The sequence below is a fragment of the Rhinoderma darwinii genome, chromosome 2, assembly GCF_050947455.1.
Source record: "Rhinoderma darwinii isolate aRhiDar2 chromosome 2, aRhiDar2.hap1, whole genome shotgun sequence".
Lineage (NCBI taxonomy): Eukaryota > Metazoa > Chordata > Amphibia > Anura > Rhinodermatidae > Rhinoderma > Rhinoderma darwinii.
Window position 1 is genome coordinate 262,678,335 of NC_134688.1, and position 288,358 is coordinate 262,966,692.

The 288,358-nt window shown below is 42.7% G+C and overlaps 4 protein-coding genes and 1 long non-coding RNA gene across 7 annotated transcripts; 4 read left to right on the forward strand and 1 right to left on the reverse strand.

The window, feature by feature from the left end:
• Positions 1-38,052: 38,052 nt before the first annotated feature.
• LOC142741121 (glutathione S-transferase 3, mitochondrial-like) lies at positions 38,053-56,155 on the forward strand. Its single transcript, XM_075850518.1, has 4 exons — positions 38,053-38,284; positions 50,982-51,104; positions 52,945-53,017; positions 55,994-56,155. Exons 1-4 carry the CDS (start codon positions 38,150-38,152, stop codon positions 56,092-56,094), a joined length of 432 nt encoding a protein of 143 aa, XP_075706633.1. The 5' UTR covers positions 38,053-38,149; the 3' UTR covers positions 56,095-56,155.
• A 14,292-nt stretch (positions 56,156-70,447) lies between these two features.
• Positions 70,448-85,311, forward strand: TMEM50A (transmembrane protein 50A). The gene is made up of 7 exons (XM_075850519.1): positions 70,448-70,554; positions 74,224-74,326; positions 78,462-78,574; positions 81,069-81,136; positions 81,730-81,822; positions 83,693-83,753; positions 85,011-85,311. The coding sequence occupies exons 2-7, from the start codon at positions 74,234-74,236 to the stop codon at positions 85,054-85,056; spliced, it is 474 nt and encodes a 157-aa protein (XP_075706634.1). The 5' UTR covers positions 70,448-70,554; positions 74,224-74,233; the 3' UTR covers positions 85,057-85,311.
• A 9,380-nt stretch (positions 85,312-94,691) lies between these two features.
• On the forward strand, positions 94,692-207,649 carry LOC142742953 (uncharacterized). 3 transcript variants are annotated; one of them, XR_012881464.1, is made up of 4 exons: positions 94,692-94,757; positions 116,384-116,435; positions 119,194-119,328; positions 207,554-207,649. It is a non-coding gene; the product is annotated as an uncharacterized LOC142742953 (long non-coding RNA). The 3 variants fall into 3 exon arrangements; XR_012881462.1 differs by lacking the exon at positions 207,554-207,649 and adding an exon at positions 119,662-120,831; XR_012881463.1 differs by lacking the exons at positions 94,692-94,757; positions 207,554-207,649 and adding exons at positions 100,946-101,002; positions 119,662-120,831.
• Positions 96,872-156,722, reverse strand: LOC142742952 (RH-like protein). The gene is made up of 10 exons (XM_075853228.1): positions 156,584-156,722; positions 121,266-121,452; positions 119,159-119,309; positions 118,057-118,210; positions 116,357-116,523; positions 114,647-114,784; positions 109,104-109,231; positions 107,616-107,695; positions 101,056-101,129; positions 96,872-99,151 (listed from the first exon to the last, which is right to left on the reverse strand). The coding sequence occupies exons 1-10, from the start codon at positions 156,720-156,722 to the stop codon at positions 99,125-99,127; spliced, it is 1,245 nt and encodes a 414-aa protein (XP_075709343.1). The 3' UTR covers positions 96,872-99,124.
• Positions 207,650-224,404: 16,755 nt separating the features above from the next.
• Positions 224,405-238,783, forward strand: LOC142741124 (uncharacterized). The gene is made up of 3 exons (XM_075850521.1): positions 224,405-224,568; positions 235,402-235,441; positions 236,297-238,783. Exons 2-3 carry the CDS (start codon positions 235,408-235,410, stop codon positions 238,531-238,533), a joined length of 2,271 nt encoding a protein of 756 aa, XP_075706636.1. The 5' UTR covers positions 224,405-224,568; positions 235,402-235,407; the 3' UTR covers positions 238,534-238,783.
• The last annotated feature ends 49,575 nt before the right edge of the window (positions 238,784-288,358 follow it).

Genomic DNA, 288,358 nt, shown 5'->3' on the forward strand with positions numbered 1-288,358 from the left:
ACTGCATCAGTCCTTTGGAATACGCCGTGCATACTCAGATTAGTTCCCAACATTCACATTATTAAGCGTGCACTGAAAACACAGGCCTATCACATTCTCTAATCTAAGTCCATTCTTTAACCCCCCTTTATTACTCTAAGGTTATTTCACACAGGCCAATGATCAGGCAAACAATCGTTCATATGTATGAGGGTTCAATGCCCTACATAAACAGGGCAAGAATCAGCCAATGAACGAGCAAATGATAGTTCACCGGCTGATCTGCTCATTTATGCAGCCATTAAAATGGTCGCTAATTAGCAGCACATCTCCTTATAAAAAACGGAGATGTGATGCTGACTACTACTTGTGAAAGGAGCATTTAAGCACCGATCGTCGAGCTGTCTTGTGTATCGGTGCTAGTTTGCACCGCCCTTATCAGGCCGTGTAAAAGGACCATTAGCATCCTAATGCACTTAATAAGTGTCACACAGATACTGGCTGGTAACTTGCTCATACTGTTTTATGTGTACTACCCTATATTTCTAAAAATATGTCTGGACCATTGTACAAAACAAGCACTTTACATATTTTTTTTGTCACCTTTTTCCTCCTAGATTGTAGGCTCTTGCAAGCAGGGCCCTCACTCTTCTTGTTTGAATTTAAGTTTTGTCATTATGTAATGTCTGATTTTGTCTGTACATGTGGAATTGTAAAGTGCTGCGCAAAATAATGGCACTATATAAAGATTATTATAAAAAGGAAAATGCTCAGAAACAGGAAAAAAATTCAATGAAAATTGACTATAAAAAAAAATAAAATCTTCGTCTCAATTTACGTGCATAGCGATGCCAAATAGGTGTACATTGTGTAATGCATCACATTACTATAGCAGGGTGTAAAAAGACCCTATTTTAGTTTTATATGTATCTCATAGCTTTAGATGCAGCCTCTGTACATGAGGGCTAACCATTTAGGTATGAACAACCTACATAAACCTCTAACCAAACAAATGGCGTACACAGGGGTCCCTATTATACAAGTAGACAACCTAAACGTGAACCATAAGGGAACATGTCCCATAAAGAAATAATGAGCAAAATATTTGCAATAGTAGAAAATCTTTATTAAATATAATATGCAATAACAACCAGAATAAAAAGGATGGACCATATACGGAGAAAAACAATGTGGTCAGATGTAAAAGACCAGTAACAAACAGTAACAACTGACCGTAAGTGCAACCTAAGTACAATGCCCATAGAATAGTGCAGGATGTCTAAATAGCCCAACACAGGAATGCAGGCAAAGAGACAAGGAGGTAAACTGCAGTGATGGTACGACAACAAATTAAAGACATGAGCACATACCCTGAGACATGGTGGGGAGTGGAAATGACAACCTCAGGACTGGATGGAAAAAGCACCTCGACGGGCATTTCGCCTATAGACTGGCTTCGTCAGGAGGCTACATACAATAAAATTCAAGGGGTATATATATATATATATATAGGAGGCCGCTGACGGTCGGTTGTTACTGGTCTTTTACACCTAACTATTTAGGTACACAAATATTTTAGTAAAAGGCGCAAAAGTGGATAGGTCAGGGGTAGAACAAGCAAAAATTTGTTGCCGTGATTTATTTTTGCACATTTTGGGTAATGTACATTCTGTCTGACAGGAACGTATCATACAGGAGCACCGGATATGCAGTTTACAATCTGCTCATCATTAGACTTAACTCATGTACACCTGTTCCTTCTAGTAATACATGTTGAAAGTGGGGTCTGTGTGTCCAGGAGGCTGCAGAATTCACAAGCTCTCATATCAGCTCAGCTTCATTCCGTACTGATTTCCCCTACACGGTGTGCACACAGTACGTGATTACAGGCATCGACGGCGGGCCATGCTCACATTATAAAAGTATAGGAGCATGGTCCGTACATTCAAAACAATATGACTTGTCCTATTTTTTTTCCGGGTCATTTCCATGGGGCGATAGACTTAAATGGATCAGTATTTGGATCCACAATTATGGATTAAAATGACGGTCATGTGCTTTGGGCCTAAGGGTAAGTTCACAAAGGCACATGCGTGAAGGGCAAAAATACGATGCTGATTTTAAGAGAAAACACCCTCTGAATCCAGGCAATTTTGGAGCTGATTTTCAAAGAGTTTTTTCTTTGTAAACCTTTTTGAAGCGTATTTTCAAAGCGTTTTTTGCAGTGTCATTGGAAAATCCGCTTGTGAAATGCTTCAAGTGTCACTTTTTTATGGGGCGTATTTTTACAAAATGCTTTTTAAATCAGCAGTGTGAAAATACGCCTCATATGAGCTACACAGTGTATTTCCAATTGAAAACAGGTGTACTTTAATTGTATTTTAACCCCTTCACAACCAGCCCACGTAGATTAACGTGCTGCCGTGCTGGGCTTTTCTCCTGCAGCCCGTTAATTCACTTGGTGCCAGAACAGAGTGCACAGCTCTCTCCCTGTGCCCTGAATCTCTCAGCACACGCTGCTACTAGCAGCCTAAGTGCTGAGAGAAGACATCAGGACCGGATTGGTGTCGGTCCTTATGACGTGATCACCATGATAAAGCTATCATGGTGTTCACAGGAAAGTTTGTTGCAGCAACAAACTTTCTGTGCTGTTTGTTACAATGTTTCTCCTCCCTCCCTGTCAGATCGTTCTGAGACAGTGGAGGAGAAGAAGCTGTGCCGAGCAGCTGCTGTGTGTCTCCTATAAAGACACATTGACTGTGAAAAACACACAAAAGCACCTCCACATAGATAGTTTAGTGTAGGCAGCTAGATATAGTTAGGACAATTAATTAGTTAATTAGTAATCAATTAGGGCTTATAGTGTGTGTGTGTGTGTGTGTGTGTGTGTGTGTGTGTGTGTGTGTGTGTGTGTGTGTGTGTGTGTGTGTGTGTGTGTGTGTGTGTGTGTGTGTGTGTGTGTGTGTGTATATATATATATATATACACACACACACACACACACGTCTATGTTATATATATTTACTGTTTACTATTATAAATACTGTGTGTGTATATATATATATACATACACACACACATACATTCATACATACACACACACACGTCTATATTCTCATATATATATATATATATATATATATATATATATACACATATACACACACACACACACACACACTACCGTTCAAAAGTTTAGGGTCACTTAGAAATTTCCTTATTTTTGAAAGAAAAGCAGTTTTTTTCAATGAAGATAACATTAAATTAATCAGAAATACACTCTAAACATTGTTAATGTGCTAAATGACTATTCTAGCTGCAAACGTCTTGTTTTTAATGCAATATCTACATAGGTGTATAGAGGCCCATTTCCAGCAACCATCACTCCAGTGTACTAATGGTACATTGTGTTTGCTAACTGTGTTAGAAGGCTAATGGATGATTAGAAAACACTTGAAAACCCTTGTGCAATTATGTTAGCACCGCTGTAAACGGTTTTGCTGTTTAGAGGAGCTATAAAACTGACCTTCCTTTGAGCTTGTTGAGAATCTGGAACATTACATTTGTGGGTTCGATTAAACTCTCAAAATGGCTAGAAAAAGAGAGCTTTCATGTGAAACTCGACAGTCTATTCTTGCTCTTAGAAATGAAGGCTATTCCATGCGAGAAATTGCCAAGAAACTGAAGATTTCCTACAACGGTGTGTACTACTCCCTTCAGAGGACAGCACAAACAGGCTCTAACCAGAGTAGAAAGAGAAGTGGGAGGCCCCGCTGCACAACTGAGCAACAAGACAAGTACATTAGAGTTTCTAGTTTGAGAAATAGACGCCTCACAGGTCCTCAACTGGCAGCTTCATTAAATAGTACCCGCAAAATGCCAGTGTCAACGTCTACAGTAAAGAGGCGACTCCGGGATGCTGGCCTTCAGGGCAGTGGCAAAGTAAAAGCCATATCTGAGACTGGCTAATAAAAGGAAAAGATTAATATGGGCAAAAGCACACAGACATTGAACAGAGGAAGATTGGAAAAAAGTGTTATGGACAGACGAATCGAAGTTTGAGGTGTTTGGATCACACAGAAGAACATTTGTGAGACGCAGAACAACTGAAAAGATGCTGGAAGAGTGCCTGACGCCATCTTTCAAGCATGGTGGAGGTAATGTGATGGTCTGGGGTTGCTTTGGTGCTGGTAAAGTGGGAGATTTGTACAAGGTAAAAGGGATTTTGAATAAGGAAGGCTATCACTCAATTTTGCAACGCCATGCCATACCCTGTGGACAGCGCTTGATTGGAGCCAATTTCATCCTACAACAGGACAATGACCCAAAGCACACCTCCAAATTATGCAAGAACTATTTAGGGAAGAAGCAGGCAGCTGGTATTCTATCTGTAATGGAGTGGCCAGAGCAGTCACCAGATCTCAACCCCATAGAGCTGTTGTGGGAGCAGCTTGACCGTATGGTACGCAAGAAGTGCCCATCAAGCCAATCCAACTTGTGGGAGGGGCTTCTGGAAGCATGGGGTGACATTTCTCCCAATTACCTCAGCAAATTAACAGCTAGAATGCCAAAGGTCTGCAACGCTGTAATTGCTGCAAATGGAGCATTCTTTGACGAAAGCAAAGTTTGATGGAGAAAATTGTTATTTCAAATAAAAATCATTATTTCTAACCTTGTCAATGTCTTGACTATATTTCCTAGTCATTTTGCAACTCATTTGATAAATATAAGTGTGAGTTTTCATGGAAAACACAAAATTGTCTGGGTGACCCCAAACTTTTGAACGGTAGTGTGTATATATATATATATATATATATATATATATATATACACACACACACACACACACACACACACGTAATATATATTATATATAGACATATATTTGAAATTTGTTAATACTAAAAATTAATAATTAGGGATGTTATATATCTATAACATCATATATATACGTACATGTAATATATACGTATACACACATATACTTATATAAATCTCTTCATATATTTTACACGTCTGTAAATTCTAAATACATTGATTCATTGTTAGGGCTGATTCACACGTGCCTGCGCAAAAGCCACTTACCTGCTCCTTGAGGCAGCATCATATGATGCGCGGCTGCGTGCTTTTCGCGCAGCCGCCATCATTATGACAAGCCATTCAGATGTTTGTAAACAGAAAAGCACGTGGTGCTTTTCTGTTTACATTCATCCTTTTGTGCTTCCGTGCGACCTGCGTGGTTTTCGCGCACCCATTGACTTCAATGGGTGCGTGATGCGTAAAATACGCAGAGATATTGACCATGTCGCGCTTTTTGCGCAGTGGACAAACGCTGCGCAAAAAGCACGGACTGTCTGTACTGCCCCATAGACTTGTATTGGTCTGTGCGTGGCGCGTGAAAACCACGCGGCTGCACGGACGCAATACACATTCGTGTGAATCCATGTGAAAATTCCTCCTGCAAAAACTGCTTCAAATGTTTTTTGCACAGTGGTTTGACAAAAACTCGCCAAAACACTCGAGGTGTTTTTTTTACCCTTCTGACTGATTGAAATGGGGTTTTGGAGGCGGAAACCGCCTCAAGATAGGTCATGTTGCTTCTTTTTACCGCAATGCGTTTTATTTGCTCGCGGTAAAAAAGCTCGTCCAACTCCAATAGAAATCAATGGGAGACATTTTCGGCCAGTTTTTGACGAGTTTTGCGGAGCGGTTTCCGCGAAGAACTTGTAAAAAAACTCAGTGTGAACAGGGCCTTAGGGTTGTTCATAAATTTATTGATCAATGGATTAGTGGACTTTTTCTTTGTTACTTATTAAAACGGTTACAAAAAATAAGTAAAAAAAGTTATATACCACTGAAGGGGCATTTGCTCTCTTGGATTCTGATAGTGAATTGGGTCACTTTTGGGGCATAATTTGAGCTCCAAAACCCAAATGGCGCTCCTTCCCTTCTGAGGGCTGTAATGTGTTCAAATATAAGTTTATGACCACATATGGGGTGTTGCCGTAATCAGGATAAATTTATTTACAAATGTTGGGGCGCTTTTTCTCCTTTATTCCTTGCAAAAATTAAAAATGTCTATATTTCTTCAGAAGAAATGTAGATTTTCATTTTCACAGACTAACGCCAATAAATTCAGCAAAAAAACCTGTGGGGTCAAAATGCTGACTATACAACTAGATAAATTCCTTGAGGGGTGTAATTTCCAAAATGGGGTCACTTTTGGGGGTTTCCACTGTTTAGGTTCCACAAGACCTCTTCAAACCAGACTTGGAGCCTAAAATATATTGTAATAAAAAGGAGGCTTCAAAATCCACTAGGTGCTCCTTTGCTTCGGAGGCCGGTGCTTCAGTCCAGTACCGCACTACGGCCACATGTGGGATATTTCTAAAAACTGTAGAATCTGGGCAATAAATATTGAGTTATGTTTCTCTGGTAAAACCTTCTGTGGTACAGAAATTTTTCTATTACAAATGAATTTCTGCAAAAAAAATTACATTTGTAAATTACACCTCTACATTGCTTTAATTCCTGTGAAATGCCTAAAGGGTTAAGAAACTTTCTGAATGCTGTTTTGAATACTTTGAGTAGTGAAGTTTTTAAAATGGGGTGATTTATGGGTGTTTCTAATATAAAGGCCCTCAAAGCCACTTCAGAACTGAACTGGTCCCTGAAAAAATAGGTTTTGGAAATTTCTTGAAAATGTAAGAAATTGCTGCTAAAGTTCTAAGCCTTGTAACGTCCTAGAAAAATAAAAGGATGTTCAAAAAACTATGCAAACATAAAGTAGACATATGGGGGATGTTAACTAGTAACTATTGTGTGTGGTATTAATATCTGTTTTGCAAGCAGATACATTCAAATTTAGAAAAATGCAATTTTTTGCAAATTTTCTCTAAATATTGGCGTTTTTCACAAATAAATACTGAATTTATCGACCAAATTTTTTCACAGACGTAAAGTACAACATGTCACGAGAAAACAATCTCAGGATCGCTTGGATAGGTAAAAGCATTCCCAAGTTATTACCACATAAAGTGACACGTCAGATTTGAAAAAAATCGCCTGCGTCCACAAGGCCAAAACAGGCTGTGTCCTGAAGGGGTTAAAGTGTAATACAAGCATGTTACGCTCAGAAATAGCCCTAAAATAAGCCGTATGAATATGCCCTTACGGTGGATTGATACACGGCAGATTTTGTTGCAGAAATTTCTGCGACTCAAAAACAGTTACATTCTGAACGGGGTTGTTTCTGCAGCAGGTGAATGGATTTCTGCATCTATACACTATTGTAATATTTAAGTGCCAACATGGTGCAAGACTCCAATCTGATGTGGACTTGGTTACTCAGAAAGCCGCTATTAGGGTATGTTCACACGCACTATTTACGGACGTAATTCAGGCGTTTTACGCCTGGAATTACGGCCGAAAATACTGCTTGAAAGCGTCGGCAAACATCTGCCCACTCATTTGAATGGGCTTTACAATGTTCTGTGCAGACGGTCATTTTTTTTACGCGCCGCTGTCAAAAGACAGCGCATAAAAAAGATGCCCGCGTCAAAGAAGTGCATGTCACTTCTTGGGACGTAATTGGAGCCGTTTTCCATTGACTCCATAGAAAAATAGCTGCAATTACGTCCGTAATTGACTCAGCGAAAAACGCCTGCACTTGCCATTACGTCTGAAATTCAGGAGCTGTTTTCGCCTGAAAACAGTTCCGTAATTTCAGCCGCAATGGACGTGCACGTGTGAACATACCCTTAATTTCTTTAATCCAACCAACCCTCAAAAAAAAAAAAAAGCTCAGCTTGCTGTGGAGAGACGATTCCATCTTCTTTAACCCCCGATGATCAACTAATTGAAAGGACCCCACCACTGGCACAATATTGATGACTTATCCTAAGGATAGGACAAATAGGAAAGGTGGTGGTGTATGTCTGTATGTGAGAAGTGATATGAAGGCGAGTGTGAAAGAGACAATAGTGGGTGAAGACTGTGAGGAGGTTGAAACCTTGTGGGTGGAACTAGAAAGGGAGGTAAACACTGAAAAAATTACTTTTGGTGTAATCTATAGACCCCCCAATATAACTGAGGAGATGGAAGGTCAGATATATAAACAGATGGAGCGGGCTGCACAGGCGGGTACTGTAGTGATAATGGGAGATTTTAATTTCCGGGATATTAATTGGTGTCATGGTTCGGCTTCAACTGCAAAGGGGAGACATTTCCTCAACCTGTTGCAGGAAAATTTTATGGGCCAGTTTGTGGAAGACCCGACTAGAGGTGAAGCTCTGTTGGATCTGGTCATTTCTAATAATGCAGATCTTGTTGGGAATGTCAATGTTCGTGAAAACCTCGGTAACAGTGATCATAATATAGTTACATTTTACCTATACTGTAAAAAACAAACGCAGGCTGGGAGGGCAAAAACATTTAATTTTAAGAAAGCCAATTTCCCCAGGATGAGGGCTGCAATTCAGGATATAGACTGGGAAGAACTAATGTCAAATAATGGAACAAATGATAAATGGGAGATTTTCAAATCTACTTTGAGTTATTATAGTGCAAAATTTATTCCTACAGGTAATAAGTATAAACGACTCAAATTAAACCCCACATGGCTTACACCTTCTGTGAAAGGGGCAATACATGACAAAAAAAGGGCATTTAAAAAATACAAATCTGAGGGTACAGCTGTAGCCTTTGTAAAATATAAAGAGCTTAATAAAATCTGTAAAAATGTAATAAAATTAGCAAAAATACAAAATGAAAGGCAGGTGGCCAAGGATAGTAAAACAAATCCTAAAAAATTCTTCAAGCATATAAATGCAAAAAAGCCAAGGTCTGAACATGTAGGACCCCTAGATAATGGTAATGGGGAGTTGATCACAGGGGATCAAGAGAAGGCAGAGTTACTAAATGGGTTCTTTAGTTCTGTATATACAACAGAAGAAAGAGCAGCTGATGTAGCCGGTGCCAGTGCTGTTAATATATCAGTTGATATACTGAATTGGATGAATGTAGAGATGGTCCAAGCTAAATTAAATAAAATAAATGTGCACAAGGCTCCGGGACCAGATGGGTTACACCCTAGAATTCTTAAAGAGCTTAGTTCAGTTATTTCTGTCCCCCTTTTCATAATATTCAGAGAATCTCTAGTGACTGGTATAGTGCCAAGGGACTGGCGCAGGGCAAATGTGGTGCCTATTTTCAAAAAGGGCTCTAGGTCTTCCCCGGGTAATTATAGACCAGTAAGCTTAACATCCATCGTGGGGAAAATGTTTGAGGGGCTATTGAGGGACTATATACAGGATTATGTGACAATAAATAGCATTATAAGTGACAGCCAGCACGGTTTTACTAAGGACAGAAGTTGTCAAACTAACCTAATCTGTTTTTATGAAGAGGTGAGCAGAAGTCTAGACAGAGGGGCCGCTGTGGATTTAGTGTTTTTGGACTTTGCAAAGGCATTTGACACTGTCCCCCATAGACGCCTAATGGGTAAATTAAGGACTATAGGTTTAGAAAATATAGTTTGTAATTGGATTGAGAATTGGCTCAAGGACCGTATCCAGAGGGTTGTGGTCAATGATTCCTTCTCTGAATGGTCCCCGGTTATAAGTGGTGTACCCCAGGGTTCAGTGCTGGGACCACTATTATTCAACTTATTTATTAATGATATAGAGGAAGGGATTAATAGCACTATTTCTATTTTTGCAGATGACACCAAGCTATGTAATATAGTTCAGACTATGGAAGATGTTCATGAATTACAGGCAGATTTAAACAAACTAAGTGTTTGGGCGTCCACTTGGCAAATGAAGTTTAATGTAGATAAATGTAAAGTTATGCATCTTGGTACCAACAACCTGCATGCATCATATGTCCTAGGGGGCGCTACACTGGCGGATTCACTTGTTGAGAAGGATCTGGGTGTACTTGTAAATCATAAACTCAATAACAGCATGCAGTGTCAATCAGCTGCTTCAAAGGCCAGCAGGATATTGTCGTGTATTAAAAGAGGCATGGACTCGCGGGACAGGGATGTAATAATGCCACTTTACAAAGCATTAGTGAGGCCTCATCTAGAATATGCAGTTCAGTTCTGGGCTCCAGTTCATAGAAAGGATGCCCTGGAGTTGGAAAAAATACAAAGAAGAGCAATGAAGCTAATAAGGGGCATGGAGAATTTAAGTTATGAGGAAAGATTGAAAGAATTAAACCTATTTAGCCTTGAAAAAAGAAGACTAAGGGGGGACATGATTAACTTATATAAATATATTAATGGCACATACAAAAAATATGGTGAAATCCTGTTCCTTGTAAAACCCCCTCAAAAAACAAGGGGGCACTCCCTCCGTCTGGAGAAAAAAAGGTTCAAGCTGCAGAGGCGACAAGGCTTCTTTACAGTGAGAACTGTGAATTTATGGAATAGCCTACCGCAGGAGCTGGTCACAGCAGGGACAGTAGATGGCTTTAAAAAAGGGTTAGATAATTTCCTAGAACAAAAAAATATTAGCTCCTATGTGTAGAAATTTTTCCTTCCCTTTTCCCTTCCCTTGGTTGAACTTGATGGACATGTGTCTTTTTTCAGCCGTACTAACTATGTAACTATGTATGTAACTATGTAACTATGTAATAGAAAATTCCTGAAAAATCCCCTTTAATTCCCTACAAAAGCAAATCTCCTAGTTCATTTGAATGGCCCTGTGGGTAAACATAGATGCCAGAGTGTAAGCAGCATCCAAAGAAGTTCTTCACGCCTCTCCCTATACTTAATTAATCCTATAACATTCCAACATAGGGTACGGTTCAGATGTAAGCGATTCATCTCCCCTTCCCAAACTATTTGCTTTCTTATTCATTCCACTATTTCTCCAGGTCATTACTGACTAGCCTTTAGAAGGGGAGTAAACAGAAGGACTCACAAAAGTGCGACAGTGTAGACCATTTTCTGGTTCTGGTTGACTTGACGTGAATTTCAGGAGATGTATTACCTCCTCTGGGAGAAGCTTACCAATTCAGGCTTTTACTTCAGAGCTGCCCTCATACATCACATTTTCCTACCAAGCAATTTAAGTGGACTTCTAGTTACCGTGCCTTCCACAGTGGCGTTATGTTTGCTTTGTAATCCACCTTCAACCAACATGCTGCCATTTTTAATTTTTCAATGTCCACAGCAAGGTGTCTTTACTGTGGCTCTAAGGTATCACAGGGCCCCCACCAGGTCTCCTTTTTGCCATGAAAATATTAAAAATCGCACATATTTAACATCTCAACATTTGATCACATCTCCATATAGGTTAGTCCTGCCCTGTAAACAAAGAATTTTGTACACAAATTGTTCATCTGCTTTCCAGGGTATTTGGGGTTTCATTTCCCAGGACACCCTCGGTTTTTCTTTTTGGTGATAAATCTTGCATGTATCAAGAACCAGATTCACAAGTTATCACAGTAGCTGTATAGCAACCTATATTAACATAGTTCCAAAGTAGAATACCTCAGTTTGTGAACTCTAGGGTGTTTCGGTAAGGGGAAAAAAGAATAATAGTAATTTGCTACTACGGTAGTAGATATGTAGAAACATATTTTTCTATAAGGTCACTAATCAGCCTGGTGCCGAGCCTTATTAAAACGGGTCATTTTTATTTTATATGCATCGCTCCGTACCTATGCTAATTCTATCTTTATGCTAGTTACATGTTCATGTGATCTGCTGACGCCGACTTGGTCCATCAATTCTTACCGTGTTTGTATACGTTTTAATTGAAAAGTAAATATAATCATGCTTCCTTTATGGGAAAATTCTTGGAGATTTTCTTTATAGGTGATATATATATTTGACCGAGTCCAAGTTCCTAGATTACATCTTATAAGGCATACATTTTTGGCTTAATAGTAGATATGAGCAAAATCGGAAAAAAAAATGTGCAAATCCGAAGCTTTTCTGATTCGTCCCACACAAATTGCTCAAAATGGTGGCCGCCATTTAAGATAAGAAGGAACACATGACCGCAGGCGGCATTCCAGCGGCCTTTCCCATAATGCTGTGCAGGCAGCTCTCCCTCCAGCACAGGCAATCATGAGGGTTAAAAGGTGTGAGTTACTGATGTCTCAGTGGATGACAGTAATGAATCATAACCACTATAAATTGCCAGGAAATCCAGCAGATAGATAGTGGATTAGGGTTTCATAGTGAGAAGAGAATATATAGTTAGGCCTTATGCACACAACCATGCCTTTGTGTCCGCATTTTTGCGGATAAATTGCAGAGCCATTAATTTGTATGGCCCCAAGTCATCTCACGGACAGGATTTGTGGCTTGACTAAACTGGTAACATCAATTTTTGTTGTGGATTCGTGAATCTTTAGGACACACAAAAAGATTTTTGCAGACAAATGGATCTGTGGTTTTGCGGCCCGCAAAACAACTATGTTCGTGTGCATAATAAGGCCTTAGATTTACAATAATTCAATCTTCGTCCAAGTGAACATTTTTTCAATTTTTTATTTAAATCCTGGTGCTGATAGCGTGCCACTGCTTGCTAATACAGATGTCACGGACGTGACATCACTCGTTGTTTCACATATATCTAATTGCTAATAGTGCCAACAAAAATGTGCGTATTATTCTGGGCCAAACAGCTATACATCAGTGTGTCAGTGTCAAATTTTTTTTTTCCTCACATAAATAGCTTAGATAGCCATTGCAGGGCGAAAAAAAAAGAACAAAAAAAATTATATTATAAAATAAATATATATATATACACACACACTTTTTTTCCCTTTAAAACACCAGATCTATTGCTACTCCCATAAAAGGGATAATTTTTAGTCCGCTTGTTAAAAAGTCTTTAGACTGCCGATACTAGTGTGTGTGTGTATATATATATATATATATATATATACATACATACATACATACATACATACATACATACATACACATACCAGCAGGCATCTGCCTCCAAAAATAGCAATATATGTTGCAGACACTGAAATTGCTAATGCTGCCTTGGTGTTACAGAGCTTGAAAGTTGTTGGATACAGTCCTAGAATACCTCAGTATCACACTACTTTTCAGGGCAATCGGGGCACTTTAGACAAATTTATTCGGACCGAACGGAATTTGATGAATTTTCGCTTAGCTCTATTTACTAGCACTCAAACTGTAGAGCAATTCACCCTCACATAGCAAACCAAGGATTTCCAATATTGATGCCCCAGATCTTCATATAGGCATTCAAATATCCCTATATTTAAACATTAATAGGAGTTACCAGCTTAGCAATTGTTGGTCACTGATTATCCCTTTTCTGATGTTTCTCTTTTTGATCAAAAAGCCCTCTGCATTTCTGACGATACATTCTCTTTAAAAAGGTGTTGCCCCACCTCTGGAACGCACACCGTCCCCAGAACGCAGGATCCCCAACTCACCTGGTTAGCGGTGCTGGCTGCCACACCCAGGCAGTGACCGAAAAGCTGGGTTTCCACGTAGCGTAAACGCTGCAGAATTTTACAGTAGCAGCAAAGTGAATTTGATTTGAGCTAAAAACTTTCAGAAATTGACCTGTGGTACGGGTATGCTTTCCCGTTGTGAGTTTTCCCATTGCATTCAGTGGAGGATGTAACATCCGCAAAAACAGTCAAGTATTGCAACTTTGGAAATGCTGCGATTCCCCCACAAAAATTACAGCCAAAGATACAAAATGGCAACACAAAATGGTGTTTTGTTTTTTTAATGCATAAAGATGAAGTAAATAGCCTGGCCGTTGTCAAAGTGATGCTTTCTCCTGTTCTCCCTCCAGGCCGGCCTCCTGGGATGACGTTTCATACAATGTGACTGCTGCAGCGTCATCCCAGGAGGCCGGACAGTAAAGAGAACAGAGGTGTGCATCGCCATGACAGCCACTGGGGTAAGCATAGACTTTTTTAAGCACTGGTTTCCACAGCGGAGAATGCGCCCCGAAAAACTGCACCACAATTTGTTGCGTTTTTTCAGGCAAAGTTCCCTGAGGGTTGTAGATAGGATATGATGCACACTTATGCAGCATAACTGACCCGTGGAAACATACCCTAAAGGCTCATGCACACTGGCATAGAGCATGTATGACAGTGTACGGAGCCCAGGAGACTTCGTAAACTGCTGTACATGCTCCATTGCCTTCAGTGTACAAAGAAATATAGTAAGTACATTTAAAAAAGTTCTAGTGCCACACCCTGTAACAATTCTACACAAGCCATAAGCCTAGTTTAGCTGGTAGTAACAAACATTAAGACAAAGAATAAGGGTATGTGCACACACACTAATTACGTCCGTAATTGACGGACGTATTTCGGCCGCAAGTACCGGACCGGACTCAGTGCAGGGAGCCGGGCTCCTAGCATCATACTTATGTACGATGCTAGAAGTCCCTGCCTCGCTGCACGACAACTGTCCCGTACTGTAATCATGTTTTCAGTACGGGACAGTTGTCCTGCAGCGAGGCAGGGACTCCTAGCATCGTACATAAGTATGATGCTAGGAGCCCGGCTCCCTGCACTGTGTTCGGTCCGGTACTTGCGGCCGAAATACGTCCGTCAAATACGGACGTAATTAGTGTGTGTGCACATACCCTAAGAGTATATAAATCGGCTAAACCAAGACTTTGTTTTACTGAAAATAATGTACATCTTTATTAATTATAGCAAACGTAGGAGTATGAAGGAGAAAACTTCAGCTTTAAACTATAATAGCAAGCATATGGATCTACAGTCACCACAGAAAACAAATATGAGATGAATCATTTATCTCCATGCATCAAAAATATCTCAATGTTCAGATACTTTACAAGAAAAAACAAACAAAAATCATATTTCCCACCTGAAAATCTCGTGTCCACCACGAACTAGGCCACATCTGAAAAATAATAGACGTAGTATTCAATAACTATTATTATATAAACCACCCATAAAGTATGTAAAGTCTCATCTCCAAATTAGGAAAATGATAAATATACTACGAGGAGCCAAAAATATAAAAAAAAAAATCCATGAACACACTATTGTGCTCTGCGTGTGTACATATATTTTGGCAGTAAACTTCTAAAAAACTATTTTGCTTCGCTGGTCACAGGACGCCAGAGCATGTAAGGACTTTTAGGTTTGAGCTCCGTTACTTGTTCTATATCAGCATCTCCTCCCCTATTCTCTGACAGTCTTACAACCCTGGGGAAAAAAAACCCACATTAGTATCCAGTAAACATATTCAAGATGTCTATATTCTAACTCATTTAAGTAGGGTAGCAGTAAAGAGTCTCACAGTATTACGCTAAAAATAAATAAATACGACAGCATGGCAAACTTTAACACCTTAAAGTCTTGGCTTATTTTGGCCTTCAGGACGTGGCAATTTTTTTATTTTTTTTTGCTTTTTCTCCCCCTCCCTTCCGAAAGCCATAACGTTATTTCGGTAAGGCCACACTGAGCGGCCTGGACATGGCTAACAACTGTACCGGCACCATGTTCGGCGCGGCTGTCAAATACCTTAATAGCCGCGCGTTATAGCAGGTAAAACGTACCTTTACCTGCAAAATACTGCGGCTATAAAGGGTGTATTAATTAATGGCCACAGGACTTTGCAGATAAATGGTTGTTTTACAGCCACGTTGAACATGGTGCCGGGGCGGTTGTTGGCCCGCGTTGCGACCGTGTCAGGGCCGCTCCATGTGGCCTTACACTTTTTCTGTCGATGTAGCATTATGAGAGTTTTTTTTCCAGGAGTGTTAGTATTTTTTGATGGCACCACTTTGGGGCACATAACGTGTATTCAAAAACCCTACCAACACAACTATTCACAGGATAGGTGATAAGCATTTGAACGCTAGGGCCCAGCTATCTGCGGCAGCCCTATAGAAAGCGAATGGAGAGATGTCCGAGCATGCACCCTGCCGCTCCATTTATTCTCTGTGGGACGGTCGTAGATAACCAAAAACAGAGCTCAGGAAATTGTTATGATTGGACAATCCCTTTAACTTTATTCTACCGGTCAGTACGATTCCAGCAATGGCAACATTTATATAAATTTATGTTTTACTACTTATTCACAATAAAAATAAATGAAAAATATTTTTTTTCTGAGAGCCATAACAATTTTTCTGTTGACGGAACTTGAGTAAGGGCTTGTTCTTTGGAGGGATGATTTAACGTTTTCCTTGGTATCATTTGAGCGCATACAACTTTTTGTTTTGTTTTTATTCCGTTTTTTTAGGGAAGCAAGATAAACAAAGAACAGCAATTCTGGCATTGCTTAACCCCTTCCCTCTTTAGCCACTTTTGACCTTCCTGACCGGGCCTCATTTTTCAAATCTGACATGTGTCACTTTATGTGGTAATAACTCCGGAATGCTTTCACCTATCCAAGCGATTCTGAGATTGTTTTCTCGTGACACATTGGACTTTAAGTTACTGGCAAAATTTGCTCGATATGTTCAGTATTTAATTGTGAAAAACACCAAAATTTAGCGAAAAATTGCAAAAATTAGCATTTTTCCCAATTTAAATGTATCTGCTTGTAAGACAGGCAGTTATACCACACAAAATTGTTGCTAATTAACATCCCCCATATGTCTACTTTAGATTGGCATAGTTTTTTGAACATCCTTTTATTTTTCTATGATGTTACAAGGCTTAGAACTTTAGCAGCAATTTCTCACATTTTCAAGAAAATTTCAAAAGGCCATTTTTACAGGGGCCAGTTCAGTTGTGAAGTGGCTTTGAGGGCCTTATATATTAGAAACCCCCAAAAAGTCACCCCATTTTAAAAACTTCACCCCTCAAAGTATTCAAAACAGCATTTAGAAAATGTCTTAACCCTTTACACATGTCACAGGAATTAAAGCAAAGTAGAGGTGAAATTTACAAATTTCATATTTTTTTGCAGAAATAAATTTTTAGTACAATTTTTTTTATAACACAGAAGATTTTACCAGAGAAATGCAACTCAATAATTGTTGCCCAGTTTCTGCAGTTTTAGGAAATATCCCACATGTGGTCGTAGCGTGCTACTGGACTGAAACACCGGCCTCAGAAGCAAAGGAGCACCTAGTGGATTTTGGGGCCTTATTTTTGTTAGAATAAATTTTAGGCACCATGTCAGGTTTGAAGGGCTCTTGCGGTGCCAAAACAGTCAAAATCCCCCAAAAGTGACCCCATCTGGGAAACTACACACCTCAAGGAAATTATCTAGGGGTACAGTGAGCATTTTGAAAGCACAGTTTTTTTACAGAAATTATTGGAAGTAGGCCGTGAAAATTAAAATCAACATTTCTTCAAAGAAAATGTAGGTTTAGCGATTTTTTTTCTCATTTCCACAAGGACTAAAGGAGAAAAAGCACCGTAAAATTTGTAAACCAATCTCTTCCGAGTAAAACAATACCCCACATGTGGTAATAAACGGTTGTTTGGAGACACGGCGTGGCTGAGAAGGGAAAGAGCGCTATTTGGCTTTTGGAGCTCAAGTTTAGCAGGAATGGTTTGCGGAGGCCATGTCACATTTACGAAGTCCCTGAGGAGACAAAACAGTGGAAACCCCCCACAAGTGACCCCATTTTGGAGACTACACCCATTGAGGAAATTATCTAGGGGTATAGTGAGCGATTTGACCCCACAGGTTTTTTGCAGAAATTATTGGAAGTAGGCCCTGAAAATAAAAATCAACATTTTTTCAAAGAAAATGTAGGTTTAGCTTATTTTTACTCATTTCCACAAGGACTGAAGGAGAAAAAGCACCACAAAATTTGTAAAGCAATTTCTCCCGAGTAAAACAATGCCCCACATGTGGTAATAAACGGCTGTTTGGAGACACGGCTTGGCTTAGAAGGGAAAGAGCGCTATTTGGTTTTTGTAGATCACATTGAGCAGGAATGGTTTGCGGAGGCCATGTCACATTTGCAAAGCCCCTGAGGGGAAAAAACAATGAAAACGCCCAAAAAGTGACACCATTTAGGAAACTACACCTCTTGAGGAATTCATCTAGGGGCGTAGTGAGCATTTTGACCCCACAGATGTTTCATAGAATTTATTAGAATTGGGCAGTGAAAATAAAAACAATCCTTTTACTTCAATAAGACGTAGCTTTAGCGCAAATTTTTTCATTTTCGCAACAAATAAAGGAAAAAAAAGAACCCAACATTTGTAAAGCAATTTCTACCGAGTACGGCAATACCCCATATGTGGTCATAAACTGCTGTTTGGGCACACGGCAGGGCTCAGAAGGGAAGGACCGCCATTTGGAGTGCAGATGTTGCTGGATTGGTTTCTGGGCGCCTGTGGGCCCAAAACAGTGGAAACCCCCCAGAAGTGACCCAATTTTGGAAACTACACCCCTCAATGCATTTAACTAGGGGTGTAGTGAGCATGTTAACCCTGCAGGTGTTTTGTAGAAATTAGTGTGAACTCGATGTTGCAGAGTGAAAATGGGATTTTTTCCACAGATATGTGGACAATATGTGGTGCCCGGCTTGTGCCACCATAACAAGACAGCTCTCTAATTATTATGCTGGGTTTCCTGGTTTTAGAAACCCCTACATGTGGCCCTAATCTCTTGCCTGGACAGTCGACCAGGCTCAGGAGTGAAAGCGTACCATGTAAAATTGAGGCCTAATTTGGCGATTTACAAAGTATTGGTTCACAACTGCAGAGGCTCAGATGTGAAATAATAAAAATAAACCCCTGAGAAGTGACCCTATTATGGAAACTGCACCCCTCAAGGCATTTATTAAGGGGTGTAGTGAGCATTTTCACCCCACAGGTCTTTTCCATAAATGAATGCGCTGTGGATGGTGCAAATTAAAAATTTATATTTTTCCCTAGATATGCCATTCAGTGGCAAATATGTCGTGCCCAGCTTATGCCACTGGAGACACACACCCCAAAAATTGCTAAAATGGTTCTGCCGGGTATGACGGTGCCATATATGTGGAAGGAAACTGCTGTTTGGGCACGCTGTAGGGTTCAGATGGGAGGAAATGCCATTTGGCTTTTGGAGCGTGGATTTTGCTTGGTAGTAGTTTTGTTTGGAGTCTTACTGGTGTTTCCGTTTATAATGTAGGGCATATGTAAGCCGGGCGGAGTATATAAGGGGCATAGTCAGGTGGTATAATAATGGGGTAAAAAAAAACAATAAAATAATCCATAGATGTGTGTTACGCTATGAAGCAATCCTTTCTGCACAGGCCGGTGTCGCACTGATATATGGCGTCCTTTATTATCCCCCTTTTGATCCACACTCCGCGCCTTTGTAGTTTGGGGAATTTTGCTAGGAAGTGTTGTCCTGGTATAATACAGGCACCGTCGCTTCCAGCGGATATGTTTGGGCCCTCCCTTTCCTGGTTCCCTAATTTTAGGTCCTTGATAAATCGCCTCTTCAAACAGAAGAAATGTTCCCCTCGGGCACAACTGCATATTTTTTATTTCCTGACTTATTGGAGCCATAACTAATTTTATTTTTCATAGACGTAGCGGTATGAGGGCTGGTTTGTTGCGGGACGAGCTGTAGTTATTATTGGTACCATTTTGGGGTACATGCAACTTTTATCCTATTTTTTGGGATGCCAGGTAAACAAAAAAAACGCAATTCTGGCACAGCTTTTTTCGGGTTTTTTTATACAGCGTTCACCACGCATTATAAACTACATGTTAACTTTATTCTGTGGGTCAGTACGATTCCGGCGATACCTAATTTATAGCACTTTTTTATGTTTTACAACTTTTTGCACAATAAAATTACTTTTGTAAAAAGAATGTATTTTTTCTGTCGCCAAGTTGTGAGAACCATAACTTTTTAATTTTTTTGTCGACGGAGGTGTATGAGGGCTTGTTTTTTGCAGGACGAGCTATAGTTTTTATAGGTACCATTTTTGGATACGTGCGTCTTTTTGATCACTTTTTATTCTAACATTTGTAGGGCAAAGTGACTAAAAAACAGAAACTCTGGTAACGTTTTTTACGTTTTTTTTTACGCTGTTCACCGCGTGCAATAAATATAATATTTTGATACCTCAGGTCGTTACGGTCGCGGCGATACCAAATACATATGGTTTATTATTATTTGTCAATAATAAAGGACTTGATAAGAGTAAAAGGGGGATTGTGTTTTATTTGATTACTTGAAACTTTTATTGTTTTCAAACTTTTTTTTACACTTTTTTATACTTTTTTTTACACTTTTTCTCAAGTCCCACTAGAGGACTTGAAGGTCCAACGGTCAGATTTTTTTTTTTCTAATACATTGCACTACCTATGTAGTGCAATGTATTAGATCTGTCAGTCATTCACTGACAGCAAGCCGATTAGGCTTCGCCTCCCGGCGGGGCCTAAATCGGCTTCCGTAATGGCAGAGCAGGAGACCATTGTGTCTCCTGTTGCCATAACAGCAGTCGCCAGTCCTGATTGCCTGTCAGGGCTGGCGATCTGCTAGTAACCGCTACGATGCAGCAATCGCTTTCGATTGCTGCATCGAAGGGGTTAATGGCAGGGATCGGAGCTAGCTCCGGTTCCTGCCGTTACAGGTGGATGTCAGCTGTACAGTACAGCTGACTTCCACCGCTGATGACGCCGGATCAGCTCCTGACCCGGCGCCATCTTGCCGGCAGCTACGGAAGCCGATCAGGCTCCGCCGCCGGGCAGATCTTGACCGGCTTTGGTGCTAGGCAGACCGGGAGGCCAGTATTAGGCCTCCGGTTGCCATTGCAGCCACCGGAACCCCGGCAATTTCATTACTGGGGTTCCGATGAGCTGCAAACACCTTAAGTGCAGCGATCGCGTTTGAGCGCTGCACTTAAGGGGTTAATGGCGGGGATCTAAGCGAATTTCGGTCCCCGCCGTTACAGCCGGATGTCAGCTGTAAGATACAGCTGAGATCCGGTGATGATGGCACCGGCTCAGCTTCTGAGCCGGTCCCAAACATTCGGCGTACATGTACGGCAAGATGCGGGAAGTCAGTACTTTCCATGACGTACATGTACGGCAAATGTCGGGAAGGGGTTAAATAAAGTAGTATTATTCAGGTCATTATGGACGTGGCGATACCAATTGTACTTTTTTCTTCTTTATATATTTTTACATAATGAAGCATTTTTAATTAAGAAAGAGTGTTTATTTTTTGGTCATCTTTATGGTTTGTTTTTTTCTTCCACGTCTGTTTTCAGTCAGTATGGACTGCAGCATCGAATGGGTTAAAGCGGTTTTCCCCATAATAGGCCTACAAAAAATCTCCGTCTAGCCCTGGCCTTAGAGGTTCCAAACAGGGACAGGTTCCCTATAAGTTTTCTTTTTGAGCCATTAAATCTTGAAATCAGAGCGTTTAAGCTTCTATTTGCAGGGTTGAAAAGAGAGCTTATGTAGCAATACCACTGCAATTTAGCACTTTACAATAATTAAAAAATACCTAATGAGATTTTCACATGGCTTCAAACATGTCAAGTGTGGTAAGTGTGGAAATCTAGGGGCCCATCAAAACTAGTGCATATGAAAAATGGTGATATTGCATATTAAAAAATGGTTAGTTGATTTAAATGGGAGGTCAAAGGCGGAAACCGCGGCAAGAAAGGACACGTGTTTTTTTTTTTTTCATCCGAGTGGCTTAGGGTAAGGCCACACGGTGCGTTTATGTTGCGTTTTTCAACTGCAGCAAGTCATTTTTCAATAGAAGTCAATGGTGAAATTTGTGTTATGGACAGACTGCTGCTATTATATAACTATGTGTTTTTTGTGCAGTTAACTGCATCTTCATAATGTCCGACCGCATGTGGTTAATGTCCGCGCTGCCAAAGTTGTTACTGAACTGCTTGTGTTTTTGCTAATAGTTCTGCAATGCATTGTAATGAACTATATACAGGAAGCCCCTAACAAACTTCAACACCAGTGAAAACGATGGCCATCAATTATTTCCTTTAAAAACACAACAGAACTGCAGCTTACAGAGACAAAAAACGCATGCAGCTGACCGCATGCAGTTTTCAAATGCAACAAAACCGCGTCAATGACGCACCGTGTGGCCTTACCCTAAAAGCCACCCAGGAAAAAAACAAAAACGCCTTTGCCTCCTATTACACCTTGAATTACGTCTGAAAAAACGGCTCCAATATGTCGGCAAACATCTGCCCATTACTTTCAATGGGTCTAACGATATACTGTGCCGACGACCTGTCATTTTACGCGTCACTGTCAAAAGACGGTGCGTAAAATTACAGCCTCGTCAAAAGAAGTGCAGGACACTTCTTGGGACGTAATTGGAGCCGTTTTTCATTGACTCGAATGAAGAAAAGCTCCAAATTACGTCCGTAAAAGACGCCCCGCAAAACATGAGTACGAGCAATTACGTCTGAAATTCAGGAGCGGGTTTCTCCTGAAAACAGCCCCGTAATTTCAGACGTAATTGCAGTTATCGTGTGCACATATCCTAACAGCTGCAGTCTCGGCAGCACAATAGACTTATCTCCAAGGACTGCAGACCTCTTCTTCCATGTTCTTAATCTGGAACATAGTTAAAGAGGCTCTGTCACCAGATTTTGCAACCCCTATCTGCTATTGCAGCAGATAGGCGCTGCAATGTAGATTACAGTAACGTTTTTATTTTTAAAAAACGAGCATTTTTGGCCAAGTTATGACCATTAAGATCGACTTACCTGCAAACGCTGATGCTGCTGCAGAATCAACTGTAGCCTCTGGTGCCGATGTGGCCGTCACGATGCAGGACCTGTGAGTGACGTCACAGATCTGCACTGTCACAAGCTGGGCGTTCTGAAGAGAAGAGGATGTTACTTGCCTTTACGTCTGAAATTCCGGAGCGGTTTTCTCCTGAAAACAGTTCCGTAATTTCAGGCGTATCGGACGTGCACGTGTGAACATACCCTCAGACTTAAAACCAGTCCCATTCATCTGAATCCATGTGCTTGCTGCAGAAACAACCCCATTCAGATGAATAGAACTGATTTCCAATCAAAGAAATTTCTGCAACAAAATCTACCCTTTGGCCCTGTTCACACTGAGTTTGCTGAGAAACTGCAGCAAAAAACGGCCGACATTGCCTCCCATTGATTTCATTGGGAGGTGGAGGCGTTCCAACGCTCGCAGAAAAAAGAAGCGACATGCCCTGTTTTAAGGAGTTTTCCGCCTCAAAAACCCCATTGAAATCAAAAGGGAGATGGAAATAACCGCCGCAAGCAGCCGCTCGAGGTTTTTTTCCTTTATCTGTTGAAGAGGTAAAAAAAACGCGGCATAAAACACCTGTGGTGCAAAACCACTTTTAAAAAAAATGGAGTGGATTTTCTGCCTGCAAAAAAACTCGGTGTGAACAGGGCCTTACTCTTGCACAGAGCGGTCAGAGATGAACTGTTTGGAGGCTTCAGTCTGCCTCAGACATCAATGAAAGCCACTCAGTGACCCAGAGCTGACTGCTTAGGCCCCATTTACACGAGCGTGAATGACGTCCGTGTGCTGCGCATGGAAATCACACGCAGCACTCGGACCCATTGACATCAATAGGGCCGTTCACACATGCGTGAGTTTTCACGCAGCAAGAGTCCGCTTGCGTGAATCTCACTGCATGTCATATATTGGTGCGTTTTAACGTACCTACGCGCCCATTTAAGTCTATACATCCGTGTGCGATACGTGATTTGCACATCAATTCGATTGAAAGAAATAAAAAATATTATGTGCTTTGCGAGTGTGTGAATAACACATGCCACTCGCAAAGCACATGGACCAGATTCACATGCGTTTTTCACACGCGTGAGTCTGATACGCTCGTGTGAATGGGGCCTTAGTGCAAAAGTACATAGGAGGTAATAGTTGCGATCGTAAATGGCGATCTCAGTTGAAATTCTATTGCCATTTGTAACATTTTGGTCGCATTTGCAACCATTTTGCTCACCGTCTGGAACCCCGAATCGCATTTTTAATTATTAATAAAAGTATAAATTTCTTACCCTTTTTACTTAAACGCAACGGTGTTCTGCTACAGGAACGGGACCCTGATCGTCTTCTGTAAGACCGAATATTCTTCTATATGTGGAAGAATATCTGCTCTCTCGTGGGCTGTAAGACCTAGGGTGATTTCTAGAGTAAGACCTAGACAGGCAACGAGAATAAGACCTGGAGCTTCTTCTAGTTTTTTTCCTCCGATATCATCTGTCATGTGACCAAGAACTGCTCCAGCTTCTTAAATAAGAGGATTGAGAGGAGCTGGAATCATTATGAGATCTAGAAGAACAGATGGAAGGGAGTATGACTGCGGGATCAGACTACACTGGGGTTGACTGTAGTCTGAAACCTGACAGACATAGGAGCTGTAAACACAAAACCGTAGCTGATTTTGACGCAGAAACGGTGTTGGAATCAGTGGCAAAAAAGGTCTGAAACCGCCTCCCACTAATTTCAATGGGAGGCGGAGTAGTTTTTCGCTCCCAGGGAAAAAAAGCAGCATGTTCTTTCTTGCCACGGTTCCACCTCTGACCTCCCCTTGAAATCAATGGGAGGCAGAGAAAGCGTTTTTTGCTGCGTTTTTTGGCCGCAGCCCTCAATGGCCACGGGCAAAAAATGTGGCAAGAAAGTGCAGGCAGGTCAAAATCAGATTTTTTTTCAAGAAATTTTCAATGAAAAGATACTGAAAACATGTTTGAATTTAGATGCATTGGGGCAAAAAAAAATTGTTGCAAAGCAGTATATTACATTTAACCCTTGAAAAACTGTACACCTTTGATAGGATATTATTTTGTATTTTATTTTTATAAATCAATGTTTTGTGTGTTTATTTCCAGGAGCAGAACAAAAAAAAAAAAAAGAAGGGGGGGGCGTATTCGTCGCGTGACGGACACATTAGCGGCCCTATTGACTTGTGTGGGAGCCGTGTGGCTGTTAGGCCTTATTCACACGACAAGGTCCGAGTGTCGGCCGATAAAAACGGCCGTTTTGCATCTGTTCCGATTCCATGTTGCCGTTTTTAACGGACGATTTTGACCTGTTTTGCATCCGGTTTTTTTCCCTGTCAGTTTTAAAATCGGATGAATTTCATTTAAATTTGTTGCCACACACAGCCCCCTGCAGGTAATGCCAGCCAGCCCCCTGCAGGTAATGCCACACAGCCCCCTGCAGGTTGCACCCCCCCCCCCCCCCTTCCAGGAGAAGTCACTGACTTCAATATCCATATATGGACAGTGTAGTCACTGACTTCTGCTGGAGAGGAATCCCCGGCCAAAGGGTCGGGGATTCCGCTTCACAAGTGAGTGACGTCGCTGTGTCCATATATGGACAGCGTAGTCACTCACTTCTCTTATAGCGGAATCCCCAGCCACAGGGTCGGGGATTCCGCTTCACAAGTGAGTGACGTCACTGTGTCCATGTATGGACAGTGTGGTCACTCACTTCTCTTATAGCGGAATCACGGGCCACAGGGTCGGGGATTCCGCTTCACAAGTGAGTGACGTCGCTGTGTCCATATATGGACAGTGTAGTCACTGACTTCTCCTGGAGAGAAATCCCCGGCCAAAGGGTCGGGGATTCCGCTTCAGAAGTGAGTGACGTCACTGTGTCCATATATGGACAGAGTGGTCACTCGCTTCTCCTGTAGCGGAATCCCGGGCCACAGAGTCGGGGATTCCGCTTCACAAGTGACGTCGCGGTGTCCATATATGGACAGTGTAGTCACTCACTTCTCCTGTAGCGGAATCCCCAATCCCCGGCCGGAAAAATAAAGACCCTCCTCCTCACATGCACTCTGTACTGTGAGGTGAGGAGGAGGAGGAGCGCGAGCGACGGAAGACACGGCCGTCACTCGGGACACATTCCGGTGATGGCCGTGTATTACCCGGCCCCATAGACTTCTATGGGAGCCGGGCGGCCAGGTAAACGGACGAAAAAAGGGCATGTCCCATTTTTTGACGGCCGGGTTTCCCGAGCCGTCAAAAAAAAATCGGTCGTGTGAATAGCCCCATTAGGGGTCTATTGTTCCTACTGCAGCCGTGTGACAGCCGTTTTATGAACGGCCGTCACCCGGCCGGGAAACAATGTCGTGTGAATAAGGGCTTAGACCGTGCCTAAATAGGACATGTTCTATGTTTTGAAAATAATAAATAAAATCGGCTGTGTGAATAACCCAATTGGGATTTAGAGATTTTAATGCATTCGTGTGACGGTAGTTAAAAAAAAAAACAACAAACGTCCGTCCACACGATCGTGTGAATAAGGCCTTAGGCTGCATGCATACAGGAAGGAAATAAGTATTTGATCCCTTGCTGATTTTGTAAGTTTGCCCACTGTCAAAGACCTGAACAGTCTAGAATTTTTAGGATAGGTTAATTTTACCAGTGAGAGATAGATTATATTTTAAAAAAAAAACAGAAAATCACAGTCAAAATTATATATATTTATTTGCATTGTGCATAGAGAAATAAGTATTTGATCCCCTACCAACCATTAAGAGTTCAGCCTCCTCCAGACCAGTTACACGCTCCAAATCAACTTGGTGCCTGCATTAAAGACAGCTGTCTTACCTGGTCACCTGTATAAAAGACTCCTGTCCACAGACTCAATTAATCAGTCTGACTCTAACCTCTACAACATGGGCAAGACCAAAGAGCTTTCTAAGGATGTCAGGGACAAGATCATAGACCTGCACAAGGCTGGAATGGGCTACAAAACCATAAGTAAGACGCTGGGTGAGAAGGAGACAACTGTTGGTGCAATAGTAAGAAAATGGAAGACATACAAAATGACGGTCAATCTACATCAATCTGGGGCTCCATGCAAAATCTCACCTCGTGGGGTATCCTTGATCCTGAGGAAGGTGAGAGCTCAGCCGAAAACTACACGGGGGGGAACTTGTTAATGATCTCAAGGCAGCTGGGACCACAGTCACCAAGAAAACCATTGGTAACACATTACGCCGTAATGGATTAAAATCTTGCAGTGCCCGCAAGGTCCCCCTGCTCAAGAAGGCACATGTACAGGCCCGTCTGAAGTTTGCAAATGAACATCTGGATGATTCTGAGAGTGATTGGGAGAAGGTGCTGTGGTCAGATGAGACTAAAATTGAGCTCTTTGGCATTAACTCTACTCGCCGTGTTTGGAGGAAGAGAAATGCTGCCTATGACCCAAAGAACACCGTCCCCACTGTCAAGCATGGAGGTGGAAACATTATGTTTTGGGGGTGTTTCTCTGCTAAGGGCACAGGACTACTTCACCGCATCAATGGGAGAATGGATGGAGCCATGTACCGTCAAATCCTGAGTGACAACCTCCTTCCCTCCACCAGGACATTAAAAATGGCTCGTGGCTGGGTCTTCCAGCACGACAATGACCCGAAACATACAGCCAAGGGAACAAAGGAGTGGCTCAAAAAGCACATTAAGGTCATGGAGTGGCCTAGCCAGTCTCCAGACCTTAATCCCATCGAAAACTTATGGAGGGAGCTGAAGATCTGAGTTGCCAAGCGACAGCCTCGAAATCTTAAATGATTTACAAATGATCTGCAAAGAGGAGTGGGCCAAAATTCCATCTAACATGTGTGCAAACCTCATCATCAACTACAAAAACCGTCTGACTGCTGTGCTTGCCAACAAGGGTTTTGCCACCAAGTATTAAGTCTTGTTTGCCAAAAGGATCAAATACTTATTTCTCTGCACAACGCAAATAAATATATATGATTTTGACAATGTGATTTTCTGTTTTTTTTTTTATATAATCTATCTCTCACTGGTAAAATTAACCTAGCCTAAAAATTCTAGACTGTTCAGGTCTTTGACAGTGGGCAAACTTACAAAATCAGCAAGGGATCAAATACTTATTTCCTTCACTGTACGTTGCGTAATTTCATATAGTTAAACGCAGGTAATTCCACATGTAAAACCGGCACTTCGTACGGGGGGGGGGGGGGGGGGAGCACTTTTAGATGCGTATTTTACATTTTGATGCAGAAACAATTGCATTTTTTTTTAAAACTAACTTGTCAGATAGATACGATTCTGAGACAGAAACACAAGATAAATTAACATGCAGCAGGCAAATTTACACGCAATACGCATTGTGCATGTGGCCTTAAAGAGGCCCTGTCACCACATTATAAGTGCCCTATCTCCTATATAAGGAGATGGGCGCTGTAATGTAGATGACAGATCGTTTTTTCTAAATAAAAAGCATTACTATTTTAAACCACTTTATGAGCGATTTTTTAGCTTTATGCTGATGAGTTTCTTAATGCCCAAGTGGGCGTGTTTTTAAGTTAGACCAAGTGGGCGTTGTACAGAGGAGTGTATGACGCTGACCAATCAGCGTCATACACTTCTCCCCATTCATTTACACTACAGATAGCGATATAGTTATAATGTTATGTGCAGCTACATACACAAACATTACTGCAGTGTCCTGATAATGAATATACATCACTACCAGCCTGGACGTGATGTGTATTCAGAATCCTGACCACTTCTGAATCTTTTCTGTGAGATTCCAGCAAGGCAAGCGTAATCTCGTTTGAAATTACAGGTTACATCGTAATCTCGCGAGACTACGTTTGCCTTGCTGGAATCTCACAGAAAAGATTCAGATGTGTCAGGATTCTGGATAAACATCACGTCCAGGCTGGTAGTGATGTATATTCATTATCAGGACACTACAGTAATGTTAGTGTTTGTGTATGTAGCTGCACATAACGCTATAACTATATCGCTAGGGCAGTGTAAATGAATGGAGAGGAGTTTGACGCTGATTGGTCAGCGTCATACACTCCTCTGTACAACGCCCACTTGGTCAAAAGTAAAAACACGCCCACTTGGGCATTAAAAAACTCATTAGCATATATCTAAAAATCGCTCATAAAGTGGTTTAAAATAGATTGTTTTTCTAAATAAAAAGCACTGCTGTTTCCTACATTATAGCGCCGATCTCCTTATATAGGAGATAGGGCACTTATAACGTGGTGACAGAGCCTCTTTAACTAGTTGCTGACACAGGACAAGAATACTCGTCCTGAGTGGCGGGTGCTTGGCCCATTAGGACGAGCGAGCATTCTTGTCCTGTGTGACAGCCAGGAGCGCAATCAGGCGCGGGGCAATGGCTGTAATACACAGCTGCATCCCTTCTCTCCATTAACCCCTTGAATGCCGCAAAAAGCGGTTTGTGGCATTCAAAGTGAATAGGAGAAAAGGGGACTGCTCGAGGCTGATCGAAGCCCATAACCTGTATGGCCAGACAACCCAGGGTCCATTGAAGGACCCCAGGGCTGTCTTACCATATTTCCTGTTAGGGCATACTTAGGTGTGTCCTAACAACTGCCTGTGTACAATTAGTACACAGGCTAATGTACTGGCTTATAGATATAGGCCAGTACATTATTTAAAAAATAAAAAAACCCTCTATGGGATTTAAAAAAAAAAAAAAATGTAACGTCAATAAAATTGTAAAAAAAAAAAAATGCACAGAAATACAATTTTTTTTACAATAAATAAACTTTTTGAAATATATGTCCCAAAATATGAAATAGACATATTTGGTATCGCCATGACTGTAACAACCTGTACAACAAATGTTTAACCCCTTCAGGACTGAGCCTGTTTTGGCTTTCAGGACGAAGCAGATTTTTCAAATCTGACATGTGTCACTTTATATGGTAATAACTCTGGAATGCTTTTGCCTATCCAAGTGATTCTGAGATTGTTTTCTCATGACATATTGTACTTTATGTTAGGGAAAAAATTTGGTCGATAAATTCAATATTTATTTGTAAAAAACACCAAGATTTAGAGAAAATTAGCAAAAATTTGCATTTTTCTAAATTTAAATGTATCTAGTTGTAAAACAGATTGTAATACCACACAAAATAGTTACTAGTTTATATTTCCCATATGTCTACTTTATGTTTGCATCGTTTTTTGAATATTCTTTTATTTTTCTAGGACGTTACAAGGCTTAGAACTTTAGCAGCAATTTCTCATATATTCAAGAAAATTTCAAAAGCCTATTTTTTCAGGGACCAGTTCAGTTCTGAAGTGGCTTTGAGGGCCCTATATATTAGAAAGTCCCCATAAATCACCCCATTTTGAAAACTGCACCCCTCAAAGTATTCAAAACAGCATTCAGAAAGTGTTTTAACCCTTTAGGTGTTTCACAGGAATTAAAGCAAAGTAGAGGTGAAATATACAAATGTAATTTTTTTTTTTCGAAAATTCATTTGTAATACATTTTTTCTGTACCACAGAAGGTTTTACCTAAGAAATGCAACTCAATATTTATTGCCCAGATTCTGTAGTTTTTAGAAATACCCCACATGTGGCCCTAGTGTGATAATGGACTGAAGCACCGGCCTCAGAAGCAAAGGAGCACCTAGTGGATTTTTGGGCCTCCTTTTTTAGAATATATTTTAGGCACCATGTCAGGTTTGAAGAGGTCTTGTGGTGCCAAAACAGTGGAAACCCCCCAAAAGTGACCCCATTTTGGAAACTATACCCCTCAAGGAATTTATCTATGGGTATAGTTAGGATTTTGAACCCACAGTTTTTTTGCTAAATTTATTTGAATTAGTATGTGAAGATGAAAATCTGCTTTTTTTGTGAAAAAACTTAGAAATTTTTAATTTTTGCAAGGAATAAAGTAGAAAAACACCCCAACATATGTAAAGCAATTTCTTCAGATTATAGCAATACCCCATATGTGGTAATAAACTGCTGTTTGGACCCACAGCAGGGCTCAGAAGAGAAGGAGCACCATTTGGATTTTAAGATTTCTGATTTTGCTGGAATAGTATTCAGTGCCGTGTCGCGTTTGCAATGCACTGGAGGTATGAAAACCGTGGAAACCCCCCAATAGTGACCCCATTTTGGAAACTACACCCCTCAAGGAATTTTTCTAGGGGTAAAGTTAGCATTTTGACCCCACAGTTGTTTTGCTGAATTCATTGGAATTAGTCTGTAAAGGTCAAAATCTACTTTTTTTCTGAAAAAACTTAGACATTTTTACAAGGAATAAAGGAGAAAAAGCACCCCAACATTTGTAAAACAATTTCTCCTGATTACGTAAATACCCCATATGTGGTAATAAACTGCTGTTTGGACCCACACCGGGGCTTAGAAGGGAAAGAGCGTTATTTGGCTTTTGGAGCTCAAATTTAGCTGGAATAGTTTTTGGGTGTCATGTCGAATTTGCAAAGCCACTGAGAGACCGAAACAGTGGAAGCCCCCCAAAAGTAACCCCATTTGAGAAACTACATCACTTAAGGAATCTATCTAGGGGTATAGCGAGCATTTAGACCCCACACGTCTTTTGCAGAATTTATTAGAATTAGGCCGTGAAAATTAATATCAAAATTATTTCCACAAAAATTTTGCATTTTTTCAATTTCACGAAGGATAAAGGAGAAAATGCACCCCAATATTTGTAAAGCAATTTCTCCCGAGTACGGCTATACCCCACATGTGGTAAAATAAATGTTTTTTTCATTAGAAAGTAATTAACCCTTTCCGAACTGAACCATGTTTTGCTTTTTCTTTTTCGTTTTTCCTCCCCGCTTTCCGAGAGCCACAACTTATTTATTTTTCCGTCAATATAGCGGTGTGAGGGCTTATTTTTTGCGGGACGAGCTGAAGTTTTTATTGGTACCATATTTTGGTACATAAGTCTTTTTGAGCACTTTTTATTACATTTTTTGGTAGAGCGAAGGTGACCCAAAAACTTTTGCTGTTTAAAATTCTTTCTTTTTCACGGCGTTCACCGTGCGAGTTCAATAATGGTATATTGTAATAGCTTGGACTTTTACGGACGCAGCGATACCAATTTTGTGTATTTATTTTTTTTACATTACTTTAGAGAAAAAAATGTGAAAAGGGTTTCTTTTTGGACTTTAAATATTTATTTAATTTTTTCCACTAATAATAATAATAATAATTTACTTTTGTTTTTAACACATTTTATTAGTCCCCCTAGGAGACTTGAACCAGCGATCGTTAGATCACTGGTAGAATACACTGCAATACTAATGTATTGCAGTATATTGTGATTTTTACAGGCACCTGTAACAGCGTGTTCGCTGTTTTGTCCGTTAGTCCCGGGTATCAGCTGTAATACACAGCTGACACCCGCAGCGTATGGCGCGGGCTCAGCGCGTGAGATGATCCATATATCACACCCCGCACCACGACATGCTATTAAGGATGGGCCGCTGATCGGCAACGGGGAATGCAGGGCAGACACCCTGCACAGTTAACCGCCGCTGCGGTGTAGCGCCGCGCGGCGGTTATCGGTCAAAGCACTGACGTAACTGCACGCCAAGGTGGGCGAAGTGACTGCTCACATTGACGTGCATTAACGTCAATGTGAGGGAAGGGGTTAACATTATTTATGACGATAGGTGTACGGTGTAAAAAAAAAAAAACTAAAAAAAAAAAAACACTGCAGCGGAACTGCTTTTTTTCTGCATTTTTGCCAAAATAAAATTTTATATAAATTAAACTATAATGTATTTGTACCAAAAAAAAGCACCTACATAAAGTACAACTCGTCCCGCAAAAACAAAGTCTCATACAACTGCGTCGTACAAAAAATAAAAAAAGTTATGAGCAACTGTTGCGTGGAACACAGGTGATGTCCGTGTGCTGCCCGTGATTTTCACGCACCCAACGGACAGCACACGGACGTATACAACGTATGTCTGAATAAGGCCTAAGGGGTTAAAGTCAATAGGCAAACTGTCTAGCAATTTTCTTATTTAGATTTTTTTCCCAATTTGGATACTTCAACTGAAAGCCACACATGTGATGTCACTGTTTTCAGGATAAATTATCAGCAAAACGTCAAGATTCATTTAACTTGAAACAGAAAAAAAAATGCACTCGCCAGTAGTGACGTCACTGCATTTCGCATCACTGTGACATCAGCAGAAACCCTACAAAACAAAAAACGATAAAAGGAGACTTCATGTACGTCACAACTAAACGTCATTAACAAAATGGCGGCGATAACACAGTTACGTGAGATGGCGACACGACACTACCGCTTATAAAACAACACCTCAAGTCTTTTGAAACGAACACTTCTCCAATAGACGAATACACGTTTACAACAAAGCAATAAAAGCGGGCTACAGGCGGGCACGGAGTTGACAGGAGTCGTTTCCCGCCACCGAGATTTCCAATGGTTCAGTCACGACAGAGTTTATAATTCGGAGTAATAGCGTTCTCTGATAGGCTCTAATCTCAACTGACAGGAACCTTCCGGAACAGCTGGTTTATCCTACCATTAAACGAAGACGGAAAGATGTGGAGGCGACTGTTGATTGGTGAAGCGTCTAGTGAACGCTAATCTGATTGGATGGTTTCCTCCTCATCAATTAATAGCAAAGCTCGGCGGTAGGAAAGTTCTGGAAGCAGCGTGACGGTGGGGGTGACCGGCTTCCACGTTGTTTTTACTTTCCACTATTTTGTTATGGTCAGAACATGGCTGTTTCTGTGAGTGGTGTAAAAAGAGCAAGTATATGATAATTATCATATATCTGTGCGTTTTGCGACGATATGATAAAATCACACACCGCAATGGACGTGCAAGCTCGAGATGCTACCAACGGCCATGTTTTCCAATGTACCTCAGAAACAGTACGGTCCTCTAATAAAACTGGTGCTTAATAAGCCTTGGCCATACTTAGCAACATGGAGAAACACTGGTCTAGACAACCAAATAGTGATTTTATTTGTTGCTCCAGCACCACTTTTTGTCATCAGTGATTTCCATCTAGACACCATCTTCCCAGGTTACAGCAATATGATCAGTCCAATGTAAAATGATCGTTTCCAGGAATATAAAGACATAAAAGAAATAATTATTACCGGAATTATCTGTGCGTGTATACCCATTTACCTACACATGCTGTGGACTATCTGCAGCGAAATCTGCATGTATTACGTGCAGATCTTGCTGCGGATTTCACCCCTTAATTTACCCCCTTTAATGACTGCCAATACGTGTTTTCACAGCGGTCATTAAGGGTACTTATAATACAGCGCCGCCTTTTCACGTCGCTGTGACATAAGCCTGGCACGGGACACCTGTTAATGGGCAGAATCAAAGTTTTCTTCAAAACTTGCCCGTTTAACTCCTTAGATTGTGTGGCCAGTAGCGATAGCGGCATCTAAGTGGCGCACTCACAACGCGATCGCGGGCTGCTGGCGTAAATTATATTGTAAATATATGCCAGCTTTTGACGGCCAGACATGCAACTAATTTATTAAGAGGTGTGCGCTTCTTTATAAATGAGGTGTATTTTACTCCAACTTTCTTTACATTAAGGGTATAACTGCAACGTCTGAATAAATCTTATGGCCTTATTCACACGAACGTCACACGGACCTATGAAATTCAATAGGGCCGTTCACACGACCGTTGTTTCAACGGAGCGTGTGAACGGTCCGTGAAAAAATAGGACATGTCCTATTTTTTTGCGCTTCACGCATCCCTCCATAGACTCTAGTCTATAGAGGGGGTGCGTGATAATGCGTCCCGCAGGGGTGCAGCACAAATGCACCTCGGACGTGAAAAACGGATTTTCCGCAGTTAATCCGCCCCACGTGCACATACCCTTAAAGAGTCTCTGTCACCACATTATAAGTGGCCTATATTGTACATCGGCGATGTAATGTAGATTACAGCAGTGTTTTTTATTTAGAAAAACGATAATTTTTGACGGACTTATGACCTATATTAGCTTTATGCTAATGAGTTTCTTAAAGACCAACTGGGCGTGTTTTACTTTTTGACCAACTGGGCGTTGTGAAGAGCAGTGTATGACGCTTACCAATCAGTGACCAATCAGCGTCATACTCTTATCTCCATTCATTTAAACACCACATAGTGATCTAGCTAGATCACTATGTGCAGCCACATAAACACACTATAACATTACTGCAGTGTCCTGAGAGTTAATAGACATCACTGCCAACCAGGACGTGATATCTATTCAGAATCCTGACACTTCGCTAACGTTTGTGTGTCATTTACAGCACATCGAGATCACGCTGGGCTGTCATTTACAGCGTAATTTCGCTGTAGTCAATGGGTGCGTGAAAATCACGTGCAGCACACGGAAGCACTTCCGTTAGACGCGCGTGATTCGCGCAACAGCAGTAAGAAATATGATTGAAAACAGAAAAGCACCACGTGCTTTTCTGTTTACAAACATACAGAGTGTCATAATGATGGCAGCTGCGTGGAAATCACGCAGCCACGCATCATACGAGGTTGACACACGGAGCTGTTAAGTGCCTTTTGCGTGCACAAAACACACATGCTCGTGTAAATCCGCCCTTATTTTGTTATTTTATTGCATCCCCTGCCTGCAGCCAGCCTTTTAAACGCCCCGGAAAACCACTTTAATGGGTTCCATTGGATTTCTATCAGTTTGCCAAACAAAATAGCGCTGCATTATGTGCTAAATTGTCTGGCATATATGACAGGGAGGGAGATCCTAATGCATGCTGGGCAGTACATACAATTGTACGACGCCCGGAGTGTATCGGGCGTCGAATAGGACCCATGCAGAATAGGTCCTGTGCAGTGGCGTTCACAGACAGCTGAGGGCCCCTGTGCAAGAACTGTATATGGGCCGTTTGCTCTCAAATATCTCATCACAGATCGTCCCCTTATGACTCTCTAAGGCTGGGTTCACACGACCTATTTTCAGACGTAAACGAGGCGTGTTATGCCTCGATTTACGCCTGAAAATACGGCTCCAATACGTCGGCAAACATCTGCCCATTCATTTGAATGGGTTTGCCGACGTACTGTGCCGACGACCTGTAATTTACGCGTCGTCGTTTGACAGCTGTCAAACGACAACGCGTAAAATGACTGCCTCATCAAAGAAGTGCAGGACACTTCTTTGCAACGTAAGTTGAGCCGTTCTTCATTGATTCCAATGAAGAACAGCTCAAGATTATGGCCGTCAAAGACGCCTCGCATAATGTGAGTACGAGCAATTTTCTCCTGTAAACAGCTCCGTAATTTCAGACGTAAATGCAGTTAGCGTGTGCACATACCCTAAGGATATGTGCACACACAAACTCAAAAACATCTGAAAATACGGAGCTGTTTTCAAGGGAAAACAGCTCCTGATTTTCAGAAGTTTTTTAAGCCACTCGCGTTTTTCGCCACGTTTTTAACGGTCGTTTTTGGATCTGTTTTTCTATAGAGTCAATGAAAAACGGCTCCAAAAACGTCTCAAGTAGTGACATGCACTTCTTTTTCGCGGGCGTCTTTTTACGTGCCGTTTTTTTAAAACAGAACGCCGTATTTCCCATTGAAATCAATGGGCAAATGTTTGGAGGCGTTCTGCTTCTGATTTTTCAGCCGTTTTTCAGGACGTTTATGGCCCGAAAAACAGCTGAAAATAAGCCGTGTGAACATACCCTAAGGCTGGGTTCACACGAGCACATTAACGTCCGTAATGGACGGACGTATTTCGGGCGGAAGTCCCGGACCGAACTCAGTACAGGGAGTCGGGCTCCTAGCATCATAGTTATGTACGATGCTAGGAGTCCCTGCCTCTCCGTGGAACTACTGCCCCGTACTGAAAACATGATTACAGTACGGGACAGTTGTCCTGCAGAGAGGCAGGGACTCCTAGCATCGTACATAACTATGATGCTAGGAGCCCGGCTCCCTGTACTGAGTTCGGTCCGGGACTTGCGGCCGAAATACGTTCCGTCCATTACGGACGTTAATGTGCTCGTGTGAACCCAGCCTAACAGTCTATCAGTAATTGTTAGTCATAAAATTCATAATCTCAGGCATTTACATGCACTCTAACAGACAGAAGAAGGTTACTATAAAGTGACAGTGGGCCCCTTACCTTCTGGGCCCCGATGCAGCTGCACCAATGGTATGTCCGCCCCTGGTCCTGTGGTTGCCATGGTGGTATGATCATATTTATCATATGTGTTTTTCAATGCGGTGTGGGCAGAATTGCTGCGTATTTTCTGTCCGGAATTGCGGACGGAAAATACACAGCAGAATACCGTAGCAGCAAAGTGGGTGAGATTCAACAAATCTCATCCACACGCTGCGTAAAAATTCCGAACCTAAATTGCCCTGCGGTGCATATTTTTTGTACTGCAGAATGTCAATTCCTGCTGCGAAAAGTGGACTGAATCTCTGCGTTTTTCAGTGGAGATGTCACCATCTCCCAATATTGTGAGAAGCGCAGCAAAATTTAAAAACGCAGGAAATGGTGCGTTTTTTCAGCAACGGAATGTCTGCTACCTTCAACTGAAATTTCTGCAGCAATTACGTTACGTGTGGACAAACCCTTAAAGTTAGGCTGGATTTACACGAGCGTGTGCGTTTTGTGCGCGCAAAAGGCACTTAACAGCTCCGTGTGTCATCACCATATGATGCGTGGCTGAGTGATTTTCGCTCAGCCGCCATCATTATGACACTCTGTTTGTATGTTTGTAAACGTGATGCTTTTCTGTCTTCATTCATAGTTTTTACTGCTCTTGCGCGAATCACGTGCATCACACGGAAGTGCTTCCGTGTGCTGCGCGTGATTTTCACTCACCCTTTAACTTCGCACAAATAACGGACATGTCGTGAGTTTTACGCAGCAGGCACACGCTACGTAAAAATCACTGACTGTGCATGGCCCCATAGACTAACATAGGTCCGTTCGAGGCGCATGAAAATCACGCGCGTTGCACGGACGTATTACACGTTCGTCTAAATAAGCTCTATATGTGGGCATAAAAACTGCTGCAAATAGAGCTTGCTGCGTTTATTTTTTATTTAAATAAAAAAGAAGCTAGATATAAATGTCTGCTATATTAAAATGTAAATACAGTTTTTAAAGCAAAGGTTGTTGTTTTTTTTTTCATTATATGACCTTCATCTTTAGCTTCAAATAGTTACGACTAACAAAAAAAAAGAAGACTTTGATAAACCTTGTGAAATGACAACAATATTGCTGGTATAATGTGCACTATTTGCCTTTAGCATAGATCTAGCTGCACAGATAAGCATTGAGGGGGTGGAGTCCACATTACTCCTCCCTCTATAGGTATCAGGCCAGTCAGTAGTGTTGGTTTCCTGAGTTGTATAACTAGTGCTAGACTCTTGTATTTTCTGTGCACAGAGACCTGGCATCTGCACAAGCAACATGACTACCGGCAGCATAAACGAAATCCTTCCACAAAGTTTTGGCTATGTGATCCTCACCTTCATCTACAGCTATGTTGTACTGATGTACCTTGGGATAAACGTGGGCAAAGCAAGGAAGAAGTATGGCATCAAGGTATTGTAGCTCCTTGAATTACCGTCATTTCCTCCTCTGAAAATGTTCCTGAAATCTATACCTTGTGATGTAGTTTTATGCTATGCAGACATTTTCCACGGCCTTGTGCTCTGCCTTCAGGCACGGCTCTGCTACACCCAGTAGGCTGCATGTTTACTTCCAAGCACTGTGGTATGTTCATTGTTTTCATCCTGCAAGTCTTATAGAAATGACTGCAAACCTGTGCTGATTGTCAACAAGTACATACAGGGATTTGTGTAGGTGTATGCAGGAATGAATGACTAAAAGCTTGCTGCATGCTCTTTCAGCCAGTATTTAGTAGAACTCCTTGATATTTACCGCACCTAGAAGGGCACATTTGGCCTACATAACATAGTCGTGCAGTATTCCACAACATGGCGTGGACCCCACCAATCGGTGAGTTATGGCATATTTAAGTGATATGCCAGAACTTGTTGTACTGCAAATAAAGCTTTGTTAACATCTGCGCCGGGACTCCGATCATGGGTTCCGTCAGAACTTTCCGTCAGGGGAACCCATGAACGGAATCCAAACTGAAACAAATGGAAACCTTAGATTTCCGTTTGCATCACCATTGATTTCAATGGTGATGGATCCAGTGCAAATGGTTTCCGTTTGTCACCGTTGTGCAAGGCTTCCGTCGTTTTGACAGAATCAATACCATAGTCGACTGCGCTATTCATTCTGTCAAAACGACAGAACACTTACACAACGGGGACAAACGGAAACTATTTGCATCACCATCGATTTCAATGGTGGCAGATCCTGTGCAAACGGAAACCTATGGTTTCCGTTTTGATTCCGTTCATGGGTTCCCCTGACGGTTAGCTCAGACGGAACCCATGAACTGAGTCCATGAACATGTTTTCAGTACGGGACAGTAGTTCCGCGGAGAGGCAGGGACTCCTAGCGTCATAGATAACGATGATGCTAGGAGCCCAGCTCCCTGCAGTGTGCTCAGTCCGGGAAATGCGGCCGATCTGCGGACCGTATATCACGGACTGAACACGCTCGTGTGAATCCGGCCTAAGGGTATGTTCACACGGCCTATTTTCAGCCTTTTTTCGGCCCGTAAACGCCCTGAAAAACTGCTTAAAACAAGGGGGCTGGACGTCTCCAAACATCTGCCCATTGATTTCAATGGGAAAAACGGCGTTCCACTCCGACGGGGCGTTTTTTTTTTTACGCGGCCAATTGTAAAAACGCCCGTATATTGTAAAAAAAACGCCCGAGAAAAAGAAGTGCATGTCACTTCTTGAGCCGTTTTTCATTGTCTCAATAGAAAAACAGCTCCAAAAGCGGCCGACAAAAAATGCATCAAAAAAACTACTGAAATTCAGTCTGTTTTCCCTTGAAAACAGCTCTGTATTTTACAGACGTTTTTTGTTAAGTGTGTGAACATACCCTTAGCCATCGCAATCATAAATTATAGATGTTTAGAGATTGTAAAGCATAAACATGTAGATGTCGGTTACACAACATTTTTTTGCAAAGTCATCGTTCATTGCAAATCTTTTCAGTAACTCCTAGAGTGAGGACATCGTGCATGAAACTGCTAACTCTCCTCAACAGTGGGAAGACCAGTTTGCCTAGTAGAAAAGCCTCATTCATACGAGCATATCCGATTCAAGCACGTGAATCTGGTCCGTGTGTGTTGCGTTCTGCATCAGTGTGCTTTGCGAGTGGCATGCGTTATTCACGCACTAGCAAAGCACATCTCTTTTTTTCAATTGAATTGATGTGCAAATCATGCACCGCGCACGTACAGAAAGAAGTGGCTGAAAATTCCAAACGTGTTTTCAAGGGAAAACAGCCTCTGATTTCAAGGTGTTACTTTAAGATGATAATGAGGTTTTTTTTTTGTATTTAAAACTTATTTTGAGGCTCTTTTGTGGCTTTTCAATTGAAAATACACCATGTCAATAGCACAATGTATATCCCATTGAAGTCAACGGGAAACTGTTTGCAGGCTTATTTCAAGTGTAATACGAGGCTTTTACGCTCCAAAATAAGCCGTGTGAACATACCCTTACGTCTCATTCACACTTGCATATTTTGGCCAGTGTTTTGCATCAGTATTTGTAATCCCAAATCAGGAGTGCGTCGACAACAGTAAAGGTGCAAAGTACTGTCGTGTGAATGCGGCCTAATGCACATGTCCATATTACAACTCCATAAGGTACAGAGCCGATATAGGACACCCATAGGAGTGCACGGGTGCTTTATTGTACCTCTTTATGCCAACAATTCCAAAATAGTGGCGACATGTGATGCTGTATGTACAGCTCTTCGGTGTCCATGGGCGTGAAACCCCCTTTTTTGGTAGCCTTTTTGCCAATACACAATTGTTCAGCTGACAGCTGTGTTCTTCCCAGGGGCGAAAAAGGATTGCACGAGCCTTTAGGCATCATGCTGGAGAGGAGGCTAGGGAGGGTTTCGAGCTGGATGTGACTTTTATGGGCTGACCATTCTTGTGTCCTCACATAGAATAACTGAGCTCGGTGGTCACGTTACTGGCAGTGAAACCAGCGGAACGGCGCACCTGACCGCTGGAGTGTCCATCTATATGGTGGTAAGACATATTAAAGGAACCTAAACTTGTATTTGTCCAGAAGATCCTTTTTAAAATCATACAGTAAACGATAATTGTCAGACAAATATTTAAAGAGAACTTTTCACCTCCCCATACATGTGCAGCATGTAATGGGGTGGGCTGCACAAACCCTGGTGTACTTTACATTTTTTTCTACCTCCCTCCGTTATTTAGATATCGGTGCCGTTATATTTGGTCCCCGATATTTGAATAACCCCCTGAACTGGCAAGGGGGCGTGTTACTATGTCTGTGACACTGTCCAATCAGATATGGACAGTGTTACAGCAAGAGAGAGAGAGACTCCGGCCTCATTCACACTACAGGGTTTCCCGGCCGGGTGCCGGCCGTTCATAAATCGGCCGGCACCCGGCTGCATTAGGAATAATAGACCCCTAATGGGGCTATTCACACGACCGATTTTTGACGGCCGGGAAAACCGGCCGTCAAAAAATGGGACAAATCTCTATTTTCGGCCGGGTGCCCGGCTCCCATAGAAGTCTATGGGGCCGGGTAATACACGGCCCCATAGAAGTCTATGGGGCCGGGTAATACACGGCCATCACCGGAATGTGTCCCGAGTGATGGCCGGGTTTTCCGTCTCTTGCGCTCTATCTCCTCCTCCTCACAGCGCAGAGTGCATGTGAGGAGGAGGAGGAGTTTATGCCATTCGGACGAATGGCTGTACACTGTGTGGCAGGGCCGGGGTGTACAGCAGGTGGAGGGAGCACTGCGCTGGCTCCCTTCCCCTGCTTGTTTTAAAAGCGCCCTGGCCAGGCGACACCTTCCATGGCGCCGCTAGCAGCTGCTGCGGCTGCTACTACTGTAGCAACGCCACTATAGCAGAGCAGGGAGGTATCTCCCCGCTCTGCTATGTGCTAGCCCCACTTTAGCTCCTTGAAGGAGCGGAATCCCCGTGTTTTCGGGGATTCCGCTCCTGGACAGAGCGCTTGATGTCTCTGTCCATATCTGGGCAGTGACATCAGGGGAAACTCCTGAAGCGGAATCCCCAAACACATGGGGATTCCCCTACAGGAGTTGCCGCTGATGTCACTGTCCAGATCTGCCCGGCCCGGAATGGATGCAAAACTTTATGCAAACCGGCCGGGCAAAATGGCCGATTTTACCGGCCGACACTCTGGCTCGGGTGGGACCCGGTCGTGTGAACCCAGCCTCACTCTCACTCTTCAGCTTTCAAGATTAGTCTTCCGCCGAACTGACAAGGGGGCGTATCACTGCTACGGACAGTGTAAAAACTGTGGAGAGGAGAGCGCTATCTCACCTCTTGCGAGAGATCAGCCTTGTGTTGTCTGCCGAACTGGCAAGGGGGTGTGTCTCTGCTACGGACAGTGCAAGCGCTCCCCAGCTCTTACACTGTCCGTAGCAGTGACACGCCCCGTTGCCAGTTCGGCAGACAAAGTACAAGACTGATCTCACAAAAGCTGAAGAGATTCTCCTCTCCACAGCTCTTACACTGTCCCTTGCCAGTTTGGCAGAAGACTGATCTTGAAAGCTGAATAGTGAGAGTGCGTGTGCGCGCGCGCACACTCTCTCTCCTCGCTCTTGCTGTAACACTGCCAATATCTGATTGGACAGTGTCACAGCTATAGTAACACGCCCTGTTGACAGTTCAGGGGGTCATTTAAAATCGGGTGCCAAATATAACGGCACCGATATCTAAATAATGGAGGGAGGTAGAAAAAAAGATGTAAAGTGCCGCAGGGTTTGTGCAGCCCTGCCCATTACATGCTGCACATGTATGGGGAGGTGATAGGTTCTCTTTAACATAAATTGCCAGCTTAACTCCTGATGGCCAATATCTAGGAAATATTTCTGTGGATTTGGCTCTTACACAATGTCTTCTTGAAGGGATTTTCCCATCATCATCATCATCATCACTTATCCATATGCTAAATGTCTGATCGGTGGTGCTCGGTTATCTATGGCAAAGAAAGTGAATGTAGAGGTCTCCGAGCAAGCTCTGCACTGCTCTATTCACATAGGGCAATCGAGGACCCCCGTTGACAGAGGCTGGGCTCGTTACTCTGAAGTGTCGGCTGTAACATACAGCTGACACCAGCGAGCGGGTACACTCCGTAAGCCCATTCCATACTTCCCCCTACCCGACTGGCGTATGGATACGTCAAATGTCGGGAAAGGGGTTAACCTTTCCAAATATAATCAAAATAACTCTAAATTGTCTGTTCTGGAGAGGGGCCTGTCCTTTGTCCCAACAAATAAATAGGACTCATTTGCCTGGACAAAACACATAGCCCTATTCTCCAGAAAACTACACTGGCATAAATTCTTTAAAGAAAAAGACAAGAGAACATGCCAGGAATATAATCTTGAATTAGAGGATTTGGCTACTGCAAGGGATCGATCAGATCTAATAGAGGACAATATAGAGATAGGGCTAAGGGGCCATTTACTGACCTGAGACTAACCAGTAAACAAATGGCGCCAATCTGCAATAATCCTAATATTGAGATATTTAGAAAACTGGTTGAAAAAGACCTTAGGACACTGGAGAGCTATAAAGTAGAATATGTCAAGAGAAGAGACAAGTACCTTACAAACTCTATCTAATAATAGAGAAATATCAATTAAACCTTCAGACAAGGGGGCTAATGTGGTTGTAATGGACACTGGGAACTATGTGGATATGTGTAAAAGGTACTAGATGATCCAGATACATATAAACGCTTAAGAGAAAATCTGATAGATATATTTATGGGAGAACTGAAAGAGATTGTGGATAGGGCACTGTCAAAAGGATTAATTAATAAATCGGAACATCCGTTTCTATAGCCTGAATTCCCTAATATAGCAACTTTCTATACAACCCCCAAAATCCATAAGGGGATTGACGCATTAAAAGGGAGACCGATAGTCTCTGGTATAAACAGTTTGAATAAAAACATAGGGATCTATATTGATAAAATGTTACACCCATTCGTTCTAAGTCTCCCATAATATATCAGAGATACAACTGACCTCCTATTGAAGCTAGAAGGTATCCTATTGGAAGACAACATGATCTTTGCCTCAATTGATATTGAGGTGCTATATAGCTCAATTCAACACCATATAGGACTTGAGGCAATATCTCAATTTCTGAAAACCAGAGGAAATTATCTAAGGGAGCATAACTCGTTTGGGATTGAATTCAATGACTTCAATCTAACCAATAAAATTTTTTCTCTTCGGTGGCCATTACTACCACTAGCTCATGGGTATGGCTGTGTGTGTATGTATGTATGTGTATATATATATATATATATACTACCGTTCAAAAAGTTTGGGGTCACCCAGACAATTTTGTGTTTTCCATTAAAACTCACACTTATATTTATCAAATGAGTTGCAAAATGACTAGAAAATATAGTCAAGACATTGACAAGGTTAGAAATAATGATTTTTATTTCAAATAATAATTTTCTCCTTCAAACTTTGCTTTCGTCAAAGAATGCTCCATTTACAGCATTGCAGACCTTTGGCATTCTAGCTGTTAATTTGCTGAGGTAATCGGGAGAAATTTCACCCCATGCTTCCAGAAGGCCCTCCCACAAGTTGGATTAGCGTGATGGGCACTTCTTGCGTACCATACGGTCAAGCTGCTCCCACAACAGCTCTATGGGGTTAAGATCTGGTGACTGTGCTGGCCACTCCATTACAGATAGAATACCAGCTGCCTGCTTCTTCCCTAAATAGTTCTTGCATAATTTGGAGGTGTGCTTTGGGTCATTGTCCTGTTATAGGATGAAATTGGCTCCAATCAAGCGCTGTCCACAGGGTATGGCATGGCGTTGCAAAATGGAGTGATAGCCTTCCTTATTCAAAATCCCTTTTACCATGTACAAATCTCCCACTTTACCAGCACCAAAGCAACCCCAGACCATCACATTACCTCCACCATGCTTGACAGATGGCGTCAGGCACTCTTCCAGCATCTTTTCAGTTGTTCTGCGTCTCACAAATGTTCTTCTGTGTGATCCAAACACCTCAAACTTCGATTCGTCTGTCCATAACACTTTTTTCCAATCTTCCTCTGTCCAATGTCTGTGTGCTTTTGCCAGATATTAATATTTTCCTTTTTATTAGCCAGTCTCAGATATGGCTTTTTCTTTGCCACTCTGCCCTGAAGGCCAGCATCCCGGAGTCGCCTCTTCACTGTAGACGTTGACACTGGCGTTTTGCGGGTACTATTTAATGAAGCTGCCAGTTGAGGACCTGTGAGGCGTCTATTTCTCAAACTAGAGACTCTAATGTACTTGTCTTGTTGCTCAGTTGTGCAGCGGGGCCTCCCACTTCTCTTTCTACTCTGGTTAGAGCCTGTGTGTGCTGTCCTCTGAAGGGAGTAGTACACACCGTTGTAGGAAATCTTCAGTTTCCTGGCAATTTCTCGCATGGAATAGCCTTAATTTCTAAGAACAAGAATAGACATAGAGTTTCACATGAAAGCTCTCTTTTTCTAGCCATTTGGAGAGTTTAATCGAACCCACAAATGTAATGCTCCAGATTCTCAACTAGCTCAAAGGAAGGTCCGTTTTATAGCTCCTCTAAACAGCAAAACTGTTTACAGCGGTGCTAACATGATTGCACAAGGGTTTTCAAGTGTTTTCTAATCATCCATTAGCCTTCTAGCACAGTTAGCAAACACAATGTACCATTAGAACACTGGAGTGATGGTTGCTGGAAATGGGCCTCTATACACCTATGTAGATATTGCATTAAAAACCAGACGTTTGCAGCTAGAATAGTCATTTAGCACAGTAACAATGTATAGAGTGTATTTTGGATTAATTTCATGTTATCTTCATTGAAAAAAACTGCTTTTCTTTCAAAAATAAGGACATTTCTAAGTGACCCTAAACTTTTGAACGGTAGTGTGTATGTATTGTGAGACAGTGACAGGTAAAGTCATTGAGGGAAGGTATATTTCCCCTAGAATACTGTCATATGTATCCTAGGCTCCAGGGAATGAGTAGTTCTTGCAATAGAAAGCTCTAGTTTTCCAATCTCGGCTTAAGGAAAAGCTGGAAAAAAGGGCCTGGAGTTGGATTGGAGAAGAGCAGGGCGGGTTCCCCAATCCCTAGTCCATCTCTGTTTGTAGGACAAGGCTACTGCTCAATTAGCTGCACCTGTAGCCTGTGTATAAAAAGGTGCAGACACCGTGTGTGGGAGTCTCACCCCTGACTCAGACTGGAGACTACTAAGGCTCGAGTAGCCTGTATGCTATGTGAGTAAAGACCTGTGTTACTTTGTGTCCAGTGCCTGGTAGGAAGGCACTTGGTATAGTTAGATAATATCTTGTTTAGTTAGTGCTCAGACGAGCAGGATTTATTTTGTATTTTGCCTTGTTGTACAAGAGGCTGTTTCTTTGACAAGAATAAAAACACAGGCAAAGCCCTGTTATGACTTTTAATGCACGGTGTCCCTGTCTCTGGCTACAAATAAACTGCTGTACCAACCTCTCCTGATGCTAAACCCTCACATATGGTGGCCGATGCGGGCACGGTCTTAAAGAGACATTCACCTATTTAAAAGGACTTTTGCTGCTCCAAGTGGAAAATCGTTGCTAGGGGCAACAACACAATTTTTTTCTCCCCGAGAGTGCTTCAAAGTGTATGTCTTGGGTGAAGGCGGCAACAGGGCTAAAAGAGACTGTTAAAATGGATGAAATACTTAAACAGCTGATTCAGGCTAATATCAACCAGGGGAAGATAAGCACAGCTCTGCAAGAAGCCAGCGCGACTCAGCGAATGGTGCATGAGGAAGCCATGCGTGCACAGGCTGAAACCAATATTCTGCTGGGTGAAGCCCACAGACTGGCCTTAAAAGAACAGCAGCAAATTAATCGCTATTTGCAAGACCAAATTCAGGCCTCAGTGGAGAGGTCAGCGGGGCCTCATGGTTTGCGCCAAACCACTCATGCAGCGGTACAGACATCTCTGCAGAAGATGACATCCACCGACGACGTTGAGGCCTATCTCATGGTGTTTGAGCGAGTGGCAGAACGAGAGAAGTTACCTTCAGATCAGTGGGCAGCAGTGGTGGCACCTTTCCTAACCGGAGAGCCGCAGAAGGCGTACTTTGATCTCAATGAGCAGGATGCCAAGGATTACTCCAAGCTGAAGGGTGAGATCCTTGCCCGTCTGGGTGTTAATATGAATGTGCGTGCTCGACGGGTGCACAACTGGACTTTCGTGGAACACCTACCTGCGCGATCACAAATGTATGATCTTGTCCATCTTGCAAGGAAATGGCTACAGCCAGAGGAATCAACCCCTGCGCAGATCGTGGAGAGAGTGGTGCTTGACAAATACATCCGCTCCTTACCACCGAAGGTTCAGCGTTGGGTCGGTCAAGGAGATCCTACAGATGCGGAACAGCTGGTGAACCTGATTGAAAGGTACAGAGCTACTCAGGATCTACTTCAAGAACTACCGCCTGGATGTTCTAACCCCAGGAACAACAAATCGTGCAGAGCACCCGGTAAGACTGTTCCATTTACTAGAGGGGTGAGAAATGTCTTTAAGGGAGGTGGCTCAGAAGGGGAGCAGACAGAGGGAAGAAATCCCAGAGAGACACTGAAGGCCAGACCAGGGTCTCAAGTTGGGGACCGGGGCCGCATACAGTGCTGGCGGTGTTATGGACCTGGGCATATTGCTGCCAATTGTCCCCTGACTACTGAGCCAATGGACTGTGATGCAGCAAGGCGAATATCCTTGTTTGCACGTCCTGTTTGTTCTGCTGAGACTGTTTACGAGACTGAGCAACAAATGTGTGTCGTAAAAGTGGAAGGGTGTACTGTGAGTGCCTTGCTGGAGTCTGGTTACCCTGGTGCATGCCAGCCTGATAGACCCTGGAACATTCAGCGGACATAGTATAGGGGTCCTGTGCATTCATGGGGACACTAAAGAATACCCCACCGCTTTGGTCACTCTAGAGACTTCCTGTGGAACCGCTTGCCATGAAGTGGGTATGGTCAAGTCCCTGATGCACAGTGTGATCCTGGGGAGAGACTTCCCAGTGTTCTGGGACTTGTGGAGGAAGAAAGATGTAACCTCCACTGTAAATGTTAATGATGGTATTAATGTGTGCGCTGTGATTAGCCCAGAACCCTTTAACGAAGATGCTGAGGTGCCAGCAGTAGGGGTGACCACTGAGCCTGATAAATTTCCTCTGGCTGTTTTTGCTGGTGAAACAGATGAGCAGGAGGAAATTTCTGAGATACCAGAGTTAAATGTATCACGTAACAATTTTGGGACCGCTCAACTTAGCGATCCCACATTGGTAAAAGCCAGGGAAAATACTAAGGTGTTAAATGGAGTGCCTCAACATCCAGGGGCTGATAAGGTGTTTCCACACATGGCGGTTAACCAGGATTTGCTGTATCGGATAGATAACGTACGTGGGGAGGTTGTTGAACAGCTGGTGATACCCCAACCGTATCGTAGAACGGTGTTGGACCTGGCTCATAAACACGTGCTGGGTGGACATCTAGGTTGCGAAAAGACCAGAGAGCGTATCTTACAACGATTCTTCTGGCCGGGGGTATATACGGAAGTTCAGAGGTATTGCGAGTCCTGCCCGGAGTGTCAGATAACGGCTCCTATGCCACATTTTAGGAGTCTGCTGGTGCCTTTGCCTATCATTGGGATCCCTTTTGAAAGAATTGCCATGGATCTGGTCGGCCCTTTAGTCAAATCCTCTAGAGGACATCAATATATCCTAGTGGTGTTGGACTATGCCACACGCTACCCTGAGGCAGTCCCTTTGCGAAATTCCTCTTCAAAAGCCATTGCAAGAGTTGTTTTTCATGTTTTCCCGTACTGGTTTACCTAAGGAAATCCTTACCGATCAGGGAACTCCCTTTATGTCCAAAATCACCAAGGAATTATGTAAACTGCTGAAAATTAAACACCTGCGTACCTCTATATATCGCCCTCAAACTGATGGTCTTGTCGAAAGATTCAATAAGACATTAAAAGGCATGTTGAGGAGGGTGGTTAGTAAGGATGGGAAGGATTGGGACTGTCTTCTGCCCTATTTGATGTTCGCTGTACGTGAAGTTCCTCAATCATCCACAGGGTTTTCTCCTTTCGAACTTGTATACGGCAGACAACCCCGTGGTCTCCTGGACATAGCCAAGGAAACCTGGGAGCAAGAGTCCACACCTTATAGGAGTGTAATTGAGCATGTCACGTTGATGCAAGACCGAATCGCTGCAGTCATGCCGATAGTTAAGGAACACTTGGAGCAAGCTCAGGATGCTCAGAGCAGGGTGTATAACCGAACGGCCAAAGTTAGAAATTTTAACTCTGGTGATCGAGTGTTGGTCTTAGTGCCAACCGTAGAAAGCAAATTTCTTGCTAGATGGCAAGGGCCGTATGAGATAATTGAAAAGGTGGGGGATGTAAATTATAAAGTTTACCAACCAGGTAAAAGGAAGACAGTGCAGTTATACCATGTAAACTTAATTAAGCCATGGAAAGAAAGAGAGACCCTCGTGGCAGTAAGTACCCCCTATAGTCCTAACCCAGATGTGTATGTGTCAGAATCCCTCGCAAAGCCACAGAAACAGGAGACAAAAGAGTTTGTGCAGAGAAACACAGACGTGTTTTCAGAACTGCCAGGACAGACCAGTGTAATAAAACATAACGTTGTGACCGAGCCTCAGGTTCGGGTCCACTTGAAACCCTACAGAGTCCCTGAAGCTCGTAGACAAGCCATATCTGAGGAGGTCAAGAAAATGCTAGACCTTGGGATTATTGAAGTCAAAAAGTGACTGGTCAAGTCCCATTGTATTGATTCCGAAACCAGATGGGTCATTGCGTTTCTGTAACGACTTCCGCAAGTTAAATGAGATGTCAAAGTTTGACGCATACCCAATGCCAAGAGTTGACGAGTTAATAGAGAGACTGGGCCATTCAAGGTATTTTTCAACACTTGATTTAACCAAAGGCTATTGGCAAGTACCCCTCACGGAGGGCGCCAAAGAGAAAACTGCGTTCATCACCCCGGCTGAGAAACTATAGCATAGTTGAACGGGAGTGCTTGGCAATTAAGTGGGCACTTGAGTCCCTGAGATATTATTTATTGGGTCGTCGGTTTAGGTTGGTTACAGACCACTCTCCTCTTACGTGGATGTGTCAAGCTAAAGAGAGAAATGCAAGAGTTACACGGTGGTTTCTTACTTTGCAGAACTTCAAATATACTGTGGAACACAGAGCAGGAAAACTGCAGGGCAATGCTGACGCTTTGTCTAGGACACCCTGCCTTGTAGCTAAATGTGTCCGATCCCACGGGCTCGAACAGAGGAAGAGGGTATGTGAGACAGTGACAGGTAAAGTCATTGATGGAAGGTATATTTCCCCTAGAATCCTGTCATATGTATCCTAGGCTCCAGGGAATGAGTAGTTCTTGCAATAGAAAGCTCTAGTTTTCCAATCTCGGCTTAAGGAAAAGCCGGAAAAAAGGGCCTGGAGTTGGATTGGAGAAGAGCAGGGCGGGTTCCCCAATCCCTAGTCCATCTCTGTTTGTAGGACAAGGCTGCTGCTCAATTAGCTGCACCTGTAGCCTGTGTATAAAAAGGTGCAGACACCGTGTGTGGGAGTCTCACCCCTGACTCAGACTGGAGACTACTAAGGCTGGAGTAGCCTGTATGCTATGTGAGTAAAGACCTGTGTTACTTTGTGTCCAGTGCCTGGTAGGAAGGCACTTGGTATAGTTAGATAATATCTTGTTTAGTTAGTGCTCAGACGAGCAGGATTTATTTTGTATTTTGCCTTGTTGTACAAGAGGCTGTTTCTTTGACAAGAATAAAAACAAAGCCCTGTTATGACTTTTTTAATGCACAGTGTCCCTGTCTCTGGCTACAAAGAAACCGCTGTACCAACCTCTCCTGATGCTAAACCCTCACAGTGTGTGTGTGTGTGTGTGTGTGTGTATATATATATATATATATATATATACACACGCACACACTTGTCTTATGACACTGCAGACGTTCCGTTTAGTCCTTATTCATTGGTCAATTTCTTATTTGATTACTTATATTGCATTGTTTCTCATTATAGTATCCACAGATGTATTCAGACAAAGAGAATATTTTTAATTGTATCCAGAGAGCACATCAGAACACATTGGAAGTTTATCCAGCTTGGCTTATCTTCCAGCTCATTGCAGGTCTTGCATTTCCAGTAAGTAAAACTAAATGCCTGCTAAACGTGTCCATTCGCTCTACGAGAACCAAAAGAGTTTTTGGAAGAAGGCGACAGCATCCACCCTGGTGTAGAAATATATATTGGAAAAAAAAAAAGGTATTTATTTCATGAATATTGCTGCAATAAATACCTTTTTGATATATTTCTACATCTGGATGGATGCTGTCGCCTTCTTCCAAAAAGTCTGCTGTGTTGATCCTGAGGAGATTACTGGACATTGCGACTTTTTTATCATGGGGGCCTGTGGACAGTTATCGCTGGAGCTTCCCTACGCGCAGAGGCTGCCCTGCCGATCCGCATGGGTGCCCTTTAGCACGCGACCACAAGACTATTACAGCTGGAGTTCCCAGCTGCTTTCGACGCAGCCGGAGTTCCCAGCTGCTATCTCTGGCTGGGGAAGCTACATCACTGTACGTAAGTTCCAGAGACGTAGCTTCGCCGAGCAGAGATAGCAGCCAGGGAATCCAGCTGCTTTTAAAGTTCCTGTGGTCACGGGAGCTCCTTACATCATTGCCTATATATGGGCAGTGACGTCAGGAGCTTTCCCAGGTACAGCGCTTCATGTACTGCTCTGCCTGAGAGAATCGGGCAAAATATCCCACTGTATGCCTATACAGTTGGATACGTTATAGCCTTCCGTCAGAGGTATACTTTGGGAGTATTGACCTATACCTCGGAAGGAATAAACGCGATGTGAACACTGTCTTATTGTGTTGCATGAACTCTTCCAGTCCTAACCTACGTTTTGTACGACCACACTTCCGTTATCGAGTCTAGTACCTCACTTTGGAATAACTGTACTATCTGCAAGCAATCAGCGGTTGCTATTGGAGACTCCTCCGGACAACGTGACCTAGATGATTATCTGAATAAATTTCATACCCCCATTAGCGGCGTTTTAAGTTCAAGATTGCAAAATCTCTTATACGGCACCCCCCGGTTTAGCCCCACCAAAATCTCATCGTGACACAGTGAGTCATTGCTTCTGTTGCAAAGCCTAACTGTGACATGAGTATTTTAGGAACTTGGGGTGCATTTAAATGACACGTTTTTGGCTGCGCTGTAGAAAAAATACCTCTCAAAATCACAGCAAAACTGTGTGTGGTTTTACAACAAATTTGAAGCAGTTTGTGATGCAGTTTTAGCCTGTGCGGTTTGTACAGTTGAATTATGTCAAATAAATGTGTTTCACTTGTAAAAACTACAAACCACGGTAATACTGCATGCATTTTTTTTTTGCCACGATTTTATTTGTTTTTTTTACTGCGGTCTCCAATGTCATTTAAATGCTCCCTATAGATAATAAACTAAGCGAAGAGAAAAATAAATCACTTTTTTATATGCTTTATTTAAAAATACTCCAGCCATACACCGTTCTCTGAACACCACTGATGACCTACGCCTAATATAAACACTAGAGACGTGATCACATGAAGTCTATTGTGAAATCAGGTCTAGTGGTCACAACAGCTTACATCTCCGGCTTGTGTGGCCTAGACAAAGACCCCAATAACGTCGATCTGACCCATTGATAACTGTTTGGATCCATCAAACAATGGATACGTCATAGCTTCCGTTATGGATGGAAACAATGATGCTAGTGTGCACACAGCCTAATTCATATGATCTGATATAAAAATATCAGCACACTTCATGTACTCATTTCATGATGCCCTATTCCATAAAAGTAAATTTTTCTCTCTGTTCTACTCCATTTCTATTCTTCTGAAACTAAGGAGGTATAGGTACACACATGTAAAATAGCCCAAAGACGAGAAACTGATACAATATATTCTTTTTTTTTTTTTTTTTTTAGATCTATGCTTCTGTTCTTGGAGCAATATGGGTGACCAGTCGTGTTTCATATGCACATGGATACTATACTGGAGGTATGTCTTATGTTATCTTATGCAAAATACTCTGTTGTATATCATTTTTTCCATGTTAAAGCTGGCCATATACTGTACATTAGATAAAAGTCGGCCAAAACCACTAACTTCGGTGGGATCGGCTGACAATCTGTCTGATATTGGGGGAATGAAGAGACAGGTATGTTGTTTCCACTGGAGATGAGCACTTTAGAGGTTTCTAGCAGCATCTTATCTCATACTTCCAAGTGAAATAAACATTCATGTTCGCGATCAGAGTACATTTTTAAGGAGTGGTCCGGTGAGATAGCAGTTTGGCCTACACCTACTTCCCCATAAACATGAATTTCGGGATTGCCTGAGCCTACATGTTTTATTTCACTAGGGAGTAGATGATCAGCAGCTTTTATCTTCTGCACAAAGGGCCAAACATATATTTAATGTGTATGGCTAGTTTCAGAGAATCATAGGGCGCATGCTCCCCTGCTCTTAACATTTTAGGGCATGTTCGCACGTGTTTTTGACAAAAAAAAAAATCCTTAGTGAAATGACTTCCGACAGACGTCTCTGACAAATGCAGCTGCATTCCATACAGTTGATTCTGCAGCAGCATCAGCGTTTGCAGGTAAGTAGCTACATCGACTTACCTGCTAACGCCAATGCTGCTGCAGAATCAACTGAAGCCTCTGGTGCCGATGTGTCCTCGCTCGTCTGACACGATGCAGGACCTGTGAGTGACGTCACAGCGTGATCTGGCAGAAGCTGGGCGTTCTGAAGAGAAGTGGATGATACTTCTCTTCAGAACGCCCAGCTAGTAAAAGTAGTAAAAACGCCCCGATGTACGCACATAATACACGCCCACTTGGACTTTTGCAAGCCTCATTTGCATAACTACAAAAATGGTCATAACTTGGCCAAAAATGCTCGTTTTTTAAAAATAAAAACTTTACTGTAATCTAAATTGCAGCGCCGATCTGCTGCAATAGGAGATAGGGGTTGCAAAATCTGGTGACAGAGCCTCTAAGTATTGTAGGTAGTATATCTAGGGCCTAAAGCACACGACCATAATTTTTATCCGCAATTACGAATACTGACCCATTCATTTCTATCAGCCACGGACACCTTCCCGTATCTTTACGGGCGTGTGTCCGGGCCGTAGAAATGATCTGCAGCAAATAGGACCTGTTCTATTTATTGCATTTACGTACCGTGCTGCTATACTTTTTACTGTGAGCGTGGTCCGCAACGGCCCGTCCGTGCAGTATTTACTGACCGTAAATACTGCACGGTCACGTGCATGAGGCCTTAGGGTGTATTCATACGCGGTAAAAAAATTTTGATAAATGTCTGCGACTGTCCTATAGATCTCAGTAAGGCCCCTGTACACACTGCGTATTTTGTTCCAGAAATTTCTGCGACTGAAAATCAGTTCCATTCATATAAATTGGGTTGTTTCTGCAGCTAACACAAAATTTGCCACGTGTTCAGGCCAAAAGCTGGGTTCCCACAGGACAGATACGCTGCGTAAAAATCCCGCAGCGTGTCCGACCTGGAACCCGCAGGACATTCTGTCCGAAAAATCGCACTACATTGTGGTGCGATTTTTTTTCGGACGGAAATTCCGCTGCGAAGTAAAGCCGTCCATACTTACCACCTCCCTCCTCTGACGTCCGCTCCGGCCTCCCTGGATCACGTTTCAGGCCATGTGACGCTACAGCCTGTGATTGGCTGCAACGGTCACGTGGGACGAAACGTAATCCCAGGAGGCCGGACTGCATGATGGAGGGCGTTCTGGGTAAGTATGTTTAATTATTTTTCTTACGGCGTTGCGATTTTTGCGGCATAAACGCTGTGATTACGCCGCAAAAAACGCAACGCTTGGCTTTCTGTTGCGGGTTTTGCATCCCCATTGAATTCAATGGGGAAAACCCACAACGGAAAATGAACAAAAACGCAGCATTTTGTTGACATGCTGCGGAATCAAATTCCGCACCGCAGGTCAAGTTAACGTTTACGCTGTGGTTATTTTCCGGCAGCGTGGGCATGAGATTTTCTAAATCTCATCCACTTTGCTGCTACTGTAGCCGCCGCAGAATTTGCGCACAAAATTCTGTAGCGGAAATTCCGCAGCGTTTGCGCTATGTGGGAACCCGGTCTTAGGGTATATTCACATGTGGCAGATTTTGTTGCAGAAATGGTGTTGTTTCTGGAGCAAGAACGTGGATTTCTGCAAGTTCCATTCACATGAATGGGACCCATTTTGAGTCGCAAAAATTCCTGCAAGACAATCTGCTGTGTGTGAATCCACCCTAAAGATTGCAGAAAACCCTACACTTTCTACAGAAACAACCCTATTTCAATGTATGGAATGGATTTTTAGCAACCGACATTTCTGCAACAGATCTGCTCCGTGTGAATTTACCCTTGGTCAATATGAAAGGGTTTGTCGAAATCAGACGACCTATTAAACCTGGATAAATTCTGTTCTTTTCCATCTATATAACACCCAGAGTATTAGGCTGGGTTCACACGACCACATTAACGTCCGTAATGGACGGACGTATTTCGGCCGGAAGTCCCGGACCGAACACAGTGCAGGGAGCCGGGCTCCTAGGATCATAGTTATGTACGATGCTAGGAGTCCCTGCCTCGCTGCAATCATGTTTTCAGTACGGGACAGTAGTTCCACGGAGAGGCAGGGACTCCTAGCATCGTACATAACTATGATGCTAGGAGCCCTGCTCCCTGCACTGAGTTCAGTCCGGGACTTCCGGACGAAATACGTCCGTCCATTAGGGACGATAATGTGCTCGTGTGAACCCAGCCTCAGTGAAAAATATCAAGCATAGATTACAGTGTTGAGTTTAAGCCGTGACTTGTAAGCTTGCGGTAAAAGCCAGGTCTGTAAGGTCATAAGCCTTTTTACAAAACGAAGTGTAAATAAAAAGGTACAAATATGCATTGTTTTGTTTTCAATTGTATTTTATCTATTTCTAGACCCTGAGAAGAGAATGAAAGGAGCTTATGGCTACATTGGGCTGTTTGGTGTTCTTCTTCTGTCATTGACAGCCGCCCTGCAGCTTCTTCATGTTGTTTGAGTGAAGAAATACATCGTTCTCTTTTTACAAACAAATAAAATGTTAGTAGAAGACTAAAAAAGTGTCATGTTTGTATAATAACTAACAAATTATTTTAGGAAATCCTTCTAACTGCATACAAAAACACAAGGACATGGATTTTTGCTTCCTGTTTTATTAATATATCCTGTAAGTATCGGAAGAACACATGCCTCAGTATACTGCCTCCTAGGGAGTGCAACTTTAACAAGAACATAGGGATATACAGCTTTGTAGAATGTTCTGACTAAAAGCCCTATGTCTTACAGGCAGTTACTTTTTGTTATCAGTTTCATCCACATTCCTTAGATTTCCATTACACCGAAGTAGAGGCTTTATGGCTGGATTTACACTTTGGAATTTTGATCATCAGATTGTAGCTGTAAATAGACAATCTGATTGGATAAGCTCATATAATGACCTTTATCACTTTTATTATTGCTTGCAAACAGTGATTATAGTGGAAAATCCCATAGGTCGCTTTCACACAGCATTATTTTGGTCAGTATTTTGCATCAGTATTTGGAAGCCAAAACCAGGAGTGGAACCTGCAAAGAGAAAAATTGGAATGTAAAAATTTGCAACTCTTACGTGTCTTGGACCTACTTCTGGTTTTAGCTTACAAATACTGATGCAAAATATTGACCAAAATCACGTGAAATTGGCATGAGAAAGGGAATTATTTTGCTGTAGTTGGAAAAAAAAATCTTCTTCTTTACTAGCACTATATAAATGTGTGTCAAGGGTCAGTTCCTACTGATGTACTGATGATAATTTGAGTAAACTCGGTCTTGAAGTTTACTTTTCTGATAGACTGGCTAAAATTAGGTGTGTCTCCTGAAAGGTTGCCACACTAGATTTCAGTTTCCATGGCTCAGAGATAGACCTTTCTCCCTGACTCCTCCTCTTTCTCAGTTTTGCTAATCATATAGAGTATACTGATTCAGAAAAAATTATCATAACTATAACTACTGTAATACATCAGTTTTGGGGGGTTTTTTTTGGCCTGAAGTGGCCATTTTTATGGAGATAAAATTGCTGTATAATTAATCTTCCACTAAATATTTTGTAGCTATTATTATTTCTGCTGCAGCCCCAGCATGTAAACATTGCAGCTCAGTTATGTGGCTGCTGTACAGGAAGGAGGGACTGTATAAGGGCTATGCCATGGTTGCAATATTTGCATGCATACAGTGAAGGAAATAAGTATTTGATCCCTTGCTGATTTTGTAAGTTTGCCCACTGTCAAAGACATGAACAGTCTAGAATTTTTAGGCTAGGTTAATTTTACCAGTGAGAGAGAGATTATATAAAAAAGAAAATCACATAGTCAAAATTATATATATTTATTTGCATTGTGCACAGAGAAATAAGTATTTGATCCCTTTGGCAAACAAGACTTAATACTTGGTGGCAAAACCCTTGTTGGCAAGCACAGCAGTCAGACGTTTTTTGTAGTTGATGATGAGGTCTGCACACATGTTAGATGGAATTTTGGCCCACTCCTCTTTTGCAGATCATCTGTAAATCATTAAGATTTCGAGGCTGTCGCTTGGCAACTCGGATCTTCACCTCCCTCCATAAGTTTTCGATGGGATTAAGGTCTGGAGACTGGCTAAGCCACTCTATGACCTTTTAATGTGCTTCTTTTTGAGCCACTCCTTTGTTGCCTTGGCTTTATGTTTCAGGTCATTGTCGTGATGGAAGACCCAGTCACGAGCCATTTTTAATGTCCTGGTGGAGGGAAGGAGGTTGTCACTCAGGATTTGACGGTACATGGCTCCATCCATTCTCCCATTGATGCGGTGAAGTAGTCCTGTGCCCTTAGCAGAGAAACACCCCCAAAACATAATGTTTCCCCCTCCATGCTTGACAGTGGGGACGGTGTTCTTTGGGTCATAGGCAGCATTTCTCTTCCTCCAAACATGGCGAGTTGAGTTAATGCCAAAGAGCTCAATTTTAGTCTCATCTGACCACAGCACCTTCTCCCAATCACTCTCAGAATCATCCAGATGTTCATTTGCAAACTTCAGATGGGCCTGTACATGTGCTGTCTTGAGCAGGGGGACCTTGCGGGCACTGCAGGATTTTAATCCCTTACGGCGTAATGTGTTACCAATGGTTTTCTTGGTGACTGTGGTCCCAGCTGCCTTGAGATCATTAACAAGTTCCCCCTGTGTAGTTTTCGGCTGAGCTCTCACCTTCCTCAGGATCAAGGATACCCCACGAGGTGAGATTTTGCATGGAGCCCCAGATCGATGTCGATTGACAGTCATTTTGTGTCTTCCATTTTCTTACTATTGCACCAACAGTTGTCTCCTTCTCACCCAGCGTCTTACTTATGGTTTTGTAGCCCATTCCAGCCTTGTGCAGGTCTATGATCTTGTCCGTGACATCCTTAGAAAGCTCTTTGGTCTTGCCCATGTTGTAGAGGTTAGAGTCAGACTGATTAATTGAGTCTGTGGACAGGAGTCTTTTATACAGGTGACCATGTAAGACAGCTGTCTTTAATGCAGGCACCAAGTTGATTTGGAGCGTGTAACTGGTCTGGAGGAGGCTGAACTCTTAATGGTTGGTAGGGGATCAAATACCTATTTCTCTGTGCACAATGCAAATAAATATATATAGTTTTGACAATGTGATTTTCTGTTTTTGTTTTTTTTATATAATCTCTCTCACTGGTAAAATTAACCTACCCTAAAAATTCTAAACTGTTCATGTCTTTGACAGTGGGCAAACTTACAAAATCAGCAAGGGATCAAATACTTATTTCCTTCACTGTATATTTTGTCTGCCTGTTCTTGCTAAAAAGTGGCAAAGTCAATGTTAAATGCAGGAGCATCTGAGTGAGTAAAATTATCAGAAAAGTCCTGCATCAGAAAACCCCTTTGAGGAATACAGTATTTTTTTTATTTATACAATGCATTTTTAACAAATAAAACCAAGTCTTAAGATGTTTCTGCTTCGTATAGCCTGAACGTGTCATGCACAGTATTCACAGAGCTGCAGAATAGGGGAGCACAGAAAACAATTGGGGTAACCTCCATCTCTACTCCAAAAGTGGAGATCAAAATAATCATAAGCCTTCCATGTCATGATGGCCCGGGGCCCTATTGTTACTTGTTACACCCCCTTCAGAAAATCATGTAAAGCAAAGAAAGACGGCTGGAGTTGAAGTGTTTAGCATCTCACTTTGCCACATTAAATGAACAGATTCCTAGAGATACTGGAACACTCGGTCAAGACGAGACATCAGTTTTTCAGTCAGGGATGAACAAGTGTATGCTACCATTATACTAGCACCAAGATAACCAATAATACCACCAAACAGGGACGATGTAGGGTTCACATACCATTTTTACACAGGCGGCCTGCAGAGTATTATCAAGCTGTAGAACGTACAAGAGAATACAGTACTCATTAGTCACAGGCAGAATACATAACAATTGAAGAGGACCTGTCACCTCACCTGACAAGTCTGTGTTAGTAAAAACTAAAATTTCCCATGAAATCACAATTCTCAACCATCTTCATAGTCTGCATTGTGCCAATCCTGTTATTCCTCCTAAAAATGTATGAATAAGTTGATAACGAAGTGACCGAGCCCTACAACAAGGGAAATAATAACAGTTGTCGATTTATTCATATATTTCAAGGAGGAATAACAGAGGAATATGGCAACATTCCTCCAGAATTGTTCTCATGAGGAATACAAGGATTTCTTATAAGAGACGTCAGGAGCGGTGACCACTTCTGTAAATCGTGACTCACAGGTGACGTCTTCCCTGATTGCAGATTTTCTCTTTCCTTTTCTTCTCCATCTGACCCAGACCACCATGAAAACTTCTCCTGACTACTGCAGAGTTTCTGAGACCTCTTTAACCACTCACTTCTACAGTCATCCCCAGACTCTATACTGTAGCAACACAAATAAGTTAAGACCCAAGTCAAGACCTCTTAACCCCTTCAGGACCAAGCTCATTTTGGCCTTCAGCACCAGACCCATTTTTTTCAAATCTGACATATTTCACTTTATGTGGTAATAACTCCGAAATGCTTTTACCTATCAAAGCGATTCTGAGATTTGTTTTCTCGTGACACATTGGACTTTATGATAGTGGAAAAATGTGGTAGATAAATTCAATATTTACCAGTGAAAAACACCAAAATTTTGTGATACATTTACAAAAATGCTAATTTTTGCAATTTATCTGCTTGTAAGACAGGCAGTTATACCACTCAAAATTGTTGCTAATTAACATCCCCCATATGGCTACTTTAGATGGGCATCGTTTTTTGAACGTCCTTTTATTTTTCTATGACGTCACAAGGCTTAGAACTTTAGCAGCAATTTCTCACATTTTCAAGAAAATGTCAAAAGGCTATTTTTACAGGGGCCAGTTCAGTTGTGAAGCGGCTTTTAGGGCCTTATATATTAGAAACCCCCAAAAAGTCACCCCTTTTTAAAAACTTCACCCTCAAAGTATTCAAAACAGCATTTTAGAAAGTTTCTTAACCCTTTAAACGTTTCACAGGAATTAAAGCAACGTAGAGGTGAAATTTTCAAATTTCATTTTTTTTTTTGCAGAAATTCTTTTTTAATCTATTTATTTTTGTAACACAGAAGGTTTTACCAGAGAAACGCAACTCAATATTTATTGCCCAGATTCTGCAGTTTTTAGAAATATCCCACATGTGGCCCTAGTGCGGTAATGGACTGAAGCACCGGCCTCGGAAGCAAAGGAGCACCTTGTGGATTTTGGGCCTCCTTTTTATTAGAAAATATTTTAGGCACCATGTCAGGTTTCAAGGGCTCTTTCGGTGCCAAAACAGTGGAAATCCACCAAAAGTGACCCCATTTGGGAAACTACACCCCTTGAGGAAATTATCTAGGAGTATAGTGAGCATTTTGACCCCGCAGGTTTTTTGCAGAAATTATTGGAAGTAGGCCGAGAAAATGAAAATCGTCATTCTTTCAAAGATAATGTAGGTTTAGCTAATTTTTTCTAATTTCCACGAGGACTAAAGGAGAAAAAGCACCACAACATTTGTAAAGCAATTTCTCCCGAGTAAAACAATACCCCACATGTGGTTATAAACGGATGTTTGGACACACGGCGGAGCTTAGAAGGGAAAGAGCGCTATTTGGCTTTTGGAGCTCAAATTTAGCAGGAATGGTTTGCGGAGGCCATGTCTCATTTGCAAAGCCCCTGAAGGACCAAAACAGTGAAAACGCCAAAAAAGTGACTCCATTGAGAAAACTACACCCCTTGAGGAATCCATCTAGGGGTGTAGTGAGCATTTTGCCCCCCACAGGTGTTTCATAGATTTTATTAGAATTGGGCAGTGAAAATAAAAAAAATCCTTTTTCTTCAATAAGACGTAGCTTTAGCTCCAAATTTTTAATTTTCTCAACAAATAAAGGAAAAAAAGAACCCCAACATTTGTAAAGCAACTTCTCTGGAGTACGGCAATACCCCACACGTGGTCATAAACGGCTGTTTAGACACGGCAGGGCTCAGAAGGGAAGGAGCGCCATTTGCTTTTGGTGCACAGATTTTGCTGCATTTGGTTTCTGGTCGCTATGTTGCATTTGCAAAGTCCCTGTGGGACCAAAACAGTGGATCTCCCCCAGAAGTGATCCCATTTTGGAAACAACACCCTCAAGGTATTCACCTAGGGGTGTAGTGAGCATGTTAACCCCACAGGTGTTTTGCAGAATTTCTTGTGCACACGATCTGGGAGAATGAAAATGGGAATTTTTCCTTCGATACGCCAATATGTGGTGCCCAGCTTGTGCCACCATAACAAGACAGCTCTCAATTATTATGTGGTGTTTCCCTGTTTTAGAATCACCTTACATGTGGCCCTAATCTTTTGCCTGGACATTCGACAGAGCTCAGGAGTGAAAGAGTACCGTGTAAAATTGAGGCCTAATTTGGCGACATATAAAGTATTGGTTCACAATTGCAGAGGCTTTGATGTGAAATAATAAAAGAAACCCCTGAGAAGTGACCCCATTTTGGAAACTGCACCCCTCAAGGCATTTATTAAGAGGTGTAGTGAGCATTTTCACCCCACGTGTCTTTTCCATAAATGATTGCGCTCCGGAAGGTACAAATTAAAATTTTTCCCTAGATATGCCAATTCAGTGTCAAATATGTCGTGCCCAGCTTGTGCCACTTTTTTTTATATATATATATATATATATATATATATATATATATATACACACAGCGTTCACCGTACGTTCTAAACTACATGTTACCTTTATTCTGCGGGTCAGTACGATTCCAGCGATACCAAATTTATTGAACTTTTTTATAACTTTTGGAAAGAGAATGTATTTTTTCTGTCGCCAAGTTGTGAGAGCCATAACTTTTTAAATTTTTTCGTCGATGGATCGGTGTGAGGGTTTGTTTTTTGCGAGACGAGGTATAGATTTTATAGGTACCATTTTTGGATACGTGCGACTTTTTGATCACTGTTTATTTCAATTTTTGGAAGACCGTGACCAAAAAAACTGTAATTATGGCAGTGTTTTTGAGGTTTTTTTTTACGGCGTTCACAGCGCTGGATAAATAACATAATATTTTTATAGTTCAGGTCGTTACGGTCGCTGCGATACCAAATATGTATGGCTTTTATTTTATTTTTTTCTATAATAAATGACTTGATAAGTGAAAAAGGGCGATTTGTGGTTTGTGTTATTATTTGAAACTTTTATTGTATGTTTTACAACTTTTATTTTTACTTTTTTTACACTTTGTTTTACACTTTTCTTTAGTCCCACTAGGGGACTTGAATGTCCAACTGTTTGTTTGATTTTCTAATGCATTGCACTACCTGTGTAATGTATTGGATTTGTCAGTCATTCACTGTACATAGTACATAATAGATTTTAATATTCAGCCTCTGTTAGCTTATTATATTGAATAGACTGTAGCTACCTAGTATTAGGCCCCCTGCACACGATTGTGACCGTAATCACGGTCCGTAATTACAGGCACGACAGGCCGTGGACAGCCATCCGCATTTGTGGGCCGTGCTCCCACTATAAAGTATGGGGGCACGGTCCGAAAAAGCAAAAAAATAGGACATGTCCTATCTTTTGCGGAGCCTTTTACGGCACAGACACCTTCCTATAAATGTACGGGCAGATGTCCATTGGCCTTAGAGATGAATGGGTCCATAATTACGGGCGAATTCTAAGGTCGTGTGCGTGGGGCCTTACTCTATCACAGGTGGCATTGCTTAATAGGCAACAGGACTGTTAAAAGTCCACACAACGTTGCTAAATTAATCTGGATGTTTCACTGTATGATACTATACTTTGCTGATGAGCAGCAACTTAATTAAATAATAACAGCAAATTAAATCAGCCATGCAGAAGGCCATATCAGCCCTGGTCATTTATCAGCCCATACTCTGCAGTAATACCAGCCCCTCTAAGGGCAAGAACTTTCTCAGTTTGGTCAAATAAGAATGATACTCATGGTCACTCATTTATGTGTATATGCGTCCAGAGTCTAATCCGGCCTGGCACCTCTAGTACTTATACAGCTGCCTAATGGATGGAGCGCGGTGTTCAATTACTCACAGCAATAATTTCTATATACATGTGCAGGTGGGTGACAAACGAACTGTGGGCGGCCAATATTTGCTTCTCTCCTGTCTATGTACCTGCATATGGAAATAAAGAAAAGAATGCTCTTAGGTGAAAAGGAAGCGTCGTGGATCTTTCTTACTTTTTTAACTTTTTCAGTGTCTTTTCTATTGAGTGGACTCACCAGGTTGCAGCAGTCTGCGGGAGCCGAGGAAGAGGAGGACACAGCAGTGACTACATCAATGCCACTTAATGCAGCGCTGGTGAGAGGCAGGCGGAGTCAAGACTTGTATTAAGGGGCCAAGCCATCAATAGCTAGCGTCTAGTATAGCTCCGCATAGAGCGTCCTAAGCCAGTGTCAGGAACTTGTGTGCCAGGTCGGACGGTAGGTATGGAACCTGTGTGTGTGAACTAAATTATGGAATTAAAAGGGGTGGCACACAGTAAGCACAGCCCGCTGGTTATCTAATCAGTAAGGTTGATAGTCCGTTTCGGTCTGGGTGAGATAAAATCAATAGGAGTGCATCAACCAAACCAAAAAGATGCGTGCTAAAAATGCAACAAAAACGCACTGTATGAACCCAACGTAAAGCTTGAGCCACAAGACTTAATCTGATGGACAAATCTGGGTTTGGAGGAGGCCATGAAAATGTTACCTACTGCAATGCATAGTGCCTAATGTAAAGTTTGGTGGAGGAGGGATAATGCTATGAGGTTGTTTGGCCTATGCCCCTTAGTTCCAGTGAAGGGAAATCTTAATGCTTCAGCATACCAAGACATTTTGGACAATTTTATTCTTATAACTGTGGGAACAGTTTGGGGGAAAACCCGTTTCTGTTCCAACGTGCCTGCGTCCCAATACACAAAGCGAGGTCCATAAAGACGTGGTTGGGTGAGTTGGGTGTGGAAGAACTTGACTGGCCCGCACAGAGCCCTGACCTCAACCCCATCCAACACTTTGGGATCAATTGGAACGTCCGTTGCGAGCCAGCAGTCATAGGGTGTAGTCAAACGTGGCAGATTTTGTCTGAAAATCATCTAAATGTGGTTGTTTCTGCAGCAGGTATATGGATTTTTATCAAAACCTGCCGTGTGTGAATCCAGCCATAGGCAGTTATATCGTAATTGTATTTTCTTACATACAGCATCAGACGGGTACCTTGGGCCCACAAGAGGAAATTCTCCGGAGAGACCATCATCCACCTATATAGAACATATCCACTTTTAATTACATCATAATCTTTGTTGTTATCATTGTACACACAGGATAGATCATCAATAAGATCTAATCGGTTTATTTGTGAATCAGCCCATGGGAAATAGACCCTAGTGGCAAGTGGTTAGCTCCTAAGTCATCTCCAAATGGGGTTGTCATCTGCTAGACATTTTGGGCTATTATTATGTCAAATTCTGGGCCCACAAGAGGATTCCACCATCCCCGGGTGTCGGCTGCATGTTAAAGGTGACACCCTGGGGTAATGGCGAGGACCGAAGTTTGCGCCGATCCCCGTCATTAACCCCTTAAATACAGCGGTCAAAACAATTGCTGCATTTAATTTTTTTGCATCTCATCGGAACCCCTGCAATGAAATTGCAGGGGTTCCGGTGGCTGCAATGGGAACCGGAGGCCTAATACTTGCCTCCCGGTCTGCCTAGCACGGAAGCCCTCCAGGCCCCGCCCGGCGGCGGAGCCTGAAGAGCTTCTATAGCTGACGGCAACATGGTGCCGGCTCAGGAGCTGAGCCGGCGTCATCAGTGGTGGATGTCAGCTGTATGTTACGGCTGACATCCACTTGTAACAGCAGGAACTGGAGCTAGCTCCGATCCCTGCCATTAACCCCTTAGATGCAGCGATCACTGCTTCATCTTAGGGTATGTTCACCCACAGTGACTAAAAACATCTGAAAATACGGAGCTGTTTTCAAGCTAAAACAGCTCCTGATTTTCAGAAGTTTTTGGAACTACTCGCGTTTTTCACGGCGTAATTTATGGCCATTTTTGGAGCTGTTTTACAATGGAGTCAATGAAAAACGCCTCCAAAAATGTCCCAAGAAGTGTCCTGCACTTCTTTTGTCGAGCCGTCATTTTACATGCCGTATTTTGACAGCGACGCGTGAAATAAAGGCTTGTGGGAACAGAACATCGTAATTCGCATTGAAAGCAATGGGCAGATGTTTGTAGGCGTATTAGGGGCGTTTTTTCAGGTGTAATTCAGGGCGTAAAACGCCCGAATTACGTCTGAAAACACTGCGTGTGAACATACCCTTAGAGGTTGCTTGCAGATCGCCAGCGCTGCCATGCAATCAGGGCTGGCGACTGCTGCTATGGCAACAGGAGACCTAACAATGGCCTCCTGCTCTGCCATTATGAAAGCCGATTAGGCCCCGCAGGGAGGTGAAGCCTAATCGGCTTGCTGTCAGTGAATGACTGACAAATCCAATACATTACACTACATAGGTAGTGCAATGTATTAGAAAAAAAAATCTGACAGTTGGACCTTCAAGTCCCCTAGTGGGACTTGAAAAAAAAGTGTCAAAAAAAGTTTTAATATATACAATAAAAGTTTCAAGTAATAAAATAAAACACAATCACCCTGTTAACTTATCAAGTCCTATTGAAAAAAATAAATAAACCATACATATTTGGTATCGCCGTGACCGTGTTGGCCAGAACTATAAAAATGTTATGTGATTTATTCCACACGGTGAACGGCGGGAAAAAAAAGAGGAAAAACCTATACCAGAATTTCTGTTTTTTGTTCACTTTGCCCTACAAATATTAGAATAAAAAGTGATCAAAAAGTCGCATTTATCCAAAAATGGTACCTATAAAAACTATAGCTCGTCCCGCAAAAAAACAAGCCCTCATACAGCTCGGTCATCGAAAACATTAAAACCTTACGGTTCTCAAAACTTGGCGACAGAAAAAATACATTCTTTTTACAAAAGTAATTTTATTGTGCAAAAAGTTGTAAAACATAAAAAAGTTCTATAAATTTGGTATCGCCGGAATCGTACTGACTCGCAGAATAAAGTTAACATGTAATTTATAACGCATGGTGAACGTTGTATAAAAAAAACTATGTCAGAATTGCTGTTTTTTGGTCAACTTGCCTCCCAAAAAATAGGGTAAGAAGTGATCAAAAAGTAGCATGTACCCCAAAATGGTACCAATAATAACTACAGCTCGTTCCGCAAAAAAACATCCCTCATACCACCACGTTTATGAAAAAATAAAATTAGTTAAGGCTCCAATAAGCCAGGAAAGAAAAAATATGCTGTTCTGCCGGCCCGAGGGGAAAATTTCTTCTGTTTCAAGAGGCGAATTATCAAGGCCCTAAAATTAGGGAGCCAGGAAGGGGAGGGCCCAAACATATCCGCTGGAAGCGAGGGCACCCGTATTATACCAGGACAACACTTCCTAGCAAAATTCCCCAAACTGCAAAGGTGCGAAGTGTGGACCAAAAGGGGGATAAGGAAGGACATTTATCAGTGCAACACTGGCCTGTGCAGAAAGGTTTGTGTCACAGCGTAACACACATCTATGGATTATTTTACTGTTTTTTTTTAACCCAATTATTATACCACCTGACTATGCCCCTGATGTACTCTGCCCGGCTTACATGTACCCCCACATTATAAACGGAAACGCCAGTAATACTCAAACAAAACTACTACCAAGCAAATCCATGCTCCAAAAGCCAAATGGCGATCCCTACCCTCTGAACACTACAGCGTCCCCAAACAGCTGTTTACTTCCACATATATGGCATCGCCATACCCAGGAGAACCCTTTTAACAATTTTTGTGATGTGTGTCTCTAGTGGCATAAGCTGGGCATTACATATTTGCCACTGAAATAGCATATCTAGGGAAAAATTGTAATTTTCACTTTGCACCATCCGAAGCGCAATCATTTATGTAAAAGTCCTGTAGGGTGAAAATGCTCACTGCACCCCTTAATAAATGCCTTGAGGGGTGTACTTTACAAAATGGGGTCACTTCTCAGGGGTTTCTTTTATTATTTCACATCAGAGCTCTGCAATTGTGAACCGATACTTTGTAAATCGCCAAATTAGGCCTCAATTTTACATGGTACTCTTTCACACAAGAGCCCTGTCAAATGTCCAGGCAAAAGATTAGGGCCACATGTGGGGTGTTTCTATAACCGGGAAACACAGCATAATAAATAGAGAGCTGTCTTGTTATGGTGGCACAAGCTGGGCACCACATATTGGCATATCTATGGAAAAAAAATCCCATTTTCACTCCGCAACATCGAGTGCACACTAGTTTCCACTGTTTTGGTCCCACAGGGGCTTTGCAAATGCGACATAGCGCCCAGAAACCAATCCAGCAAAATCTGCACTCCAAAAGCGAAATGCCGCTCATTCCCTTCTTAGCCAAGCCGTGTGCCAAAACAGCAGTTTAAATTGCTTTACATTTTCTGGGGTTCTTCTTTTTCTTTATTTGTTGAGAAAATTAAAAATTTTGAGCTAAAGCTACGTCTTATTGAAGAAAAGGGTTTGTTTTTATTTTCACTGCCCAATTCTAATAAATTCTATGAAACACCTTTGGGGTCAAAATGCTCACTACACCCCTAGATTAATTCCTCAAGGGGTGTAGTTTCCTAAATGGAGTCCCTTTTTGGGTGTTTTCTCTGTTTTGGTCCTTCAGGGGCTTTGCAAATGCGACATGGCCTCCGCAAACCATTCCTGCTAAATGTGATCTCCAAAAGCCAAGCGCTCTTTCCCTTCTGAGCCCTGCCGTGTGTCCAAACAGCCATTTATAACCACATATGGGGTATTGTTTTACTCGGGAGAAATTGCTTTACAAATTTTGTGGTGCTTTTTCCCCTTTAGTCCTTGTGGAAGTGAAAAACAATTAGCTAAAACTACATTTCCTTTGAAAAAAATATAGATTTTGATTTTCACGGCCTACTTCCAATAATTTCTGCAAAAAACCTGTGGGGTCAAAATGCTTACTATACCCCTAGATAATTTCCTCAAGGGGTGTAGTTTCCAAAATGGGGTCACTTGTGGCGTGTTTCCTCTGTTTTGTCCCCTCAGGGGCTTTGCAAATGCGACATGGCCTCCGCAAACCACTCCTGCTAAATTTGAGCTCCAAAAGCCAAATGGCACTCTTTCCCTTCTAAGCCCTGCCGTGTGTCCAAACAGCCGTTTATTACCACATGTGTGGTATTGTTTTACTCCGGAGAAATTGCTTTACAGTCTTAACTTTGCGGTCTTTTTTTCCTTTAGTCCTTGTGGAAATTAGAAAAAAATAGCTAAAAAAATAGCTAATATGTAGATTTTAATTTTCGCGGCCTACTTCCAATAATTTCTGCATTAAACCTGTGGGGTCAAAATGCTCACTATACCCCTAGATAATTTCCTTGAGGTGTGTAGTTTCCCAAATGGGTTCACTTTTGGGGGATTTCCACGGTTTTAGCACCGCAAGAGCCCTTCAAACCTGACATGGTGCCTAAAATATATTCAAATAAAAAGAAGGCCCCAAAATCCACTATGTGCTCCTTTGCTTCTGAGGCCGGTGCTTCAGTCAATAAACACACTAGGGCAATATGTGGGATATTTCTAAAAACTGCAGAATCTGGGCAATAAATATTGAGTTGCATTTCTCTAGTAAAACCTTCCGTGTTACAAAAGAAATTGATTACAAATGAATTTCTGCCCAAAAAAAAAAAAAGGAAATTTGTACATTTCACCTCTACTTTGCTTTAATTCCTGTGAAACATCTAAAGGGTTAAGAAACTTTCTAAATGCTGTTTTGAATACTTTGAGGGGTGAAGTTTTTAAAATGGGGTGACTTATTGGGGGTTTCTAATATATAAGTCCCTCAAAGCCGCTTCACAACTGAACTGGCCCCTGTAAAAATAGCCTTTTGAAATTTTCCTGAAAATGTGAGAAATTGCTGCTAAAGTTCTAAGCCTTGTAACGTCCTAGAAAAATAAACGGATGTTCAAAAAACTATGCCGATCTCAAGTAGACATATGGGTGATGTTAATTAGCAACAATTTTGTGTGGTATAACTGCCTGTCTTACAAGCAGATACATTTAAATTTAGAAAAATTCAATTTTTTGCAATTTTTCGAAAAAATTTTGTGTTTTTCACAATTAAATACTAAATGTATCGACCAAATTTTGCCAGTAACATAAAGTCCAATGTGTCACGAGAAAACAATCGCAGAATCGCTTGGATAGGTAAAAGTATTCCGGAGTTATTACCACATAAAGTGAAACATGTCAGATTGGAAAAATTAGGCTCTGTCAAGAAGGTCAAAAGTGGCCAAAGCGGGAAGGGGTTAAAACAGTCTGCAGAAAATAAAGAGAAACAATTTTCACTTTCCTTTTTAAAAAAAAAGTCAAATGGATGCCAACTGTATCTTTTTGATGGTTTCATAAAAAATAAAAAAAAAGTATACAGTTGGCATACAGTGGCATCCCATTTTGGCATTATACTTGCTACTATATACTATTACGAAAAAAAAGACACAAACGTGGTAGCACAAACTTTATTTCTCATCTGAATAGAGAATAAAACGTTTAAAACTATGTCACATAGATTCCTCCTATTCAAGTTTTGTGACAGAACAAACATGTGCTAAAGCTTCGTCCATCTGTTTATGTACACGAGTTTAGTCAAGGTTAATACTCCCGGTCAGAGCACTCATAACGTCCAGTTATCGGGTATGTGCCCATAAGCAAGATGGCCGCTCGGTGACTTCCGGGGTCAGCTTCCTTCGCTGGGAATTGGCCCGCAGCGTTCCTGCGTCACTGTATCCGTGCAGTTTGTTTATCTGTCGCCGGGACCGGGCAGGTCTGTTTTGTGTACATTGTTATATGTCTATGACTAATAATGGGGGTTTATATATCAGCGTGCAGGGGCTGCTATGTTAGTCACATAAATAGTAATGCTGGCCGCACTGTCTGATGTCCTCCGCCCTGATCGTCCTTTGTCATGAGACTTACAGGACGGCTAAATATAGAGTCGATTGTCTCTTTTAGGGATAGAGTTGTGGTTACGATTGATATGTCTGACTCTCCAGAGCTGCTGACGGATAGCGGCTAAAGCATGTTGGATTTTTAAATTTGTATAGCTTCTATGGAGTCTTGTATTACTGAGTGCACACATTTTAACGTCTGACCAATGTAATAGAGGGCAATTGTGTTGGGGCTGTTGGCTGATCTTTGTGTTGGGGCTGTTGGCTGATCTTTGTGTTGGGGCTGTTGACTGATCTTTGTGTTGGGGCTGTTGGCTGATCTTTGTGCCGTTGGCAGATCTTGACTGGTGCTTGGTGCCGTCCACCCTTCTTCCAATGTCTGTGGGTCGTCCCCTCTCTGTAGGTTGCGTAATCGCCAGTGATGATGGAGTGTAACATACATGTATAGCAGTATTGTAAAGATGCCATCCATGAGGTCACGTTTAACTCTTTCTTTCCCAAGCCATAATTTCTATTTCTATGTATTATACACGGGACCATTATGAGGGTGAATGACCATTCCCATTATTGTTGGACTATGTTGTATAAAGGGACCTTTACTGTGGACTTGATATATGTATTATTACCATCCAGTACAGAAATGATCCCGAAACTAGTAAAAACCTGTTAGTATCTGTATTAATAATCCCTATTATTTGTGTAGTCCTCTGGGCTGCAGTCCTTGTCATGTGAAGTCACATGAGCGCTCGCTCCTAAACCAGGAATGTTCTAATACTTCAGTGTGACAGGGAAATCTCCATGAATTTCATATTGGATATATTATGTATTGGACTTCCTCCTTTTACAAACGTAATTTTTTGCCCTGATTTCTTTGTTATTTAGCCAGGGCTGCATTATAGGGAGGACATAAGGGTACAAATACACTGGGGTCTCTACCACCCTCCTCCCGAGGCCCCCTGCACACGACCGTATTTTTCATCCGTAATTACAGTCCCATTCATTTCTATGGGCTACGGATACTCGTAATTTTAACGGATGGGTGTCCGTTCCGTAAAAATGATTGTGAAATATATAACATGTCCTATTCTTGTCCGCAATTACGGCACAGACTCCCCATAGATGTCTATGGGTACTTCTGTATTTGTGGACGGCTATGGATGTGCACCCGTAGCCGCTCGTAATTATGGACGCGTTGCTGGGCGACACCAGGTTTGCAGATGTTGCACATCATTTGTGGTTTTCTTCTTTTTGCGGATCCGTATATATGGATGCACTACGGGTGGTATTTGCAGATACCGGTCCTTATTTGTGAATAAGTTGCTGATGATTACGGATCCGTATTACGGTGTGCATGGGGCCCTGCAGTTCGTCCCTGTTGTTTGGACAGTCTGTGGCGGTATTATCTAGACTCTATAATGAACATGGTACTGTTATTTTGACCCTCTATAACGCCGTTATTTTAGTTTAAGCTACAGGTGAACACCTGGAAAGCTTTTGTCCTCGCAGGCAACTCCATCCTCAAAGAAGTGGACAAAGCGTTCCATAGCAACCAGATAGCGCCATGTTTTCATCAGGGGCCTCCACTTACCAGGGCCTCCTGGCCCTGCTGTGGGTAGACACAACCTGTTTTATGATATCCTCCATCTGTTGATGAATTCTCAATGTAAGGGCCAAGACAATTATTCCCTTACAGCCCTGACAATGTCATAAAGAAATCAAGTATTACTGTATTAACATAGAGCTCTATTTTGTTGCATGAAATATTTTGTTTTTTTATTATCCTTATATCATGCATGGATTGTATAATATACATCAGAGGCTCCCTTAGAGGCCTATGTCGCAGTTTCGGTAAAAAGTGAGATCGGTGAGGGTCCAACCATTGGAGTCCACTCCATTTTTTTTTTTTTACATATCTTCCATATACTTCTATGAAGTGGGCCGCACGCAAACTTGGCCATCGCTTCAAAAACTGTTCCCTATGTTTCTAGTAAGCGGAACCCCCAGTAATGTAACCTATTCTGTGGATAGCTGATAGATGTTAAAGGTGCTGTCTCATAAAAACAACCCCATTTTAAATGGAAGCCGGCTTTTATCATTGGGGAAGCCGCTTCTGACCAGACATTTCTCCTGCGGTGACTGATTGTCCATGTAATGCATAGACGCGTAGGGTCTGATCATCGAGGGGTTGTTCTGAGCGTGGGACCCACTCTATTATGTTCATACAGCACAATTTGGAGTATTCATCAGACAATGCCTTTAATAGAGGGAAAGCCCCATTAAAAATCAAAGACTATAAGGCCGGGTTCCCACATAGCATAAACGCTGCGGAATTTCCGCAATGGAATTGTGTGCGGAAATTCCGCAGCATTTAAAGTAGCAGCAAAGTGGATGAGATTTAGTAAATCTCATGCTAACTCTGCAGAAAAAAAAACGCAGCGTAAATGTTAATAAATTGACCTGCGGTGCGGAATTTAATTCAATGTCAATTTATACTGCGTTTTTGTTGATTTTCTGTTGCGGGTTTTCCCCATTTAATTCATTGCGGATGCAAAACCCGCAACAGAAAGCCAAGTGCTGCAACTTTTGTGGCGTAATTGCAGCGATTGCCCACAAAAATTGCAACTCCGGAATAAAAAAATCATACCCAGAACGCCCTACTTCCTGCAGTCCGTCCTTCACGGATGACGTTTCATCCCATGTGACCGCTGCAGCCAATCACAGTGTGCAGCGTCACATGGCTTGCAATGTCATCGTAGGAGGCTGGAGTGGATTTCAAAGGAGGGAGGGTGTAAGTATGAGCACTTTTTTACACAGCAGAAATTACGCAATGTGGTACGACTTTTCGGACGGAAGATGCTGCGGGTTCCAGGTTGGATTTTTACGCTGCGCATCCGACCCGTGGGAACCCGGCCTAAGGGTATATTCACACATTGCAGATTTGTTGCAGAAGTTCTGTGACTCTCATTAATTTGAATAAAGTTGCAGAAATCCATGTACCCGCTGAAGAAAAAACTTCATATAGATTTGTAGAACTGATTTTTAGTTTCTTCAACAAATCTGCCACATGTAAATATACCGTATTATAGTTCAGTAAGTTACTAGCAAAATTTTACCCGATACATTGCTACAGTATTGCCATGCTGGAGATGTAAAAATCGGCAGCATTTTTTCCCTCTACATGAGGATGGAATTTTAAAAACCCCATCTACATGTATTGTAATGTAAATTGTTGCAGATTTTCAGTTGTAATGGACTACGCTATTGCTTCCGGCAAAACGACTGATACGGTGCACAAAAGAGACAAACGGAAACCAGGGGCACCGGCTCCGTCACCAATGAAATCATTAGTGATGGAGATGGAAAACTCTGGTTTCCGTCGGTGTCGGTTTGTGTCTGCTCAGGGTCCCGTTCTGACAGAAACCTCAGAACGGGACCCCAACGCAGATGTGAACAGAGCTTTATTGGGACAGACATCTAGTTGTATTCTATGTCTTGCCATATATGGTTTACGTTATGTAATAATGCTTATTGTTTTCTGTTTGTAGGCTATTGAAAATGTCTGGCTTTTTTGACGCTTTACGCTGTACAGAGTGCATAGACTGGGGTGAAAAGAGGAACACGATTGCATCTATTGGAGCTGGAGTTCTTGTAAGTAAGGCTACATTCACATGGATGGATTTAATTTGTTGGTTTCATTGTCCAAACCCCCTGAAAACCCCACAGTTCCCATGTAGATAGTGCTGCAATGACCCTGTAGATAGTGCCACAGTGCCCACTGTAGATGGTGCCCACATAGTGCCACAGTGCCCACTGCAGATAGTGCCACAGTGCCCACATATAAAGTGACAGTGCCCACTTATGAAGTGCCAGTTCCCTCATAGTGCCACAGTGCCCACGTAGATAGCACAACAGTGTCCCCTGTAGTGTCACACACACCCCCATACAGTGACACAGTGCCCATGTAGATGGCACCAACCCCCCTGTAGATAGCACCACCCATGTGGTAGATAGCACCACCCCACACTGTAGATAGCATCCCCCATTGTAGATGAAACCTCCCCACTCTAGATAGCACCCCCATGTCAATAGCACAGATAGACCGTGACGCCAGGGGCTTCTCCAGTAGCGGAGTCCCCTGGCCAGAGCGTCAGCAGGGGATTCCGCTCTGGCAGGGGATTCCAGGGGTAGCCACTGACGTCACTGTCCATATGTGGACAGTGTCGCCAGGGGCTTCTCCAGTAGCGGAATCCTGTGGCCAGAGCGTCGGCCGAGGATTATTCTCCAACAAGGAGCTACAGCGGCGCTATCTGGGGGTGGGAGGGGAGTGCCATCTATGGGGGGGGGGGTTTCTATCTACAGGGGGGATCAGAGGGAGACAGGAGTCTCCACAGTTGAAAGCCCAACATCACTGTCCATGTATGGACGGTAATGTCAAGGGCTTCCCCGGGCTCAGCGCTCAAAGTAGCGCTGTGTGCGGGGACTCCTTGGCCAGGATCAGTTTTTACCGGCCGTTACGAGAATTAATTCCTAAAAAACGGCTGGTAAAAATTGATCCCTTGACTTCTATGGGAGCCTTGGTGCCGTAAAAACGGCCAAAAATAGGACATGTCCTATTTTTTGACGGCCAGTTTTCACGGGCCGTTAAAAAAGCGGCCGTGTGAATACACCCAATAGAACTCTATTGTTCTGAAAATGGCCGTGTGACGGCCGTTTTTCACTGTCGTGTGAATGTAGCATAAAGGTGGTTTTACACGTGCAGTTCTTTGGCAAGATAAATCGACGATACAACATGTCGATCGGCACTTGTTTGCACCATTTAGACGGAGCAATTATCGCAATTCATGGGGACAAATGATTGTTAAAAGGTTTATTCAACTTTTAAAAAATATATTTCAATAGTGGCTTTATGGCCAAATAAACCACTTCCTAGTATACGTTCATTAGCGGAGATGCCCAGGAGCTGTGTTCCGAACTGCAGTCATGTGATGCACTGGCCGATGTTTGCTTCCAGTAGTAGTGACGTTTCGTGTTATGGTCACATGTCCCTCTCCTCTAGTTGGGTCCACAAAATACGCAACGTCACTACAGCACTCTCAACAGGGACACCCCCAAACGAATAGTCACAGATCATGGGACAATTCCTGTAGCCAGTGCAATGCCCATTAAAGCCTGCATCACACAGTTAAAGAGGCTCTGTCACCAGATTTTGCAGCCCCTATCTGCTATTGCAGCAGATAGGCGCTGCAATGTAGATTACAGTAACGTTTTTATTTTTAAAAAACGAGCATTTTTGGCCAAGTTATGACCATTTTTGTAATTATGCAAATGAGGCTTGCAAAAGTCCAAGTGGGTGTGTTTAAAAGTAAAAGTCCAAGTGGGCGTGTATTAGGTGCGTACATCGGGGCGTTTTTAATACTTTTACTAGCTGGGCGCTGTGAAGAGAAGTAACATCCTCTTCTCTTCAGAACGCCCAGCTTGTGACAGTGCAGATCTGTGACGTCACTCACAGGTCCTGCATCGTGACGGCCACATCGGCAGCAGAGGCTACAGTTGATTCTGCAGCAGCATCAGCGTTTGCAGGTAAGTCGATCTTACCTGCAAACGCTGATGCTGCTGCAGAATCAACTGTAGCCTCTGGTGCCGATGTGGCCGTCACGATGCAGGACCTGTGAGTGACGTCACAGATCTGCACTGTCACAAGCTGGGCGTTCTGAAGAGAAGAGGATGTTACTTCTCATCAGAGCGCCCAGCTAGTGAAAGTATTAAAAACGCCCCGATGTACGCACATAATACACGCCCACTTGGACTTTTACTTTTAAACACACCCACTTGGACTTTTGCAAGCCTCATTTGCATAACTACAAAAATGGTCATAACTTGGCCAAAAATGCTCGTTTTTTAAAAATAAAAACGTTACTGTAATCTACATTGCAGCGCCGATCTGCTGCAATAGCAGATTGGGGTTGCAAAATCTGGTGACAGAGCCTCTTTAAGCTGTCATGTTCCTATCACTGCAGCAGATAACTATGGGGTACATAGAGGACAGCATGTGCAGCGTTGCTGTTCTTGTCTTTTACTGTATGTCTCAAGTGTCTGCTTGTCTTCGCCTGCCGTCCCACTTTCGGCAGTCATTTGTCTTCTGCTTCCCCCAAGAATTCCAAGTCTCTGGAGTCTGGTATCTGATGCACCCCCCCCCCCCCCCTCCCTGCGCTTTCTCGGCACTCACTCACTTGTCTTCTGCCTTCCTCCATATCCCATTTCTCTGGAATCCCGTGTGATGACTTCCCACCGCCTCCCCCCTCTCAGCTCTGTCAGTGTTTGTAAAGACAAGAGCAGAACACGGGATCAGTGCCTCTTGCCCTGGCTGGGATCTAGCTTTCTTCACCTCCCCTTTGTAATGTACATGACAGGTGGCGTGACCGTAGCATCTAAACATGGCTAAATCAACTAATAAACTTGCTGCATAGCGTAAATTGCTTATTTTTGAGTTTTCGGTCAAAATGTATGGAAAATTGTGGCAAAATGGTGCGATTTTGCAGCAATTCATGTCTCCACTTCCATTCAAGCAGAGAAGGACCGCATCATACAGCAGTGGCACAATTAAACAACAGCACCTCTGCCAACAATCAAAAATCAAAGAAATACTGACACAAGAGGCATTGGCAAGTGAAATCAATGGGCACACAGGTTTTTTTTTTTTTTTTTTTTTTTTTGACAAGTTGGATAACCCCTTTAATGTGATCGTTTATCCTCATATATTTTGCATCTCGTCGGTACCAAATTTTTTGACCGGTATAAAAGATTCAATAAGCCGACAAACAAGCGTTTGCTGTTTTCGTGGCTGATCGCTGCACTTTACACAGGGCAATGATTGGGAACGAGCTTTCGTACGAGCGCTTGTTCGGCTGATCATTGCTCTGTCTAAAAGGGTTTCATTTTTTACACCTACTGTATCTATATTAGGTGTTCTCTATTTTGATAAGGTCTCCAGTAACGTGCATCATTTATGCAGCAACTCCTCCTTTTGTCTTTCTCATTCTGTTTGGCATACGTAGCCTGCAATACCGCCTCCAGCAGCACTCCAGGTAGACCTCTGGTGTCATGTGCTGCCCACTCTTAAACGGAGTCTGTCATTAAATTTTCGCATTAACACTAATACTGCTATATAGGGAAGGATGATCGTTTTCCATACATACCTATGTTGCCCAAGTCGGCCCATTGTGAACCATAAAAAATGCTCTTTTTATTCGTCGGGGCGCCTGACGCAAATGAGCACTGAAGAGTCCTGCAATCCAGGAAGTGTCCTACCTTCTAAGCAGAAACCACGTAGAGTGCAGGACACTTCCAGGATTGCAAGACTCTACAGGGTTAATTTGCATACAACACCCAGAGGAATAAAAGCATTTTTTTTTTATGGTTAACAATCGACTGACTTGTGCAAGAAAGGTTTGTTTTAAAAACTACCATTCTTCCCTTTATGGTGGTTTGGGAAGTGAAAATATAATGACAAACTACCTTTAAAGGGGTTATCTGTGTTTTTAAAATTGATGGCCTATCTACTGCCCCCAATACCTTGCACAGCCACGTCAAATGTAATGGCGTGTGCAAGTACAAACCAGGAGAAGCATGGAAACATGAAGCATGAGAAATCATTCTTCCTGTTCTAAAACACTCAAAACAAAGGGGCAATGCAGGAAAAAAAGTTTTATAAAACCAAGTCCTATCTGTTGTGTTGCGATAAATTAATTTATTTGTGATATTAATTTGTATGTGGCAAATCTAGTTTTTCACAGGTTGGTGGATCATCATTGATGCCGCTGTTAAATACCCCACTGAAAAAGATCTGACTCACTCATACCATGCCTGTGGGGTAATAGCCACCGTGGCCTTTTTAATGTAAGTGACCACATTCACTTTCGTTTCTTTATGTTTTAAAAGCTGTTTCTTACATCATGCTAAAATTTCACTGCACAAGATATAGCATTATAGTTATTGAAAATGTTTAACCCCCTTCCTGCCCCAAGGCTTATTGGTATGTCATGGCGAGCAGATCGTTCCTGCGAACTGCCATGCTATTACATCACGGTGATGTGTGCGGCCAGGAGCGGTGCCCGCACCATGACCGGCGGGTGCTGGCTGTAAATAGCAACCAAATTCCTCTGTAACTGCTGGGACCGGAAATACCTCCGAACATGCCCATTTACCTCCTTAGATGTCTTTGTCAATAGCGAAATAAAAAAATTAAATCCATTTTCCCTTAGAGCCCCTTGGCACCACAGTCATTTTCAGTTTTTCCTCCCTGCCTTCCAAAAGCCACAACTTTTTTATTATGAGAGTTTGTATTTTTGCAAGACGAGTAGTTTTTAATGGCCCCATTTTGGGGCGCATAGATTTTTTTGATCACTTCCATCTTATTTGGGAGGTAAGGTGACCAAGAACAGCAATTTTGTTAAATAATGTTATGTTGTAATAGTTCGTACTTTAACGGACATGGCAATGCGAATTATTTTTATTTTATACATTATTATATATTTTTTGTACATAATTTAATCGCTGTTACGATACACTGCAATACTTATGCCAATACTTTGGCAGAGCTTAATAGGAGCACAAATATGGCAGACCTGGGGGCCTTCATTAGGCCCCTGAACTGCCATGACAACCATAGGCACTCCGCTACCACGACACGGTGGGGCCGATGGGGTGACGGCGGGGGACCCTTCTCTTTCTAACAGCTTAGATGCCACAGTCGCTTTTAACTACAGCATCTAAGTGGCTAAACAGCTGGGATCGTGAACCCGGTCGTAACCGTGAAGTGTCGGCTGTAACATACAGTCAACACCTGCAGAGTATAGAGCAGGCTTAGCACGTGAGCCTGCTCCATACTGCCCCTTAGAGGCCATGACATACTGTTAGTGCAAAAATAGTGAAAAATATATATAGAAATCTCTGGTATCGCTGCAACGATCCATATAATACCGCACAGTAACAGAATTTTTTTCATTGATACACCCCTACAATATTTTATAAAAGTTAATCAGTTATATTTACAACTATGTGGTGGCATTGAAAAAATATTACTTGTCTTGCAAAAAACAAGCCCTCATAAAGTTATTTTTTATGCGGTGTCCTGAAGACCAAAATAGGCCGCATCCCTAATCCCTAACCATCTAAAATGTTCAGGTTTTGCCTCTCTGCCTTTCAGCAGCCATAACTGTTTTATTTTTCCATTGATGTGGCTGTATGAGGCCTTTTTTTATACGGGAGAAATTTTATTTTTTTTGCGCTGTTTGGGGATAGAAAAAATTCCCTGTGTAAGTTATATAAATTTTTTTTATGGCGTGAATATAGGAAAAAGCAATTCTCTGCATTGTTTTTTGTATTTTTTTAGTTTTTTCTATCCTGTTCACGTTTCACGCTAAATTACCTGTTAAATGATTCAGGTTATTATGTTCAAGTATATAACTAATATGTATTGGGTTTTTGTTTAATGTATGGGCAATAAAATATATTTAATGCAAAATAATGACTTTTTTGGTCAGACTTTTTAAAATTTATTTTGCTACCTTTTTTTTTTTAAATCCCATTAAGAGCACATTATATACAACTTTATATTTTAATTATAATGTATTAGCATACTCCTATATGCTAATACATTACACTGTGTCACTATGAAACAGGCTTCTGTTAAGGCAGCACATGGTGTGCCCTAACAGAAGGCAAACTGAACAGACAACCGTAGGGTCCTTCACCAGGTTTCCAGTGACGTGATCGAATAGGGGAGTTCCCTTTGATCATGCCGCGGTCATTGACCGCGGAGATCAAGGGGTTAAACAGCTGGGGTCGGAATGTTTTCCAATCCCAGCTGTGTTCTCGAGGCTGCTTTAAGTTCAGGAGTTGTAAGTTGCAGCTACTGCTTAGAGGACAAGCGCTAATCAGCCTTTTCCCCAGCAACGCCAAAAGACGTCGCTGTAGACGAAGCATTGCCTGCTGTCAAGACACTGGGGGCGTCTGACATGTCTATTTTAGTAAATACATGTATTCCACATAAAATAATAATTCTGAAACATATACTGTGTTGTGTAGTTCTTCTGTTATTCCTCCTGGAAATGTATTCATGAATTGACATTTGGTTGTCACCATGCTCCTAGTCAAAGGGGAATGGTAAAGCCTATTAGTCAGTTTGTTCATATGTTTCCATTAGAGTTTTTAAAGAAATGGTGCTCCAGCATTAATTCATTGGAAATACAATTATTTTCTAAAATAGATGTTTTAGGAGAGCTGGCAGGTCCTCTTTAAAAGAATGATAGTGATTTTACAATTCCCCAAATAAGTTATTTTAAATTAACAATACATAAAGTTGTTCATTTCAAATCATTTTATTTTTTAGGATAAATGCAGTGTCCAATGGCCAGGTTCGTGGTGATGGCTATAGTGAGGGATGCTTGGGACAAACCGGTAATAAAAGGGGCTCTTCATGTTGTATTTCACTGTAATATATGTATGTATGTATGTGTGTGTGTGTATATATATATATATATGTGTGTGTATGTGTATATATGTGTGTGTGTATGTGTGTATGTATATATATATATATATATATATATATACATACACGCTTTGTTATATATAACTTTTCCTAGTCCTAATAAGAAGCACTTGAAGTAAAATGACTATAGACTGCATTACTCAATATGAATGCACTGTTTAAAGGGGGTTGTCAGAAATTTGAGTAAAGTTCTACTTTAAAAAAAACAAAAAAAACTCATCCCCATTCAAGTCAATATAGTCAGCTACAATACCAGACAGCCGATGGACAAGAGTGACTCTTTTTCGGAAGTGGAAGAAAAGCAGACCTTTTTTTTTTATAACCTCTTTAAATTGTTGATGTGATGAAACCCTAATACTTCACTACTGTAAACATTAAATATAGCAATGGTTTGGGAAGTGAGCGGATTACTATATGATAGCAGCCACATTTAGTTCAGCTAATAGGATTCTGTATATGATTGGTAAACCTTTTTTTGTGCTTGCCATTTTCATTTTTCTAGGTGCTCGAATTTGGCTTTTCATTGGTTTCATGTTGGCCTTTGGCTCCTTGATTGCTTCTATGTGGATATTGTTCGGCGGTTATGTGGCACAAAGTAAGTTCTATTCCATAATGTGCTCATAGATATAAGTTCAGAGAAGAGTCACACCACTTTCATAGCACGCATCAAACCACAGAACACGTGGTACATACATGATTACGTCCTATGATTTCATTGCAGATTTTCCCCAGTGAACCACATTGCGGACCTTCCTGTTCTAAAATTGCTCCCGCTGCTGTCTCAAGTTCTGTTGTGTCTATGTAGCCTAGATCACCAAGTGACACCAAAATAAAACGGGGCTACGTGGACACAAACAGAAGATCAGCGCGGCAGGAAGAGGATCCGTGGGATAGACAAACGATAGCAAAAAACCTGTCGGGGGTTCCTGTAAAATTGAAAAAATTCCCATTCATTTCAATGGAAGGTGAAAATCTGCAGGGAAAATATGCAAAAATTCCTCTGTAAGTGAACATGGCATCCTTAACCCGAGGATCAAGCATCCTTGAACTCCACAAAGTGAAAAGCACGGGAATTAGTGACACACATATAGAACCTTTTTTTGATTAATTTTTTTCCCCTCTTGTGTAAAAATTTAGTTCTTTGCAGAAGCATTAAGAAGTTGTTCAAGTTTCCTATTGAAATGAACAGGTGTGCGACTGTCATCCAAATTGTATCAAATGCAACATTGGTGCAATTCCTTGTCACAATGTATTCTATGGATGGTTCCGTTGTAGGACTGTCATATGACAGTCTCTTTCTTGTTGTCTCCTATCCTTGTTGTCTCCTTCTATCCTTCCTGTCGCCTCCTTCTATCCTTCCTGTCGCCTCCTTCTATCCTTCCTGTCGCCTCCTTCTATCCTTCTTGTCGCCTCCTTCTATCCTTCTTGTCGCCTCCTTCTATCCTTCTTGTCGCCTCCTTCTATCCTTCTTGTCGCCTCCTTCTATCCTTCTTGTCGCCTCCTTCTATCCTTCCTGTCGCCTCCTTCTATCCTTCCTGTCGCCTCCTTCTATCCTTCTTGTCGCCTCCTTCTTGTCGCCTCCTTCTATCCTTCTTGTCGCCGCCTCCTATCGTTCTTGTCGCCTCCTTCTATCCTTCTTGTCGCCTCCTTCTATCCTTGTCACCTCCTTCTATCCTTCTTTTCGCCTCCTTCTATCCTTCTTTTCGCCTCCTTCTATCCTAGTCGCCTCCTTCTATCCTTGTCGCCTCCTTCTATCCTTCTTTTCGCCTCCTTCTATCCTTCTTTTCGCCTCCTTCTATCCTTCTTGTCGCCTCCTTCTATCCTAGTCGCCTCCTTCTATCCTTGTCGCCTCCTTCTATCCTTCTTGTCGCCTCCTTCTATCCTTGTCACCTCCTTCTATCCTTCTTTTCGCCTCCTTCTATCCTTCTTTTCGCCTCCTTCTATCCTTCTTGTCGCCTCCTTCTATCCTAGTCGCCTCCTTCTATCCTTGTCGCCTCCTTCTATCCTTCTTGTCGCCTCCTTCTATCCTTCTTGTCGCCTCCTTCTATCCTAGTCGCCTCCTTCTATCCTTGTCGCCTCCTTCTATCCTTCTTGTCGCCTCCTTCTATCCTTCCTGTCGCCTCCTTCTATCCTTCCTGTCGCCTCCTTCTATCCTTCCTGTCGCCTCCTTCTATCCTTCCTGTCGCCTCCTTCTATCCTTCCTGTCGCCTCCTTCTATCCTTCCTGTCGCCTCCTTCTATCCTTCCTGTCGCCTCCTTCTATCCTTCCTGTCGCCTCCTTCTATCCTTCCTGTCGCCTCCTTCTATCCTTCCTGTCGCCTCCTTCTATCCTTCCTGTCGCCTCCTTCTATCCTTCTTGTCGTCTCCTTCTATCCTTCTTGTCGACCTTTTAATATAACCAATTGAAAGCTCACTTATACAAGATGGAACAATGTGAATTGTGTTTTGTTTTTTTCTTTCTTGCAGATGCCACTGTGGTGTATCCCGGGATAGCTGTGTTTTTTCAAAATGCTTTTATTTTTTTCGGGTGAGTAAATATGCTTTTAGCCATTGTATGTTTTTAAATCCTATATAACACTGTGTTTAAGAGGTTGGCAGTTTTGCAAAAATCCATATAGTATAACATTCCACAGTGCAGAGAATTAACTCAACAAGTGGTATTGGAACATTGGATGTTAGGCCATGTGCACACACAGCAGCTAATCCAGAAAAAACAAAATACCCTTGTTCTGAAGAACCGGAGTGTCTGTGCTTTACAAAGGGCTCCATGTAATGTTTTATTTTACTGCAGGGGAAAGGAGGACTTGCTGGTTTCTTTCCACAGTTCATTATTAAAGGGTCTGGGTACTTCGATGATGAACTTTGTAACACCTCCTTTTTTTTTTTTGTTCCTGTCTGTTCTTGTAGAAACTAATCGGCAGATTTACTTAGACTGCATTTCATACACCAGTCTTAATCCAGACTTCGCTGGAGTAAAATGGGCCAAATTTATTAAGAGGCGCACGCCTCTTAATAAATTTAGCGCATCTTTGACTATTCACGCCACAGATATTGATATTTCTGGCGTAAGTTATAGTAAATCTGCTGGGGTGTTGGTGGCACCTCCTCCTCTAGGCTAGCTCCACCCAGAAGCAAAAGGTTGAAAATTTTAGCGAAAATATGACGTTCACCAATAATTGGGACATTTTAACGCTACAAAAGTGTTTTAAAACAATGAAAAATTTCCAACCTTAGTGGTTACTACTTTATATACATGGTAAGGCCAATCAGGTTGTTTATTATTTTTATTTTTTTAAATAGAGTGCTATGTTATTGTATAACGGTTTTCTATATAATCGAATAATTTAAAGTGGTCATTAGAAATTGATGGCCTATCCTCAGCTTCAACATCTGATCGGTGGGAGAAGGCTTTAATACTGTGAACCGCTGCTACAAGTGTGTCGACGATTCACAGATCAGGTACGGAATGAAGGGTAAGCAGCGCTTGTGCGAGCGACACGGCCCCTTCAAAACAGCTGATCAGTGGGGGTGCCAGTAGTCAAACCCCAATGATGAGATGTTGATGGCCTATCCTGAGGATAGTCCATCAATTTCTTAGGACTGGACAGCTCCTTTAAAACTGTGTTCAGGTTCCCTTTATAAGCTACATTTTGTTGTAAAAAGCATGCAGTGTCAGAAATATTTAATAATAGGGGACATTGAGTGGGAAATACTTTTTTGTAGCATGCTATTGATAACCTTTCATAATGCTAATTAGATTTTTATTTATTTTTTTCTTTCTCAGGGGGCTGGTTTTCAAGTTTGGCAGGACTGAAGATTTATGGCAATAAAAAGCACCGACAGTCTACATCTCTTTGCATCTTTTCTAATGCACATTCCCAGTAAACATATATAAGACTTTTTTGAGACTCCAAACTCTATGCTACTCATGAATGTTGGATAAATACTTGTATTGCAAACTGTCAAAAACTTAATGCAAGCCCTTGCACTTTTTGTTTTATTAGAGATGTTCTCTGGTTTCTATGTGAGGATTTTGTAAGAAGAATAAATAAAGCATTTAATAAAAGACAATACTGATATTTAAATATGGATTGAGATTTTATTTTAATAGCTGAATGAATGAGGCAAACATACAAGGCGTACTACAAGATAAAACTTACAAACAGAACTCCAGCAATTCAATTAATTGACCTTCTACACCCCTTTGCTTATTTAGACTTTAAGTGAATGTCCACCCTTGAACACCATATATTTCTGATCTAAATAGGTCCAAAATTTGATGCTGATTAGCAGGGCCGGCGTCAGCACCCGGCGAACCTGGGCAAGTGCCGGGGTCCACTGCTCTTGTAGGGGCCCACTCGGCCGCCGGGTGCTTTACACCGCCCACCTGCTTAAATTAACTATAGCCGTCCATGGTGCGCGGCAGCAGATTGCAGAGATGAGCAGATAAAACTAATTTAAAAAACCTCATCTAACACGTTCCCACGACGAGCTGAACGGTCCCGTCACTGTCTTCTCACTGGTACTTGGCTCCGCTCGCATCCACAATAACAATGCATTGCGGCGCAGATGATGTAATCATGTCACGTTGACATGATTACTGCGAGCGGCGCCAAGTACCAGTGAGAAGACGGTGACGGGACCGTTCAGCTCATCGTGGGAACGTGTTAGGTGAGGTTTTTTAAATTATTTTTATCTTCTCATCTCTGCAATCTGCTGCCTCGCACCATGGACGTCTACAGTTAATGATTTTTTTAATTATTTTTATTGGAGCAAAGGCACCAAACTGGGGGATATGGGGTATTAGCTTTTATATGGGAGCACAGGCAACGGACTAACTTCTATTTGGGGGCATGTATGTATGTATGACCATGTATGATACTATCTGATGGGCCCTGTATCTAAGCCTACCACATGTTAGGCTTAGGTACAGGGCCCCAGCAGACTGTAATCTCATACATTATACGATTACTGTCGTCTGGGGCCCTGTATCTAAGCCTACCTTGTGGTAGGCTTAGATACATGGTGTAACAGACAGTATCACACATGGGCCCTGTATCTAAGCCTACCACATGTGTTACTAATTTTTTTTGTGTTTTTTTTTTTTTTTTTTACAGGTTTGGTCGTTGGACTCAAGGACTCCTTCGATGACGTTTTTTTTTATTTTCAATAAAATGCTTAATGAGGGTTGTGTGGGGGGTTTTATTTCGATAAAATATTTTTTTTATGTCTCTGTATTTTCTTTTAAACTTTTATTACCACCGCCTTAGTAATGGACGCTGGCTGATTGACAGCATCCATTACTAAGGCGGGGGTTAATGTTAGCCAGTAAAAAGGCTAACACTAACTCCCATTATTACCCCGGTACCCACCACCGTCGGGAAGAGCCAGGTACGATCCAGTATCCGACCATCTGCAGCAATGGTTGGGCACTGGGGCAGCCGCAGGCTGGTATTATTAGGCTAGGGAAGCCCAAAAACAGTGGCCTTTCCCAGCCTGGTAATGCTAGGCTGCTGCTGTGTTGTATCTGGCTGGTTATGAAAAATGGGGGGGATCCCACGTCATTTTTTTTCTATTTATTTTTTAAAATAATTGGAAAAAACGACGTGGGGTTCCCACCCAATTTTTCATAACCAGCCAGATACAACACTGCAGCAGCAGGCTAGCATTACCATTTGGGCTTTTCCCAGTCTAATAACACCAGCCAGTGGGTGCCCCAGTTCCCACCCATCGCTACAGCGGTTACTGGACCGTACTCGGCTCTTCCCGGCAACCCTTGTGGGTACCGGGGTAATAATTGGAGTTAGTGTTAGCCTCTGCATCGGCTAACGCTAAGCCCACCTTAGTAATGAACGCTGTCAATCAGCCAGCGGCCATTACTAAGGCGGTAGTAATAAAGTTTAAAAAAATACAAGGACATGGAAGAAATATTTTATTGAAATAAAAACCCCCACACAACCATCGTTAACCCTTTTATTGAGAATAAAAAAGCTTGATTAAAACATAAAAAAGCAAAACAATTCTTATACTTACCTTTCCTGGGTCCAGCGCAGGAGCCGCAATGTCAGCGAGTTGAGCCCTATATCTAAGCCCATCATGTGTGGTACTGTCTGCTGTGCTGCTGTATCTAATCCTATCCATAGCTATAGGGTCAGAGTGCTATAGATATGCTGTCTCATATATATATATATATATACACACACACATACACATACTTTTTTTTTGGGGGGTGGACATATGTTAGTACAAGGATACCTACTGCTGGGGCCCCGTGTATAAGTCTATCATGTGTGATACTGTCTGCTGGGGCCATGTATCTAAGCCTATCGTGTGTGATACTATCTGCTGGGGCTATGTATCTAAGCCTATCATGTATGACACTGTCTGCTGAGACAATGCATCCAATTATATCCAGCAGTGTAGCTATAGGCGCCTTAGTCTTCTAGATATGCTATCTCCGATATGTATGTAAAAGTTTATTTATTTTTCGGGGGGTAACTATATGTCTCAGGGCTTGTGCCCCTGATCTTTTAAGACCCTAGCAGCACCCCTGGGCCTAACTAATATAACGGGGCACAAAGGAGACCTAAAAAATATATAGGGACACAAAGGGCGCCTTACTAATATATAGGGACACGAAACAGAACTACTATTCTTTAGGGGCAAAAATGGGACATTACTACTGTGTGGGAGCACATAGGGAGATATTACTGTGTAGGGAGTAGAAAGGTGGCACTAAAACTGAACCATAACTACGGTCTTAAAGGTTGCCTTTTTTTGGGGGTTGGTGCCTTGTAAGGGACAGTATAGGTGGTATTGGTAGGGGCAGATTATCAACATCACGTTTACCTCTAAGGCTGGGTTTACACGACCTATTTTCAGACGTAAACGAGGCGTATTATGCCTCGTTTTACATCTGAAAATAGGGCTACAATACGTCGGCAAACATCTGCCCATTCATTTGAATGGATTTACCGACGTACTGTGCAGACAACCTGTCATTTACGCATCGTCGTTTGACAGCTGTCAAACGACGACGCGTAAGGCTGGGTTCACACGACCACATTAACGTCCGTAATGGACGGACGTATTTCGGCCGGAAGTCCCGGACCGAACTCAGTGCAGGGAGCCGGGCTCCTAGCATCATAGTTATGTATGATGCTAGGAGTCCCTGCCTCTCTGCAGGACAACTGTCCCGTACTGTAATCATGTTTTCAGTACGGGACAGTAGTTCCACGGAGAGGCAGGGACTCCTAGCATCGTACATAACTATGATGCTAGGAGCCCGGCTCCCTGCACTGAGTTCGGTCCGGGACTTCCGGTCGAAATACGTCCGTCCATTACGGACGTTAATGTGGTCGTGTGAACCCAGCCTTCAAATACAGCCTCATCAAAAGAAGTGCAGGGCACTTCTTTCAGACGTAATTTGAGCCGTTCTTCATTGAACTAAATGAAGCACAGCTCAAAATTTACGGCTGTCAGCGAAGCCTCGCAAAATGCGAGGAGGAGCATTTCCGTCTGAAACGAGGCAGCTGTTTTCTCCTGAAAACAGTCTGTCTTTTCAGACGTAAAAGCCTGCTACCGTGTGCACATACCATAATTCCTCCAGGTACTGAAATACTCAAGCCTACAGATACCAGGTCTTCCGGAAATCACAACTTCCATGTAACAGGTACATCAAGATTCACACATCGCAGAAACGGCACCACCTGGATTCATTGGCCCATGACTTACATGTAACTGGTGAGTGAGCCATGGTTACACCCTTCTGGCATTATGTTTCTGCCTTTATACTGCCACCGCTCGTGTTGCACCGCATAGGAGCCCACTAAGTTTCTGTCGCCCAAGGACCCACATAAACCTGTAGCCGGCCCTGCTGATTAGATTCTAATTATATCTTTAAAGTGTTGGAAACTCTGTATGGTTAAATTATGGCTACCTGAAGCCACCACAAGAGGAATCTTTGGAGCTGGGTAAACATTCGCTTTCCGCTACACAAGTGATTTTTAAAAGTAGTCTGTTAACTCGACAGACCCCTTTAACTTAAAGGGTAACTAAAGTTTAAAAAAAAATTCTGACATGAAAGGCGTTAAGAAACGAAGTGGCACGGCTCTCATCCGATCGCTTCTACCGTTTCGTTTTAGCGATTGGTTGGGGTCTCAGTGCTCGGACCCCCACCGATCAAAACTTGACATCACTATGACATGTCAGAAGTTTTTTTAAAAGTTTAGTTACCTTTTAAGGCAGCTAAGATTTAGGGCTCTTGCACATGGCCATTTTATGATTCCGTATCATAGTACCCATAGAATTCTTGGGTGCCTTGCTCTACATCTATGCCTTCATTTGAATCCAAGAGAAAAAACCCTGCATGTCTCCTTAAGAAAATAGAGTCCAGCAAGGCATGCACCATTGGATGCCGTATTATGGAGGTATTCTCCCCTAGAAGCATTGCGATTACGTGAGAATATCTCTGTAATACGGTGTTGTATGAATGCACCATACAGAGGCACATGAAGTGCCTATTGCCCAGGCTGCCACCATACAAGTCATGTGTGTATGTTTCCTTAGCATGGCATAAAGGGAGTATTTTCTTGCAGCAAACTAAACGAAAGTTTGAGAGGCTTCTCAGTTGACTTCATTATCTTTGAAGTCCAGGTGATTGTTTAAACGGGTATTTCCATCTCAGGCATTTAAGACGTATCCACAGCTATCCGGAGAATAAGGTCCACAGACCTCTGTTTGCCAATTTCTGGCCTCTGCATTATTTACAGAGTTCAATGAAGAGATGGCTGTGCTTGTGTGCGGTCCTCTCCATTAAAGTCTAAGGGAGTTACGTAAGAGTGACGCGAGTAGCGCTATGCTCTTTTCATAACTTCTACAGATTTCCATTGGAGAATGTGTCTGCTTTAAGATGGAAAGAACCCTTTTAATGCTGCCAAACGATCAGTCACCGCTTTTTGTTTGGTTTTTTTTTTCCCCTCACAATTCTGTATTATGGGAAAAGTGATTAACCCCTTCACGACTGCCATACGGCTATATACGTGCCTAACTGCCAATGCCCCATACAGCTAGCATGTATATAGACGTTTGCAGCGTGCATCAGGGTTTAATGAGTGCAGAGCTCGGTTGCCAACCGTCCGTAAATTTACGGACAGTCCGCAAAAATGGGTGTTTTTTTTTCTGCCGTCCGTAGCGTCCGGCAGAAAAAAGACCCATCCGGGATTTTTCTGCAGTCTCCTGGGACTTTGCACTGCGCATGCGCCAAAATGTACATGCGCAGTGCAAAGAAATAGTAGGCTGCAGCCGGGCATATTTTCAGATTCTGCGGAATCTGAAAATATGCAGGCCGGCCGCTGCCAAGTCAGGTCGGTGCCGGGAGTGGACCAATCCAGTCACCTGACATGTGGTCAGGTGACTGGACTGGTCCAGTCCTGTGCCGTCACCGACCCCAGTCAAAAGTGATCCTTCGCCGCATGACCACCTCCTCCTGACGGTGAGTCATGTCAGGCAGAGTGGTAGCGGTAGGAAGGGGGGGCCTGTGAGGCTATCTACAAGGGGGGGCTGTGTGTGGCTATCTACAAGGGGGAGCTGTGGTGCTATCTACAAGGGGGAGCTGTGTGGCTATCTACAAGGGGGCACTATCTAGAAGGGGGGCTGCGGCTATCTACAAGGGGGCTGTGTGTGGCTATCTACAAGAGGGGGAGCTGTATGGCTGTCTACACGGGGGAGCTGTGTGGCTATCTACCAGGGGGAGCTGTGTGTGGCTATATACAAGGGGTAGCTGTGTGTGGCTATCTACAAGGTGGGGCTGTGTGTGGCTATCTACAAGGGGGGCTCTGTGTGGCTATCCACAAGGGTGGCTGTGTGGCGCTATCTACAAGGGGGGGGGCTGTGTGGCACTATCTCCAAGGGGGGCTGTGTGTGGTGTTATCTGAAGGGGGCTCTGTTACTTTTGGGGCACTTTTATTGTGTCGAGCACTGAGGGATCATTATTACCATCTGGGGCACTGTGGAATATGAGTTTGTTTAGAGGATTGGGTATAGGAGGGGAGGATGCCAGAAAAGCGAGAAACTAACATGTCTGTGTGTCAAATTCTGCAGAGACAAGTTGTAGCTAGAATAAGTCACCTAAGTTAGTGCGGGAAAGCTACAAGCGGAGCTGTGATTGGTGAGTCACTCCTAGCACAGTACACAATGCATAGGCAATGATTACGATATGTGTCCGTAAAAATTTTGGTCTGTCCGTGAATTTTAGCTCAGTTGTCCAGAAATTACTGAAGTGGAGGTTGGCAACCCTGGCAGAGCTGCTTCTTCGTGAGCGGCTCTGCACTAATCTATTTGTCTTCTCTCTTTACAAGTGCCGACACCTCTTTGACTTAGTTTCATAAAACAAACTTGTTTTTTTATTTTAAACTAAAATTACTAGTGCAGCTCTGCTCACAATGAAGCAGTCTGCACTATTCTCTCCCCCCTCCTTCTCCCTCCGTCGGCTTCTGCCCAGGGATAACGGAGCCAGTGTGCTTGTTATAGCTGCAGAAAAGGTGCTTTTGTTTAAACTTTTTAGGGCTCCTTCACACGAGCGTAGCACACCTCGGACGTGAAAAACTACAGATTTCCACGTCCGAGGTGGACCCGAACGGGACGCGTTGTCACAGATCCCCCACAGACTACAGTCTATGGAGGGATGCGTGACACGCAGTAAAATAGGACATGTCCTATTTTTCAAAGGAGCGTTCACACACTCCGTTGAAACAACAGTCATGTGAACGGCCCCATTGAAATGCATGAGTCTGTGTAACGGCCGTTGTTTTAACGGCCGTCACACGGACGTGATTCACGCTCGTGTGCATGAGGCCTTCGTCTTCTCTCTCCTGGAGAGTGAAGAAGGCTCAGGGTATGTCCGTTTTTTTAACGATATACTATTAAGTCGTGGTGCGCAAAAGCGTTAATGCGCAGCGGATGGTGCAAAGTGAAAATTGACATTTTCCACTGATATGCCATTTTAATGCATATGTTGTGCCCAGTTTGTGCCACTGAAGGCAAATACCTCATACAATGTTGAGCGGGTTCTCCCGGATATAAAATGTCATATATGTGGATGTAAGCTGGTGTTTGTGCACACTGTAGGGCCCAGAAGCGAGGGAGCGCCATTTTGCTTTTGGAGTGCAGATTTTGCTTGGCAATAGTTCTGTTTGGGGTTTTGCTGGTATTTCAGTTTATAATGTGGGGGTATATGTAAGCTGGGCAGAGTACATCAGGGCATAATAAGAGGGTATAATCATGCGGTAAATAAATAATAATTCATAGACATGTGGCCAGTGACGTACTGATAAATGGTGCCTGATCTTATCCGCTTTTGGAACGCTCTGCACAATTTCTGTCGCTAAATTTTGGGGACCAGAACTTTTTTAGTTTTTTCCATAGGAGCTCTGTGAGGGCTTATTTGTTGCGGAACAATATGTAGTTTTCATTGGTACCATTTTGGGGTACATGCGATTTATTTTTTTTGTTACTTTTTATTAGATTTTTTTGTCAAGCAAAGTGACAAAAAAAACATAAATTCTGACAATGTTTTTTGTCTTTTTTTTTTTTTTTTTACAGTGTTCACTGTGCACTATAAATGACATTTTACTTGAAGACCTGCAGCACTGATCGCTGCTATAATACATTACACTACCTAGGTAGTGTAACGTATTATAAACTGTCAGTGTGACGCTGAAAGTCACACTGACAGGAAGCCTATGAGGACCGGCCTCCGGCTGGTTCTCATAGGCTGCCGTGCATGGCAGAACCGGAGGCTGTAGTATGGCCTCTGGTTTTGCCATGCAACCGACTGCAGCACCTGCAATCAGTCCCTGTGAAAGTTTGTTGTAGCAACAAACTTTCCAGTTTGTTACAGTAACAAACTTTCCAGTTCATTGCTACAACAAAGTTTCCCTGCGATCACATGATCGGGACCTGAACCAATTAGGTCCCGATCATGTCTCCGGGACCAGAGGCAGGGGTTAACAGCGCGATCCGGGGGTCAGCGCTACTCTGAGACACCCGGATCGTGCTTTTAACACCCACCGTGAATTCATGTTGGCGCTGCACAGAGCCCAGCAAGCGCCAACGTGAATTTACTGTGGGCGGTCGGGAAGCGGTTAAGCACAAACTGTGGCATACATTCGGATTTTGTTGCATTAAAGAGGCTCTGTCACCAGATTTTGCAGCCCCTATCTGCTATTGCAGCAGATAGGCGCTGCAATGTAGATTACAGTAACGTTTTTATTTTTAAAAAACAAGCATTTTTGGCCAAGTTATGACAATTTTCGTATTTATGCAAATGAGGCTTGCAAAAGTACAACTGGGCGTGTTGAAAAGTAAAAGTACAACTGGGCGTGTATTATGTGCGTACATCGGGGCGTGTTTACTACTTTTACTAGCTGGGCTTTCTGACGAGAAGTATCATCCACTTCTCTTCAGAACGCCCAGCTTCTGGCAGTGCAGCACTGTGACGTCACTCACAGGTCCTGCATCGTGTCGGCACCAGAGGCTACGAAACGCCGATGCTGCTGCAGAATCATCTGTAGCCTCTGGTGCCGACACGATGCAGGACCTGTGAGTGACGTCACAGCGTGATCTCTCGAGAACACGGCTGTGTCTGCACTGCCAGAAGCTGGGCGTTGTGAAGAGAAGTGGATGACACTTCTATACACAACGCCCAGCTAGTAAAAGTAGTAAACACGCCCCGATGTACACACATAATACACGCCCAGTTGTACTTTTACTTTTCAACACGCCCAGTTGTACTTTTGCAAGCCTCATTTGCATAAATACGAAAATGGTCATAACTTGGCCAAAAATGCTCGTTTTTTAAAAATAAAAACGTTACTGTAATCTACATTGCAGCGCCTATCTGCTGCAATAGCAGATAGGGGTTGCAAAATCTGGTGACAGAGCCTCTTTAAAGAGGCTCTGTCACCAGATGATCAAATCCCTATGTCCTATTGCATGTGATCGGCGCTGCAATGTAGATAACAGTAAAGTTTTTAGTTTTTTTTTAAAAACGATCATTTTTGGCCAAGTTATGAGCAATTTTATATTTATGCAAATGAGCTTTGAAATGGACAACTGGGCGTGTTTTTTTTCGTATTTCCAACTGGGCGTGTTTACTTGTTTTACTAACTGGGCGTTGTGAATAGAAGTGTATGACGCTGACGAATCCGCATCATACACTTCTCATTGTTCCCACCCAGCTTCTTTCACTAAAGACACACAGCGTGACGTCACCCACAGGTCCTTCAACCTTGTCGTCGGACAAAGAAGATACATCGGCTGCAAATTCAACTGGAGCTGTGGTGTCTTCTCTCTTCCGACGCCAAGGTTGAAGGACCTGTGGGTGACGTCACGCTGTGTGTCTGCAGTGAAAGAAGCTGGCTGGGAGTGATGACGTCACCCACAGGTCCTTCAACCTTGGCGTCGGAAGAGAGAAGACACCACAGCTCCAGGCGTACAGTTGAATTTGCAGCAGCAGCATCAGCATGTGCAGGTAAGCATAGCAAACACCCTAGAGACGAGCATATTAACCTTTTGGACGCCTTTCAGCCGATGTATGTTCTTTGTCCGACGACAAGGTTGAAGGACCTGTGGGTGACGTCAAGCTGTGTGTCTTTAGTGAAAGAAGCTGGGTGGGAACGATGAGAAGTGTATGATACTGATTCGTCAGCATCATACACTTCTATTCACAACGCCCAGTTAGTAAAACAAGTAAACACGCCCAGTTGTTAAAAACACAACACACGCCCAGTTGGAAATACGAAAAAAAAACACGCCCAGTTATCCATTTCAAAGCTCATTTGCATAAATATAAAATTGCTCATAACTTGGCCAATAATGATCGTTTAAAAAAAAAACAAAAAAACGTTACTGTTATCTACATTGCAGCGCAGATCACATGCAATAGGAGATATGAATTTGATAATCTGGTGACAGAGCCTCTTTAAAGAGGCTCTGTCACCAGATTTTGCAGCCCCTATCTGCTATTGCAGCAGATAGGCGCTGCAATGTAGATTACAGTAACGTTTTTATTTTTAAAAAACGAGCATTTTTGGCCAAGTTATGACCATTTTCGTATTTATGCAAATGAGGCTTGCAAAAGTACAACTGGGCGTGTTGAAAAGTAAAAGTACAACTGGGCGTGTATTATGTGCGTACATCGGGGCGTGTTTACTACTTTTACTAGCTGGGCGTTGTGTATAGAAGCATCATCCACTTCTCTCCAGAACGCCCAGCTTCTGGCAGTGCAGATCTGTGACGTCACTCACAGGTCCTGCATCGTGTCGGCACCAGAGGCTACAGTTGATTCTGCAGCAGCATCAGCATTTGCAGGTAAGTAGCTACATCGACTTACCTGCAAACGTCGATGCTGCTGCAGAATCATCTGTAGCCTCTGGTGCCGATGTGTCCTCGCTCGTCTGACACGATGCAGGACCTGTGAGTGACGACACAGCGTGATCTCTGGAGAACACGGCTGTGTCTGCACTGCCAGAAGCTGGGCGTTGTGAAGAGAAGTGGATGATACTTCTCATCAGAACGCCCAGCTAGTAAAAGTAGTAAACACGCCCCGATGTACGCACATAATACACGCCCACTTGGACTTTTACTTTTAAACACGCCCAGTTGTACTTTTGCAAGCCTCACTTGCATAAATACGAAAATGGTCATAACTTGGCCAAAAATGCTCGTTTTTTAAAAATAAAAACGTTACTGTAATCTACATTGCAGCGCCGATCTGCTGCAATAGCAGATAGGGGCTGCAAAATCTGGTGACAGAGCCTCTTTAAGTAGCAATTTTTTTGTCCCAATAATGCTATGAAGAAAATGGATGCCTTTTGGAGAAGTATAACAAAATTGTCCTTTTTAACTTCTAGAATTATGGTGTTGGAGTAACATATAATACTATTTTTTTCTTTGTTTAAACTTTATTGTTCCTTTAAAAAAATGGAGCATAGGTGAAGCTTCTTTCACATCTGCGTCAGGGCTCCGTTCCCGACGTTCCATCTGAGCTTTTCGTTGGAATAAAGCCTGGACTGACACAAACGGAAACCGTAGGTTTCCATTTCCATCACCATTGATTTCAATGGTGACGGATTCGGTGCCAATGGTTTCCGTTTGTCTCCATTGTGCAAGTGTTCGGTCGTTTTGATGGAATCAATAGCGCAGTCGACTACAGTATTGATTCCATCAAAACGACGGAACCCTTGCACAACCGAGACAAACGGAAACCATTTGCACCAGATCCGTCACCATTGAATTCAATGGTGATGGAAATGGAAACCTATGGTTTCCGTTTGTGTCACTCAGCACTCTGTTCTGACGGAAAGCTCAGACGGAACGTCGGAATAGAGCCCTGACGCAGATGCGATGGAAGCCTTAGGAATGAAAATCCTAAGCATTTGTGAGTGTGTTTTTAATTTCATTCATCTGAACAGAGAGCGGCATCTAGACACACCTATAAACTAACCGATAGTACAGAATCTACTACTGCTACAATGTCACCCGAGAAGGACTGTCCACTGTGTTTAGCCAGATCATTTCTTCAGTTAATTATTTTCCACCCACATATTGTGCAATCATTGTAGACTTTGGTAGTGATATTCCTTTTTCTAGTTTTGGCACTTTATTCAGTTTAATATTTGTACATTACATAAAGAAACAGTAATAAATTGTTAACATTACATGCCTGTCAAAAAACATGTTAAAGGTATTTTCCAGGACTTCCTTAGGATAGGCCATCAACATTTGATTGGTGGGGGTCCAGCTCCACTGCCGATCAGCTGAGTAAAGGGGCTGCAGCACTCTAGCTATTCGCTACATCCCTTTTATTATTTAACCAGGCACAGCGCTGTACATACGGTTGGGGCTGTGCTTGGTCCTGCAGCTTGGTCCCATTCAAGTGAGTGGGACTAAGCTGCAGTACCAGGCACAGCAATAACCATATGTACAGCCCTCGAGTGAGTGACGTCTACTGACAGTGGCTTCTGTGTGCCTCTGACAGCTTATCAAACCCTAAGACCTAATGCACACGACCGTGTGTGCTGCCCGAGTCCCGTTCGTGATCCGTGGAAAGATAGGACATGTCCTATATTTCCACGGACTGGAGAGTCGGGTCCGTTTTCATAGATCCAATTCACCCACTAAGGTGAATGGGTCAGTGAAAACAATTGGGTGCAACTCGGATGCCGTGAAAAACGTCACGAGTGGCACTCAGTCGTGTGCAACTGGCCTAATACCAATGACATCTAAACTGAACAACTTAGTTGTGGTGGATTTTAGGATTTGATAAACCATCAGAGACACACAGTAGCCACTGTCTGATATTAAGGTTTAATAAGCTATCAGGGGTACACAGTATTCACTGTCCGGTATTGGGGTTTGGTAAGCTGTGGGAGTCACACAGTAGCCACTGTCAGCTGAGCCATTAGTGCAGCTCACTGAAAAAGCACTAAGATGCAGCTTCTATGTAAAGTGGATGCATAGAAGCTGCATCTTTAAAAGTAAGCAACATTTTAAATAAAAATATATTAGAAATACATTTTTTACACATTAATGCATACATTTCAAAAAAACTAAATTCCCCATAAAATGTTTACATAGCCTTTGACTACTAAGAAGTACCAGTATTGCTATAGAGTATTACTACTGTAGTCCCATACAATGAAGTCAGTAACTTTCTAGCTGCATGTCCTTATTTGTTAAGTTTGGTCACAATTTGGTTCCCATTATTCTAATATGGTAGGTGTTGGTAATTATTTTCCAATTCAATGTGGAGCAGGTAAAGTGTAAATGGAATGCCTAGTACAAACAGTTATTGTCAACTAGTATGTGCTATAGCTACAAGTTGGACACCAATATGACTAAAAGGTTGTTCACACCCTAAAATACATCCCCATATCTATTTTAAAATGTAAAGTAAAATAAATTTATAGTAGTAGCTAACCTTTCATATGGAAAAGATGCAGTTTGCTGACGTAGTCCTGTATCCATATACCCTGGCTAAGAATACCAAGGCACATGCTCTGCCAGCTCCTCCCCATTCATATGGGAACTGCCTCCACCTTACCTTTGTCAGAATTATGGGAAAAATAATCATTGTCATTGAAAGATTTGGTGTGGGCAACATCACTTGTTCTCCTGTGTTCACCTTTACAATGTATAGTAATATTCTGTATTGTCATAGTAACAAAAAAAATAAAAAAAATGATGTGACTATCCACATAAAAAAATAATTATTACAGTTCTCACGCTGGTCACAAGAGCACACAACCATAGGCTGATGTTTCAGGTTTTCTTAAGTTCACTTGTCAGCTTTGCTGTGTAGACTAGGACAGAGTCAACAGAGGATAGGGATATATTGACTGTTCTGTTGTACTGCTGGAAGCCTAGATAAGGCAGGATAGCAACACTATGCACACAGAAAAGACTGTTACCGCCAAACTCCCATCACTCTTAGGTCTCTAGGGGAGGGGCCTGTTCTCTCACTACCTGAAAATTAATTCTTTGACATTTATTTGACAATTAACTGCATTAATTTCAGCTGTTATTAAGCACACACATTGCTGCACTGTTTATAAAGACATTACAGGAAAGGAGTGTGTGTCTCCAACATGTCGGTCCCCTGGGAAGTTTAAAAAAAATAGACAGGACGCATTATTTTTCTATTACAAACTTATATCCAATTAATGAAACTATAATGAAATACACGTGACATTCCCTTTGTTGTACTGATTTGGTGTAGTCTAGCTTATAATGGCTATAATTTCACATTCCAGCAGTTGGAGATATGATGGCATATTATAAATAAAGAACAAAACAATCTGAAAACATAGATAAGTGTGGAATTATGTGTTGTCCTTGTCAGATATGAGAGTCCACATTAGGAAACTACAAGAAAAGAATAAATACATGGTAGAATTAGCAGGGCACATTAATACACAGAAGAAAACATATGAACAAAAACAAACCCTGTAACAGTCAACCAAATATTTTTTTAACCCTTTAATGCCCGCCAATATGTGTTTTCACAGAGGTCATTAAGGGTACTTATGCAACAGCGCCATGTAGGCTAGAGCGGGTGTCGAGCTGTCTAAAGGCAACCGGGCACTTGCTCTAGTGGATGGGATCGAAAATAGAATTTTGCCAATTTAACACCTTTGATGCCGAGGTCAATAGCGACTGCAGCATCTAAATTATTTTAGAGGGAGGGGACTCCCTCTGTCACCCCATCAGTACTCCGACGGTGCTATGGCAACAGGGCTTAATAAAGGTGAAAAACGGTTTTATGGTAACCGGGGGCTTAATAAAGGCCCCCAGATCTGCCTTCAGTTAATGCCTCTTAGGCAGGGCCTAACAGAATGACTGTCAGTTTTACACTGACAGGTACAATACACTGTAATATAGAAGTATTTCAGTGTATTATAAAAACAATCAAACCTTCACATAGTGAAGTCCCATAGTGGACCTAAAAAGTTTAATAACGTTTATAATAAATACATGAAAAATCCCATTTAAAAAAAAATTAGAAACCCACTTTTTTTCTCTACAAAATGCTTGATTATAAAAAAGACAAAAACATTTTTTTTTAAAACCTACACATAATCGGTATCGCACATCCATTACGACCCAAACCATAAAACTATTATGGTATTTAATCCGAACAGTGAACGACGTAAAAAATAAAATAGCATGTCTGAATTGCTGTTTTCTGTTTATTCTGCCTTCCAAAAAATGCAATAAAGAGTCATATATACACCAAAATAATACCAATAAAAACTACAAGTCGTCCTGCAAAAAAAGCCATCTTTGGTGGAAAAATAAAAAAGTTATGGCTCTCAGAATTAGGTGACGCAAAAACAAATACTTTTGAAAAAAGTCTTTTTATTGTGCAAAAGTAGTAAACCATAAAAAATATATATTAATATATATTAATTTGGTATTGTCGTAATCATAACAACCCGCAGAATAAAGTTATTATGTTATTTATACCACACGGCAAATGGTGTAAATTTAGGTTGCAAAAAAATAATGGTGAAATTTCAGGTTTTTTTTCTATTATTCCCCAAAAAAGTCAAGAAATTATATGTACCCCAAAATGGTGCCATAAAAAGCTAGAACTTGTCCCGCAAAAAAACAAGTCCTTATATAGCTATGTCGGCGGAAAGATAAAAAAGTTATAGCTGAACAACCATTTTCTTTGTTACAGGTTCCCATAATGATGAGCTGATCACAGAGGGTCCTGCTGCCAGAACCTTCTGCGATCAGCTTTTATCGCTGGGGAAGCTGTCAGCCAGTCCTCACTTCTTATATAGCATCATATCACATGGCACCCATAAAAATCAATGGTCCTATAAAGGGAGAGTCACATTTTGCAGCAGCACTGTCCTCTGGCTTATAGATGGGGACTCCAGCAGGGTCCCCCCTATATTACATCTATATACACTAGTATGGCATATAGATAGGAATTGAGGCAGACAACTCCTTCAACTAAGGGTCTATTGTTTTCAGTGTTTTCGATGGATGCCCAATAAATCATTAAGGGCTATGTCAACATTAGAATGTTTCTCATGTTTGACTGCACTATCTATGGTACCAGCTCCATGGGCATAGGCAGAGATTACTAGGAGTTGTTACCTATGCATTGACAAAGGTTCCATTGCATCTTCTCTCATTGTTTACATACAGCATGGCTATTCTGAATATTTGGATTGTTCGAAAATGAAAACACAAACTATAAGTGTAAGTAAATTAAAATTGAAAATCCCTTTAATAAACTACTTTTTTTGTCTTACCTCCCAATATGGCTGATCATGAAAGAAATGCCATTCTTTGGGGGGCCTCAGTAGCTTACATTTCAGCAGAAGACCTGTATAAGAATAAAGTTGAAAATTTATCGCTATCATGAAAGCACACTTGTTCTGAATGTGATACATATAGGCTAGGCCAGGGGTCTCAAACTCGGCCGGGTAAGTGGGCCACATATAGAAAAAATGTTAAGTTAATGGGCCGCATTACTTTCAAATTTGATACAATACAAAATTATTGTTAATCAATGAGTTATTTGAACTACTATAACAATACTACATTACTATAACAACACTACATTACTATAACAATACTACATTACTACAACAATACTACATTACTATAATACTACATGACTATAACAATACTACATTACTATAATAATACAACATTATTATAATACTACACTACTATAATAATACTACATTACTATAATACTACATTACTCTAATAATATTACATGACTATAACAATACTAAATTATTATAATAATATATAACTATAATAATACTACATTACTATAACAATACTACATTACTATAACAATACTACATTACTATAATAATACTACAATACTATAACAATAATACTACAATACTATAATAATACTACATTACTATAATACTACATTACTTCAATTATATTACATTACTATAATAATACTACATTACTATAACAATATTACATTACTATAACAATACTACATTACTATAATAATAGCGCTAGGTTCAAACTTAACGGAAATTTGCGAGATTTCTCCACGTGCTTGTTTCAACAATCCAGTTTTACAGTTTAAGGGTATGTGCACACGATAGCGACAATTATGGCTGAAATTACAGAGCTGTTTTCAGGAGAAAACAGCTCCTGCATTTCAGACGTAATTGCTCGTACTCGCGTTTGGCGAGGCGTCAATTACGGCCGTAATTTGGAGCTGTTCTTCATTGAAGTCAATGAAAAATGGCTCCAATTACGTCCCAAGAAGTGTCCTGCACTTCTTTGACGACGCTGTTGGTTTACGCGCCGTCTTTTGACAGCGACGCGTAAAATTACAGGTCGACGTATTTGAGCCGTGTTTTCAGGCGTAATTCGAGGCCTCGTTTACGCCTGAAAATAGGTCGTGTGAACCCAGCCTTAGTGTCACTAAATGCAGTCTGGCAGCTCAGTTGGCAGCGTTTGGCAGACACACAAATGTCAAAATTAGGCAGCCCCTTTTTAGATAATGCCACAGAGCCCTGTGTAGATAATGCTACAGTGCCCTCTGTAAATACTGCCACAGTGCCCTCTGTAGACACTGCCACAGTGCCCTCTGTAAATCCTGCCACAGTGCCCTCTATAGATACTGCCACAGTGCCCTCTGTAGATACTGCCACAGTGCCCTCTGTAGATACTGCCACAGTGCCCTCTGTAGATACTGCCACAGTGCCCTCTGTAGATACTGCCACAGTGCCCTCTGTAGATAGTGCCACCGTACCCTCTGTAGATAATGCCACACACCCCTAGATAATTCCACAGTGCCCTCTGTAGATACTGCCACAGTGCCCTCTGTAGATGCTTCCACAGTGCCCTCTGTAGATGCTGCCACAGTGCCCTCTGTAGATGCTGCCACAGTGCCCTCTGTAGATGCTGCCGCAGTGCCCTCTGTAGATGCTGCTGCAGTGCCCTCTATAGATGCTGCCGCAGTGCCCAATATAGATGCTGCCGCAGTGCCCACTGTAGATGCTGCCACAGTGACCTCTGTATATAATGCCACACACACCCCATGTAGATAGTGCCACACACCCCCAGTAGATAGCTCCATTGGGACCCCCCCTAGGAGTGGAATCCCCAGCCAGAGCGTTGCCGGGGATTCCTCTGCTGGAGGAGCCCCTGATGTCACTGTCCATACACAGTGACGTCAGGGGATCCTCCTGGACCAGAATGTGACTTCAGGAACAACCCCAGAGCCGGTGTCCCATAGCGGAGCACTATTATAGGCTCTGTTCCAGAACTGTGGGGAAGCCACTGACATCAGTGTCCATATATGGACAGTGATGTCAGGCGCTTGCTCAGAGCTGGAGTCCCGGAGCAGAGCCGCTTCTAGCAATCTGCCTGGGATTCCAGCTCTGCTCCTGACATCACTGTTCATATATGGACAGAGATGTCAGGGGCAACCCCAGAGCTGGAGTCCCGGGCAGAGCGCTAGTAGCGCTCCTACTGGGACTACAGTTGTGCTCCTGACGTCATCTTCCAGCTCTGGGGAAGCCCTAGACATCGCTGTCCATATATGGACAGCGATGTCAAGGGATTCCACAGAGTTCCAGGGCAGAGCCTATACTAGCGCTGTGCCCGGGACTGTGGCTCTGGGGAAGCCCCAGACACCGCGTGTCCATATATGGACAGCGATGTCAGGGGATTCCACAGAGTCCCGGAGCAGAGCCTATACTAGTCCTCTGACTGGGACTCCGCTCTGGGGAAGACCCTGACAACACTGTCCATATATGGATAGCGATGTCAGGGAATTCCACAGAGTCCCGGAGCAGAGCCCATACTAGCGCTCTGCCTAGACCCTGACAGGAGATGAGATTGGAAGTGTGGGTTTCACGGGTGCCTCTGCATTTGTTCTTCTCAAGAAAGATTGGTTAGGGTATGTTCACACACATCGTAAACACTGCAGACTTTCTGCAGCGTATTACAGTAGCAGCTCATCCACACGCTTTGGAAAAAATCAGCTGAGAAATCGTTCATAAATTGATCTGCGGTGAGTTTTTTTTAAATCCGCAGCATGTTAATTTATCCTGCAGAATCACTTCTCTTTTGAAACACCCGCAACAAATAGCAAATGTTGAGTTTTTTGCAACGAAAAGCTGCAATTTCGCCGCAAAAATCGCAAATCAAAACAAAACAAAAAACTTTTCTTGTTTAAAAGATTAAGGCCCCATGCACACGACCGTGCTTTTGCGGCTGCAATTCCCCCGAAAATCCACGGGAGAATTGCGGCCCCATTCATTCCTATGGGGCCATGCACACGACCGTGGTTTTCCGGGCTCATTGAAAATAATGGCCGCGGCCATGTGCACGGCCCGCGATTTGCGGGCGGCTCGCGGCTGTCACTCCGTGGCTGGCCGACCCGGAAATCACGGCCGTGCACATGGCTACGGTCGTGTGCATGAGGCCTAACAGTTACCCCCTGGGCATTGTCATAGCAATGCGATCTTCTGTTCTCGGTCAAGGCCGGCCTCCTGGGATGACGTTTTATCCCATGTGACTGCTGCAGAAAAAACAGGCTGCAGCGTTCACAGTGGGTGCGGCAACATCCCAGGAGGCCGGGCTGCACGGAGAACAGAGGGGTGCATTGCTATGACAACGGAGAACGGGTAAGCATTAACTTTTTTTCTAGCAGTGTTTCCGCAGTGGAGATTCCACCCGAAAATCTGAACCACAATTTAATGCGGTTTTTCAGCAGGAATTCCCTGCGGGTTCCAGGACAGATACGCTGTGTACTTTAATGCAGCGTATCCACCTTGTGTGAACATAGCCTTAGTGTGAGCCATGCCTCAAGGCAACACCTTTCAGAAGACCTCAGAAGACATGCTATAGAGATGCATGATGCTGGAAAAGTCTACAAAAGCAGAGCTAAAGAGCAGGGTGTACATCAATCCAAGTTTAAAACAAATTGTCTACAAATGGAGAGAATTCAGGACTGTTACTACTCTCTAGAAGTGGAATCACCCAAAGAGAGAAATGGACAATCGTGAAAAAGGTGAGAAAGAACCCAAGGGTAACAACAAAAGATTTGCCTAAGATTCTAAACAGCAAAAACCTCTTTTTATGTGTCCACTGTTAGAGAAAACACTGAACAAGAATGGTGTTCATGGAAGGACATCACAAAGGAAGCTGCTGCTGCTGCTGTCTGAAAATAACATTGCGTCCTGTCTCAAGTTTGCCTGAAACCACCTGGATGTTCCACAATGCTTCTGGGTAAATGTTCTATGGACTGTCGAGACATAAGTGGAACTTTTTAGCAAAAATGTTATGTTGTTTAGAGGATAAAGAACACTGCACACCAACACAAAACCTCATCCAAACTGTGAAGCTTGGACGAATGAGAATCGGTGGACAGATTCCCCCAGAAGAAGCCGAGTGGCTGAAGATAACGCAGCTATATGTTGATATACGTGTGCTTTAACCTGATGTTTGTGAGTATAATGGACACCAATACTGTATAGGCAGACATAGTGGATCGCACTGTTTGCCTATATGTTTTTTTCTTTAATAGTAAAAGTATATTACACCATCTTTGCGAGTAATCTGGTGCGGTTTGGCATGGAGGCAACTGATCTATTCTGCCGATTATGCCTAGATTCGGAGGAGAAAGGCTATATCCTCTTTCCATTTAATTATATAGACCTTGGTCGAGCGCAACAATTGTTTTTTTTTTGTTTTGTTTTTTATCATGTATCATTTAAATGTTTTTATTGTAAATATTTTTTAACTTTTTAAACTTACAATGTAAGGGCAGCAGTCCATGACCTCGAGCTGAAGAGATATTGGGTGATGCAACATGACAAATGACCCAAAGCACACAAGTAAATCAACTAAAGAAGGGTCGAAAAAGAAGATTTGTGTTTTGGAAGTCTTGACCTCACCCCTATGCAGATGCTGTGGCATGCCTGTAGAGGGCTGTGCAAGCAATTCCAGAAATATTGATGAACTGATACAGGGATGCAGGGAAAAATGGTCTAAAATTTCCCCTCAGCGTTGTACAAATCATATTTACAGCTACAGAAAACTGTGGATATTTTCTCAATGTACTCAATAAGGCTTCGATCACATCTGCGTTAGGGCTCCGTTTCGACATTCTGTCTGAGCTTTCCGACGAAACGGAGCCCTGACTGACCGTTTATCTCCGTTGTGCAAGGGTTTCGTTGTTTTGACGGAATCAATAGCGTAGTCGAAACGGAGCCCTGACGCAGATGTGAACATAGCCTTAACCCCTTTCCGACATTTGACGTATCCATACGCCAAAGTCGGGTAGGGGAAGTATGGAGCGGGCTCACGCAGTGAGCTCGCTCCATACGATGACGTGTCGGCTGTATGTTACAGCCGACACTTCAGAGTAACTCGAGCGCGATCCCGCTAGTTTAACTCGTTAAATGCTGCGGTCAATACTGACCGCAGCATTTAAATCGTCAGAAAGAGGGGGGCGACCCCTTCTAACAGCTCATCGTGCCCCCCGCAACACAATCGCGGGGGGCGATGGTTGCTATGGCTGCCTGGGGGCTTAATGAACGCCCCCAGGTCCGCCATCTTTGTACACCTATTAAGCCTTGCCTCCGGCAGGGCTTAATAGGTGCCTGTCAGAATCACGATATACTGCAATACATTAGTATTGCAGTATATTGTACAAGCGATCTAACGATCGCTGGTTGAAGTCCCCTAGGGGGACTAATAAAAAAAAGTAAAAATGAGTTAAATAAAGTTTTTTTTGGTATAAAAAAATTAAAAGTTCAAAAAACCCCCCTTTTCCCTCATCTCCCACAAAAAATGAAATAAAAGGTGATAAAACCGTCGCATGTACACCAAAATGGTATTATTAAAAACTACAGCTTATGCCGCAAATAATAAGCCCTCATACCACTTAATCGACGGAAAAATAAAAAAGTTGTGGCTCTCGGAATTTGGCGACGCAGAATAACTTTTGTTTTTTACACTTAGGTTTTTACATGTAAAAGTAGTAAAATATAGAAAAAACTATATATATTTGGTATCGCCGTAATCGTATTGACCCACAGAATAAATTTAACATGTTGTTTTAATTGCACAGTGAATTCCGTAAAAACAACTCGCAAAAAACCATGGAGGAATCGCTGTTTTTTTCATTTTCTACCCCACAAATAATTTTAAGGCATTATAAGGCAAAATAAATAGTGCTACGAAAAACTACAACTCGTCCTGCAAAAATCAAGCCCTCATAGTACTATATCGACGGAAAAATAAAGACGTTATGGCTTCTGGAATGTGGGGAGGAAAAAACGAAAATGAAAATCTGAAAGTTGTTTACGACGGGAAGGGGTTAAAGACATGAACACTACAACTGTTTGTGAATTATTAGTTTAGTAAGATTGTGTTTGTCTATAATTGTGACTTGGTAATTAATTCAGAAATCCAGGTAATTCCAAAGGACTCACTTACTTTTCTTGCAACTGTATCTCCAAAGTTGTATCCATATATGCTGAGATAAGCTTTTCTGACCTCAGAGATGAACTGCAATACTTCTGTGCAGCAAAGTGGACCCATCAATGAAAAAGGGCATGAAGTAGCAAGATGGTGCCAGGTGAATTGCATAAATTGAGCTGACAGGTGTCAAAAATAGGGAGAAGGCGGCTTGAATAAAGAAAAATCATGGCATAGTGCTAGTGGATTTTGTACTTGTGCCACAAAACTTGGTATCTAAGTGGGCTCAGGCTATTTTCTATGCATTACTTGTTCTCAAGATGTAAATGTTGTTTATGTAGATGTTGAATAGATGACTGAAGAATAAATTGTCTAGACTGAATATGGTACTGACCTGTAAGAAGTCCACCACCTAGACTTAGCGTCAATGTTAGAAGGATACAGCCAACACCAACTAGTGCTTGGAAGCTTGATCTACGGGAAATAAGTAGAAGAATTACCTTAACCTGTAACGATTTCTCAGAAGAAGGCACAACGTTACAATAATCGGCCTATGAAAACAAGTCTTTAGAGATTGTAGTCCATGTTTCATGATAGTATCACACAGTAGTAGCACAACCTACCTCATCCCAAAAGTGATTGATTCAATGTGGTGTTTGTGCTGGACATTGGGATACACTGAAGGATGTGGAACCAGCTTGAAATGCGTTTTTTATGTCAAGGCATTGGACTGCTGACAGTAGCCAATATAACAGATAAGTGGACTCTGGCTACTAAGCGGTGCACATCCTCAACAACAGTACTTAAAGTAGGTTGTGGTATTTAAAAATGCTCCTTTGGTACTGAGAATCCTAGTGTGTAAGGAAATGTGTATCTTCGAGTAAAAGTCAAGATGCATCTGCTAGATGACCTAAGAAAGACAAGGTAGCGTGTTCTCCTGCACTCACTGGGCGCCACCATTTGGTGCAGCAATATAAAACGTGCTCTGTGTGGAGGCCACATCCACTTCACTTTCTAAGGTACAGTGGATGCAACCATGTGGTCCGCTCAGCCATTTGGCCAAGTGCTATGCTCAATAAACATACAAGGTGCGCCCTGAATGAGAGGATTTGTTACATGCTCTAAGTTGATCTGTATTCTTTGTGAAGATGAGTTGGGTTTTGCTGCAATCTTCCCAAAACTACGACGTGTGAATACAGACTTTGATGGGTCTGTCCAAGTGACACATTACATTTATCAAGAGGGTGTGCTGGTGTAAACAATAAAGTGGCTTGTGTGTGTGTGTGTATATACACACACACACACACACACACACACACACATTCTAATGCTACATGCACACGTTGAGTATTTTGGTGTGGAAAATACGCACCAAAACGTCAGCAATATGCAGGAAATTCGCAGGTAAAAACAGCACCGGATCGTGCGTTTTTTATGCGTTTTTCGGATCGTTTTTTACGCTTTGATATGTTTTTCGGCGCGTTTTCATGCTGCGGGTTTTGATGCGATTTTCCACAGCACTAGGCAGATACAATTCGCAAACAGAAACGCAAGATAAATGGACATGCTGCTGATTCTAAAAAATGCACCGCAGGCCAATTTCCGTCCCGAAAAATACTGCAGTGTATACATGAGATTTCCTGAAATTTCATGGACTATGCTGATACTGTATTAAGCTGTATTTGCCACGCGTAAATCCGTGTGGAAAACTGCACGTAAGACGCATCGTGTGCATTGAGCCTATTATTTTTAAACTTAAAGTCGCATTATTTATCAAAAGGTTATAATGTCTAGCAATCATCTGCTAGAAATCTGCAGCAGAAACGCATTGTTAAAATTGCATTACCCAAAGCCATTTTTGACCCTGCGATTTTGTACTTACATTCCTATGCCAAAATCTGCCATTAGGATTATTACTACGTAGGCTATACCTCCGAGAAGTCCTGGTAGTCCAAAAGTGTAGTGAATTCCACATGTATCATGCACTAATGTGAATAAGTTCATTGTGTTCTGAAAAAAAGCATTGTGTACATGTTAACAATAAATTCCTTTTAGTATTACAATTCTTTATTTATAGTGTGCTTTATATATTTTGGATTGTTATACAATGTCGCTGTACAAACCTATTTAAGAAAGAATCCAATGACATAAAAGCACAATGTAATGACAGGGATAGGGAAACAGACAAGTGAGCCCTAATCTACCCGCCACTCAGTCCCTGCCTACTTGCAACAACCCGCCCTAGGCGACGGGGTACAACTGGGCGACGGTCCCTACACTCAGTAAGTGCACGACAGACAACCAGACAAGGAAACACAGTACAAAGGGAAACGGGGCAGTTGCCCACGGCAACACCGTGAGCAACAAGAGTAGTAAACGAGCCGAGTCAAACCAGGAGAGTACGAGGTGCCAAACGCAGAGCAGGAGAGTAGTGAACAAGCCGAGTCAAACCAGGAGAGTACGAGGTGCCAAACGCAGAGCAGGAGAGTAGTGAACAAGCCGAGTCAAACCAGGAGTGTAGGAGGTACCAAACGCAGAGCAGAAGAGTAGTCAGTAAGCCAGGGTCAATACGAAGCTGGGACAAGTAGTTCAAGAAGCTGCAGCAGGGCCAGGAAACCAACAGAGAAGAATCACAAGCGAGGAGGAACAGGAAAGGCAGGTATAAATAGACAGAGGGCGGGAGCTAGCTCCGTCTGGCCAGGCTGTGATAGGCTCTCCCACTCCTAAGCCTGCCATCCTGAGTGGTGGAAGATGGAGTCAGTCTCACAGACATAGAAGCAGGTGCAGACTGATTACCTATGGGCGTGGATACAGAAGCTGTGCCTGGCAGATCCTTAACAGGTAGTGTATATATATATATATATATATATATATTTATATATATATATATATATATATATATATATATATATATACATACATATATACACACACACACATACATAAATACACACAAACAATTTTTTTGGGGGGCTATATGTATTGGGGCTATTTCCCCTGACGTTTTAAGACCATAGTGACATTCCTAGCTACTAGTGCTGCATCGTTGGTTCACTTAGGAGACCCAGCGATGCAACCGAAAGCATGAGAAGTCTGGGGGGCCCCAAGAAGAACTTTTGCATTGGGGCCCATGAGCCTTTAGCTTTGCCCCTGTCTGTAACCAAGATGTTGTTCGCTTACTGGTGTGTTTTCGGTCATTGTCGTGTTGAAACACCCATTTCAAGGGCATTTCTTCTTCAGCATAGGGCAACATGATCTCCTCAAGTATTTTGATATATTCAGACTGATCCATGATCCCTTGTATGCGATAAATAGGGCCAACACCATGGTATGAGAAACATCCCCATGTCGTGATTTTTGCACCACCATGCTTTACTGTCTTCACAGTGTACTGTGGCTTGAATTCAGTGTTCGGGGGGTCATCTGACATTCTGTCTGTGGCCACTAGACCCACAAAGAACAATGTTGCTTTCATCAGTCCACAAAATGTTGTGCCATTTCTCTTTGGGCCAGTCAACTTGTTCCTTGGCAAATTTGAACCTATTCAGGACGTCTTTTTTTCAACAATGGGACTTTGCAGGGAGTTCTTTCTGGTAACTTGGCTTCACTTAATCGTCTTCTGATTGTAGCAGTGATCACTGATATTTTCAGATCTTCTTTCTGGAGATGATCATTGGCTGAGCCTTTGCCATTTTGGCTATTCTTCGATCCATTCTAACAGTAGTTCCCCGCTTCCTCCCGCGTCTTTCAGGTTTTGGTTGCCACTTCAAGGCATTTGAGATAATTTTAGCTGAGCAGTCTATAATTTGCTGCACTTCTCTCTAAGTTTTTCCCTCTCCAGTCAACTTTTTAATCAAAGTCTGTTTTTCATCAGAACAATGTCTGGAATGACCCATTTTCCCCAGTTTTTCAGAAGGAAATGCACTATAAACAACATGTAAAACATTTGCCACTCTCCTACCTTAAATAAGGTCCAAAATTTACACCTTTTATTCTACAGAATGAATGACTTCACCAATTTAACTCCTCACTGCTATTATTTTGAACAAGCCGCTTTCAATTAATGATTAAATTACCCAGAATGAGCGGCTTGCATGTCCTAATTGTTGGCAGTTTTCTTTCTACTACTCTACTACACTTACAAGTTAATTATTTGCTATGTAGAAATATCAGTTCTACCAAAAACATTGATTTATCATGTTAATGATGTTGGACTACTATTTTTTTTTTAACATTACTGTATATTCCTGTAAGTTAATGGTACAGTATTTTGCATTGACACAGACTATAGATTTGATCACAACACTGAGAAATTGAAAAGATCACATCTCTGTAGTGATTCTGTTCTTCAGCCACGAGCTGGCAAGGGGAAAGGGAAGGTCACCATATTAGCCCCATAAGAGCTGATATGGTTAACAGGAAGTAGCGCTGGAGCATGATGGCATAACTTGCAAACTAAACAATCCACACAGTTAGGGTATGTGCACACGATAACTGCAATTACGTCTGAAATTACGGAGCTGTTTTTAGGAGAAAACAGCTCCTGAATTTCAGACGTAAATGCATGTACTGGCGTTTTTGGCCGCGTCTTTTACGGACGTAATTTGGAGCTGTTCTTCATTGAAGTCAATGAAAAACGGCTCCAATTACGTTTCAAGAAGTGTCATGCACTTCTTTGACGAGGCTGTTATTTTACGCGCCGTCTTTTGACAGCGACGCGTAAAATGACAGGTCGTTGGCACAGTACATCGTAAGACCCATTGAAAGTAATGGGCAGTAAAACGCCTCCAATACGTCTGAAAATAGGTCGTGTGAACCCAGCCTAACTGCACATAAGAATTCAGACGTGCAGTCAATTTTTTATTTTTGGCTAAAGGAACAGTTTAAAATTAGTATGTATGGTACCATTTTTAAATAACATAACATATACACTATATGGACAAAAGTATTGGGACACACTTAATCATTGAATACAGGTTTTCCATCCAGTCCAATTACCACAGGTGTATGACATTAAGCACCTAGCCATGCAGTCACCTTTATAAACATTTGTGAAAGAATGGGTCAGTCTAAAGAGCTCACTGAATTCCAGCGTGGTACTGTAATAGGATGCCACCGTTGAAAAATGTCAGTTTGTAAAATGTCTTCACTTCTAGATATTCCATGATAAACTGTAAGTGGCCTAAATGCAAAGTGGAAGCATTTAGGAACCACAGCAACTCAGCTACGAAGTGGCAGACCACATAAAGTCACAAAGGGGGGGTCACCAAGTGCTGAGGTGCGTAGTGCATAAAAGTCGCCAACTCTCTGCTGACTCAATAACGGCAGAGTTCCAAACCTCATCTGACATTAACAACAGCACAAAAGCTGTGAGCCGGGAGCTTCATGGTATGGGTTTCCATGCCAGAGCAAGCCTCACATCATCAAACACAATGCCAACAGTTGGATGGAGTGGTGTAAAGCACGCTGCCACTTGACTCTGGAGTAGTGGAAACGTGTTCTGTGGAGTCAAGAATCACCCTCCTGTATCTGGCAGTGTGATGGACGAGTATGTGTTTGGCGAATGCCAGGAGAACGTTACCTGCCTGACTCCATTGTGCTATCTGTAAAAGTTTAGTGCAGGAGAAATAGTTCTATAGGGTTGTTTTTCCAGGGTTGGCCTAAGCCCATTAGTTCAAGTGAAGGGAAATCTTAACATTTCAGCATACCAAGACATTTTGGACAATAGTATACTTCTAACTTTGTGGGAACAGTTTGGTTTGGAAGAAGTTGACTGACCCGCACAGTCCTGACCTCAAGCCCATTGATCACCTTTGGGATGAACTAGAAAAGAGATTGCGAGCCAGGCCCTCTCATCCAACATCAGTGTCTGACCTCACAAATGCTCTTCTGAATGAATATTCCTACAGACACACTCCAAAATATTGTAAAAAGTCTTCCCAGAAGAGTCAAAGCTGTTTTAACTGCAATGGTGGGACCAACTCCATATTAATGCCTATGGATTTAGAATGGGATGTCATAAAAGCTCCTGTAGGTGTAATGCAGGACCACACCGTCAATGAAACGAAATGGGCATCTCAGGGGCTCTATGGGTGGGCAGTATCTACAGGAGGCTCTAAAGGGAGCACTATGTATTTGGGGCACTGTCTACAGGAAGCTCTATGTGGGGCACTGTCCACAGGGGGCACTAACTACAGGGGGCACTGTGTGTGTGTGTGTGTGTGTGTGTGTGTGTGTGTGTGTGTGTGTGTGTGTATGTGTGTGTGTGTATGTGTGTAACAAAGTGTATGGTGCTATTATAATCAGGGACACAGTGTATGACGCTATTATAATCACGGGCAATGTGTATGGGTCTATTAGAATTAGAGGTGCAGTGTTTGGCGCTATTATATTTAGGGGCGTTGTGTGTGACACCATGAGAATTTTAGCTTCGTTTATAGGTGCAGAAATATTGGACAAGTGAGAAGTTGAAGGCATCTGAACGGAAAACTACAGAAATGGGCCATGGCCGGGAGGATTCATCATAGAGGTCTGGACCAGATGGAGACGTCACCTGTGAGTCACTTAATGCAAATGTTTATTCTGCCTCTAATCAGTACTGTAGTCGTTGTATGATCTGCAGCGTGATAATGGGTGGTATGATATTTTTTTTTTTGTGAGACTCCTAGAGATGTAGAACAGCCAGGGTGATGTCAATCAAGATCTGGGCGACGCTATTTAAATTTTCACCTCAGGCAGCAGAAAAACTAGAATCGGCCCTGGTGTAATGTGTAGATGTCCCATTACTTTTGTTCATATAGTGCATATTGTAACCATATAGCTAGCAGTTTGTTAGCTGCTGCATGCCAGTCAGCTGCAGTAGGACAGCTGACTGCCATGGCTATCCTCACAATGATCTTCCAAAATGTTATTTTACTTGGATGCCAAGCACAGTGAACAGCCCCCCAAACTCTGATTCTGGAAGCTGCATAGTGGGAGCTCTTAACATCCAGTAGTTTCTAGATTACCCTTGTTAACTTCCTCTGCATCATGCTCTAAACACTACAAAAAGATATAAAGTGAACATCTACTACTCTCAGCATATGCAAAATGTTGATGGTTTACTTTATAGTTCACCAGTATTATTAGTTTCATGTTGTGGTAGTTGCGTTGCTAGCACCAAGCATCCGGAGCCCTTTCCCCAAATCTTTTGTCCGTTACCATGGATTCCTGAGCCACCTTTGAATGTATCCGTGTCCTATCTATGTGGGCACTATGGGGGGGGGGGGATTTATTAAGCAAGCTACGCTACTGGCATAAAGAAGTCGTGACTTACTGTATTGTCGATCGTCGTTCGCTTCAATATCTGCCCGTGTAAAACCACCTTTACGCTATACAAAAGCGAATTAACAACTTTAGGAGGAGTATCCTAAACAGAAACCTTACCTGTAGGTATGTAAAACCAATTGTGGAGATTATTCCAGCTATTAACCCTAGGGTCAGTGAAATCCATGGATCTTGAACCATATAAGCTATAAATCCAGCTGAAACCCCTCCAGATAGTATTGCATTACGGACAATGATCTAAATCAAATAAAAATACAAAACAAAAAGCAACAATGACTAAACTGATCATTCTAAGAGTATGTATTTTGAAAAAATCTTTTGAAGTTTCAATACTTAGGGTATGTTCACACGCTTAACAAAAATGGCTGAAAATACGGAGCTGTTTTCAAGGGAAAACAGCTCCTGATTTTCAGCCGTTTTTTAATCAAAGTTGCGTTTTTCGTAGCGATTTTGGAGCTGTCTTTCTATTGAGTCAAGGCAAAACGGCTCCAAAAACGGCTCAAGAAGTGAAATGCACTTCTTTTTACGAGGCGTTTTTTTACACGGCCGTTTTTAAAAATGGCCGCGTAAAAAATGCCCCGTCGGAATAGAATTCCGTTTTCCCATTGAAGTCAATGGGCAGATGTTTGGAGGCATTCAGCCCCCACGCATTTTTAGCCATTTTTCGGGGTGTTTACAGTTTGAAAAACGGCTGAAATTAGGCCGTGTGAACATACCCTAACAATTACAATGTAAAGAATTTAATATTCGGTGGTAACAAAACACCTAATCATATTTTAGCATATCTGATAATACACTGAGCATTTTACAGGTATTAGTTACTAAATAAGTGCTCATATTTTATTGGGTTTAACTTATTTGTTAGGGCCCATTCACACAAACGTGAATAACGTCCGTGTGCTGCGCATGGAAATCACGCGCAGCATCTGGATCCATTGATTTCAATGGGACTGTTCACACATGCATGAGTTTTCACGCAGCGAGAGTCCGCTGCTTGAATCTCACTGTATGTCCTGTAATGGTGCGTTTTCACATACCTATGCGCCCATTGAAGTCTATGGTTGCGTGAAAACCACACACCGCACACGGATGCGCATCCATGTTAGGAAAGTGATTTGCGCATCAATTCAATTGAAAATAAAAACCAAAAAAAAGATATGCTTTGCGAGTGCGTGAATAATGCATGCCACTCGCAAAGCACACTGATGCATAACACAACACACACGGACTAGATTCACGCGCGTTTTTTACACATGTGAATCTGATACACTCGTGTGAATGTAGCCTTAGATATTTTTACTTAATGTTGCAATGTTATCTTTTGCGTCTTTAGGCCTAGTTCACACAGATTTTGCAGGAATTCTGAGGCAGATTTTGACATGCCTGCGCTTTTTTGCTGTAGTTTTCGCTGCGTTTTTTTGCCCGCGGTCATTAAGGATTGTGGCCAAAAAAACGCTGTGAAAAATGCTCGGCATCGAGCGCCGCATTGATTTCAATAGGATATCAGAGGTGAAAATCGTGGCAAGAAAGGACATGCCGTTTTTTTCCCCACGAGCAGCTAAAAGCAGCCTGGGGAACAAAACTGCCTCCAATTGAAATCAGTGTGAACTGGGCCTTAGTGCCAGCAGCTTTTGTTATCCCTTTCATACAATCCTTTCACGAACACCTTTTTAGAGCCTATTGTGTGGTCTACTGATTAGGACACCCCTTATTAGCTAAAGCCAAAGGCCACATCTGGCTTTGGCAACATTATCTGTCATTATACTAAAGCATGGCAATACAGTAGGCATTGTAGTAAATATTTCTTACCATTTTAAATTTTCCGTTCTGGTTCAGGAGGACTGATATAGAAAACACTGTGACGGTGCTAGCAGCCAGAGTGAAAAAGGTATTGTAAACTGCGTTTCTTAACTGGGTAGAATTTTTCAGCATTATAGAGTTAAATGAAGGCCAGAACATCCACAGGAATAGAGTTCCTGGAAAACAAAGAAAGCGAAATTTGACAAAAACAATGTAACAAGGGAATCTGATCCGTCATAGCATGAATATATTAAGTGTATTGTCACAGCAGTTTCAGCAAATGCATTTACATAGACCCATAGATCAGTGTTTGTGACCACAGTTTTATTGAAATCTGCACTAGCTATGGCTAAAGAAAGGGATGTTGAATGGGAAAAGTCAGGACAAAGGAGTAGCACAGTAGAAAGAATAAAAAAAATACAAAGATGGGCAGGATTGGATGGCAAGGAACATTTTCTGATGCAAGAATTACACAGAAACCTCAGCAGTGAAGTTTGCCGCCTTTGTCAGTGACAGCTAAAGGCTCCAGAAAGTCAGGACAGGAGCATCCTTTAACCGCTCTTGATCTCTCTAGTGTTCTCTACACAGCCCATTATCATTATTATTATTCATTGATATGTAAGTTTTCTTATTGCTTCAGGCATCAGAATAAAAAGGCACCGTGTATTTGAAAGTTTAGTTCCTTTCTAAAGGAAACGATAGTTTGTGTGAATTAAAACTATTAATTTATGTGACACTTACCAGTAGTATATAATTAGTCATATTGATATTCTACAGTGAATATGTTTCAATGGCTTTTCATGTACATAAAATACATGTCAATAGAGATTCTCAAATCATATCACTGCACACCAGACACAGAGGGCTCTTTAAATGTAACAGTTTTTCTATAGGACTTAGGACTCCTGTCTGAGTAGTACTATTACAGCAGGGGTCCTTAAAGGGTTAACCAATTTAAGTTTGTTTTTCATTTTGGATCACAAATAACCAGACTGAAAGCTTACAAAGCTGCGTTGAAGAATAATGAGTCTCCATATACTCTTTAGATGTATTATATATGCATATAAAGTCCGGAATCAAAGCAAGAACTGAATTGGAGTCACAGACAGATTTTTCCCTTCCGTTTTGGACATATTATGAGAAAGCCCTGCTCACTGTAACAGTTATGCGTATTATGCTCCTAAGAGTTAAAAGGAAGGGACAAGGACAGTCAATAGGATTCTTTACTGTAAGAGCAGTGACACTATGGAACTCTCTGCCACAGGATGTTGTGATGGTTGATTCATTGATCAAGTTCAAGAAGCGCCTTGATGCCTTTCTTGAAAAATCTAATATTACAGGTTATGAGTACTAGATTCCGGAGATGGGACATTGATCCGAGGATTTATTTTGATGTCATATTTGGAGTTAGGGAGGAATTTGGCATCAACCTCATTGGGGTTTTTGCCTTCCTCTGGATAAACACTGTAGGATTACAGGTTGGACTTGATGGACCTGTCTCTTTTTTCAACCTTATCGACAATGTCACAAATAATAATAATAATACTAATTTAGAGTACTATACTAAACTGAATTACATTTGAACATTTTTCCTGCCTTTTTGGTAATTCCATTTCTTCTGAACTGTATAGAAGTGTTCCATAGAGTAACTGCAACAAAGACACTTATTGCACATGTTCGTTTGGTTGTTTTGGACATTTGTCACTTACCCAAAATGGAAAATAACTCTGAGATTGGCCTAGATTTCTCATTCTCTTCACTAGCTTTGTTTCCAGGTGAAGGTGGTATCATTGACCATGACATGGCAATCCCAAAATATGCCCCAAAGATATGACCATGCATCATGCTATTATGATCAGTCATCTGGAAAGCATAAAGCAACCATTAACGTAATAAATTAATCAGTTGGTTATATTAATATTTGACTTCATATTGTTAAAAGCACAACAGTCTATTGCTCAAACACAATGAGTTTTGAGGTGCAACTTTCCAATTTTGTCTATAATGCCACATGGACATTATAGAGGGTTGTCCTACACTTAGGACCCCCCCCCCCTACTACTAGCCAGTGGAGAGTCGCTAACATTTGAATGGGCGGCTTGTAATACTACATTTCTAATGTATGGAAAGATGTGTTCTCTGGAGCCAGACTTGCAGGGATCAGCTGATGCTGCTCTGGTTTTAATTTGAAAAGGGGTTATCCTGATGAGACAACAGCTTTAAAACTTATCCACAGATGGCCACAGATTCCAGGCGGGAACTAGTGGAGAAAGAGACACACATGCTTGCGGCTCTTTCCATTTTACTAAAACGGGTTTGATCCATGGAGCCACCACCTCACAACTTACAGAATTTAAATGATCTGCTGCTAATGTCTTGGTGCCAGATAACACAGGACACCTTCAGAGGTCTTTTGGAGTCCATGCCTCAACAGGTCAGAGCTGTTTAGGTGGCATGAGGGGAACATACACAATATTAGGTAGGTGGTTTTAATGTTATAACTGACCGGTGTATAACATATCTGTAAATCTAGAATAAGTGACCAGAGACCTGAGAAAAATATTTTTGTCAGTAGTGCTAAGTCAAGATCAACGGTTAAGATATTTTGGAGATGTTTTACTACCCATCGCAATGACTTCTTTAGGACATGTTTAAAAATCTTGAAGATGTGGCTTCTCCAGTTGATTTTAACTTACCACTACAAGAGATACCATGACCTGAATATAGGAAGACATTAGAATAAATGAAAACCATGACATTGTTTTTCATTCTGAATATTCTAAGATATATTATTTTACAATTAGCTCTTACCATAAGATACCGTGTCATAATGTATCTATTTGCAGTAAATACAGGTAATTCAAGGATAGTTATCACAACCAATTGAAGAGGATTCACTTTTCCTAAAACAACTCCACATGAGATCAAGACTGGAAAAATGCTCATTAGTCCTTTTCTTAAGCTGTAAATAAGACACTGTGGTAAGTGCAAGACATTTCATATCATTACAAAATGTGTTTTATACATTGTTTTAAAAAATTGCTATTTAGTGTAAGGTAGTAATTAATATTATAGTTATTCTTATAGTCCAAAATACACTATATGAACAAAAGTATTGGGACACACCTCTTAATCATTGAATTCAGGTGTTTCATTCCGTCCCATTGCCACAGGTGTATAAAATCCAGCACCCAGCCATGCAGTCTGACTTTATAAACATTTGTGAAAGAATTGGTCGTTTTATAGAGCTCAATGAATACGAACGTGATGCCACAGTTGCTACAAGTCAATTTCTGAAATATCTTCCCCCCTAGGTATTCCACAATCAACTGTGAGTGGTAGTATTGCAAAGTGTAACCACAGCAACTCAGCAACAAAGTGCAAAACATGTGAAGTTACAGAGCGGGGTCGCCAAGTGCATAAAAAAGTGCATAAAAGTCGCCAGTGCTCTGCTGACTGCATAACTGCAAAGTTCCAAACCTCTTCTGACATTCACATCGCTGGGAGCTTTATGACATGGGTTTCAATGGGCGAGCCTTACATCACCAAGCACAGTGCAAAGCGTCGGATACCAAGCACAATGCCAAGCCTTACATTACCAAGCTGCCGGTGGACTCTGAAGCAGTGCAAACATGTTCTGTGGAGTGACGAATCAGGCATATCTGGCAGTCTGATGGATGAGTCTGTGTTTGGCGAATGCCAGGAGAACGTTACCTGCCTGACTGCATTGTGCCTACTGTAGAGTTTGATGAAGGAGGGATAATTCTATGGGGTTGTTTTCAACGGGTCGGCCTAGGCCCTTAGTTCCTGTGGAGGAAAATCTTAATGCTTCAGCATACTAAGACATTTTGGACAATTAGATGTTTCCAACATTGTGGGAACAATTTTGGGAAGACCCTTTTCTGTTCCAGCATGACTGCGTCCCAGTGTACAAAGCAAGTTCTATAAAGGCATGGTTGGGTGATTATGGTGTGGAAGAACTTGACTGTCCCTCAGAAAGCCCATTGAACATGTTTGGGATGAACTAGAACAGAGATAGTGAGCCAGGCCCTCGCGTCCAATATTGGTGTCTGACCTCACAAATGTTCTTCTGGATGAATGGGCAAAAATTCCCTCAGACACACTCCAAAATTTTGTAGAAAGCATTCCCAGAAGCTGTTTTAGCTGCAAAGGGGAGACCAACTCCATATTAATGCCTATGGATTTAGAATAGGATGTCATAAAAGCTCCATGTGTAGGCGTCCCAATACTTTAGTTCAAATAGTGTAGCTTTTGAGAAAATTAAGACGATTAAGCAGCATGGATAACAATCTGTGGACTGTTGTGGATCATATATAAGCCCATAATTCAGTGTGAATTTGTGCAGTTACTACTTTAATGTTTCCCTATGGGTAGAAAAGTTGCATGCAACTAGACAACCATCATGAAAGTTCTTGTTCTTGTAAATATATAATTGCGTGTGTCTGGTACTTTTATGAGGGCTTGTTCACATCTAGTTTGCCTTCACTTTGGTCTTTGCGTTCATCTGTTCCGTCAGAGGAACATATGAACAGAAAGACAAACAGAAAATATCGTTTCCGTTTGCGATACCATTGATTTCAATGGTATTTTTAGGGTTTCAGTTTGCATTCGTTCTGCTAGGATTCCGTTTTGTTGACAAAAACAATAGCGTAGCACACTACGCTAATGTTTCCATAAAAAAAAACGACACCTAGCGGACTGGATGCAAACTGAAACCAAATAAATGCCCTTGAAATCAACGGTATTGCAAATGGAAACGATACTTTCCGTTTGTCTTTCCGTTCATCTGACAAAACTGATGAACGGAAAGACCAAACGGAAGGCAAGCGTGATGTGAACAGGCCCTAACTGGTGTGTTACATTATAAGAAACACATTTAACATTTGATACAACATACCTGTTTATGCCAATGGCTTGAATTCCAGTGGTGTTCTTAAAAAGGCAAGCATCTAAAATGATGGCCCACTGCAATCCTATTGCTGCATTCAAAAAGTTAAAAGCAATTCCACTGAATCCAAACTTTTTTAAGAATCCAAATAGTAATCCAATTCCAAGGAAAATCATGACATTCACATCTTGAAGTGCTAATGATAAAAGATGCAACAGAGGCAAAATTAGTAAAGCGCTTTGTTCAGCAAGTGTAGTCAGTGATGTATTGTGCCATGTTAAATACTTTTGTGTCAAACACAATGGACTGCTGCTTGAGTTGCTACTTCGCAAACAGAACAGCTAGTTTTTACACTCATACTTTTTTTTTTTTTTTTTTAGACCATCATAGGATAACTTCAATGTATATTTCATAGATTTTATGTTGTCTCTATGAGGGTATGTTCACACACAGTGGTTTCAGACGTAATTCTTGCGTTTTACGCCTCCAATTACACCTGAAAAAACGTCCCTAATACGCCTACAAACATCTGCCCATTGCTTTCAATGGGAATTACGATGTACGATTTTTCTCACTGTGTGTGAACATACCCTAAGTGGCTTATTCACAGGAACGTTGTATACGTGTATACGTCCGTTTGACGGCCATTAAAACATCGGCTATCACGCGGACGCATGTATTTCAATAGGGCCGTTCACACGGCCTATGTTTTAACAGGCAATGTGAAGTGCATGTTGAAAAAAAGAAGATGTCTTATTTTCTTCCGTTTTCCCCTTGCAAATGAAGTCTCACATCACTTCATAATTCAAATTCAAATTCTAGTATCCAATATATGCAAACATATGCAACATTCTTTTCATTTTTGTTACTTTTGAGTAAGGGTGCAAAGTTTCCTGCAGGGTGTGAAGTTGGGGGATAGCTCAGCGTTCTGAGAATGAGTACTTATGGAATGTATCAAAGTGGAATAAAGAAAAAAAGGGATGTTTTGAGTACAGTGATGGTATCGTGAGTAAATGATTGTCATTCAAAAGTAACAAATATTGAAAGAATATTGCACATGTTTGCATCTATTGGATACTACGTAGTGTAAAGTGGACATGTTTATTCACTTACTGGGAGCTGTATTTCACAGACCACCGCTCCATTCCAGGCCGCCGTGGGATCACATGATATGTACTCTGACCACTATAATCTTACAGCGTCTGCAGTAGAACTCGGATGTCAGTCTCTCAATGCAAGTCTATGAGACTCACATCTAGGCTTTTATAGACTGGTGTTGAGAGTCAGACATTTAGGAGATGCTGTAGGATACAGGGAGTCAGAATGAAGATTACGTGACCCCACGGCAGCCCGAAACTGAGCAGCAGCTCGTGGAATACATGTGGGTTAGTCAATACATATGTCCACATTACACTGCATTGTATTTGCATACAGGAGTGGGTAAAAAAAAACAACGGAGTGCTTCTTTAAGTAACATTTCCATCCAAAACTTTAAGGAGTTTTCTGAGTTAATAAAAAATCTGGCCAAGGGAGGAATGCAATAAAAAAAATAGACAAGCCATTATTAACCTGACAGATTCCCTGGCCATTCTGTGCCATATACCACTGAAGCGAGTGATTGGCTGCAGTGGTTACATGGGTATACCGGCATGTCATTGCTGCCGCCATGTCAACAAACAGCGGCGGGGAGGACCGGAGCGTCTGCACTGGAATGTCTGGATATCTATCAGGGGAGTAATGGCTCTTTTATTGCATTACTTCCCACTTAGCCAGATTTTTTATTAACTGTGAAAATCTTTTGAAAAATAACTATACATTAGTAAATAACTGTACATTAGTACATTAGAGCAAAGTTTATCATGTTTCTTTTACTTGCCATTTTTGGAACAGTGACAACAGGAAGTGCAGCCATTTTTGTTGCAACTTTTGAATTAGCTTCTCAGAAACTGATGATAAAATGTTATTTTCCTAGTCTGTTCTATCAAACCGCAACTGAATAGAAAGATTTGAATACCTCTATAAGTAAAGATACATAATGTCTGGGATCTCTCCACAAGGCGCACCTTCTGCCTGTTGGGGTGCTCGCTTGCTTGTTTGGAGCAGTAGCACCCGATTGACAAGACAATGCAATAGCTTCTTGCCAGGACTGTGTGCGTCTCGGCTGCAAAATCGAGGGGTTGACATCGGAGGCTGGAGACCTTAAAGTGGTTCCCCTCCTGCTTAAGTCTCAGCCCTGATGGTAAGTTTCCTGGTCATTTTCCTGTTGGGTTCCTGTGAATCTGGCTGAACTGGCTCTGTCTTAACAATGCTTGATCCGCGTGTACCTCTGGTCTGAATCTGACCTTGCTTCTGATACTGGTTTCTACATCTGTATTGCCCACTTGTTACCGACCCGGATCCATTTGACCACGACATTTCATATACCTGTCACCTGCAGCCCAACCAAATATTGGGGACTATCCTACAGACTATGACCTGGGAATCCAAGCTGTCAAGTCCATACCTCGTTGCGTGGGTTAAGGGTGAAAAATAAAAGATATCTTAGACTCTGCACCCCAGGTTTGCTAGCTTCAACTTAATAATGGTCCCGTCATCCTTTTTCCCTGCCTGCTGTCATTCTTCTGCGTTGAAGCACAGCTCCATTTCCGACAGTTTCCTCAGTATCGCTAAAGTCTGTTACTGCTATGCTGTGCTACTCTGCATTACTGCTCCTGAGCCATCACCTAAGTTCTGACTATGCTAGCCAGGGACCAGCATCTAGGTATGCTCTTAGACTTATAATCTAGTCTTGAGAGTTACACATAATTATTAAAGTTTGGCTATGACGTTAGCTTCTGATTTTGTTTATGTGTAAATACTGTGTAAATATGTACATAATTATATGCATAGGCATCTGTTAGAGAAACGTAAAGTATACCCTAACAGGCATTCTTTGGACAGCCCTAGGGTCCTTTCAAAGGACCCGGGCTCCATGTATGGGGCAAACCCAGGTGAGTGTAACAGATAAAATGGAGTCCTCTTTCCTTTGTTAACAACATAATTGACAATCACTTTGGGAGTTTGACAGTCAATAACTGCTGTCTCGAAGCACAACTGCTGGGCAATCACTAGGACATGCATGTAACATCCAAATGAGCAAACACCAAATGTAGTTTTTAGGTACTTGAAATAATGACTCTAAATGCATTATTATGTAAAAATATGTTCACATTACGCAGATTTGCTGCAGAAATTTCCGCAATTGTCCCATTCATTTGCATGTATTTTGAAGGAATCCATGTATATGCTGCAGAAAAAAAACCATTCATATCTATAGAGCAGATATTCATTTGCGTGTGAACTTACCTTTATGGTTGTCTATTCATACCTAGTTTTTTCCTGTCCATACCTTCTTTGATCAAAATACTATTTATAAAAAATGCATCTTTTCTCTCCATCATAGTGACAGAGTTTAAAAAGATGTCCGTTGTCCAAGCTATCATCCACCAGTTTTTTCAACACCCAAGTCAAAGGAAAATGACAGATGTCACTGATGACATATTTTTCATGTCCTATTTTAATGTTAAATTGATGGATGGTTATAACTGATGTTAACAACAAGGGAGAATAAAAACCTGGACCGCAAAGCAAAACATATAAACATGAATATGAGGTTCTTTGTTGACATTTTAACCCCTTAAGGACATGGACTAGTTGGCACGTTCAGGACGCAGCCCCATTTTTCAAATCTGACATGTGTCACTTTATGTGGTAATAACTCTGGAATGCTTATACCTATCCAAGCGATCCTGAGATTGTTTTCTCGTGACACATTATACGTTAGTGGTAAAATTTGGTCGATACATTCAGTATTTTATTGTGAAAAACACCAAAATTGCAATTTTTCTAAATTTAAATGTATCTGCTTGTAAGACATATAGTAATACCGCACAAAATAAGTGCTAATTAACATTTCCCATATGTCTACTTTAGATTGGCATAATTTTTTGAACATTCTTTTATTTTTCTAGGACGTTACAAGGCTCAGAACTTTAGCAGAAATTTCTCACAAAATTTCTAAAGGCTATTTTTACAAGGATGAGTTCAGTTGTGAAGTGGTTTTGAGGTGGCCATACAATGCAAATCCCCATAAATCACCCCATTTTAAAAACTTAACCCCTCAAAGTATTGAAAACAGCATTTAGGAAGTTTATTAACCCTTTAGGCAGTTCACAAGAATTACAGCAAAGTAGGGATGAAATTGACAAATTTCATTTTTTTTGCAAAGTACAGTAAAAAATAGTGTAGTACCGTGTTAGCCAGAGACAATATGAAATGTTAAATACTTTTGTGTCAAAAAAGACAAAAGTATAATAGGTATGATACCTTTATTGGCTAACCATAAAAGTTCTATATGCAAGCTTTCAGAGCACAGAAGCCCCTTCTTCAGGCAGTTTACAAATGAATGACTTAGAAAAAAGCACAACATTTAGATGTTACACAAAGACAATTAGTACATGAGGTGATACATCATTAAGATAAGCCAGGGCAATAAAACTGAGGTTATAGGGGTGATGACTTAGGAGTTAAGGCATCTGGAGTCAGTCTGATGGGGGACGTGACGTGTGTCCATGTAGTGGCTCATAAATCCTGGTGTTAGATTGAGGCCTTGTGTCAATGACTGGAATTTTATCATCATCTTGAATTCCCAAATTTTTCTTTCTCTGTTGTTTTTAAAATGACCCTTCAGAATGAGTACCTTTAGATCTGCCAAACTGTGGTCTGGTCCAGAGAAGTGTTTTCCCACGGGTGTATCCACCTCCTGTTTTATTGTATGTCTGTGAAGATTCATCCTGGTTTGTAGTTTTTGTATGGTTTCTCCAATGTAGATTCCTTTATTGATGCACCTTGTACACAGGATCATGTACACTACATTGGAGGATGTACAGGAGAACGTGCCAGTGATTTTATAGTCCTGCTGCGTGTTTGGTATCTGGATGGTGTTTGATGACAAGATGTTGGTACAGGTCTTGCATTTTCTACTGTTGCAAGGAAAAGTGCCAGTCTCTGATGGTGGTGAGAGGGCACTTCTGACCAGGAGATTCCTTAGGTTTGGTGGCTGTTTATAGGCAAGGAGTGGTAAATCTGGGAATATTTCCTTCAGTTTATTGTCTTTGTTAAATATAGGTTGGAGATCAGCAGCAATTTTCCTCAAGATGTTCATTTGGGGGTTGTATATGACCACTAGGGGAACCCTGCTGTTGTCTTCCTTCTTTTTGTACTCCAGAAGATTGCTCCTTGGAATTCTTGTTGCTCTGTAGATCTGATCATCTATAATCCTTGGATGGTATCCCTGTTGTAAGAATGTATTCCTCAGTGATAGCAGGTGTTGTTTTGTGTCTTCACAGTCTGAACAGATCCGTATGTATCGCAGAGCCTGGCTGTAGATGATGGATTTCTTTATGTGTCTCGGATGGAAGCTGTTCCATCTCAGATATGCTGGACGGCCTGTAGGTTTATGGTAGATTGTTGTTTGTATGGTATTGTCTCTCATGTATATGGTCATGTCCAGAAAATGTATTTGAGATGTAGAGTAGTTGAGAGTGAGTTTGATGGTAGGATGGAACTTGTTGAAGTTTTTATGGAAAGAAAGCAGTTCATGTTCAGAGCCTGTCCAGATTATCAGCAGGTCATCAATGTACCGGAAATATGCTAGAGGTTTAGTTGCGCAGGTTGATAAAAACTCTTCCTCTAGTTTGGCCATGAACAGGTTAGCATATTGTGGTGACATTTTGCTACCCATAGCGCTTCCCATACATTGCAGAAATTTATTTTTAATCCTTTTTTTTCTGTAACACAGAAGGTTTTACAAGAGAAATGCAGCTCAATATTTATTGACCATATTCTGCAGCTTTTAGAAATATCCCACTTGTGGCCCTAGTGTGCGAATTCACTGAAACACAGACCTCCGAAGCAAAGGCGCACCTAAAGGATTTTGGGGCCTTCTTTTTACTTAAATATATTTTAGGCACCATGTCCGGTTTGAAGAGGTCTTGTGATACCAAAACAGTGAAAACACCCCCAAAAATAAACCATTTGGCAAACTACACCCATCAAGGAATTTATCAAGGGGTATAGTGAGCATTTTGACCCCACAGTTTTCTGCTGAATTTAGTGGAATGAAGCCATGAAAATTAAAATCTACATTTTTTCCAATAAAACGTAGAAATTTTCAATATTTACAAGGCATAAAGGAGAAAAAACTCCCCAACATTTGAAAAGCAATTTCTCCCGATTACGGCAATACCCCATATGTGGTGATAAACTGCTGTTTGGACACACGGCAGGGCTTAGAAATGAAGGAGCATCATTTGGATTTTTGAGCTCAAGTTTTGCTGCAATGATTTTTGGGTGCCATGTCGCATTAGCAAAAAAGCCTCTGAGGGACCAAATCAGTGGAAACGCCCCAAAAGTGACCCAATTTGGAAAACTACACCCTTCAAGAAATTTATCGAGGTGTATAGTGAGCATTTTGACCCCAAAGGTTTTCTGCTGACTTTAGTGGAATTAGGCCGGGAAAATGAAAATCAAAATTTTTTCTAATAAAATGTCAACATTTAAAATTTTTACAAGCCATGAAGGAGAAAAAGCACCCCAACATTTGAAAAGCAATTTCTCTCAATTACGGCAATACCCCATAAGTGATCATAAACTGCTGTTTGGACACACGGCAGGGCTCAAAACGGAAGGATCACCATTTGGAGTCCAAATTTAGCTGGAATGGTTTTCAGGTGACATGTCACGTTTGCAAAGTGCCTGCGGGACCAAAATAGTAGGAAACCCCCAAGTGACCCCTTTTGGGAAACTACATCCCTTAAGGAATCTATCTAGGGGTATAGTAAGCATTTAGACCCCACTGGTCTTTTGCAGAATTTATTGGAATTAGACCGTAAAAATGAATATCAAAATTTTTTTCACTAAAAAGTTGAATATTTTTATTTCCTCAGGAATAAAAGGAGAAAAAGCACCCCCAACATTTGTAAAGCAATTTCTCCAGAGTAAGAAAATACCCCACATGTTGTCATAAACTGCTGTTTGAACAAACGGCAGGGCTCAGAAAGGCAAGGGCACTATTTGGCATGAAGATTTTGCTGGATTGTTTTTTGGGCGCCATGTTGCATTTGCAAAACCCTAAGGTACCAGAGTACAGTGGAAGCCTCCAAGAAGTGACCCCATTTTGGAAACTACACCCCTCAAGGCATTTATCATTTGCCTGGACATATGACAGAGCTCAGAAGTGAAGAGCAACATGCGCATTTGAGGTCTATTTTGGTGATTTTCACAGCATTGGACCACAATTGCAGAGCCCTGAAGTCAAATAGTAAAGCAAAACTCCAAGTACTGACCCACATTTTGGAATCTACACCCCTTGAGGCATTTTAAGGGATGTAGTGAGAGTTTTGCCCCACAGGTGTTCTTCCATTAATAATTAATGCATAGCGGATGGTGCAAAGTGAAAATTTCAATTTTCCGACGATATGCCATTTTAGTGCACAGTATGTTGTGCCCAGTATGTGCCACCGAAAAATAATACCTCGTAAACTGCTAAGCTGGTTCTCCCGGGTATGCCAATGCCATATATGTGGATGTAAACTGCTAAGGGAAGGAGTGCCATTTGGCTTTTGGTGTGCAGATTTGACTGGATTGGTTTCTGGGCGCTATGTTGCGTTTCCAAAGCCCCTGTGGGACCAAAACAGTGGAAACCTCCCAGAGGTGACCACATTTTGGAAACTACACCCCTCAAGGTATTCACCTAGGGGTGTAGTGGACATGTTAACCCCGCAGGTGTTTTGCAGAAATTAGTGTGCACTCAATGTTGCAGAGTGAAAATGGGATTTTTTTCCATAGATATTCCAATATGTGGTACCCAGCTTGTGCCACCATAACAAGACAGCTCTCTAATTATTATGCTGTGTTTCCTGGTTTTAGAAACACCCTACATGTGGCCCTAATCTTTTGCCTGGACATTTGGCAGGGCTCAGGAGTGAAAGAGTACAATGCGAAATTGAGGCCTAATTTGGCGATTTACAAAGTATTAGTTCACAATTGCAGAGCTCTGATGTGAAATAATAAAATGAATCCCTGAAAGTGACCCCATTTTGTAAACCACCCCTCAAGGCATTTATTAAGGGGTGTAGTAAGCATCTTCACCCCACAGGTCTCTTCCATAAATGAATGCGCTGCGGATGGTGCAAAGTAGAAATTTTAATTTTTCCCTAGATATGCCAATTCAGTGGCAAATATGTCGTGCCCAGCTTTTACCACTGGAGACACACACCCCAAAATTTGTTAAAAGGGTTCTCCCGGGTATGGCGATGCCATATATGTGGAAGTAAACTGCTGTTTGGGCACGCTGTAGGGTTCAGAGAGGAGGGAGTGACATTTTGCTTTTGGAGCGCAGATTTAGATTGGTAGTTGTTCTGTTTGGGGTTTATCTGGTATTTCAGTTTATAATGTGGGGGCACATGTAAGCTGTGCGGAGTACATCATGGCATAATAAGAGGGTCTAATAATGCGGTAAATAAATAATAATTCATAGATATGTGGCCGGTGTCGCACTGATAAATGGTGCCCAATCTTATCCGCTTTTGGACACTCTGCACATTTTGTTGTCGCTATATTCTGAGAGCCAGAACTTTTTTTATTTTTCAGTCAGAAAAGCTGTGTAAGGGCTTGTTTATTGCGGGACCGGTTGTAGTTTTTATTGGCCTTATTATAGGAAAAAAAGTCAGTGTTTGTTTTTATTAACTTGAAACTTTTGTTTTTACACTTATATTCAACTTTTTTCAACTTTTCCTTTTTGTGCCACTAGGGGACTTGAGTGCCTGCACCTCTAATCTTTACTCTAATGCATTGCACTACCCACGTAGTGCAATGCATTAGAGCTGTCAGTCATTCACTGACAGCAAGCCTATTAGATCCCAGCTGTGGGTGCCATTACTAGGCCTCCGGTTGCCATAGCAAGGTTCGGCATCGTCACGATCACGTCGTGTCAATCGCTACAAACCACTAAGATGCCAAGTTCGTGGCATCTGAGGGGTTAATGGAAGGGATCGGAGCTAGCTCAGTTCTCTGCCGTTACAGCACGGTGTCAGCTGTAACATACAGCTAACACCAGCGGCTGATGTTGCAGGCTCAGCTTATGAGCCTTCACCATATTGTTACTGCGGCCTCTGGGCAGGACCTAGCAGCCATCCGTTCTAGGCAGACAGGAGGCCATTGTTAGGCTTCCGGTCTGCCGGAGCAGTCATTGGAACCCTGGAATTTCATTGCAGAGTTCCGATCTGCTTGTAAACACCATAGATGCAGCGCTCGGTTTTGAGGGCTGAATCTAAGGGGTTAATCGGCCGGATCGGAGGCTAGCTCCGGTCCTGGCCTTGAAGCAGTCATAGCGTTAAGCTATCACTGCTTTAAAACTGTGTCTGCAGACACAGTACCCTGTTAACGAGATGAAGTAATAGTATGTCAGTTCGCGTTAACAGTCCATCGCCCGTGATGTAATAGTACGTCACAGGGTGTTAAGGGGTTAATTACACTATATATGCATACTCTTAAGTGGCTCCCTACTCTATTAACCCCTTAAGGATATAGCCTGTTTTGGCCTTGTGGACACAACCGATTTTTGCAAATCTGACATGTGTTACTTTATGTGGTGATAACTTTGGAATGCTTTTACCTAACCAAGCAATTCTAAGATTGTTTTCTCGTGACATGTTGTACTTTATGATAGTGAAAAAATGTGGTCCTTAAATTCAATATTTATTCGTAAAAAACACCAAACTTAAGAGAAAATGTGCAAAAATCTGCATTTTTCTAAATTTTAATGTATCTGCTTGTAAAACAGATAGTAATACCACACAAAATAGTTACTAGTTACCATTTACCATGTGTCTACTTTATGTTTGCATCATTTTTTGAACATCCTTTTATTTTTCTAGGACGTTACAAGGCTTAGAACTTTAGCAGCGATTTCTCACATTTTCAAGAAAATTTCAAAAGGCTATTTTTTCAGGGACCAGTTCAGTTCTGAAGTGGCTTTGAGGGCCTTATATATTAGAAAGACCCCATAAATCACCCCATTTTAAAAACTGCACCCCGCAAAGTATTCAAAACAGCATTCATAAAGTTTCTTAACCCTTTAGGCGTTTCACATGAATGTAGAGGTGAAATTTACAAATTTCCTTTTTTTTTTTACGAAATTCATTTGTAATACAGTTTTTACCAGAAGGTTTTACCAGAGAAAAGCAACTCTATTTCCCAGATTCTGCAGTTTTTATAAATATCCCACATGTGGCCCTAGTGTGGTAATGGACTGAAACACAGGCCTCAGAAGAAGAGGAGCACCTAGTGAACTTTGGGGCCTCTATTTTATTAGAATATATATTAGGCACCATGTCTGGTTTGAAGAGGTCTTGTGGTGCCAAAACAGCGGAAACCCCCCAAAAGTGACCCCATTTTGGAAACTACACCCCTCAAGGAATTTTTCTAGGGGTATAGTTAGCATTTTGAGCCCTCACGTTTTTTGCAATATGTATTGGAACTAGTCTGTGAAAATGAAAATCTACTTTTTTTCCAAAAAAACATGTTTTAGTTTTTACAAGAAATAAAGGAGAAAATACACCCCAACATTTGTAAAGCAATATCTCCCGATTACGGCAATACCTCATATGTGGTAATAAACTGCTGTTTGGACCCACAGCAGGGCTCAGAAGGTAACGAGCGCCATTTGGATTTTGGAGCCCAGATTTTTGCTGAAATGGTTTTCGGTGCCATGTCGTGTTTACAAAGCCCTGTGTAGCGTATATGGCCGTGGGCCGTCCGGTTTACTTACCTCCCGATGCCCGCAGCCATGGATTTGTGAGCGTTGGTCCCCATCTCCTTCCTAGGAGATGCCAGCGCTCACTTCTGCTCCGGTCCGCTGTGTCCCGTAGGGTGCGCATGCTCATGCCCGCTCTTAAAGGGCCAGCGTGCGCACATGAAAACAATCATCATCATCAACTCACATGATTTCCTGAACTATAAGAAGGCCTCTGCCCTTCTGATCCTTGCCTGAGCATTGTTTGTCATATCCCAGTTTGTCTAAGCAAATGGTCTCCTAGTGTTTTCCAGTTTCAGTGTTCCCTGTTCCGGTATCCTGTATCCCGTGCTGAGCTGTAGTCGTGCTGTGATGTCTCTACGCCTGTCCTGTTGCTCCACGCCTGACGTCTACCCGCTGCCTAGTCCCAGCCGAGCCTACCTTGCTACTGTCCGAGCTGCCACAGGTACCTTATATGAACTGTGGACTGTGACCTGCGCCCTGTTGGCCAGCTGCCATACTGCCAAGGCGGTACGGCCCAGTGGGTCCACGAACCCTACGTGACACCCTGGAGGGACCAAAACAGTGGAAACCCCCCAACAGTGACCCCATTTTGGAAACTACACCTCTCAAGGAACTTTTCTAGGGGTATAGTTAGCATTTTGAGCCCACATGTTTTTTGCTAAATTTATTGGAACTAGTCTGTTAAAATGAAAATCTACTTTTTTCTGAAAAAACATACAATGTTTTCGTTTTTACAAGGAATAAAGTAGAAAAAGCATGACAACATTTGTAAAGCAATGTCTCCCGATTACGGCAATACCCCATATGTGGTAATAAACTACTGTTTGGACCCACGGCAGGGCTCAGAACGGAACGAGCGCAATTTAGATTTTGGAGCGCAGATTTTGCTGGAATGGTTTTTGAGCGCCATGTCTCATTTGCAGAGCCCCTGAGGTACTAGTACAGGGGTAGCCCCCAAAAGCTTTGGAAATTACACCCCCTAAAGTATATATCTAGTGTAGTAGTGAGTATTTCAAGCCCAAGTTTTTTGTAGGATATGATGCAAAGTCCATGTGAAGAATTTAAATCTGATTTTTTCTTACAAATTTCCTACAAAGTACATTAAACTGAATTATTGCACCCCAACATTGATTATGCCTGTTCTTCTATGTTTATAAATACCCCCATCTGCTGCTCGATCAAATGGTGGACCCCAAAAGGAGCACCCTGAGGCTTTCAGGACACAATTTTATCTAAATTATAGGCCCTATTCCACGCCTATAGGGGCTTTCAGCTGGCAGAATGATGTAACACCTCCAGAATTGTCTCCATTTTCAAAATTAAACCCCCTAAAGTATTCATCTAGGGGGTGTAGTGCGCATTTTTATCCCACATTTTGGTCCAGAACTTATGCAAAGCTGGTGTGAAAAATTGTAATTTGAGTTTTTTTTCACAAGTGTCATTTTAAGGGTATTTTTGTCATGCAAAATTCATGACACCGAATGAATACAGCCCAATATTTATTGCACCGTTTCTTCTGTGTTCAGTAATATCTCTACTTTGGCCATAGTCTGCTGCCTAGCCACACGAAAGGGCCCGAAAATAAACATCATCCCCAGAAGTTACTCCATTTTGAAAACTATACCCCCTAAACTATTCATCTAGGGATGTAGTGATAAAAGTTTTTAAAGTGGAAAATAATGGGGGTTAGGTGTAAAAAAAAAATGGAAATGTGCCATTCTGGTACAGCATATATAAATGGCATGTATTCTCACAATTTATTCCTTTACTTTGTTACTCCTATGTTTAGAAATATGCTGCGTTTCTGGGGGATCAAACAGTAGATTGGTAAAAAGGCTTGTCCCTTAGGCTGGGTTCACACGACCTATTTTCAGGCGTAAACGAGGCGTATTATGCCTCGTTTTACGCCTGAAAACAGGGCTACAATACGTCGGCAAACATCTGCCCATTCATTTAAATGGGTTTGCCGACGTACTGTGCCGACGACCTGTAATTTACGCGTCGTCGTTTGACAGCTGTCAAACGACGACGCGTAAATTGACTGCCTCGGCAAAGAAGTGCAGGACACTTCTTTGCAACGTAATTTGAGCCGTTCTTCATTGAACTCAATGAAGAGCAGCTCAAGATATACGAGCGTCACAGACGCCTCATATATTACGAGGAGGAGCATTTACGGCTGAAACGACGCAGCTGTTTTCTTCTGAAAACAGTCTGTCATTTCAGCCGTAAATGACAGCTAGCGTGTGCACATACCCTAACAGGGAATTTTTGCCTGTAGTTACTGCATGACCATATAATGCCAACAAAGCTGTTGACCATCAAACATAGTCCTGGTTTGATATATAGTAAGTTAGCAAGCAAGGAATTTTGTCCTGTAGTGAAGGGCCATCTATCTAAAAATTGGAGGGAAAAAAATCGATACAACCATGTTGAAACAAAAGCGTGTTCACAGGATGAAAGAACAGTTGCAGGGAAATATATTCATCATCTTTTTTCAAAGGGACTGGTTGTACAACTCCTCTTTAGCACCATCAATCACTATATGAGAGACGGACGTGCCAAGTGACGTTGGCACACCATAACAGGTCCCTGCCCGGCAAAGGTAGGAACTGAAATATGCGCAAAACAACCTGTCACCTGCAGAATATTTAAGGGGCAGTGTCCAACTCCGTATATATGGATAGTAAAGGACAACCAGTCCCCAAAGGTATTGTCAGCTTTACTAGAAGTTTTGTCGGTTTTAAGAGGTCAGTGAAGAAACAGAATAAAACCTTCTAGAGTCCAGACTGTATTGATCATGAACAGCTTGATATCCTCCAAAAAAACTGCAAGATGCCCATATCACCAGTTATGAGAATAAATATAACAGCTGAATATCCCAGAATATGGTCATAATAACAGTCAAACACAAGCAAAAATATAAAAACCTCAGTTTATCAAAAGATATGATAATTATTAACTTCTGAAGGTATTCATCTAGGGGTATTCATCTAGGGGTGTGACAGGAAAAGCACAAGGGGTTGTCAGAAATGTATTAGGTTGTACAGTGTATCAATTGTTATTTTTTTCAGATATGTCAGTTAGTTAAATTTTTTGGCAGTTGGTAACAATAGAGAAACAAATGTCTGTTCTGCTTTTTTCTGTAGTACAGAAATATTCAGTAAGTTTTATTCATCTAGGGGTGTAATAAGAATTTTTAGTTTTGTTTAGTTATTTTGTGTTCAAGTTTGTAATGGGGCAATAAAGCAAGTGGCATAAGGATAAATTAATAAAATTAAAAGGGGCAAGAGTGGCAGTGAATAAACGTGAAAGATTGAATAAATTAACAAAATTAATAATCTAAAGAGGGAGTGGATGGTTTTAAAGCAATCTTTTATACAAAGGCCAGGTTTGGAGGGGCATGTGTCGCATTGATAGCGAGAATCTTTACGGATTCCTCGTTTGTAGCACACACGACATTTTTTTTGCGCCCGTAACTTTTTTTTGTGTGGGAGGCACCTCTGAAGGAAAATGTTGCCCTCTAAGGGTATGTTCACACGGCCTATTGGGCAGAGCACCTCCAAACATCTGCCCATTGATTTCAATGGGAAAACAACGTTCTGTTCCGACGGGGCGTTTTTCGGGGCGTTTTTGCAGAACACTTCTTGGGACGTTTTTGGAGCCGTTTTTCATTGACTCTAGTGAAAAAAGCTCCAAAAATTGTCGTGAAAAACGCAGCGAAAATTGCGAGAGGCACAAATAATGTCTGAAAATCAGGAGCTGCTTTCTCTTGAAAACAGCTCCGTATTTTGAGACGTTTTTGACTCTGCATGTGAACATACCCTCATTATTCTTGATACTTCACTGGCTGATGTTGAAGGTTCTCCTTCCTCCTCACTGCCTTCAAAAATTAATTTTCGGATTATGTTTTCCTGGTATTCCAGATATTTTTCGCGATGGCCGGCAGATCTGTACAAAATATACGAGTTGTACATCGCTACCTGGACAAGATGCATGACAATTTTATTATACCAGGTCCTGGATTTCCTCATAGCATCATAGGGCTTAATCATCTGGTCAGCAAGATCGACCCCCCCCCCCCCATATATTTATTATACGCCTGTATACAAACAGGCTTTGGGGTCTCAGCAGATCTGCCTCGTACAGGGACAAGAGGGCTTGCGTCATTGTGTATTGTGCAGAGCATATGGACGTCTTTCTTGTCCCTATCAGTGGCGGATTATCATATGGGCGATTCGGGCGGCCGCTCGGGGCCCGAGGCTCCCAGGGGGCCCATGGCAGCCCGAACCACACATTATCTTACAAACCTATTCAGCGCGCTAGCGATGCTAACTGCCAAAGATGAGGAGGGGAGGAGCAGGGAATTGGCCGGGAAAGGGGTAGGACACACCTCCCTGACAAGTGTGGGCGCCGCCATTTAGTAACAGAACAGCGACGGACGGCTGTTCTGTTGCTCCAAAGCTGCAAGAGAAGACCCGGGCGGGCGGTCACCGGCGCTGAGGTTAGTTGGCTTATCCTCCTGCCCAACTGGTTCCCGACCGCTGGCTGTATTTTTACCGCCAGCGGTCAGGGACGGGTCCTTAAAACCCGAGCCATAGACTTTCTACGGCTTGGGTTTTAACTTGCTGCCCGCGCGATCGGGCAGCTGAATGTCGGGTCTCCGGCTGTCAGTGACTGCCGGAGACCCTGAGGAGAAGACAGAAGCAGCTTTCGCTGCTTCTGTCTTCTCCGATGTCTTCTTACACAGCGCTCAATGAACGCTGTGTATAGGAATAGAGGCAGCAGCAGCGGCGCTGTCTCTATTCCTCCCGGTGATCATGTGACTGGTCACATGATCGCCGGGTGCCGTTAGTGACAGACTGTTGCTGGGTCTAACTAGACCCAGCACAGGCCTTTTAGTGACAATCGTCACTATGAGAGGGCTGATTTCCCCTGTAACTGGGGCTGCTGTGCAGCTCCAGTCACAGTGGAAAAACATGGTGTAAAAGAAAGAAAATATATATATATAAAGTTCCCCAAAGGTCTTTTTTGACCTTTGAGGAACAGACCATAGTAATAAAAAAATAATAAAGTAAAGTGCAAAAAAAAATGTAATAATAAATACACATAAAATACCCACCCCAAAAACGTTCCCCCCGCCAATCATTGTTGTAACGCTAGCGCTGACCCAATTACCCTAATATAGACATGTAATATATTAAAATTTACGGTAAACAATGACGATTACAAATAAAAGGTCTATTTTAGGGTAAAACTATGTTATTACCCAAAAAAAATAGCTGAAACGTAAAAAAGCTTATTTTTTTTACTATTATTTTCAAACTTTATGAATAAAAATTCTAAAATAGCAAAAAAGGTGTGCATAAAAACGATAAAAAAACGAGACCTGCATTGTCTACGGAAAAAACGTCGCAAAAATCACGTTGTTTTTTTTTTTTTTTTATAAAATTGTGTGTTTGGTGCAACTTTGTAATTACGTTTTATTAAAAAATATTTTCACTTTTTGAGATACAGCTGCTTTGTATCCTGTATCTGTCAGGTCAGGGGGAGCGCTGTGTGCCACTATATACAAGGGGGAGCGCTGTGTGCCACTATATACAAGGGGGAGCGCTGTGTGCCACTATATACAAGGGGGAGCGCTGTGTGGCCCTATATACAAGGGGAGTGCTGTGTGGCACTATATACAAGGGGAGCGCTGTGTGGCACTATATACAAGGGGGAGCGCTGTGTGACACTATATACAATGGGGAGCGCTGTGTGGCACTATATACAAGGGGGAGTGCTGTGTGGCACTATATACAAGGGGGGGGCTGTGTAGTGCTATCCACAGTGGTATGTGTGTGGCGCTCTTTATAGGGGGGGGGCTTTTTGGTGCTATTTACAAGAGGGGGAGGGCTGTGTGGCGCTCTCTACAGGGGGCTGTATGGCACTATCTATATGGGGCTGTGTGTAACGCTCTCTACGGGGGGGGGGGATGTGTGATGTATAGAGGGGGCTGTGTATGGCGATATCTATGGGGGTGTGTAATATCTACAGGGGCTGTGTGTGGCACTATGTACAGGGGGCTGTGTGTATGTGGTGTTTTACAGTGTGTGGTATTATTATATTCAGGCACGCAGTGTTTGGTGCTATTATATTTAGGGGCACAGTATATGGCACCATGATAACTTTATTTTCGTTTATAGGTGTGGAAATGTTGGAAAAGTGAGGAGACGTCTGAGTGGCAAATTCTGCAGAAATGAGTCATGGCCGGGAGAAGTCGTCATGAGCGCTGGACTGGATGGAGAAGAAAAGAGGAAAAAAACTACTAGAATCTGAGACGTCGTCACCTGTGAGTCACTAGATTTATAGAGAATCTGTCACCTCTCCTGACATGTTTATTATAGGAATCCTTGTATTTCACAAAAAGTCTTTCTGCAGTCCAGGACTGATAGAAAATTCCCCTTGTCAGGAGGTTGTGTCCCTGCACAGTGTGATACTCTCAGTATGTAGGGACACAGCCCTGTGACAAGGGAAATCGTAACACTGTTAATGCTTGCCCAAAAAGGTAGTGTTAAAAATAGTTACGGCAGGGCGGCGGTGAGGAAGGGGGGCCCAAGTTTGGGTAACAGCCCAGGGCCCATGGTCTACTTAATCCGCCACTGGTCCCTATATTTTAAGAAGAGCACCCCATCACTGCACATTGCCCTGCTCTCACCAATTTGTAGCTTTTGGCCTAGGAGTGTCTTTGGGAGGCCTCTCTGATTTTTCCGTACTGTCCCACAGGCTACGTTTTTGTTTTGCCTTGGTACCCCCACTCCACCCATATGGCTTAGGTGTTTTTAATTAACAGAAGACTGCATAAGGCATTGTTCACACAGTGCAGATTTGATGCAAGTTCTGCATGTATTTTTAAGCCAAAAACAGAATTGGATCCTAGAAACACTTTCAGGCCTTCCTTTATATATTTCTTCTGTTTAGGTTCCATTCTTGGTTTTGACTTAAAAAAAAAAAAATACATGCAAAATGTGCATCAAATCTGCACTTTATGAACAAGGCTTATGGGTTTCTACCTATCTGCTCTCAGTCTGCCACTGAGACCACATGCAAAGGTGAGCATTGTGGTGCTGTATCTGTTGTTGTGGGGCTCTGCTTGTGGGGCCCAGCACCATGGTGGCTTAGCCTGGCAGCAGGGATGCTGTTGGGCTTTTGGGTTGCTCGCCCTGCAGGTGCTGTGTTGCGGTGGCAGAAGCTATACCGTGCTGCACCTAATTGAGTAGGGACCAATGAGGTCGCTAGAAAGTGGCAAGTGGGCTTAAGTAGTTTGATTAACCCCTTCGGCACTGAGCCACTTTTTTATTTTTCACTTTCGTTTTTTACTCCAAGCATTCCATGAGCCATAACTTTTACATTTTTTTACTGATTGAGCAGTGTTAAGGCTTACTTTTTGCGGGATGAGCTGTAGTTTTTATCGGTACAATTTTTTGGTGCGTAGAAATTTCTGATCAGTTTTTAGAAAAAAAATTTTTAGAACGAATTTGACCAAAAAACTGCGATTTTGGCATTTCGATTTTTTATGACGTCCACCATACGTGTTAAATAACGCTATATTGTAATAGACTTTTACGGACGCAGCGATATTAATTTTGTTAACTTTTTTAATTTTTTACATTATTTTAGGGGAAAAATTGTAAAAGGTGGATTTTTTTGAACTTTTTATATTTTTTTCTTTTTATTTCACTATTAAAATTTTTTTTCACACACTTTATTAGTAGGGGACTTAAACCAGCGATCGGCAGATCACTGGTACAATACACTGCAATACAAACGTATTGCAGTATATCGTCATTTTTACAGGCATCTGTTAAGCCCTGCCACAGGCAAGGCTTAGCAGAGGCAGAATGAAGGCAGCCCTGGGGGCCTTCATTAGGCCCCTGGGCTGCCATGACAACCATCGTCTCCCCCGATCTCATTGCGGGATGGGCAATGAGCTGTACCCCCCTCTTTTCAACTCCTCAGATTCTGCGGTCGCGATTGATTGATCACTGCTCCCGGCTGTTAGTCCCGGGTGTCCGCTGTAAAATACAGCCGACACCCGCAGCATATGGAGCGCTCCGAACATCACCCCCCGCACCCGGACGTAATAGCACGTCTGGGTCCGCGAAGGGTTTAAAATGTTTACAAAGAAAGTCATGTTCATGTTTATAAGTTTTGCTTAGCAGCAATAGATCAATGTATATAAAGTGATGTGCGATCCATGTGTTTTTCTACAGTTTGGCAAAACTGATGTTAACCCCATGAGTTCAGTGATGAAAAAAGTGATATTTTTAGCTTTGTAATTTTTTTGGGGTTTAGTAAAATGTGAACTCAAATATTTCCAAAATATTACGACTGACAGCCAAGTGATTACGTGGAACTGCAAATTAAATTGCGAAGTTTGTGTTATCAGTGCCATCCATGCCTCTGCACTCAGTTGATTTGGAAATTGTACCACACCTTTTTTAACTGTTAGTTACTGTCCAAGCTGACTGCATACTGGACCTTCCTTATTTATGTAACACAGATCTATGAAATATGTCTTATTTTGTAAACGTGAATATAGGCCATCACTTTTTAATGGGGACAAACAAAAACACATACAAATTAGGGGCTGTTCACATCTACGTTGGAGGCTCCATTAGAGGCCATCGCAGATCTGGCAGAAATTACTGAAAACAATATTGAAACATGCTGCGCTATTGTTTCCGGTAAAACGAAGGACGCCGCCGGTGTTGTTCGTGTTGCAACGGAATCGTTGAGTCCGGCATTCTCTTGTTCTGGTCCTCTGATGGAGCAGAACAACAGAATGCCCTGACGCAGATGTGAACAGAGCCTTAATCAGTGGATATTCTGCCCATTACTTGTAAATTATATAACAGTATTGTTAGAGAGCTTTATAAATAGGAATAACCCAATAATGCTAACAAAGTTAAATAAAGCATGGAAAATTTAAGCTCCCTTGAAAAGAGAAAAATCAGCACAGAAAGTCACGTAAATAATAGGACAGATTTACTATTGCATCAGAATTCTGGCCTATGGCTGGATTCACACGAGCGTGTGCCTTTTGCGCACGCAAAAAACGCAGCGTTTTGTTTGCGCAAATAGCACTTGACAGCTCCGTGTGGCAGCATCATATGATGCGCGGCTGCGTGGTTTTCACGCAGCCGCCATCATTATGACACTCTGTTTGTATGTTTGTAAACAGAAAAGCACGTGGTGCTTTTCTGTTTTCATTCATACTTTTGACAGCTGTTGCGCGAATCACGCGCGTCCCACGGAAGTGCTTCCGTGTGGTGCGCGTGATTTTCACGCACCCATTGACTTAAATAGGTGCGTGATGCGCGAAATACGCCAAAAGAACGGACATGTTGTGACTTTTTCGCAGCGGACTCATGCTGCGTAAAAATCACGCACAAGTCTGCACGGCCCCATGGACTAATATAGGTCCGTGCGACGCGCATGATTTGCGCGTGAGTTGCACGGACGTATATCCCGTTCGTCTTAATAAGCCCTAAGTTTAACTTTTTCTGGCACAAATCAATTCAGACAAATTTATTAGTGATTTGCGCAAAGAAGAACAGATGTTTGTGCCTCACTAGACACTTTCAAAAGAATTTAGAAAAAAATTCTGAATTAGCGGAAAAAGGTCCGTGGCTTAAAATGAGCTGCTGTTCTTCAACATCTGCCATAAACTAAGCCAATCAAGAGGTGGTATAAGGAAGAGAAAAATGTATAACATGTCTAGAAAGATGCACCAAATTTACTACACAGCATGCACCACTTTGAAAATTTGGCACATATTCCTACTGCCTGATGTAGTTTACGATGCATAAATATTAGACAGCATTAGTAAATCTGCCCCAATGTGTGTAATATTGGTAAATTTCATCTATATTACTTCAAACCACTTTAAAGAGGCTCTGTCACCAGAATAAAAATGCACCTAGAACATTTTATCGGCGCTTGAATGTAGTTAACAGCAGTGTTTTTTATTTTGAGAAACAATCTTTTTTCAGCAAGTTATGACCTTTATTACATTTATGCAAATTCGTTTCTTAATGCCCAAGTGGGCGTTTTTTAACTTTTAACCAATTGGGCGTATTACAAAGAAGTGTATGACGCTGACCAATCAGCATCATACACTTCTCTCCATTACACCAAAGCTTGTTTCACTGAACAGCGTGATCTCGTGTGACGTCACTTCCGCCCACAGGTCCTTCGTCTCTAGGGAGTTCTATATGCTTACCTGCACTGTGTGATGCTGCCTCCTCCTGCTGCTGCAGATCCGACGACTGTAACTTCTCATACGCCTGGAGACGATCTATGTTCAGTCACGCGAGATCACGCTGTTCAGTGAAACCAGCTTGGGTGTAATGGAGAGAAGTGTATGATGCTGATTGGTTAGCGTCATACACTTCTTTGTAATACGCCCACTTGGTTAAAAGTTAAAAAACACCCACTTGGGCATTAAGAAACGAATTTGCATAAATGTAATAAAGGTCATAACTTGCTGAAAATAGATCGTTTCTCAAAATAAAAAACACTGCTGTTAACTACATTCCAGCGCCGATAAAATGATGTAGGAGATAGGGCATTTTTAATCTGGTGACAGAGCCTCTTTAAGTGGAGATTCCTTTTAAAATCTAGGATTTAAACCAGGGGTCTCAAACTCGGCCGGGTAAGTGGGCCACATATAGAAAAAATGGGAAGTTGATGGGCCGCATTACTTTCAAATTTGATACAATACAAAATTATTGTTAATCAATTAGTTATTTGAACTACTATAACACTCTATTACTATAATACTAATACTACATTACTATAATAATACCGCCAGGTTTAAACTTAACTTAACGAGATTTCTCCACATGCTTATTTCAACAATCCAGTTTTCCAGCTTAAGTGTTGCTAAATGCAGTCCGGCGGCTCAGTTGGCAGCGTTTGGCAGACACACAAATGTCAAGATTGGGCAGCCCCTTTTTAGATAGTGCCACAGAGCCTTCTGTAGATAACTGCCACAGTGCCCTCTGTATAAACTGCCACAGTGCCCTCTGTAGAAACTGCCACAGTGCCCTCTGTAGAAACTGCCACAGTGCCCTCTGTAGAAACTGCTACAGTGCCCTCTGTAGAAACTGCCACAGTGCCCTCTGTAGATACTGCCACAGTGCCCTCTGTAGATGCTGCCACAGTGCCCTCTGTAGATGCTGCCACAGTGCCCTCTGTAGATGCTACCACAGTGCCCTCTGTAGATGCTGCCACAGTGCCCTCTGTAGATGCTGCCACAGTGCCCTCTGTAGATGCTGCCACAGTTCCCTCTATAGATGCTACCACAGTGCCCTCTGTAGATAATGCCACACATATCCCTTGTAGATAGTGCCACAGTGCCCACTGTAGATGCTGCCACAGTGCCCTCTGTAGATAATGCCACATACGCCCCCATTAGACCGCTCCATTGGGACTCCCTCTAGGAGTGGAATCCCCAGCCAGAGCATTGCCAATACTTTGGTCAGGGATTCCTCTGCTGGAGGAGCCCCTGATGTGACTGTCCATACACAGTGACGTCAGGGGATACTCTTGGACTGGAATGTGATGTTAGGGACAACCCCAGAGCCAGTGTCCCAGAGCAGAGCACTAGTATAGGCTCTGCTCCGGAACTCTGGGGAAGCAACTGACATCAGTGGCCATATATGGACAGTGATGTCAGCGGCTTGCCCAGAGCTTTAGTCCCAGAGCAGGGCCGCTTCTAGCACTCTGCCTAGGATTCTAGCTTTGCTCCTGACATCACTGTTCATATATGGACAGAGATGTCAGGGGCAACCCTAGAGCAGGAGTCCCGGGCAGAGCGCTGGTAGCGCTCCTACTGGGACTCCAGCTGTGCTCCTGACATCACTGTCCAGCTCTGGGGAAGCCCTAGACATCGCTGTCCATATGTGGACAGCGATGTCAGGGGATTTCACAGAGTCCCGGAGCAGAGCCGATACTAATGCTCTGCCCGAGACTCCACTCTGGGGAAGACCCTGACAATACTGTCCATATATGGACAGCGATGTCAGGGAATTCCACAGAGTCCCTGAGCAGAGCCGATACTAGCGCTCTGCCCGGGACTCTGCTCTGGAAGACCCTGACAACACTGTCCATATATGGACAGCGATGTCAGGTAATTCCACAGAGTCCCGGAGCAGAGCCGATACTAGCGCTCTGCCCGGGACTCCGTTCTGGTGAAGACCCTGACAACACTGTCCATATATGGACAGCGATGTCAGGGAATTCCACAGAGTCCCGGAGCAGAGCCGATACTAGCGCTCTGCCCGGGACTCCGCTCTGGGATAGAACCTGACAACACTGTCCATATATGGACAGTGATGTCAGGGAATTTCACAGAGTCCCGGAGCAGAGCCGATACTAGCGGCTCTGTGTCCCGCGGGCCGCAGATTTAAACCAATGATATTGATGATATTTGCATTAGTTGGCATTTACATTACAATACAAAGAAAGTACCAGATTTACATCTCTTGAGTTTTTAGGTATAAAGTCTCCTCTCTTAGGATTTTGAACAGGTATATAAATATTGGTGCTCATACACTTAGGCCTAATACACATTACTGTAGTGGTTTTGAGGCACAGAACCACGGTTCAGTTGTGGTCCATTTGTCCACAAAAAAACACTTTTGCTGTACATTCATGCATCATAAGGATTCACGGATGCGGAATGAAAAAAAATTGATGACACCAGTTTGTGAAACCGCAAGTCCGTACCGTAAAATGACTTTTCCTGAGTTTTTGCAACCCTGATTTGCAGCCACCACACGGATCCGTGAAAACCATGGGGCCATAGAAAGGAATGGGTCTGCAGTTTATCCGCAAAAATGCAGATAAATTGCGGACACAAAAGCACGGTCATATGCATGAGGCCTTACAATAGATATCAGCAAAATGCTTGTTCCGCCGACAGCTATTCCTCCGCGTTTTCCAATACACATGCCAAGCATGCATGTGTTTTCAATGGGGAGAAGGGAGTAAGGTGTCTGGCAGTGGCTTATCTCCTGCGGGACACCCTGATACACATTAGATAGTTTGCTTGTCCCGCCGACTTTGGTCTAATGTTTATGGGCAACCTAAGTATTTTTATATTAGCACTTACATTATAAAGCTACATTGCATGAATGTTGACTGAAGACTACTGCACCAGTTCCCACTACCTTAACGCCTCATGCACACGACCGTGTGTGCCGTCTGAGTCCCATCAGTGATCCGAGGAAAGATAGGACATGTTCTATTTTTTCTCGGATCGGAGACACGGACCGCTAAAGTGAATGGGTCCGTGAAGACGATCGGGTGCCACTCGGATACCGTCAAAAACGGCACGAGCAGCACAACAGTCGTGTGCAAGAGACCTAACTATAATCTGGCAGTGACCTTGATGAGCAAGCACTCTTTCACATAATACCAACCATGGGAAAACACTGCCTTGGCTGTAAGATTCCCATAGGTCTTTATGCGGAAAATGTTAAGAAGTGTTCTTTCAGCATACATTTGACAGATTTGTCTAGATACCATTTTTTTATGGTACCGAAAAGCATAGCCAGCACCACAAATTGTGTATGTGTAACAGTTCCTTTCTTCGCTCAATGCCTAGGAAACATTAACTTCAGCTGTATGGAGCAAGCGTTGCTTCTAGGGGAGAATATGGTGCGCAGCATGGTGTCCAGCACTAATTATTACGGAAAGGAGGCATGGACCTGTAATACACTGTATAGCAAAGAGACTTGTCTTGCTATAACATAGTCGTTTGCTAAATTGCTCTTCTCCCCGATTATTATATTTCTTTGGAGAGGGGGAGAAAAGTGTCTGCTACACTTCTGACCAGTTTATCTCAGGAAAAACATGATCAAATGTTTAAATCCAACTTGTTTGTATACCGTTTCCCCTGATGAGAAACATCAGAGAACAACTAGTTTGTCTTCACAGATATAAGATAACTGTTGAGATCTGCTGACAAAAACCTCATATCTTTAAAGGTTACTTACAACATAATTTTAATTTCAACAGCATTGACCCTTAAGTTGTCAATAAAGCGGACCAGAAGACTGCACCACAATTTGATGCAGTTTTTCAGACAGAAATCCCTGCAGCACACAGGGCAGATACGCCCTGTGGGAATATAGCCTAAGGGTATGACCAGATGTGGCGTATTTCTTCCGGCCACTGTCCGCATCAATGCCGCACATAATTTGCGTTGCAGATTCTGTTGCGGCTTTGCCTAAAATGGGCATTAAATTGATGCGGACTAGCTGTTGCGTATTCAGGTGAAGAGTGCTTCCCTTCTCTCTATCAGTGCAGGATAGAGAGAAGGGACAGCCCTTTCCCATGTAAAAGTAAAAGAAATTCATACTTACACGGCCGTTGTCTTGGTGACGCGTCCCTCTTTCGACATCCAGCCCGACCTCCCTGGATGACGCGGCAGTCCATGTGACCGCTGCAGCCTGTGATTGGCTGCAGCCGTCACTTGGACTGAAACGTCATCCCGGGAGGGCAGACTGGAGGAAGAAGCAGGGAGTTCTCGGTAAGTAGGATCTTCTATTTTTTTTACACCTTGATCTATATTGTGATCGGAAGTCACTGTCCAGGGTGCTGAAACAGTTACTGCCGATCACTTAACTCTTTCAGCACCCTGGACAGTGACTATCTCCTGACGTCGCCTAGCAACGCTTCCGTAATTACGGGTGCACACACGCAGTCACCCGTAATTACGGGAGCCCCATTGACTTCTATGGGCCTGCCCGTGCCGTAATAACGGTCCGTGATTACGGCCGTTTTTACGTTAGTGTGCATGGGGCCTCAGTCTGGCTGTAGACCTAGAAATACATAGGTCAAGCCAGAATGAAGAACCAATACGCTACGCAACACACATAACATCTGCGTACTTCATTGCGGAATTTTGACTCTCCATTGAAGTCAATGGAGAAAATCTGTAATGAGTCCGCAACAAGTCCACTACACATCCGCAACAGCCAGTGTATGCTGCGGACACCAAATTCCACACCGCAGCCTCTGGTCCGCAGCGGAGTTTTCCCGCAACGTGTGCACGAACCTAACTAAAAAGCTGTGGAAAGCAATGGAGAAACTGGACAGTCCGCAGCGGAATTCCAGAGCAGATCCGCCATGTCTGGCCATGCCCTAATAGGGTGAAATCCACAGCAAGATAAAGACATAAGGGTATGTTCACACGCAAACTCAAAAACGTCTGAAAATATGGAGCTGTTTTCAAGGGAAAACAGCTCCTGATTTTCAGACTTTTTTAAGCCAATCGCATTTTTCGCTGCGTTTTTCGCTGCGTTTTTTATGGACGTTTTTGGAGCTGTTTTCAATAGTCTATGAAAAACGGCTCCAAAAATGTCCCAAGCAGTGACATGCACTTCTTTTTCGCTGCCGTTTTTTTACGCACCCGTTTTTCAAAACGGGCGCGTAAAAAAAACGGCCCGTAGGAACAGAACGCCGTTTTTCCCATTGAAATCAATGGGCAGATGTTTGGAGGTGTTCTGCTTCCAATTTTTTGGCCATTTTTCGGGCGTTTACGGCCAGAAAAACGGCCGAAAATAAGCCGTGTGAACATATCCTAACACACGCAGATTTTCCAGTGTGTTGTGCCCAAAAAAGTCTTCTACATTTGGACATAACCTTAACCCCTTCCCTCTTTGGCCACTTTTGACCTTCCTGACAGAGCCTCATTTTTCAAATCTGACATGTTTCACTTTATGTGGTAATAACTTCGATATGCTTTTACCTATCCAAGCGGTTCTGAGACTGTTTTCTCGTGACACATTGGAGTTTATGTTACTGGCAAAATTTGCTAGATACATTCAATATTTAATTGTGAAACACACCAAAATTTAGCAAAAAATTGCAAAAATTAGCATTTTTCTCAATTTAAATGTATCTGCTTGTAAGACAGGCAATTATACCACACAAAATAGTCGCTAATTAACATCCCCATATGTTTACTTTCGATTGACATAGTTTTTTGAACATCCTTTTATTTTTCTAGGACGTTACAAGGCTTAGAACTTTAGCAGCAATTTCTCACACTTTCAAGAAAATTTCAAAAGGCTATTTTTGCAGGGTCCAGTTTAGTTGTGGAGTGGCTTTTAGGGTCTTTTATATTAGAAACCCCTCAAAGTATTCAAAACAGCATTTAGAAAGTTTATTAACCCCTTAGATGTTTCACGGGAATTAAACCAAAGTAGAGGTGAAATGTACAAATTTCATTTTTTGTTGTTGCAGAAATTCATTTTTAATCAATTTTTTTGTAACACAAAGTTTTACCAGAGAAACGCAACCACTGACGTAGCTATAGGGGTCGTAGCAGTCGCAATTGCGACCGGGCCCCGAAAACAGGGGGCCCACAGCCCCCCATCAATAAAAAGTAACTATAGTAACTCGGGCCGCGGGCCCCTGTTACTATAGTAACAGACTGTACTTACCTTCCTGGTTCCGGATCGCAGCGGAGGTCCTGACGTCAAGCGCTGTGCGCAGCGCATGACGTCACAGCGCTATGCGCCGCGCACAACATCGAGAGGACAGAACTTCCGCCGCGGCTGAAGAGGAAGATAAGATTAGTAGCCCTGACTGGCGGGGTCCGACTCACGGGACCCACCAATCAGCTGTTTTGAAGGGGCCGCAGCACTCGTACGAGAGCTGCTTCCCCTTCATTCCGGTCAAACTATGAATCAGTGTTTCGGCGATTCACAGTGTGAGCGAGTAAGGGAAATGAAGGGGAAGCAGCTCTCGTACGAATGCTGCGGCCCCTTCAAAACAGCTGATTGGCGGGTCCCGGGAGACGGACCCCGACACATCAGCTATTGATGGCCTATCCTGAGGATAGGCCATCAATGTTTAGGGACTGCACAACCCCTTTAAGCCTACGATGTAGCAGGCTTAGAGAGCCCATGAGACAGGATCACAGATTGTGTGATCCTGTCTGCTGGGCCCTGTATCTAAGCCAATCACATGGTAGGCTTAGATACATGGCCCATGTGTGTTCCTGTCTGATGGGCCCTGTATATAAGCCTACCACACTGTAGGTTTAGATACAGGATAATCTTATACTGTATTAGATTACTGTCTGCTGGTCCCTGTATCTAAGCCTACGTTGTGGTAGGCTTAGATACAGGGTCCCACAGACAGTATCACACATGGGCCCTGTATCTAAGCCTAACACATGTGTTACTAATTGTTTTTTTTGTGTGTTTTCTTACAGGTTCGGTCGTTGGACTACGTCGGATTCCAGGACTACTTCGATGATGGCTTTTTTTTTATTATCAATAAAATGGTTAATGAGGGTTGTGTGGGTTTTTTTTATTTGAAAAAAATATTTTTTCTATGTCTTTGTGGTTTTTTTTAAACTATTTTACTACCGCCTTAGTAATGGCCGCCGGCTGATTGACAGCATGCATTGCTAAGGCGGGGCTTAGTGTTTGCCGGTGCAGAGGCTAACACTAACCCCCTTTATTACCCCGGTACCCACCGCCACCAAGGGTGCTGGTAAGAGCCGGGTACCATCCAGTACTTGACCATCTGTAGTGATGGTCGGCCACTAGGCTGGTATTATCAGGAGGGGAAAGGCCAAAAACAGTGGCCCTTCCCACCCTGGTGATGCTAGGCTGCTGCTGCTTTATTGTATCTGGCTGGTTAAAGAAAAATGGGGGGGACCCCACGTCATTTAAAAAAAATAAAAAAATTTGGAAGGAACGATGTCGGGCCCCCCCCCCCCCCCATTTTCATAACCAGCCAGATACAACACAGCAGCAGCAGGCAGCATTACCAGGGTGGTAGGTGCCACTGTTTTTGGCCTTCCCCAGCCTAATACTACCAGCCGGCGGCCGCCCCGGTGCCTGCCCGTCACTACAGATACCCGGCTCTTCCCAGAACCCCTGGTGGCGGTGAGTACCGGGGTAATAATGGGGGTTAGTGTTGGCCTTTGCACCGGCTAGTAATGGAGGTTGTCAATCAGCCAGCGGCCATTACTAAGGCGGTGATAATAAAGTTTAAAAAGATACAAGCACATAGAAAAAATATTTTATTTAAATAAAAAAACACACACAACCCTCATTAACCATTTTATTGAGAATAAAAAAAATGCCGTCATTGAAGTCCTTGTATCTGAAGTCCAACAACCGAACCTGTAAAAAAACACAAACACACAAAAATAATTAGTAACACATAAAGAAGCAAAATTATTATTCTTACCTTTCCTGGATCCAGCGCTGAAGCCGCAATGTCAGCGAGCTGAGTCCTGTATCTAATCCGATCATGTGTGATACTGTCTGCTGGGCCCTATATCTAATCCAATCATGTGTGATACTGTCTGCTGACCCACTGTATCTAATCCTATCATGTGTGATACTGTCTGCTGAGCCACCGTATCTAATCCTATCGTGTGATACTGTATGCTGGGCGCTATCTCTAATCCTATCATGTGTGATACTGTCTGCTGAGTCATTGTATCTAATCCTATCATGTGTGATACTGTCTGCTGGGCCACTGCATCTAATCCTATCATGTGTGATACTGTCTACTCAGCCACTGTATCTAATCCTATCATGTGTGATACTGTCTGCTCAGCCACTGTATCTAATCCTATCATGTGTGATACTGTCTGCTGAGCCAATGTATCTAATCCTATCCATAGTTTATAGGGTCGTAGTGCTATAGATATGCTATGCTGTCTCCTATACACACATTTTTTTTGGGCGGACACATATGTATTGGGGCTATTTCCCCTGACATTTTAAGCCCTTAGTGACGCCCCTGGCTGCTAGTGCTGCATTGTTGTGTCACTTAGGAGACCCAGCGAACCGTTGGCCATGAGAAGTTTGCGGGGGGGGCCCAATAAGAACTTTTGCATCGGGGCCCATGAGCCTTTAGCTACGCCCCTGAACACAACTCAATATTTATTGCCCAGGTCCTGCAGTTTTAGGAAATATCCCACATGTGGACCTAGTGTGCTACTGGACTGAAGCACTGGCCTCAGAAGCAAAGGAGTACCTAGGGGATTTTGGGCCTCCTTTTTATTAGAATATATTTTAGGCAGCATGTCGGGTCTGAAGAGCTCTTGCGGTGCCAAAACAGTGGAAATCTCCAAAAAGTGACCACATTTGGGAAACTACACCCCTTAAAGAAATTATATAGGGGTATAGTGAGCATTTTGACCCTACAGGTTTAATGCAGAAATTATTGGAAGTAGGCCGTGAAAATGGAAATCTGCATATGTAGATTTAGCAAATTTTTTCTCATTTCCACAAGGACTAAAGGAGAAAAAGCACTGCAATATTTGTAAAGCAATTTCTCCAGGGTAAAACAGTACCCCACATGTGGTAATAAACGGCTGTTTGGACACACGGCAGGGCTTAGAAGGGAAAGAGCGCCATTTGGCTTTTGGAGCTCAAATTTAGCAGGTATGGTTTGCGAAGGCCATGTTGCATTTGCAAAGCCCCTGAGGGGCCAAAACAGTGAAAACGCCAAAATGTGACTCAACTTAGGAAACTACACCCCTTGAGGAATTCATCTAGGGGTGTAAAGAGCATTTTGACCCCACAGGTGTTTCATAGAATTTATTAGAATTGGGCAGTGAAAATAAAAACAATCCTTTTTCTTCAACAAGACGTAGCTTTAGCTCAAAATTTTTCATTTTCTCAACAAATACAGGAAAAAAAGAACCCCAACATTTGTAAAGCAACTTCTCTGGAGTATGGAAATACCCCATATGTGGTCATAAACTGCTGTTTGGGCACACGGCAAGGATCAGAAGAGAAGGAGTGCCATTTGGCTTTTGGAGCACAGATTTTGCTGGATTGGTTTCTTGACACCATGTCGCTTTTACAAAGCCCCTAAGGTACCAGTACAGCGGAAACTACCTAAAAGGGACTCCATTTGGGATGCTACACCCCTTGAGGAATTAATCTAGGGGTGTAGTGAGCATTTTGACCCCATAGGTGTTTCATAGATTTTATTTGAATTGGGCAGTGAAAATAAAAAGTTAATTTTTTCCAATAAGATGTAGCTTTAGCGCAAAATGTTTCATTTTCTCAACAAATAAAGGAAAAAAGGAACCCCAAAATTTGTAAAGCTATTTTTCCCGAGTACGGCAATACCCCATATGTGGTCATAAACTAATTTTTGGGCACACGGCAGGGCTCAGAAGGGAAGGAGTGCCATTTGCTTTTGGAGTGCAGATTTTGCTGGATTGGTTTCTGTTCGCTATGTTGCATTTGCAAAACCCCTGTGGGACCAAAACAGTGTAAACCCCCAGGAGTGACCCCATTTTGGAAACTACACCCCTCAAGGTATTCACCTAGGGGTGTAGTGAGCATGTTAACCCCGCAGGTGTTTTGCAGAAATTAGTGTGCTCTTGATATTGCAGAGTGAAAATGTGATTTTTTTCCCATAGATATGCCAATATGTGTTGCCCAGCTTGTGCCACCATAACAAGACAGCTCTCTAATTATTATGCTGTGTTTCCCGGTTTTAGAATCACCCTACATGGGGCACTAATCTTTTGCCTGGACATTGGACAGGGCTCAGGAGAGAAAGAGTACCATGCGAAATTGAGGCCTAATTTGGCGACATATAAAGTATTGGTTCACAATTGCAGGGCTCTGATGTGAAGTAATAAAAGAAACCCCTGAGAAGTGACCCCATTTTAGAAATTACACCTCTCAAGGCATTTATTAAGGGCTATAGTGAGCATTTTCACCCCACAGGTCTTTTCCATAAATGAATGCACTGCGGATGGTGCAAAGTAAAAATGAAAATTTTTCCCCAGATATGCCAATTCAGTGGCAAATATGTCATGCCCAGCTTATGCCACTGGAGAAACACACCCCAAAAATAGTTAAAAGGGTTCTCCCAGTTATGGCAGTGCCATATATGTGGAAGTAAACTGCTGTGTGGGCACACTGTAGGGCTCAGATGGGTGGGAGTGAATTTGGCTTTTGAAGCGTAGATTTTGCTTGGTAATAGTTTTGTTTGAGTATTACTGGTATTTCAGTTTATAATGTGGGGCATATGTGAGCTGGGCAGAGTACATCAGGGGCATAATCAGGTGTTATAATAATGGGGTAAACAATAAAATAATCCATAGATGAGTGTAAGGGCATGACCACACATGGCGGAATTCCTCCGCAACTGTCCGCATCGATGCCGCACCTAATCCGGGTTGCGGATTACGGCTGCGGATCTGCACAAAATGTGCAGAAAATTGATGCGGACTAGCTGCTGCGGACTGCGGGAAAAGTGCTTCCCTTCTCCCTATCAGTGCAGGATAGAGAGAAGGGACAGCACTTTCCCTAGTGAAAGTAAAAGAAATTCATACTTACCGCCCGTTGTCTTTATGACGCGTCCCTCCTTCGGCATCCAGCCCGACCTCCCTGGATGACGCGCCAGTCCATGTGACCGCTGCAGCCTGTGCTTGGCCTGTGATTGGCTGCAGCCGTCACTTACACTGAAACGTCATCCTGGGAGGCCGGACTGGAGACAGAAACAGGGAGTTCTCGGTAAGTACATTTTTTTTTACAGATACATGTATATTGGGATCGGTAGTCACTGTCCCGGGTGCAGAAACAGTTACTGCCGATCGCTTAACTCTTTCAGCACCCTGGACAGTGACTATTTACTGACGTCTCCTAGCAACGCTCCCGTCATTACGGGAGCCCCATTGACTTCCTCAGTCTGGCTGTAGACCTAGAAATACATAGGTCCAGCCAGAATGAAGAAATGTCAAGTTAAAAAAGCAAGACGCATCCGCACCACACATGACATGTGCATGACAGCTGCGGACTTCATTGCGGAACTTTGAATCTCCATTGAAGTCAATGGAGAAATTCCGCCATGAGTCCGCCACTGCTCCGCAACAGACAGAGCATGCTGCGGACACCAAATTCCGCTCCGCAGCCTATGCTCCGCAGCGGAATTGTACGCATCGTGTCAACGAACACTGATAAATTAAAGTGAAAGTCAATGGAGAAACGGCTCCGCTGCGGATTAACGCTGCGGAGTGTCCGCAGCGGAATTTAAGTGAAATTCCGCCATGTGTGAACCCGCCCTTACGCTGTGAAGAATCCTTTCTGCACAGGCTGGTGTCGCACTGATAAATGGTGTCTTTACTTATCCCCCTTTTGGTCCACACTCCGCACCTTTGCAGTTTGGGGAATTTTGCTAGGAAGTGTTGTCCTGGTATAATATGGGCACCCTCGCTTCCAGCAGATATGTTTGGGCCCTCCCCTTCCTGATTCCATAATTTTAGGGTCCCGATAAATCGGCTCTTGAAACAGACGAAATGTTCTCCTCTGATCTGCACAATTTTTTTTTTTATTTCCTGACTCATTGGAGCCTTAACTCATTTTATTTTTTCATAGACGTAGTGGTATGAGGGCTGTTTTTTTGCGGGACGAGCTGTAGTTATTATTGGCACTATTTTGGGGTACATGCGACTTTTTGATCACTTTTTATCCTATTTTTTGGGATGCAAGGTGACTAAAAAACAGCAATTGTGGCATAGATTTTTTTCGTTTTTTTTTATACAGCGTTCATCATGCGTTATAAATTACATATTAACATTATTCTGCAGGACCAGTACGATTCCGGCGATACCTGATTTATAGAACTTTTTTATGTTTTACAACATTTTGCACAATAAAATTACTTTTGTAAAAGTAATGTATTTTTTCAGTTGCCATGTTATGAGAACCATAACATTAAATTTTTTTAGTCGACGGAGCTGTATGGGGGCTTTTTTTTTGAGAGACGAACTATAGTTTTTATAGGTACCATATTTGGATACATGCGACTTTTTGATCACTTTTTATTTCAATTTTTGTAGGGCAATGTGATCAAAAAACAGAAATTCTGGCATTGTATTTTACGTTTTTTTTTACGCTGTTCACTGCGTGGAATAAATCACATAAGATTTTTATCGTTTAGGCCATTATGGCTGCGGCGATACCAAATATGTATGGTTTATTTATTTTTTTCAATAATAAAGGACTTAATAAGGGAAAAAGGGCGATTGTGTTTTACTGACTGCAAGCCGGCTTTCAGGCCCCGCCTCCGGGCGGAGGCTGACATTTTTCGGTGCTAGGCACACTGGGAGGCCAGTATTAGGTCTCCGGTTGCCATTGCAGCCACCGACACCCCGGCGATTTCATTGCTGGGGTGTCGATGAGATGCAAACACCTTAAATGCAGTCATTTCTTTTGACGGCTGCATTTAAGGGGTTAATGCCGGGGATCGAAGCTAACTTCGGTCCCCGCCATTACAGCAGGATGTCAGCTGTAAGATACAGCTGACATCCGGGGATGATGGCACCAACTCAGCTTCTGAGCCGGTGCCATGCATTTATCGTAAGTATACAACATTTTGCGGGAAGCACTGGCTTTCCATGACCTATACTTACGACAAATGTCGGGAAGGGGTTAAAGAGAACCTTTCACCTGCCCATATATGGGCAGCTGAATGCAGCATGTAATAGGCAGGGCTGCACACACCTTGGGGCACTTTAAAAAAAAATCCTACCCACCTCCGTTATTTAGGTATCGGTGCCGTTATATTTGGTGCCCGATATTTAAATAACCCCCTGAACCGTCAATGGAGCGTATAATGGCAAGGGGGCATGTAACATCGCTGTGACACTGTGCAATCAGCTACGGACAGTGCCACAGCAATAGATGGAGAGAGGAGAGCGTGTGCGTGCACACGTGTAGCTCGGAGCTTTGCGCGCATGCGCGAGCACGCTCTCACTCACTCCTCAGCTCTCGGCAGACAAGGACAAGACTGTGTGATCTTAAATTAATAAATTTGGGCCATTCCTACTCCATCGTTTTTAAGAATTAAACTGGAGTATGGAACACCAGTCTTAATAAATTCCCCCCCTTATACTTGTGTTTAGATATGTATTGTAAATGCCGCACTCTTGTTCTTGTACTAAGCAAAAACATTTGAATACTAGTGTCCTGACACCACATTTGGTACAGAATCAATAAGTTACTGAGCATAAAATGTACTCTTAAATTTTGTATATGCTTTTATTTACTTATATATGCTTATATAAGTTTTATATATTACAAAACTGTTACAAATTTGGAACAAATTGAGTATTCAGTTAAATAGACCCTCTAACTAAATGTACACTATGTAATAACTGCCCAATCTCCAAGCATATTTATAGCAGGATATAATATTTGCGTTTTCTGCTTTATGGTCAAATTTAACAGAAAAACATTGAAATAACTTAACAAAATAATTCACTCTATATATATATGTATATATATATATATATATATATATATATATATATATATATATATATACTAAGGTCTAAATGATCTATCAAGTGACCAAATCTATTGATAGCTATGTAAAATAAAGTTTACACATTTAAACAGAAATAAATTCTTACCTGGATACCCATTTAGACTTTTCTCCAATTTGTATCCATAAGGGAAAAAGGCTTTAAAAACAAGTATAAAAACTGTCTGTAAAAGAAGAAGTACCCATGGCAGACGACCTCTCAAGCTAGTCGAGTACCTTGGTGCCATTTTTAAATGTTAAAAGAAAAAAAATATATATTTTTTTCCTAAGCAAGAACACACGAGAAGGCTGACGCTGATGGGTGTTAACCAAAGGTCTTATCTCTTGAAAACCGTGGAACTATCCGGGTGTCACACATTGTCAGCAACTGAGTTTTCAGAACATCTTTGAAAGCAAGAACAGTTGAAAAACTACCATGTTTAACTATTTATGGATCCTGCTAGTAGCTATGTTTTTTATTACAATTATTATTTTCTAAAAATTTCATCAAAAGGTTTAAAGAGAATTGGAAATTTCTTGGAATATGACTTAAAGGGCTTTTACCATCAGAGACATTTATGACATATCCACAGGATATCCCCCTAAACCCCTCTCAGCCGCTCTGTGTTGCGGCTGAACAAGGTGAATTCTGACCATGAAAAAGGTTATATGGTCGGCAGTAAGAAAACTGAACTGAGCTACGCTGTTTCCGTAAGTCCCATAGAACTGAATGGTAGTTACGGAAACAGTGTAGCTTGCATGCTATGCTGATTCTGTAACTGCCATTCACTAGCGTAGTTTGGTTTCGGAATTCCAGACCATATAACCAGGAAGTGGCCGGGAGGCAGCGAGCGAGAGCAGACAAAGATAGAACGGGGTTTAGGGGGCCCCGTTCTAGAGATAGGTGCTGGTCCTAGAGGTGGGTCTCGCATCTATCTGACATTTATGACATATCCTGTGGAAATGTCATAAATGTCTCTCATGGCGGGCGGTATCCGATGTAGCAGAAGACACTGGACGTGGCAGAAGACACTGGACGTGGCAGAAGACACTGGACGTGGCAGAAGACACTGGATGTGGCAAACGACACTGGACGTGGCAGAAGACACTGGACGTGGCAGAAGACACTGCATGTGGCAAACGACACTGGACGTGGCAAACAACAGCAGGTGCAGTAGACACGACTCCAACACTGGTAGGCACAGGAACAAGAACAATACGGAATACAGGAACGGGTAACAGGGCACGGGTAACAACACTAAGGGACCATTTGCGAGACAGACTGGGCTAAACTAAAAACGCTCAGGCAAGGATCAGAAGGCCTGGGGCCTTCTTATAGACCAGGAAATCATGGCAGTTGATGATGATGACGATTTCCTTTGTGTGCGCGCTGGCCCTTTAAAACCGGGCACAAGCGCACTCACCCTACGGGACACAGCAGAACGGAGCTGAAGTGAGCGCTGGCGTCTCCTAGGAAGGAGATGGGGACCAGCGCTCACGGATCCATGGCTGCGGGCGTCGGGAGGTGAGTAAACCCAACGGCCCGCGGCCATGGACGCTAAACCAATTACATGCTGCACTCAGCTGCACATGTATGGGCAGGTGAAATCTTTTCTTTAAAGGGAACATGTCACCAGATTTTAGGGCACTAAATCACCAGCAGATGTTGTTATACAGCTGGGTTTAGCATCCTAAACATGCCTCTCTCAAAACTGTCAGTTTTAGCATTTTGTCTAAAAAGAAGTTGTTATAATAATTTAAATGTCACGGCGGGGGGTGTGGACCCACTGGGCCGTACCACGTAGCGGGTTAGCAGCTGGCCAACAAGGTACAAAACAATGTCTATAGTTTCAGAACGGGTACCTGAGGCAATGTAGACAGTAGCGGAAGCAGGACTTGACTTTCACAGCAGGTGGCACCGTGGATGCAGTGTAAGGCACGACTTGACTTTCTCAGCAGGTAGATACGATAGCACGGGATACAGGGTACAGGCAGCAGGAACGGGTAACACTGGGAACTGGAAAACACTGGGAGACCATTTGCAAGACAAACTTAGGTATACAACAACGCTCAGACAAGGAACCAGTGGGAAGAGCCCCTTTTTATAGCCCAGCAGCCATTTGGGGTTATAATTGATGGATGACAGCTGGACGCTTACTGGCCCTACAGCTGGACGCTTACTGGCCCTTTAAGGCCGTGCACGCTCGGGCGCGCGCGCCCTGCGGGAATCAGTCCGAGGACCCGGAAGTGAGTGCCTGGAGGGAACTGACGCCGTGAAGAGAGATGTCCATGGCCGGGGCCGTCAAGGGGTAAGTCTGAACGACGACCCCCAGCCATAGACGTTACAGTAAATTACCATAGAAGATTTCTGAGATGAGTCCAGGTAAACCGGCCTCGGCTTCACCTGAGCACTGAGCATGTGAAGGATACAGTTGGAATCATCTTAGAACTGTTCTCTGGAAATTTACATGCGCACGTTGTATTATAACTTCTTTTTAGACAACATGCTAAAACAGTTTTGAGAGATGTTCATGTTCAGGACGCTATGCCCCAGCAGTATAACAACATGCCGGTGGTTTAATGTCCTAAAAGTTTGACTATAAGGCTACATTCACACAGGGTGGATACGCTGTGTAAAGGTGCACAGCGTATCCGCCCTGGAGGCTGCAGGGAATTGAGGCTAAAAAACCGCAACAAATTGAGGTGAAGTTTTTCGGCCAGAATGACCGCTGCAGGAAACAGCATATAAAATAAAAAGCTTTATACTTACGTAGCCATGGCAACACGTTCCTCTGCCGTCCTGCAGCCCTGCCTCCTGGGATGATGTTTCATCCCATGTGGCCGCTGCCGCCTGTGATTGGCTGCAGCAGTCACATGGGATGAGAGGTCATCCCAGTGGGCCGGCCTGGACAAAAAAGCACAGAATTATGGGTGATTATAAGATTTATTAGAGTTGCGATTTTTGCCACGGAATCACAGCTTTTCTGCCACAAGATTTGCAACATCTGCAGGCAGGAGCCGGGACCCGTTAAATGCCGCCGTCAATAGCGACCGCGGCATTTAACTTTGTTTACAGAGGGAGTGCGCTCCCTCTGTCACCCATCGGCGACCCGCGAATGAAATCGCGGGTCTCCGATGGGGTGTCATGGCAGCCGGGGGCTTGATAAAAGCCCCCGGGTCTGCCCTGGACATATTCCTGTTAGGACGCGCCGGAGGCACGTCCTAACAGATTGCCTGTCAGATTTACACTGACAGGCAATAATGCTCTGGTATACGAAGTATACCAGAGCATTATAGCAGCGATCGGAATATCGCACAGTAAAGTCCCCTAGTGGGACTAATAAAATCAGTCATCAAAGTGAAATAAATATTATTAATAAAAAGTACAGTAAAAAAAAACAAAAAAACATTTTTTTCCATAAAAAGTTGTTTTATTTAGTAAAAGTGTAAAAAAAAAAAAAAAGTACACATATGTGGTATCGCCGCGACCGTAATGACTCCATTAATAAAGTTAATAGGTAATTTAAACCGCAAAGTGAACACCGTAAAAAAAAATTCAAAAAACCATGGCGAAATTGCAATTTTTTTCCATTGCCCCCCAAAAAAGTCATAATAAAAATGAATCAATAAGTCCCATGCACCCCAAAACAGTACCATTCAAAACTACGTCTTGTCCCGCAGAAAACAAGCCCAAAAAATCACTACATTGATGGAAAAATAAAAAAATTACGGCTCTTGGAAAGCGACGATGCAAAAGCAAATAATTTTAGTTCAAAAGTGTTTTTATTGTGCAAAAGTCGTAAAACATAAAAAAACCTCTACATATGTGGTATCGCCGTAATCGTACTGACCCATAGAATAAAGGTAACATGTTATTTACGTCGCATAGTGAACGGCGTCAATTTAAAAACGCATAGAACAATGGCGGAATTTCAGTTTTTTTTTATAATCCCCCCCAAAAAGGTTAATAAAAGTTAATATAAAAATTATATGTACCCAAAAATGGTGCCATTAAAAAGCACAACTAATCCCGCAAAAAACAAGTCCTCATACAGCTATGTAGACGAAAAAATAAAAAAGCCATAGCTCTTTGAATACGACTATAGAAAAACGAATAAAATAGCTTGGTCATTAGGGCCTAAAATGGGCTGGTCACTAAGGGGTTAAACACTATTTTACAGTTTACACATAAGATTAGTGAAGCAGCTTAGGAAAACAATCTAAAAGAGACCAAAACAATAATTATAATAAGAACTGGTACACAAATGGGCTTTTGTACAAAGGTGTAATTTTGATGTGTATTACATGGCCACTACCATGCTTTTCAATATGGATAACCATGGTGTCCGTGTCCGTATCAGTTAGGCTGGATTCACACGAGCATGTTACGTCCGTAAAGGACGGAACGTACACTACCGTTCAAAAGTTTGGGGTCACCCAGACAATTTTGTGTTTTCCATGAAAACTCACACTTATATTTATCAAATGAGTTGCAAATTGACTAGAAAATATAGTCAAGACATTGACAAGGTTAGAAATAATGATTTTTATTTGAAATAATAATTTTCTCCTTCAAACTTTGCTTTCATCAAAGAATGCTCCATTTGCAGCAATTACACCTTTGGCATTCTAGCTGTTAATTTGCTGAGGTAATCGGGAGAAATTTCACCCCATGCTTTCAGAAGCCCCTCCCACAAGTTGGATTGGCTTGATGGGCACTTCTTGCGTACCATACGGTCAAGTTGCTCCCACAACAGCTCTATGGGGTTGAGATCTGGTGACTGCGCTGGCCACTCCATTACAGATAGAATACCAGCTGCCTGCTTCTTCCCTAAATAGTTCTTGCATAATTTGGAGGTGTGCTTTGGGTCATTGTCCTGTTGTAGGATGAAATTGGCTCCAATCAAGCGCTGTCCACAGGGTATGGCATGGCGTTGCAAAATGGAGTGATAGCCTTCCTTATTCAAAATCCCTTTTACCTTGTACAAATCTCCCTCTGGAATGCGCTACCCCAGACAATCCGATTAATTCCCAATATCCACAGTTTTAAACGTGCCCTGAAAACACATCTATTCAGACAGGCCTATAACATTCCCTAATCTGACTCCTTTCCATGGCCCTCCTTTTAGATTAGTCATCAGAATAAGATTCCCTCACACTCCTTCTCTTCATGTCCGTCATACACGGATACTGGCTGGTGACCGGATCATGCAGCTTTATGTTACCACCACATGTGTATAAAAATGGCCGGACCATTGTACAGAACAAACACTGTTACACTTTGTGTCTCCCTTATTTCCTCATAGATTGTAAGCTCTTGCGAGCAGGGTCCTCACTCCACAGGTTTGAATTGTAAATGAACTTTGTCACTATGTAATGTCTGATATTGTTTGTTTCATGTTCCCTCTAAATTGTAAATTGCTGCGTAATATGTTGGCGCTATATAAATAAAGATTATTATTATTATTATCTCCCACTTTACCAGCACCAAAGCAACCCCAGACCATCACATTACCTCCACCATGCTTGACAGATGGCGTCAGGCACGCTTCCAGCATCTTTTCAGTTGTTCTGCGTCTCACAAATGTTCTTCTGTGTGATCCAAACACCTCAAACTTCGATTCGTCTGTCCATAACACTTTTTTCCAATCTTCCTCTGTCCAATGTCTGTGTGCTTTTTACCCATATTAATCTTTTCCTTTTATTAGCCAGTCTCAGATATGGCTTTTTCTTTGCCACTCTGCCCTGAAGTCCAGCATCCCAGAGTCGCCTCTTCACTGTAGACGTTGACACTGGCGTTTTGCGGGTACTATTTAACCCCTTAAGGACGCAGCCTAGTTTTGGCCTTAAGGCTCAGAGCCCATTTTTCAAATCTGACATATTTCACTTTATGTGGTAATAACGTCGGAATGGTTAAACCTATCCAAGCGATTCTGAGATTGTTTTCTCGTGACACATTGGGCTTCATGTTCGTGGTAAAATTTGGTCGATATATTCAGTGTTTATTGGTGAAAAATTGCAAAATTTAGAGAAAATTTGGAAAAAATAGCATTTTTCCGAATTTAAATGCATCTGCTTGTAAAACAGACGGTTATACCACCCAAAAAAAGTTACTAGTTCACATTTCCCATATGTCTACTTTAGATTGGCATCGTTTTTTGAACATTCTTTTATTTTTCTTGGACGTTACAAGGCTTAGAACTTTAGCAGCAATTTCTCATATTTTTAAGAAAATTTCAAAATCCTTTTTTTTAAGGTACTTCTTCAGTTCTGAAGAGGCTTTGAGGGGCCTATGTATTAGAAACCCTGATAAAACACCCCATTTTAAAAACTAGACCCCTCAAAGTATTCAAAACAGCATTTAGAAAGTTTTTTAACCCTTCAGGCATTTCACAAGAATTAAAGCAAAGTGGAGGTGAAATTTGCAAATTTCATTTTTCTTGCTGAATTTCAATTTTATTCATTTTTTTTCTGTAACACAGAAGGTTTTACCAGAGAAACACTACTAAATATGTATTGTCCAGATTCTGCAGTTTTTAGAAATGTCCCACATGTGGCTCTACTGCGCTCATGGACTAAAACACAAGCCCTAGAAGCAAAGAAGCACCTAGTGCATTTTGAGTCCTCTTTTTTATTAGAATATATTTTAGGCAGCATGCCAGGTTTGAAGAGGTGTTGAGGTGCCAAAACAGTAGGAATCCCCCAATAGTGACCCCATTTTGGAAACTACACCCCTCAAGGAATTCATTTATGGTTGTTGTTACCATTTTGACCACACAGTTTTTTAACAGCACCTATTTGAATTGGGCTGTGAAATTAAAAAAATGTCTTTTTTTCCAATAAGATGTCATTTGTGATCAAAATTTATTATTTTCACAGGGAACAAAATACCCCATTTTGTTGCCCAATTTGTCCTTAGTGCGGCAATACCCCATTTGTGGTGATAAACTGCCGTTTGGGCCCATGGGAGGGCTCAGAATGAAAGGAGCGCTATGTGTTTGTTGGAGTCCAGATTTTGATGGATTGGTTTTCGGGTGCCATGTTGCATTTGCAGAGCCCCAGAGGTATCAAAGCAATGGAAACCCACAGAAGTGACCCCATTTTGGAAACTACACCCCTCAAGGAATTCAAATATGGTTGTTGTTACAATTTTGACCGCACACTTTTTTCACAGCACCTATTTGAATTGGGCTGTGAAATGAAAAAAAATTACATTTTTTCCAATAAGATGTCATTTTTTATCAAAATTTCTTATTTTCACAGGGAACAAAATACCCCATTTCGTTGCCCAATTTCTCCTGAGTACAGCAATACCCCATTTGTGGTGATAAACTGCAGTTTGGGCCCATGGGAGGCCTCAGAAGTGAAGTAGCGCTGTGTGTTCTTTGGAGTGCAGATTTTGCTGGTTTGGTTTTTGGGTGCCATCTCGCATTTGCAGAGCCCCAGAGGTATCAAAGCAATGGAAACCCACCAGAACTGACCCCATTTTGGAAACTACACCCCTCAAGGAATTCATTTATGGGTGTTGTGACCATTTAGAACCCATAGTTTCTTCACAGAACTTATTTGAATTGGGCTGGGAATTAAAAAAAATATTTTTTCCAATAATATGTCGTTTTAGCTCAAAAATTCTTATTTTCACAAGAAATAAAATACTACATTTTGTTGCCCAATTTGTCCTGAGTGCGGCAATACCCCATTTGTGATGATAAACTGCTGTTTGGGCCCATGGGAGGGCTCAGAAGGAAAGGAGCGCTATGTGTTTGTTGGAGTACAGATGTTGCTGGTTTGGTTTTCGGGTGCCATGTCGCATTTGCAGAGCCCCAGAGGTATCAAAGCAATGGAAACCCACCAGAAGTGACCCCATTTTGGAAACTACACCCCTCAAGGAATTCATTTATGGGTGTTGTGACCATTTTGACCCCATAGTTTTTTCACAGAACCTATTTGAATTGGGCTTGGAATTAAAACAAAATTAATTTTTTCCAATAATATGTAGTTTTGGCTGAAAATTTCTTATTTTCACAAGAAATAAAATACCCCATTCTGTTGCGCAATTTGTTCTGAGTGCTGCAATACCCCATTTGTGGTGATAAACTGCCGTTTGGGCCCATGGGAGGGCTCAGAACGAAAGGACCACCATTTGGCCTACTGGGGATTTTCTCGTGCAAAGTCATGTGTGCAGAAGCCCCAGTACAGTTGAAACTCGCAAGAAGTGACCCCGTTTTAAAAACTACACCCTTAAGGCATTCATCTAGAGGTGTAGTGAGCATTTTGACCGGAGAGATACACCCCATAAACTGTAATGTGGGTTCTCCCGGGTATGGCAATACCCTCAATGTGGCTGTTATCAGCTGCTTGGGCACACAGCAGGGCTCAGAAGGGAAAGATAAGGGGGGATAAGCTGTGCGGAGTGCATCAGGGTAAGTAGAATTGGGGTAAATTATAAAACAAGGGATGTATGATAAATTTTAAAACACTCTTTTATACAGAGCTCTGGTTTTTCTGGACACGCGTTACATTGATATATTGTGTCCTCCCTTATACCCCTCTTATAGCAGACTTTGCACCTCTTTTGACTTTTTCCCTTCTTGGCAGTTTGGGGAACTTCTCCTGGAAAGTGTTGCCCTGGTACGATGTGTGTGGCCTCGCTTCCAGAAGTACTGGGTGCCCCCCCGTTCCTGGTCCCTAAAGATTAGGTTCTTGATAATCACCTCTTGAAATTCCAGGAAAGTTCCCCTCTGGCCTGTACATCGACGTAGCACGTACACATTGTACAATGCCATCTGTATGATGTGCCCGGCCAGCTTCTTATACCACACCGCATGGCGCTGTAGGGCTTCAGGACTTGATCTGACAAGTCCACCCCTCCCATATACCTATTGTAGTCCAGGATGCAGACTGGTTTAGGGGTCTCTGTACTGGTACCTCGTACAGGTACATGGGTACTGGTGTGACATCTCTCTTGTCCTTGTACTTGGCACACAATATGTTGCTGCTAGAATATGCCCTGCGCTCACCCCTTCTTGTTTGCCCTGCAGAGTCTTAGGGAGGTCTCTCAGATTTCTTCTAGCAGTGCCGCATGCCACAGGACTGGAAGCGAGGCAGTTGAAGAGTGGGACGCTGGTATAAAAATTATCCAGGTAGAGTAGGTAACCCTGGTCCAGCAGTGGGTGCACCAAATCCCACACAATTTTTGCATTAACTCCCAGTAAGGGGGGGGGCATTCTGGGGGCTGAGCACTGGTGTCCTTCCCTTCATATATCCTAAACCTGTAGGTATACCCGGATGCACTCTCGCACAGCTCATACATCTTCACGCCATACCTTGCCCTCTTACCCGGCAGGTACTCGCGGAATTGAACCCTCCCTTTAAAATCCACCAAGGACTCATCAATAGAAATACACTTCTCGGGGGTGTATGCTTGGGAAAACCGGGCACTGAAACGGTCTAATAGGGGTCTCCGTTTATACAAACGGTCAAAACTGGGGTCATCTCGGGGTGGGCACGGCTCATTATCAGTATGATGTAAGAAGCCAAGTATTGCCTGATTTATTTATTTTTTTTAGGCTACAGTTCAGTTCTGAAGTTGCTTTGATGGACCTATATATTAGAAACCCCTATCAAACACCCCATTTTAGAAACTAGACCCCTCAAAGTATTCACAACAGCATTTAGAAAGTTTATGAACCCTTTAGGTGTTTCACAGGAATTTAGAGCAAAGTAGAGGTGAAATTAAAAACATTTTTTTGTCAGAAAATCCTGTTTATACCATTTTTTTTATAACACAAAAGGTTTTACCAGAGAAACGCAACTTAATACGTATTGCCCAGATTCTGCAATTTTGAGAAATATCCCACATGTGGCCCTAGTGCGGTAATGGACTGAAGCATCGGCCTCCGAAGCAAAGGAGCACCTAGGGGATTTTGAGGCCTCCTTTTTATTAGGCACCATGTCCGGTTTGAAGAGGTCTTGTGGTGCCAAAACAGTGGAAACCCCCCAAAAGTGACCCCATTTTGAAAACTAGACCCCTTGAGGAATTCATTGTAGTTTTCTTGGGGTGCATGCGGCTTTTTGATCAGTTTTTATTCTATTTTTAGGTGGCGTGGTGACTAAAAAACAGCAATTCTACTATTGTTTTTTTATTCTATTTTTTTACAGCGTTCACCGTGCGCTATAAATGACACATTCACTTTATTCTGCGGGGCGATACGATTACGGCGATGTCAGATGTTTATAGTTTTTTATGTCTTATGGCGTTTGCACAATAAAATACGTTTTGTAAAAAATCATTCACTTTTAGTGTTACCTTATTCTAAGAGCCATAACGGTTTTATTTTTCCATCAATAAAGCCGTGCGAGGACTTATTTTTTGCGTAACGAACTGTAGTTTCGATCAATACCATTTTTAGGTACATGCGACTTTTTGATCTCTTTTTATTCAATTTTTTGGGAGGTGAAGTGACCAAACAATTGTTATTGTGGTACGGTTTATTATTATTTTCTTTTACGGCGTTCACCGCGCGGGATAAATAACGAAATAATTTTGTAGTTCAGGCCGTTACGGACGCGGCGATACCAATTATGTATAGTTTATTTGTTTGTTTATATATTTTTATTAATAATAAAGGACTGATAAGGGAAAAGGGGGGATTTTTACTTTTAATACTTTTAAAACTTTTATTTTCTTATTTTTACACATCTTTTTTTAACTTTTTTTTAACTTTATTACTTTGTCCCATTAGGGGACTTGAGGGCAGGAGGCCCTGATCGCTATTCTAATACATTGCACTACATGCGTAGTGTAGTGTATTAGAACTGTCAGCTACTCACTGACAGCAAGCATAGTGGGTCCTGACTTCATCAGGACCCACTAGGCTTCCGTCGATGGCAGAGCCGGACGCCATTGTTTGGTGTCCGGTTGCCATAGCCACCATCGCCAGCCGCTATCGCGTAGCAGGCTGGTGATTGTAGCTTAACCCCTAAAAAGCCGTGATCACTATTGAACACGGCTTTTAAGGGGTTAATCAGCGGGGACACAGCGATCGGTCCCCGCTGTAGGAGCTGTGACAGCTGCTGTACGAGACAGCAGCAGTCACAGCTACTGCATGTGTCGGGAGGACGGCCGAAATGGCCGTTATCCCCGCGACGTAATAATCCGTCGCTGAGCGCTAATGATACAGTTAGCGCGACGGATTATTACGTCGCTGAGCGCGAAGGGGTTAATGAAGCTGCCAGTTGAGGACCTGAGAGGCGTCTATTTCTCAAACTAGAGACTCTAATGTATTTGTCTTGTTGCTCAGTTGTGCAGCGGCGCCTCCCACTTCTCCTTCTACTCTGGTTAGAGCCTGTTTGTGCTGTCCTCTGAAGGGAGTAGTACACACTGTTGTAGGAAATCTTCAGTTTCTTGGCAATTTCTCGCATGGAATAGCCTTCATTTCTAAGAACAAGAATAGACTGTCGAGTTTCACATGAAAGCTCTCTTTTTCTAGCCATTTGGAGAGTTTAATCGAACCCGCAAATGTAATGCTCCAGATTCTCAACTAGCTCAAAGGAAGGTCAGTTTTATAGCTCCTCTAAACAGCAAAACTGTTTACAGCGGTGCTAACATAATTGCACAAGGGTTTTCAAGTGTTTTCTAATCATCCATTAGCCTTCTAACACAGTTAGCAAACACAATGTACCATTAGAACACTGGAGTGATGGTTGCTGGAAATGGGCCTCTATACACCTATGTAGATATTGCATTAAAAAACAGACGTTTGCAGCTAGAATAGTCATTTACCACATTAACAATGTATAGAGCGTATTTCTGATTAATGTAATGTTATCTTCATTGAAAAAAACTGTGCTTTTCTTTAAAAAATAAGGAAATTTCTAAGTGACCCTAAACTTTTGAACGGTAGTGTATTTCGGCCACAAGTCCCGGACCGAACACACTGAAAGGAGCCGGGCTCCTAGCATCATAGTTATGTACGACGCTAGGAGTCCCTGCCTCTCCGTGGAACTACTGTCCCGTACTGAAAACATGATTACAGTACGGGACAGTTGTCCTGCAGCGAGGCAGGGACTCCTAGCGTCGTACATAACTATGATGCTAGGAGCCCGGCTCCCTGCATTGTGTTCGGTCTGGGATTTGCGGCCGAAATACATTCCGTCCTTTACGGACGTAACATGCTCGTGTGAATCCAGCCTTAGCCTCATAAGAAGCCAGACTGGCTTACTGAAATCTGATTGTTCCTTTACATGTTGTGGTGTTGTGCCCCTTAAGGGCACAGAAAATGTTGGCCTTGAGGACACAACGATTTAAAAAAAATGTTTTGTTTGCATTCCGGTGCTCATAAGTTTTTTATTTTTTGCTTGACATAGCTTTATTAGACGTTGTTTTTGCAGAATAAGTTGTACTTTATGTAGGTGACATTTTTGGGTACATTTACATTAATCTTAAATTTATATTAACTTTTATTTTGGCAAAAATGCTGAAGAAAACCCCAGTTATGCTGCAGTTTTAATTTTTTTTTTGTTTTTCAGCATACACCGATCATCATAAAATATTTTTTGTAAAAATGTGCATTTGTTTGTATATTGTTTTTTTTTATTATTATTATTATTTAACATTACTTTTCTCATTATTAATGTTACTCTTTTTTTAAAAATCCCATAGGGGGTTTTTAATTTAGATTTTTAAACTTTAATGTACTGGCATATATATGCCAGTACATTTTCCTGTGTACTAATAGTACACAGGCAGTTGTTAGGGCATACCTAAGTAGGCCCTAGCAACAAGAAATATGGTCAGACAGCCCTTGGGTCCTTCAATGGATCCTTGGATGCCAGTCCATATAAGGCATGTCCCTCCATCGCATCACAGGGAAGAATCCCTGTGACGTAAACAATCATTTTCCCTTTGAATGCAGTGATCAGCTTTGAATGCGGCATTCACAGGGTTAACGTCAGAGATCAGAGGTCTCTCTGGTCTCTGTTGTTAGAGGTCTCTCTGGTCATTGCACCACTCCTGATTGCATGAGCACACTTGCTGTGCCCGCACAATCAGCATGACATTTATGCTCGTCACGATGCGGCAACGTCCAGCCGCTCATGATAAGCATACATGTCATGCGTCATCAACTAGTTAAAGTGTAGCTAAACGTTTGACAAACTTCTGACATGTCATAGTGACATGTCAGAAGTTTGGATTGGTGGGGTTCCGAGCACTGAGACCCCCACCAATCGCTAGAACGAAGCAGCTGAAGCGCTCGTGTGAGTGCTTTGCCGCTTCGTGTCTGTTCGGCTATTTCAAGGCTGCGGTTATCCCTGTTGCTTGTGCACCTTTTTCTACCACACTTTTTTCTTCTTGGATACAGCACTCTGTGAACTGCTAGCTTCTTAGCCTTGTGGAGGGTGTCAATGACTGTCTTCAGGATTGATAACTATAGAGAAGGTAATAGATTTGAATATTTAAAACTAATGTATAGACTTTCCCATTATTACCATGGCAACTTCAGAAACTAAGATTTTTTTAACCCTTTAATGACTGGCCTATTTTGGCCCTTAAAGAGGTCATAGGATAGGTCATCAGGATATAATCGGTAGGGGTCAGACACGCGGACCTCGCACCGATCAGCTGTTGTGGTTGCCTCCGGGCACCGGATGTTATGCAGTGTTCAGTGCCGGAAGCAGATGGCTCCATACACTGCATAGCGGCCATGCTGCAGAACTGCAACTCTGCTCCTATTCACTTGAATAGGCCGCTATACTATACTCGGCCGCTATACTATGATCGGAGTTATCTGCTTCCAGCATGGACATCCGGTGCCTAGAGGCAGCCGATCGGTGCGGGGTCCGGTTGTCAAACCCCCACCGATCATATACTGATGACCTATCCTGTGGATAAGTCATCAGTATGAAAAACCGGTTAGTGGCCGGACAAACCCTTTAACCCCTTAATTACACGGCCAATCTTAATTTTTCATTTTTGTTTTTTCCTCCCCACCTTCCAAAAGCCATAACTTTTTTTTTTTTTTTTTCGTTGACATAGCCGTATGAGGGCTTGTTTTTTGCGGGACAAGTTGGAGTTTTTCATGGCACCATTTCTTGTACAGCATAATGTACTGGGAAGCTGAAAAAAAAAATTTGTTGGGTGAAATGGGCAAAAAACAGCGATTACGCCATTTTTTGGGGGGTTTGTTTTTACGGCATCCATTAGGCAGTAAAAACTACATGTTCACCTTATTCTACGAGTTGATACGATTACGGCGATACCAAATTTATATTTTTTTAATGTTTTACCACTCTTAAAATAAAATAACATTTTGTGTCGTATTTGGAGAGCCATAACTTTTTTATTTTTCTGTCAATTGAGCGATGTTATTTATTGTGGGGTGAGCTGTCATTTTTACCAATACCATTTTGGGGTACATGCGACTTTTCGATCACTATTTATTCAATTTTTTTTTAGAGCTAAGGTGACCAAAAAAAATGCAATTTTTGTGTTGCATATATATATATATATATATATATATATATATATATATATATATATATATATATATATATATATATATTTATATATATATTTATATATTTTAGAGCGTTCACTGAGCGGTTTTCAACAATGTATTGTGATAGTTTGGACTTTTATGGACGCGGCAATACCAGCTACGTTAACTTTTTTTTTTTTTAACATTGCTTTAGGGAAAAAATGGGAAAAGGTTGTTTTTTTTTAACTTTCAATATGTTTTTTAACTGTTTTTAACTTTTTTTTTATTAGTCCCCCTAGTGGACTTGAACCAGCGATTGTTGGATCGCTTGCACGATATAATGCAATACTTCAGTAGGCCACCAGGCTGCCATGATGACTATCGGCACCTGGTAAAAAAAAAAGTAGTTTTTTTACCGTCGAGGTGTATGAGGGCTTGTTTTTTGCTGGTCAAGTTGTATTTTTCTATGGCAACTTTTTGGCGTACATATAACTTTCATAATTATGGGAACTCTCGTGATGGTAGCCAAATATAACAAAGATATACATATAACAAAATAAAGTATACAATTATAAAAAGACACTCATGTAATTTCTATCATTAAAACCAAGAGAACCAATTGCGTTGGTCCACAAGATCCATCGGGTTTCTCTCTGTAATAGGATCTTGTGGTGCTTCCCATCCCCTTGTAGTCATTCAATCCATGCAAACCGTAAGACCCCAGGGTTGCTCCCATGCACCTCTCTGACATGGTCAATGAGACCGTGGTCCTCATGTTGTACTTACAATAAGCACATTGTCCACGGCATGAGAACCAGGGTTCTAAATATAGGGGGCGTAATACACCATGTCAAACGGTTTATCAACTTGGCAAATTAAGTTTAATGTAGATAAATGTAAAGTTATGCATCTGGGTGCCAACAATCTGCATGCATCATATGTCCTAGGGGGATCTATACTGGGGGAGTCACTTGTTCAGAAGGATCTTGGTGTACTCGTACATCATACACTAAATAACAACATGCAATGTCAATCAGCTGCTTCAAAGGCCAGCAAGATATTGTCGTGTATTAAAAGAGGCATGGACTCGCAGGACAGGGATACAATATTACCACTTTACAAAGCATTAGTGAGGCCTCATCTAGAATATGTAGTTCAGTTCTGGGCTCCAGTTCATAGTAAGGATGCCCTGGAGTTGGAAAAAATACAAAAGAAGAGCAACAAAGCTAATAAAGGGCATGGAGAATCTAAGTTATGAGGAAAGATTAAAATAATTAAACCTATTTAGCCTTGAAAAGAGACGACTAAGGGAGGACATGATTAACTTATATAAATATATGAATGGCAAATATGGTGAAATCCTGTTCCAAGTAAAACCCCCTCAAAAAAAAAGGGGCACTCCCTCCGTCTGGAGAAAAAAAGGTTAAATCTGCAGAACAATCTTTACTGTGAGAACTGTGAATCTATGGAATAGTCTACCGCAGGAGCTGGTCACAGTAGCTACAGTAGATGGCTTTAAAAAAGGCTTAGATAATTTCCTAGAACAAAAAAATATTAGCACCTATGTGTAGAAATGTTTCCCTTCCCTTTCCCATTCCTTGGTTGAACTTGATGGACATGTGTCTTTTTTCAACGATACTATGTAACTATAAAATGCAGTTAATTGTTTATGTCATTTTTTGCCCTTCTCGGTTCTTTTATGTGGGCAGAGCTATTAGTTGCCTTATAAAAGATTCAGAGAACACTGTAGGCTAATTTGGTTCTTTAATTCAGGTGCGCGCACTTGCCCTTTAAGAGCTGGCACGAGCGTGCGCGTGCAACCTAGGGGACACAGCCGAGTGAACCGGAAGTGAGCGCTGGCATCTCCTGAGGAGGAGATGCGAGCCAGCGCTCACTGATCAATGGCTGCGGCCGTCAGGAGGTCAGTAAACCTGACGGCCTGCGACCATGGTTATTACAGTATCCCCCCTCTTATGCCCCCTCCTCTTGGGACCAGAGCGAGAGAGAAACTTCTTCAGAAGGGCAGGATCATTCAGGTTCTCCTCTGGCTCCCAGGACCTCTCTTCATGACCAAATCCCCTCCAATACACCAAATAAAAGGTTCTTCCACCCACTCTCTTGGTGTCCAGGACCTCAAATGTATCAGATGAACCGCTGGGAGCCACTGCAGGACTATGAATCTTGGAGAAGCGGTTCAGGACCACAGGCTTCAGAAGGGAGACATGCAAGGAGTTGGGGATCTTGAGGGTAGGAGGCAGCCGAAGCTTGTAGGAGACAGGGTTGATCTGTTGCAAGATCTCGAAGGGTCCGAGGAACCTGGGAGCAAACTTGTATGATGGTATCCCCAACCGGATATTTCTGAAGGACAGCCAGACCTTGATACCTGGTAGAAATTGGGGAGGTTCTCTTCTCCTTGTGTCTGCCTTACGTTTCATGCGGTCGACCGCCAGCAGAATGGAGGATCGGGTCTGCTGCCAGATCTGCAGGAAGTCCATAAAAGCAGAATCAGCTGCAGGCACCTCGGGCATAGCGGCTACAGGGAGAGGAATTCGTGGGTGTTGGCCATAGAAAACGAAGAATTGTGTAGTTCTTGTGGACTCGCTAGTATGATTATTGTACGAGAACTCGGCCCAGTCATCATGCTGCTTGGAAATGAAGTGTCGTAGGTAGTTCTCCATTATCTGATTGATCCTCTCGACTTGACCATTGGACTGGGGACGGTAGGCTGAGAAAAAGTTCAACTTTACATTGAGAAGTTTACAGAGGGCTCTCCAGAACCTTGAGGTGAACTGAACCCCCCGATATGCAGAGGCAAGCTGTGAAGGTGGAAGATGTGTTGGATGAAGAGGTTGGCCAATCGAGCAGCAGAAGGTAGACGAGTCAGCGGAATGAACTGAGCCATCTTCAAAAATCGGTCCACCACCACCGAGACCAGTGCATCCCGCAGAGGGAGACAGATCAGTAACAAAGTCCATTGCTATATGCTGCCAGGGAGCATCGGGCACAGGCAGTGGCTGGAGAAGGGCAGCAGGTTTGGAGTGAGCAACCTTGTTAGCTGCGCACACTGAGCAGGCCGAAACAAAGTTCATGATGTCCATGGGCAGCATGGGCCACCAGAAATGACGGGCAATGAGGTCTCGGGTCTTACGGGTACACGCGTGACCTGCCAGTCTGGAGATGTATCTCCAGAGGAGGATTCTCCCTCTGTCTGCCAGGCGCACAAAAGTCCTCCCCAGAGGAATGTCTCTAACTTGCAGGGGGTTGACAGAGACAATGCAAGACGGATCAATAATATTCTGTGGAGACTCCATGATGTCCTCCATCTAGAACGACCTGGATAAAGCATCGGCCCTCACATTCTTGTCGGCCAGACGGTAGTAGAGCTCAAACTGGAACCGCGCAAAGAAGAGTGACCACCTGGCGTGAAGAGGGTTCAGCCGTTGGGCCGTCTGGAGATAGGTGAGATTCTTGTGGTCAGTGAATATCAAGATGGGATGAACTGCGCCCTCTAGTAGATGTCTCCACTCCTCCAGGGCTAACTTGATGGCCAGTAATTCCCGATCCCCAATCGAGTAGTTGCGTTCTGCAGAAAAGAAGAGTTTAGAGTAATAGCTACATACCGCTGCCATGCCCTTGGAACCTCACTGGAACAGAAGTGCACCATGTCACGATGCGGGGTGTGGACCCACTCGGCCTTACCGCGTGGCGGGATGGCATCTGGCCAAATAGGTGTAGTACAGAGTCTATAGTCCAGAAAGGGTACCTGTGGCAACTCGGACAGTAACAGGGAAGGCTCGGCTGTGACCAGGCAGCAGGTAGGCGTCAGGCGTGGAGTAGCAGAACAGGCGTGGAATACAGCACGACACGACAACAGCTCAGCACGGCTCTTGACCAGGATATCACGGGATACAGGTTGACCTAAAAGCTAACCAAATGGGACATATCCCTAAAATAAATACTGTACTCAAATCTAAAAAGTACAAAAAATATCTTTATGAAATATAATGACAAATAACAAATAATGGAAAGAGAGATATGATACAATATATACGGAGACATATACAACAGGGTCAGATGTAGAAGACCATGACCAACAGAATCAACCGTCCACTAATGACCTAAAACACGCTCAAATAATAATGCACAATTCATAAGCCCAGGGGTGTGTGGTAGTAAATCCCACACATAGCACAGTGCTACCAGCTGGAAATGCCAGTATGCAAAAGTACAATCATAGCCTATACAATACCAGAACCTACACAATAAAAAATAATACGTAGGACAAGCAGCTTATAAACGTATATGAGTATACATATGATAATACATATAGAGCCAGCACAATATATAATAATACGTGGAAAGTGCAGCTAAATAAGTATACATATAATAATGCGTACAGAGCCGACACGATACAAAATAGTAAGTGAAAAGTGCAGCTATTGACGTATATAAATAGTATTGCGACTCAAATAGTATTACGGCTCGAATAGCCAAGACAAGTATAGCTGCCTCTGCTAGACAAAATAGTCCGATAATTGTAAAGGCTACAGAAGGCTGGAAAGGCACATATACATACCCTGAGACATATTGGAGAGCGTGAAGGGTCAGAAGAACTGGATGGGTGAACAAGCGCCTCGACGCGCGTTTCGCCCGATAGACCAGCTTCGTCAGGAGGCTAATTTGGATAACACTCAAAGGGTTTATAAATAGATAAAATATAGTTGGACTCACCTGTGATGAGTGCAAATCGGCGCTCGGCACACACGCCCAGTGACGCCCACATCACGGGACGCGCCGCGCGTCAGATGGAAAAGCGCCGCATGATGAATCATCACCATGACGACGTTAGACGCTGAGCGGCACTCCCGGATGCAAGCCACACTACGCATGCGCAGCCGAGCGTCCGTGCAGACACCACAGGAGAGGCAACAGGAAAACAGGACAAAAGTAATAACAATTACGGAGTGGGAAGATACTATGATAATAGAGCGAATGAAAAGAATATAATAAAATGTAATAATAAGGGATGGACTAAAAATAAATAAATAATAACAGAAGAAACAAAATTTTGTGAGAAATAAAAACAATAAAATATAATAATATAAAAAAAAGTGCACATATGAAAAACATGCACAGTACTAATAAAAATAAAAAGTGATAAAAAAGCACAATATGTAATAATAAATGTAATACATAACACAAAAAGTGTATAAATGACTATATATAAATAGATACATCATAATAATGTGAACAAATAAAAATGAATATATATAATATAAAAATGTGTATAAGGTGAATACATATACATATATATATATATATATATATACATCATGTGAACAAATAAAAAAAGTGTGAAAGATATAAATAAATAATAAATATAATCCATCCAGTTATATACAAAAAATAACAAAAAATAAAAAATATATAAAGCCCAATATATTATAATAAATAAAATACATAATACAGAATATGTATAAGTAAATATATATATATATAAATTCTCCAGTAGATGTACAGAATGCTGCAACAATAAGTATACACAGATATAGAGGTACGATACCATACAGTATGTTCATAATACATATATGTAAATATAAACATGTAAAAGAACTCCATATCGCAGCACTCAACCCACATACACAAAAAACACATATATATTGACAGCAATAATATAAATAATACAGAAATGCACAATACATCAGAATCATATTCAATATAGAAATAATATTAATATGTATCTTCTCCACCTCTGATTTTCAATAACGACCATGCAAAATCTTCGCAGATACATAGAAAAGTAGACCCACTCGCTAAACAGGATAAACTGAAACATAAAAAATAAATGTAAAACACAAGAAAAATAAAAAACCCTAGAGAAAATAAAATTCACGCATGGTTAAAAAATTACAAGAAAGGCCTGAAACTAGTGGCTTTGTTTAAGCCAAATGGGGCCACAGTATTGAGTAACGTAATGCATTTCATTTCTTTTCTCAATAGTGCCAAGCGCACGTCCCCTCCTCTGCATCCCAGGGAAATTCTATCAATTCCACGTACCTCAAAACCCTTAGGGTTGCAGGAGTGAAACTCACGGAAATGTCGCGCAACAGGCTGGAGTTTATCCACATCCAAAGCATTAGAGGCCGACTTTATTTTACTAACATGTTCCAATACCCGCACCTTCAATTGTCTGGTGGTCATACCGACATAAATAAGCCCGCACGGGCAGGTCGCAAAATACACCACAGCTGCGGTATTACACGTAATGTGGTAGACAATTTTATAATCTTTCCCTCCATTTGAGCTGTGAAAGTTAAAGGCGTGTAGGACATATTTACAAGCAGAACAATTACCGCAATTGTACGAGCCCCAGGGAGGGCCTCTACTCCCAAATGGATTGTGGGGGGGAGCACTAGGGATATAGTGGCTAGCTGTCAGAAGATCTTTAAGATTTTTAGAACGCCTCCAAGTAATGGAGGGATAATTGGGTAAAACCCCTGCCAAATCACGATCAGTGAGAAGGACCCGCCAATGCTTTTGCAAGATATCACGAATTTCAGTCCAATGGGGATTAAAAGTAGTGATAAATCTGACATTCTGATCTATTTTGTGTCTCTTGTGCCTACTCACCAGAAGTCCATCACGAGTCGAATTTTTAGCTCTGAGATAGCCTTTTTTATAACCCTCTGATTATACCCACGACTCTTGAATCTTGCCGTCAGATCCAATGCTTGGCGCTCAAAGTTGCTGTCATTGGAGCAGATACGCTTTGCCCTCAGGAACTGGCCCACAGGTATAGATGTTGTAACCTTTGGATAGTGGGCAGACGTGGCATGGAGGAGGGCATTTGTGGAAGTTTTTTTCCTGAAAATATCGGTAGAAATAAAACCACTATCATCTCTGCAAATACAGATGTCCAGAAAGTCAACACGAGTTGGACTATACTGCCACGTAAGTTTGATATTAATATCGTTACTATTCAGGGAGCCGAGAAAAGATTCCAAACTAGACGTGGAGCCCTGCCAGATAAATAAAATATCGTCTATATACCTCGACCACAGGAGCACTGAATCATGACCCGGAGTCTGTTGCACAGTGTCCCATTCCCACAGCCCCAGGAACAAGTTAGCATATGAAGGCGCACAAGTAGCCCCCATTGCTGTGCCCTGGAGCTGTAGGAAGAGACGATCCTTGAATACAAAGAAATTGTGTGTTAGTGCAAAATAAACTCAATAAGGTCCGGGTCATGGTTAGTCATCTGTAAAAAATGTCTAGATGCTCGGATCCCGTGGTCGTGGCATATAGACGTGTACAGGGACTCCACGTCACATGTAACCAAGAGCATGTCATCCTCAAGATGCAACCCATCAAGACGTTGTAGCATATCTGTAGTATCCCTAATATAAGACGGCAAAGTCTCTACACATTTCTGTAGATAAAAGTCCACAAATCTACAAATATTCTCACATAAGCCTCCGATCCCTGATACTATTGGACGACCGGGGGGGGGGGGGGCAGGTGACGTTTTTATGCACTTTAGGCAATAGATAAAACGTGGGCTTAATGGGAAAGTCCACAGAAAGACCCTCTCTTAATTTAGAGTTGATGATATTTGAATCCACACCTCGTTGTAGTAAGCTGTCAAGTTCTGCTTTAAAAACTAGCGTGGGGTCCGATGGTAGCCTACGATAGCAATGGCTCATATCGAGTTGACGAAAGGCCTCACATTCATACATCCGTGCCGGCCATAATACAACATTACCCCCCTTATCAGCTGGTTTAATAATAACATCCCTCAGTCTTCTAAGTTCTAGAATAGCCTGCCTCTCCTTATAGTTGAGATTACATGATGTACCAGAATCGGAAATAGTTTCCAGATCTTTCTTGACTAATTTGAAGAAAATATCTACCGAAGGGCACAGCGTGAAGGGGGGGGGGGGGAAATGTTGAGAACGGCGGCACAGATGCATGGGAAGTCTGGGGTCAGTGTTAACCTCCTGTTCCTCTAATAATGACAAAAGGGCATCAAATGCCTGTTTCTCTGCCAGGGAACCCATAGGGACACTATGATCCCTTCTACCGAAATGTTTTTTAAAAAGTAATTTTCTAGAGAAGAGAGCCAGATCTTTAATGGTGGTAAAAAGATAAAATTTACCCGTGGGGGAAAAAGACAGGCCCTTTTGCAAAACATCAATTTAAAAGGACGACAGAGTGTAGGAAGAAAGGTAAATTACCTTCAAAGCCTCCTTTTTCTCTTGTCCCTGTTGAGCACCCCTCTGGTCTTTCTTTTGACTGCCGGTGTTCTGGAGTTGAACAGGGGGTCTCCATCTCCTGCGGCCTGAGGTTTGTCTAAAAAACCGCAACATTCTTCTTCAGATACAAGAGAAGTGGAGGAGACAGAGCGGGACAAAGACCGAGCTCTATCCCTTTTAGTGTGCCAACGATAGATTTTATTTGACTGGAAATCACTGAGATCACGCTGAAATTTCCTGGTTTTAAGATCTTGTATCTCTCTCTCCCACTTTGTCAACTCCTCCTCCAATGCCTTATCAAAAATGCCAAGCTCCTCTGTACCAAGAGATTGATGGATCTTATCCTTGAGGGAATCGATTTCCTTTTCCAGAGAATCAAGGGTTCTGCGATCTGCCCCAATGAGCAGCTCAATGAGCGTACGCGAACATTTAGTGAGGGAATCTTCCCATTTAGCAACAAACGAAGGATCTTCCGTATCCAGAGTAGGGAACACCTGTAGACGTAAGCCGCGAGGTATAATATCTTTCTGTAAATAATTTTCTAAGGCTGCCTTGTTCCACCAAACCTTAGTGCGTTTTTTGAGAAGATCACGTATTCTAAGTTTCAGGCCCTTAATATTACTACTTTCTGTAGTCACTGTTGAATTCTCTCCGAATATGGTACCAAGTTGTGTAATCCAATCCTTATCTCTTTTCCTGAAATCCATATATCCTGAGGTATTTTCTGTAAACACAGACAAGAGTAGTCAAGACAACCTAACCAAAAACCTTGCACCAAAAAGAATTGACATGTAATGGGGTCCCCTATAACAATTAGACCTAGAAGCGAACCAAATGGGACATATCCCTAAAAGAAATACTGTACTCAAATGTAAAAAGTACAAAAAATATCTTTATTAAATATAATGACAAATAACAAATAATGGAAAGAGAGATATGATACAATATATACGGAGACATATACAACAGGGTCAGATGTAGAAGACCATGACCAACAGAATCAACCGTCCACTAATGACCTAAAACACGCTCAAATAATAATGCACAATTCATAAGCCCAGGGGTGTGTGGTAGTAAATCCCACACATAGCACAGTGCTACCAGCTGGAAATGCCAGTATGCAAAAGTACAATCATAGCCTATACAATACCAGAACCTACACAATAAAAAATAATACGTAGGACAAGCAGCTTATAAACGTATATGAGTATACATATGATAATACATATAGAGCCAGCACAATATATAATAATACGTGGAAAGTGCAGCTAAATAAGTATACATATAATAATGCGTACAGAGCCGACACGATACAAAATAGTAAGTGAAAAGTGCAGCTATTGACGTATATAAATAGTATTGCGACTCAAATAGTATTACGGCTCGAATAGCCAAGACAAGTATAGCTGCCTCTGCTAGACAAAATAGTCTGATAATTGTAAAGGCTACAGAAGGCTGGAAAGGCACATATACATACCCTGAGACATATTGGAGAGCGTCTAGGGTCAGAAGAACTGGATGGGTGAACAAGCGCCTCGACGCGCGTTTCGCCCGATAGACCGGCTTCGTCAGGAGGCTAATTTGGATAACACTCAAAGGGTTACAGGAACAGGAAACACTTGGGAACTGGAAGACACTAGGAGACCATTTGCAAGACAAACTTTGAGTAACAAAAACGCTCAGGCAAAGAACAAGAGGGCAGAGCCCTTTTTATAGTCCAGTAGCATAGACTTCCTGCAATTACACTGGCCCTTTAAGACCGTGCACTCGCGGGCGCACATGCCCTCCGGGAGACAACCTCGATATCACGCTGCAGGGAACTCACATGTCCATGGCCGCGGCCGTCGAGGAAATAAGCCAGAACGAAGGGCCGCGGCCAAAGACGTTACGCACCGGCACCAACAAGGGAGGCGTCCACCTCCAAAGAAAACTGTCGAGATACATCTGGATTATGGAGGATAGAGGCTGACATGAAGGCACTCTTCAGGCTATTAAATGCGGATTCTGCTTCTAGAGTCCACACCTTGGCATTCATGCCTTTCTTGGTGAGGGTAGAGATAGGAGATGTCAGTGAGGAGAAGTTTGGAATGAACTGTCTGTAGAAATTGGCGAATCCCAGGAAACGCTGTATGGACCTCAAGCCTTGAGGACGTGGCCATTCCAAGACGGCCTTTACCTTCTCAGGATCCATCTTGAGGCCTTGATCCGAGATGATGTAGCCCAGGAAGGGTAGAGCATTTCTTTCAAACACTGGTTGAGACCCCGGTAGTCGATGCAGTGTCGCAGAGAACTATCCTTTTTCTTGATGAAGAAGAAACCAGCTCCTGCCAGAGAGGAGGACTTCCATATGAAGCCCCTCTCCAGATTCTCCTTAACATAGGCGGACATGGACTGAGTCTCTGGCAAGGAGAGAGGATTTACCCTACCACAGGGAAGGGAGCTCCAGAAATCATCTGGATAGGACTGTCATACGCCCGGTGTGGGGGCAGCATCTCCGCCTCCTTCTTACTGAAGACATCCGAAAACGTAGAATAATGACAAGGCAATCCTGCCAAGGACTGAGGCAGAGGAGGCTGGACCGGATGAATCTGTACCAGACAGCGGTTGAGACACTCGGGACCGCACTGGAGGACCTCTCAAGAATTCCAGTCCAGAACTGGGGCATGTAGTCGAAGGGCAGGCCCAGCAGCGCAGGGTTGATGACCTTAGACAGGACAAAAAATGAGATGAGCTGGGAATGAAGGGCTCCTACTTGGAGCTTCAATGGCTTGCTCACAGCTACATCCGTGTCTGGCAGAGGTGGTCCATTCACAGATGCAACAATCAAAGGTCTCTCCAGAGGGGTTGTGGGCAACAGGAGAAGATCCACCAGGTCTGTCCGATTGAAACTAGATGTGATTCTTGAGTCCAGATAAGCAGAGACCCGTTGCATTTAGTGTCTTCCAGTACCCAGTGTTTCCCGTACCTGTATCCTGTATCCCGTGCGATCCTGGTCAAGTGCCGTGCTGAGCTGTAGTCGTGCTGTGCTGCATACCACGCCTGTCCTGCTACACCACACGTGATGTCTGCCTGCTGCCTAGTCCCAGCCTTGCTACTGTCCGAGCTGCCACAGGTACTCTATACGAACTATAGACTGTTACCTGCGCCCTGTTGGCAAGCTGCCATACCGCCAAGGCGGTACGGCACAGTGGGTCCATGAACCCTATGTGACAGTACGCTCAGGCCATGGACCCCGCTGGTCGATCCAAGACCAAGATGACGTCACAAGAAATGCGGGCGGATATGCTGGATCTCCGGTCTCGACAGGACCAACTCCTCCAGGCCTTGAACATTCTCGCACGTAGGCAGGTGGCACAAACTACCGTTCCTCCTACTACACCTCCTGGCAGTGTTGATCCTCAGACTACACCTCCTGGCAGTGTTAATCCACATTTTTCTTTGCCACTTCCTGACCGCTATGATGGAGACGCAGGTACCTATTGTGGATTTTTGAACCAGTGGTGCCAGATCCACTTCAGCCTGTATGCAAGGGCATTTTCGACTGATGGCGCAAGGGTCGCTTTCATCATCTCTCTCCTCACTGGCAAGGCTCTTGCATGGGCGAATCCTATCTGGGAGAGACAAGGACCAGAGACCCGTGACTTCCAGGGCTTCCTCCGGACTTTCACATGGTGTTTAAGGAGCCTGGACGAGTCTCATCTGCAATGGCTTCCTTGCTAAACCTATGCCAAGAAGACACCTCTGTGGGCCAGTATGCCATCCACTTTTGCACCCTAGCGGGAGAACTGTTGTGGAACAGTTGGCTACATTCTGGCAGGGACTATCTCCTAAGATTAAGGACGAACTTGCCACTCGAGATCTACCGTCTACCCTGGATGACCTCATCCTTCTGTCTGCCCGAATTGATATGAGGATCCAAGAACGGCTCCAAGAAGCTTGTTGGGAGGGAGGCCTTCCTAGTCCGGTCCCACCCTTGCAGCAACCTCTGCTGTCCTCAGGTGCCAATCCTCCTAAGGAGTCTTTGAGGATGAACCAGTTTAAGCTATCCACCCAGGAGAAACAACGCAGACGCACTTCGGGACTCTGTCTATATTGCAGCCTCGGAGGCCATCTTGTGCGTCTGTGTCCCCAAAAGTCCCAAAGCCTAGGGTTGCTAGGAGAGACAACCTTTGGTAAAAAAGAACTTCTGTCTAAATTGTCCATACCCGTGACCATAGTGTCCAGTGAGAAAATGCATCAACTCTCTGCGTATCTGGACCCTGGATCCCCTGCTAATTTCATTTGTAGAGACCTGGTGGATCTTCTTCAATTACCCACTACCCCTCTGGAGAGGCCGTTGATGGTTGCATCGGTAAATGGATTACCTCTCCCAGACCCAGTTATAGCTGTGACCAAGCCTCTGAGGCTCCAAGTGGGAGCTCTCCACTCCGAGCTGTTATCGTTCTTTGTCTTGTCCAAGACCGCTAACCCTGTGCTGCTGGGCCTGCCTTGGATCCGATTACATGCCCCAGTCCTGGACTGGAACTCTGGAGAGGTTCTCCAGTGGGGCTCCAAGTGTCACAACCGTTGCCTGGGACAGACTCGTTCGGCTCAGCCTCCTCTGCCTCAGTCATTGGCAGGATTGCCTGGTCATTATGCTGCATTTTCGGACGTCTTCAGCAAAAGGGAGGCGGAGACGCTGCCCCACACCAGGCATATGACTGTCCTATCGAGCTGATTCCTAGTGCATCCCTGCCCCGTGGTAGGGTATAACCTCTCTCCTTACCGGAGACTCTAAAATAGGCGGACATGGACAAAGGGAACTTGGAGCGGGGCTTCATAAGGAAATCTTCCTCCTCGGCAGGAGCCGGGTTCTTCTTCGTCAAGAAAATTGATGGTTCTATGCATCCCTGTATCGACTACCGGGGTCTCAACTAGATCACGGTGAAAAATAAGTATCCGTTGCCATTGATCTCAGAACAATTTGATCGTATACATGGTGCCAAGATTTTTTCCAAAGTAGACCTGCGTGGGGCTTACAACCTAATCCGGATTCGCCGGGGTGACGAATGGAAGACTGCATTTACCACCTGTGATAAACACTATGAATATCTAGTAATGTCCTTCGGCCTGTGGAATGCTCCCGCGGTCTTCCAGGAGTTTGTTAATGACATCTTCCGTGACCTCCTATATGTTTGTGTAGTAGTCTATCTTGATGACATCTTGATTTTTTCTCCAGATCCTATGACTCATCAGAGACATGTCCGTCAAATTTTGCTGCAGTTAAGGGAGAATCGTCTGTACGCTAAGTTGGAGAAGTGCGTGTTTGAGAAAGATGCTCTACCCTTCCTGGGCTACATCGTCTCGAATCGAGGCCTCGAAATGGATCCTGAAAAGGTAAAGTCCGTCCTGGAATGGCCACGCCCTCAAGGCTTGAGGGCCATACAGCGCTTTCTGGGATTCGCCAATTTTTACAGACAGTTCATCCCAAACTTTTCCTCACTGACTTCTCCTATCTCTAACCTCACCAAGAAGGGCATGAATGCCAAGGTGTGGACTCCTGAGGCAGAGTCCGAATTCAATAGCCTGAAGAGTGCCTTCACGTCAGCCTCTATCCTCCATCATCCAGATGTTTCTCTACAGTTCTCGTTGGAGGTGCATGCCTCCTCTGTCGGTGCTGGTGCACTCCTGTTTCAGAGAGGTTCCAAGGGAAGGCAATGATATGTGGATATTTCTCTAAGCTCTTCTCTTCCGCAGAACGCAACTACTCGATTGGGGATCGGGAGTTACTGGCCATCAAATTGGCTCTGGAGGAGTGGAGACATCTACTAGAGGGCGCAGCTCATCCTATCCTAATTTTTACGGACCACAAGAATCTCACCTATCTCCAGATGGCCCAACGGGGGAATCCTGGTCAGGCCAGGTGGTCGCTGTTCATTACCAAGTTCCAGTTGGACCTCCATTATCACCCGGCTGACAAAAATGTGAGGGCCGAAGACACCATGGAGATTCCACAGAACATTATTGATCCGTCTTTTATTGTCTCTGTCAACCCCCTGCAATTTGGGGACATTCCTCCAGGTAGGACTTTTGTGCGCCAGGCTGACAGAGGAGAATACTCCGTTGGGGACACTCCTCTAGACTGGCAGGTCACGCGGGTACCAGTAAGACCCCAGATCTGATTGCCCATCATTTTTGGTGGCCCATGCTGCCCAAAGACATTATAGACTTTGTTTCTTCCTGTTCAGTGTGTGTGCAGCTAACAAGGTCGCTCCAGACCTGCTGGCCTGCTCCAGCTATTGCCTGTGCCCAATGCTCCCTGGCAGCATATAGCTATGGACTTTATCACTGACCTGCCTCTCTCTGCTGGATGCAGTACTGTCTGGGTGGTGGTGGATCGATTTTCGTAAATGGCCCACTTCGTTCCTCTGACCGGTCTTCCTTCTGCTCCTCAACTGGCCAAGCTTTTCATCCAACACATTTTCCGCCTGCACGGCTTACCGCAGCACATTGTGTCTGATCGGGGGGTTCAGTTCATCTCGAAGTTCTGGAGAGCCCTCTGTGGACTCCTAGGTGTAAAGTTGGGCTTTTCCTTAGCCTACCATCCTCAGTCCAATGGTCAGGTCGAGAGGATCTATCAGATCTTGGAGAGCTACCTACGCCACTTCATCTCCAAGCAGCATGATGACTGAGTGCAGGTACTTGTGACGTCGTCATGGTCTTGGATTGACCAGTGGAGTCCATGGCCTGAGCGTAATGTCACATAGGCTGCATGGACCCACTGGGCCGTACCGCCTCAACGGTATGGCAGTGGGCCAACAGGACACAGGTCAAAGACTATAGTTCAAATAGGTGTACCTGTTGTAGCTTCAGACAGTAGCAAGACAGGCTCGGATGGGACATTGGCAGCAGGCAGACACCAGGCGTGGTGTAACAGGACAGGCGTAGTATTTAGCGCAGCATGACTCCAACTCTATACGGCACTTGGACCAGGATAACAGGGGAAACAGGTTACAGGTAGCAGGAACGGGAACACTGGGACTAGGAAGACACTGAAGGGACCATTTGCAGAGACGAACATAGGTAATGATAACAACACTCAGGCAATGCAGGAAGGGGCAGGTCCCTTCTTGTAGTCCAGGGTGCTCATGGACTAATTTGGTTTAATTTAGGTGGGCGCTGGCACTTTAAGAGCGGGCATGAGCGTGCGCGCACAGCTGAATTAAAGAACCAAATTAGCCCATGAGCACTATAAGAAGGGCCCTACCCCTTCCTGCATTGCCTGAGCATTGTTGTCGTTACCTATGTTACCCTACAGGACACAGCCGAGTGAACTGCAAGTGAGCGCTGGCGTCTCCTGAGGAGAAGATGCGGGCCAGCGATCACTGAACCATGGCTGCGGCCGTCAGGAGGTGAGTAAACCTGACGGCCCACGGCCATCGGTATTACACGTATTACTCTTAAGCGCAATGAAAAGGAATATGAGGCCGTTATCATAGGGTTGTGCAAAGCTAAAAGAGAATTATGGACAAGACTGATCAAGAATCAAGTATCAACTTTTCTCATAAATCTGGAAAAATGACCGAATTCAAGCAGAACCTAAGGACAGAAAATGTGATAAGTTCCTTAAGGATAAAAATTATTTTGAATCTAAGGGTATGTTCACACGGCCTATTTTCGTAAACGCCCGAAAAACGGCTGAAAAATCAGAAGCAGAACGCCTCCAAACATCTGCCCATTGATTTAAAAAAACGGTGAAAATGGCGTTCTGTTCCGACAGAGCGTTTTTCGCAGCGTTTTTTTTCCGCGTAAAAAACGCAGCGAAGAACGCTCAGTCGGAACAGTACTGGCACGAAAAAGAAGTGCAGGACACTTCTTGGGATGTTTTTGGAGCCGTTTTCCATACCCTTAGTAGAAAAAGCTCCAAAAACGGATGTAAAAAATGCTGCGAAAAACGCTGTGAAAATTGCGAGTGGCACAAAAAACGTCTGAAAATCAGGAGCTGTTTTCTCTTGAAAACAGCTCCGTATTTTGAGACGCTTTTGACTCTGCGTGTGAACATACCCTTACAGAGTTTTTGAGTGCAGAAACCGCAAGACATGAAGAAGTCGTGTTAAGATGCAGAGGAATGTTAATTACTGGACAACAGACTCGAATTCAAGAGTGTCGGGTAATCTGTCTAGTATTTCCAAATGCCAGATGACAAAGAAAAATCCTCCTAATGATGGTACGGGCTTCCAAAGGTAAAAAAGATCAAAACCGAGCCAGAAAAGAAAACAGGTGACATGGAGATGGAAATTGAAAGTGAAGAGGCAAACACATTGAACGTTGTCAACTTAAAGGGGTTGTCCCAAGTTGACTCAAATTTTTTTTTTTACACATTATAAGCAGGAAATTAATTTTAAAACATTTGCTGTTAAAAAATTTGAAAAATTCATTTCCTAAGTGCCTTTTTTTTACACTTGATAACTCAGCAAGTGCTGGTTATCTTTTCTAAAAAAGGGCGTGAGCGGCTTGATGTCAATCAAGCCGTTCCGCTCTGCAGTGTGCGCGCTCCCGATGTTGCTAGATACTGTAGTTCTAGCAACATCGGGAGAATACATACATGTTTGCATGTATGTATGTTTGCATGTATGTATGTTTGCATGTATGTATGTATGTATGTTTGCTTGTATGTATGTTTGCTTGTATGTATGTATGTTTTCATGTATGTATGTTGTCATGTTTGTATGTGTATATGTGCATATATGTTTGCATGTATGTATGTTTTCAAGTATGTATGTTTTCATGTATGTATGTTTGCATGTATGTTTGCATGTATGTTGTCATGTATGTATGTATGTTGTCATGTTTGTATGTGTATATGTGCATGTATGTGTATATGTGCATGTATGTTTGAATGTATGTATGTTTGCATGTATGTATGTTTTTATGTATGTATATATGTGCATGTTTGTATGTATGGTTGCATGCAAGTATGTATGTTTGCATGTATGTATGTATGTTTGCATGTATGTATGTTTGCATGTATGTATGTTTGCATGTATGTATGTTTGCTTGTATGTATGTTTTCATGTATGTATGTTTTCATGTATGTATGTATGTTGTCATGTTTGTATGTGTATATGTGCATGTATGTTTGCATGTATGTATGTTTGTATGTATGTATGTATGCATGTATGTTTGCATGTATGTATATTTGCATGTATGTATGTTTTCTTGTATGTATGTTGGCATGTTTGTATGTGTATATGTGCATGTATGTTTGCATGTATGTATGTTTTCATGTATGTATGTTTGCATGTATGTTTGCATGTATGTTGTCATGTATGTATGTTGTCATGTTTGTATGTGTATATGTGCATGTATGTGTATATGTGCATGTATGTTTGAATGTATGCATGTTTGCATGTATTTATTTTTTCATGTATGTATATATGTGCATGTTTGTATGTATGTATGGTTGCATGCAAGTATGTATGTTTGCATGTATGTATGTTTGCAAGTATGTATGTTTGCATGTATGTATGTTTGCATGTATGTATGTTTGCATGTATGTATGTTTGCTTGTATGTATGTTTGCTTGTATGTATGTTTTCATGTATGTATGTTGTCATGTTTGTATGTGTATCTGTGCATGTATGTTTGCATGTATGTATGTTTTCAAGTATGTATGTTTTCATGTATGTATGTTTGCATGTATGTTTGCATGTATGTTGTCATGTATGTATGTTGTCATGTTTGTATGTGTATATGTGCATGTATGTGTATATGTGCATGTATGTTTTAATGTATGTATGTTTGCATGTATGTATGTTTTCATGTATGTATATATGTGCATGTTTGTATGTATGGTTGCATGCAAGTATGTATGTATGTTTGCATGTATGTATGTTTGCATGTATGTATGTTTTGCATGTATGTATGTTTGCATGTATGTATGTGCTTGCTTGTATGTATGTATGTTTGCATGTATGTATGTTTGATGGTATAAATGTCTGTATGGCCATGTATGATACTGTCTGCTGGCGCCCTGTATGTAAGCCAACTTTGCGGCAGGCTTCTATACATGGTATAACAGTCAGTATCACACATGAAACTGAAGCTAAGGCTACGACATGTTTGATGTAATTTTTTTTTTATATATATTTTTTTTTACAGGTTTGGTGTTTGGACTACGTCGGTTTCGAGGACTACTTAGATGACGCTTTTTTTTTTTCATCAATAAAATGGTTAATGAGGGTTGTGTTGGGGGTGCTTTATTTCAATAAAATATTTTATCTATATCTTTGTCTTTTCTTTTCAAATTTTATTACTAACACTTTAGTAATGGCCGCTGTCTGAGTGACAAGGTCCATTACTAAGGGGAGGCTTAGTGTTAGCCGGTACAGAGGCTAACACTAAACACCATTATTACCCCGGTACCCACCACCACCAGGGGTGCCGGGAAGAGCTGGGTACGATCCAGTACCCGACCATCTGTTGTGATGGTCGGGCTCTGGGGCGGCCGCAGGCTGGTATTATGAGGCTGGGAAGGGCCAAAAACAGTGGACCTTCCCACCCTTGTAATGCTAGGCTGCTGCTGCTGTGTTGTATCTGGCTTTTTTATAACCAGCCCGATACAACACAGCAGCGGCAGCCTAGCATTACAAGGATGGGAAGGTCCACTGTTTTTGGCCCTTCCCAGCCTCATAATACCAGCCTACGGCCGCCCCAGTACCCGACCATCACAACAGATGGTCGGGTACTGGATCGTACCAAGCTCTTCCCGGCACCCCTGGTGGTGGTGGGTACCGGGGTAATAATGGGTGGTTAGTGCTAGCCTCTGCACCGGCTAACACTAAGCACCGCCTTAATAATGGACGCTGTCAATCAGCCAACTGCCATTATCTAGGCACTAATAAAGTTTGAAAAAAAAACACAAAGACAATTTTTTTTTATAGAAATAAGAAATCCCCAACAAAACTTTCGTTAACCGTTTTATTAAAATTTTCAAAAAACGTAGATCTACGCAGTAGTCCAACGAATCGAAGATGTAGTCCAATCGGTACATCAAAATCTGCAACAACATTAAAAAAAAGTCATCAATGTGAACAATACCGATACTTATACTCACCTACACACACAAACAACCACACACAAACATATACACAAACACATATAAACACACACCCATATATTACACAAACACACACATAAACACACAAACTCATACACACAAACATATACACAAACACACACATATACACACAAACACACACACACATATACAAACACACACATATACAAAAACACACACAAACATATACACAAAAACATATACACATGCACAAACACACCCATATATACACAAACACACACACACATAAACTCAAAAAAACACACATATACACAAACACATGTACACAAACACACCCATATATACACAAACACACACACATAAACATATACACAAACACACACACACACAAACATATACACAAACACACCCATATATACACGAAAACACCCATATATACACAAACACACACATATATACACAAACACACACACATATACACAAACACACACATATACAAAAACACACACAAACATATACACATATGCACAAACACACCCATATATACACAAACACACACATATATACACACACATACATATACAAAAACACACAAACATATACACACAAACATATACACATATGAACAAACACACCCATATATACACAAACACACACATAAACACACAAACACACAGACACACACACACACACACACACACACACACACACACACACACACACATATACACAAACACACACATATACACACAAACATATACACAAACACATGTACACAAACAAACCCATATATACACAAACACACATACACAAACACACACACATACAAACACACACACATACATATACACAAACACACCCATATATACACAAACACACCCATATATACACAAACACACATATATACACAAACACACACACATATACACAAACACACACACATATACACAAACACACCCATATATACACAAGCACACACACAAGCACACACCAAAAAAACACACACACATATACACACAAACATATACACATATACACACAAACATATGTACACAAACACACCCATATATACACAAACACATACACAAACACACACATATACAAAAACACACACACACACACACAAACATATACACACAAACATATACACAAACACACCCATATATACACACACACACACACACACACATAAACACACAAACACACACACATATACACAAACACAAAAATATACACACAAACATATACACATACACACAAATACACCCATATATACACTCACACATAAACACACACACACACACACACACACACACACATATACACAAACATATACACAAACACATATACACAAACACACCCATATATACACACACACACTTACCTTTAGGGGAGCGCGGACTTCTCCTCGCGACGGGTGCCTTCCACTGCATCTCCTGCGCATGCGCCGAGATGTGCCGGGATGCGCCGAGATGCGCGTTCACGAGTAAATGACATCCTCTGCTCAGGACGCAGAGTATGTCATTACGCATTCGCGGCCACCGCTAAAGGTAAATAGCGGTGGCCGGGAACCTAGGCAACGAGCAGGATACAAAGAGGGACTGACCGCAACTTCAATCAAGGATATCAAGAAAACGACATCGCTGGACGACGGACAGGTAATTAGAATTCTTCTTATTTTTACATGGGGGAGCTTTATAGCTCCATTTATCAACTTGGGACAACCCCTTTAACTGATCTAGAATTAGACGAGGACTGTCTGTCAATTCTCCGTAAGAGGTTACGTTTTGTACCTACAGAGACATTTGATCCAGTGAATTTTGAAATTGATTTATTTAAAACAATACGTTAATAAAATTTACATAAGCTGTTTCAGTATACTACAGAAAAAGAGCGGTTTAACCTGTTAGGGACCGCCCGTTAGTGTTTTTACAGCGGCCACTGCGCTTTATTTCGATACAATTTTACGACGCAACAAATAAATGGCGACATGAGTAGTTAAATCTCCAACAATCAATAGTTAAATCTTCCTGCTCTCAGCTACCTCCAGTAGCTGAAGGCAAGGAGCAGACCTGCTCGAACGGGCGAGATCGAAATAAGTATCAATCTCGCCCATTTAACCCCTCAGATGCAGCACTCCATAGTAGTTTTGGAGGGAGGGAGCTCTCGCTCTCACCCAACCGGCACCCTGCGATAAGATCGCAGGGTGGCAGTGTCTTCTATGGCAGCGGGGGGCCTAATAAAGACCCCCAGGTCTGCCTCTAGTTAATGCCGGACAGGCAGTAATACACTGCAATAAAGAAGTATTGCAGTGTATTATAAAAGCAATCGGATGATCGGATTTCCCTTACAAAATGCTTTATTATTTTATTAAACAAAAAAAAAGGAAAAAAGTTAAACATATTTGGTATCGCCGTGTGCAAACGACCCCAACTACAAGGTTATTACATTATTTAAGGCCCCCGGCTGCCATAGAAGACACCGGCACCTTCATGGCTCCTCAAATATGGAGACACAAAAACAATTAATCCTGAAAAAAAAGTGTTTTTACTATGTAAAAGTAATAAAACATACAAAATCTATATACATTTGGTATTGTTGCAATCGTAACAACCCTCTGAATAAAGCTATTGTGTTATTTATACCACACGGTAAACGGCGTAAATTTAGGACGCAAAAAAGTGTGGTGAAATTGCTGTTTTTTTTCTATTCTCCCCCGAAAAAAAAGTTCATCAATAAATTATATGTACCCCAAAATGGTGCTATTAAGAAATACAACTTGTCCCGCAAAAAACAAGTCCTTATACAGCTATGTGGACGCAAAAATAAAAAAGTTATAGCTCTTTGAATGAGACGATGGAAAAACGTAAAAAATAGCTTGGTCATTAACCCCTTCCCGACATTTGTCGTATGGATACGTCATGGAAAGCTAGTGCTTCCCGCATTTTGCCGTATCTATACGACAAATGGTGGACACCGGCTCAGAAGCTGAGTCGGTGCCACCATCGGTTGATGTCAGCGGTAACTTACAGCTGACATCCGGCTGTAATGGCGGGGACCGGAATTAGCTTAGATCCCCACCATTAACCCCTTAAATGCAGCGCTCAAACGTGATCGCTGCATTTAAGCTGTTTGCAGCTCATCGAAACCCCAGCAATAAAATTGCTGGGGTTCTGGTGGCTGCACTGGCAACCGCAGGCCTAATACTGGCCTCCCGGTATGCCTAGCACGGAAGTCTCCCAGGACCCGCCCGGTGGCAGAGCCTGAAAGTAGTCAACGGCAAGATGGTGCCGGCTCAGGAGCTGATCCGGGGTCATTGCACTACATAGGTAGTGCAATGTATTAGAAAAAAAAATCTGACAGTTGGACCTTCAAGTCCCCTATTGGGACTTGAAAAAAAGTGTAAAAAATAAAAGTTTTAAAACCTATAATAAAAGTTTCAAGTAATAAAATAAAACACAATCACCCTGTAAACTTATCAATTCCTTTATTATTGAAGAAAATAAATAAACCATACATATTTGGTATCGCCGCATCCGTAACCACCTGAGGTATAAAAATATAATGTTATTTATTCCAGGTGGTGAACAGTGTAAAAAAACCCCGTAAACAACTATACCAGAATTTCTGTTTTTTGGTCAATTTGCCCTACAAATATTGGAATAAAAAGTGATCATAAAGTCGCACGTATCCAAAAATGGTACCTGTATAAACTATAGCTCGTCTCGCAAAAAACAAAGCCTCATACAGCTCCGTCGACAGAAAAATTAAAACGTTATGGTTCTCACAACTTGGCGACAAAAAAAATACACTCTTTTTACAAAAGTAATTTTATTGTGCAAAAATTTGTAAAACATAAAAAAGTGCTATCAATTTGGAATCGCAGAATAAAGTTAACATGTAATTTATGACGCGTGGTGAACGCTATATAGAAAAACCCTAAAAAAACGATGCCAGAATTGCAGTTTTTTGGTCCCTTGCCTCCAAAAATATAGGATTAAAATGTGATCAAAAAGTCGCATTTACCCCAAAATGGTACCAATAATAACTACAGCTCGACCCACAAAAAAACAGCCCTGATACCACTACGTCTATCAAAAAATAAAATGAGTTAAGGCTTCCATAAGTCAGGAAATAAAAAATATGCAGTTTTGCGGGCCCGAGGGGAACATTTCTTCTGTTTCAAGAGGCAAATTATCAAGGCCCTAAAATTAGGGAATCTGGAAGGGTAGGGCCCAAACATATCTGCTGTAAGCGAGGGTGCCCAGGACAACACTTCCCAGCAAAATTCCCCAAACTGCAAAGGTGCGGAGTGTGGAACAAAAGGGGGATAAGGAAGGACATTTATCAGTGCGACACTGGCCTGTGCAGAAAGGATTGATTCACAGCGTAACATACATCTATGGATTATTTTACTGGTTTTTTTAACCCAATTATTTTACCACCTGATTGTGCCCCTGATGTACTCTGCCCGGCTTACATGTGCCCCCACATTATAAACGGAAACACCAGCAATACTCAAACAAGTCTACTACCAAGCAAATCCATGCTCCAAAAGCCAAATGGTGCTCCCTCCCCTCTGAACCCTACAGCGTGCCCAAATAGCAGTTTACTTCCACATATATGGCATCGCCATACCCGGGAGAACTCTTTTAACAATTTTTGGGGTGTGTGTCTCCAGTGGCATAAGCTGGGCACGACATATTTGCCACTGAAATAGCATATCTACGGAAATTTTTACTTTGCACCATCCGCAGCGCAATCATTTATGGAAAAGACATGTAGGGTGAAAATGCTCACTACACCCCTTAATAAATGCCTTGAGGGGTGCAGTTTCCAAAATGGGGTCACTTCTCATGGGTTTCTTTTATTATTTCACATCAGAGCTCCGCAATTGTGAACCAATACTTTGTAAATTGCCAAATTAGGCCTCAATTTCGCATGGTACTCTTTCACTCCTGAGCCCTGCCAAATGTCCAGGCAAAAGATTAGGGCCACATGTATGGTTTTTCTAAATCCGGGAAACAGAGCATAATAATTAGAGAGCTGTCATGTTATGGTGGCACAAGCTGGGCACCACATATTGGCATATCTATGGAAAAAAATCCTATTTTCACTCTGCAACATCGAGTGCACACTAATTTCTGCAAAACACCAAGGTGAATACCTTGAGGGGTGTAGTTTCCAAGTGATGTTACTTCTGGGAGGTTTCCACTGCTTTGGTCCCACAGGGGCTTTGAAAACACGACATAGCGCCCAGAAACCAATCCAGTAAAATCTGCACACCAAAAGCCAAATGGCACTCCTTCTCTTCTGAGCCCTACTGTGTGCCTAAAAAGTAGTTTATTACCACATCTGGGGTATTGCCGTACTCGGGAGAAATTTGCGTTACAAATGTTTGGGTTCTTTTTTTCCTTTATTTGTTGAGAAAATGAAAAATTTTGAGCTAAAGCTACGTCTTATTGAAGAAAAGGGATTGTTTTTATTTTCACTGCCCAATTGTAATAAATTCTATGAAACACCTGTGGGGTCAAAATGCTCATTACACCCCTAGATGAATTCCTCAAGGAGCGTAGTTTCCTAAATGGAGTAAATTTTTAGGCGTTTTCATTGTTTTGTCCCCTCAGGAGCTTTAAAAATGCGACATGGCCTCTGCAAACCATTCCTGCTAAATTTGAGCACAAAAAGCCAAATAGCGCTCTTTCCCTTCTGAGCCCTGCCGTGTGTCCAAACAGCCGTTTATGACCACATGTGGGGTATTGTTTTACTTGGGAGAAATTGCTTTACAAATTTTGCGGTACGTTTTCTCCTTTAGTCCTTGTGGAAATGAAAAAAATTAGCTAAACCTACATTTTCTTTGAAAAATTGTAGATTTACATTTTTACGGCCTAATTCCAATAATTTCTGCAAACAACCTGTGCGGCCAAAATGCTCAATATACCTCTAGATAATTTCCTCAATGGGTGTAGTTTCCAAAATGTGGTCACTTGTGGGGGGTTTCCACTGGTTTGTCCCCTCAGGGGCTTTACAAATACGACATGGCCTCCGCAAACCATTCCTGCTAAATTTGAGCACCAAAAGCCAAATAGCGCTCTTTCCCTTCTGAGCCCTGCCGTGTGTCCAAACACCCGTTTATGACCACATGTGGGGTATTGTTTTACTTGGGAGAAATTGCTTTACAGATTTTGCATGTTTTTTTTTTCCTTTATTCCCTGTGGAAATGAAAACAAATTAGCTAAACCTACATTTTCTTTGAAAAAAAATTAGATTTTAATTTTTACAGCCTACTTCCAATAATTTCTGAAGTAAACCTGTGGGGTCAAAATGCTCACTATACCTCTAGATAATTTCCTTGAGGTATGTAGTTTCCCAAATGGGGTCACTTTTGGGGGATTTCCACTGTTTTGGCACCGCAAGAGCCCTTCAAACCAGACATGGTGCCTAAAATATATTCTAATAAAAAGAAGGCCTCAAAATCCTCTAAGTGCTCCTCTGATTCTGAGGCCGGTGTTTCAGTCTATTACCACACTAGGGCCACATGTGGGATATTTCCTAAATCTGCAGAACCTGGGCAATAAATATTGAGTTGCATTTCTCTGGTAGAACTTTCTGTGTTACAAAAAAAATGGATTAAAAATAAATTTCTACAAATTTGTAAACTTGTAAATTTCACCTCTATTTTGCTATGATTCCTGTGAAACATCTAAAGGGTTAAGAAACTATCTAAATGATTTTTTCAATACTTTGAGGGGTGAAGTTTTTAAAATGGGGTGACTTATTGGGGGTTTCTAATATATAAGGCTCTCAAAGCCACTTCACAACTGAACTGGCCCCTGTAAAAATAGCCTTTTCTTGAAATTTTCAATGAAAATTTGAGAAATTTCTGCTAAAGTTCTAAGCCTTGTAACGTCCTAGAAAACTAGAAGGATGTTCAAAAAACAATGCCAATCTAAATTAGACATATGTGGGATGTTAATTAGCAACAATTTTGTGTGGTATAACTGCCTGTCTTAGAAGCAGATACATTAAAATTTATGAAAAATGCAAATTTTTTCAATTTTTCGCAAAATTTTTATGTTTTTCATAATTAAATACTGAATGTATCAGGGAAATTTTGCCAGTAACATAAAGTCCAATGTGTCACGAGAAAACAATCTCAGAATCGCATGGATAGGTAAAAGCATTCCGAAGTTATTACCACATAAATTGAAACATGTCAGATTTGAAAAATGAGGCTCTGTTAGGAAGGTCAAAAGTGGCCAAAAAGGGAAGGGGTTAAGGCCTAAAATAGGCGGGTCACTAAGGGGTTAAAAAGGAGGGTGAGATAACTACTATTATAGGCCATTTGGGGTTTAATTGTGGTACTAATTTTGATGTCTCAGACAACGGTGTGTTGAATTGCTCACAAAATTATTGTGTGGTAAAGATTTCTCTTATGAAAATGTATCTGTTATGGTTATTAAATTTACTTGTTTACAACCAGGAGTCTCCATTGACCTGTTTTCTGCTCAGGTCCTAAAAGAGGTTAAAGCTCTTATTTATCCATCAATAGCTTCAAATTTGAGCTTGAGGGAATTTTAAGCAATTGAGTTACTTAAAATCGATGACAGCTTGATAATGAAGAAAGCTGATAAAGGGGCAAATGTTATTTGAAAATTCTTCATATTCACACTGGATAATCCTTATGTTTCGTATATTGAGTTATTCTTGAGATACATAGATGATGTGTTTATTATTTGGTCTGGGTTGGATAGTCAATTCACCGACTTCATCATGTATCTCAACAATTCTAAGGCTATGAACATGAAATTCACCTCCAATTTTGGCGGTGATCGTTTAGAATTCTTGAATGTATTGGTTACGGTGGTGAATGGTCAGCTAGACACTACTGGTTACCGCAAACCTACCGTTACAAACTCATTATTACATTATCAAAGTTTACACCCCCAACATGTTAAAAGGGAAATTCCATATAGCCAAAAGAGGAACAATAGTGACAATTATATTTTCCTCCAACAATAGCAAAAAGACATGAAAAACACTTTTGCATTTTGTTATCAACACGGCTTCATGGATAAAGCTAATAAAACTGGCATATTTAAATGCTGGCATATAAACAAAGACAATCCAGATTTAAAAGCAATTGCCCACAAGAAACCTTTGATCTCCTATAAACCCAACCGTAGTCTGAAAGATGTCCTAGTGAGAAGACTGTAATGTCTATGCACAATAGTAAAAAGAAAGACTGCAGCACTCCGATATCCCAAAAAGTGAAAGTTTATTCACCAAGCATAAAAAACTGCAACGTTTCAACCCCTATTGGGTCTTTGTCAAGCATAGTGATAATACAATAGTGCACGCTTTATATATCACATGTGATGTGACATCACTTCCTGCATGTGTACAACATCAACAACAATAAAATACCCTCATAAATATGCTCTCACATAATACAAAAAACCCCCACATCATCAGTATCCAATACAGTGTAAATATAATTCAAGATCGCTAATGTAGTACCTGAAAGACAGTCTATTGAGACCCATCTTGTCTCGTGCGTGTCCAAAGTCCTCATGGTGCATGACAGGAAGTTTCATTTCCTTAAATATCCGGCGTCTGCCGTTACCATAGATACGCATCGCGGTCTGACTCCGGACCGCGCATGCGCTTAAGGGTGGGCTACGTAATCGTAGCCCAGTCAGAAGAGAACTATCAATCCTCATAACAAAAGGACGCTAATAACTTACGTAGTATGGATCCCAAAATAGGGGAATACTCTGCGTGTCTTATCTGCTACATAGTTCAATGAGACATAGAACGTACGAAATACTAAATGCAGTTCTACAATATTTAGGAAAAGCAATACAAAATTCGTACACAATAATATATGATAATAAGTAACAGATTGAGTATTTGTGATAAGACAGGCAGAGAATATAGACTCAAGCACTAATCCCAAAGACTGATCAGGATTCTTCAATAGTGTTCTTCACCAAAAAATGTTGAAAGACGATTCTAAAAACAGATCCCCATATGGTGTAAATGACATAGAAAAACCTAAAAAAAGAAAAAGCAAAATAACATTAAAAAATCTGCAAAGATTTAAGTAGTCACATGGCTGATAGCCAAGCACTCTATCACAACCCCACTACTGATGATGATATGTCCAGGACCATGTTCGCAGACACACTCCTAACAGATACCCGTAGTCCTGAACTCCCTATTTAGCCCCTTAGGCTCAAGGGTATCCAATTCATAGATCCATTTGAGTTCTAGTTTTTTAAGTATCTTCTCCCTATCTCCTCCTCTCCTCATAGGGGCAACCCCATCAATAATTCTGAAACGCAATTGTGAAATATTGTGTCCAAATTTGATAAAGTGTTCAGGGATCGGTAGATCTACCTTTTTGCTCCTGATTGTATACTTATGCTGGTTAATGCGTGTTTTGCACTCCTGCGTGGTATCTCCCACATACAAAAGTCCACATGGACATTGTATGACATATATAACAAATTTGGAAAGACATGTGTAAGATTGTTTGATCCCATAGGTTTTCCCTGTCCTTGGATGTACCATGGTGTTTCCCCGCATCATACTGTTGCAGTTGCAACATCCAAGGCAAAACATCCCTTTCTTTGAGATTTGGTTTTAGTTAAGGAGCCAATATCCGCACGTACAAGGCGATCCCTCAAATTAGGGGGTCTACGGAAGGACATGATGGGAGGATCTTGGAATTCAATATTCCCAGGAAAAGTGTCACTGAGAATAGGCCAATAATCCCTAAGAATTTTAGAAATTTTCCTACTGGTCGAGGAATATGTCGACACAAACTGAATTTTTTTCAGTCTCTTCTTAGAGGAGTTTTTCACCAACAGATCACTACGTTTGTAGTTTTTGACCTTCTGAGTCGTTCTTTCAATCATAGGTCCAGGATAACCTCGCCTAAGGAATTTACTGCACATATTACCAAGTCTCTCCTCTACAACATTATCCTCTGAGACAATTCTCTTAACTCTAAGGCTGGGTTCACACGACCTATTTTAAGGCGTAAATGAGGCGTATTATGCCTCGTTTTACGTCTGAAAATAAGGCTACAATACGTCGGCAAACATCTGCCCATTCATTTGAATGGGTTTGCCGACGTACTGTGCAGACGACCTGTCATTTACGCGTCGTTGTTTGACAGCTGTCAAACGACGACGCGTAAAAATACAGCCTCGGCAAAAGAAGTGCAGGACACTTCTTTCAGACGTAATTTGAGCCGTTCTTCATTGAACTCAATGAAGCACAGCTCAAAATTTACGGCTGTCAGAGAAGCCTCGCAAAATGCGAGGAGGAGCATTTACGTCTGAAACGAGGCAGTTGTTTTCTCCTGAAAACAGTCTGTCTTTTCAGACGTAAATGCCTGCTATCGTGTGCACATACCCTAAGGAGTTGACTAAATGGAAGGGACACCACCGTACCCCGGGGATGACAACTACTATAGTGTAACAAATTGTTACAGTCGGTGGGTTTTACGTATAAATCTGTAATAAGACAATTATTCTTCTTAGTCACAGTAGTATCCAGAAATTGTATATTATCCCGTGAGTATGTCAAAGTAAACTGAAGTTCAGGGAAATGACTATTGATTTCTTCTTGGAACTTCAATACCTGTGTTTCACTGTGATACCACACAAAGAAAATATCGTCAATGTACCTCATCCAGCCCCCTACATATTGGAAGAGCCTGGATGGGTACACAAACCTCTCCTCAAAGAATGCAATGCCATGAAGATGTTGGCGTATGTTGGTGTGACATTGGACCCCATAGCCGTGCCTCTGCACTGAATGTAAAAGGTGTCCTGAAAAAGGAAATAATTGCACTGCAATACAATTTCCAATAATGGCACTACAAATTCTTTTTGTTCATTATCCAGGGTCCAATGTCGCAACAATTCCGAAACCGCCAACATCCCCTTCTCATGTTCTATACTGGTGTATAAAGATACTACGTCAAAGGATACTAAAAAGCAATCATCAGAGACTTCAATATCTTTCAATTTGTTAATAAAGTGGGTTGTGTACTGAACATACGACCCAGTATTTACTGCACCTTTGTGAAGCAACTGATCAAGAAATGTAGCAAGTGGTGTGAACAGTGATCCAATACCCGAGACAATGGGTCTACCGGGCGGTTTAACCCCTTAATGACCAGCCTATTTTAAACCTTAATGACCAAGCCATTTTTTAAGTTTTTTCATCGTCGCAATCCAAGAGCTATAACTTTTTTATTTTTGCGTCGACATAGCTGTATAAGGTCTTGTTTTTTGCGGGACAAGTTGTATTTTTTAATAGCACCATTTTGAGGTACATATTATTTATTGATTAACTTTTATTAACTTTTTTTTGGGGGGGAATAGAAAAAAAACTGAAATTTTGCCACTCTTTTTTGCGTCTTAAATCTACGCCGTTTACCGTGTGATATAAATAACACAATAACGTTATTCAGCGGGTTGTTACAATTGCAACAATACCAAATTTGTATAGTTTTTGTATGTTTTACTACTTTTACACAGTAAAAACGCTTTTTTTTCAAAATTATTTGTTTTTGTGTCTCCATATTTGAAGAGCCATAAGTTTTTTATTTTTCCGCCGATGCAGTTGTATGAGGGCTTTTTTTTTGCGGGAAGACTTGTAGTTTTTATTGGTACCATTTTGGAATAGATGCGACTTTTTGATCACTTTTTATCACATTTTTTTTGAGTCAGGATTCACAGAAAACTGCAATTTTTTCATAGTTTTTTATAAAAAAAATTATGGCGTTCACCGTGCAGGTTAAATAATGTAATAGCTTTATAGTCGGGGTTACGGACGCGGCGATACCAAATATGTGTAACTTTTTTACTTTATTTTGGTTTTTTAATAGTAAAGCATTTTGTAAGGGGGAAAGGTGGGTTTTTCATTTTTTTTCAAATTTTTTTTTAATTAACTTTATTGACCTAGCAGGCATTCGCTACATGCAGACCTGGGGGCCTTTATTAGGCCCCCGGCTGCCATTGGAGACACAGACACTCGGCGATCTTATCGCCGGGTGTCGGTGGGATGAGAGGGAGCTCCCTCCCTCTCTCCTAAACCACTCAGATGCGGTGCACGCTATTGTGCACCGCATCTGAGGGGTTAACCCGTTAGTGACCGCCAATACGCCTTTTAACGGCGGCCACTAACGGGCTTTATTCTGATTCATATGCCTTTTTACGGCACTGCATCAGTAATGTAAAGTAAACAGAGCTGGGAGCCGTCAAATCTCCCTAGTCTCAGCTGCCAGAGGCAGCTGAGGGCTGGGGGCGTCCCTGCTCTGCCGTGTGAGATCGATATCAGTATCGATCTCATCCGTTTAACCCCTAAATGACCGGGCATGTTTGTACCTTAATGACCAAGCCAGATTTGTCAAATTTGGTATGTCTGACTTTATCAGAGAATAACTCTGTGAAAGTTTTGAATATCCAAGTAATTCTGACATTGTTTTTTCGTCACATGTTGTACTTTATTTTAGTGGTAAAAGTAGACTGATACAATTTGCGGAAATTAATTAAAAAATTAAAAAATGGAAGAAATTTTGTAAAAATTACCATTTTTCCCTATTTTTAACTGCAATATGTCACATATGTACACACATACTGTAGAATTTTTTTAATTAAATATATATTTCCATCTCTTTACTCTATTTTGGCAGCACTTTTGAAAAAATAAAATAAATTTTCAGCAATTTAGAGGACTTACAAATTGAATAATAATTTTATACATTTTGAAGTACATTTTGTTTTCCTGCACCAAGCCAGGTTTTCAGAGGCTCATAGGTCTCAGAGTGATGGAAACCCCCACAAATGACCCCATTTAGAAAACTAGACCCCTTAAGGTATTTACCTAGGGGTATAGTAAGTATTTTGACCCCACAGTTTTTTGTTAAATTTAATACATAGCAGGTGAAAAAAAAAATGTTCACTTTTTTTCATAAAAGTATCAGTTTGAAGACCAATTTCTTTGTAAAGCGACCATGAGAATCAAGAAACACACCACAAAATCTATCACCCTGTTTCTATTGTTTTCAAAAATACCGACATTGTGGCCCTAATGCGCTGCCTGGACACACGGCAGGACCCAAAAAGAAGGGAGCACCCGGAGGCTTTCAGGACTCATATTTTGCTTGAAAATGTTTTAGGCCCCACTGTACATTTGGAGAGGCTTTGAGCTGCCAGAACGATAGAAACTCCCCATAAACGACCCCATTTAGAAAACTAGACCCCATAAGGTATTTATTTAGGGGTATAGTAAGTATTTTGACACAACAGTTTTTTGCTAAATTTAATGCATAACAGGTGAAAAAAAAAAATTCACTTTTTTCATAAAAGTATCAGTTTGAAGACCGATTTCTTTGTAAAGCGAACATGAGAATGAAGAAACACACCACAAAATCTATCACCCTGTTTCTCCTGTTTTCAAAAATACCCACATTGTGGCCCTAATGCGCTGCCTGGACACACGGCAGGGCCCCAAAGGAAGGGAGCACCCGGAGGCTTTCAGGACTCATATTTTGATTGAAAATGTTTTAGGCCCCACTGTACATTTGGAGAAGCTTTGAGCTGCCAGAACGATAGAAACTCCCCATAAACGACCCCATTTCAAAAACTAGACCCCTTAAGGTATTTATCTAGGGGTATAGTTAGCATTTTGACCACACAGGTTTTTCGCTAAATATATTGGAATTAGTCTGTAAAAATTCAAATGTACTTTTTTTCTGAAACAACATAGAAATTTTTATTATTTACAAGGAATAACGAAGAAAATGCACCCCAACATTTGTAAAGCAATGTCTCTCGATTACGACAATACCCCATATGTGGTAATAAACTGCTGTTTGGACCCACAGCAGGGCTCAGAAGGGAAGGAGCGCCATTTGGATTTATGATTTTGCTGGAATGGTTTTCGGTGCCATGTCGCATTTGCAATGCACTGGAGGGACCAAAACAGTGGAAACCCACCAAAAGTGACCCCATCTTGGAAAAACCTTCAAGGAATTTTTCTAGGGGTATAGTGAGCATTTACACCCCACGGGTCTTTTGCAGAGTTTATTAGAATTAGGGCGCAAAATTTAATATCAACATTTTTTCCACTAAAATGTTGCATTTTCTCATTTTCACAAGGGATAAAGGAGGAAAAAAACAACCATTTTTTTATAAAGCAATTTCTCCCGAGTACGGAAATACCCCACATGTGGTCATACGTTTTTTCATTAGAAATGAATTAACCCTTTCAGGACTGATCCATTTTTTGCTTTCATATTTTAGATTTTCACTCCCCGCTTTCCAAGAGCCATAACTTTATTATTTTTCCACCAATAGAGAGGTGTGAGGGCTTATTTCTTGCGGGAGGAGCTGCAGTTTTTACTGGTATCATTTTTTGGTACATAAAAAGTGATTCAAAAGTTGTATTACATTTTTTTTTTACAGCGAAGGTGACAGAAAAAAAACCTGTGATTTTGGCGGTTTCAATTATTAATTTTTTTTAAGGTGTGCACTGTGCAAATTAAATAATGGTATATTGTAATAGTTCGGACTTTTACGGACGTAGCGATACCAATTTTGTTCATTTTTTTACATTACTTTAGAAGAAAAATGCGAAAAGGTGTTTTTTTTTTTACTTAAAAAAAAAAAATTCTCACTACTAATAACTAGAATTCTTCTACACATTTTATTAATCAATCCCCTTAGGGGACTTGATCCAGCGATCATTGGATCACTGGTACAATACACTACAATACTAATGTATTGCAGTATATTGTTATTCTTACAGGCTTCTGTAACAGAGCGATCGCTGTACCTGTCCGTTAGTACCGAGGGGGCCTGCTGTAATACACAGCCGACACCCGCAACGTATGGAGCGGGCTCAGCACGTGAGCCGGCTCCATACATCAACCGCCGCACGATGACGGGCAATTAAGTCATATTGCGCAAAGGGGTTAATGCACAGCGGATGGTTCACAGTGAATATTACAATTTTCCACTGATACGCCATTTTAGTGCATAACATGTTGTGCCACAGAAGACAAATACCTCATAAAACGTTAAGCGGGTTCTCTCGGGTATGGCGACGCCATATATGTGTGGGCGCAAACTGCTGCTTGGGCACGCTGCAGGGCTCAGAAGGGAGGGACACCATTTTGCTTTTGGAGCGCAGATTTTGCTTGGTAGTAGTTTTGTTTGGGGTTTTTCTGGTATTTCAGTTTATAATTTGGGGGTATGTGTAATCTGTGCGGAGAACATCAGGGCATAATAAGAGGGTATAATAATGGGGTAAATAAATAATATTTCATAGATATGTGCCCGGTGTCGCACTGATAAATGGCGCCCGATCTTATCCACTTTTGGACACTCTGCACATTTTGCATCGTTATATTCTGAAAGCCAGAACTTTTTTATTTTTTCACCACCGGAGCCCTGTGAGGGCTTATTTGTTGCGGGACAATCTGTCGTTTTCATTGCCACCATTTTGGGGTACGTGCGATTTTTTTTTGATCACTTTTTATTCCATTTTTTTGCAATCCTGAGCAAAAAACAGGAATTCTGACACCGTTTTTTAGGTTTTCTTTTTGCGGCGCTCATCGTACGCTATAAGTGACATTTTTACTTTATTCTGCGTGTTTGTACGATTACGGCGATACCATATGTATATAGGTTTGGTCCTTTTTTTTAGCATTTGCACAATAAAATGACTTATTTGTAAAAAAAAAAAAAATTCTGTGTCACCATATTCTGAGAGACATAATTTTTTTATTTTTTAGTCAAAAAAGCTGTGTAAGGGCTCGTTTTTTGCGGGACGGATAGAAGTTTTTATTGGTAATATTTTTGGGTACATGCGACTTTTTGATCACTTTTTATTCTTTATTTAGGGAGCGGTGGTGACCAAAAAAATTGTGATTCTGTCGTAGGTTTTTATTGATTTTTTTTGGGGTGTTCATCGTGCGGGAAAAATAACATTACAGTTTTATAGTTGGGGTCGTTACGAACGCGGTGATACCAAATATGTGTTCTTTTTTAACGTGTTTATTTTTTTTCTATAATAAAAGTCTTATTATAGGAAAAAAAAGCAGTTCATGTTTATATCACTTATAACTTTTATATTTACACTTTTTTTAAAACATTTTTATTATCTTTTTTTTACTTGTCCCACTAGGGGACACTTAGTCTTGCAGCTTTGATCGCTGCTAGAGTACATTACACTACACACATAGTGTAATGTACTCTAACTGTCATTGTGACGTGACAGTCACACTGACAGGAAGCATCGGAGGACCGGCGGAGGCTGCTCCTCCGAGGCTTCCGTACATGGCAACCCGGAGGTCATTGTCTGACCTCCGATTGCCACGACAAGCATCGGTAGCCCCCACGATCACTTCGTGGGGGCTGCCGATGTGCTTCAAACCACTTAAATGCGGCGACGGCAATCCGTCGCCGCACTTAAGGGGTTAATTGCCGAAAGAAGCGGCGATGGTCCGCTGTCCGGCGAGACTGATGTCTCAGCTGTCTAGGACAGCTGTCAGCGCGTGCCTGTCACTCTGTGTTTACACAGAGTGACAGTTTTAAATACTGACGAAAATGAACGTCCTGGTGCGGGAACTAGCAGCCGACCAGAACGTTCATTTTCGTCCTTGGTCGTGAAAGGGTTAAGCAGATCGAGCTCAGAACTCGTAAGTTCCACAGATGAGATATTCACCACTAGTCTGTCCATTTCCTTATGGTCTTGTTGACAGTCTTCCCTGTTGGTGGTAATTTTGATCGCGTTATTCTGCCTTTTGCGTGTTCTTTGGTGTTTTCTACCACCTTACATGCTGCTTGCACTATCCCTGGTTGGGATTATCTACCTTGTTCCCCTCTGGTGGAGAGATTCTGGTTGTGCTGCTGATCTCTTTTACACTGTAACGTCTATGGCCACAGTCCGTCATTCTGTCTTAAACCTCGACGGCCGTGGCCATGGACATCTTATTTGCTTGCAGCGTCGTCCTCCTGTGAGGCGCCGGCACTCACTTCCGGGCATCGAGACTATCTACGGCGGGTCTTAAAGGGCCAGTGCGCGCATTTTGCAGGAAGTCTGCAATCTACCCCAGGATGCCCTGGGCTATAGAAAGGGCTCTGCCCTCTTGCTCTTTGCCAGAGCGTTTTTTGTTACCCATAGTTTGTCGTGCTAATGGTTTCCCAGTGTCCCAGTATACCTTGTTCCTGTATCTCATGTCCTGTTTCCTTGCTACCCAGTTCTAGTGCCGTGCTGTGGTGTTGCCGTGCTGTGCTACGGTCTCGCTTGATTTGCTACACCTCTCCTGATATCTTCCGCCGCCTGGTCCTGGATGTGCCTGCCTCGCTACTGTCTACGATTGCCTCAGGTATCCTCGCTGAACTATTGAACTCTGTACTTACCTGTTTGGCCAGCTGCCATCCCACTACGTGGTACGGCCCAGTGGGTCCACACCCCGCCTCGTGACAAAGACTTACTAACCCTTGTAACACTTTGTAAGATCCCGGAGGGGAACATCAAATGTGGACAATGTGCTTATTGGAAGTACAACATTAGAAACTTTGTTCTAAATATAGGAGGCCCCCACACTGCCCCTATACATAAACATGTCCCCACACATTATAATGCCCCTATAGTAAACTGACAATCAACCGAATTGGAGTCATGCAAACCAAAATACACAAAGTATCAATATAAAAAATACCTTTTATTAAATATATATTAAAATGCACAATGGTAATGACATAAAAAATGGAACAACTTGTGAGCCAAAACACACTTTCCACTGGATGTGGATTTAGGCACTTAACATAATGCAATTTATATCTCAGAATCTATAGTGAACTAACTGGCTACCAAAAGACCATGTATATTATTCCTGCAAACCTAGCAAGCAGTTAGATTGGTTGGGGGAAAATTGCAAGAAAAAGTATCTATGTATGAACAGTTAAAGAGGCTCTGTCACCAGATTTTGCAACCCCTATCTGCTATTGCAGCAGATCGGCGCTGCAATGTAGATTACAGTAACGTTTTTATTTTTAAAAAACGAGTATTTTTGGCCAAGTTATGACCATTTTCGTATTTATGCAAATGAGGCTTGCAAAAGTACAACTGGGCGTTTTGAAAAGTAAAAGTACAACTGGGCGTGTATTATGTGCGTACATCGGGGCGTGTTTACTTCTTTTACTAGCTGGGCATTGAGAAGAGATGTATCATCCACTTCTCTTCAGAACGCCCAGCTTCTGGCAGTGCAGATCTGTGACGTCACTCACAGGTCCTGCATCGTGTCGGCACCAGAGGCTACAGTTGATTCTGCAGCAGCATCAGCATTTGCAGGTAAGTAGCTACATCGATTTACCTGCAAACGCCGATGCTGCTGCAGAATCATCTGTAGCCTCTGGTGCCGATGTGTCCTCGCTCGTCTGACACGATGCAGGACCTGGGGAAGTGACGTCACAGCGTGATCTCTGGAGAACACGGCTGTGTCTGCACTGCCAGAAGCTGGGCGTTCTGAAGAGAAGTGGATGATACTTCTATACACAACGCCCAGCTAGTAAAAGTAGTAAACACGCCCCGATGTACGCACATAATACACGCCCAGTTGGACTTTTACTTTTCAAAACGCCCAGTTGTACTTTTGCAAGCCTCATTTGCATAAATACGAAAATGGTCATAACTTGGCCAAAAATGCTGGTTTTTTAAAAATAAAAACGTTACTGTAATCTACATTGCAGCGCCTATCTGCTGCAATAGCAGATAGGGGTTGCAAAATCTGGTGACAGAGCCTCTTTAAAGGAGGCATAATCCCTCACATGCAAAAGGTATATAATGTAATAAGTAAAATATCACTTAATAGTATTAACAGTGAAAGTCATTTTTATGGAAAAAGGTAGCTCACCTAAATATAAGACCTGTTAGTGTGGATGGCCGCCTCGACGCGCGTTTCTCACTAGTATTCCTCAGGAGGCATGTCCCTATAGCGCCTCGTACACAGTATTATGCCCCATAGTGTCTCTGCACAGTTTATTTGCCCCTTTACAGTATCAAAACCCCATAGTTACCCCCACACAGTACTATGCCCTTATAGTGCTCCCGACATAGTGTCATGCCCCCATACAGTATGATGTCCCTATTATGGTGCCACCAGACAGTATAATGCTCCCATAGTGCCCCACACTGAATCAGGCTGCCTATAGTGCCCTATACACAGTACCCTACCCCCACACAATATCATGCCCCTATAGTGCCACCACACAGTATAATGCTTCATAATGCCCCCACACAGTACTATGTTCTCATAGTACCCCCACACAGTAGCATGCTCCCATAGTTCCCCTAAACTGTGTAATGCCTCCATAGTGCACCCTACACAGTATCATGCCCCTATACTTTATTATGCCCCCATAGTTCCTCCACACAATATAATGCTCCCAATGTGCCCCCACACATTATCATGCTCCAGTAGTGCCCCCACACAGAATCATGCCCCCGTACAGTATCATGCCCCCGTACAGTATCATGCCACCATAGTACCCCCTACCCAGTATCATGCCTCAATACAGTATCATGCACCTATAGTGCCCCCACACAGTATCTTGCCCCCATAGTGTCTCCAGTATCATGCCCCCATAGTGCCTCCCTACAGTATCATGCCCCATAGTGTCTTTCCACAATATTATGTACTCATAGTGCCCCCTATACAGTATAATGCCCCCATTTTGTCCCCTACACAGAGTAATGCCTTGTAAAAGGGTGCATTCACACATCACAGATTTGTTGTAGATTTTCATCACAGAATTTACCCTTTGCAATGCAAAAGGGTGAGGTCTGCATGAAATCCGCTACAAAATCTGTGACAATAAATATATAGACTCTAAACAGAGTTGTATTAATGGCTGGAGACTGCATAAAGCACCACTGTCCCCCCAAAATCATCTAGGCAGCTCCATACACAGATAGTTATAACACAAAGAGACAAAAGAGCCTTTAACGCCAATGTATCAATATATAAAAAGTTATAAATTTTATTTGGACAAACAATATATAAATTAAAAAATGAACCAGCAAGTATGACTCTAGTAAAGTTACGGAGGCCGCACTCACAACCTGCTACACACTATACTATATGGGCAATCATGTACACATAGCTGTATGGACCACCCCACAGTTATAATCAAAGACAATGCATAGCATGGGGTTGACTGGTCAAATCAAAAGACTTACCCATGTGTGTAACAGAAGGTAAAAGAGTGTCTGCTCCGCCGTATACCCCGACGCGCGTTTCGCCACGAAAAGCTTCCTCAAGGGGATATATGACCGTGTATGTCCCGCCACTGCCCCTTTATAGTGTCCGTGTCAATTGATTAAAACGGTGCACAGCGGCGCATCAACGCTGAAGCAGCCGGAAGCGAGGCAAACCCCACATCCGGCTCCAGGCGCGGCAGCACACATCCGGAATCCCGACCCGTGACGGGAGTTCCGGACATGCGCAATGCGCCCTCGGAGACGGAGGGGGGATACCCCGCACCCAGCCGCCGCAGCGGACATGCGCACATCACCGCCGAATCAAGGACAATGGAATCTACAACGGTATGTGTCCACTGGCCGATCATCACAGCCACTCACATATAAGGCGCATCACAAATATGCGTCCCAGTATATATAATTCCCACTATCTTCAAATACATCCCATGACCCCTCCCATTCCCAATGGAAAGGAGCATTAACTATTGAATATAATAATATGTAAGGCCATAAGGAATAATAAACATTGATAGGATACACATTACTGTAGCTATATACTGATATGTGTATAGTAGAGGATGATATCCTCAACCCATATGTATATATATCAACAGCAGACATAGCGCCCACTATGGGCCCCAAGAAAAAGGGGCCAGATTGTATACAGAAGGATAAACATTTATAGTGACATTGCATACACAAAGCTGACCCCAATTATTACGTCTGTACAGTGTATTAATGACATAAAGTGTAAACATTCATCATGCCCACTATATATTACTTTGATCCCATATGTACTATGATAGTGAATACAAATACAATATTAATAATAATTCCAACAATGTATAACAAACAAACAAACCACGCAAAAAATAATAAATATGACTCCATATCAAGATAGAGATAAAAGGAAACAAAAATATACAATGTGAAAAACAAATAATAAAAATTAGGTAATTAAAGATGCATATATAATAGATAAATAAATAAAGTGCATATGTGACCTAAATTAGTAATTCATCATATTAAATAATGCAACAGGAACAGTGAGAAGTAATAAATAAAAATTAATACATAAAAATAAAAAGTATATACATATGGGACGGGCATGAGGTACGTATATACGTCAATAAACAGATCAACAATTATATATCTATATACAATCGATGTTGCGTCATCCAAATCCATGATTACAAAGAGGTGCATGTCAAGGGGCAGATGTCATTGTCCCTATATAGGAGCACTATTGGCATTACAGTTTTCTTGGGAGTGTTGTCCCGCGAGGGTTCATAGGGTTCAGGCCGATTCCAAAGGACACAATAGGGGGCTTGGTCAATTACTCGTCATATCTAGTGAAAAGACATATAAAATACATAGAATTAAAAATACAGATAAGGACATACATAGGTGGTAGGGACTGTGAGATAAGCCTATAAAAATGGAACAAAACTAAGATTCTCATTGAGTCCCCGTGGAGTCATGGATCCCAACATAACTATCCATTTGCTTTCCCTTTGCGCCAAAACCTTCTTCGCATTACCCCCCCTGATGCCACAGTGTATCCTATCAATACCTTTCACCAAAAAGGTTTTTGGATTGGAACCATGGTGAAGTTTAAAGTGTCGGGGTATCGTTTTTAATTGTGTCAAGTCATCAACCGTGCTAGCGTTCACAATATCCCGCACATGTTCTCGGGTGCAGATTCGCAGTTCTCGGGAAGTTAGTCCAACGTATAACTTGGAACACCCACATGTAGCAAGATAGATGACATAAGCGGTACTACACGAGATATAGTCCCGGATCTCAAAATGACGTACTCCATCTGCAAACGAAAAGTCAGTTGCACGACATATGTTGGCACAGGCTCTGCATTTGCCACAGGGGAAACAGCCCCTCCTAGGTCCACTTGAGCCAAAGAGCGCCGTCTGACGTGGGACATAATGACTTTTCACCAACAGATCCCTCAGGTTCCTAGCTCTTCTGGCTGTCATGAGAGGTCTGTCAGACAAATTCTGAGCTAGTTGTGGTTCAGACATAAGAATGGGCCAGTGTCTCTCTAAGATGCACCGCATCTTATTCCACTGTCCATTATAGGTCGATATGAACCGTACCCCGGGTTCCTTATCCTGTTGCTGTTTTGGTATAAGGAGATCCCGGCGTGGCGTTGTTTTTGCTCTCCTATAGCCAGATTTTATAGCTCTCTTACTATAGCCTTGTTCCAAAAATCTCTCCCTTAAATCTGCGGATTGATGTTCAAACAATGCATCAGAGGAACAGATCCGCCTCATCCTGAGAAATTGACCAACCGGGATGGCTTTGATCGTGGATGGAGTGTGGGATGATGAGGCATGCAGCAGCGAATTAACCGATGTAGACTTACGGAATACATCCGTATGCAGGTAACCCTCACTATCCGAAAAAATTTGTATATCCAAAAATTCCACCTGTTGCCGGTGGTATTTGTATGTCAATTTGATGTTAAATGGGTTTTGGTTAAGCTGCTGCATGAATCCCATCAGGCCAGACTCCGATCCCTGCCATATGAAAAAAATATCATCAATGTATCTCAGCCACATCTGCACCTGGTCGGCAGCGCGGGAGCCATCCCCCAGGAAAACCTGCCTCTCCCAGCAGTTGAGGAGTATTGTAGACATGGCCTTTGAAGACGGAATTATCCCAAAAAAAATACGTGATGGATTAATCATTGATGATCCAAGAATTCCAACCCTATACCTCCTTCCAAAGATTTACAAGGATCCCACTGACCCCCCGGGCCGCCCAATCGTGTCCGGGATAGATGGATTGTGTGATCCAGTATGTAAATTTATTGATCATTACTTGAAGCCACTGGTATATGATCTGCCGTCCTATGTTAGGGACACGACGGACGTGATTGGGAGGGTCAGTGGAATCCAAGTCGAAACAGACATGTACCTTGTGACTGCAGACATAGAGTCGCTTTATACAAGCATCAGGCATCAGGATGGGGTGGAGGCGGTCCGCTTCTTCCTGGGGACTGGCAACCGGGATGGCCATCTATGTGAACTTATTCTCGAACTATTACAGTTTATTCTCAGCCACAATCTGTTTGTATTCAAGGACTGTTTCTACTTGCAGAGACAGGGTACCGCCATGGGGGCAGCGTGTGCGCCGTCCTATGCGAACCTGTTTCTGGGTCTATGGGAGAGGCAGGTTTTCCTGGGGGACGGCGCCCGCGCTGCCGACCAGGTGCAGATGTGGCTGAGATACATTGATGATATTTTTTTCATATGGCAGGGATCGGAGTCTGGCCTGATGGGATTCATGCAGCAGCTTAACCAAAACCCATTTAACATCAAATTGACATACAAATACCACCGGCAACAGGTGGAATTTTTGGATATACAAATTTTTTCGGATAGTGAGGGTTACCTGCATACGGATGTATTCCGTAAGTCTACATCGGTTAATTCGCTGCTGCATGCCTCATCATCCCACACTCCATCCACGATCAAAGCCATCCCGGTTGGTCAATTTCTCAGGATGGGGCGGATCTGTTCCTCTGATGCATTGTTTGAACTTCAATCCGCAGATTTAAGGGAGAGATTTTTGGAACGAGGCTATAGTAAGAGAGCTATAAAATCTGGCTATAGGAGAGCAAAAACAACGCCACGCCGGGATCTCCTTATACCAAAACAGCAACAGGATAAGGAACCCGGGGTACGGTTCATATCGACCTATAATGGACAGTGGAATAAGATGCGGTGCATCTTAGAGAGACACTGGCCCATTCTTATGTCTGAACCACAACTAGCTCAGAATTTGTCTGACAGACCTCTCATGACAGCCAGAAGAGCTAGGAACCTGAGGGATCTGTTGGTGAAAAGTCATTATGTCCCACGTCAGACGGCGCTCTTTGGCTCAAGTGGACCTAGGAGGGGCTGTTTCCCCTGTGGCAAATGCAGAGCCTGTGCCAACATATGTCGTGCAACTGACTTTTCGTCTGCAGATGGAGTACGTCATTTTGAGATCCGGGACTATATCTCGTGTAGTACCGCTTATGTCATCTATCTTGCTACATGTGGGTGTTTCAAGTTATACGTTGGACGTTGCACCCGAGAACATGGGCGGGATATTGTGAACGCTAGCACGGTTGATGACTTGACACAATTAAAAACGATACCCCGACACTTTAAACTTCACCATGGTTCCAATCCAAAAACCTTTTTGGTGAAAGGTATTGATAGGATACACTGTGGCATCAGGGGGGGGTAATGCGAAGAAGGTTTTGGCGCAAAGGGAAAGCAAATGGATAGTTATATTGGGATCCATGACTCCACGGGGACTCAATGAGAATCTTAGTTTTGTTCCATTTTTATAGGCTTATCTCACAGTCCCTACCGCCTATGTATGTCCTTATCTGTATTTTTAATTCTATGCATTTTATATGTCTTTTCACTAGATATGACGAGTAATTGACCAAGCCCCCTATTGTGTCCTTTGGAATCGGCCTGAACCCTATGAACCCTCGCGGGACAACACTCCCAAGAAAACTGTAATGCCAATAGTGCTCCTATATAGGGACAATGACATCTGCCCTTTGACATGCACCTCTTTGTAATCATGGATTTGGATGACGCAACATCGATTGTATATAGATATATAATTGTTGATCTGTTTATTGACGTATATACGTACCTCATGCCCGTCCCATATGTATATACTTTTTATTTTTATGTATTAATTTTTATTTATTACTTCTCACTGTTCCTATTACATTATTTTATATGATGAATTACTAATTTAGGTCACATATGCACTTTATTTATTTATTATATATGCATCTTTAATTACCTAATTTTTATTATTTGTTTTTCACATTGTATATTTTTGTTTCCTTTTAAAATCTCTATCTTGGTATGGAGTCATATTTATTCTTTTTTGCGTGGTTTGTTTGTTTGTTTGTTTGTTTGTTATACATTGTCGCAATTATTCTTAATATTGTATTTGTATTCACTATCATAGTACATATGGGATCAAAGTAATATATAGTGGGCATGATGAATGTTTACACTTTATGTCATTAATACACTGTACAGACGTAATAATTGGGGTCAGCTTTGTGTATGCAATGTCACTATAAATGTTTATCCTTCAGTATACAATCTGGCCCCTTTTTCTTGGGGCCCATAGTGGGCGCTATGTCTGCTGTTGATATATATACATATGCGTTGAGGATATCATCCTCTACTATACACATATCAGTATATAGCTACAGTAATATGTATCCTATCAATGTTTATTATTCCTTATGGCCTTACATATTATTATATTCAATAGTTAATGCTCCTTTCCATTGGGAATGGGAGGGGTCATGGGATGTATTTGGAGATAGTGGGAATTATATATACTGGGACGCATATTTGTGATGCGCCTTATATGTGAGTGGCTGTGATGATCGGCCAGTGGACACATACCGTTGTAGATTCCATTGTCCTTGATTCGGCGGTGATGTGCGCATGTCCGCTGCGGCGGCTGGGTGCGGGGCATCCCCCCTCCGTCTCCGAGGGCGCATTGCGCATGTCTGGAACTCCCGTCACGCGTCGGGATTCCGGATGTGTGCTGCCGCGCCTGGAGCCGGATGTGGGGTTTGCCTCGCTTCCGGCTGCTTCAGCGTTGATGCGCCGCTGTGCACCGTTTTAATCAATGGACACGGACACTATAAAGGGGCAGTGGCGGGACATACACGGTCATATATCCCCTTGAGGAAGCTTTTCGTGGCGATACGCGCGTCGGGGTATACGGCGGAGCAGACACTCTTTTACCTTCTGTTACACACATGGGTAAGTCTCTTGATTTGACCAGTCAACCCCATGCTATGCATTGTCTTTGATTATAACTGTGGGGTGGTCCATACAGCTATGTGTACATGATTGCCCATATAGTATAGTGTGTAGCAGGTTGTGAGTGCGGCCTCCGTAACTTTACTAGAGTCATACTTGCTGGTTCATTTTTTAATTTATATATTGTTTGTCCAAATAAAATTTATAACTTTTTATATATTGATACATTGGCGTTAAAGGCTCTTTTGTCTCTTTGTGTTATAAAAATCTGTGACAAATCTGCGACATGTGAACTCAGCCTAAGTACTGCACAGGTGTTCCGTGCAGGCTGGAGTGGGTGCTTGACTGTCTGCTCTAATGTTTAACCCCTTAAATGCCGCTGTTACTAGTGACCGCGGCATCTCAGTGGTTTACAGAGGCGCGGGGGGCTCCCTCTGTCACCCATCGGTGGCCCGTATATGTGATTGCGAGCTAAAGGCCCCCAGGCCTGCCTTGACTGTATACCTACAAGGCCATGCCAAAGGCATGGCCCAATAGATTGCCTGTCTGATTTACACTGACAGGCAGTAGTGCTTTGGTATACTAGGTATACCAAAGTATTATATAAGCGATCAAAAGATCGCATAGTCAAGTCTCCTAGTAGTGCCGTTTGTTTTTGCAGTGTTGTTTTAGTTCGTTAACCGTGCAGTTGAAATAATGTGTTAACTTTATTATTTTGGTTGTAACAAACGCGGCGATACCATATAGCTGGCTTTTTTTTATACTTTGAAATGCGGCCGCTCTGCCCCCTGAGCACATGCAAATAATCATTAATTATCCCCAGATCACCCTGGACTATAAAAAGGGCCCTGCCCTTTCACTCCTTGCCTGAGCGTTGTTGTGTATTCCCATGCTAGTCTTAGCAAATGGTCCCTTAGTGTTATCAAGTTCCAGTGTTCCCGTATCCTGCTTTCTGTATCCCGTGCTGTGTTTGTTCCTGTGTCTTTGTAGTGGTCGTGTTGTGTCATCTGCCACGCCAGCCGTAATACACCACGTCTGGTGTCACCTGCCATGCCTGCTGTAATACACCACGTCTGGTGTCACCTGCCATGCCTGATGTAATACACCATTTCTGGTGTCATCTGCCACGGCTGCTGCATATACGTCTGGTATCATCCACCACGTCTGGCATCATCTGGCATCATCTGCCACGTCAAGTTCCATCCATGCCAAAGCCTCTGCTACTGTTACAGGTACTCTTGTACTAAGAACTTTGCATAGACATTATAGACTGTTGTTTGGCCAGCTGCTACTCCGCTACGGCGGTGCGGCCTAGTGGGTCCACATACCCACATATCGTGACACCCCAATACTGCGTTGCAGGGAGCGCCCCCTCTAGCAGTCAATCATTATAGGCGTGAGTCACTGCTCAGTGGAAAACAGACATGAGTCATAGCCACTATAAACAGCCCAACCAGGAAATGCTGGTGCTTTGTGGGGAGAGAGAGGACGTGAGATAGAGAGTGAGAGATACTAAAACACAGAATACAGATATTTAGTGGATTAGTGTCAGTAAGTGTGCTTCATAGCGAGAAGATATTAGTGAATATTTAGATTTACAATAATTTGATAGATGGATTTTAGAGAGAGATAGGAGTAAGGGCGGGTTCACACATGGCGGAATTGCACTTAAATTCCGCTGCGGACACTCCGCAGCGTTAATCCGCAGCGGAGCCGTTTCTACATTGACTTTCACTTTAATTTCGCAGTGTTCGTTTACACGATGCGTACAATTCCGCTGCGGAGCATAGGCTGCGGAGCGGAATTTGGTGTCCGCAGCATGCTCTGTCTGTTGCGGAGCAGTGGCGGACTCATGGCGGAATTTCTCCATTGACTTCAATGGAGATTCAAAGTTCCGCAATGAAGTCCGCAGCTGTCATGCACATGTCATGTGTGCTGCGGATGCGTCTTGCTTTTTTTACTTGACATTTCTTCATTCTGGCTGGACCTATGTATTTCTAGGTCTACAGCCAGACTGAGGAAGTCAATGGGGCTCCCGTAATGACGGGAGCGTTGCTAGGAGACGTCAGTAAATAGTCACTGTCCAGGGTGCTGAAAGAGTTAAGCGATCGGCAGTAACTGTTTCTGCACCCGGGACAGTGACTACCGATCCCAATATACATGTATCTGTAAAAAAAAATGAAGTTCGTACTTACCGAGAACTCCCTGTTTCTGTCTCCAGTCCGGCCTCCCAGGATGACGTTTCAGAGTAAGTGACGGCTGCAGCCAATCACAGGCCAAGCACAGGCTGCAGCGGTCACATGGACTGGCGCGTCATCCAGGGAGGTCGGGCTGGATGCCGAAGGAGGGACGCGTCATAAAGACAACGGGCGGTAAGTATGAATTTCTTTTACTTTCACTAGGGAAAGTGCTGTCCCTTCTCTCTATCCTGCACTGATAGGGAGAAGGGAAGCACTTTTCCCGCAGTCCGCAGCAGCTAGTCCGCATCAATTTTCTGCACATTTTGTGCAGATCCGCAGCCGTAATCCGCAACCCGGATTAGGTGCGGCATTGATGCGGACAGTTGCGGAGGAATTCCGCCATGTGTGGTCATGCCCTTAGTCAGTGTGTTCGTTATGTATGCACAGACAGCCATTGCTGTGAGAGAGTGCTGCTGCAGCTATACAATTCTTACACTAATTTGTGAATCACATCATTCACAAATCTTCTTCAATATTATGGTACTGATAGCATGCCGCTGCCTTCTGAAACAGATGTCATGGACGTGACGTCACTCATTGTTTTGCATATATGTAATAGTGCCAGCAAAAATGTATGAATTGCAAGTACACAAAGTGTTTAGTGTAGTGGGCCCATGAAAACATGGTGGCACTCCTTTTATTCTAAATATGAATTGACATTGCCTCTATATTCATTTCATACTTACCTGAGGTCAATTCAAGGTCAGCAGTGCAATTCCAGAAGTTTCTTTTGTTGGGGTCAAGGTTATTCCTTATTGGATCTTCCATCTGTGGCAGGAAGCTGAATATGCCTTATAAGAGGTGGTGCGCAGAGGAATCCTGTCTTATATCTGCGAGCAGCGCACCACCCGCCCTCCCTATTTACAGGACTGTTGCGGTTGTTTATTAGAGGGAAGTTTTCAGCCAGTTACCAGTGGGTGGATAATTTGGTTTATTATGAGTCACTTTAGTTATTTTTAAATATGAAATGTTTTTATTAATTGTAATGGTTTTAATTGTTTATTTACGTAACCCTTAATAAAGGACCACAGCTTTTTCAACCACTGTTTGTGTGTATCTTATTTTTTGCATGTATGTATTGGAGTTGCAACCTATGTTTCCATGTTCTGCGTCAAGCATTTATACATACCTTAGGCCCCATGCACGCGACCGTAAAATCGTAATTACGGGCCCATTCATTTCTATGGCCGACGGACACCTTTACGTATGTCTACGGGATGGTGTCCGTGCCATAGAAACCTGCCGAATAAAATAGGACATGTTCTATTTTTTTATTTTACGGACCGTGCTCCTATACTTTATAATGGGAGCACGGCCCGTAAAAACGTCCGGCTGTCCGCGGCCGACTGTTCCCGTAATTACGGGTCGTAATTACGGGCACCGTCGTGTGTATGAAGCCTTAGTCTGTGTCCAAGCGACAATTTGGGTTTAGCGCTATGTCTTCTACTAAATTTCTTTAAAATTAGAGGTATTCACTGGCACAAGCTGCGGAAATAATTATAGCACAGTATCTATACGTTATACACTATCAGATCGCATTATGTGGCACTTTTGATTTTTCATAATAAACTGTTTTAACACAAATTTTATATTTTAAAGATTTTTAACATGTAACATGCCAGTTATGACAATGCATCAAGTTCGGCTTACAAACCACAAAAGAGTGGAGAGGAAAATTACAGGACAAAAGCTTGAATTGTAGATGTACTAAAGAGGAATGGGGTGTTGCATGTGCGTTTATATATTTATAAATATGAAATATATGAGTTAGGGCTTGCCCACATGTAACGGAATTGCTGCAGAATTCTGCAGAAAATAGCAGAAATTCCGCTGCGGGAAAACTGCACCATTTCCTGCAGCTTTAAAAAATGGCGTGGAATTTGCTGCGTTTTTCTCAATGTTTGGAGATGGTGACATCTCCTCTGAAAAACGCAGCAATTCAGTCCACTTACTGCAGCAGGAATTGACATGCTGCGGTACGTAAAATACGCACCGCAGCTAAATTTCTGCAAGGAAATTTTATGCAGCGTGTGGATTAGACTTGTTAACTCTCACTCACTTTGCTGCTACGGTATTCTGCTGCGTATTTTCCGTCCACAATTCCACTATGTGTTTACAAGCCCTTACACTATTGAGGAAAAGGAATTTAGTGGATAAACTACTTAAAGAGGCTCTGTCACCAGAATAAAAATGCTCTATCTCCTACATCAGTTTATCGGCGCTGGAATGTAGTTACTAGCAATGTGTTTTTATTTTAAAAACGATGTTTTTTTAACAAAGTTATGGCGTTTAGAAAATTTATGCAAATGAGGTCCTTAATGCCCAACTGGGCGTTTTTAATTTTCAACCAAGTGGGCGTATGACAAAGAGGTGTATGACGCTGGCCAATCCGCATCATACACCTCTCTGTACACCCAAGCTAGATTCACTGAGCAGCGCGGTCTTGCGAGACCGCGCTGTGACGTCACTTCCGCCCACAGGTCCTTCATCCCTGCGTCTGAAGACGACATCTTTCGTCTCCGTCCAGGCTGCTGCTGCTGCTACTACCGATCCGACGACTGGGACTTCTCATCGGCCTGGAGGGAGACGAAAGATGTTGTCTTCAGACGCAGGGATGAAGGACCGGTGGGCGGAAGTGACGTCACAGCGCGGTCTCGCGAGACCGCGCTGCTCAGTGAATCTAGCTTGGGTGTACAGAGAGGTGTATGATGCGTATTGACCAGCGTCATACACCTCTTTGTCATACGCACACTTGGTTGAAAATTAAAAAACGCCCAGTTGGGCATTAAGGATAAATGCATAAATTTTCTAAACGCCATAACTTTGTTAAAAAAACATCGTTTTTAAAATAAAAACACATTGCTAGTAACTACATTCCAGCGCCGATAAACTGATGTAGGAGATAGAGCATTTTTATTCTGGTGACAGAGCCTCTTTAAACTATAACTCCACAAATTTCCACCTACTCAAATGGTCCGACTGCTGAATTTCAATATTGCAAGATAATGGTGTCCTTTATTAATTTAATTAAACATTTTATTTTAATGAAATTATCAATAAAAGATTACTCACAAACCATTACGTTATAAAAATTACTAGTTTCTTTTAAGTAACGACCCTGATACTGCAAAGAAAATACTTTCCATTTATTATAGTTAACGGGTGATGTTAGATTGGTGGGGTTTTGGCAGGCTTCACAACAGCGTTTGCCATTCCGTTCTTCTGCTTAGTCAATGGAGCAGAACAAGGGAAAAAAGGAAGCACCAGTTCCGTTGCATCACGGACACCACCGGCTGCCGACTGAACCCATTGACTTTAATGAGTTCTGTCGGGTTTCCATCGGGGTGTCTGTGGTTTTACCGCAAACAATAAAACAGCATGCTGCGCTATTGTTTCTGGTATTCTCGGCCGGATCTGTGACGGAGGCCCCTAACAGAGCCTCCAATGCCGATGGGAACGAGGCCTTAAGACTGCTGGGACCCCCCACCAATCCCTCGAACAGTGGACCCCGGTCTGCCATTCCTCTCAGCTGCACGACCAGGCTAGGAGGGGTATAAATGGAGTGGCGGTTGAGCATGCGCCCCCTGTTAATTCAAAGTCTACAGCACTTTTGGAAACAGCAGAGTGCCCATTCTAGTTATTTGGTCGGGGTCTCAGCAGTCAACTCCTCACTGATCTAAGTTATGCCCCGCCTTATACTATCGTAGGCCACAGATCATGCCTGCGGCCCATGGGGCACCAGGAGCCGACTGCCGCATCCGCTGCGCAGCCTGCTATAATAGGAGCTATGAGAACGGTAGGAAGTGCAGTGTGAGTCTGGCCAAGCGTTATAATTGTTTTTAATCCCCCTCCTTGAGGAAATTCTTGGTACACGCCTGGCCATAAAGCATGTGGTTTAAAATGCACTACTTTCTCATTTTATCCCTTTATAAATGTGGCGGAAAGTACAAAATATAGTAACCACACCAACTTGTTTACAAATGTTTCTAGCATGTCTCACACAGAGAAGAGTCGTACATGAGTTGCCTTCAATGAAGCTAGCCAAAGAACAAAATGTTGTTCTTGTGTATATAAAACCAAAGGAGTGAGTACCTTGTCTAGCAAAAGAAAGTCCGTGAGGTGAACTGGCGTAAAGAAACACGGTGTAATTGGATTCAGCACTATTAAAAGTTTTACCAATTCTTGAGAAAATAACTGACTCCAGTATACTCGTAATAGCTTTTGTCCAGTTTCAAATATATGATGTCAGGGATAGGGGTCCCTAAAGCGTCATCAGGCAGGATGGGATTGAGGTAACCCTGGTTCTCGACATAGGTTGGATTTCCTAACGTTGCAGACCCACCTATAAGACACATCCTGAGGATATGACATAAATGTGGTTGAAATAACCCTTTTAACCCCTTCTTGTCCTGTGCCGTAATAGAACATTGCGTCTTGAAGTTAGTCAACTCAAACCACCGCACAACACTGATAGCGTGAGCTCACCAGCAGAGAAGGAAACCATCACTTGCTGATGTTGGCTGTAATATACAGTCTACGCACCACTATAATGGCCGGGATCAGAGAGAATCCCGATCATTAACCCTTTAGATGCTGGGGTCAATACTGACTGGAGCATCTAAGTGGTTAAACAGAGGGAAGGGGCTCCCTCTGTCATTCCATCGGGGCCCCGTGAACAGGATCACTGATGGTTTACTATGGTCTGCCATGTTTTACACCGACAGATACAATATAATAATTTGCAATACAGAAGTAACGCAATGTATTATATGAGCGATCAGAAGGTCAGATGTTCAAGACTAAAAAAAAGTGGAAATAAAATGTTTTGAAAAAATATATTTTAAAAAAAGATGTCAAATTCAAAACATAAAATCGCCCTTTACAAAGCCCTTTATTTTGGAAAAAGGTGTAAAAATAAAAGAGAAACTGTAGATATTTGGTATCGCCGCATTCGTGAGCCGTATGATAAAATCAACACAGAATTTATCCCACACGGTGAATGTAAGAAAAAGACTAAAAAACAATGCAAAAATGATCAAACGTGATTAATTAGTATGTACCCCAAAATGATACAAATAAAAACTCGTACAGCAAAAAAACAAGCTCTCATAGAGCTCCATGGACATAAAAATATTACAAATCTTTGAATGCAGCGTCACAAAAAATATTTTTAAGAAAAAGTGTTTTTATTAGGCAAAAGTAGAAAAACATAAAAATATATACATTTGGTATCGCCGTAATTGTGGCGACCCACAGAATAAAGTTATCACGTCATTTATACCACACAGTGAACTCTGTAAAAACGAATCCCAAAAAAACAATGGCAGGATTGCTATGCCCCCCCCCCCCAAAAAAAAAAGTTATTAAAGTTCTACAATATATGTACCCCAAAATGGTGCCATTCGAAAATATATCTTAGTCCCCAAAAAGCATGGAAAAAAGAATAAAAATGGCTTTCGGTATGAGATGAAAAACCTGACAAAAATTGATGCGCCCTTTATCTGTTGTTTTTTTTTTCATTGATAACATGTGAAGGTAGAAGACCTAATAGTGGTAAACATTGGGCCTCATGCATGAAACTGTCGTCAGTCCATAAGAAGCCGCATTCTTTTATCCAGTGCATTATAATAGGCGACCTTATTACTTATTCTGGGCAACCATGCCACATGCACCGTTGTTGTAGTCCAATAACACACGTTTCTGCAAAGACCCCGTATACCGGCCACCGTGTATGTATACGGATGTCTCATCACTTCCTGAGGCAGGCATTAGCTCCCCTCCCCCGTCTTCCGCTGCCTCCCCTTCCGCTCTTATGTACCGTGCCCCCTCCTCCAATTACTCTGGGCTCGTGTGCTATACTCCATTGCTGCGCCTCAATAGCACAAAGTGTTTCGCCCGCCTTTCTCTGTGTTCTACACAATCGTTATACTCTCGGTTCTTCGGCTTGCAGTAAGTTTTACGATCACATCTAATCCGGCACATTGTTTATGAACTCGTATTGGAAGGCGGACATCCAATGTTCCCTCCATATAACGCTGCTTATACTTATAATGGAGGGTGAAATAATCAATAAAAATGACAAGGGTTAAGGTTGTCGGCATGGACTAAACGTATGTGTGTGTATTGGACTACACACTGGTGACTGGGATATAAGCAGTGACCTGGTGTGACCATTGTGCTTGTGTGAGTGATGTAGCAGTGTTCATTTTGTGCTAACTCAAGTGGAACAGCTTTACCATCCACTTGGTGCATTTTTCTATCCATAAAATATATCTATACTGAATAATAGAAAGTCCTTCATACTGGTCTATATGGGTGAATTTAAATAATTTTAATATAGTGGCAGTATATTACATGGCGCTGTAAAGACTTGGTCCCATAGTATCTTGCGTATTAATTCTTGACTACTAGTAGTATTTTCTAATGGGTGGTTGCTCAATAGTGAGAATGCGTCCGATATGAAGTAAGGTAGTGTTCACACTTTGGCGTGCAATGTCTGAAAAGGGTCTATTTAAAGAGTCTCTGTCACCAGTTTAATATCTCTATCTCCTACCTAATCTAATGCTTTGCTGATCACTAATGTGTGTTTTTTTAAAAAACAAACATTATTGATAAAGTTCCAGACATCGCCTCCAGCCGTGCTAGGATAATCCTCCCGGTGCGTGCGGCTAGAGATAGGGCTGAGCGATTTTGGCAAAAAAAGAAAATCTAGATTTTTTTTTTCAACGGTTGGGGCGATTTTCGATATGAATCTTTTTTTTTTTGGTCCTGTAGCGCCGAGTGGGCACTTTGGGGCGAGGTGACATTATAGTGTCTGAAGTGTGAGCAGGACCCTGTCCGTACCGGCCCCATGAGGGGGTTTTAATAAACGACATTATATTAATGTCATTTATTAAAACGGTACGCCGGATTTCCCAGCACGACCACGGTACATGTGAACGGGACACCTGGCATCATAGATATATAGGCAACGGTCACGCGACCATAAATAAATAAAATAGCCATTAAAAACGGATCAAATGTCAGTTTCTCATGTCCATTTTGCATGTGTCTCCAAATTCTCATCCATTTCCAGTCCGTCTGTACGTTTTTCATGGCCAATAAAAAAGATGGATTTCATGTGTCAGGGTTTCTTTTATTAATCCCCTGAAAACAGCAGTTCCCATGTAGATAGTGCCCACATAGTGCTATCCCCCCAATATAGTGCCACAATGCCTATGTAGATAGTCACACTTCCTTGCAGATAGCACCCCCATGTAGACCGCAGTCCCTTGTAGATAGCAACCCCACATGTAGGTCTCACCACCCCTTGTACATCGCAGCACAACCCCCACTCCCTTGTACATCGCACCCCCCCCCTTTCCCTTGTAGATATTGCCACTAGGAGCTGATTTCCCGGCCAGAGGTTGCCGATGCTTTGGCTGGGGATTCAGCTCCCAGTGGGAGCTAGGGTGGTGGTGCGATTAGCAAAGGGGGTGGTATTCACGCTATATACAAGGCGTCTTTGCTTCTCCGCGGAACTGCTGTTTCATACGCTATCATTTTGTTCAGTACAGAACAGCAGTTCCGTGGGGAAGCGGAGAACGGGACGGGCAGTGACGGGACAGAGCTTCCTCCTGCAGCACGGTGCGACGGCGCCACTAAAGAATCGATTCAACGATTCTGTTAAAACAATCGTGAGAGTCCTTGAGGGCAAATTAATCTAATTTTGATTAATAGCCCTAGCTGGAGGTGGTCTGGTCATTCTCCTGTCGCTCCGGTGAAGTGCGGAAGTCGCGTCACAGCGTGATCTCGCGAGATTACTCTGTGCTGTGAATAAAGCTGGGCATGCATGAAGAGAAGTGTTAAAAAAAAAAAACAGTAGTTATCTGCATCAGTGTTTATTGGATAAGGTAGGAGATGGAGAAGTATTAATCTGATGACAGCCTCTTTAAGGTACTAGATGGTGAAACCATGTTCGCTGTTTTCTTGGATTTTGTGAGGCAATACAAAAATGCCATGTATAGGGCGTGCATCAGTTATTGACTACATAGTATGTATGGGACTTCCACATTTTTGCATAATGTGTTAGGCTATGTACACATCGCGTTTTTACTCTACGTTTAGTGTTTACGCCGGGGAAGCTTCTGACGTACAGCTAAATGTGTCCATACGGCTTCGTTGCCGGACCAAGGCCAAAAGAGTGTTCTTTTTGCCACTGTCTGTATACCACAAAATAAGGTATGGAATAGCTTAGTAGACTTATACATTGAGAGGATGCCATAATAGCCTATGGGTGATCAATGCCACTTTATGGCATCCCATTCGATGAAAACCTAGCTAATGAATAGCCATTAATTTTGGTAAAGTTTATCTAGTATGGCGCAGAACTGGCAAGTGGTTCAACTTTTAGTTTTTACCTTGTTTGTTACTCTATGGCATTCATCACTGCCCTCCGTTAAACGTATACACCAAGAAGCTCCAGTGATGTAACTATCTATATACGGACAGTTCTCATTGGAGCTTCACCTTGGCAGATAGCAGAAGGAGTCTTTACAGTACTCTGGTCTTCTATAAAATGGCCGTCTTGCGCCCACACATCACCTCTAGACTCCTGAGCTTCCTTGGGCGGGGATGTCCCATGAGGACCGCCAACAAAAAGGTTCTCTACTCCAGTTTAGAGCTCTGCGCTGCCCAGGAAAGCTCCAGTGATGTAAGCCATAAATGGCCAGTTACGTCATTGGAACTTCCCTGGGCGGAGATAAAAAGCAGCTGGGGACTCCAGCTGCTTTAAAGGTCTTGCCCTGACACAATCGGGCTTGTGGATTTTTTTTGTACAAGCATAGAGGGGGATAGTCAGACTACCTTGTGGGTGAATTTGTGTTGAGTATGTTGGCTGGGGAGGTATGAACTGTATGGCTTAATCATGGGGTATGAGTGCCTTACTCCAGTGAGGGGTGGATGGGGCTCTAGTGCGGCCTCTGCCCGTGTAGTGTCTGCTCGTCGTTGGGATCGTGCAAAGAGGGGGCAATATAACCCCACTCTCTGCCTTTACAGTAGGATATGATGCAGTCTTCCATGGAAGGGTATGTTCACACAGTTTTTTGCAGGCAGAAAGTTTTTTGTTTTTTTTTTATAAGTGGTTTTGCACCACACGTGATTTTTGTCACCTTTTTTTTTTTTTTTAGCTATTTCTTCAACAGATTGGGAATAACCTCACGTTTATTATAACGTTTATTTCCATCTCCCGTTGATTTCAATGGGGTTTTTGAGGCAGAAAACGCCTCAAGATAGGGCATGTCGCTTCTTTTTCCCACGAGCGTTTTTTCTTGCTCGCGGGAAAAAACGCTTCCACCTACCATAGAAATCAATAGGTTGCAATTTCGGCCGTCTTTTGACGCGGTTTTTGCCACGGTTTCTGCGGCAAAAACTGCGGCACTCAGTGTGAACAGGGCCTTCGTAGTCTTCCCAACATATACCTCTGACAGAAAGCTCCGAGTGGTGTGAACATAGCCTTAGAAGACAAGAAAACACTTATATCAGACTGCACTTCTAATATAAATGAAATCTCTTTATTACAACCAAACACTTGTAAACAGATTATCATCTAAACCATAGATCAAGAAGAAAAAAAAAATATATCTGGAAATATGGGAACGTATATCAATGACTATGCCCCTATGTATGCAAGCTCAGAACTGTGTTAATACCCTTATAATATGAAGAATGTAAAAAAATATATACGGTCTAAGTCCCCATGCACGCAACCATAATTGCCATCCGTAATTACGGAATCTGTAATTACGGATGAAATTGCAGACACATTTCTATTGGCCACGGACACCTTGCTGTATATTTACTGATGTCAGGGCCGTAGAAATAATAGAATATGTCCTATTCTTGTCCGCAATTTCGGCACGGACTCGCCTAAGTATATGGGCGCTTCCGTAATTGTGGACAGATACAGATGTGTATCCGTAGCAGTCGGATACGTATTTGCGGACAGTAAAAACTATTACGGTTGTGTGCATGAGGCCTTACAGAAAATATCAAGGAAAAGGGTGGTTTGTCTATGGCTCCATGAGGATCGGAGGACGTGACCATGTTTTTAATTTTGGCTGTTTCTTTTGTATTTTGTAATGTTGTAATAAAGTTATTTTCCCTCATATTCGAGGTGCAGTCTGTGTTTTCTTGTCTTGTACTATTTTGTCACATTTTTATACATACTTACAAATGGACACAGCCAGGCCAGAAATGCTGATGAAAGGGCGAGCAGGTGCTTTAAATAATAATAGCCACTCCCACTAGTCTTGAGGGGAGTGGTGTGTGTGTGGTGCATGGGATGTGTAGTAAGAAATAATAAATGAAGTGTGTGTGCAAGTGTAATACTATAAGTGAAATATAGGGGGCAGTAATAAATGAAGTGCCTCAATAGAAATAAATGGATAATGGGGTGCAAGTGAGTGAAACATGGAGGGATAGTGTGTACGTCATGAGGCACATAGTGTGTACGTCATGATAGTGTGTACGTCATGTTGTTGTTTGGCATAGCAAGCAGGGTAGCCCGCTCTATGAATTATCAAGGCGTCACAAATAGGCTTCTACCTGGCTATACACGTTATGCCTCATGACGTACACACTATCCCTCCATGTTTCACTCACTTGCACCCCATTATCCATTTATTTCTATTGAGGCACTTCATTTATTACTGCCCCCTATATTTCACTTATAGTATTACACTTGCACACACACTATTCATTTATTATTTCTTACTACACATCCCATGCACCACACACCACTCCCCTCAAGACTAGTGGGAGTGGCTATTATTATTTAAAGCACCTGCTCGCCCTTTCATCAGCATTTCTGGCCTGGCTGTGTCCATTTGTAAGTATGGCCTTTTTCGGTGTTTTTGTATATGTCCCTGTGTTTTTATCGGTTCTGTTTGCACATTTTTATACATGTTGACTGGCACCCTCGATACATATCTGTGGTGCCCACTATTTTCTCTTTTGCCATTCAACGTAGCCTTAAATTGCAAAGGGAAAATCCGCAGTGAAAGCTCACAACAATGTCGCAAGATAATGGGCATGCAGCGTGTTTTAAAATCTGCAGTATGTCCTGGAATTCATATGAGATTTTTCCCTCCACGTGTAGATAAGGGCTCACACAGACGACCGTCTTCCGCATCCGTGTGCCGTCCATTGAAATAACTGACATCACACGGACCCATGAAAATCATTAGGGCTATTCAAACATGCGTGTTTTTTCATGTAGCGAGTGTCATGTATTGGTCAGTTTTTACGGACCTTGTCGCCCATTAAAGTCTATGGGTGCGTGAAAACCACAGACAGCACACGGATACACATCTGTGTGCTGTCCGTGTTTTACGCATCACATAAAAAAATAATTTAAAAAATTGCTTGCGAGTGCGTGAAGAACGAATGCCTCACAAAGCACACTGGTGCATAACGCAACGCATACAGACAGATTTCCGTGCGCTTTTTATGCACATAAATCTGTCACGCTCGTCTGAATGTAGTGTTAGGCTACATTCACATGAGCGTGTCCCATTTAAGTGTGTAAAAAAACACAGCGTGTTTGCGAGCATTTCATGTCCGTGTGCGATCAGTGTGCGTTGCATATGGCATCAGTATGCTTTGCGTGTGGCATGTTTTTTCACGTCCGTGCAAGCACTTTTATTTTATTTTTTCTGTAAGTAATGCGTAAAACATGGACAGCACACTGATGTGCATCCGTGTGCTGCATTTCCTTACCAACTGATGCGTGAAACACAGACAGCAGACAGATGTCTGTGTGCTGTCCGTGGTTTTCACGCACCCATAACTTCAATTGGCGACAAGGTACGTAAAAATGCACCAATATAGGACATACAATGCGTTTCGTGAAGCGGACACTCGCTGCGTGAAAAATCACGCATGTCTAAATAGCTCTGTGAGGTCTGTGTGCTGTGTTATTTCAACGCACAGCATACGGACGAGTTATTTGACATTCTTTTACAATTCTATAGTGCTATTAATCCCATCCTCTATATCTCGGTGATGAGTTAAAAGGTTATGTACCCCAAAATGGGACCAATGAAAAATACAGTTCATCTGGCAAAAAAAAAAAAAAAGCCCTCATACAGCCACGTTGATGGATAAAATAAGTAATGGCTCTCCGAATGCGGTGATATAAAAACGACACTGTATCCCAAAAGCTGCCCCTCGATCATCTAAATCGTGCTGCCATATCTAAAGCTGGCCATATGCATGATAAAAAATAAAAAAAACTATCTTAAAAACACTATGTTGTGTGTGTGGCGGGGGGACCCCCCCCCCTTCTTATCTTTCCCACCATGGCAGATGTCTGGGTTAAGAGGGCTTGGACATGTTGGATTTTTAACACGCCCGATCCTTTGCTCCTGTGGGAGATGAGCCGCTGCCGGAGGTGTCTGACTGCAGCTTATTCCCCACTCTCCATTAATATAACCATATATGCATTCTTGGCTGATACTACATGTTTATGGTGGAGTCTGAAAAAATAGCTGTCCTTTGGCAAGCCATCTTGTGTATGGTCAGCTTAAGGCCGGGTTCAAACGAGCGTGTTCAGTCCGTGATATACCGTGAATTTCATGGATCGAACACACTGCAGGGATCCGGGCTCCTAGCATCATACTTATGTACGACGCTAGGTGTCCCTGCCTCGCTGCAGGACAACTGTCCCGTACTGTAATCATGTTTTCAGTACGGGACAGTTGTCCTGCAGCGAGGCAGTGACGCCTAGCGTTGTACATAACTATGATGCTAGGAGCCTGGCTCCCTGCAGTGTCTTCGGTCCGGGAAATGCGGCTGACGTGTGGACCGTATATAACGGACTGAACACGCTCGTGTGTGGGGCTCCTAAGTGTGAAATGAAATGATGACATGTTTGCGAAGCTGCACTGTCTTTTTTTTTTTTTTGTTTGTTTTTTTTAACCGCCAAACACATCTAATATACACATGTTGTCATTTTAACTGTAAATTCTTGTCCGCACGGCGCTAAAAAAACCCATGACGTGTAAACCTGTCAAACGCTATTGTTTTTGTAAAGCGCTTTTTAAACTACAAGCATTTGTGATGTGCTTCGCTTTCAGCATGTTTTTAATTGGGTCTTCCATTGACTATGGGAATTGGGTGCGTTTTACGCATCAAAGGATTGACCTGAAGCTGCTTTTTTTTTTTTTTTTTTACGCCTTTTAAACGCGCGTGTAAAAAAATCGGCGTATGCACTAACCGTGATGTCAATGGGAAGCTTAAATCATGTGTTTGTTTTTTTTTGATGCATTTGCGCTGATAAACATGTCAAATACATGCCCTGTGAACAGGGCCTTACACCCCATAAAATACCAATTTACCAACTTGTTTTTAGTGTTTGGTTAGGGTATGTGCACACACACTAATTACGTCCGTAATTGACGGACGTATTTCGGCCGCAAGTACCGGACCGAAAACAGTGCAGGGAGCCGGGCTCCTAGCATCATAGTTATGTACGATGCTAGGAGTCCCTGCCTCTCCGTGGAACTACTGTCCCGTACTGAAAACATGATTTCAGTACGGGACCCTGCACTGTGTTCGGTCCGGTACTTGCGGCCGAAATACGTCCGTCAATTACGGATGTAATTAGTGTGTGTGCGCATACCCTAAACGTTAATAGATATTTAAATTGGGAAGGCAATAGAAAAGTATTTAAATGCCATAGAGAAAAAACATTTCCCAAACGAAACATACTGGCTGCTGGTCTTGTCCTTAGATCCAATGTTTATTCTTTTTACCAAGGTCCCCTAAGCAGTTAAAATATGAAGCTACAATTTGCTGTAGCTACGAATATTTCCATAAAAGGGGAGTTCTAAATAACATGGCCCCTACCTTTTCTTTTTCTTATGAGGGTATTTGGTACTGGAGGAGGGTAGGGGAATCCATTCCAGATCACATTTCCAGATATTCAGCCCAGTCTTTCTGCACTGGTCTGTGTTGAAAATAATGTGGCGTCCCTATGGATGCAATTTGCTGGTAATCAACACAACAACAGTTAGGGTATGTTCACACGAGGGCGTCCGTTACGGCTGAAATTACGGGGATGTTTCAGCCTGAAAACATCCCCGTAATTTCAGCCGTACCGGCATGTGCAGGCGCTTGAACGCCGCGTCCATTACGGCCGTAATTAGCGCTGCTATTCATTGGAGTCAATGAATAACGGCTCCAATTACGGCCAAAGAAGTGACAGGTCACTTCTTTGACGCGGGCGTCTATTTACGCGCCGTCATTTGACAGCGGCGCGTAAATATACGCCTCGTGTGAACAGACAAACGTCTGCCCATTGCTTTCAATGGGCAGATGTTTGTCAGCGCTATTGAGGCGCTATTTTCAGACGTAATTCGGGGCAAAAATGCCCGAATTACGTCCGTAAATAGGGCGTGTGAACATACCCTTTAATAGGCTCTGTCACCAGATTTTGCAACCCTATATGCTATTGCAGCAGATAGGCGCTGCAATGTAGATTACAGTAATGTTTTTATTTTTAAAAAACGAGCATTTTTGGCCAAGTTATGACCATTTTTGTATTTATGCAAAAGTCCAACTGGGCGTGTATTATGTGCGTACATCGGGGCGTGTTTACTACTTTTACTAGCTGGGCTTTCTGATGAGAAGTATCATCCACTTCTCTTCAGAACGCCCAGCTTCTGGCAGTGCAGACACAGCCGTGTTCTCGAGAGATCACGCTGTGACGTCACTCACTTCCTGCCCCAGGTCCTGCATCGTGTCGGCCACATCGGCACCAGAGGCTACAGTTGATTCTGCAGCAGCATCAGCGTTTGCAGGTAAGTAGCTACATCGACTTACCTGCAAACGCCGATGCTGCTGCAGAATCAACTGTAGCCTCTGGTGCCGATGTGTCCTCGCTCGTCCGACACGATGCAGGACCTGGGGCAGGAAGTGAGTGACGTCACAGCGTGATCTCTCGAGAACACGCTGTGTCTGCACTGCCAGAAGCTGGGCGTTCTGAAGAGAAGTGGATGATACTTCTCGTCAGAACGCCCAGCTAGTAAAAGTAGTAAAAACGCCCCGATGTACGCACGCAATACACGCCCAGTTGGACTTTTACTTTAAACACGCCCACTTGGACTTTTGCAAGCCTCATTTGCATAAAAACAAAAATGGTCATAACTTGCCCAAAAATGCTCGTTTTTTAAAAATAAAAACGTTACTGTAATCTACATTGCAGCGCCTATCTGCTGTAATAGGAGATAGGGGTTGCAAAATCTGGTGACAGAGCCTCTTTAAGTGATGTCACTGTGAAGCGGGAAGTGCTGAAAACATTAATGGTATAAATATACTGTACTTGTTCATACTGTGTTTGAAGCCGCTAGCCCAGGCAGCTGAGTGGGTTCATGTCACTGAATAGACACACTTAATAATCTGGCTATGTAAAATCTGAAGCCTAACAAATCAACATGAGGCCCATAGCAAAATGTTGAGTCTTGCTTTTCCCAAATATTTTCAGTCACATAAACCTACATAAACACTCTCAATACGCACCGAGAAATGCCTACACCTATATAGGGTTGTCACGATACCAGAAATTGGACTAAGATACCGATACTTCGTGTAGTATTGCGATACTAGATACCAAAACGATACTTTGCCAACAACAATAATAATAATAAAAAGTTCCTTCATTTTCTGATGTGAGGAGCGTGATGCACCTCACTTCAGAAAATGGAGGAAATATTTTTTTTTATTATTGTTGGCAAAGTATTGTTTTGGTATCTAGTATCGCAATACTACACGAAGTATCGGTATCTTAGTCCAAATTCTGGTATCGTGACAACCCTAGTGCACAGTATCGAAACAGTATCGAAGTTTCGATGCATCCCTACACCTATATATTCCTACATAAACATGTCTTCATAGCTATCAATATGAGCATTTGTATACACATGTAGACAAAGAATTAAACATGAAGATCTCTATCTCGTTCAGTATTTGTTTACCGATAATAGTTTTGAATACGGTACTAAAAATCTATCTCCGTGGTTGCTGCAAACCTAACTCCACAGGAGACCTAATGTCAGACCTGCCCAGTGTGAGTGGCCCTGTCTATTATGTGGTGAAGAAGCTAGTCCCAACAGTTAGAAAATATCCTGCATTAGGGTCCATTCACACCGTTTTTTTATACGTGGAAGCCACATCTGAATCTGTGCCGAATAATAACCCAAATGCCCCCCCCCCCCCCCATTGATATTTATTTATTTATTTTTTTCCGGGCGGCTCTTAACCGCTTGCCTGGGGAATAAAGCGGCATGCTCTGATCTATTGAAATCAAAGGGAGGCAAAAAAAAAAACGTGACGATAGTTTTTTGCGGTTGTTTTTGCCTGTGGTTTTTGGATTAGATTCAATGGCTGTGGACAAAAAAACGCTCTAGAAAAAGCATCCAGAAACGCTGGTAATTAAAAATCGGCCTGTCAAAAAAAAAAAAACTGTGTGAACTTGGCCTTAACCTTTTCAGGACCAGACTAATTTTCGTTTTTATACTTTTGTTTTTTCCTCCCCGCCTTCAAAAAGTCATCACTCTTATTTTTTTCGTTGATAGCCATATGAGGGCTTAATCTTTACAGGATAAGTTGTGCTTTCTAATGGTATGATTTAATGTTATGTGCGATGTACTGGGAAGCTGGAAAAAAAAAATCAGAATGGGGTGGAATTGGAAAAAACCAGCAGTTCCGCCATTTTCTTATTGCTTTTTTTTTTTTTGTTTAAAGTGTTCAATGGACGGTGAAAATGGCTACCTTTATTCTGCGGGTCAGTACGATCACAGTGATATCAAATTTATATAGGTTTTGTTACGTTTAAGAAAATGTAAAAAAAATTTGGGAAAAATAAACAAAAAACCCATGCAGGATGCCCCATAAAGAAGCTACTTGTATGTAGCATTGTTCCAGCAGAGGGCGCATCTCAGGAGTGTGTGACAGGTAAGTATGAGGGAGGTACTGATGTTACAAAGGGGGGGTGGTGAGTAGTCTCGCTGTGACTACTTGGGGAAGGAAGTTTTTATTTGACTGCTGAGGGAAGGCCTAACTTTGGCCACTGGGAAGGCGGGGGTGCTATTGCTGTGGTTACTGTATTGACAAGGTGAATGGGGTCTGTGTGGTGATTGCTGTTTAGGGAACACTACATAATTGGCTATTTGCAGAACGTCTATGACTACTGAAAATAGAGGGAACAGCGCTATGACTGCTGGAAGGGGAGAGGAAAGGTCACTGCTGTATTTACTTTTTGGGGGTTAAAGTTACACCAACTATTAGGTTGGTGGGTTTGTGTTGCGTATACGGTGTGTAAGGATGAGAGGGCACCTACCATTACCACATGTAATGCCAGTCTCATAAATCTGGTTTTCTTAGAGGCACCACATGACTACATATATTGCACCTCTACGATGAAGTGGATGTGCTCGTGTATTTTTGGATCAAGCAAGCTGTGTAACCAGCGTTAGTCGCCCTAAATGAGAATTTAGGATATTCATTGCACACGCTGGCCATGCTTTAGTTCAATTGAGAGCAAAATCTCTATTGCCAGGCCTTTTTTTTTATTATTGTACATTTTGACATAAGTGTAAATATGTACTTCGCTGACTTATTTATATTGTTTGTTTCACAGGTACAATGCCTTCTTGTGTTGTGCAGGGCTGTTTTTCTGGAGGAAGGAGAAAGGAGGAAGGAGTCATTTTGCATGTGTTCCCAAAAGAAAGGGAGATGATAAAAAGATGGCTTATAGAGACAGGCCAAGACTTTGGGGATATTGAAGCCTTTACAGATAAAATTATTGAAGGAAAAAAATATGACACATATAGAATGTGCTCAAAACATTTCAGAGAGTATTGCTACACACAATCTGATGGTTTCCGGAAAAGTTTGCGCAAAGATGCAATACCAACTGTCTTTGATCTCCCATCAACCTCTACTGAAACATGCATCCTCCTACCATCTGGCAAGAGGAAAAGAATTGATGACGAATATGACGGTTCATTTCTTGAGTACCAGTTTAGTCATGGAGAGATTTGCCCCACTTGTGGGCATGTTTTTGAAGAAAAGCCAAAGACTGATGAGAAAGGAATAGTTACTGAACCTATGGGTAGAAAACTGCGCTCAACACAAACCGATCCAAGATGGGGAAAGAGAACCATATCAACTGAAACTAAATTTAAAAAATACCACAAAAAAATCCAGTGTAGGCGGCTTTCGGAAAAAAAATTAAAGAAATTGTCTCTACTGAGCACTTCCGCTAAACATCAGTTGATAGGGACAATAACAGACAGTGAGGACAGTCTTGACAGTGAAATAGACAATGACACTAACAGCAGTAGTGGCAGCCCGAAACATGAATTTGATTCAACTTTTCAACTTGCTTTAACTCCCCGTAATGAGCCCACAAAAATGGAAGTATCACATTCTGATCCGCTAGATCTGAAACTTTGTGCAGAAGAGACCCACTCCATATGCAGTGATCCTGTAAGGGACCGCAAATTTATAGTTTTTGAAAGCTGCCTAGATGAACTAATCCTTTCAATGCCATGCAGAGGAGAGCAAGGCTGTGATCGACCAATTGTTAAAATTTGGAAAGAAATAAATGGTACTTGCATAACTGTTCATGTGTCTTGTGGAAATCACCGCTATAAACTTTGGGAAAGCCAACCTCAAACTGGAGGAATACCAGCAGGCAATCTATTACTATCATCTGCTATTCTGTTCAGTGGATTAACCTATGTAAAGGTCCGACATCTTTTCTATATTCTGGGACTTGTGTGCATAGATAAGTCAACATACTTTAATAACCAAGGTAATCATCTCTTTCCTGCTATCAATAATCAGTGGAATTTAGAACAAAGCGCGATTATAGATAACCTTAAGAAAAGACCACTCTGTCTGGCTGGGGATGGCCAGTATGATCGTCCAGGGCACTTGACAAAACATGGTATCTACACATTGCTGGACGTCAACAGCAAAAAAGTTGTATCTTTCCATGTTGAACCACTTTCTGCTGGAACTTCCTCTCATGGTCTAAAAACAGAAGCTTGCAAACTAGTTCTAAGAAGTCTTGTAAGAAAGCAGTTAAACATAAAAATTCTATGCACAGAAAGACAATTGGGCCTTCGTAAAATGATCAAGGCCCACTTTCCTACGATTATACACCAATATGACATCTGGCATCTTTCAAAATCAATCGGCAACAAGATGGTCATGGCTAGTCGGAAAAAAGATTGCGAAGAACTAGCCAAGTGGGTTAGTGCTGCTAGAGACCATCTGTGGTGGAGCGCAAGTACCTGCAATGAGGAACTTTCCCTTCTAACTGAGAAATGGAACTCTATCCTATTCCACATCGCTAATAAACATTCATGGGAAGAGAGTGAAAGTTACAATAGTTGTAACCATGAACCAGTGGTTACATCTGTATTGGGTCCAAAGAAATGGATTCAGGAAGACAGCACCGTTCACAATGAAGTAAAAGAAGTGGTGTTAAACCGGAACTTGCATAAAGACCTACAGCATATGTCATATTTTTGTCATACCAGGGAGCTGGAGGTCTACCGCAGTGCCATTCGGAAGTACCGGCATAAAAAAAAACACCTTGTTATAGATGGTATAACCGCACGTACACAACTAGCTACGATGTATCACAACAGTAATGTACACCGTGTCCAAGAAGATGTGAGAATGGCTTCAGAAAAATATGCACTGGGAACCACACGTTCCAAAGCTCAGAGACAAAAGCTTGTTAAAGCTTTATATAAGCCTTCAAACCAAGAGTTTCTGTTTCCAATAATGTCTGAGGTTATACAGATGGCCCCAAAAAATCGTAACTTTAAGCGGGTACGTCCTAAAAGAATCAGGTACTGAGAAGGTTGAGGATGCAGACTGATGCTTTGAAGGTTTTTTCCAATATAATAAACACTGGTTACAGTATTGCCATTGTGACTGTATATTTGAAGAAAAACTACTTTTGTCTCACAATAAAGGTTTTAAATAAAGCACTTAGAAATGTGATGTTCCAATGGGGAAGGTTTTCATATGAAATATATGGCATTAGGTTTTTCTTAAAGTAAAAAGTACATCTGAGTCAAAGTAATTTTAGTTTTTTTTTTTACGAATAAACGTACAATTTTAAATAAGACATGTTATGTTATATGACCATTTTATTTTTTGAAATTTAATGAAAATGTATCCTTTTTGATTTTGTCGTTCTAAGGTTGCGTTCAAAGATGGCAAATATTGTATCGGCTGCATTGTCCACATGTTACATGCTGATTTTGATGCAGAGGTCACCAATTTCTTCCTTTGCATTATAGGGAATTCTGCAAATTTGTGAATGAGGTTTTGAAAACACCATTCACATGTATTAAACTGCAGTTTTTCACGTTCGAGGTGCATCCGTGCTCAGCGCTGTGGGACGTGATATCGCGCATTCCCCATGGACTAGTCTATGGAGGGATGCGTGAAAAAATAGGACATGCCCTATTTTGTCACGGACCATTCACATGGTCAGTTTAAACAACGGCCGTGTGAACGGCTAAATGGAATTATATAGGTCCGTGTGATGTTTAAGACGTTCGTGTGAATAAGGCCTTAAATGCATACCGAAAATCCGCAACAAAACAGATACATCTGAACATAATCTGTGTTTTCAACAGCAAGCAACAATTCAGTGCATGGTATATTGTGGTTAGTTTTGTGGTTAGTCACATTTGTTGCAGAGGAAATGGCCGAAATTGCCTCCCGTTGATTTCAATGGGAGGTGGAGGCTTTTTCAATGGGAGGAAAAGGGACATGCCCTATCTTGAGGCGTTTTCCGTCTCAAAAACCGTATGGGAGATGGAAAAAAATGACCGCAGCATTTTTTGATGCGTTTTATGGCAAAAAACGCTCACGTTTTATGACAAACTGCTTGCGTTTTAGCCTTTGCCTGTTGAAGAGGTAAAAAAATCGCAGGGAAAAATGCGGCAAAAAACGCCTGTGGTGCAAAACCACTCCAAAAAAACCGGAGCTGATCTTTACTGGCAGAAAACTCTGTGAACAGGGTCTAAGGGTCAGTTCACATGTTGCCTAAATACTGCGGTTTTTAGAATGTTTAACCCCTTCCCGCACCTCAACGTAACCGCGTCAAGGTGACGTGCAGTTAGGTCTGGACTTTGACAGTTAACCGCCGCACGGTGCTACAGCGCAGCGGCGGTTAACTGTGCAGGGCGTCTGCCCTGCATTCCCTGTTGTCGATCAGCAGCCCATCGCCGCTGATTTTGGAAATTAACCCCTTTGATGCGGTGGTCAATTGCAATCGCCGCATTTAAGATGTTTAGAGCTGATCGCCAGCCCCCACATGAAATCTCGGGGGCTGCCGATGTTAGCCATGGCATCCGGAAGCCAGACCATTGCCTCCGGGCTGCCATGTACAAAAACCTATGAGGACCAGCCAGAGGCTGGTCCTCATAGGCTTCCTGTCAGAGTGACTGTCACGTCACAATGACGTTAGAATACATTACACTACGTAGGTAGTGTAACGTATTCCAGCAGCGATCAGAGCTTCAAGTCCCCTAGTGGGACAAAAAATAACAATAAAAAAAGGTAATGTTTTATAAAAGTTATCAAGTTACAGTACACAAACAAAAATATATATTTTTTCCCGATTTTAAGTATTTTATAGGAAAAACATGTTAAAAAGACAAAGTACACTTTTGGTATCGCCGCGTTCTTAACGACCCAAACTATAAAACTATAATATTATTTTTCCCGCACAGTGAATACTGCAAAAAAAGTAAAAAAACAATGCCAGAATCACTTTTTTTTTTTATTACAACCCCTCCCAAATTATAGAATAAAAAGTGATCAAAAAGCTGCATGTACCCCAAAATAGTACCAATAAAAACGACAACTCGTCCCACAAAAAAACAAGCCCTTACACAGCTTTTTTTGGCGGAAACATAAAAAAGTGACACAAAAAAGTTTTTTGTTTTTTTTTAAAAGTGATTTATTGTGCATATGCTGCAAAAAATAAAAAAAACTATGCATATGGTATCGCCGTAATCGTATCAACCTGCAGAAAAAAATAAAATTTTATAGCCCACCGTGAACGCCGTAAAAAAAAGAATAAACATTCTTAGAATGAATGCTTTTTGGTCACCCTGCTTGCCAAAAAATGGAATAAAAAGTGATAAAAAAATCACATGTACCGCAAAATGGTACCAATGAAAACTACAAATTGTCCCGCAACAAATAAGCCCCCACACAGTTCCGGTGGCAAAAAAATAACTAAAGTTTAATAAAGTTATGGCTCTCAAAATGTGCAGAGTGTTCCTACTTCTGTCATTCATAGCGTGATCTCGCGAGATTACGCTGTGCAGTGATTAAGTCCCACACAAACTTTACCGAAGTGTTGGGATTGTGAATAGACATTGCGTCCTGGATGGAGGTGATGTCTGTTCACTGACAAGACACTTCACTAAAGTTAATGTGGGTGTATGTGACCGCACAGCGTGATCTCGCTAGATAACGCTGTGCTGAGTACAAATGGATATGAATGGGGAGAAGTGTATGATGCTGATTGGTCCGTGTCATACACTTCTCTTTACAATGCCCACTTGGTCAAAAGTAAAAAAACGCCCAGTTGGGCATTGAGAAAGTAATTAGCATAAATCTCAAATTGCTCATAACTTCCTAAAAAATTATAGTTTTTCAAAATAAAAAACAGTGTTATCTACATTACATCACCGATCCCAGGAGATATAGGAGATAGGGCACTTCTAATGTGGTGACAGAGCCTCTTTTTAAGATTTTATGAGGTATTTGTCTGTCGTGATTTATTGAGCGGGCTTACGCGCTGAGCCAGTGCCATACGCTTCGGGTGTGTATTACAGCTGACACCTGGGACTAATGGACAGGGATAGCGATCGCGCTGTTACAGGAGCCTGTAAAAATTACCACGTACTGCAATACATTAGTATTGCAGATAATTGTACCAGCGATCTAATGATCGCAGGTTCAAGTCCCATAGGGGGACTAATAAAATGTTTAAAAAAAAAAAAGTTAATAAAGTTGTTATTATTGGCTAATAAAATGAAATAAATATTTCAAGTAAAAAAAAAACCTTTTCCCATTTTTTTTTTCTCTAAAGTAATGTAAAAAATACACTAAATTGGTATTGCTGTGTACGTAAAAGCCAGAACTATTACAATTTACCATTATGTAACTCACACAATGAACGGCATAAAGAATTTAGAACATCAAAATCGCTGTTTTTTGGTCACCTTAGCGCTAATAAAATTCAATAAAAAGTGCTCAAGAAGTTGTATGTACCAAAAAATTGTACCAATGAAAACTACTCGTCCTGCAAAAAAAATAAGCCCTCACACCTCTCAATCGACCAAAAAACAAAAAAAAGTTATGTCTTTCGGAATGTGCTGAAACAAAACAATTTTTCATTTAACAAATAGTTTTTTACTTAACAACAAAAACGTTTTTACTGCACGGTGAAAGTATTAAAAATAAAATCCAAAAAAACAATGGAGGAATCAGGTTTTTTTTTTCCAATTTCTGCCTGCAAAGGATTTTATTTTCAGTTTCCCAGTGAATTAAGTGATAATTCTCAATAGAAACTACAACTCCTCCCGCAAGAAATAAGTCCTCACACCACTCTATTGACGGAAAAATAAAAAAAGTTATGGCTCTTGGAATGCAGGGTGGGAAAAGCTAAAAAGAAAAAGCAAACAATGGATCAGTCTGGAAAGGGTTAATTAATTTCTAATAAAATAAACCATTTATGACCACATATGGGGTATTGCCATACTCGGGAGAAATTGCTTTACAAATGTTGGGGTAGGCCTCATGCACACAGCCGACATGAAAAGTAGGACCTGCTCCATAATTCACGGCACAGTTCTACGGCACGGACACCCTTCCGTAGCGATACGGAAAGGTGTCCGTGGCCAATAGAACCGGGCGGGTCTGTAATTGCAGACTGGCAAATTTTGGCAAAAAAAAAGGAAATTTGGAAATCTCACCTCTACTTTGCCATAATTCCTGAGAACCGCCTAAAGGGTTAAAACTCTTTCGGAATGCTGTTTTGAATACTTTGAGGGGTGCAGTTTTCAAAATGGGGTGATTTATGGGGACTTTCTAATATATAAGCCCTCAAAGCCACTTCACAACTGAACTGGTCCCTGAGAAAATAGCTTTTGAAATTTTCTTGAAAATGTGAGAAATTGTTGCTAAAGATCTAAGCCTTGTAACGTCCTGGAAAAATAAAAGAATGTTCAAAAAACGATGCAAACATAAAGTAGACATATGGGATATGTGAAATAGTAACGATTTTGTGTGGTATTACATACTATCTGTCTAAGGCATGATTCACACGAGCGTTGTGCATCTCGGACGTGAAAAACTGCAGTTCTTCACGTCAGAGGTGCATCCGTGCTCTGCGCTGTGGGACGCGATGTCTCGCATCCCCCATAGATGAGAGTCTATGGAGGGATGCATGAAGCGTGAAAAAATAGAACATGTCCTATTTTCTCACGGACCTTTCACATGGTCCGTTGAAACAACGACTGTGTGAACGGCCACATTGAATTACAAAGGTCCGTGAGGCGGCCGTTGTTTCAACGGCCATCACGGACGTGTAACACGCTTGTGTAAATAAGGCCTTAGGAGATACATTTAAATTTAGAAAAATGCAAATTTTTGCACATTTTCTCTACAGTTTAGTGTTTTTCACACACAAATATTGAATTCATTGACCAAGTTTTTTTTCTAACAAAGTACAATGTCACAAGAAAATAATCTCAGAATTACTTAGATACATAAAAGCATTCTAAAGTTATTACCACATAAAGTGACACGTCAGATTTGAAAAAATCTGCTTCGTCCTCAGCCAAAGCCAGCTCCGTCCTGAAGGGGTTAAATATATTTGCGTAAACACTGCTTACTTGTTATGGGTTTTCCCCTTTGAATTCAATGGGGAGGTAAATTCCGCAACAAATGGCAGTTGCAGTTTTTGCGGCGGGTTCGCAGCGATTCCGCCGAAAATAATGCAACTCAGTAAAAAAAAAATTGACTTACCCAGAAGTCTGTGTTCCTCCCTCCAGCGCGGCCTCCTGGGATGACGTTTCATCCCATGTGACAGCTGCAGCCAATCACAGGCTGCAGCGGCAGTCATATGGGATGAAACATCATCCCAGGATGCCGATCTGGATGACGTCAGGGGGCCAGCCCCCTAGGATGATACTCAATCCCATGTGACCGCCGCTGCAGCCAATCACAGGCTGCAGAGGTCTCCTGGGCTGAAACGTCAACCCAGGTGGCCGGTCTGCTAAGTGCTGCAGTTTTCCGCAGTGGATATTCCCGGGCGAAAAACTGCACCACAGTGTGGTGCGATTTTTCGCCTGGAATTCCCTGCGGCGCAGAGGGCGTATACTTCATGTGTGAACTCAGCCTTAAAGTGGAAAATCAGCAGCAATGAAATTAACATATAAAAATAACTACAATCATGGGTTTTTTATATGCCTAAAATCTAACTTTGTTTTTCCATAGCGGCACCAAGAACATTTCCTAGGATTTATTTATTTTTATTTTTTTCACCATGTTTTTACCGCATCACTACAACACTTAGATAATGTTTTATGATTTTTTTGGGGGGTTTTCAGTATTTGTTCACTGGTTGACGCTGCTTGATGTCTATGCTCGTCATGAGTGGCTGGACGTTGACTCATTATGACGAGCGTAGACGTCAGGCTGATCGCGCCAGCACGATAAGGAGTGGGGCAACGACTGTAATACGCCGCTGCAGTCCCGCTCCCAACAGCGGAGACTAGAGAAACCACTGATCCCCGGTGTTAACCGCTTAAATGTTGTAATCAATGCTGACTGTGGCACTGAAAAGATCAAATGAAAAGGGGGACCCCCCTTTTGATCGCATCAAAGGAAATCCCTGTGACTTGATCAAAGGAGACAAATTCTATGGACAGACAGCCCAAGGTCCATTGAAGAACCCCAGGGCTGTATGACCATAGTTTCTATTACATACTTAGTACGGTTGAAAAAAGACATATGTCCATCAAGTTCAACCAAGGGATGGGGGAAAGGAAAGGGCCGGGAGAAGTTAGAGAACTTTGTTTTTTACCCCTATTGATCCAGAGGAAGGTTTAAAAAAAATATAATAATAATAACAGTAAAATAAGTCATTATAAGAATTACCCATAAGGCATTAACCAATCTTTCCTAAAAAGGAAAAATTCCTTCCTGATCCTAAGTGGCAATCCGACTGGATCAACATTCAAACAAGAATTCTATACTTTGGCGCTGGTATTTTTTGTTCTAAGAAATTAAGCTTCTTTTTTATTTTTAAGAAATATTCTGTTGCTGCTGTGACTAGATCATGTGGTAGTCTATTCCACAGATTCACAGTTCTTATGGTAAAGTTAACTGCCTGTGTACTATCTGTGCACAGGCTAATGTACTGGCATATAGATATACTAGTCCTTCTCAATGAATTAGAATATCATCAAAATAGTTAATTTATTTCAGTAATTCAATTCAAAAAGTGAAACTCATTATATAGATTCATTACACACACTGATCTATTTCCAGCATTTTTTATTTTAATCTTGATTATGGCGAACAGTTAATGAAAATCCAAAATTTAGTGTCTCAGAAAATTAGAATATTATATAAGCCCAATTTAAAAAATGATTTTTATTACTGAAATATAGGCCTACTGAAAAGTATGTCCAGCATATGTACTCAATACTTGGTCAGGGCTCCTTTTGCATGAGTTACTGCATCAATGTGGCGTGGCATGGAGGCGATCAGCCTCTGGCACTGCTCAGGTGTTATGGAAGCCAAGGTTGATTTGATAGCGGCCTTCAGCTCGTCTGTATTGTTGGGTCTGGTGTCTCATCTTCCTCTTGACAATACCCCATAGATTCTCTATGGGGTTTAGGTCAGGCGAGTTTGCTGGCCAATCAAGACAAGTGATACTGTGGTTATTAAACCAGGTATTGGTACTTTTGGCAGTGTGGGCAGGTGCCAAGTCCTGCTGGAAAATGAAATCAGCATCTCCATAAAGCTTGTCAGCAGAGGGAAGCAAGCATGAAGTGCTCGAAAATTTCCTGGTAGACGCTGCGTTGACTCTGGACTTGATATAACACAGTGGACCAACACTGCTGCTCAGTGGTCCCAACAGTCCTGTTTTCAGATGAAAGTAAATCTTGCATTTCATTTGGAAATCTCGGTCCCAGAGTCTAGAGGAAGAGTGGAGAGGTATCAATCCAAGTAGCTTGCGGTCCAGTGTGAAGTTTCCACAGTCAGTGATGGTTTGGGGAGCCATGTCATCTGCTGGTGTTGGTACACTGTGTTATATAAAGTCCAGAGCCAACGCAGCCGTCTACCAGGAAATTCTAGAGCACTTCATGCTCAGCGATGCCACCACCCTACAATGATCACCAGGGTCCTGCATGTTGTAAGGAATTTTATGGTTTGACTACTGCAAAACTACCAGTGCTTGTTCATGTAAATTAGGGGTGGGGAACGTCCGGCGAGATCATTTGGTCTGGTCCGACCTCACTCAGACCGTGCTGCCGCCACGCTATTCGCTGCTTGGCCACTGATCCAAGTATGGCGGCGGCGGTCTGAGTGAGGTCGGTGCGTGCCGGCCCGCAAGTGGACCAGTTTGGTCATCTGACCTGAGTCGCGTGATCTCACGTCCGTGATGTGAGGTCAGGTGACCAGACTGGTCCACTCTCGGGCTGGCACAGTCCAGTCACCTGACCTCACGTCCCTGTTTGGCGCTGTCCGCCCTACTCACTACTCACATTTAGGAGGAGGGTGGACGGGGCAAAGTATGGCGGCGGTCTGAATGAGGCCGGTGTGTGCCGTCCCGGGAGTGGACCAGTTCAGTCACCTGACGTGAGGTCAGGTGACTGGACTGGTCCACTCCCGGGCCGACACACACTGACCTCACTCAGACCGCCGCATCCTCATTCACTAGTAGTGAAATGACAGTACTTGGCTCCATCTGCCCTCCTGCTCCTGAACTAAAATTTAGACACTTACATGAGGCCTAAATGTGGAAATTTAGCTGTAGTGTAGACATAGGACCTGTCCTAAATGCATGAAGTGAGGTCAGGGGACATAAAAGGGTTTTCCCATCAAGGACATTTATGATATATCCATAGGATGTGTCATAAATGTGCAATAGGTGCGGTCCCAGATCTATACCTAGAACGGGGCCCTCTAAACCCCGTTCTACCTCTTTGTGTTGTGGTTGAAGCGTGTGATTTACGACCGTGAATAAGATAACAGCATAGCAGGCTGAGCTACGCTGTTTCTATAAGTCCTATAGAACTGAATGGTAGCTACGGAAACAGCGTAACTCGCATGCTTCGCTGCTTCCGTAACTGCCATTCACTACTGCTGTGAGCAGCTCTTTTCAAAACTTACCATTGAAAGAGTCGACTGCGCTCCAGACTGACCGACGCAGAAGCAACATCATCAATACCAGCTAACATCACATGCCTCACCAAAGAGAAGCAGTTCCAGACATCACATTAGGGGTGAGTTAATTAAATGTTTCATCAAATATAGCAGGCTAATTTTTAAGTTGATAATTTTGTATGGCCCGCGAATGATGTTATAAATATCCAAATGGCTCTTTGCGGAAAAAAGGTTACCTACCTCTGGTTTAAATGGTCGCTAACTTTTTAACAAACTTTGCATAAATCAATAGTCCAGACTAATATCAGAAAATGCGTACTCTTATTAGAGAACAATTCTACTTTTTCCATATATCAGACTTCTTTGCCCCTCACCCCCTAACTATTTACTCACTTTGAAATATCAGGTTACATCTGCCCATAGAGGTCTCTGGAGAGGAAATGTGGAGTTGGAGCAGAGTCAGAGAGACACTGTCACGATGCGGGGCGTGGACTCACTGGGCCGTACCGCGTAGCGGGATGGCAGCTGGCCAAACAGGTAAGTACAGAGTTCAATAGTTCAGCGAGGATACCTGAGGCAACGTAGATAGCGGGGCAGGCACGTCCTGGACCAGGCGGCGGGAAGACGTCAGGTGAGGCGTAGCAAATCAAGCGTAGACTGTAGCACAGCATGGCAACAGCACAGCACTAGAACTGGGTAACACGGAAACAGGATACGGGATACAGGAACAAGGTACATTGGGAGACCATTAGCACGACAAACTATGGGTAACAAACAACACTCTGGCAAAGAGCAAGAGGGCAGAGCCCTTTTTATAGCCCAGGGCATCCTGGGCTAGATTGCAGATTTCCTGCAAAATGTGCACACTGGCTGTTTAAGACCGTGCGCGGGCGTGCGCGCCCGCTGGAGAGAGTCTCAATGTCCGGAAGTGAGCGCCGGCGCCTCACAGGAGGACGACGCTGCATGCAGGTAAGATGGCCACGGCCATCGAGGTTTAAGTCAGAACGACGGACCGTGGCCATAGACGTTACACACAGATGCTGCAGCAAAGTGTTCTATCTCGGCCCAGTGCTCGATTCATAGCCACGCTGCTCATTACTGCTGTATAATCTACTAGCTGTTATACTCGGTGTTGCTTGGGAGGTTGACTTACGGTATAGATATAGTAAAAGCTCACTATTTAATTACCTCTCAATATGAATTTAATTGCTACCCCTCGATATGAATTTAATTGCTAGAGTGTAAATAATGTTGTTGGAAGCATAAAATAAATGAAATGAAGCAATATATTCATTACAGATTTATATAGTGTTGATTTGGGACTGCATGTTTCTATTCCAACACTTTCTTATAAACAATGTTTTTGTCTTTTGATCCAGTGCCAAGATGTAAAGATTCTTTCCAGTGCCGAGACTGGAGCAAGCAAAGGAGGGAAACTTTGGTCAATGTCCAATCAAAAATAGCTATTCCCTGATTTTAAACCAATGAAAAATCGGACAAACAAACTTTCGAAAATATATAATAGAATATAGTGTGCATTTCCCAGCATTGACCACACGATGGCGCTGCTGCTCACCGTATCACTAGGCTGCTTGCATTACATTCAATTTTGTGAGATTTCTCAGCATTGACCACACGATGGCGCTTCTGCTTAGCGTATCACAATCGGGCTTCAAACAAACTTTTGAAAATATATAATAGATACCGTGTTTCCCCGATAGTAAGACACCCCCGATTGTAAGACGTATCGGGGGTTTCAGGGGGGTCGGCTAATATAAGCCGTACCCTGAAAGTAAGACATATGTCTTACTTTCGGGGAAACACGGGGGTATTGCCGCCTCCTGCCCACTTCCACTCCCACTTAACGCCGAAGGACGGATATATCCGTCCTCAGCAGCTGCTAGTTCGCGCCGGAGGACGGATATATCCGTCCTGTGATAGCGCGGGTACTGAGACTGTACCCACGCGATCAGCGGCAGGAGCACGGCTGTTATACACAGCCTGGCTCCTGCTGCAACTGCCGGAATCGAAGCGCGCGCCGATTCCGGCAGTTTAACCCATTAAATGCCGCTGTCAATAGTGACAGCGGCATTTAATGTGTTTGACAGAGGGGGGAGCTCCCTCTGTCACCCGATCGGCGCCCCCGCAAACAAATCGCGGGTCGCCGTCGGGTTTCCATGACAGCCGGGGGTCTAACAAAGACCCCCAGGTCTGCCTTCAGCATCTGCCTGTTAGGCGATGCCGGAGGCATGACCTAATAGGTTGCCTGTCAGTTTTACACTGACAGGCAATAATGCTTCGGTATACTAAGTATACCAAAGCATTATATATGCGATCGGCACATCGCATAGTGAAGTCCCCTGGTGGGACTAAAAAAAAAAATGTAAAACAGTTAAATAAAGTTTGTGAAAAAAAAAAAAAAATTTTTTTGCCAATGTAAGACATACCCCGAAAGTAAGACATAGTGGGGCTTTTGGGGATAAAAAGAAAGTAAGACACTGTGTGCAGTGTATAGAAGACATGATAGTAGTTAGTTAGGCTCCACCCACTAGCTCAGAGAAAATTGCGAAGTAGAGAGACTGCAGAGGGGAAACTGAAAAAAAAAATGCAGAATACAAGTCATATAATGGACAGAAATCGTGTTGTTCCTCATATACACAGAAATGACATCTTATTCTAATAGGGCACCTAAAAGGTTAGGTACGAACTGTATTCTGAGCCTAACTGCTATTTACATATTGCCCAAAAACCACACTTTTTTTTGTTTTCTTTTTTATAACAAAGAATCACATCCTTGGCAACCTGTCTGTCTAAAATCGCTGATCTCCACTATTAACCCCTTGAATTGTGCATGATTGTGGCATTCAAAGGGAAAGATCGCGTCACAGTTCAGGTTCTATTGAAGGATCTCAAGGCTGTCCCGTTATTAGGGTGTACTTAAGTATGCATAACAGCTGCCTGTATACTGGCATCTAGGAATACTGTATGGCAGTACATTGTAGTTGAAAAATGAAAATTCTAAATCCACATATAGAAGTAAAAAAAGTGAAAAATGAGCAAACCGTGGATGAAGATGTTATTAACGCTTGTGGCTGCTTAATTTCTATTTTGTAGGCTGCTGTCTCCCTCTTGTGGGCAGCAGAAGGCAGGCAAGGAGCACAAGTGGCCTGCTCCCAAACAACGTGGAGACTGACTGATAGATAATGTGAGGCTCATTGGGCCTTTGCATAGACAGAACACTGCGTGTGTCACAATGAAGCCCCTCAACAGCCAGCGGTCATGACCTAATAAAGGGACCTCAGCCAGCCACAGACACACACAGTTACAACAGTCAGTCAGGTAGACAGCAGTATATGGCAAGTGATCTGTCTTGTGGATGGGGAAGGGGCAGGCATGGGTGGGCACGTATGGTCGGCTGTGGTTGCACGCGCACAGCAGGAGCGTGCATGAGTGGGTTCCGACAGGTGGTTAAATGCAGATTTAAAGGGGTTGTCCACTACCGGGCAACTGATGACCTATCCACCGGATAGGTCATCAGTATATGATCTGTGTCGGTCCAACACCCAGCTGGTCCACAGCCTCTGGGCTCCGAACGTCCATGCCGGAAACAGTTGGCTCCGGCCACGGAATAGCGGCCGAGTTGCAGTTCTGCGATTCAAGTGAATAGGAGCACATCTGCAGTTCGACAGCATGGCCGCTATGCAATGTACGGAGCCTTCTGCTTCCTGCTCCATACATTGCATATATGTATGACATCCAGTTCCCGCAGGCCACTGGAGCAGCTGAGCGGGTGTCGGGTCCCCACAGATCATATTCTCATGACCTATCTGGTGGATAGGTCATCAGTTGTCCGCTAGAGTAACCCATTTAAATCCTTTATGCAGGTCATTATGGTGACTGGAAAAAGAGTCAAGCCATGTCTCTCGCAATGCATGAGGGGGCCAGGAAGACCCAGAGCATGCCTAGAGGTAACCGCCATCTCCTCAAAAAGTAGAAAGCGTTGGCAACGGCGTGCAGCGGTTTCGCGGGTATTGCTGCTCACCCCTTTGGCTCTGCAGGAATGTTAGGGTAGCACGTGGCATGATTTATAGTGAAGGAAAACCTGTGATGTATGTTGTACTGTTATGCTATGTATGTGAATATTTATTGTGTGCCGCTTCTTAGCCTGTGCCATGTCGCAGTACATTATATGTATGTTTAAAACGACTGATTGTTACTAAAGTATTTTCAACCAAAAAATCTGTTCTTATCTGTTTAATATTTGATACACCCTCTCCCAGGTAACAAGCTGCACCTGCTAATCCATGCACCTGGGTGGAGAGGAAAGTTTAAAATGAAAGGGAGGTACTGCCACCATGACAAAGAGGTCTGGATACATGGAATGTCCCTCCCCTCCCTGCATTTAAAAGTCACACTCACCCACCTTGCAACAAACGCTCGCCCGAAAAGACACATTTACCATGTTGCTATGTTATCTGGACTCATTTCAAACCGTGGAAGATGTAAGCAACGTTTGTGGCTGCTTGATTTTCGTTTTGTAGGCTGCTGTCTCACACTTTTGGCCAGCAGAAGACGGCAGGTAAGTAACTTGCTCCAAAACAAAATAGAGATTGATACAATGAGGCTCATTGGGCCTTTGCATAGATGGAACACTGCACGTGTAACAATGAAGCCCCTCAGCAGCCAGAGGTTATGACATAATAAAGGTACTTCAGCCAGCCTTAGACACACACACTGTTAGGCCTCATTTACACGAGCGTAATATACGCGCGTGCTTTTCACGCGTGTCGTACGCACCTATATTACTCTATGGGGCAGTTTAGACGATGCGTGAATTTTGCGCAGCATGAGTGCGTTGCGTAAAACTCACGACATGTTCTATAATCGTGCGTTTTTCACGCAACACGCACCCATTGAAGTCAATGGGTGCGTGAAAACAACGCATGCCACACGGACGCTACTGCGTTGCATGCGCGAAAATCACGCAAGAGCTGTCAAAAGGATGAATGTAAACAGAAAAGCACCACGTGCTTTTCTGTTTACAAACATCCAACGGAGTGTCAAATTAGAGATGAGCGCACCGAACTTCACCGGGTTCGGCCGAACTCGTTTTGACCGAACCCGGCAAAAAATGTTCGGGTACGCGACGTCAGGAGACAGTCACTGCCCACGGTGCTGAAAGACTTAAACTGTTTCAGCACCATGGACAGTGACTTTCGATCACAATATACATATACGTGTAAAAAAAAACAGAAGTTCGGACTTACCGATAAGTCCCGGCTCCTTCCTCCAGTCCGACCTCCCGGGATGACAATTCAGGCCAAGTGACAGCTGCAGCCAATCACAGGCCAAGCACAGGCTGCAGCCAATCACAGGCTGCAGCGGTCTCATGGACTGCCGTGTCATCCTGGGAGGTGGGGCCGGATGACAAGAGAGGGACGCGTCACCAAGGCAACGGCCGGGAGACCGGACTGGAGGAAGCAGGCAGTTCATGGTAAGTTTGAACGTCTTTTTTTATTCACAGGTTGCTGTATATTGTGATCGGAATTCACTGTCGAGGGTGCTGAAAGAGTTACTGCCGATCAGTTAGCTCTTTCAGCACCTTGGACAGTGACGGGCGTCGACTAGCCTCATCTCTATGATGGCGGCTGCGCGAAAATCACACAGCCGCGCATCATACACGGATGACACACGGAGCTGTCAAATGCCTTTTGCGCGCGCAAAACGCAGCGTTTTTTGCGCGCGCAAAACGCACACGCTCGTGTAAATCAGGCCTTAGGCTAAGTTCACACGGGGCGGATACGCTGCGTAAATGTACACAGTGTATCCACCCGTGTCGCCGCAGCGAATTCCGGGTGAAAAAACGCACCAAATTGTGGAGCAGTTTTTCGCTCGGAATGTCCGCTGCGGAAAACTGCAGCAGTTATCCGGCCTGCTGGATGGCCAGCCTCCTGGGATGACGTTTCATCCCAGGAGACTGCTGCAGCCTGTGATTGGCCGCGACGTCAGTCACATGGGACGAAACGTCATCCCAGGAGGCTGGCCCTTTGACGTCTTCCCGGCCGGCCTCCTGGAATGATGTTTCCTCCCATGTGACCGCCACTACAGCCTGTGATTGGCTGCAGCTATCACATGGGATGAAACGTCATCCCAGGTGGCTGGCCTGCAGAACGTCAGAAGTAAATATACAGGTTTTATTTTTATAAATTTAGATTTTCGCGGCTTAATCGTTGAGATTCCACCGCAAAAGTTGCAACACTTGACTGTTGCATGTTTTAGATCCCCATTGAATTCAAGAGGGAAAACCCGCAACAAACTACCGGCGATTCCGCAACAACTATTGACATGCTGCGGCTTAAAAAACTGCACCGCATTTGTGTGCGGAATCTCTGAGTATCATGTACTCAGCGTGTGGAGGAGATTTCTTGAAATATCATCCTCTCCTCTGCTGCTGTATTATATTACAATGTGGAAAATCCGCAGTATTTATGCCACATGTGGACAAGCCCTTAGGATGGCAAGTCAGGTAGACAGAAGTATATGGCAGGTGATCTGTCTTATGGAGGGGAAAGTGGCGGGTGTGGGCATGCACATTTGGGTGGTGTAGTAAATACAGATGATGCGGGACCAAGTCATAGGGCAAAGTGCGGGGTTCAGTCTAAATAAGTCAGGCAGAGGTCAGGACAGGTAGCATACAGGTATAGTCAAAGGATGGCAAGAAGTCAGGCAGCAGATAAGATACGTGGTCAGGAACAAGCCAGGTCAATAACAGTAAAATGGGACAAAACTCACTAAAGCACTAAATAAACACTAATAGTAACCTAGAGCAATATAGCAATAATCCTTAAATAGCCTGCAAGACGATGGCATTGGTGGAGGAACAAGTTTTTGGTGCACTGGCATTTGTTGAAAACAGCGGCATCTGGTAGGACACCGTTCACAGAGGAACGCAGAAGAGGAGCGGCGGCTGCCAGAGGTCATAGCAGGGGAGCAGTGGCTAACAGAAGGTATGGCTGGTGAGCAGGAGACTGACCCGCAGGTAAGATCGGGACGGCGGCTGACGGTGACAGTAATCCCCCATAATGCTTCCTCTTTTTAGGCTTGTGAGGAAGTCAATAGAATTTACGGGCTAACAAAGGAGCACTAATGTTTTTCTACAAGCTCCCAAACTTTTCTTCCAGACCAAAATTTTTCCAGCCACCAACATATAATAGCCTTCCCCTGATCCCTTTTACATTCAAAATCTCATTAACTTCAAATTCTGCATTAGAACCAATATAAGAAGACGAGGAGCCAGACGACTTCTTGGAAAACTAGTGGTTCAAGTAGAGACATACGAAACTGGTTAGGATGGCAAGTTAGGTAGACAGCAGTTAATGGCAGGGGATCTGTCCTGTAGAGGGGAAAGTGGTGGACATATGCACGCACGGTTGGACGAGGATGCAAGTGCGTGGCCAGAAAGGCGGTTTTATGCAGATTCTTTTCGCAGAGCATTGTGGTGACAAGGAAAGAGACAACGCATCAAAACCTAGAGCGTGCCTAGAGAAACCTGTGTTGTATGTTTTACTGTCATGCCATGTATGATGTATGGGATTATTCATTGTGTGCTGCTTCATAGCCTGTGCCGCATTGCCCCGCAATGTATGTGTATTTAAATCGACTGATTATTAATAAAGTATATTTCCCTTGTGTTCCTAGGCAGCTCAATGATGGGGTGTCTCCGCCCCTGTGTACTTGCAGGACAGAAGAATATTTTAATTTAAAAAAATGTAAAAATGTACTTTAACTCCACCCCTTCTGTCTATATAATTCCCACTATGTCACTCACCATTAGTATTTTTTCTCTGTCTTTTGAGATTGCAGGACTGTATGTCCCTCACTGTCTTTTTTTCTTTCCTGTGATGCAGGTTAAAACCTCAGGCTCTCTCTTTTGCCTACTCTAGTTCCAGTGATGACTGTCCCCCTCCCTGTATTTGGAGCTAAAAAACAGGTTTGGTTTCGCTTTGGTGCTCGGCGCCAGTTCCTGCCGACATCTTGTAGGTGGCATTAGGTTTCTGGCTGTAGTGCGGACCAGAAGAGAGAGGAAAATGAGGATAAGGATTGGATTCACCCACCTTAGGTTGACATCGCTATAGCCAAGTTACTATCTAGGAAAACAATTGTTCCTGTAATGTCAGGATAGGGAGACAGACAGGTGAGCCCTAATCTACCCGCCACTCAGTCCCTGCCTACTTGCACAGCCTGTCCTAGGCGACGGCGTACAACTGGGTGATGTTCCCTACGCTCAATATGTGCACGAAAGACAAACAAGACAAGGGTACACAAAAGCAAGGGATGTGGGGCAGTTGCCCACGGCGACACCGTGAGCAACAGAGTAGTGGATGAGCCGAGTCAAACCAGGAGTGTACATGGTAACAAATGCAGAGCAGGAGAATAGTCAGTCAAGCCAGGGTCAATATGGTTTCAACTGTATTTTTATTGAAAATTTTTCTAAATATACACATGCCATTAGGACGCATGGGCAGGCCATACAATCCATTTGACATAGCAGTAAATGCAAACATACAAAACAAGACACCGGGGGAAAGACAAAATGGGGGGAGGGGGGGGAGGATAATCAGAAGTCAAAAATCAATCTACGGTCTAATCCTGAGATATCTGTAACCAATACTGATCCCACAGATCCCACACCACTTTGAACCGGTCAAGCGCATTGTCAATAGAGGCCGTCACATGCTCCGTAGTGTGAATTTCCCTAATTCTAGTCAGTAAGTCGATGTGAGAAGGAGGGGCGGTCTGTCTCCATTACCCAGCTATCAACGTCTTAGCAGCAGTGAGAAAGTGTCGAAAAAAGAAGAGGGGATGTTATGATGCCGTTGGAAATATGAAAACGGTTGAAGCTCTAGCGTGTGGGGATCAACCATGTCGGCCAAATGGAATACCTCTATTCTCGTCCACAATCGGACTACTCGGGAGGCAGTACCACTCGGAATAGTGGGAGTGTAGAGTACCGAGGTCAAGGATGGGCAACCCGACGCCAAATGAAAGCGTTGTTTACAGGTTTCCCACACCTCCCGTTGAAAGCGCATGGGACCCAATAGAGATGAAGACGGCAATACCAGTGGGTCACCCCATAACAAAGAGTTTGGGTGGACCGGAGCCATCCATAGCTTCTCTATTTCAGTCCACTTATTGTATGCCCGTAAGGACACCCAACAAGGCAAGCGGCGGAGATGAGCCGCCCAGTAGTATTTCACCACATCAGGGACCGACAACCCTCCCGCAGATCGACCGGACAATAAAACCGATTTCGGGATTCGATGTCTGCCAGAGTGCCATATGAACCTGAGGATGGAAGACTGCATAGCCCGCAATTCCCTCATAGGTACTGCCACTGGCAGGGTCTCAAAGAAGTACAGTAATTTAGGGAGCAGGGTCATTTTGACCGCAGCTATGCGTCCAAATAATGACATGGGGAGAGGATCCCACCTGGCCATAAGTCGACGTAGTTCGACAAACAGAGAGGGGAAATTAGCCTTGTTTACCGATGTATATGAGGGAGTAAGCTGGACTCCCAGATAAGTCAGGGAGGTTTCCTTCCAGTTATAAGTGTAGTTATGTTTGAGGAGCGATAGTTCCTGACTAGGGACATTGAGAGGGAGCACTTCTGTTTTAGATAAATTAGTTTTATACCCTGACAGCCTCCCATACCTACGGAAAACATTAGTAAGGGTAGGAAGGGAGATATGAGGTTTAGTGATTGTCAAGAGGACGTCATCTGCAAATAGAGAAACTTTAAACTCCTTATCTTGTATCTTGATCCCCGCTATATCGATGGATTGCCGTATTTGAGCTGCTAGGGGTTCAATGCAGAGCACAAATAGGAGAGGGGACAGGGGGCATCCCTGACGCGTACCATTCCAAATTTGAAATGGAGGGGAGGTGGAGTGCGGAAGTTTAATCGCCGCTGTCGGGGTGGAGTAAAGACCACGCAGAACCGTCAAGAAAGGACCCGAAATCCCAAATTATTTCAGAGTTTCAAACATAAATGGCCATCCCAAGCGATCAAACGCCTTCTCCGCATCCAGGCTAAGAAGGATCGCTGATTCCTCTTGCTTGTGGAGGGCATCAATGAGATCAAGGGTCCTTCGTGTGTTATCTCCCCCTTGTCTAAGGGGCACAAAGCCCACCTGATCTTTATGGATCAAAGATGGGAGCCAAACATTAAGTCTATTTGCAAGAAGACGAGTGAAAATTTTGAGATCAGCGTTCAAAAGAGCTATGGGTCTGTAATTGGAGCAATCTGCATGGTCTTTACCCAGTTTAGGGATCAGTGTAATATGGGAATGAAGAAACGTTTGAGGGATGGGAGAACCCTGCAGGAAGTCGTTAAATAACGAAACCATCTTTGGAACCAGGATCTCCGCGAATGTTTTATAATACTCATATGTGAAGCCGTCTGGCCCAGGGGCTTTACCACCAGGGAGGTCCTTCAGTATATCAGACAATTCATCCGCAGAGATTGGGGCATTCAAAGAAGAAAGCTCCGCGTCTTTCAATCTAGGGAGAGTACAGGAAGAAAGATAAGCTCGAAGCGTTTCCCGCCGGCGGGCTGGATCAGGTGGTAGAGTAGTCGGTAAATGATATAGGGATTTCTAATAGTCGTGGAAGAGTGTGGCTATCGTGTCTGGATGGTGCTGGAGGACACCCGCATTATCCCGGACCGCCTGTGGAATACGAGCAGTCGCCTGATCCCGCAGTAGACGAGCTAGAAGTGAATGTGCCTTATTGCCTTTGTCATAATATTTCCGTTTCGTGTATAGGAGTGACTTTTCTACCCACGTCCATAGCTAAATCCTTGAGTTGTGCTCTAGCCTCTATCAATTTCCGTAACGTCGGCACCACCGGTTTAGTCCCCATTTCCCTCTCCAGTTTAGCAATCGTCCGAAGGAGAGCCACCCGCTTAGCCCTAGAGTCTCTTTTCAGCCTAGAACCCATAGCGATGCATTGCCCCCTCACCACCGCCTTATGCGCCTCCGAGAGTGTGGAAATCGAAGGAACCGAACACTCATTAAGTGTATAAAATTCACGCATGTGCACGGCCAGGCTATCCCTAAGAGCAGGGGACTTAATTAAAGTTTCGTTTAGACGCCAATGACATATTCTCGTGGAGGGTCTACCTATTTGCAAAGTCACGGAAACTGGCGCATGATCTGACGAGGAGATGGGGTCTATAACCACCATTTGAAGCAAACGGAGGGCGGGGACATTACCAAAGAAGTAATCTAAGCGCGTGTGAGTGTTATGCGTATGGGAAAAGAAAGTATAGGACCTATCTCCCGGATGATCCACTCGCCACAGGTCATAGAGATGATGTTCCCTAATCAGTTGTCTGAAGCGAGTAGAAAGTCCTGCCAGGGCGGGGGACCAAGGGTCAATATGAAGCAGAGGTCAATGGTAACAGCAGAGCCAGGAAACAGGAGAATCACAGGCAAAGGACAAGCAGCAAATGAAGGTATAAGTAGACCAAGGGCGGGAGCTAGAACTGTCTGGCCAGGCTGCGATAGGCTCTCCCACTCCTCAGCCTACCAGCCTGAGTGGTAGGAGATCGAGTCACTCTAGCAGACCTAGGAACAGATGCAGGCTGATTAACCACGGGCGTCGACACAGAAGCTGTGTCAGGCAAATCCTTCACAGTTCCAATGGGGGATGGCTCTAATGTGCGAGATCCGATAGACAGCCGTTTTGAATGTGCTTTAAAGAGAAGTTATTCTACAGCTTCTGCCCAGTGTGCTGTAGCTGTCGCGTGATTAGATGTATCTAAGAGCTTTAGGAAGTGGCTCTCTCAGATCAGAATGATGTTGATAGTGTTGCCTAGAGGGATGACATATTTTTCTCATTTAAGTACAGTATATTAATCTTGCTATAGATTAATTAATTTACAATTATTCTCTCCAGCAGGTCAAGAGCTCTGTCTACTTCTGGCAGAAGAGCTCTCTGACTAAAACCCTGATCAGGACACAATCCCTCCAAATATAGTCTTTGGCTCTGAACTTAACAAACTCATGAAGCAGCAAGCGGATAAAAACAGTAAATCCCTTCTCCAAGTATCCAGAGGTGGACTAGGCAGTTCCGCAGCGATAGGTCTCAAAGGCTTAGGTAAAATCGCTTTCAGGGCAGAGGCAGTTTCAGGTTTCTCTAGCAGAGGTTTCTCCAGAAACTATAGTGGAAACAATAAAGCTGGAAGGCAAGATTTCTGATGCCAGAGATCTTCTTGTTGGTGGTTGACTTTTTTTATTTTCTCCCCGCTTGGCAAGAGGTAATATCAGAGCCTTGGGTTATGGAGATAATTTTGAGAGGTTATGATCTGAGCTTCATAAGACCTCCAGAAGAGAACTTCAGAATAACATTTCAATTAAGAGAGATAAAACAAAAATTCTTATAAGATGATGTATTAGACCGAATCAGGTTAACTGTCTTAGAGGAAATTCCCTTTCTAGAAAGATGAAAATGAGTTTACTCCCCTATATTTCTAGTCCTAAAACCCTCATGAAATATGAGAGTAATTATAGACCTACAATATCTGAATCAATTTATTGTGAAAAAGAAATTTGATATGGAAACCACCGGTCCGTAAAACTATTCTTCAAAAAGAAGATTTGATTGCGTCCTTAGACCTCAAAAAAGCATATTTTCCCATTCCCATATTCAAGGGTCATGGAAAATTTTTGGGAATAGCTTTTTGGATGCAGGGAGTTTTTTTTACATCTCCAATTTACAAAGCTACCTTTTGAAATTCCCTCTGACCCTTTTATCTTCACCAAGGTTGTATCTGCTTTTGTAGCAGTCCTAAGATTGAAAGGAATTTCCATAATTCCATACTTGGATGATTGACTTCTGATAGCTACCTCCAGGGAGATCTTGAAAATCAGCTCCAGTAAAACGTTCCTCTCCTTTCCCAACTAGATTGGATCATAAATTGTGACAAGTCAGAAATTGCACCATGCACAAGGAAAACATTCCTGGGTCTAATTATAGATTTAGACTAAATTAGATTTTACCTCCCTCTGGTAAGGAAGGACAGATTTTGGAGAGGAATCTAGTTCTTGAAAGTCCCAGGTCAAGTCTCATAAAGAACCTTGATGAAATTCCTAGGTCTCCCGTCCTTTGCCTCAGAAACGGTTCCATGGTCAATGTTGCACCTTAGAACTCTTCAGGCTGAGATTCTGGGAGCTTGGAACAAGCGAATATCATGTCTGGATATCAGACATTCCCTTTTCAGACTCGAACTACCCTTGGTGGTGCAATGTGAGAGATTGGCTATCCATAGCCCAACCGTAATGGACCACCCTAACACCAGATGCCTCCCACTCAGATTTATTGGACCTGACAATGGCAGAATCTTCGGGTTTGGCAGAAATATTTATGCCATCAAACCAAAAAGTATTGAGAGCCATCTTCCTGGCTTCTGTCAGTTCTCTCACCTGTTGAGGGGGAAAGCAGTCTATTTTTTACATAAACAAGCAGGTTAAACGAGATCCATGCCCCTCTTCTTGGAAGTAGGGAGGATCTTGATCTGGGTAGAGAAAACTGTGACTCACCTGTCCGCTGACTACATAATAGGTCCCCGCTGTCATGGCTGTGGGGAATGTGAACCCACTGGGCCACTCGCCGTAACAGAGTAGCAGCTGGTCAAACAAAATGTAAATGAGAGTCACTAGGGCGAGAGTACCTGGATAGCCGGCAGGTGCTGGATAATCGGAAGATGGCTTGTGCTGTCATCCGAATCTGCAGTTTAAAGATGGGGGGAGAAAATTCTGATTGCACTGGGGCATGAGATGATTGTGGTGTGAATGTTGTTTTCTTGTGAGGCATTGCAAGGGCACACTTCACTATTCCTAATTCATTGGAGAGGTATGTTCTATATGTGCAATATCTCGTCTGAAAATATTCTTGCATTATAGTGCCTACCAGTTGCCGTGTCATTTGTCTTGTTTCTATTGTTTTATTTACTGTACTTGTTTGTACTGTAAGAAATTGTAAAAGTTTTGGAAAAATAAAGCCTTTTAAAAAAAAGCTGGCTTGTGCTGGTTAACTGGACTTGTCTCAGATACAGGACACGGGAACTGTAGTCATCAAGGACACTAGACTTGGCACTAACACCAGACAAGGACAGTGAAGTCGTCTCGGATACTGGACTTGGCACGGACACTGGACACGGATACTGAAGTCGTCTTGGATACTTGACTTGACACGGACACTGTACACGACACCGAACACGGATACAGGATAACGCTAGAAAACCTTTGTAGACCAACACAGGGTAAGATACAATATTGCTCAGGCAAAGAGGAAGTGGGCAGAGTTCTTCTTAAAGTCCCGGGTTTGCTGGGATTGGCCAGAAGAGCTCCAGTTTAATTCCAGGGGAATGGTCTTTGAATGAGAAAAATAGTGGACAAGTGACGTTTGCCAGAAGTGGACTTACTGGCAACTTGAAGGAATGAGAAACTGAGCAAGTTCTGTTCCCTGTGTACAAAGAGGACAGTCCCCTTTCTATAAAATAAACACCCTGTCAATTCTTTGAAAGTTCAGGATGGCATACATATTTCCCCTATCTTCCATGATACTAAGGGTATTGATGAAGATCAGACTGGACTAGGCTCACTCATTGCCATCATTCTCTTTTGGCCAAAGTGGTTCTGGTTTTCCTAATTCATGCAGACGAGTCAAGGGATTTATTGGAGGCTGTCCCCCGGGCTGCACTTGGTGTCTCAGGGTCACAACCTGAAAATTCTCAATCGGACAGCCTGGATATTGCGCTCTACTAACATCTGGAAATCTGCCTGAGTAGGTAGGTCATCAGTACAATCACTCACTCTAGAAGTGAGGCTACCAATAAATCATATCTCAGAGGTAAAAGAACCTTTCAAGCTTGTTGCAGAGCTAAAGACGTCAATTTTAACTTATCTCCTGGGGACAACATTCTTGATTTCCTGTAGGACGGCTTAGATCTTGGCCTTAGTCCTAGCGCCATTAGGGTACAAATAGCTGCTATGTCGGCTTTCCTGAATATAAAACTATTTCAGGATCAAGCGATAAAGAGATTTGTTAAGGCCATCACCAGATTGCGGCCTAAGAGAATAAAATGTCCAGCTTAGTGGGACCCATCTGTTTTTATCTTTCAAACTTTCTTTTTTGTTGGCAGTAACCGGCAAATAGAGTAGGGAATTACAGGCTCTAGCTGCTATTGAGCCTGATATCTCTTTTTTTCCCAGTAAGGCTGGGTTCACACGAGCATGTTACGTCCGTAATGAATGGAACGTATTTGGGCCGCAAGTCCCGGACCGAACACACTGCAGGGAGCCGGGCTCCTAGCATCATAGCTTTGTACGACGCTAGAAGTCCCTGCCTCACTGCGGGACAACTGTCCCGTACTGTAATCATGTTTTCAGTACGGGACAGTAGTTCCACGGAGAGGCAGGGACTCCTAGCATCGTACATAACTATGATGCTAGGAGCCCGGCTCCATGCAGTGTGTTCGGTCCGGGAATACGTTCCGTCCATTACGGACGTAACATGCTCGTGTGAACCCAGCCTAAAGGTCGTACTTAGGTTCCTTTCTTCCGTCATTCCAAAGGCGTCCTCCCATATCAATCAGATTATCTCACTTCCCGTTTTTTAATCACAACCTTCCTCGCATGAAGAAGATCATTGGCATACAGTACTTGGATCGCTCTTAGTGTTTGAGAATCTACCTGGAAAGAACTCTAAATATACGCAAAGAAGACAATCTACTCCAACTCTTTCAGGGTAGAAATAGGGGTAAAAAAAAGTCTCTAAATCAAACATTGCTAGATGGATTTCCCAGTGTATTAAGATTTGTTATTCAGCTGCTGGATTAGATCTGCCTAAATTTACTAAAGCCCATTCTTCTCAGGTTATTTCCACTTTGGAATAAATTTCTCAAGCGGCTAGGGGAAGGGGCGAATGTAGGCACGCACGGGCAAAAAGTGGCTAGTAAGGCAGTTTTTGTAGATTTAAATCCTATTTGCAGAGCACTTTGGTGACTCCAGAGTCCATGTCTTTTCGCTATGGATGAGGGAGCCAGAAAGCAAGACCCAGAAGGTGCCTATAAGTTGATGCCATTTTCTCAAAAAGTGGTCTGCGGTGGCGACTGGACAGCGACGTTGCACAGCGTTTTCGGGTTATTGCTTTGTGAAAAGTATCAAAGAGGCATTTTGGATTATTAGATAGTGTGGAGATGAGAGAAGTGAAATAGACTTGTTTGGCTCGGTGAAGGGCAGAGTTATAAGTTTTGTCCATTACATATTTATGCTCAAAACTTACAACTCTGCCCTTCACCGAGCCAAACAAGTCTATTTCACTTCTCTCATCTCCACACTATCTAATAATCCAAAACGCCTCTTTGATACTTTTCACTCCCTCCTTAGTCCTAAAGTCTAGTCCTAAAGTCTGTGCTGAAGACCTGGCCAATTATTTTAAAGTTAAAATTGACAACATCCGGGATGATATTATCTCCCAGTCCCCTAGTAACATCGATCCCCTTCCCTCCTGCACTCCCTCTTCTTCACTCTCAGCATTTGACCCAATAACTGAAGAAGTCTCCAGGCTCCTCCCTTCTTCTTGTCCTACTACCTGCCCTAGTTATCCTGTCCCCTCACACCTCCTCCAGTCCCTCTCCCCAGCTGTCACTAGTCACCTGACTAAAATATTTAACCTCTCTCTTTCCTCTGGTATCTTTCCCTCCGCTTTTAAACATGCCATTATAAACCCATTACTGAAAAAAACAACTCTTGACCCATCCAGCGCTGCTAACTACCGACCAGTCTCTAATCTGCCCTTCATCTCCAAACTCCTGGAACGCTTGGTCTACTCTCGCCTTATCCGCTATCTCTCTGCTAACTCCATTCTTGACCCCTTACAATCTGGTTTCCGCACTCTACACTCCACAGAAACTGCCCTTACTAAAGTATCAAATGATCTCTTGGCGGCTAAATCGGACGGTAAATCCTCTCTCCTGATTCTTTTGGATCTCTCTGCAGCCTTTGACACTGAAGACCACAAACTCCTACTTAGCATGCTTCAATCTATTGGCTTCAAGGACGCGGCTCTCTCTTGGTTTTCCTCCTATCTCTCTGACCGCTCGTTCAGTGTGTCATTTGCTGGTTCCACTTCTTCTCCTCTTCCCCTTGCTATCGGGGTTCCTCAGGGATCAGTCCTAGGTCCGCTGCTCTTTTCTCTCTACACAGCTCCTATTGGACAAACCATCAGCAGTTTTGGCTTCCAGTACCATCTCTACGCTGATGACACCCAATTATATACCTCTTCCCGTGACATCACCCCTGCTCTAATACAGAACACCAGTGATTGTCTGTCCGCTGTCTCTAACATAATGTCCTCTCTCTATCTGAAACTGAATCTTTCTAAAACTGAGCTACTTGTGTTCCCACCATCTACTAACCTCCCTAAACCTGATGTCTCCATCTCTGTGTGTGGCACTACCATCACTCCTAAGCAGCACACCCGCTGTCTCTGGGTTATTTTTGACTCAGATCTTTCCTTTACTCCTCACATACAATCACTTTCACGCTCCTGTCATTTTCACCTCAAAAACATCTCCAGAATCCGCTCTTTTTTTACGGAGGAAACCGCCAAAACTCTCATTGTTGCTCTACTGTAACTCATTACTAGTCGGTCTTCCCCTCACTAAACTCTCCCCTCTCCAATCTATCCTCAATGCAGCAGCCAGGCTCATCTTTATGACCAACCGCTACACCAACGCCTCTAATCTGTGCCAGTCACTGCACTGGTTGCCCATCCCCTTCCGAATAAAATTCAAACTTATTACTCTCACCCACAAAGCTCTCCACAGTGCTGCACATCCTTACATCTCCTCCCTCATCTCTGTCTACCACCCTACTCGGGCTCTACGTTCTGCCAACGACCTTAGATTAAAATCCTCCATAATCCGAACCTCCCACTCCAGTGCACCTGTCCTCTGGAATGCGCTACACCAGACAATACGATTAATTCCCAATATCCACAGTTTTAAACGTGCCCTGAAAACACATCTATTTAGACAGGCCTATAACATTCCCTAATCTGACTCCTTTCCATGGCCCTCCTTTTAGATTAGTCATCAGAATAAGATTCCCTCACACTCCTTCTCTTCATGTCCGTCATACACGGATACTGGCTGGTGACCGGATCATGCAGCTTTATGTTACCACCGCATGTGTATAAAAATGGCCGGACCATTGTACAGAACAAACACTGTTACACTTTGTGTCTCCCTTATGTCCTCATAGATTGTAAGCTCTTGCGAGCAGGGTCCTCACTCCACAGGTTTGAATTGTAAATGAACTTTGTCACTATGTAATGTCTGATATTGTTTGTTTCCTGTCCCCTCTAAATTGTAAAGTGCTGCGTAATATGTTGGCGCTATATAAATAAAGATTGTTATTATTATTATTATTATTATTTTTGGCCATTTGACTATGAAGGAATGTTAGTGCAGCATGAGTTTTGATATACAGCGTAGAAAAACTTGTACGGTTTGATATACTGTCATGCTAAACCATGTATGTAAATGTATATAATTATTTGTGTGCTGCTTCATAGCCTGCGCAGTGTCGCGGTACAATTGCAGCCCTCTCCCAGGTACAAGCTGCACCTGAGCAGGCCACTAATTCATGCACCTGAGTGGAGAGGGAAGCTTAAAATGAAAGGCAGCTGCTGACACAGAGACCTGGATACATGGAATGTCTCCCCCTCCCTCCATTTAAAAACCACACTCCTCCACCTTGCAACAAACGCTCGCCCACAAAGACACAATTACTCAGTTACCTGGACGCATAGCAAACCGTTGAAGAAGATGTCAGCAACACTTGTGGCTGCTTAATTTCAGTTTTATTATAGGCAGCTCTCTCCCTCTTATGGGCAGGAGAAGGTGGCAGGCAAGAAGCTCAAGTGGCCTACTCCCAAATAAAATGGACTCTGACTGATACTGTGAGGCTCATTGGGCCTCTGCTTAGATGGAACACTACACGCGTCACAATGAAGGGCCTCAGCAGCCAGAGCTCATGACCTAATAAAGGGACTGAGCCAGCCACAGATACACACAGTTACGATGAACAGTCAAGTAGAAAGCAGTTTATAGTAGTTAATCTGTCCGGTGCAGGGGGAAGGGGCAGGATTGGGCATGCACACTCAGCCAAGGGTGCATGCGCATGGCAGAAGGGGATTGAGCGTGTCCAGAAAGGCTTTTTTATGCAGATTTGAATCCTTTTTTCAGAGCATTGTGGTGACTGGAAAAGAGTCAAGCCATGTCTCTCGCCATGGATGAGGGTGCCGCCAGGACCCAGAGCATGCCTAGAAGTGGCGGCCATCTCCTCAAAAAGTTATAAGTGGTTGCGACAGACCGGCATGCGGCAATTTTCGGTTATTGCTTCTCGTCCGTTTGGCTATGCAGAACAGTTAGTGTACCATGTGGCATATGTATAGTGTAATGAAACCTGTGCGGTATGTTGTACTGTCATGCTATGCAAGATGTACAGTATGTGATTATTTATTGTGTGCTGGGTCATAGCCTACACCGTGACGCAGTACATTGTATGTGTGTTTTAAATGATTGTTAATAAACCAACCAAAAAGACCTGTTCTTATCCATTTAAAGGGAATGTGTCGCCAAATAAAAAAGTTTATTTAAGTATGTTTATTATATTTTTTAAGATTTTTTGCTGTATTTTTTTTTTTCTTCCACAAGGTGGAAAGTATTAAAAATTAAATAATACTTTGGCATGTTTTCCTATGTTGGCCACCAGAGGGAGCACTTCCCAGAACTACAGCAAGGTGAATCAAGCAAACAGCCTGACCTACAGCTTCTGTAAATGTGGGAGGCAGACTCACCCAGCTCCCTATTTTGGCTACAAGCCAGGGAAATCCAAATTGCTTAGGCCTCATGCACACGACCATATTTTTTCCCACCCGTAAATACTGGCGTAAATACGGGTCCGGTGTCACACGTATTCGACCTGTTTTGCACCAGTATTTACGGGCCCGTGCCTGTAAATACAGGTCCGGTGTCACCCGTATTCCACCCGTATTTACGGGCACGTTTTTGGCTGCAAAATTACACTGCACTAATCGGCAGCCCTTCTCTCTATCAGTGCAGGATAGAGAGAAGGGACAGCCCTTTCTGTAATAAAAGTTAAAGAAATTCATACTTACCGGCCGTTGTCTTGGTGACGCGTCCCTCTCTTCACATCCAGCCCGACATCCCTGGATGACGCGGCAGTCCATGTGACCGCTGCAGCCTGTGATTGGCCTGTGATTGGCTGCAGCGGTCACATGGACTGAAACGTCATCCAGGGAAGTCGGGCCGGATGTCGAGAGGGACGCGTCACCAAGGCAACGGCCGGGAGACTGGACTGGAGGAAGCAGGAAGTTCTCGGTAAGTATGAACGTCTTTTTTTTTTTACAGGTTGCTGTATATTCTGATCGGAATTCACTGTCCAGGGTGTTGAAAGAGTTACTGCCGATCAGTTAACTCTTTCAGCACTCTGGACAGTGAGTATTTACCGACGTCGCCTAGCAACGCTCCCGTAATGACGGGTGCACACACGTAGCCACCCGTCATTACGGGAGCTCCATAGACTTCTATGGGCTGCCCGTGCCGTTATTACGGCCTGAAATAGGACATGTTCTATCTTTTTCAACGGCAGGGGCACCTTCCCGTAAGAAAACGGGAAGGTACCCGTGGCCAATAGAAGTCTATGAGCCCGTTATTACGGGTCGTAATTACAACCCGTAATAACGGGTGTTTTTACGGTCGTGTGCATGAGGCCTTAGTGCAGCTCTCATTTTGGGAGTGTTTTTGGCAGAAGCTACAGGACACACCAAAAGGCTAAGGGCTTATTCAGACGAACGGGATATACGTCACGCGCGTCGCACGGACCTATATTAGTCTATGAGGCCATGCAGACAGTTGCGTGATTTTTACGCAGCGTGAGTCCGTTGCGAAAAACTCACGACATGTCCGTTCTTTGTGCGTATTTCGCGCATCACGCACCCATTGAAGTTAATGGGTGCGTGAAAATCACGCGCACCGCACGGAAGCACTTCCGTGGGACGAGCGTGATTCGCGCAACAGCTATAAAACTATGAATGAAAACAGAAAAGCACCACGTGCTTTTCTGTTTACAAACATCCAAACGGAGTGTCATAATGATGGCGGCTGCGCGAAAATCACGCAGCCGCGCATCATACGGGGCTGACACACATAGCTGTTAAGAGCCTTTTGCGCACGCAAAACGCTGCGTTTTTTGCGTGTGCAAAACACACACGCTCGTGTGAGTCCGGCCTAAGAATGATGAAAGTCAAGAGGTAAGACCCTGTGGTGAATGACTTTTCACTTTACAGGTCCACACGGCGTGTATGTGAGGCCTTATTTACACGAGCGTCGTTCACGTCCGTGATACGTGCGTGAAAATCACGCGCGTCGCACGGACCTATGTAGCTCAATGGGGCCGTTCAGACAGTCCGTGATTTTCACGCAGCGTAGGTGAGATTTTTATTTTTTATATTACGAACTTCACTTTTTTATTTTGCAGGTTCTGATCAACCGTTTAGACTACGTCGTAGATACATTGGACTACTTCGTTGATCTACGTTTTTTTTAAAATAAATAAAATGGTTAACGAGGGTTGTGCGGGGGAGGGCTAGAGAGGGGAAGGGGGGAGATGGAGAAGGAGATACAAGAAACATCAAAGAAGAAACACATCAACTACAAACCAAATCCGGCCTAAAGTAAGACTTATAACTATTAGAGCTCCATCTACCCAAGCGCATAATAGCACCAGAGTCCAAACCCAAAGCGTCCGCTTCAGTGGCAACGCCGATCCGGAAAGAATGAGTACCAAATTCGCTAGGCGGCAGCCCCAGTTGTCTCAAACTAACCTTAAAGACTGCTTCAAATTGGAAACGTGACAATGGAGAACCGTTTCTGTGTATTAAAAATTGTAAACCGACAAACACGAACCGACACAAATTTTTTAACCAATGCTACAGGGCAATACGGACCCCCAACCCTCCCTACAGACAACCTGGAATCCCAATTTGGTCGGTCTTAGAAGGCCTAACACAAACCAGAAGGGAATCACCCAACACCACCACATCAGGCCTGGAAAGTCCGCCCCGCTTGACACTGGGCGGAACCAATTCACCCACACGCAACGCTGCAAAGAAAGCCAATGAAAAAGCTGCGCCAAACAAAGAACATTCATACGCATCCCGGCAAACATAACATAAAGTGGACAAAATCCGGCCCAACAGCGCGAACGACACTGGCCGTCTCGTATCGCAAGAAACCACCTCCTTCTTCCAACCCGTAAGCGTCTGTCGTATTACAAACTCTTTAGTTACATCCCTGACTCGCTAAATGTTTACTAGCCATGGCCGCACTACAACCATCCTGACGTAGCCTGACCAGAAAATCGAGAGTAAAATCAAGGTGACAACGATCTTGTGACAGAAAATTACCCCCCGCAGATTCCAACCACCGATGCTCTGCAATGACTGCTCCAAGTTGACGGTACTACAGAACCCTTCAACAGGCTCATACATTCTCCTCGTACAGGGCATACAAGTGAAGAGGGGGGAACTCCCCTTCTGCCAAAGCTGCTGGGTGCAATTCACGGAAAAAGGACATCTGCGAACGAGACAAAGCATCGGCCATCAAATTACAAACCCCTGTGACATGTTTTGCACTAAACCATATGTTCAGCTGTAAACACTTCAAAACCAAGTAACGTAACAATGCTAGCACAGGTAAAGAACTGGTCGACAAGCCATTCACCGCATACACAACAGCCATATTATCAGTCCAAAATATAATCCGCTTATCCACCATCCTATGTCCCCACAAATCTATAGCAAGTATGATTGGAAAAAGTTCTAGCAAAGTAAAATTACGTACTAACCCTAAATCACTCCAATGAGAAGGCCAAGGGGACCTACACCAACTCTGGCCTAAGACTGCCCCAAACCAATCGCTCCCAGCTGCATCCGTGAACAGTTGCAAATCCACACTTGACACTTCGGGTTCCTGACAAACCGCCCGCCCATTGAACGAATTCAAAAAAGACTGCCACACAAACAAATCCTTCTTCATGCTGGACGTTACCCTGATAAAATGATCCAGTCTCTGAATTCCCCTAGTTGCCAAGGACAAAAGCCGAGAAAAAACACGCCCCATGGGAATGATGCGACAAGCAAAAACCAATATACCCAACAATGACTGCAGCTGCTTCAACGTCACTTTTTTAGACTCCATTCCCTGGTCGATTTGGGACACCAAACTCGCCAACTTATCATCGGGCAACCAAAAAATCATCTGCACGGTATCGATTTCAATACCCAAAAAGGACAAAACAGTCACAGGGCCTTCCGTCTTTTCTTCCGAAATAGGTACTCCAAAACGAGGCATCATCGGTCGAAAAACCCGCAACAACGCACAGCACAAACCAGAGCTCTTAGGTCCTACGAAAAGGAAATCATTCAAATAATGAATGACCGTAGAAAACCCTGACTCAAAATTAACTACCCATTCTAAAAAGGAACCGTCTAAACAACAACCTAGCAAATGAAAACACTCTGGATGAACCGGCAACAAACGGAAAGCCGCTTCAATATCAAATTTTGCCAAGAGCGCACCCTGCCCTGCTGACTACACTAACCGAACCGCAACATCAAAAGAAGTGTACGAAACCACTGCATCTTCCCTGGAGATCCCATCATTGACCGATCCCCCCCCCCCCCCCCCAGGGAGAGGAAAGGTGGTGAATAAGCCTAAACTTCCCTCGCTCTTTTTTAGGAACCAGGTCAAGGGGGGAGACCCTCAGATTAGGATAGGGCGGCTAGCTGAATGGACCAGCCATTCTGCCCAATTCTACCTCCTTTGCCAGTTTTTTACGCGCTACATCAACATTCTCATTGATCGACTTCAAATTTTCGGCCAATAACAAGGTTGATAAATACTCAAAAGGAATAACAAAACCGTACAAAAAACTGCTAGTGAGCACCTCGGCCTCCCGTGGTAGTGCTCTAACGACGGCTTCATCTCGAGAACGCTCACCGGCATTCTCTGCTGCGCCAGAAGGAGGTGCCTTGATAGGCTGCTTACCTCTCCGGAAATACCTGAGCGCTGAATGAGCGCCCCCACAGACGGAGCATTCATGTCGGAATTTGCACGTGGCAAAGAACTGACAGTGAACCTCGTTGTAGAGCCAACAGGCTCCAGTGGGTCGAGCGGCCGCAGTTCCGGGGACGGAGCCCGGAGTCGCACTTGGAAAGGGGCGAAACTGTCTACTACCTTGCGCTACAATCATCAATTGCGCTAAAAAACATCAGTTGCCTTTGACGCCCAACCAATATCAGGCATCTAAATTCTTCATCGTAGCGCCACCAGGCTGCACAACCGTGCAACCTGTGGGCGCTAAAAATTGTGTCAAAATACACAAACAATTCGGCCCCCTTCTCAGGGTAGCGCTGGTATATAACGTGGGCCAGGGTAGAATAACCCTGTATCCAGTTGCCAAAAGTCTTTGCAACCCTAACCTTCTTGTCCGAACCTCTCTCAAATACGTGCTCCTTATCGACTGTCACCTGATTAACGGAAACCAAAGACCAAATATCCACAAATTCATTTTTCCAAATTTTTTCTTTGGTCTCCGAGGACAAATGAGTCCCGAGAGGAGCGACCCCACAGAACAAAGAATCCCTAAACGTCAAACTCGATAAATTAGCCTCTCTCTCAGACGGGGGCTTCGCCCCCCTGGTGGAACAGAGGGAACTGACGCTCCCTCATTTGCACTTAAGCCAGCCACCACGGCTCTTAACACAGAAACTAAATCATTTCCAGATAATACCGTTTTGTTAAGCCATGCGTCACCGCATGCCGACTCCCCATTCCCAGAGCTCCCGCCGACTCCCGAGGGTAATTCGCCCACTTGCAGGGACATCGGAGCTATGGCTTGAAACTCTCCAACCAATCCGGTAGGAGGAACAACCTAGGACGGCTGGACACGCTCTGCAGACAAATGACGAACCTCCAGATGTCGACCGGGTCTCTGTGTCCGCAAAGATTTCCTCGATGAACAACGCGGCGAATCGGACGAGGAGGATGAAGAAGAGGAGGAGGGTAAATCTCTGGAAGATGACAAAGACCGCCGATCATGCGCCCTTTCTCTACCGGACCTGTGACGTCTGCGATGGCCATGGTGACGATGTCTTCCAGAACGACGTTTCCTCCCTCGTCTGGAACGCTCCCTCACCGAACCTGTGGAAGAAAAATCAAACAAGGCAGGAGAAGGGCAAACAGTACGAATACTCTCCCTGGCACTACCATCCCTAGAAACGGCCCTACTCTGCATCAACCCCTGTGGAAAGGAGCCTGTAGGACCTGCTTGCAAAGGATACAAAGCGCTTGCTGCAGCGGAAACCCCAGCGTCAGGGCCAGGCTGTACACTACTCACCGCCTGCTTCCTTTTCTCAGGACCCTTCTTCCGCTTATGCGAGCCACCATCTTGCTTCCTGGCAGCCCGACGCTGAACCGGAAGTTCCGCCTCCGCCCTCTCTCGAACTACTTCCGATTGAGCAGAGGCCATAGCAGTGATGACATCATCGGCAGCTGCTCTCGCGAGAATGAAGCAAGGCCCAGCTCCTGCACACAAGCCTCGCGGTAGGCGACCATGGCGGACCAATCCCCTGGACCTACTTCACTCACCCCACGTACAGGTACGCTGCGCACCGCATCCCGATCCGCAGCTGCCGTCTGAGGGGGGTTGTACCAAGCAGATGCCGGTTTAACAGCAGCCCTCCTAGCACTGTGGCGAGGGATGCCAGCACGACGCAGGGGAGGGGGGGGAGGATGGTACTACATCCTCCAACAAAGCGCCGGATGAAACAGGCTTAGGGCCTGCGCTGATCCCAACACGTGGCGGCGCAGCACTAACTGCGCTACTATGGGCATGGACCGGGCTGGGGCTCATACTGGCAGGGGGGCGGATTATGCGCTGCGGCCTACCTCGGGTAGCAGCTGCAGGCTGTTCCACGACCGGATTCATTGTTTCCTTTCTTCCACTCGCCAACAGGGATTCCAGCCAGACAGTCCCTTCTGAGGCCACCCGCTGTGCAACCTGGCGCAAGAGATCCTCAGCCATCTGGATAATGGAACGTCCAATGAATCAAGGTAAGATGGAGGCTCAAGATCTTCCAGCTCCAACTGAAGGATGTTCCTCACGCTGTAGCTGAAGGTAAGAGGGTGTTCTGCCCAAGACCCCACACTTATATTAGCTTTACCACCCCCCTCTTACCACTTGTAACCAATCCTCATCCTGGGCATTTTTTGTATATGTTAACTTCTTTACTTAACCCTTGCAGTCCCTGACACTTTCCCTAAACGGTTCAGTGTCTACAAAGAAGCTGCAGCAGCATGGAGGACATTATACAGCAGTAATGAGCAGTGTATCAGAGAATCCAGCACTGAGGTGACATAGAAATCTTACCAGCAGCCTGTGTCTTTCTCACTCTGCTCCTGCTTTCTCCCCCCTGCTCACCCGTCCCCTTTCCATAGATTTGTATGCAGCTTGTCTGTTGCTGTCTCACTCTCTCTCTGATCCCCCTCCCTAAGGCCTCATGCACACTTCCGTCGGCCGTTGTACGGCCGCTAATGACGGTTCCGTCAAACAGGGGCCGCACACGGATGGCTTCAGTGTGCAGTCCGTTGTTTCACGGACTAAATTCAATGAAAAGGCCGAGACTGTTCCGTCAAATACGGGCAGGAGTAGGACCTGCACTACTTTTGACAGAACGGCCGCACAGTTCTGTTAAAACAATGGAAGTGTGTATGGCCCCATTGAAATGAATGTGTCCGGGTGCTATCAGTTGAAAAAACGAATAGCACCCTGACGAAAAAAACTGAAGTGGGTATGAGGCCTTAGAAGCATTCCAGCTATTTTTTGTTGTTGTTGCCTATATGGTGCAGCATAGGCTATTAGTAAAGAATAATATAGAGGCTCTTGTGTATGCCTTGTATATACCTGTTTTAGTTTACGTGCCATTTATGGGTTGTCTGTCATCTTGGTTCCTTCTTCCCCTCTGATATGCTTCCCGAAATGCAGCCTACATTTCCCATAATGCTTCTGGCTTTGCAGAGGCAAAGGGGACTCATCACACTGCACTTGCTGTGCTCTGAGTTCTAAATGCAGCAAGTGATAGTTCAGTGACATAGAACTACTGTACTCACACTGCAGAGTCTCAATTTATCCTATGTATTTTCAGGTTGTCTCCCTGTCATCTGCTTGTGATAGGCTTTATCCATGTCAGTTTTTACACTTGAGTGACTAGAAGCATCTCATTGAAATACACTGGACACTGCACACAGCACTCACAGGTAGTATAGACCAGAAATGGGTAAAGTCCGGCCCATGGGACATATAAGGCCCGCGGGTTCATTTGGTCCGGCCCGACCTCACTCTGAACGCCGCTGCCACCATGAGTCTGCCCTACTCACTTACATTTAGGAGCAGGAGAAGGGTGGACGGAGCCAAGTATGGTGGCAGTCTGAGGTCGGTGCGTGCCGGCCAAAGAGTGGATCAGTTCGGTCACCTGACCTGAGTCAGTGACATGAGCTCAGTTGACGGGACTGTGCCAGCCTAAGAGTGGACCAGTCCGGTCACCTGACCCGAGTCAGTGACGTGAGGTCAGGTGACCGGACTGGTCCACTCCCAAGCCATCAGTGGCATAGCCTGGGGGCCCGCGCTGGTCCTGCTTCCAACTGAATCTGCGTCCGCAGCACGCACATTCAGTTGGGTTCAATGCTGGAGCCTCGCTCCAGCTTCACTGTGCCGCGAGCAGCTCGGCGCAGGCAGGCGTGATGTAGTGACGTCATCGCGCCTGTCTGCACCGAGTCACTCACAGCACAGTGCAGTGGAGGAGAAGAATAGGTAAATAATTATGTTATTATTTTTCTATTAGGTACATACATATGGGGGCATTATACTTGGTATGGGAGGGGGGGCTCATATGGTAGGAGCTGAGGGGGCATTTTGCTGTAGGGGGCATTATACTGGGTATGGGACAGCTAAGGAGGTATTATACTATATGGTGTATATATATGGGGGCATTATACTGTATAGTGCAACTATGGGGGCATTATACTGTGTGGGGGGATTATACAGTATGGGGCTGCTATGGGGGGCATTATATTGTATGGGGCACCTATGGGGGGCATTATACTGTATGTGGCAGCTGTGGGTGGCAATATATTGTGGGGGCAGCTATAGGGGCATTATACTGTGATGGCAGCTATGGGGGGGGCATTAGACGGCCCATGAGCCTTTAGCTACGCCCCTGCGGGCTGGCACAGTCCAGTCACCTGACCTCACGTCTGTGACATGAGGTCAGGTGACTGGTCCACTCCTGTCACAGCACGCCCCGACCTCACTCTGGCTGCCGCTGCCGCCGTGTCATTCCCTCCTTGTCTCTGTCCACCCTACTCACATTTAGTAGCAGGAGTGTTAAGGATCTGCCAGGCACAGCTTCTGTATCCACGCCCATAGGTAATCAGTCTGCACCTGCTTCTATGTCTGTGAGACTGACTCCATCTTCCAGCACTCATTTTTTTACATATATTTTTTATTTTTCAATTTTTTAATTTTTATTTCTTCATATGTATTTTTTTATTATTTTTTATTTTCCATTTATTTATTTCTATTTTTTACTTTTTATTTATTTATTGCACACATTATTCATTATCACTAATATACTTTTTTGCGCACTTTTTACACATATAATCTATGTGCAATAATATACACTTAATACTTATACACACATACATTTCCCCTTCCCCCCCCTTTTCTTTTTCTTTTCTTCATATCACAATGTATTTATATATCCTCTTAAACTCTGTAATGTTTAGTGTACAATTTATTGGATGTATATATAGTATATTCCTTACATTCTGTTATTATTTATTCTTCACTATTTATTTATTTATATAACTTGTGTCAATTTATTAATATATATATTTTTTCATCTATATATTCATTCTTTATTATTTTTTATTCTTTATTTTTTGTATTTTTTATTTTAATTATTTATTTATTTTTTACTTTTTAGGTTTATTGTTTATTTGCTTCCATACTATATGCATTGTTGTGATTTTCTACCTTATCTCTATTGTGCAATATATTACCCCAGGGTCCATGTTTGTGTATGTATATAGCATCCTTTATGGACTGTTTTATATTATTCATGCATCACATATACCATATAGAATGTCCACTTATGACTTATATGAGTGCCGATATTTAGTTTGGGAATAACAATTTAATGAAATCAGATCGAAAATGTCTCCATGCTATGAATCTGTCCAGTCCTGTACCTTCTGTATACGCTCACTATTTACCTCACTTCGGGGATTCCCTCTGTGCGCTTACGTCGGGCGAGGGAGCATTGCTGTCTTCCGGCTATATCGAGATGGGCGTGTTTTTCCGGCGTCAGACGCCGCCAAACCACTCCCATGTTGATGACGCACACCCGGAAGTACAATTGCGGCCACCCTCTGACCTGACGCATGACGCCGTCATTCTAAATATGCGGTTATACAACCCTCTACGACGTACAGGATTGGACAGAACTTTCTTTTAAAAGGATGACCCCAGCTGGAGAGACGCCACCCCCGGACAAAGGCATCCCGCCGAAACGCGCGTCGGGTTTGGACGATCTCTCTGCAGAGGTATCATCATGGGTATGTCATTGTCTCCATTGTGCTCAGGCGAACTTTATTAAGAACAGTGCTATGTGCATCTTTATTTGATATATAAAACTACAGCATGTCCTCCAGCAACGAGGTGCTGGTGCTTGTGACACTCTAAACTGTACCACATCATTATTTACCTAGCTCTCTTTATATACAGTATTGTACTGTTCATGTCATTGTTTGCACTACAGCTCTCATTGACTATTTATGTATTTAGTCAGCCTGTTTGTATCAGTTAGACAAATACACATTGTCTCTGTTTGTTACTTCACCCATCATATTTATATTTCCTCTGCATTTGTTGAACGTCTCCATGTCATGCTTTGTATGACTCATCTTTTAACTCTTGCGATTATGTTAAATAAAGTTTATATTTTTGTATCAGACATGTGTTGTGTTAATTGTACCCTACTCTTTATAGGCTATATTATATATATACACCACTCAGGATGGCAGGCTTAGGAGTGGGAGAGCCTATCACAGCCTGGCCAGACGGAGCTAGCTCCCGCCCTCTGTCTATTTATACCTGCCTTTCCTGTTCCTCCTTGCTTGTGATTCTTCTCTGTTGGTTTCCTGGCCCTTCTGCAGCTTCTTGAACTACTTGTCCCTGCTTCGTATTGACCCTGGCATACTGACTACTCTTCTGCTCTGCGTTTGGTACCTCGTACACTCCTGGTTTGACTCGGCTTGTTCACTACTCTCCTGCTCTGCGTTTGGCACCTCGTACTCTCCTGGTTTGACTCGGCTCGTTTACTACTCTTGTTGCTCACGGTGTTGCCGTGGGCAACTGCCCCGTTTCTCTTTGTTCTGTGTTTCCTTGTCTGGTTGTCTGTCGTGCACATACTGAGTGTAGGGACCGTCTCCCAGTTGTACTCCGTCGCCTAGGGCGGGTCGTTGCAAGTAGGCAGGGACTGAGTGGCGGGTAGATTAGGGCTCACTTGTCTGTTTCCCTATCCCTGTCATTACAAGGAGAAGGGCGGAAGGAGCCAAGTGTGGCGGTCTGAGTGAGGTCGGTGTGTGCCAGCCCAAGAGTGGACCAGTCCGGTCACCTGACCTGAGTCAGTGACGTAAGATCAGGTGACCGGACTGGTCCACTCCCGGGCTGGCAGTCTAGTCACCTTACCTGAAGTCAGTGACGTGAGGTCAGGTGACTGGACTGGTCCACTCCTGTCACAGCACGCCCCGACCTCACTCTGTCCGCCGCTGTGTCATTCCCTCCTTGGCTCCGTCCGCGCGCCCTACTTACTCGAAGTGGGGTCAGGAGACTTAAAGGGTTTTTTTTTCATCAAGGACATTTATGATATCCACGTCTGGGTCCCAAATCTATCTCAAGAACAGGGCCCCTAAACATCGTTCTACCTCTTTGTGTTGTGGCTGAAGCTTGTGATTTCCGACCATGAAGAAGTAAACAGCGTAAGTTGCTGAGCTACGCTGTTTCCGTAAGTCCCATATAACTGAACTCGCATGCTATGCTGCTTCAGTAACTGCCATTCACTTCTAGGGTTGTCACGATACCAGAATTTGTAAAACGATACTTTGCCAACAGTAATAAAAAAAATAAGTTCTTCAATTTTCTGATGTCAGGCACGTGGTGTGATGAGTTTTGAATGTGCCTCACATTAATAGTAATTAACTCCATCATGTTTCTCAGTCGTAATGGACAACATTGTGTTAATGTGTAAGGTACATGATGGGCTTAAAGAGGCTCTGTCACCAGATTCTCAAATCCCTATCTCCTATTGCATGTGATCGGCGCTGCAATGTACAGAACAGTAACGTTTTTGTTTTTTTAAAACGTTCATTTTTGGCCAAGTTATGAGCTATTTTATATATATGCAAATGAGCTTTGAAATGGACAACTGGGCGTGTTTTTTTTCGTATGTCCAACTGGGCGTGTATTGTGTTTTTAACTGGGCGTGTTTACATGTATGACGCTGACCAATCAGTGACCAGTCAGCGTCATACACTCCTCTCCATTCATTTACACAGCACATAGTGTTCTTACTAGAACGATGTGCAGCCACATACACAAGTGTCCTAATAATGAATACACATGACCTCCAGCCTGGACGTCATGTGTATTCAGAATCCTGACACTTCTGAATCTTTTCTGTGAGATTATTGCAAACCACGCGTAATCTCGCGAGATTACGAGGTAAACGAGATTTCGTTTCCCTTGCTGGAAATCTCACAGAAAAGATTCAGAAGTGTAAGGATTCTGAATACACATGACGTCCAGGCTGGAGGTCATGTGTATTCATTATCAGGACACTTGTGTATGTGGCTGCACATCGTTCTGGTAAGAACACTATGTGCTGTGTAAATGAATAGAGAGGAGTGTATGACGCTGACTGGTCACTGCTTGGTCAGCGTCATACACGTAAACACGCCCAGTTAAAAACACAATACAAGCCCAGTTGGACATACGAAAAAGAAACACGCCCAGTTGTCCATTTCAAAGCTCATTTGCATATACAGTGAAGGAAATAAGTATTTGATCCCTTGCTGATTTTGTAAGTTTGCCCACTGTCAAAGACATGAACAGTCTAGAATTTTTAGGCTAGGTTAATTTTACCAGTGAGAGATAGATTATATTTAAAAAAAAACTGAAAATCACATAGTCAAAATTATATATATTTATTTGCATTGTGCACAGAGAAATAAGTATTTGATCCCCTACCAACCATTAAGAGTTCAGCCTCCTCCAGACCAGTTACACGCTCCAAATCAACTTGGTGCCTGCATTAAAGACAGCTGTCTTAAATGGTCACCTGTATAAAAGACTCCTGTCCAAAGACTCAATTAATCAATCTGACTCTAACCTCTACAACATGGGCAAGACCAAAGAGCTTTCTAAGGATGTCAGGGACAAGATCATAGACCTGCACAAGGCTGGAATGGGCTACAAAACCATAAGTAAGACGCTGGGTGAGAAGGAGACAACTGTTGGTGCAATAGTAAGAAAATGGAAGACATACAAAATGACTGTCAATCGACTGTCAATTTTATGTAATTAGACTTATTTTAATGTTTATTGTTTATTGTAAAAAATGTGTATGTGTATTTTTTTTAATTTAACATTACTTTATGTTTTTACTTTTTTATTTTTAAACTTTAATGTACTGGCATATATCTATATACGCATAGTACACAGGCAGTTGTTAGGACATACCTAACAACAGGAAATATGGTAAGACAGCCCTGGGGTCCTTCAATGGACCCTGTGCTGTCTGCCCTTATATGGTATGTCCCTCAATCGCATCACAGGGATTCCCTGTGACGCGATCCAAGAGGCATCCCCCTTCTTATTTTCCCCTTGAATGCTGCAGTCAGCTTTGATCGCAGCATTCAGGAAAATAGCGGCGGAGATGAGAGGTTTCTCTGATCGCCATGTTCTGTCTTCTGTGCCGCCGCTCATTGGTGCAGCGCTACTTGCATCACCGCATGCTGACCGCAGGCACTTGTCAGGACTCATGATCGGGGCAATGGCTGTATCACACAGCCGCAGCCCTGCTCTCATACATTCAAGTGTTACAATGCTAAGCTGTGCAGCCGCACAGATTAGTATCGAAATACATGAAATAACGGTATCGGACCATTTGAAACAGTATCGAAGTTTCGATGCATCATGCATCCCTATTCACTACTATGGGAGTTATGGAAACTCCGCAGCTCAGCGAGCTACGCTGTTTTCTTCTAAATGTTTGGAAATCAGCCGGAACACAGAGAGAGGTAGAACGGGGTTTAGGGGGCCCCGTTCTAGAGATAGGTGCGGGTCCCAGAGGTGAGACCTGCATCTATCTGACATTTATGACCTATCCTGTGGATATGTTTACCCATAGGGGAAGTTAGGCTTTCAGGTATAGAGGGATTATACAAGATATAAGTCATAGGGGAGTGTACAGATGCATGGGAAATACGTTGTTGGGAAGAAATTCAAAGATCCCTTTGCAAATATCATAGGGCCTAAGAAATTGGTGGGAGCAGGGGGGGGCACAGTAAGGAGTTAGGGTGTACTGGTGCAAGCCACAATTTCTTAATTTGTGTCCAGATATTAATAGCATGCTGGAACACCCAAGACACAATGTGCCTAAGGTGTACTGTCCAATAATATTTAAGGATATCTGGAACCAAGAGGCCCTCCGGCTCCTAATTAATGAAGCGCTGGCCGAGCATGCGCACCTGCGTTCCATTCTCATGGAGCACTTCATGGGACAGCGGCTGGACCCCCAGCAATCACACATATGTCCCCTATCCTGTGGAATCGTGTTTGTGGGAAAACCCCTTTAACCTCTTTCCGCACCTTGATGTAACTGCACATCAATGTGAGCATTAACTTCGTGCACCTTGACGTGCAGTTACGTCTGTACTTTGATAGTTAACCGCCGCGCGGCGCTACACCGCAGCGGCGGTTAACTGTGCAGGGTGTCTGCCCTGCATACCCTGTTGCCGACCAGCAAATAATTTTATAAAAAATGTGATTTTATTGCACAAACGCTGCAAAACATAAAGAAAACTATATACATATGGTATCTCCGAAATCGTATCGACCTGCAGAATGAAGTAAAATTGTCATTTATAGCCTAGAGTGAACGCCCTAAAAAAAAAGAATAAAAAACATTGTCAGAATTTATGGTTTTTGCTCACCTTGCTGGCCAAAAAATGGACTAAAAAGTGATCAAAAAAACTGCATGTACCCCACAATGGTACCAATAAAAACGACAGATTGTCCCGAAACAAATAAGCCCTCACACAGATCCGGTGGAGAAAAAAATAAAAAAGTTCTGGCTCTCAGAATATGGTGATGCAAAATGTGCAGAGTGTTCCAAAAGCGGATAACATCTGGCACCATTTATCAGTGCGAAACTGGCCACATATCTGCGGATTATTATTTATTTACCCCATTATTATAACCTCTTATTATGCCCTGATGTACTCCGTGCAGCTTACATATGCCCCCCACATTATAAACTGAAATACAAGTAAAATCACAAACAGAACTACTACCAAGCAAAATCTGCGACTCAAAAGAAAAATGGCGCTCCCTCTCTTATGAGCCCTGCAGTGTGCCCAAACAGCAGTTTACGTCCACAGATATGGCATCGCCATACCTAGGAGAACCTGATTAATATTTTATGAGGTATTTGTCTTCAGTGGCACAAACTGGGCACAACATATTATGCACTAAAATGGAAAATTTAAATTTTCACACTGCACCATCCGTTGCGCAATAACCCCTTAGTACACCACGACATAACAGCAAGTCGTGGTGTGGGGGGGTGTATGGAGCGGGCTCACGCATTGAGACCTTGCCATACGCTGCGGGTGTCAGCTGTGTATTACAGCTGACACCTGGGACTAACGGACAGGAACTGCGATCGCGCTGTTACAAGAGCCTATAAAAATGACAATATACTGTATTGGAGTGTATTGTACCAGCGATCTAATGAACGCTGGTTCAAGTCTCCTAGTGGGACTAATAAAATGTGTAAAAAAAAAAAGCAAATAATCTTATTAGTGAAAAAGAATTTAATTAATATTTAAAGTCCAAAAGAAAACCCTTTTCCCATTTTTTCGCTAAAGCAATGTCAAAAATACAAAAACAATATCAAATTGGTATCGCTGCGTCTATAAAAGTCCAATATACCATTATTAGACTCGCACGGTGAACGCCGTAAATAATAAAGAATTGAAACCTCCAAAATCAATGTTTTTTGGTCACCTTAGCTCTAAAAAAAAATGTTAATAAAAAGTGCTCAAAAAGTATGTACCAAAAAATGGTACCAATAAAAACGACAGCTCGTCCTGCAAAAAATAAGCCCCCACACTGCTCAATCGACTAAAAAATTTTAAATAAGTGATGCCCCTCGAAATGTGGTGTAACAAAACAATTAGATTTTTTTACAAATCATTTTTACTTTGTAGAAGTAGTAAAATATAAAAAAATGTATATCAATTTGGTATCACCGTAATTGTATTGATTCGCAGAAAAAATTCAAGTTGTTTTTACAGCACGGTGAAAGCAGTAAAAACAAAACCAAAAAAAATTAATGATGGAATCAGTTTTTTTCCAGTTTCAGCCTGCAAAGAATTTTATTTCAGTTTCCCAGTACATTAAATGGTACTTTAAATGGTGTTAATAGAAAATATAACTCCTCCCGCAAAAAATAAGCCCTCACACGACTCTTTTCACAGCAAAATAAAAAAGTTCTGACTCTTGGAAGGCGGGGAATGAAAAACGAAAATGAAAAAGCAAAAAATGGATCAGTCCAGAAAGGGTAAACTAGTTTCTAATAAAAAAATATTTGTGACCACATGTGGGGTATTGTCGTACTCGGGAGAAATTGCTTTACAAATGTTGGGCGGCTTTTTCCTCCTTTATTCTTTGTGAAAATTAATTTTTTTTAGTGGAAATAATGTTGATATTCATTTTCACAGCCTAATTCAAAAAAATTCTGTAAAAGACCTGTGGGGTCAAAATGTTCACTATACCCCTAGATAGATCCCTTAACCCTTCCCGATGCTGGACATACTATTAGGTCATGGTTAGGGTATGTGCACACGATAACTGCAATTACGTCTGAAATTACGGAGCAGTTTTCAGGAGAAAACAGCTCCTGAATTTCAGACGTAATTGCTCGTACTCGCGTTTTGCGGGGCGTCTTTTACGGACGTAATTTGGAGCTGTTCTCCATTGGAGTCAATGAAAAACGGCTCCAATTACGTCCCAAGAAGTGTCCTGCGCTTCTTTTGACGAGGCTGTAATTTTACGCGCCGTCTTTTGACAGCGACGCGTAAAATAACAGGTCGTCTGCACAGTACATCGTAAAGCCCATTTAAAGTAATGGGCAGATGTTTGCCAACGTATTGGAGCCCGTTTTTTCAGACGTAATTCGAGGCGTAAAATGCCTCCATTATGTCTGAAAATAGGTTGTGTGAACCCAGCCTAACTGTACTTCACGGGAGTAACGGCCATTTCGGCCGTCTTCCCCACACTGTCTTGTACAGCAGTTGCCGCAGCACCGATCGCGGGGACCGATCGCGGAGTCCCCGCTGATTAACTCCTTAAAAGCCTCGTTCAATAGCGATCGCAGCTTTTTAGGGGTTAAACCACCATCCACGGCCCTCTACATGATAGCGGGCAGCGATGGTTGCTATGGCAACCGGACGCCTAATAATGGCGTCCAGCTATGCCATCTACGGAAGCCTAGTGGGTCCTGACAAAGTCAGGACCCACTTTGCTTGCTGTCAGTGAGTAGCTGACAGCTCTAATACACTGCACTACGCATGTAGTGCAGTGTATTAGAATAGCGATCAGGGCCTCCTGCCCTCAAGTCCCCTAATGGGACAAAGTAATAAAGTAAAAAAAAGTTGTGTAAAAATAAGAAAATAAAAGTTTTAAAAGTAAAAAAAGTTAAAATCCCCCTTTTTCCCTTATCAGTCCTTTATTATTAATAAAAAAAATAAATAAAAAATAAACTATACATAATTGGTATCGCCACGTCCGTAATGGCCTGACCTACAATATTATTTTGTTATTTATCCCGCTCGCTGAACGCCATAAAAGAAAATAAAAATAAACCGTACCAGATTCACAATTGTTTGGTCACTTCACCTGCCAAAAAATAGAATAAAAAGAGATAAAAAAGTCGCATGTACCTAAAAACAAGTCCCCGCACGGCTTTCTTGATGGAAAAATAAAAAAGTTATGGCTCTTAGAATAAGGCAACACTAAAAGAAAATGATTTTTTACAAAACGTATTTTATTGTGCAAACGCCATAAGACATAAAAAAAACTATAAACATATGGTATCGCCCTAATCGTATCGAATATGAATATTCGTAGTGAATATGTAATTTATAGCGCACGGTGAACGCTGTAAAAAAATAAATAGAATAAAAAACAATAGTCAAATTGCTGTTTTTTAGTCACCGCGCCACTTAAAAATACAATAAAAACTGATCAAAAAGTCGCATGCACCGCATGAAAACTGAAATTAATTCCTCAAGGAGTCTAGTTTCCAAAATAAGGTCACTTTTGGGGGGTTTCCACTGTTTTGGCACCACAAGACCTCTTCAAACCGGAAATGGTGCCTAATGAAAAAGAGGCCTCAAAATCCTCTAGGTGCTCCTTTGCTTCGAAGGCCGTTGCTTCAGTCCATTACCACACTAGGGCCACATGTGGGATATTTCTCAAAACTGCAGAATCTGGGCAATAAAATATTGAGTTGCGTTTCTCTAGTAAAACCTTCTGTTTTACAGAAAAAAATGGAATAAAAAGGATTTTCTGACCAAAAAAAAAAGAAATATGTCAATTTCACCTCTACTTTGCTCTAAATTCCTGTGAAACACCTAAGGGGTTAATGAACTTTCTAAATTCTGTTGTGAATACTTTGAGGGGTCTAGTTTCTAAAATGGGGTGTTTGATAGTGGTTTCTAATATATAGGCCCTTTAAAGCAACTTCAGAACTGAACTAGAACCTAAAAAAAATAAATTAGGTAATACTTCGCTTCTTACATTATACTGATAATGAGCAGCGCCCACCTTGAGATGACCCCAGTTTTGACCATTTGTATAAACAGAGACCCCTATTAGACCATTTCAGTGCCTGGTTTTCCCAAGCATACACCCCCGAGAATTGTATTTGTATTGATGAGGCCTTGGTACATTTTAAAGGGAGGCTTCAATTCCGCCAGTACCTGCCGAGTAAGAGGGCAAGGTATGGCGTGAAGATGTATACGCTGTGCGAGAGTGCATCAGGTTATACCTATAAATTTAGGATATATGACGGGAAGAACACCAGTATTCAGCCCCCATAATGCCCCCCCTTACTGGGAGGTAATGCAAAAATTGTGTGGGATTTGGTGCACCCACTGCTGGACCAGGGTTACCACCTCTACCTGGTTAATTTTTATACCAGCGTCCCGCTCTTCAACTGCCTCGCTTCCAGAAGTCCTGCGGCATGCGGCACTGCTAAAAGAAATCTGAGACGCCTCCCTAAGACTCTGCTTGGGCAAACACTCTGAAGAGGTGAGAGCAGGGCACATTCTAGCAGCAACATATTGTGTGTCAAGTACAAGGACAAGAGAGATGTCCCTGTATTGACAACCATACATGGCCACACCAGTACCAATGTACCAGAACGAGGTACCAGTACGGAGACCCCCAAACCAGACTGCATCCTGGACTACAATAGGTACATGGGAGGGGTGGACTTGTCAGATCAAGTCCTGAAGTCCAACAGTGCTATGCAGTGTGGTACAAGAAGCTGGCCGTGCACATCATACAGATGGCATTATACAATGTGCACGTGCTACGTCAATGTATAGGCCAGACGGGTACTTTCCAGTAATTTCAAGAGGTGGTTATCAAGAACCTAATCTTTAGGGACCAAGAAGGGGCTGCCTCCAGTACTTCTGGAAGCGAGGCCACACACATCATACCAGGGCAACACTTTCTAGGAGAAGTTCCCTAAACTGGCAAGAAGGGAAAAAGTCAAAAGAGGTGCAAAGTCTGCTCAAAGAGGGGGATAAGGGAGGACATAATATATCAATGTGACACGTGTCCCAATAAAACCAGGGCTCTATATGAAAGTGTTTTAAAGTTTATCATACATCCCTTCGATTTCTGCCCTGATGCACTCCGCACAGCTTATCCCCCTCATCTTTCCCTTCTGAGCCCTGCTGTGTGCCCAGGCAGCTGATAACAGCCACATGTAGGGTATTGCCGTATCCAGGAGAACCCACATTACAGTTTATGGGGTGTATATCTCCGGTGGACCCTGAAATGGCATAGATATATAGAAAATTGCAAATCTCACACTGCACCATCTGCTGCGCATTACCTTTCAGACAATACCTGTGGGGTCAAAATGCTCACTACACCTCTAGATGAATGCCTTAAGGGGTGTAGATTTTAAAATGGGGTCACTTCTTGGGGGTTTCAACTGTACTAGTACCTCAGGGGCTTCTGCATTCACGACTTAGAACCAGAAAAGCTCTAGTAGGCCAAATGGTGGTCCTTCCCTTCTAAGCCCTGCCGTGTGCCCAAGCAGCAGATAACAGCCACATGTAGGGTATTGCCGTACCCAGGAGAACCCACATTACAATTTATAGGGTGTATATCTCTGGTGGCGCATGCTGGGCACAATATATTGGACACTGAAATGGAATATATATATAGAAAATTGCAAATCTCATACTGCACCATCTGCTGCGCATTACCTTTTAGACAATACCTGTGGGATCAAAATGCTCACTACACCTCTAGATGAATGCCTTAAGGGGTGTACATTTTAAAATGGGGTCACTTCTGGTCGGTTTCCATTGCTTTGATACCTCTGGTTTTCCGCAAATGCAACATGGCACCCGAAAACCAATCCAGCAAAATCTGGACTCCAAAGAATACATAGCGCTCCTTTCCTTCTGAGCCCTCCCATGGGCCCAAACTGCAGTTTATCACCACAAATGGGATATTGCCGCACTCAGAACAAATTGGGCAACAAATTGGGGTATTTTATTTCTTGTGAAAATAAGACATTTTGAGACAAAAACTACATATTATTGGGAAAAATTTCATTTTTTTAAATTCACAGCCCAAATCAAATAAGTTCCGTGAAAAAACCATGGGGGACTAAATGGTCACAACACCCATAAATGAATTCCTTCAGAGGTGTAGTTTCTAAAATGGGGTCACTTCTGGTGGGTTTCCATTGCTTTGATACCTCTGGGGCTCTGCAAATGCGACATGGCACTCGAGAACCAATCCAGCAAAATCTGGACTCCAAAGAACACACAGCGCTCCTTCTCTTCTGAGGCCTCCCATGGGCCCAAACGGTAGTTTATCACCACAAATGGGGTATTGCCGCACTCAGGACAAATTGGGAAACAAAATGGGGTATTTTATTTCTTGTGAAAATAAGAAATTTTTATCAAAAATGACATCTTAGGGTATGTTCACACGACCTATATACGGACGTAATTCGGGCGTTTTTGCCCCGAATTACGTCCGAAAATAGCACCTCAATAGCGCTGACAAACATCTGCCCATTGAAAGCAATGGGCAGACGTTTGTCTGTTCACACGAGGCGTAATTTACGCGCCACTGTCAAATGACGGCGCGTAAATAGACGCCCGTGTCAAAGAAGTGACCTGTCACTTCTTTGGCCGTAATTGGAGCCGTTATTCATTGACTCCAATGAATAGCAGCGCCAATTACATCCGTAATTGACGCGGCGTTCAAGCGCCTGCACATGCCGTTACGACTGAAATTACAGGGATGTTTTCAGGCGGGTACATCCCCGTAATTTCAGCCGTTACGGACGCTGTCGTGTGAACATACCCTTATTGGAAAAAAATGCATTTTTTAAATTTCACAGCCCAATTAAAATAGGTGCTGTAAAAAAA

What these genes read in the sequence shown, in the direction of transcription:
- LOC142741121 (XM_075850518.1), top strand. Translation starts at nt 38,150, where the DNA reads ATGACTACCGGCAGCATAAACGAAATCCTTCCACAAAGTTTTGGCTAT. An exon ending in GGAAGAAGTATGGCATCAAG is followed by an intron (nt 38,285 to 50,981) that starts GTATTGTAGCTC and finishes TTCTCATTATAG; the next exon opens with TATCCACAGATGTATTCAGA. An exon ending in TTGCAGGTCTTGCATTTCCA is followed by an intron (nt 51,105 to 52,944) that starts GTAAGTAAAACT and finishes TTTTTTTTTTAG; the next exon opens with ATCTATGCTTCTGTTCTTGG.
- TMEM50A (XM_075850519.1), top strand. Translation starts at nt 74,234, where the DNA reads ATGTCTGGCTTTTTTGACGCTTTACGCTGTACAGAGTGCATAGACTGG. An exon ending in CTATTGGAGCTGGAGTTCTT is followed by an intron (nt 74,327 to 78,461) that starts GTAAGTAAGGCT and finishes TGGCAAATCTAG; the next exon opens with TTTTTCACAGGTTGGTGGAT. An exon ending in GCCACCGTGGCCTTTTTAAT is followed by an intron (nt 78,575 to 81,068) that starts GTAAGTGACCAC and finishes TTTATTTTTTAG; the next exon opens with GATAAATGCAGTGTCCAATG.
- LOC142741124 (XM_075850521.1), top strand. Translation starts at nt 235,408, where the DNA reads ATGGACGGTGAAAATGGCTACCTTTATTCTGCGG. An exon ending in TGGCTACCTTTATTCTGCGG is followed by an intron (nt 235,442 to 236,296) that starts GTCAGTACGATC and finishes TTTGTTTCACAG; the next exon opens with GTACAATGCCTTCTTGTGTT.
- LOC142742952 (XM_075853228.1), bottom strand. Translation starts at nt 156,722, where the DNA reads ATGGCACCAAGGTACTCGACTAGCTTGAGAGGTCGTCTGCCATGGGTA. An exon ending in AAGTCTAAATGGGTATCCAG is followed by an intron (nt 121,453 to 156,583) that starts GTAAGAATTTAT and finishes TTTTATCATTAG; the next exon opens with CACTTCAAGATGTGAATGTC. An exon ending in TTGGTTTTACATACCTACAG is followed by an intron (nt 109,232 to 114,646) that starts GTAAGGTTTCTG and finishes GCTTTTTTTCAG; the next exon opens with AACACAATGAACTTATTCAC.